General features: G+C 41.3%; 2 protein-coding genes across 8 annotated transcripts; both read left to right on the forward strand.

Annotated features, from left to right (window-relative positions):
- Positions 1–1,478: 1,478 nt before the first annotated feature.
- UBE2Q2 (ubiquitin conjugating enzyme E2 Q2) lies at positions 1,479–93,100 on the forward strand. 4 transcript variants are annotated; one of them, XM_044230072.1, is made up of 13 exons: positions 1,538–1,952; positions 11,657–11,758; positions 16,058–16,162; positions 23,985–24,041; positions 28,480–28,620; positions 31,894–31,978; positions 33,452–33,512; positions 34,270–34,360; positions 50,117–50,175; positions 84,637–84,685; positions 85,155–85,250; positions 90,850–90,916; positions 92,976–93,100. In XM_044230072.1, the coding sequence occupies exons 1-13, from the start codon at positions 1,764–1,766 to the stop codon at positions 93,005–93,007; spliced, it is 1,134 nt and encodes a 377-aa protein (XP_044086007.1). In that variant the 5' UTR covers positions 1,538–1,763; the 3' UTR covers positions 93,008–93,100. The 4 variants fall into 4 exon arrangements, 3 of the variants coding, with proteins under 3 accessions (XP_044086009.1, XP_044086008.1, XP_044086007.1); XR_006381596.1 differs by lacking the exon at positions 50,117–50,175 and having other exon boundaries at positions 1,495–1,952; positions 92,976–92,995; XM_044230073.1 differs by lacking the exon at positions 16,058–16,162 and having other exon boundaries at positions 1,496–1,952.
- Positions 93,101–98,517: 5,417 nt separating this feature from the next.
- FBXO22 (F-box protein 22) lies at positions 98,518–132,826 on the forward strand. Of its 4 annotated transcripts, none has more exons than XM_044230200.1 (7): positions 98,518–98,736; positions 99,104–99,242; positions 105,437–105,527; positions 106,416–106,511; positions 110,735–110,899; positions 126,644–126,809; positions 130,876–132,826. In XM_044230200.1, the coding sequence occupies exons 1-7, from the start codon at positions 98,582–98,584 to the stop codon at positions 131,291–131,293; spliced, it is 1,230 nt and encodes a 409-aa protein (XP_044086135.1). In that variant the 5' UTR covers positions 98,518–98,581; the 3' UTR covers positions 131,294–132,826. The 4 variants fall into 4 exon arrangements, with proteins under 4 accessions (XP_044086135.1, XP_044086136.1, XP_044086138.1 ...); XM_044230201.1 differs by having other exon boundaries at positions 105,440–105,527; XM_044230202.1 differs by lacking the exon at positions 98,518–98,736 and adding an exon at positions 98,743–98,867.
- Positions 132,827–288,358: the final 155,532 nt, after the last annotated feature.

Raw genomic sequence — 288,358 nt, forward strand, 5'->3', positions numbered from 1 at the left:
AACCCCTTCTCCTCTCAGTCCCAAGACCATGAGTCCCCATAAATACATCACTTTATATGCAGAGGTGTTTTCCTGGGAAAACTGATCATGGCTTTTTATTAAATTCTCAGGAAGGTCTGTGACTTCCTTAAAGGTTAAGAAGCACTATGATACAATATCTCAGAAGTAAATGAAAAAAGCTTTAAAAATATTCCTCATTCAGTGGACCTAATAGCTCCCCCTTTTGTTCTATATTATGTCATCTAAGGACCAGTAGATCAGGAACCACTTGTAGATTTTTTTTTTAAGATTTTATTTATTTATTTGACAGAGAGAAATCACAAGTAGGTGGAGAGGCAGGCAGAGAGAGAGAGGGAAGCAGGCCCCCTGCTGAGCAGAGAGCCCCATGTGGGACTCGATCCCAGGACCCTGAGATCATGACCTGAGCCGAAGGCAGCGGCTTAACCCACAGAGCCACACAGGTGCCCCAGGAACCACTTGTAGATCTTGAAGCAGGAGACATATAGGCAGAGAGAGTGCAATACCTCCAATCAAGGCCAGTGCAAAAGGAAAATGCAGAGCCCTTTGTTGAAATATTATTAAGCGATGTGCCACAGGTTGTATTAAAAGCTGGGCCTTCCTGATAGGAGCATCCATTCAATAACACTGGTTATCTTCAAAAGGCCTCGTTCTAGATGCTGAGGAAACAACTCTGAATAATTCAGACGTTCGTCTTGGGCAGAGACAATGAACAAATAAGAAAAATATCAGACAGTGATAGGTGCTGAGTGAAAAATTTAACGTAGGATTATGCGATATAGGGTGACTGGTTGGCTATTTTAGATTGGTGGTCTGGGAGGACCTCTCTGAGATGACATTTGAGCTTAAGACTTTACTGAAAATAGTCCTGCCTCCATGGGAGGTCGAGAGGATTTCCTTAAGCTTGGGAAAGGGGACAAAAGCTCAAGGCAGGAAGGGAAGAGAACCCATGCTTGTGAACCGGTGGCTAGGTACGGGGTTAGAATAGCGAAGATGAAAGTAAGTGAGCCGATTTGCGGCCAAAGCGCTGCCAGCTCTCTGCCACCTCCCCCTAGGGCGCCGCCCGGGTCAGGTGAGTGGGTGGCTCGCTCAGAGCCCAGCAGAGGAGCCGCCCCCAGGGACTGGCCGGCGTCCGCAGGCGCGCCGACGTGGCCGGCGCAATAGGCCGCGCACGTGGCCAGCTCTCAGACTTGGACGCGGAGGCGCGCAGGGTGTCCCCTGATTCTCCAGGTGATAAGGCCGCCGGGCGCCAAGCGCCCCGAGCCTCGGGTCCCAGGGCCAAGGAAAGAAACAGATGGGCGGGGCGGAAGAGGGCTGGGTCAAGGCGCGGAGGGGGCGGCCAGGCGGGCCCGCGCGCAGGCCGCGTGCACGCGCCGGAACCGGGGCGCGCCGGGGCGGGGAGGGGATGGGGGCGGGGTGGGGGCAGCCCTTTCCCAGGCTGTAGAGGGGGCGGCGTCGCTGTTGCCCTTTTAAGCCGCGGGGCCGTGGTCTCCTGCCAGCGGAGTCGGTTACAAAGAGAGCAGCCGCCGCCCCCGCCTCCGCCCAGGCCGCCGCACAGCCGCCCGCCGAGGCCTCCGTGCCCCTAGCCATTTTTCAGCCGCGACACGACGCGGGCCTCGGCGGCGGGGATAGGCGGAGCCGCGAGACTGCGGCCCCAAGCCGGCCCTGTGGGGCGGTAGCGGCCGTGACGGCGGCTCTGGGCCCGGCTCCCCTTTCGCACCCCTCTTGCCGGAGATGAGGGGAAGATGTCCGTGTCAGGGCTCAAGGCCGAGTTGAAGTTCCTGGCGTCCATCTTCGACAAGAACCACGAGCGATTCCGCATCGTCAGCTGGAAGCTGGACGAGCTGCATTGCCAGTTCCTGCTGCCGCCTCCGCCACTGCCCGGCAGCCCGCACTCGCCGTCTCCGCCGCTTACACTCCACTGCAACATCACGGTGAGGCGCCCGGCCTTAGATCCTCGAAGCCAGACGAGGGCTGAAAGGGGCGCCCGAGTCCCGGGACAAAAGGGAATCGGTCCGGTAGGGGCCCCGTGGCTCCCGGGGCCCCGGGCGGGGCGGATCCGCCCCTTTCCTGGGCTTGGGGCCCTGCCCAGGCCCAGCCTTGCTAGCGCGAGGCTTGGGTGGGAGGAGGCAGGCGGTGCCTTTCTCCGCTCCCCCGCGGGGCTGGGTTTGGGGCTGCCGGCCCTCTCAGCCGCCTTCTCCGGGCTTCGGTGTGGGACACCGGCGGCCCTTGCCCTTGCTAGGTCGCCACGGCTGCCCACAGCCGACCTGCCCCCGGCCGCGGCGAGGCATGTCGTATCTGGCTTTGGAACCCCGGGTGGGAATGGGGAAGGCCCTCAAGTTTTAACGCCTTACTCTTCAGTGAGGTTTCCTTCCTCTTGCTTATTCACCCAGTTGTTTTTAAATTTGTGTTTAAGGAAAAACTGATATTGAAAAAGTTTAGAATGCAGCCTCTGATGATGAATTATCCCCTCCTTGCTGGCTTTGGCTCCTCGCGAACGTGTTTCCGAAAGGCGCTTTGAACGTGGATGGGCAGGTGGTGATACAGGTGTTTGCTTCCACAGCCCCTCTTGCGTGTAAGCCTTTAAAATTATCTGCACCCCAAAGGAGATATTTGTCCGGGTCTTCATACCAGAAAGATTAATTTATGTCACAAAACCAAAAAAGGCAGTGTAAAAGCTCACTCTTTCAATTGGAAGCTCGTTAAAAACCCGGGGCTTGGTAAGGTAATCGAAGTGTTTAGTTTTTTCATAAATGTGTATGATGAAACCATTCCTGAGGTGAAGTTGACCTAGGGTATTGTTCCAGACTGAGGAATAAACTTCTTACAGCAGGAGTCTAGGTGGTAGTTTTATGTTCCCTCCAAACCAAAAGTGTGGTGTCTTTGACTCCTTTTGGTTAAGTCAGTGGGCTACTCAAGTGCCCAAAGTGTTCCTGATCTGGTACCCGAGAGTTTGGAAAGGGGTTGAAGTTATAATAATTGACATTAAAATAATTTCCAGAATATATAGGGGAGCAGTTGTGTATTTTTAGGGAAAAAAAGTACTAGCACTGTACTGAGGAGAGAAGTCATTTATTGAACATCTATGTGTTCTGTTTTAGGCACTGGTTTTGCAGAACGGGTCAGAGTCCTCCCTGTCTTCAGAACTAAATCTTGGGGGAAGAGTTTCATATTACCAAAGGTTACCAAGTTCTGTGGTGTCATTATGAAAGCCAAAGAGAGCAGTTAATTTTGAGTTTGGTGGTTGGGTGGTGCTTCAGAGAAGGCTTTGGTGGGAGGTTGACATTGGAATTGGGCTTTCACAGGTGAGTAGAATCTTGGGAGTAGAAGCTCATTTCAGGCAGAGGAAACTCTATCCAGAAAAGACACCACTGCTTGAGAAAATGTGGTTCGTTTAGGAGTGGACAAATTTGGAGGATATAAGCTGGTAAAGATAAGATTTTCCAAGAATAGGAAACAGGAATTGGTAGTGAGTATGCAGGAGATTGGCCTGTATGGTGATTGTTCTGGTAGAAATTGGGGTATGGCCAGGAAAAGGAAGGGGTGGTTTGCATAATAGAATACTGAACTGGTAGGCTGTGAGGAGCTACTAAATTACTGAGGTAAGTTGGAAAAATGTGTTTGCCATCTAGCACTAGGGTTAATTCTCAACAGTGTGTGATATTAGGAAATGCATGTATGTCTGGTTTTGGTTAGGTCAGGTGCTGTAGGGTCGTGGCAGTCTGCCAGAACAAAGAATTACCCACTTCAAATGCCAGCAGAGTCCCCATCAAGATCTGTATAGGAGGCCAGTAGGAGTCAGCTACACATAGCATACTGTGGGAAGACCTGGATTAGGAAGTGAAGCAAGGAATGAATTAGAGACACCCAGTGAAAGGAGGATGTGGTAGAGACTAGTATAATGGTATCACAGTAGAAACTCCTCAAAGTTATGACAGGTATTATCAGAAGATAATTATCATGGTGGATACTCAGTGTATATGAGTGTGTATTAATTTTTTATGCGAAAATATCAAAATTATACAAAAGGCGAATAGTGTGGAGAAACTTCATGTAGTCAGCCTCAACAACAATCAACTTTTGGCCCATCTTATTTCATCTGTACCCCACCTCAGTGTTTCCAAGCTGGTTCCTGACCTGTCACTATAACCATTTCCATGAGTATCTCTAAAAGATAAGACTCTTTAAGCATAGGTAGGTGTTTTGATAAAATCTACGTGGTTTGCTTGTGTTGATACCATTTTCTTAGTGGGAAAAGTGCAAAGAAGAAACGGTGTTGGATTACCTGTCCGTTGTGTTTGTGAATTGCTAATCTCTAAAAAGTTATAACTCTTTAAAAAAATAATGTTTGATCTGTTCTTTAATTTTTCCTCTTATTTCCTTATTCCCAGATATTTATTGAGCTCTTCTACATGCCAGGCCGGGTCTTTTCCATTGCTCACCAAGAAGCATACTTAACACAGTTTAAGTTTGAGTAAAGGGCACCTCATGAATTGTTTCCATACACTCATGCATGCCAGTTTCTGAATAATCTTTTAAAGATACTATACCCCCCTTTTTCAGATTTCTGAATCTGTTTTTCCCATATGGAATGTGCCCCTTACCCCACCCCAGTCTGTCTTTCCATGTCTGATCAAACCTCAAGGCTCTTCTAGGAAGTCTTATTCAGTTCCTGCTGGTATTTATTTCCCCTTCCTCCCTTCTATAATCTTTACTATTTACTGCTTTGGTTATTTGTTCTTATGTTATGTTCTATTATAATAGTTTTAGACTTTTTTTATAGCCTTTTTTTTTTCGCTTTTGTTTCCTTTTTTTTTTTTTTAGCCTTTTTTTTTGATGGCAGGGGAGCATAGTCTCTAATCATGCTTTTCATCTTCCATTCAGTAAATACTCAGTAAATATTTATTCTATTTTAGCTGTATTCTGTATGAATGAAAATCTTAACTATTGCGTAAGTTAACTGCCAAGAGTTTGTCAAAAGTGCAGAGGAAACATCAAGAAATATTTTAAATATTTAACAAGTCACTGTATAGGAAATATGTAATTTAACTTTATATGAAAGACCATTTTAAGAAGGAGAAACCAGAACAGACGTTTTACTCTTTAGGCCAGGGGAATTGAGCTAGATCTTTTTCTATTATATAAATTTATCTGAATCTTAAATATGAAGGGACAGAATGCTATTTTCAACCTCAAGAAGGAGTCTTTTACTATTTGTTTTGTGTGAACTCATGATATGAAGGAGTGTCATGCAAACAGATCTAATTGCCAGTTACTGCTAATATTCAGTTATGCTCACACCTGAAAGCAAAGCAGCTTGTTTTAGTAACCTATGTGGCCTTATTGGGAGCTGGTATATGCAATCCTTTTAGTCCTTTTGAAATATTTAACATAACTTGGCAACGTCATTTCTCCTTATATGCACTTCTTGACATCTGGCAATTCTTGGTAGGCATTCCGTATTTCAGAGTGAACAGTCACCCCCCCCACCTCTTGTAAATTAGCTGGTAAACAGATAAAATTTTGTACTAATTTTATTGTTTGTGTAACATAAACCAGTACTCTTTTGCATGAGTGGCTATTTGCCAGGCTACTTGTGGTAGCACATTTTTTTATTTTGCTAATTAAATTTCTCTTGGTCATTATTGGAGTCCCCTTTCCCCTCCCCACCTCACCACCAACAGCCAGAATAATAAATGTTAGAGCTTTGAGCTTAGGTGAGAGAAAAGGGTTTATACTATACTTGGTAGTTGGGACTTTAAGCAATTCACTTTTTCTGTTGTGTTTTTCTATAAAGTCGATAATACTTTTTGTCCTGCATGAAAGCTTTTAAAGGAAAGCTCTTTAAAATAATAATGTTCTCTACAAATATGAAATTGATGGTGTCATTTGTGGCTGAATATAGAATAGAAATTCTTTCTAACAGCTTTTCCTGAGAAATAAATCAGTGCTGTTAATTTCTTAATTTTTCATGTTACTAGTCTTGACATTGAATAAACAGTAGCCCCACCAAGGTTATACAACAGAAATCATGAACCAACTTGGTTAAAGAGCCTGAGACCTTTTCTGCCTTCCTGGGACAGATTACCTTTCCAAACTGTACACCCGGAGAATCTTTTGGAAATAGCAGAGCCATCATGTTAAGCACGTCAGTGGTCCTTTCAGGCTGGAGGAATCATTGTTTTCATTCATCTGACCAATTTGTAACGTAGAGTAAAATTCCTAGTTATTATCTATCTATCCTCCTCTACCTCCATTTTTATGCCCGTCCTTGAAAGAACAGTTAAATGAAGAGGAGACTTAGGTTTCCATTTTATGAATGGTGTATGTCTTAGTAACTTGATATAGTTTTTTAAACTTCCTGAGACCCGAAAAAGATAATATTAGATAAATGTCAGCTAGTTGAGGGCTGGGAATTGAAACAGTCATTGACAAATGTAAAGCATTACTGGAGAGCCAGAGTAATGAAGCAGAGTCCCCTTTACCAAAGCCATTGTAACAGTAGTCTGTGTTCTCTTTCTAAAAGATTATTCTGAAAGACAAAGTACACTGAGAATCAAGGAAACTTCCCATTGGTTTCTGCAGATCAGGTGGTTTGAATCTTCTTCAGCACCTTTTTTTTCTCTGCCTCAGTTTAACTAGAAGGATGTTTTGATTTTTCATTCTGCTTCTGTGGGGGTCTGATAATGTTACTTAGTTGTTTACTTGCAAAATGATTAGCGGGGAGCAATCTCTTTTGGTAGCTTTTTTTTTTACCCTGATATCGGAGCATTTAGGGGTGCCTGGGTGGCTCAGCCAGTTAAGCTCTGCACTCAGCGGGGAGTTTGCTTGAAGATTCTCTCCCTTTGCTCCTTCTGCATCGCACACCTGGGTGCCTGCATGCCTACTTTCTAACAACAAGTAAATCTTAAAATGAATGAATGTCAGAGCATTTAGATTCTGTCAGTCTCATTTTCCTCCCCACATTTACTGAACAACACTCTGGAAGAATTACAACTGTTGTATTTCTGAACCTTGAACAAAAATGTTGCATGCATCTGTATTCATACAGTGATGAAGTCCTTGGAGATGTCCATGTTCTATTATTTGGAAAAATAGAGACTGAGCATTCTGGTAGGCAGTTCTGCTGACTGGTGCTTGATACAGATCCACACATTGGTGTCTTAGTGGATTTGTGTAGAAAATAGACACAAAGTTATTTCTGAATAAGACTCTTTTTTTAAAATTTTAAATAATCCTTTGGACATTAACAGCTAGAGCTAAATCCTTATGCATATAGGTTATGTCCTTTGAAACTTTCCTAGAAGTGATGGCCTCCTGTTCTTACTGATGAATTGGTTTCTGGAGCTATAATGATTTACATTGTATAGGAACTTCTTTTCTTCCAGGTAAAAGCTTTTATTGAATAGATTGGTAAAAATATTAGCACGTGTGCAGTGAAATGGGTATTCTCACAGTCATGGCAGAAATACAAATATCTTTCACCCTCTAGAAAACAATTTGTTTATATAAACCCTCTCTGTTTTGGCAAGAGAAATAACTGACCACCCCAGGCTGGCCTTATGACTTGGGAGCTCCCAGAAGGAGAATTTTAGTCCTAGAGAAGACCTAGATTTGTCTGGCTGAGCCCATCAGACAGCTAATCACCAGGAGTGGAATGGGCTTATAGAGACCTGTGACCAAGGTTTGGGTCAAGGGAGAGATACAGAAAGATGGGAAGCAATTAGGGAAGCTAGTTCCAATGGAACCACGTAGGTTAATATATAATGGTGAAGGGATGTTTCTTCCAAGGAAGACATTTTGGGCTGGGCTATGGAAGGTGTAGAGAAGGCAGCTATTCTAAAACTTTTGGAGTCAAAACTTTTATACTGTTTAAAATTGAGGGGCACCTGGGTGACCCAGTTGCTTAAGCATCTGACTCTTAGTTTGGCTCAGGCCCTGATCTCCGTGTGTGAGAATAAGCCCACGCTCAGCATAGGGTCTGCTTAAAACTGATTCTCTCTCTCTCTGTCCCTTGCCCCCTGTAAAATAAATCCGCCCCCCCTGAAAAAAAAGTGTGCTAAGGGCCAAGGAGCTTTTTTTAAAATTTATTTTTATTAACATATAATGTATTATTTGCCCCAGGGGTACAGGTCTGTGAATCATCAGGCTTACACATTTCATAGCACTCACCATAGCACATCCCCTCCCCAATGTCCATAACCCGACCACCCTATCTCTACCCCTCCAATCCCCCAGCAATCCTCAGTTTTGTGAGGTTAAGAGTCTTTTATGGTTTGTCTCCCTCCCGGTCCCATCTTGTTTCATTTTTTCCTTCCCTACCTCCCATGTCCACCCCCCAACCCTGCCTCTCAAATTCCTCAGATCAGAGAGATCATATGATAGTTGTCTTTCTCTGATTGACTTATTTTGATCAGTATAATACCCTCTAGTTCCATCCACGTCGTTGCAAATGGCAAGATTTCATTTCTTTTGATGGATGCATAGTATTCCATTGTATATATATACCACATCTTCTTTATCCATTCATCTGTTGATGGACATCTAGGTTCTTTCCATAATTTGGTTACTGTGGACATTGCTGCTGTAAACATTTAGGTGCACGTGCCCCTTTAGATCACTACATTTATATATTTATGGTAAATACCCAGTAGTGCAATTGCTGGGTCATAGGATAGCTCTGTTTTCAACTTTTTGAGGAAATTCCATGCTGTTTTCTAGAGTGCAAGAATGCAAGCTTGCATTCCCACCAACAGTGTAGGAGGGTTCCCCTTTCTCTGCATCCTTGCCTGCATCTCTCGTTTCTGACTTGTTAATTTTGTCCATTCTGACTGCTGTGCGATTGTATCTCATTGTGGTTTTGATTTGTATTTCCCTGATGCCGAGTGATGCGGAACACTTTTTCCTGTGTCTGTTGGCCATCTGGATGTCTTCTTTGCAGAAATTTCTCTTTATGTCTTCTGCCCATTTCTTGATTGGATTATTTGTTCTTTGGGTGTTGAGTTTTCCCCAATGTCTATAACCCCACCACCCTCTCCCTACCCCCCTCCCCCGTGCCCCCCCCCAGTTTGTTTTGTGACATTAAGAGTCTTATGGTTTGTCTCCCTCTCAATCCCATCTTGTTGCATTTATTCTTTTCCTACCCCTCAAGCCCCCCACGTTGCATCTCCACTTCCTCATATCAGGGAGATCATATGATAGTTGTCTTTCTCCGATTGACTCATTTTGCTAAGCATAATACCGTCTAGTTCCATTGTTCTGTTTTGTTTTTTGGAACTAGGGTCTAGATGGTATGTTCCCAAACTAGGCTGAAGAATTTGAAGAAGAAAATGCAATACTCGATAAATAGTTTTCCTTAAGAACAGGATTGGTTTTGAAGATAGTTTTTCTTTTAGTCTGTGAATAGGTTTGGGACACACTGAAAAGTAGAGGAATGAGACTACAAAATAAACCATTATTGAATAGACCTAATGATGTCCTTCAGTACAGTTTTTTTCTTAATTGTTGTTGTTCTTTAGAAAACATTTGGTGAAGTGCTTCAAAGACCATTTCTTTGGCTTCAGCTATATTGTAATTGAGATTATAGTTCTCAAAGCAATGCTTCTTTAATACTGTGTTTCTTCAAAATTGTTTTTCCATAACCAGAACCTAATTATTTGGCAGCTAGTATATAATAATAATGACTTTTTCCTAATCTATGATAGAAAACAGTAGAGAGTAAATGTCTATTAATAGTAAAGCATGTAAGGCTTTTTCTGTAAACCTTTAAAAATCAACACATGTAATTTTACTTTTAAAAATATGTGACTATAGCATTTCTTGAGAGTACTCAGTTTGCGATCGAATAAAATACTAGTATTTTATGGGGTTTGAATTAGTTATATATTGCTCTATAACAAATGCAGTAGCTTAGAACAGCAACATTATCTCACAGTTTCTGTTGGTCAGGAATCTGTGCATGGCTTACCAGGGTTCCTTGGCTCTGCGACTCTCACCAGGCAGTAAAGATGTTGACTAGTGCTACAGTCATCAAAAAGTGAAACTGGGAGAGAATCTTGCTCCATCCTCATTCGTGTAGTTTTGGTATTACAGGCCTCCTGTCTGAGGGTGGCAGGTGGTCAGAGGCCTCTCTCCATCTCTTGCCACATAGCTGTGGGCTTCTCCATAGGGAGATGGCTTCAATGAGGGGGTGGGGGTAAGATGAACGAAAGAGCAGGAGAGGGTGAGCAACAAAGAAGCTATTATCTTTTTTTTTTTTTTTTAAAGATTTTATTTATTTGTTTGACAGACAGATCACAAGTAGGCAGAGAGGTCGTGGGGTGGGGGAGAAGGCTCCCTGCTGAGCAGAGAGCCCGATGTGAGGCTGCATCCCAGGACCCTGGGATCATGACCTGAGCCGAAGGCAGAGGCTTTAGAACCACTGAGCCACCCATGAGCCCCTAGAAGTTCTTATCTTTTTGTAACCTAATCTTAGGAGTCACATCCCATCATTGGCTGTATTTTTGTCTGTTAGAAGTGAGTCTGGGGAGAGAATTATACAAGGCAGTGAATACCAGGTTAGGATGCTTGGGACCATTTTAGAGGTTGCCCATCACAGTGTTCAGGAACATCATTGACCCCTGAGGTGTAGCACACAGATAGTGGCTGTACAAGGAGGATGCCTTTTTCCAAAGCCCAGCTTCTGTGGCGAGTGAAACCTGTATATACCATATGGTCACTATATGGCTGTTTGTTCTGACTTCTAACACCAGCGATATTGAAGGAATAATCCTAATCTCAGTTAAGGAATCTTTTCCTTTAGAAACTACATCCCTCCCTACCATCTGAGAAGGGTTGGAAATTATTAGGAAAAAGGCAACATTTAATGGGATTGATTTTGCAGGGGGCAATTTTCTTTTTTTTTCTTTTTTTTTTTTTTAGGGGGCAATTTTCTAATGGAGAAAAATGTCAAAGTAAATTCTGTAATTACTTAGAACAGGGAGTATAGGGAGTAAGAAGATGTTTAAAAAATCATTTTAGTATTTGTAAGGATTTAAAAATAATATGCCTAGATTATACTCCTTTGCTTCACCTTTAAAAATTGAGGTAGATCTCATCTAGATAAAGTTTAGAAATGTAGCTTTATTATATTAAAAGACAAAGGTAGTATGGTATGGTTTAAATTTATAAATTATAATTCAAGGTTGTGAGGTGGTTGTTTTAATTTTTTTGCTTTTATTTTTGAGGGATTTATCCAGGCCATGATTGACCCTTCTTTGTAAAGGAAGGAAGCGCATCTTTTCTGGTACTTGCGTACCATTTTCTTTTCCAGCTTGTGATAAAACCTAACTTTTGCAGTGTTTCTCTTCTATTTTAAATGCTACTACTTATTGGATAAACTACTTTTTTTTTGCTTGATTTTTAAATATATAAATTATGTAACATGGAGCAGGTAAAATTACACCATACACTGTTTAAAAAAAAATCCAGAAAAAAAAGAACAACTTTTCTCCATGCCTAGATTTTAATGGGTTGCTTTTCTTCACCCTGATATATTTTACTTAAATCCATTGTCATCTTGTCATTTGATGGTATGTTAACTTGCATTTCCAGATTAGTCCATATGTAAATATGTTTAACATAGGTGTCTCTGTAACAGGAATCTTACCCATCTTCTTCACCAATATGGTTTGTGGACTCTGATGACCCAAATCTGACATCAGTGCTGGAACGTCTAGAAGATACTAAGAACAACAATTCGGTGAGAAAACAACCCAACCTACTATTTTTTCCCCCACAAAGGACATTGTATGTAGAACTTAAGTGTTGAGAGGTAATATGATATAAAAAAGCCTGACTAATGATTATTTGATAATCTTAAAGGAGCTCAAGACCAGTTTTGTCTGATTTTTGCCTTGAATTCTGTACTACCTGATTTATCTTTATTCCCCAAATGCTAAACCTTAATTTAGATGAGGAGTTAGGTCGTCTCTTTTCAATGAATTCTCACTTTAAACCTACCAGACATTTTTAGTAGGGAACACTAGCCAAGGTTGAAGATAGAAAAAGAAAAAAAGACTGAGGTGGATGTGAGGGGAAATAATGCTAGAATGACATCAATGCTTGTGGTAAGGAACGGGTTTCTCTCTCACAAGTCTGTAACTGCAGTAATAACTAACCATAGGTATACAAAGAAAATGTGTTTTTGTTTTTTGTTTTTTTAATATATGAAGAAGTATAACTTTCCATTTTATAAAAAAATTTTAGAAATCATTTTTCTTTGATGATAAAACTAAGCAACTACTGTGAGAGTACTTAGTAAAATAAAGGGAAATAATATTTTTGTCTGATATAGCCACTATTGACATGTTAGTTATTTTCTATCAGTATTTTTTCCCTTGCTAGTAAAATACGTGGACTCTAATATGTTTAAATAGTTGAGGTTGTATTCTGTATAGTTTCATATCCTTCTTTAAAATTAAGCTAGAATGAAAGATTTGACTACTGTATTCCTAGATGGCAGACTCCATATTACAAACATGTCGTTACCTTCGTAGTGTTATGTTAGTTTATAAATTGAATGCAGTTAATCCCAACAGTCTTATTTTTGGAGCTTGACAAAATGACGCTAAAGTTGGTTTTAAAAAGTAATAATAAAAAAAAAAGTTGAAAAAAGTAATGAGAGACTTGTCCAATTAGATATTAAATAAAAATATTATGTACTGGCACTGGACTGGACAGGTAAAGATAATAGAAGTTTAAAAACAAAGTCATGCTATTGAGAATTCAGAATAAGTTAAAATACTCTATAAAGAAAGAGTGGATTATTCTATAAATATCACTGGGAGAACTGACCATCTGGGAAGTTAGAATCTAACAACAGAAGAAATTGGTTTGAGGAGTATTTTAAGAGTAGAGGCTGGTCTGGAGGGCCATGAAGGTTAGAGGTAAAAATAAAAAGCTAGACAGATTCACATTTCCAGCAGAGGAGTGACAGGACAGGAAAAGATGGCCCTCTTAAAAAAGATGGCTGTCTTACTGCTATCTCCTTTTAGGAGGTTAATTCTAAAAAGATCTAAAGGTAAAAGTTTTGTAATAGTAGAATTGACTGGGTTATTTTTCAGTGTCTAATATTTTTCATTAAAAAATGCTCTTAAAATGAAATGACATAGGACATAAAATTGGGTCTCATTTTATTTTTAAAAAATTAATATATTTACATAAAGGAAGAAAATCAGATTACCCTGTATTCTTATAGTCTCTGCCAGTTATTCTATCACCTAATTTCTTGACAGAATAAGTTGTATTTCCTCACCTTTGCTTTACTTAATTCATTATAATCTGGATCCTGCTTTCATTGTTGCACTTAAATTTTTTATGTCTAGTTGCCAAATCCAAGGAATCCTTTTTTAACCCTAAAATTGACCTCTCTGCAAGAGTTTGATAGTGGTTATTACTCCCTTGTTGAAATATTCCTCCACTTAACAAACATTTACTACCTAAAGTCTCCAATTAAAAGCAGGTTAAATAAAAACTACTGTGTATAGAATAGTTTTATGATAGAATATTACATTGTAGTTAAAAAGAATGCCACTGATCTTTTCATAAGAATGTATATAACTTTCCAAGATATGCAAGTGAAAAGGCAAGGCATAGAATATTGTTTATAATCTGGCCCCTTTTGCAAACAGTGTTGTAAAAATTTAAAAAAAAATCCGTATCTGTTTTTTTTTTTTTAAATGCATACATTCTAGGTGTGGTGAAAAAATAATGAATAATGTTTATCTGAAAATAAATAAATTGAAAAAAAATATATCAAAATAAAAAAAAATAAATGCATACATTCTCCTTCTGGGTCTGTACAGAAAACTGTTAATAGAAAAACAGAGAGAAGTTTGTTATTTTATTTTATTTTCTAATTTACTGGCTTCTATGCCAGGCTCTGTAATAAGTGATGGGTACAAAAGTCAAGTCCTGTCCTCGTCCTCTGGACACTAATAATCTTAGGAGAACTTCCATCAGGTTATTGTCTCCTGTTTTTATCTCTTCCTAACCCTGAGGTCTTCCCTGAGCTCTTGTCCCTTGGTCTGCCTCTTTTCATTCCATGCTTTCTCTGAGAAATCTCTTTTACTACTATTACTTAAATCATGGTTTATAATCAGGGATTCCTAAATCTGTTTCTTTAGCAAAATATATCCCCTGAGTTTCAAATGCATACATCTACTTATGTATCCTGTAGATCCAGGGACTCTCACTTGGATGTGCCATGGCTATTCAAAATGATTATATCTAAATTTAACCTTCGCTACCTTGTGGCACTCCAGCACGCCAGTTTCTTTTCAGTAATTCTCTCTGTGATTGTGAGTGGGACAAGATGAAATAATGAAGCTTGTCACCCATGGCTGAACTAGGGAACTAAAAGTTCTTTTTTATACCTTTATTTCCTGACACCTCCCTTCTCCAGACCTAGTAAGTTTCTAATACCTATCCATCTACCTTCTAGATATTTCTTAAATCTTTTCCCACCATCTTAGTTTCTTCTACTCTTTAAATGCTTTTTGGGAAGAGGGAGCGTAGAGTTGAAATTCCTGGAAAGCTATACAACCCTATTTTTCTTGTCGCTTGGTCTGACTTTGCCATGTGCTGCCTCTGCTGCAGCATTCCCATGGCTCTTCCTTTGTCACGGGTTGGAGTGTCTGGGTCTGTGTCCAGGTTACCATTTGTCATCTTCATTATATTCTTGAAACAAAACAGAGCTTATTGGAGGGGTAGATCCATGGTGCCTTTTAAGCTTGAGGATTTTTTTAATCCTGATTTACTGCTCAGCTTTCCTAGTTTCTGCTTGTTCTTTTGGCTACTTTGGAAAGTCTTACTCTTTTCTTTTTACCCATTCTAACTCTGTTTCTGTTTTCTTAGTCCTCCATAAACCTGCTTTTTCATCTCTTTTCCTGATCAGAGACATCTGGGAAACTGTCCCTGACCAGGTGAAGTAAGTTACCTTATTAGTTCTGGGTAAGGTCTACTAAGTATTGAACATTGTTCTGAAAGCGTAATTCCTAAACACAAACATTGAAAACAGCTTTTTTTTTTTTTCAACAGTAAAAAACATGCTCGTGAACATAACTTACCTTGATTCTTTGCTTAAAGTAAATATGCTTACAAAACAGTTTGGTTGTAAAAATGGGAACTTAATGAGTTACTCCTTTCAGTTTTCTTAGTGCTCTTTTCACTTTTTTTTTTTTTAAACATTTGGGCAGATACTGAAGAACCTACAATTGCCAACTCTTTTCACAGGTTTCATCTTATCTTTACCATTATAAGAAGTTTTTAATTTCCTTAGTTTACAGATGGGGGCCCTCAAACTCAGGGAATTAGTTGCTGTATCCAAGGTCTTTTAGATTCCAGGAGTATGTCTATTAGACCATGTTTGCCTCTTACTTTTTTTTTTTTTTTTAAGATTTTATTTATTTATTTGACAGAGAGAGATCACAAGTAGGCAGAGAGGCAGGCAGAGAGAGAGGAAGGGAAGCAGGACCACTGCCGAGCAGGGAGCCCGACGCGGGACTCGATTCCAGGACCCTGAGATCATGACCTGAGCCGAAGGCAGCGGCTTAACCCACTGAGCCACCCAGGCGCCCTGCCTCTTACTTTTAAATGAATGACTGGAATGTATAATTTTATAACTCATGTAACAACACTGCCTGTATTTTTTTGTCGTCTCATTAATGTAAATGTATTCTTGTCTGAAGTCATAAGTTTCCTAAGAAAAGGAGTTGGCAACTGAAAATTCGACAATGTCTGGAGCTCTCCTTCCTCAGCCTTTTTGTTGTCATTCTGCTAGGTATTAGTTATAGGGATTGTACTCAAGCCATATTGACTTTCTTATACTAGCAGCCCCTAAAAATATTTCTTAAAGACTGTTATTTTATCTGTAGGCTGTAATTGAGCAGTAACAAACTTTTTTCATTTCCTACTGGATTGGTTACAGTAGTCATAGCATTATTCATGTCTTCTAAGGGCTCTTTAACATAATGCTTATTTACCGAAATGTGTTTTGTAGCTTCGTCAGCAATTGAAGTGGTTGATATGTGAACTCTGCAGATTATATAACCTTCCTAAGCACCTGGATGTTGAGATGCTAGATCAACCAATACCCACGGGTCAGGTAAAGTAAAAATTCTCTAGTGTTCAAGAGCTAAAATAAATGGTCTCAAGCAAAAGTAAAAACTAGGATGATTTTCCTTCTTAACTTATTTAGAAGTTTAGTCTTGTTGGATTGTTTGTTTTATTTTAGATACTAAAAATAACCTATTTACTTTTTGGAGCTGCTGGTATTTACTATGACAGGGAAACAACTGCCTCCCTCCCCACTACCACCTTTTTGTTGTTGACATTCCTGATTTCCATAACTGTTCCTTCAGTTGTTTCTCTTTGCTTATTCATTTACCTTCACCTGGAATGTCATCTCCTTTTAAGCCTATCTGGATTTCTTAAGGCTTAACCCAAATGTTCCTTTAGCAGCAGAAGTGCCCACTAGCTCACCACCACGTCTAACTTTGTGATTTCCAGCTTTACCTATTTAGGGCACAATTTATGGACTTTGTGCTATAAATAAGGATTTAGCTCTTATACAACCCACCTTCCCCCTCTCCCATCTTAAAACACCATTATACTTAGTCATATGGATAATCATTGTTTATTATTAGGACTTTGTAGTGTAGCATTTTCTATCGTGATGTTTAGAGTTCTTTGTTTTGCAGTGTCCTCCTTATTATAATAATCCTTAGTTTAAAAAGTGATGTTCTGTACCTTTTCTGTGAGCTCTTGCCTCTTCTGTGGTCTTCCTGTGGTTCTTTTGCACCAGTCTTGGCAGGTTGTCTCTGGACTGGCTGTGTACGTGTCACCTTGAGATTTTGTCTCCTCTGCTAGTGTGGATCTGTTGTTACCTGATCTCATGTCCTCTTTCTTGCTTACCCTTTCTCATTTCCCCTGAGTACATCCTCATGTAAAATCCTAGTGTGGAATAGTACATTTTCTCAGTTCTAACATCTAAAACTATGACCAGACCACCATACTTTTGAATCTTGGTTCTGCTGCTTATTGGTTGTATGACCTTGTGATAATTACCCAAGTACTGTGTGCATCAGTTTCTTGTTTGTAAAGTGGGGGAAACAGTAGTACCTATATTTGGGGAGGAGCTGTGAAGATTAAATGAGTTAGTACATGTAAGTCATTTAGAGCAATGCATGGATTATAGTATATGCCCAATAAATGTTAATTGTTATTATATTTCACTGTTGCATTTGATTGACAGATTGAATATATAATTCTGGGTTGAAAATAATTTTGCCTCAGAATTTCAAAGACTTTGCTGCTGTCCTTTAGCCAGTGGTGTTGTTTAAGCCTGATGCATTCTAAGTCTTACTCATCTGTGTGTGACTTGGGACACTTTAAAGAGTTTGTCTTGGTGTCTCAGATATCACAATGGTGTGTTTTTAGTTGTGGATTTTTGTGTTTTTCATTGTTGCTGGACTCTCAGTACGGATGGGTCATTTCAAATGTGGGCTCCTTTATCTTTCTCCTCAGGTAAGTGTTCTTGTATTTTTTTTTTTTTTTTCTGTGATAACGCCCTCCTTTCCATTTTCTTTATTTGTTCATTTTTAGAATGCCTCCTAATTGTCTTTTAGACCTCCTTTGCTGGAGCCTTTGTATCTTTTATATTATCTCCATATTCTCTTTTTTAATTTCAAATTCTGGAAGTTTTTCCTTCAATTTTTAAAAATTGGAGAGCCTAACTTTTTTGGTTGTGTTTTGATTATTTACTGCTGCTTAACCACTTAGCCCAAACTTAATTTATTGTATTTCTCACAATTGTGTGGGCTGATTAGGCTTAGCTGGACAGTTTTGTTTTGTTTTTTTCCTGCTGGGCTCATTTCCTGCTGCACATTCAGATAGTGGCTGCACCACAATGTGCAAAATGCTTCTTTACTCTGCACTTTTCCCCTGGCATCTCATCTTCTTCTTGGATGGACCTCTTTTTGTGGCTTCTCTTTCTTCCAAAAGTTAGGCCGGATTCTTAATTTTTGGCTTCCAAGAGCACAAAAGTAGAAGCCGCCAGGGGTTCTTGAGACTTAGATCTGTACCTGGCTCAGTGTCCTTTCTGCCACATTTACTGGTTAAAGCAAGTCATGGGGCCAGCCCAGATTGACTTTGGGAGGGACCATATAAGGGGATGAATGCTGGGGAACGTGGGTCAAGGTCATCTCCAATGATGTCCCATAAATTCTGAGACCCCTTTCTTGTTCTGATTATTCTTTATTCATAGCATTCTGTTTTTGATTTATAGATGTAATCATAAGTGTCCTTAAGAAGTTACTTTGATATCCTTGTCCTCTCCTTCTCTAACATCTCTTTTGTTTTCTTTCTTTCTTTCTTTCTTTTTTCTTTTTTTAAAATATTTTATTTATTTGAGACAGAGTGAGAGAGAGCACAGGTAGGGTGAAGGGGCAGAGAGAGAGGGAGAAGCAGGCATGACCTGAGTTGAAGGCAGGCACATAACTGACTGAGCCACCCAAGTACCCCTCTATTTTCTCTTCAGTAAGTTTTTTTTCCCTTGTTTATATTGGTCTTGTTTTTCTTTTTGAAACTGTTCCTCAAATATCAATTCTATGTTATTCATATTTTTCTTTTTTTCTTCCTTTCTTACTTACTTCCTTTCTTACTCATATTTGAGCATTAAAAAGATAATTGAGAGTTCTTTGTGGCCAAGACTTGTCAACTGATAGCTTTTAAGAGGAATTTAAGCTGACTTCCAACCCCCACCCCCCAGTTTCTATTTTCCGGTGTAATAAAAAATAGGGGCTGGAACTACTTGGTTTCTTTGGACATGAAATTTTCTAATCTCCTGCTTGAGGTAGATCTCTCAGCCTGGGTTCTGCTTAAGAACAAGGAGGAGAGGGACACCAGAGTGGCTTAGTCAGTTAACCATCTGCCTTTGGCTTGGGTCATGATCCTAGGGTCCTGGGATCGAATTCCACATTGGGCTCCTTGCTCAGTGGGAGCCTGCTTCTCCCTCGGCTTGCTGATCCCCCTGCTTGTGCTCCTTCTCTTTCTCCTCCTCCCCCCATCTCTTTCTGACAAATAAAACATCTTAAAAGGATGAAGGTTGAGCACTGTGTTTTGGGGACTGGACATGTTCTGTGTACAGGCTTTTGGTTGATCTGTTTTCAATTCTATCCATTATTCCTGCTGTCTAGTGTACCCAGTGTCTTAGAGTCTAGAGGCTCTCCAGGGTGCTAGGAGACAAATTACTCTCCTATAATCCCCTAACCTACTTTACTTATTTGCTCTATTAATTACCATTCTTCCACTTAGTGGCATTTACTAGCATGCATGAATTGTCTTTTCTGCTGGTAGCCTCATTTCCTTTTTTTATTATCATTGTGTGTTGTATAGTGTTTATTCACTATAATTCTAATGGAGCTTCAGGAAAGAGAGAAGATGGGAGAAGCATATATATACACTATGTTCAATTTGCCCGCTCTGGGATGTCTGCAACTTGTGTTTCTCACTTAATTATATATCATGGACATGGTGTGTGTAGATCTACCTTGTTTTTCATAATTGTGCATGTGTAGAGATATAGTTTGTGAATTACATGAAAAAATTGCTAATTGTGAATTCATTCTTATATTCATAATAAATACTGAGCACCTGCATAGGTGGTAGCTGCAGGGACACAATGGATATCATAATACTTTATTTTTGGCTTTTTCTACTTTAAGCAAGATTGTAATGTAGTTTGGTTTGCTTACTTATTTCCTTTCAGGCTCTTGTTTCATTTCAGTGTCAGAGTTAGTAGTCTCCTAAAATGACTTGGTAAAATTGTGTATTTTTTTTTCTAAAGTCTAGGGCAGTTTATTTATTTTTAAAGATTTTATTTATTGAGAGAGAGCTAGAGAGACCACAAGCAGGGGGTAGGGGGGAAGGAGAAACAGACTCCCTGCTGAGCAGGGAGCCCTCTGCAGGACTCAATTCTGGGACCCTGGGATCATTACCTGAGCCAAAGGCAGATATTTAACCGGCTGAGCCACCCAAGTGCCCCCAAAGTCTAGGACAGTTCAAGTAAAATTACAGCTGGGTCCAATTTTGCCTCTCAGGAGACATCTGGAAATATCTGGAGATAATTTTGGTTGTCACAGCTGGCTGGGGGAATGCTATGGGCATTTTGTGGGTAGAAGGGATGTTACTAAATGTCCTACAATGTCCAGTGAGTCCTGCATGACAATGAATTATCTAGCCCGAATTAGCAGTACTTCCAAGGTTGGGAAAACATGGTTTAAATAAAATCTGAGCCTGATCCATTTTTCTCTTTTTCCAAGTATTAGTCTTCATTTTTTGCATTTCTCAATTTTAGTAGTTTTAGATTCTTTAAAAAAAAAAATCACTTCATCTGTACTTTTGAACCTATGGCTATGAAGCTCTTTTCATTTCTCAAGTTGTTTTCTTTGTCATGATTACTTGTCAGAAGCTTGTCTTATTTATATTGGCCTTTTGATAGAACCAGTCCTTCTATTTTTTTAAATCTAATTTTCTTTTTCATTTTTGTGTGAGTCTTAACCTTTTTTTTCTTTTGCTTTTGTAGTTTATTGGACCACTGTGATAAATTGCTTTAACAAACATGTGAGAGGTATACATTTCCTTCTGTGTGCTGTTTAACTTCATTGCATAGGTTTTAAGATTTAGTATATTTATTTTCTAAATAGTTTGTATATCCTGTGATTTGATTCCATCCATATTTTGTTCGTATTACTTTGCAACTTCACAAGAAGTTGTATAGGTGTTGAAAATATATGAACATTAGTGTAATAAGTAGTTACAGTGAATACCTGGGAATTAATTTAACTTCATTGCATAGGTTTTAAGATTTAGGATATTTATTTCCTAAATAGTTTGTATATCCTGTGATTTGATTCCATCCATATTTTGTTCGTATTACTTTGTTATATTTCACAAGAAGTTGTATAGGTGTTGAAAATATATGAACATTAGTGTAATAAGTAGTTACAGTGAATACCTGGGAATTATCACCCAGCCCTGACCTAAGTGAAGAAACAGTATATTGTTAGCACTGGAAACCTTTTGGACATGCCTTCTAGATGATCATTTCTTTCTATGCTAAACTTTTCCTTTTCCCTTGTTATTTGCATTTCTCAACAATATGATTTAGTGTTAACCATTTTTAAGCTTCATATTAAGAGTCATACTATATGTGTGTTCTTTGTCTTTTGCTTAACAATTGTGTGTTAAATTTATTCATATGTGTGGCTATAGTTCTTTTCATTGCTATATTTATTCCATTCTTTGAACCTACCATAACAGATTCCTCCATTTGAGTTTGCTATTAGGAACAGTGTGGGGTGCCTCATTGGTGCCTTTGGTTAAGTGTCTTGGTTTTGGCTCAGGTCTTGATTTCATGGTTGTGAGGTTGAGCCCCATGTCAGCCTCTGTGCTCAGAGCGGAGTTGGGTTGACATTCTCTCTCTCCCTTTACCTCTGTTTCTCCCGGTTTTGCTTGTGATCTCTCTCATTCTCTTGCTGAAAGAAATAAATCTATCTTAAGAAAAAGAAAAAGAAAAAAAAAGCATATGTATGCTACCATGACCATTTTTCTCCAGTTTTGTGGGATACCTATGTGAGCATTTTTCTGGGCACATAACATAGAAGTTGGTTTACTGGAGCATGAGGGTCAATTTCTTCTTAAAACTAAGAGTTCTTTAGAAAAAGTTTTTGACCTTCTCAGGTGGACTTTGGGTTATTTTTAGTTTTTCACTCTTTATGATATGGCTTGTGACTTCTCAGCTCAATTTTCAGCAATTGCTTAAACGTAACCATTGGTGTTATTATGTCTTTGCTTATTGCTGTATCTTATATTCCATGGTTGCTTCCTACCTTTGAAAATGTATCCCTCAATGACGTCTCTATTTTTATTTCTAGAAAGGATTTCTGGGACTGTGCATGGAGAGTGTTCCTTGAATACTTGGTGTCTGTTTTTATTATTCATTGAATACCTATCCATCTGACTCTGTGCAAAGTACTCTATAGAGGTGCTGAGGATCCAGTGGGAAAGGATATGGTACCTGTCCCAGTGGAACTAGACATTGACTTCATAATTCAGTCTCTTCTAGGTTCTTTATACTTTTATCTTCTAATATTTATTGTTACACCAGTGAAAAGCCTAATGTCTGGTTCTTCTTTTCCTCTATTTTTTTTTTCTTTCTGGAAGTTGTATGGTTTTTTCTCTGTGAAGTATAGGGTTTTACTTTTCAACATTCCTTTGGGTCATTCAGAGCCACTTAGTATTCTGAAGTCTGTCTTTAGCTTGATAACCATTGTCTCTTATTTCTTTCCCTCAGTCTTATGGGTAGATAGCAGATGAATATTAGTACTGGGTATTCCTATCTCCCATTTCCCATAACTCTTCTCTATCAATACCCCTTCCTCTCCCCACCCCCTGTCTCCTTTTCTCCACATTCTAAGGGAATGTTACAGTTTGGTCATCTTCTTAATCATAAATGTTTTTTCATTCAAATCCATTGTGCTCTCTGATTCTTCTACTAGGTTTCTTTCCCCTCTTTATCTTTTTTTTGGTGAGGCGGGGATATCTTTTTCATTTCCCAGAACTGTCTTTTCCTTTGCGTGGTTATCTTTTTTTATATTGTGTGGATACAGTATCTTTTCATAAGTACTGCTAAGGATGCCAATTAGATTTTTAAAAATTTTGTTCATTAATAATGCTTTAGTTTGCTTGTTTCGTCTGTTTGACTTGGTGATTTTTTTTCAGATTGCCAGTTTTCTTCAAGTATCTGGTGATACTTGGTTATCTGTTCATTTACAGATGAGATATACCATTGATCACATTATCAATGGTTGCTGTGAGTGCCCTCAGTAATTGTCACTCTTCTCTGCTGTGGCCTCTCCCCCACTCCCTGGTTTGTACACCCGTGTTCTGGCAATGGCATGTGAATGGAGAGGTACTGGCAAGCAGACTTTCCAGTTTGAGTTCAAGGAAGAGATGAGTGAGTTAGATTTTGCTGCTGTTTTGAGCTGTATTTCCAAAATGTGTCTTTTCTCTCTGATTCTGATACCTATACTAAGAGGCCATCAAGTAAGTCCTCCTATATAAGAAAGTGATGCTTACCAGCTGTAGTTGGAACAAATACAGCTAGCATATCTAGAAGGAAAAGAAAAATCCTACTGTATGTGTTCTGTTGTGAACTCTGTTCTGGTTCAGATAACTTGTCTTTTTGAACTCTGCCAAAATTAGGTATGAAGGCCTTTCCTAAAACCCCATCAGATATTTGTGAATGAGTGGACAATTGTGTATTTGTAAGGATGTATTCTGTGGTAAATGACATGTTTTAAAAAAGAAAAATGGCTCTTCAATGAAATGGTGATCATTTTATAATTGTATAGTTTTGTGACATGTCTACTGCTTCATGACACGTTTTACCTTTTAAAATGTAGGGCAGTGAAATTTATGGAAAGATTTAGGCTTTTCAAAGTAAAAGATTAGGCTTTTCAAAGTTAAGGAAGGATTAGGCTTTTCAAAGTTAAAGTAAAAGGTTTGGGATATTTGTTTTAAGTGAAAGGAGCCATTGACTTTATATACATAGCCATATGTGTAAAACGTTTTCTTATTTTAAATTAGAATATTTAAAATTTTTTTCCAGTTCTGCGTTACTGGACTAATTGCCGTTGTTTATACTGAAGGCATCTGTCAAGTTGAATTGTTCAAATTTTTTTTTAAAAAGCTGATAAATATTATTTGTCACATCAAACCTGGATTTAAAAGTAAATATTCAACTTTAATAAATTCTGTTAGTGGAACTATAGTGACAGATGACTGATAGTTTGTCCTTGAAGTCTTCTAATTCCTCGATATGTGCTTATTCTGTGTAGCCCTAGCAAATTCTTTTTCTTTTTCAGAATGGGACCACAGAAGAAGTGACTTCAGAAGAGGAGGAAGAGGAAGAGATGGCTGAAGTAGGTATTTATGTAAGAATCACATTTTATAAATACTGTATCTTTTTTTCCTGTATTTTCATTTTTAAATATTTTAGTAATTGTCTAATCTTCTTTATTTTGAAATTGAATATAATTTCTAAAATCTGTCTTCATTTTTAATTCATGATATATTTTTGAGCAAAATGTTTGATTTCCTAGAAAATCTCTTAACATTTTAGCATAAGATTATATTTACATTTAATAGTAGTAAATACTTAATCCATTTTTGGTTATTTTTAAGAAGAGGATCTAGTAAGTTTAGAAAATTCAGAATTTAAGACTCAAAATAGATGAAAGACCTCAATGTGAGTAAGGAATGCATCAACCTCTTTGACCTCAGCCACAGTGACTTCTTCCTAGAAACACACCAAAGGCAAGGGAAGCAAAGGCAAAAATGAACTATTCGGACTTCATCAAGATGAAAAGCTTTTGCACAACAAAGGAAACAGTCAACAAAACCAAAAGACAACTGACAGAATGGGAGAAGATATTTGCAAATGACATATCAGATTAAAGGTCTAGTATCCAAAATCTATAAAGAACTTACCAAACTCAACACCCAAGTAAAATAATGCAATAAAGAAATGGGCAGAGGACATGAACAGACATTTCTGAAAAGAAGACATCCAGATGGCCAACAGACATATGAAAAAGTGCTCCACATCATTTGGCATTAGGGAAATACAAATCAAAACCACAGTGAGATACCACCTCACACCAGTCAGAATGGCTAAAATTAAGAAGTCAGGAAATGACAGATGCTGGCGAGCATATGGAGAAAGGGGAACCCTCCTACACTGTTGGTGGGAATGCAAGCTGGTGCAGCCATTCTGGAGAAACAGCGTGGAATTTCCTCAAAAAGTTGAAAATAGAGCTATTCTATGACACAGCGATCAAATGATGTGAATGGAACTAGAGGGTATTATGCTGAGTGAAATAAGTCAATCAGAGGAAGACCATTATCATATGATCTCCATGATATGAGGAATTTGAGAGGCAAAGTTGGGGGTATGGGGGGTAGGGAAGGAAAAAATGAAACAAGATGGGATTGGGAGGGAGAAAAACCATGAGACTCTTAATCTTACAAAACAAACTGAGGGTTGCCAGGGGGAGGTGGGCATGGAGAGGGTGGTTGGGTTATGGACACTGGGGAAGGTATGTGCTATGATGAGTGTTGTGAAGTTGTAAGCCTGATGATTCACAGACCTGTACCCCTGGAGCAAATAATGCGTTATATGTTAATTAAAAAAAAGAAAAAAAGAAACCATCATAGTCAGAAGCCTAAGGAGACATGACAAATATTATGTGGTATCCTGGAAGGGATCCTAAAATAGGATATTAGGTAAAAACTAAGAAAAAAATGAATGAGGTATGGATTTTAGTTAAAAAAAGAAAAAAATTCTGAATTTAAATAAAAGGAGAATTTGAGAACATTTCAGGGACTACTCACTAGAAGTAGTGAAGCTATTTCATGTTTAAAATCATCTAAGAATTTGGTAGGGCAGATTCTAAGACCTTGACTTTAGGCCAGTTTAGTTTCCAGGCACTGATATAATTATGGAAGTTTTCAGGCTCTGAAGCTTTGTTTTTAAATTTGTGTCTTTTCACTGACCATGTAAAAGGTATTTCAGTTGCACAGTCTTGATTTTAAAACCTTCTTACTGTTTAGGATCTTAGAATTAATTCAAGTTATTATCTTATTTTCTTGATCTGCAAAATCTTAAATCTAAATACACTCCTTAGAATGCCTTAAAACTAAAGAAGTAGTTGTGGTTTGTTTTGTGTCTGGGAGCAAAATAATTTTTTTAAAAGATTTTATTTATTTATTTGACAGACCATGCACATACACACACAAAGAGAGCATAAGCGGAGGGAGGGGGAGAGGGAGAGGGAGGAGCAGACCCCACCAAAGCAGGGAGCCTAAAACAGGGCTCAGTCCCAGGACCCTGAAATCATGATTTGAACTGAAGGCAGATGCTTATCTGACCGAACTACCCAGGCGCACCCAAGATAATTCTTAGCGTTGTCTAATTTGTATGACTTTGGGGGGATAGTTTGTTTTTAAAATTTTCATGCACTGTAATTTAGGTTGAATAAGCTGCAGGAAAACATTAAGCCTTTTCCACTGGTTTGGTGTCCAGTGAAGCAGACGTTCTATTCAGAGTTTATGTACTTCTCATTGTTTTCCTTTGCAAGAAGATATAAAGAAGGGACAGCAACATTTAGGGAAATCTGGAAAGATAGGAGCCTGGATTTCAGAGAAGTCAGATTAAGATAGGAGAAAGAAAGATAATTTAGGTAAACTAAAATAATGGTAAAAAAGGCACAGAGCAACCTTTGGGCATGGTGTGTTTAGGTGCATTGGGGCTATCTTTTGGGGGAGATTAAGATTGATGTGTTGGAAAGGCAAGGTTGGCCAGAAAAGCAGATGGCTTAAAGTCTTGAATTAGAGACAAATATGTTTATAGTGGTGTGATTGTTCAGGAAAGGCCTTAAGTAGAGAATAGTGTGCTGAATGTCATTTTACAAAGGTAATCTTCACAGAACAGAATTCATCATTAATACTCAGGTAGAGAAGATTTAAGGATAGGAATGTGACTGAGTTTGAAGGTGGAGGAGGAGGAGCAGGAAAGACCAAGGACTTTTATGAGAACTCTGAAGTGCGGGATGGAACATTGGGGCTGAAAGTTACAAATCAGGGGAGGGAGCTCCATGAAACTTGGGAGTCATGGATAGGGTCTGAATAAGAAAGAAATGCAGTAGGGGTTGAAGAGATGAGATTCTGAAGAAAAAGACCATGTGGTCTGGATGGTCTACAAATCGCAGTGAATTAGTTTCCTTAAAAAATGGAGATAGTAAGTATCTAGTACTCCTTTAGAGATTTTGATGATTGAAGTAAAGAGAAGTTAATAGAAAAAGTTTAGGATTTTAAAAGTTCTGCATAGATTTCTTTAAATACAAGTAGATGATATGGAGAAGAAGGAAGGAGAATGATGTAGGCATTAAAGATGTTAAGCAAGGGCTATTATTCAAATTCCTAGTCTAACTTTTTTCCTAATTATAAAAATCAGTTAGGTGCTCGTGACAGTAAACTTGGAAAAGAAGGAAAAGCACTGAATGTCTCTAGAGATTATTATTTCAGTATATGTCCTTCTAGCCTCCTTTTTTGTGCTTATTTTAGCGTGATTGAGATTCTTTATATTCAGTTTTGTATTCTTTGTTTTACATTGTGTTTTTTCCCATTTAATACATTTTATGTAACCTTTAAATTATTGTCATTTCATTCATAAAACAGAATTATGAGCTCTTCCTGTTTTTTCTCACTAAGTCTGTACATTTACAGCACATCTGAATTCAGATTATCCACATTCCAAGTGCTTAGCAGCTGCAAGAAACAAGGGTCTGCCTGGTGGATAGCACAGCTTTAACTCGTATAGGCCCTGTAGTTGCCCAGGGGCACCCAGTCCGCCAGCTCACCCCACAATTGTGGTGAGGTCCACCCCTGGTGGGTTCTCAGGTTTGGGTTGGGGCTGCTGTTCTGCCTCACCCCCAGGCAGCAGCCAGAAGCAGCCGTGAGACCCAGTTGAGCACAGAACCTGGCACCCAAAGGGGCCAGCCTTCTCCACTCTCTGCTGCCATCCTCACCACCCTTTGGTTTCATTATTTGATACAGAAGAAACAATTATGCTATATGCATTTTAACAGTCTTCTAATATTCCATGGAATTGAATTACCTGCTCTGGGCATTTGTTCTGTTTTGTTTTTAAGATTTTTATTTATTTGAGACCCAGAGAGCCCAAGTGAGTGTAAGTGCAAGTGGGAGAGAGGGGCAGATGGGAGAGGGAGAGGGAGAGAATCTCAAACAGACTCCACGCTGAGGAAAGAGCCTGCCATTGGGCTCCATCTCATGACCCTGAGGTTATGACCTGAGCTGAGCTGAGACCAAGAGACTAATGCTCCCCCCGCCAAGAGATGGATGCTTAACAACTGAGCCACCCAAGCACCCCTCTGCTCTGCTATTTTTGCACATGCAGTTTTGTGTGTGTGGGGGGTTGTGGCTATATAGTTTAAATAGGCATCTTTATGCCTAAATTAAATTAAATTAGTTCCTTACAATAGATTTCTAGAAGTCAAGTTATTGGAACAAAGTATAAATAAGGTTCTTTATACCTAATGCTAAACTGTTTCAAAAGATTCTTTTAATAGATTTTTTTGTAGTAGTTAATGATGTTACAAATCTATTAAATATGTTTTACTCAGTTTCTAGCTTTTAAACACAATGTAGGATATAAAAGGAGGGATCCTGGACTGAATGTAAATGCCTTTTTCCCTTCCCCATTCTCTTTTCTGTTCCCTGTTGAATCAAGAATAATTTAAGTTTTGTGTAAGTTTCAATAAGCTACTATTTTTCATGTAGGATATCGAAGACTTGGATCACTATGAAATGAAGGAAGAAGAGTCTATTAGTGGAAAAAAGTCAGAGGATGAAGGAATTGAAAAAGAAAACTTGGCAATACTAGAGAAAATTAGGAAGACTCAAAGGCAAGACCATCTCAATGTAAGTATGTGCAAATATCTAGAACCTGCACTTTTGGGATTGAGTAATTATAGGTAATAATATAACACTGGGCAATTCGTTTAGATAACAGTCTAAACTGCCCCCCTCCACCCTTGCCTGTGTTGTAGATTCAACCATGATTTGTTTCCTGGTGGGTTGTTGTTTTTGTTGTTAAAGTGTCTCATCTCTTCATAGCTTTCCGCCATGCTCATCTGCTTTTCATGTGCTGGAATTAACCTGCTGTTCACCGTGTATACCTCCTTTCCAGTATTTATACTGCTTACCCTTCTGTGAGATCTGTATATTTAGTATCCTCTACAATGTCAAGTTTAAATTCCTTGCCACCAAACTGCAATTTGGTCTGTTGTGCTCTAACCAAACCAAAAGCATTTTTTTCTTTTGACTTAACGTAACTTTTATGTGAAGTGACATGGGGCGTGAAATGAACATTTAGTCTTGTAATAAACATAGCTGTGTGGCTTCAGTTTCCTCAGCTTTAAAATATAGAGAATATATACCTTTTGGATGATTACTCAGAAAAATAAATGAGAATGATGCTTATAAAATGCCTAAAGTGGAGACATTTTTGTTTCAACACTTCTTTCTTACTTCCTGCCTTGTTTTAGAGCTCTTTATGAAACACATGACATCTGAGGACCTTTGTCTGGGTGTAGGTTCTCAAAAACCAGGAATGAATTATTATGTAGGGAGATGCCAGGTGTTGAAAGCAGATAGATTACTCTCTCTTCTTCAGTCTTACTATATTAATTTAATTGGCAAAGGTTTTTTTTTTCAGAGAGCAAAGAAATTTAGCTCTTCCCTTATCTTGATTATTTAAAAGAAAGAGTTTGTGCATTTAAATTAATGATTTCTGTACTTTCTCTCGTGATTGCTTTCAGTTTGTATATTATAGTCAAAATGAATACAAATTATTGAATGTTTTCACGTGAGGGACACTAAGTACTTTAAAATTTACGTACCTTCCCATTTAACCTTTATAGCTACTTTATAAAATATCGTTCCTATTTATAGGTGTGAAACTATGGTTTAAACCAGTTAAAGTAATATACTCAAGGTCGCAAAGCTAGGAAGTAATAGCTTCGTGAACCTTTGCCACCCATCCCCAAAGTGTAGTGCAGCCATTATCATTTTAAATTTCACAGGACCAGGGGCACCCAAGGGGCTCAGTTGGTTAAGCCACTACTTTCGGCTCGGGTCATGATCCTGGAATCCCGGGATCGAGTCCATTGGGCTCCCAGCTCCGCAGGGAATCTGCTTCTCCCTCTGACCTTACCCCTCTCATGTTCTCTCTCATTCTCTCTCTTAATAAATAAATAAAATCTTAAAAAAAATTCACATGACCAGTTCTTTTTTAAATAAAGGAATTCTGAATGTTTTTGTCCTACAAGAAATAGCTGGCATTCATATTTAGTCCATAAGACATTGGTGCATTTTCATTTTTAGAGAAATCCCAACATGGAAAAGAACTGAAACTAGTTGCATGCAGGTGAACATGTTCTTTCTCAGTTTCTTAATATGTAAAGTAGACCTTCAGTATAACATTCTTACTTAGAGTCTGACTAATGAAACCCTGTTTTAGTTGATAGGGTAAAATGGCAAGGGCCTTCTAGTATTTTCAAAAATTGATGGTGATACTGTATCCCTATAAGAATAGCTAAAATTAAAAAAGAATTAAGGAATGGCCAAAATCAGGAACACTGACAACATTTGGTGTTGTCACAAGGATGTGAAGCAGTAGGAACTCTTACTCCTTGCTCATGGGAATGCAAAATGGTACAGTCACTTTTGAAGACAGTCTGGCAGAGTCTTAGAAAACTGAACATGATTTTTACCATGTATTCCAGCAGTTGCAGTCTTTGGTATACCCACGTGAATTGAAGACTTATGTCTAGACAATCACCTCCTTACAGATCTTTGGAGCAACTTTACTCATAATTGCAATACCTTGGAAGGAACCAGGGTATCCTTCAGTAGGTGAATGGATAAACTGTTATATCCCAACAATATGGGATGTATTCCTTGCTAAAAAAGGAAGTGAGCTGGGGCACTTGGGTGGCTCAGTGGGTTAAAGCCTCTGCCTTCGGCTCAGGTCATGATCCCAGGGTCCTGGGATTGAGCCCTGCATCGGGCTCTCTGCTCGGCAGATAGCCTGCTTCCTTCTCTCTCTCTGCCTGCTTCTCTGCCTACTTGTGATCTCTGTCTGTCAAATAAAGAAATAAAATCTTAAAAAAAAAAAGAAGTGCGTTATCAAACCATGAAAAGACATGGGGGAACTTTAAATCCATATTACTAAGTGAAAGAAGCCAATCGAATGAAAAAGCTACACAGCTGTATATTTCCAACTATGTCACTTTCTGGAAAAGGCAAAACTATGGAGTCATCAAAAAGATCAGTGCCCGCCAGGGTGGGGTGGAGGGATAAATATGCAGAGGACAGAGGATTTTTAGGGCAATGAACATACTCTGATGATACTATAATGATGTATAGGTGTTGTTACACATTTTCCAAACCCATTTAGTGTACAGCACCAAAGGTGAACCTTAAGGTGATTTACGGATTTCACTGGTAATGATGTGTCAGTATAGGTTTATCAGTTTAAAAAAACATACTGTCTGGTGAGGGATATTGATAATACTGTGTTGTGGCAGCAGTTATATGGGAAATCTCTGTACCTTTCTCTCAACTTTTCTGTGAATCTAAAAATGCTCTAAAAAATAAAATCCTAAAGAGAAAAAAATTAATAATTTAAAAAATCAGTGTAGGGGTGTCTGGGTGGCTCATTGGTTAAAGCCTCTGCCTTCAGCTTAGGCCATGGTCCTAGGGTCCTGGGATCGAGACCCACATCGGGCTCTCTGCTCCATGGGGAATCTGCTTCCTCCTCTCTCTCTCTCTCTATCTGCGTCTCTGCCTACTTATGATCTCTGCCTGTCAAATAAATCTTTAAAAAATAAATCAGTGTAGTTTGAGATAAGTTTTAGGCTATTGTAGGAACCATGGTAATCTAGACATGTTGGTTAGACATTTTTTTTTTCAGATGATAAGAAACAGTAAATGAGCCAGACTTGTCCCCCATTTTATATTTCTGTTGAAACTTCATAATCCTCAATTTAATTAATCTAATTTGTTTTTTTAGGTTGAGTTGTGATTTGTTTTTATAATCTCATTGTAAACTTTCCTTTCTGGTTTATATATCTCAAATCTTTAGTTACCTGACTTTGTAGATTCTGGTAAACAGCAATTTTTATGTTGCAGGGTGCAGTCTCTGGGTCTGTGCAAGCTTCAGATAGACTTATGAAAGAGCTCAGGGACATATACAGATCACAGAGTTATAAAGCAGGTAAGGACCTCTGGATCTCTACTCTGTTGTCCTTATGCTGTTTTCAAAATTTCAGATAGTAAACTTTAGTTCTAATATAACTGGATAGAAACAGAGACGGTTATTAACTTTATTTTAGAGAAGTGAAATGCAGATTTAATCAAGTTATTAACAGATGTGGAAGGTAAAATAGGATGAGTTTACTTGTTCTTTGGGTTTTTGAAAATTGTTTTTTTTGGATACCTCATGATTTTTTTATCTTCTTGATAACAGGGATTAACTCATGATTTTTAGATTCTGGGAAAAGTATGAGTTATATCTGCTTTGAAAAGTAAATAAGATACATATATTTTTGTATGAACAAAGAACTGTTGCCGAGTTGATTTTTATGATTTTTCCTTATTTTTTAAAAACAAAATCAACTTTTATTGTATAGGTAGTTATAGTATCACTTCAAAAATACGTGTTTTTTTAAAAAAATTTATTTCATAGTTTGACTTTGAGTGTTCTTTCTTAATAAGACTTAAATATTGTGAAACCTCTCTAATTGAAGTAAAATTCCCTCTTATTGTCAGATTCTAACTGTACTAAAATAAGGGAAAGAGCCAAATTTTAATATATTTGAAAAGGCACCTTTGTGATCCACTCAGTAATTCTGAGTGACCAAATCTAAACCATTAGAATCTACTTAAAATAAAAAGCAAAAAAATTTTCTGCTTTCGAGTGCAAGGTAAGCCAAACTTGATTCTGAATTATTAGAAGTTTTGGCATCCTGTTTTTCATATTAGAAGTCTAAAAGTTTATCTGTAGAAACTTCATCAAGTGCAGTTAAATATTTAAATATGGGTTTACTTTTAAATGTTAAATAATTACTTGCTTGTTATAGCATTGTTGGTAGTAGCAAAAAATTAAAAATTAATAATTAGATATAGGTGGAATTGTTTAAATTATGGTATATCCATAAATAAATTGCCATAGAGTTATTAAAAAGATTGACAATAGTCTTCCTATCTACTAAATTGGGAAGATGCCCTGGAAAGTTGAAGAAAGGTTATAAAACTCCGTGGAGGGATTCCATTTTTATAGAAATATTTGCATATGCATAAAAGAGAAGTGTTAAAGTACATAGGATTTTGCATAATTTTTTCCCCTCCCACGCACAGTTTCTCAACTCATTAAAGAATCGTCTTCATTGATGGCTTTATATAGCTTATTTTGGTTATTTAGTGTGTTCATTTATACTGAAGTAGTAGTTATAAGATCAAATATAGAATAACCTAGAGGCCCCTGGGGGGCTCAGTTGGTTAACTGTCTGACACTTGATTTTGGTGAGCGAGAATGAACTCTAGGTAATGGGATTGAGTCCCACATCAGGCTCCATGCCCAGCTTGGAATTTCCTCTCTTTTCCTCTGCCTTCCCCCAACCCCTCTCTAAAAAAAAAAAAAAAAAAAAAAAAAAGGAAAAAAGTAATCTGCGTTTCTATATCTTTACAGGGATTTATTCAGTGGAACTCATAAATGACAGTTTATATGACTGGCATGTTAAACTGCAGAAGTAAGTGACTTTTAGATGCTGACCCAGTCTTTGTAATGATAGACTATCACAATGGAAATTTTTTCTCCCTACTTTCGATACCTTATACGCTATGGTTTTTACTTAGAACTTTAGACTGTGTTTCTATAGAAATAGTTCTTAGATTGTTAAAATAAGCTGTTTCTTGGGCTTAAATAAGTAAAGTCAGAAAGAGGAATTAGAAAAAGAAGGACCAGCTGTGGGATAAACTGGCTCATGGAGTTAGTGAGATAATTGGGAACTACAGAAACAAAAGTGTGCTTAATAACCTGATTGGCCATGATAACCAGTTTATATTTAGAATGAGGAACTTAAGTAGGCCTGAATATGTAGAATAGTTATAGACAGATTTAGATTTTGTTAGTGATTTCTCTTTTTCTGGTCTTGTCTGTGATAAATTTCTCTCCTTGAATCCCTTGGCTAGTATTACAGTTTTAGAGACATTTTCTTTTTGAGTTCTTGAGAAAATATATGTGCATATGACTTTCCTTTAGAATGGCTGCTAACTTCGAATCCCTTATGGGAATGGATGTAAAATCCTGTGACCTTTTTGGACATTTAATCCCAAGGAGTCGGAGGCTATTGCAATTTATTTACCCAGGGACCATAGAGCAATGTTATGTTTAAACTTACCCAAGGGACTCTGTTTTAGCTCTTGAACTGGTTCATTTTTCTGGTTAGTAAGAAAAAAATCTCTTGATTTTTTAATTTGAATTGTTTTTTACTTTGTAATTCTTAGGGTTGATCCTGATAGTCCTTTGCACAGTGATCTTCAGATCTTAAAAGAAAAAGAAGGCATAGAATATATTTTGCTTAACTTCTCTTTTAAGGTAAGAAAATGTTAAGCGGATTCCATATGTTTCTAATGGGAATGTATATTTTTATATTGTTTGGAAAACAGTTTGTTGTTACTTGGTCAAGTAGAAGGTATTCATTCCCTGTGGTTCAGGAATTCTTTGCATAGTGTATACCCCACAGGAAATGAGTACTTAAGTACACCAGGAGACCTATATAAAACTGTTCAGAGCAGTGTTATTTATAATAGCACCAAAGAGAAAATAACAGAAGTGTCCATTAGAATGGAGAATTGTGGTGTTCATATAAAAAGGAAAAGGTGGAAAATGTGGGTGAATCTTAAACACAGTGTTGAGCTAAAGAAACCAGATCCCAAAACATGTTTCTACAATTTCTTTTATATAGAGCTCAAAAATAGGTGAAACTAAATTTATATTGTTTAGGGCGTGCATCTCAGTGGAGGCTGTATCCCCACTAGTCAGGTGAAAACTGGTCCTTGGAGTGAAAAAATTCTTATATATTACAATGGTCTATGGCTCTTTAAGGGACCACATTACATAAACAGTTAATGCAGTATGTCTGTGTTAGAGATAGATGAAAAAAAATTTCTAAAATATTTCTTTTTTAAAAAAAATTTTTAAAGATTTTATTTATTTATTTGACTGAGAGAGAGAGATCACAAGGAGTCAGAGCAGCAGGCAGAGAGAGAGAGAGAGAGAGGAAAGCAGGCTCCCTGCTGAGCAGAGAGACTGACACGGGGCTTGATCCCAGGACCCGGAGATCATGACCTGAGCTGAAGGCAGACGATCAACCAACTGAGCCAGCCAGGTGCCCCGAATTTCTGAACTATTTCTAAAACCTTTCTTAGTAGAGCAAAAATGTAAAGGCTGAGAAACACAGATTTATGGATCCAAACCTGGGTAGGTTCAAGAAAAGCAAAGGCATGGTTTCCATAAGTTGAGGAGAGGGCGTACATCTAGGTGAGAGGGAGGGAGTTGTGAGCTGTGAAAGGGACATCTGGGGATTTCTTGGAAACTGGCTGTAGTCTGATTCTTGACCAGAGTGCTGGTTACATGGATGCATATTTTAGAATATATAATGGTATACCTTTATATTTTATGTACTTTCCTGAATTTATAGGTTTTATTTAATAGTTTTTATTTTATTTTATTTATTCATTTATGACTGAGAGAGATAGCCAGAGAGGGAACACAAGCACAGGGAGCTGGAGAGGGAGAAGCAGTCTCTCGGATACGGGGCTCGATCCCAGGACTGTGATCATGACCTGAGCTGAAAGCAGGTGCTTAAGGACTGAGCCAACCAGGGGCCCCTTAATAGTTTTTTTTGAATGTTAAGAGTAAAGGTTGAAAAATAACGATGGTATTTTGATAAAATGCAATGATGTAATATGGAATGAGGATAAATGTATTCCTTTTAAAACTCTTGTTTCAAAAAAAAAGCAAGTGTTTCTAAGGAGTTTTGTATTTGAATTATATGAAACTTCTTTTTGCTGTGTTCTTTTAAATTGGGAAGAAAAAATTATGTAGCAATTGCCTTACAGATACGTCTATTTTTTCTATTTTAGTTAGGTAGACGTCAGTGCATTAGGGACTCTGGAAGGCTTGAGGACATGGAGGGATCTAAAATATAATCCTGTTTTTCAAGAGCCTGCAGTTTTTCTTGGGGAGAAGTCTTTGATGAAGTCTATACTGCTTTGGAGACCAGGATGAAGAGTCTGGGATTTTAACTCTTATACAGTAAAGAACCAGTAGAGGTTTTTAGGTAGGGGCATAATTGATTATCTTTTTTTTAAAACAATAATTATGTCTCAGCATCAGAATAGAGTTTGGATAAGATAGATTTCTGAGACTAGTTGGGGCTTTGATTTTGATCTGGGCAAGGAATAATATGCTGGAATACATGAGTAGACAGATATGAGGGGTTTTTAAGGAAAAAAGCAAAGACATGAAAGAATATACTTTAGAAAAGGCTAATTTTCTGAAAACTTTTTACTTAGCTTTTGTGTGTATATATTTTTGTTTGTTGATATATTCTTATTTATGATTGGACTTTGTTCAAATAACAAAAATGTCAAATGTCTGTATTTTCCCTATATTTTGTTATTGTAGAAACTTTTGTGGTTGTCATTTGGCTTGTCTTCCTAGAGAGTGAGTCTAGTATATATTTACTGAAGTTGCTAATGTGACTGTATTTTTACTGATTCATATGGTGAAAAACCAGGATAGTAGCTTTAAAAAAAATATATGTATATATAGAATGTTTTAACTCAGCAGTCTTAACAGTTTTATTAAATCATATACCCATTTGTCCAATACCAAGCTTAAGAAATAGAACCTTACACCTGAAACTGATGTAAATTGTGTCAGTTATACTAAAAAAAAATTAGGGTCTATTTCTTTTTTTCCCACCAGGGCCTTTGAAAGCCCCCTGTGTGTCCCTTCCCTCTCACTTTCTTCTCAAGAGGTATCTTTAAGGGAATATGAAATCTTGACCAGGAAACTGAAAGACTTGTGGCTGCACTTAATGTTTTCATGATATTTTCCTACTCTAGGCAGAACTTCAGGGAGGGGATGATCTGGGAGGTAAATGGCCGAAATTCTGTTGCATTTATCTTTCTGGAACATGACTCCTGATACCAGAAAGAAGGGCCATTGCTAGGGCTGGAATATTTCTTAAGAGGGCTGAGAAAAATGTGATTGCTCTGAACTAAGTGACCTTGGCAAACTGAACTACCAACTTACTAAGTATCAGGATTCACAGAATTGGAGGATAGCAGATATGAGTCAGAACAGTGATTTACAGGAAGGAGCATGAACAGTATTTATGGCCTCAGATGTGCATGGTGACAACTTGAAAGTCATGAGTAATAAGAAAATGGAACCTGAGATACAGTATAACACAAGGTTGGGGATAGGGGCAGGAGGGAATGGAGACCTATTAGATTCATCAGCAGCCTGGCAACTATATTATGCTATGCTCTTAAGGAAATGGTGGTCTGGTTTTTCAAGCTGTGTCTGAATTACTGAACTGAATTCTGAGGTAGTATTTTTTTAAAATTTATTTTTTATTTATTTTCTGCATAACAGTATTCATTATTTTTGCACCACACCCAGTGCTCCATGCAATCTGTGCCCTCTATAATACCCACCACCTGGTACCCCAACCTCCCACCGCCCCGCCACTTCAAAACCCTCAGATTGTTTTTCAGAGTCCATAGTCTCTCATGGTTCACCTCCCCTTCCAATTTCCCCCAACTCTGAGGTAGTATTTTAAAAAGGGTTTATTTAGACAACTTGGATTCATTTAGAAAATAGTGGCAAGGATTTGAAAGAGATTTCCATGTCCTCTGATAGCTGGTTGAATTTTAGATTTAGAGAGAAGAACATAGGGGTTCATGAGAGCTTGTTCTTAACGATTTAAAGGGCTGTGTATGTGTATGTGTATGTTTTTTTATTGATTATTTATTATTATTGTTATTTTCTTTTTTTTGAGAGAGAGAGAGTGAGCAAACACAAGCTAGGGTAGCAGCAGTGGGAGAAGGAGAAACAGAATCCCTGCTGAGCAGGGAGCCTGATACGGGGGCTTGATCCCAGGACTGTGGAATCATGACCTGAGCTGAAAGCAGACCCTTAACTGACTGAGCCACGCAGGTGCCCCTCGTTTTTGTTTTTGATTAACACAAAGCATGATATGAAAACTAGTAAGTCAGACTTTAAAGAAGCAATTTTCAGCTCAGTATAAAGGAAGTGATAGCTATGTAGAGCCATTCAGTGAGTTTTTCAAGAATAGAATGTTCCTCATTATTAAACTTTTCTTGAGAGGCAGAGATGTTGAATTAAAAACTTCATGATATCCTTGTAAACCTTGAGATTCTCAGTTTCTGCGTTAGTGTACCCAGATAACTCAAATGTCTGGTTTTTTTTTTTGTGCTATCTTTGTCATTTTTTTTCCAATTTATTTATGGAAGTGTCTTCATTCTCATTGGTTTCCATGAATTGTTTCAGTTCTTCTTTGATCTCCTGGTTGATCCAAGCATTCTTAAGCAAGGTGGTCTTTAGCTTCCAGGTGTTTGAGTTCCTTTGGAACTTTTCCTTGTGATTGAGCTCCAGTTTCAAAGCATTGTGATCTGAGAATATGCAGGGAATAATCTCAGTTTTTTGGTATCGGTTGAGTCCTGATTTGTGACCCAGTATGTGGTCTATTCTGGAGAAGGTTCCGTGTGCACTTGAGAAGAATGAGTATTCTATTGTTTTAGGGTGGAATGTTCTGTATATATCTATGAGGTCCATCTGGTCCAATGTGTCATTCAATGCTCTTGTTTCTTTATTGATTTTCTGCTTCGATGATCTAATTCTGAAAGAGGCGTGTTAAGATCTCCTACGATTAGTGTATTCATATCAATATGACTCTTTATCTTGATTAACAGTTTTCTTAAGTAATTGGCTGCTCCCATATTGGGAGCATAGATATTTACAATTGTTAGATCATCTTGGTGGATAGTCCCTTTAAGGATTATGTAGTGTCCTTCTGTATCTCTGACTACAGTCTTTAGTTTGAAGTCTAATTTATCTGATATGAGAATCGCTACCCCAGCCTTCTTTTGAGTCCCATTGGCATGAAGGATGCTTCTCCACCCCTTCACTTTCAGTCTGCGTGTATCTTTAGGTTCAAAATGGGTCTCCTGTAGACAGCATATGGATGGGTCCTGTCGTTTTATCCAATCTGCAACCCTGTGCCGTTTTATGGGTGCATTTAGGCCATTCACATTGAGAGTGATTATTGATAGATACGTTTTTATTGACATCGAGTTACCTTTGAAGTATTTCTTTCTGTAGACTGTCTCTATATTTCTGTTCAATGCTATTCTTGGGATTTTTCCTCTTTTATAGAACCCCCCTTAATATTTCCTGCAGTGTTGGCTTGGTGGTTGCATAGTCTTTTAAGCCTTGCCGGTCTTGGAAACTCTTTATCTCTCCATCCATTTTGAATGTCAGTCTTGCTGGATAAAGTATTCTTGGCTGCATGTTCTTCTCATTTAGTGCCCTGAATATATCTTGCCAGCCTCTTCTGGCTTGCCAGGTCTCTGTGGACAGGACATCACAGATATATTCAGAACATTTCATCCCAAAGGAGCCTCTTTGCCCTGGCGGCTTTCAAGAGATTATACTTACAATTATAATTCCTCAATTTGACCATCAGGTGTCGTGATGTTTTTTTGGAGTGTATAATCTCGGGTGGAGACCGTTCAGCCTCTAGTACATGAACGCTGGTTTCATTTGCGAGATTTGGAAAATTTTCATGAAGGACTTGTTCCACGATATCTTCTAGACTTCTTTCTTTCTCCTCCCCTTCAGGAATTCCAATAATTCTGACGTTGGAACGCTTCATGGCATCATTTATTTCCCTGATTCTGCTTTCGTGGGATCTAAGCTGTTTGTTCCAGGCTTCCTCCTGATCCTTTCTCTCTATCTGTTTGTCTTCCAGATCACTAATTCTATCTTCTGTCTCAGTTACCCTAGCTTGGAGAGAGTTTAGATTAGATTGGAACTCATTGAGAGCATTGTGGACCTCCTCCCTGGTAGCTTTAAGCTCCACCCTAACATTGTGAACATCCTGTCTGGTCGCTGTCAGTTCGGCCCTAATCAATTCTGTTTGGTCATCCATGGTTTCTCCAACCTAGCTATTGCCTGGATAATTGTTAGCCTGAATTCTCTTTCCGACATATTGTCTATGTTGATAGCCGTTAGCTCTGTTGCAGAAGGTCCATCCTCTGTATTTTTCTTCTGTTGGGCATTCCTCCTCCTAGTCATTTTGGCAGGAGAAGACTGAACAGATGTAGCTGGATGTATCAACTCTGGTGCAGTCAAGGTGCACCCTTATGAGCAATCAGGATTCCCTACCCAAACGAGAGACAAAAGAAAAGAAAAAGGAAAAGAAGAAAAAGAAAAAGAAAAAGAAAAAAAAGAGAGAGAGAGACAGGAAAGAAAGGGAAGATGAAAGAGAAGGTTCAGCCCAGATGGGTCCCAGGTAAGATTTATGAAGTAGACAAACAAAAAGAGATAAAAAGACTGATACAATTATATGGCAAGAGAAAGAAAAAATATATATATATGCAAATAAAGAAAGAACCTCGTCAAAAAGAACCACAAGTGTAAAATTTATATGCTATCAGGACAAACTCAAAAAATACAGAAACACTGGTGGAAGAAGATGGGAGAATTCTTATAAATTCTCAGTGTGTGTGAGGAAGGTTGTTTTGATTCTTCCTGGATGTATCTTGATATCTTTGTTAAAGGACTCAACTTTCCTAAGATAAAGGGGATTAAAAACTGGTTTACCTATAGGGGTAGTATTGATTGGGGAAAGGGGATTACTTTGAAGTTAACTCTATATGAATATTAGAGGATAAAAATAAAAAGGAATATACTAGACTAAACTAAACTAAAATTTAAAAAAAAGGAATTCAAAAAATTAAAATGCAAAAGAAAAACATAGGTGTATATATCAAAAAGTTCAGGTTAGAAAGGTATTATGCATTCTTTTTTTTTTTTTTAAAGATTTTATTTATTTATTTATTTGAGAGAGAGAGACAGTGAGAGAGAGCTTGAGCGAGGAGAAGGTCAGAGAGCGAAGCAGACTCCCCATGGAGCTGGGAGCCCGATGTGGGACTCGATCCCGGGACTCCAGGATCACGCCCCGAGCCGAAGGCAGTCGTTCAACCAACTGAGCCACCCAGGTATTATGCATTCTTAAGCAAGGTGGTCTTTAGCTTCCAGGTGTTTGAGTTCCTTCGGAACTTTTCCTTGTGATTGAGCTCCAGTTTCAAAGCATTGTGATCTGAGAATATGCAAGGAATAATCTCAGTCTTTTGGTATCGGTTGAGTCCTGATTTGTGACCCAGTATGTGGTCTATTCTGGAGAAGGTTCCGTGTGCACTTGAGAAGAATGAGTATTCTGCTGTACTGTAGAGAATTATTGGGGAGAATTTCCCCAATATGGCAAAGGGAATGAGCATCAAAATTCAGGAGGTTCAGAGAACGCCCCTCAAAATCAATAAGAATAGGCCCACACCCCGTCACCTAATAGTAAAATTTACAAGCCTTAGTGACAAAGAGAAAATCCTGAAAGTAGCCCGGGAAAAGAAGTCTGTAACATACAATGGTAAAAGTATTCGATTGGCAGCTGACTTATCCACAGAGACCTGGCAGGCCAGAAAGAGCTGGCATGATATTTTCAGAGCAATAAACGAGAAAAACATGCAGCCAAGAATACTATATCCAGCTAGGCTATCATTGAAAATAGAAGGAGAGATTAAAAGCTTCCAGGACAAACAAAACCTGAAAGAATTTGCAAACACCAAACCAGCTCTACAAGAAATACTGAAAGGGGTCCTCTAAGCAAAGAGAGAGCCTACAAGTGGTAGATCAGAAAGGAACAGAGACAATATACAGTAACAGTCTCCTTACAGGCAATACAATGGCACTAAAATCATATCTCTCAATAGTTACCCTGAATGTTAATGGGCTAAATGCCCCAATCAAAAGACACAGGGTATCAGAATGGAAAAAAAAACAAAACCCATCTATATGTTGCCTCCAAGAAACTCATTTTAAACCCGAAGACACCTCCAGACTTAAAGTGAGGGGGTGGAAAAGAATTTACCATGCTAATTGACATCAGAAAAAAGCAGGAGTGGCAATCCTTATATCAGATCAATTAGATTTTAAGCCAAAGACTATAATAAGAGATGAGGAAGGACACTATATCATACTCAAAGGGTCTGTCCAACAAGAAGATCTAACAATTTTAAATATCTATGCCCCCTACGTGGGAGCAGCCAACTATATAAACCAATTAATAACAAAATCAAAGAAACACATCAACAATAATACAATAATAGTAGGGGACTTTAACACTCCACTCACTGAAATGGACAGATCATCCAAGCAAAAGATCAACAGGGAAATAAAGGCCTTAAATGATACACTGGATGAGATGGACATCACAGATATATTCAGAACATTTCATCCCAAAGCAACAGAATACACATTCTTCTCTAGTTCACATGGAACATTCTCCAGAATAGATCACATCCTCGGTCCTAAATCAGGACTCAACCGGTATCAAAAGTTTGGGATCATTCCCTGCATATTTTCAGACCACAATGCTCTGAAGCTAGAACTCAACCACAAGAGGAAGTTTGGAAAGAACCCAAATACATGGAGACTAAACAGCATCCTTCTAGAGAATGAATGGGTCAACCGGGAAATTGAAGAATTGAAAAAAATCATGGAAAGAAATGATAATGAAAATACAACGGTTCAGAATCTGTGGGACACAACAAAGGCAGTCCTGAGAGGAAAATATATAGCGGTACAAGCTTTTCTCAGGAAACAAGAAAGGTCTCAGGTACACAACCTAACCCTACACCTAAAGGAGCTGGAGAAAGAACAAGAAAGAAACCCTAAGCCCAGCAGGAGAAGAGAAATCATAAAGATCAGAGCAGAAATCAATGAAATAGAAACAAAAAAAACAATAGAACAAATCAACCAAACTAGGAGCTGGTTCTTTGAAAGAATTAATAAAATTGATAAACCCTTGGCCAGACTTATCAAAAAGAAAAGAGAAAGGACCCAAATAAATAAAATCATGAATGAAAGAGGAGAGATCACAACTAACACCAAAGAAATACAAACTATTATAAGAACATACTATGAGCAACTCTACGCCAACAAATTTGACAATCTGGAAGAAATGGATGCATTCCTAGAAATATATAAACTACCAAAATTGAACCAGGAAGAAATAGAAAGCCTGAACAGACCCATAACCAGTAAGGAGATTGAAACAGTCATTAAAAATCTCCAAACAAACAAAAGCCCAGAGCCAGATGGCTTCCCGGGGGAATTCTACCAAACGTTTAAAGAAGAACTAATTCCTATTCTCCTGAAACTGTTCCAAAAAATAGAAATGGAAGGAAAACTCCCAAACTCATTTTATGAGGCCAGCATCACCTTGATCCCAAAACCAGACAAGGATCCCATCAAAAAAGAGAGCTATAGACCAATATCCTTGATGAACACAGATGCAAAAATTCTCACCAAAATACTAGCCAATAAGATTCAATAGTACATTAAAAGGATTATTCACCACGACCAAGTGGGATTTATCCCAGGCCTGCAAGGTTGGTTCAACATCCGCAAATCAGTCAATGTGATACAACACATCAATAAAAGAAAGAACAAGAACCATATGATACTCTCAATAGATGCTGAAAAAGCATTTGACAAAGTACAGCATCCGTTCCTGATCAAAACTCTTCAAAGTGTAGGGATAGAGGGCACATACCTCAATATCAACAAAGCCATCTATGAAAAACCCACTGCAAATATCATTCTCAATGGAGAAAAACTGAAAGCTTTTCCACTAAGGTCAGGAACACGGCAGGGATGTCCATTATCACCACTGCTATTCAACATAGTAGTAGAAGTCCTCGCCTCAGCAATCAGACAACAAAAGGAAATTAAAGGCATCTAAATCGGCAAAGAAAAAGTCAAATTATCACTCTTCGCAGACGATATGATACTCTATGTGGAAAACCCAAAAGACTCCACTCCAAAACTGCTAGAACTTATACAGGAATTCAGTAAAGTGTCAGGCTATAAGATCAATGCACAGAAATCAGTTGCATTTCTCTACACCAACAACAAGACAGAAGAAAGAGAAATTAAGGAGTCAATCCCATTTACAATTGCACCCCAAACCATAAGATACCTAGGAATAAACCTAACCAAAGAGGCTAAGAATCTATACTCAGAAAACTATAAAGTACTCATGAAAGAAATTGAGGAAGACACAAAGAAATGGAAAAATGTTCCATGGTCCTGGATTGGAAGAATAAATATTGTGAAAATGTCTATGCTACCTAAAGCAATCTACACATTTAATGCAATTCCTATCAAAGTACCATCCATCTTTTTCAAAGAAATGGAACAGATAATTTTCGAATTTATATGGAACCAGAAAAGACCTAGAATAACCAAAGGGATGTTGAAAAAGAAAGCCAAAGTTGGTGGCATCACAATTCCGGACTTCAAGCTTTATTACAAAGCTGTCATCATCAAGACAGCATGGTACTGCACAAAAACAGACACATAGACCAATGGAACAGAATAGAGAGCCCAGAAATAGACCCTCAACTCTATGGTCAACTAATCTTCGACAAAGCAGGAAAGAATGTCCAATGGAAAAAAGACAGCCTCTTCAATAAATGGTGTTGGGAAAATTGGACAGGCACGTGCAGAAAAATGAAATTGGACCATTTCCTTACACCACACACAAAAATAGATTCAAAATGGATTAAGGACCTCAATGTGAGAAAGGAATCCCATCAAAATCCTTGAGGAGAACACAGGCAGCAACCTCTTCGACCTCAGCCGCAGCAACATCTTCCTAGGAACATAGCCAAAGGCAAGGGAAGTAAAGGCAAAATTGAACTTTTGGGATTTCATCAAAATCAAAAGCTTTTGCACAGCAAAGGAAACAGTTAACAAAACCAAAAGACAACTGACAGAATGGGAGAAGATATTTGCAAACGACATATCAGATAAAGGACTAGTATCCAAAATCTATAAAGAACTTAACAAACTCAACACCCAAAGAACAAATAGTCCAATCAAGAAATGGGCAGAGGACATGAACAGACGTTTCTGCAAAGAAGATATCCAGATGGCCAACAGACACCTGAAAAAGTGCACCATATCACTCGGCATCAGGGAAATACAAATCAAAACCACAATGAGATACCACCTCACACCAGTCAGAATGCCTAAAATCAACAAGTCAGGAAATGACAGATGCTGGCGAGGATGCGGAGAAGGGGAACCCTCGTACACTGTTGGTAGGAATGCAAGCTGGTGCAACCACTCTGGAAAACAGCATGGAGGTTCCTCAAAATGTTGAAATAGAACTGCCCTATGACCCAGCAATTGCACTACTGGGTATTTACCCTAAAGATACAAACGTAGTGATCCAAAGGGGCACGTGCACCCGAATGTTTATAGCAGCAATGTCCACAATAGCCAAACTATGGAAAGAACCTAGATGTCCATCAACAGATGAATGGATCAAGAAGATGTGGTATATATACACAATGGAATACTATGCAGCCATCAAAAGATACGAAATCTTGCCATTTGCGACACATGGATGGAACTAGAGCATATCATGCTTAGCGAAATAAGTCAAGCGGAGTAAGACAACTATCATATGATCTCCCTGATATGAGGAAGTGGTGATGCAACATGGGGGCTTACATGGGTAGGAGAAGAATCCATGAAACAAGATGGGATAGGGAGGGAGACAAACCATAAGTGACTCTTAATCTTACGAAACAAACTGTGGGTTGCTGGGGGGAGGAGGGTTGGGAGAAGAGGGGTAGGGTTATGGACATTGGGGAGGGTATGTGCTTTTGGGTAAATTGGAAGGGGAGATGAACCATGAGAGACTATGGACTCTGAAAAACAATCTGAGCGGTTTGCAGTGGCGGGGGGGTGGGGTACCAGGTGGTGGGTATTATAGAGGGCACAGCTTGCATGGAGCACTGGGTGTGGTGAAAAAATAATGAATACTGTTTTTCTGAAAATAAATAAATTGGAAAAAAAATCATGCTTTCCATTTAGGCACTCTTATAGATAAATATATATATAAATAAACATATAAATATATAAACATATATATATAAAATAAAGAAAGAAAGAAAAAAAAGAATTAAAAAAAGAAAACGAATAAAGAAAAGTATAAAAATATATATGTATTAAGTGAACTAGTTAAAAAACGTTAAAAAAGAAAAGGGTAAAAGTTAAAAAAAATTTTAGTAGAAGAGAAAGAAAATGAAAAAGAAAAAAATTAAATTAACTGCAAGACTAAAAAATCACAGGAGAAAGCCATGACTTCCGTGCTTTGCTTTCTCCTCCTCTGGAATTCTGCTGCTCTCCTTGGTATTGAAACTGCACTCCTTGGTAGGTGAACTTGGTCTTGCCTGGATTTCTTGTTGATCTTCTGGGGGAGGGGCCTGTTGTAGTGATTCTCAAGTGTCTTTGCCCCAGGCGGAATTGCACCGCCCTTACCAGGGGCCGGGCTGAGTGATCCGCTCGGCTTTGTTTTCAGGAGCTTTTGTTCCCTGAGCGCTTTCTGTAGAGTTCCAGAGGACGGGAATACAAATGGCGGCCTCCTGGTCTCCGGCCCGGAGGAGCCAAGAGCCCGGGGCCCTGCTCCCCAGTGCGCCCTCAGCGAACAGCTCCTAGTAACTCCCGTCTGTCTAACCTCCGGCCGCGCTCCAAGCTCACTGAGCCTGCGACTGGTTCAAGGCAACACCGAGCTGTGAGCTTACTGTCGGCTCTGTCTCTGTAGCTGGCTTTCCCGTTCCAATATCCGCAAGCTCTGCAACACTCAGACACCCCCGATCCTTCTGTGACCCTGCGAGACCTGAGGCCATGCCGACCCCGTGTGGGCTTCGCCCCGGTTTAGCCTCTGGAGCGATGTCCCTCAGCGGAACAGACTTTTAAAAGTCCTGATTTTGTGCTCCGTTGCTCCGCCGCTTGCCGGGAGCCGGCCCCTCCCCCCGGGGTCTATCTTCCCGTCGCTTTGGATTCACTTCTCCGCCAGTCCTACCTTTCAGAAAGTGGTTGTTTTTCTGTTTCTAGAATTGCTGTTCTTCTCTTCAATCTGCCGATGGATTTGCAGGTGTTTGCAATCTTTAGATCAGCTCTCTAGCTGATCTCCTGCTAGCTGAAGTAGTCTCAGCCTGCTACTTCTCCGCCATCTTGACTCCTCCCTCCTTCAAATGTCTGTTTTAACAATCATACTCATCCTCCCCACTATAACCCTTTAAGGAACTCTTATTTCTATAAAATATTAATTACTGAGTTCCATGGTGCAGCTTATGTTTATGGAGCAAAGTCTCTAGGTTTTGATGTGGAGGAATTACTCTGAAGAATTACTTAAAATGAAGGTAATTCTCTTGGTCGTATAATCAATTTAAAAAGGCTTATCTTTTGGGATCACATATTTAAAGATCTAAAGAGTAGGAGATTAAATGAAGTTGTACTTTACAAAGCTTTGCATCTATACCCTTAATTATATCTGTTAAGTAGCTCACCTTTTATCTACAGTTTATTTGAAAGTAGGTTTAGTAATTGTCATTAAGTTGGCATCTTGTGTGGGTAGGTTCTCCCTTGCAGTAGAAATCTAAGATTATCTGATTTAACCATCAGAAGTATGCTTTTTATCTGCCTTTCCTGTTAGAATTGCATTTTCATAGTTTATATGTTCTTTAGAATCTTATTTGAGGATGGGTGGAAGTAGGGAGTTAAAGTAAGTTACTGGAATTATGCTGCTTATTCTTCTGGTTCAACCTATATTTTTGTGTTTATTGGAAATAAGTGGATGACTCAGATATTTGTTACCTCCCTTAGCCTCAGATTCGTTTGAGACAATTAGTTCTTACTTTTTATTTGACCACAGATATTGAAGGTAATTTCTCTTAGACTTCCTGCCATGTCTTTATTAGAGGCAATGTGCTTTTTCCTTAACCGATTGCTGTAGGGAAATGAGGGGCAGCCTTCTTGGCTTCCTGACCACCAAGAGACAAACCTCTAATGCTCTTGGTCACCTTGGCTACCATTGTTTAGTTCATAAAGAGAAAAATCTCTGTTCTTCAGGGAATCTTCTTCTAGGACTGAGAATTTGAAAAAGAGAATTGTTCTTGGTAGCCTGAGAATTAGTTGAGGTTTCTTTTCTCTTCATATATTTTTATCAAGTCTGATGATCTTTGTCTTTTAATTAGAACAGTTAGTCTATTTGCATTTAATATTATTTGACACTTGGATTTCAATCCCATCTCCTAAGTGCTTTTTACTTTTCTTGTTATTCCATCTTCCTTTTTCTCATATTTTGGATTTTTTTAAATTGTTCCAGTTTCTCACCTCTTTTAGCTTAGTACTTGGGTGTTCTCTTACTCTTCTTTACTGCCTAGCAGCTACAGTGTATATCCTTGTCAAAGTGTAATGTAAATTTAATTTGTATTTTACCTTTTCCTCATCAATGAGAAGACTTAGAATGTGGATTCCCTGTCAAATAATGTGCTTTCATGCATTTTCTGTACTTACCTAGAAGCTATACATCATTGTTCAGTAATTAGTCAGTATTCAGTCACAATTGCATATTTGCTGTTTTCATGGTCTTTATTCTTCATATTTCCGTCTAGAGTCCTATTTCTCCTGTCTGAAGAATATTCTTTATTTCCTTTAGCTTGGATCTCCTGACAAGAAAACAACTTTACTGTGAAATCATTTTTTTGAAAGTATCTGAATTGGGTATAGATTTTTAGGTTAGAAATTTTTTTTAGCAACTCAAAAACTTACCATTCCCTCATTGGGACTTCCATTATTTCTGTTGAAATAGTCATAGTGCCTACACCTTGTGATGTCTTTCAATTTTGGAAAATTCTCAAGACGTTCTCTTTAAATATTGCTTCAGTCCCATTCTCTTATGTCATTTTAGGACTCTATATATGATAAGCCTTTCTAATACATTCCCCTGTGTCTTGTCATTTTCTACCTTTTTCTTTTGGCTTCATTCTGGATGTCTTTTTGGCCTATTTTCCTGTACACTGAATTTCTCTTCCACTAAGTCTCTACTTGTTTGTTCAGTTCGTCTGTTAAGTTAGTGATTTCAGTCATTATATTTCTAAGTTTCAGAATTTCTGTATGGTTCATTTTTATAATTTTAGTCCTTTGCCAGGGTTTTCAATCTTGTCTTTTCTTTGCTTGTACATATTCAGCATAGCTATTTTAAAAGCTATGTCTGCTAACTCTATTTAATCTTGAACTCTTATGGTTTTTGTGTCATTTGCTTCTCATTTCCTGGACATGTTTGTCTGAAGTCTTGTTTAACTGCCTATTTTTAGGAATAGACATTTTAAGTGAAAAATTAGCTAATTTTGGAAGCCTTAGATGGTATTCTTCTCCAGGGAGGGTTTATATTTGTCCTTGTCTGTCTTGGGCACTAGCAGTCCAGGATCAATGAATCCAGTCAGGGATTTAGGTGATGTAAAGTTGGACTTCATTCCTTGTCAGGTCAATTTGTCATTTGTCCTTCAGGGTCCCAACCTAAAGTGTGGGAGACTTGTCAAGGCCTCTCCTTGGTGGACCCCAGCTCCAATTTTTACCTCCCCAGGCCTGCAAGTGTGAGTCTTAGTTCTACTGAGCTTCTTGACTTCTTACCTTCCCCTTCTGTAATTGAAAGAAAACCTAAGGTTTGGGGGTTGGGGGAGAGGGCTGGCTCTCTCTGGGATTTCTTTTTCTTCCTGATCTTAGCTCTGTAATTGTTAAATTTTTAAAAAATTGTTAAAATTGTTAAATTTTGTCCACCTCTTCTAATTGTCAACTAGAGGATTGCTCTAAGTTACTTAGTGTATCATTATTGGAATGGTCCCTATATATAGTTTTATTGGAAGTGGAACACCCCTTCATATTTTTTATAACTGTTTTGCCATGATTTTTTTTCTTTTCTTTTTTTTTCTTTCTTTCTTTCTTTTTTTTCGCTGTGGTTTTTACTTCATTTTATTTTTGGTACTATTTTTACTTTTATGACACTCATCATCAGATAATAAATGCACACATTCTTTGTAGACTATTTTAAAATCTTTGAAATAATATAGTATTAAGGGGTTTCTTCAAATTAGTTAAACTTTCCCATTTGCATTTTAGGATAACTTTCCATTTGATCCTCCATTTGTTCGAGTGGTGTTACCTGTTCTCTCAGGAGGGTAAGTTTAAGTAACTATTTTCTTTGATAGTGTATGTAAGAATCATTTGGAGGATTAGTTAAGTGCAGGGAGGCCTAGAATGCTCAGCTTTACTCCAGGGTTACTGATTCACTCAGTCTGGGTGGGAAAAGCTGAGAATATGCATTTCTACAATTCTAAGATGGTCTCAGGTGAAGCCGATATTGCTCATATGGGAACCGTCATTTGAGAACTGTTATGTTGTTTTTCAGTAGAAGTTTTTAATGTCCCCTATTTGTATACATTTCATCATAAAAAATCAAATGTTTTTCAAATATAAATTGTGACTGATGGCTTAGAGAAAGATTTGAGAATGATTCTCACAAGCCTATGATCCCTGAATAATCACAGAAAAATCTCATGGGCTCCTTCTCCCTGCTCATTGAGCTACAATGCAAGGTGGATAGAATTCTTATAGAAGAGTTGTATGAAACTGTGCTGACAAAATATCTTATCATTATGTTGACAGCGTTTTTTGGTGTTTTGTTTTAATTTTCTTTTTTCCTGGTAAGCAAGCTATTAGCTTGTTCAGGAACAGGAAAATACAGGAAAGAGAATGTTTTAGAAAGAAACATGGGTAAGCAAGCTATTAGCTTGTTCAGGAACAGGAAAATACAGGAAAGAGAATGTTTTAGAAAGAAACATGGGTAACAGTAGAAGAAGATAGATTGTGTTCACAAAGCCTGGAAGAATGCAAGACTAGTTAATAGGTGAGGCCCTGTCTTGGGGCACCAGAATGTCTCACTGGATTGAGTGTTGGACTTGAATTCAGCTCAGGTCATGATTTCAGGTCATAAGATCAAGCTCTGCCTTTGGCTCTGTGTGCACTCAATGCAGAGTTTACTTTTTCTCTCCCTCTCCCTCTTCCCCTACCCCTGCTTACATAGGCTGCCTCTCTCTCTCTCTCTCTCGCAAATAAATCAATCTTTAAAAAAAAAAAAGGAGAGAGTTGATGGCCCTGTCTTAGAGTGAAGTGAGGACAATCTAAATTGGTACAGCGGGAATGGAAATATGAATGGAAGGGGTAATGTGAAGCAGAATCAGAGTGACTTGGTCTTCACAGTCAACTGTTAAGTGATGAGGAGGATTTACTGCCTAGCTTGGGAAGAACTAAAAAATGTGAAGGACTGATAAACAGAGTTTTGCAATCTCAGACTCAGGCTAGAGCTTAACCACTGAGTGACTCTGATCAGATTATTGAGCAGTTTTTGTCCCGTGTATTTTATATTCTCCATCTTCTAGCTATTATTCCTCTGTTCCTTATCATACCTATACCTTTTTTTTTCAATTTATTTATTTTTAGAAAAACAGTATTCATTATTTTTTCACCACACCCAGTGCTCCATGCAAGCCGTGCCCTCTATAATACCCATCACCTGGTGCCCCAACCTCCCATGCCCCCTGCCACTTCAAACCCCTAAGATTGTTTTTCAGAGTCCATAGTCTCTCGTGGTTCACCTCCCTATCCAATTTACCCAAATTCCCTTCTCCTCTCTAACACCCCTTGTCCTCCATGCTATTTGTTATGCTCCACAAATAAGTGAAACCATATGATAATTGACTCTCTCTGCTTGACTTATTTCACTCAGCATAATCTCTTCCAGTCCCATCCATGTTGCTACAGAAGTTGGGTATTCATCCTTTCTGATGGAGGCATAATACTCCATAGTGTATATGGACCACATCTTCCTTATCCATTCATCCGTTGAAGGGCATCTTGGTTCTTTCCATAGTTTGGCGACTGTGGCCATTGCTGCTATAAACATTGGGGTACAGATGGCCCTTCTTTTCACGACATCTGTATCTTTGGGGTAAATACCCAGGAGTGCAATTGCAGGGTCATAGGGAAGCTCTATTTTTAATTTCTTGAGGAATCTCCACACTGTTCTCCAAAGAGGCTGTACCAACTTGCATTCCCATCAACAGTGTAAGAGGGTTCCCCTTTCTCCACATCCTCTCCAACACATGCTGTTTCCTGTTTTGTTAATTTTGGCCATTCTAACTGGTTTAAGGTGATATCTCAATGTGGTTTTAATTTGAATCTCTCTGAGAGCTAATGATGATGAGCATTTTTTCATGTGTCTGATAGCCATTTGTATGTCTTGATTGGAGAAGTGTCTGTTCATATCTTCTGCCCATTTTTTGATGTGTTTGCCTGTTTCTTGTGTGTTGAGTTTGAGGAGTTCATTATAGATCCTGGATATCAACCTTTTATCTGTACTGTCATTTGCAAATATCTTCTCCCATTCCGTGGGTTGCCTCTTTGTTTTTTTGACTGTTTCCTTTGCTGTGCAGAAGCTTTTGATTTTGATGAAGTCCCAAAAGTTTATTTTCGCTTTTGTTTCCTTTGCCTTTGGAGACGTATCTTGAAAGAAGTTGCTGTGGCTGATATCGAAGAGGTTACTGCCTATGCTCTCCTCTAGGATTATGATGGATTCCTGTCTCACGTTGAGGTCTTTTATCCATTTTGAGTTTATCTTTGTGTATGGTATAAGAGAATGGTCGAGTTTCATTCTTCTACATATAGTTGTCCAGTTTTCCCAGCACCATTTATTGAAGAGACTGTCTTTTTCCCACTTCATATCCACCAAGATGACCTAACAATTGTAAATATCTATGCTCCCAATATGGGAGCAGCCAATTACTTAAGAAAACTGTTAATCAAGATAAAGAGTCATATTGATATGAATACACTATTCGTAGGAGATCTTAACATGCCTCTTTCAGAATTAGATAGATCATCGAAGCAGAAAATCAATAAAGAAACAAGAGCATTGAATGACACATTGGACCAGATGGATCTCATAGATATATACAGAACATTCCACCCTAAAACAACAGAATACTCATTCTTCTCAGGTGCACATGGAACCTTCTCCAGAATTGACCACATACTGGGTCACAAATCAGGACTCAACCGATACCAAAAGACTGAGATTATTCCCTGCATATTCTCAGATCACAATGCTTTGAAACTGGAGCTCAATCACAAGGAAAAGTTCCGAAGGAACTCAAACACCTGGAAGCTAAAGACCACCTTGCTTAAGAATGCTTGGATCAACCAGGAGATCAAAGAAGAACTGAAACAATTCATGGAAACCAATGAGAATGAAGACACTTCTGTCCAAAACCTATGGGATACGGCAAAGGCGGTCCTAAGGGGAAAATACATAGCCATCCAAGCCTCTCTCAAAAAAATTGAAAAATCTAGAACACAACAGCTGTCTCTACACCTTAAAGAAATGGAGAATCAACAACAAATCAAACCAACTCCACACATAAGAAGGGAAATCATCACGATTAGAGCTGAGATCAATGAGGTAGAAACCAGAGATACAGTAGAACGTATCAATGAAATTAGAAGCTGGTTTTTTGAAAGAATCAATAAGATCGATAAACCGTTGGCCACACTAATCCAAAAGAAAAGAGAGAAAGCCCAAATTCATAAAATTATGAATGAAAAGGGAGAGATCACAACTAACACCAAGGAAGTAGAAACAATTATCAGAAGTTATTACGAACAGTTATATGCCAATAAGCTTAGCAACCTAGATGAAATGGATGCATTCCTGGAAAAATATAAACTACCAATATTGAACCAGGAAGAAATCGACAACCTGAATAGACCGATATCTAATAAAGAGATTGAAGCAGCGATCAAAAACCTCCCAAAAAACAAGAGCCCGGGACCTGACGGATTCCCTGGGGAATTCTCTCTTTTTTTTTTTTAAGTTTTATTTATTTATTTGACAGAGAGAGATCACAAATAGGCAGAGAGGCAGGCAAAGAGAGAGAGAGAGGAAGCAGGCTCCCTGCTGAGCAGAGAGCACAATGCGGGACTCGATCCCAGGACCCTGAGATCATGACCTGAGCCGAAGGCAGCAGCTTAACCCACTGAGCCACCCAGGCGCCCCTCCCTGGGGAATGCTACCAAACCTTCAAAGAAGAAATAACACCTATTCTCCTGAAGCTGTTTCAAAAAATTGAAGCAGAAGGAAAACTTCCAGACTTTCTATGAAGCCAGCATTACCCTGATCCCCAAACCAGGCAAGGACCCTACCAAAAAGGAGAATTTCAGACCAATATCACTGATGAATATGGATGCTAAGATTCTCACAAGATCCTAGCCAACAGGATCCAACAGCACATTAAAAAGATTATTCACCGTGATCAGGTGGGATTCATCCCTGGGCTACAAGGATGGTTCAACATTCGCAAATCAATCAATGTGATACAACAAATTAATATGAGAAGAGAGAAGAACCACATGGTCCTCTCAATTGATGCAGAAAAAGCATTTGACAAAATCCAGCATCCGTTCCTGATGAAAACGCTTCAAAGTATAGGGATAGAGGGAACATTCCTGAACCTCCTCAAATCTTTCTATGAAAGACCCACAGCAAATATCATCCTCAATGGGAAAAAGCTTGCAGCCTTCCCATTGAGATCAGGAACAAGACAAGGATGCCCTCTTTCACCACTCTTGTTCAACATAGTATTAGAAGTCCTAGCAACAGCAATCAGACAACAGAGAGAAATAAAAGGTATCCAAATTGGTAATGAAGAAGTCAAACTCTCTCTCTTCGCAGATGACATGATTCTTTATATGGAAAATCTAAAAGACTTCACCCTCAAACTACTAGAACTCATACAACAATTCAGCAGCGTGGCAGGATACAAAGTCAATGTGCAGAAATCAGTGGCTTTCTTATACACTAACAATGAAAATACAGAAAGGGAAATTAGAGAATCGATTCCATTTACTATAGCACCAAGAACCATAAGATACCTGGGATTAAACCTAACCAAAGAGGTAAAGGATCTGTACTTGAGGAACTACAGAACACTCATGAAAGAAATTGAAGAAGACACAAATAGATGGAAGACCATTCCATGCTTTTGGATCGGAAGAATAAACATTGTTAAAATGTCTATACTGCCTAGGGCAATCTATACTTTTAATGCCATTCCAATCAAAATTCCACCAGCATTCTTCAAAGAGCTGGAGCAAATTATCCTAAAATTTGTATGGAATTAGAAGTGACCCCGAATTGCTAAGGAAATTTTGAAAAACAAAAATAAAGCTGGCGGCATCACGTTACCGGATTTCAATCTTTATTACAAAGCTGTGATCACCAAGACAGCATGGTACTGGCATAAAAACAGATGCATAGACCTGTGGAACAGAGTAGAGAGCCCAGATATGGACCCTCAACTCTATGGTCATTTAATCTTCGACAAAATAGCCATATCTTTTTTAAAAAAATAATAGCTTCATTGTGATACAATTCACATATGCCAAAACTCACCCTATGAAAGTACAGTTCAGTGTTTTTTTTCATATATTCATAGAGCTTTGTAACCATTGCTGCTATCCAATTTCAGAACATTTTCCTCATTCCCCAAAAGAAACCCTATACCCATTAGCAGTCATTCGTCCTTCCTCCTTAATCTCTCCACCCCACTGACAACCACTAATTTCCTTTCTGTCCCTAAGAATTTTCCTGTTTTTGTATATTTCATGTACATGTGAAGTGGAAATTAATATAATTTCATGTAAGTGGAACAATATGAAATGTAGCCTTCTGTGGCTGGCTTCTTTCACTTAGCAAAATGTTTTTAAAGTTCATGTATATTGTAACATATATTAATACTTCCATTTTGTGGATGAATATTCCATTGTATGGCTAAACCACATTTTATTTACTTGTGGACATTTATTGTTTCTGCCTCTATCATGTATAGTGCTGCTATGAACATTCACATGCATGTTTTTATCTGCATGGATATCTTAATTTCTCTTTCATATATACCTGTTTGGAATTAGTAGGTCCTCTGGTAACTGTTGAACTTTGATGAAATGCCTGACTCTTTTCCAAGGTGGCTTCACCATTTATACTCTTATAGCAGTGTTTATGTAATCACACTCTTCACTTCCTGTTCACTCTTCAGCCACTGTCCCCTGGCATTAGCAGTTAATATTCCTCCCATACCACTGTTGCCAACAGCGATTTCCATGTTGGTAAAACCAGGTGTCCCTTTTCTGGCTTTATTATATTTGATTATCTGATTTCTCAGCAAGATCAAAACACTTTTCTCTTGGCCACTGGCTGCATCCTCTCAGTCTCTTTAGCTGGTACCTCCTTGTTCACCTAACTTCTACATGTTGGAGTTCTTCAGAATTTGATACTAGGTCCTTTTTTTTCCCCTCTTCCATTCCTGTGGCTTTTTTTTAAATTGAAATTTTTTAGAAAATTGTATGTTCACATGAAGCTGTAAAAAATTAAGTAAAGATTCCTTATATATTTCGCCAGTGTAATGTTTTACAAAACTGTAGTGTAATATCACGAGAGTGTGATAAAATCCATAGAACTTAGATTTTCCCAGTTTTTCTTATAACTCATTTGTGTATATGTATGAAGTTCTGCATAACTTGATCACCTGTGTAGGTTTGTGTATCCACCACCACAGTGAAGATACTGAAGTTCCAAATACATAGGAATCCTCCTTCTTGTCTTCTCAAACCATGCCCATCTCCTCTTATACACCCAATTCCCCTAACTTCTGGCAACCGCTAATCTTTCCTGCATTTTTCATGTTTTGTCATTTCAAAAAGCATAGCTACATAAATGGAATCCCACATTTTGGGATTCTAACTTCTAGGAATTAGTATTTTTAACTCATCCTGATTCCCTGGAGATTCATCTACTTATATGACTAGTTTGTTCATTTTTATTCTGTGGTGTACCACATACTACAGTTTAACCAGACACTTCTTGAAGGACTTCCAGCCTGATTCTAGTGTTTGGTTATTACAAATAAAGCTGTGAGTGCTTCTATACACATTTTTGTATGAATGTGTTTTGCTTTCTCATGTGTTTTGCTTTTGCATGCCCAGGAGTACAGTGGCTGAGTCCTATAGTTATTGTATCATATTGAATTATTAAAGAAATTGTTAAACTGTTTTCTGTAGTGGCTTACCATTTTATATTCCAACAAGGAATGTGTAAGTGATCTAGTTTCTCTACATCCAGCACTTGGTTTTTCCATTTGTTTTTATTTTAGCCATTCTGATTAGTGATACCTCACTGTGGTTACCTTTTTTTCAAAATAGCATTATTAGGCTATCTAGAATCAACTTTTTCTTTGTTAACCTATAATGTATTATTTGTTTCAGGGGTACAAGTTTGTACTAACCTCCTTCACTCTAGGAACCCTCAGTTTGTTTCCTGAGATTAAGAGTCTCTTGTGGTTTGTCTCCCTCTCTAGTTTCTTCATTTTTTCCTCTCTTCCCCTATTATCCTCTGCCATGTTTCTCAAATTCCACATATCAGTGAGATTGCATGATAATTTTCTCTGATTGACTTATTTTGCTTAGCATAATGCCCTCTAGTTCTACCCTAATCATTGCAAATGGCAGGATTTTATTTTTTATGGCTGCATAATATTCCATTGTGTAGGTCCCTGGGTATACACAATATGTGTACACACACACACACATATCACATCTTTATCCATTCATCTGTCAACACATATTTGTGTGTGTGTGTATATAAATATACATATAATATAAATATTTATATACACACACACACACCCCACATCTTTATCCATTCGTCGTTCAACAGGCATCTAGGCTCTTTCCGTAGTTTGGCTATTGTGGACATTAGTGCTATAACATTGGGGTACAGGTGCACCTTTGGATTACTACATTTATATCTTTGGGGTAATTACCCAGTAGTGCAATTGTTGGGTCATAGGATGGCTGTATTTTAAACTCATTGAGGGATCTCCATACTATTTTCCAGAGTGGCTGCACCCAGCTTGCATTCCCACCAACTGTGTAGGAGGGTTCCTCTTTCTCTGCATCCTTGCCTACATCTACTGTTTCCTGACTTGTTAATTTTAGCCATTCTGACTGATGGTAGGTGGTATCTCACTCTGGTTTTGATTTGAGTTTCTCTGATGGCTAGTGATGTGGAACATTTTTCATGTGTCTTTTGGTGTTTCGGATGTCTTCTAAGCAGAAATGTCTGTTCATGTCTTCTGTCCATTTCTTAATTGGATTATTTATTCCTTGGGTCTTGAATTTGACAAGTTCTTTATAGATTTTGGATATTAACCCTTTATCTGTCATTTGCAGATATCTTCTCCCATTCTGTTGGTTATCTTTTGGTTTTGTTGACTGTTTCCTTTGCTGTGCAAAAGCTTTTGATCTTGATGAAGTCCCAGGAGTTCATTTTTGCCCTTGCTTCCCTTGACTTTGGAGATACATCTAGGAAGAACTTTCTGTGACTGAGTTTGAAGAGGTTGCTGTCTGTGTTATCCTCTAGGATTTTTATGGATTCCTGCTCATATTTAGGTCTTTCATCCATTTTGATTCTTTTTTTGTGTATGGTGAAAGGAAATGGGGAGTTTCAGTCTTCTGCACGTGACTGTCCAATTTTCCCAAAACCATTTGTAGAAGAGACTTTTTTCTATTGGATCTTCTTTCCTGCTTTGTTGAAGATTAGTTGACCATAGAGATTAGGTTTTATAGCTGAGTTCTCTGTTCTGTTCCATTGATTTATGTATCTGTTCTTGGGCCAATACCATACCGTCTTGATGATTTGTAATACAGCTTGAAGTCTGGAATTTTGATGCCATGAATTTTGGTTTTATCAACATACCTCTGACTGTTGAGGTTCTTTTCTGGTTCCATACAAATTTAGGATGATTTGTTCCATTTCAATGAAAAAAGTTGACGGTATTTTGATAGCGATTGCATTGACTCTGTAGATTATCTAGGTAGCATAGACATTTTCACAATATTTGTTCTTCCAATCCATGAGCATGGAACATTTTTCCATTTCTTGGTGTCTTAATTTCTTTCATGAGTACTCTGTAGTTTTCTGAGTACAAATCCTTTGCCTCTTTAGTTAGATTTATTCCTATGTATCTTACTGTTTTTGGTGCACAATTGTAAATAGAATCAACCCCTTAATTTCTCTTTCTTCTGTCTCACTGTTGGTGTATAGAAATGCAGCTGATTTTGGTGCATTGCTTTTATATTGTGTCACTTTGCTGAATTCCTGTGTGGGTCCTAGCAGTTTTGGTATGTAGTCTTTTGGGTTTTCTACATAAAGTATCATAACATCTGCAAAGAGTGAGAGTTTGACTTGTTCTTTGCCAATTTAGATGCCTTTTATTTCTTTTTGTTGTCTGATTCTTGAGGCTGGTACTTGTAGTACTGTATTGAACAGCAGTGGTGATAGTGGACATCCCTGCTGTGTTTCTGACCTTAGGGTAAAAGCTCTCAGTTTTCCCCATTGCAAATAATTCACTGTGGGTTTTGCATAGATGGCTTTTATGATACTGAAGTATGTACCCTCTATCTCTACACTGTGAAGACTTTTAATCAAGAAAGAATGCTATACTTTGTCTCAAGAAAGGATGCTATACTTTTTCAAAAGCATCAGTTGAGAAGATTATATGGTTTTTGTTCTTTCTTTTATTAATGTGGTGTATCACATTGATTAATTTGTGAATGTTGAACCACCCTTGCAGTCCAGGAATAAATCCCACTTGGTCATGACAAATAATCCTGTTAATGTACTGTTGGATCCTGTTGGCTAGTATCTTGGTGAGAATTTTGGCATCCATGTTCATCAGGGATATTGGTTTGTAATTCTCCTTTTTGGTAGGGTCATTGGTTTTATAATCCAGATAATGCTGGCCTCATAGAGTCTGGACGCTTTCCTTCCATTTCTATTTTTTGGAACAGTTTCAGAAGAATAGATATTCATTCTTCTTTAAATGGTAGATTTCCCCTGGGAAGCCATCTGGCCTTTGGCTCTTGTTTGTTGTAAAATTTTTGATTACTGCTTGAATTTCCTTGTTGGTTATAGGTGTGTTGAGGTTTTCTGTTTCTTCTTGTTTCAGTTTTGATAGTTTGTATGTCTCTAGGAATGCATCCATTTCTTCCAGATTGCCTAATTTCTTGGCATATAGTTGCTCATATAGGTTCTTATACTTCTTTGTATTTCTTTGGTGTTGGTTGTGATGTCTCCTCTTTCATTCATGATTTTATATATTTGGGTCCTTTCTGTCTCTCTCTCTCTTTTTTTTTTTTTTTTGATAAGTCTGGTCAGGGATTTACCAATCTTATTAATTCCTTCAATGGATCAGCTCCTAGTTTTGTTGATCTGTTCTGCTGTTCTTTTGGTTTCTATTTCATTGATTTATTTTCTGATTTTTATTGTTTCTCTTCTAGTTGGTTTAGGCTTTATTTGCTGTTCTTTCTCCGGCTCTGTTAGGTGTAGGGTTAAGTTTGTATTTGAGACCTTTCTTTTTTTCTTGAGAAAGGCTTGAAGTGCTATATTCCTCAGCGTTCAGACCTCTTTTACTGCATCCCAAAGGCTTTTGAAGAGTTGTGTTTTCATTTTCATTTGTTTCCATGAATTTTAAAAATTCTCCTTTAATTGCCTGGTTGACCCATTCATTCTTTAGTAGGATGCTCTTTGGCCTCCATGTATCGGAGTTATTTCCAACATTCCTCTTATGACTGAGCTCCACTTTCAAAGCCTTGTGGTCCAAAAATATGAAGGGAATAATCCCCATCTTCTGATACTGGTTGAGACCTGATTTGTGACCCAGGATGTGATCTAGTGAGGAGAATGTTCCATGTGTGCTGGAGAAGAATATATGTTCTATAGCTTTGGGAAGGAATGGTCTGAATCTGTCTGTGAAGTTCATCTAGTCCAGTGTGTCATTTAAAGCCCTATTTCCTTGTCGATCTTTTGCTTAGATGATCTGTCTGTTGTGGTGAGGGGGGGTATTAATGTCCCCGAATGGGGTGCCTGGGTGGCTCAGTCATTAAGCGTCTGCCTTCAGGTCAGGTCATGATCGCAGGGTCCTGGGATGGAGCCCCATATCGGACTCCCTGCTCAGCGGGAAGCCTGATTTCCCTCTCCTAACCCCCCTGCTTGTGTTCCTGCTCTCGCTGCCTCTCTCTGTCAAATAAATAAATAAAATCTTTAAAAAAAAAAAGTTCCCTCTTGTTATTGTATTATTGTCCATGTGTTTCTTTGATTTTGTTATTAATTGGCTTATATAATTGGCTATTCCCATGTTAGGGGCAATGAATATTTACAGTTGATAGACCCTTTATGTATGCTAGAGTGTCCTTCCTCATCTCTTATTACAGTCTTCGATTAAAAATCTAATTTGTCTGATATAAGGGTCGCCAGCCCAGCTTTCTTTTGATGTCCATTAACATCGTGCTAATAATAAATGGCTTTTACCCCCTCACTTTGAATCTGGAAGCGTCTTTGAGTCTAGAATGAGTCTCTTGCAGACAGCATATTGATGGGTCTTGCTTTTTTTCCAGTCTGATACCCTGTGTCTTTTGATTGGGGCAGTTAGCCCATTTACATTCAGGGTAACTATTGAGAGAGATGAATTTAGTGCCATGGTATTGTCTGTAAGGTGACCGTTTTCTGTATATGGTCTCTGTTCCTTTCTGGTCTGTGGTACTTTGGGGCTCTCACTTTGCTTAGAGGACCCCTTTCAATATTTTTTGTAGGGCTGGTTTGGTGATTTGCAAATTCTTTTAGTTTCTGTTTGTCCTGGAAGCATTTTATCTCTCCTTCTATTTTCAATGACAGCCTAGCTGGATAAAGTATTCTTGGCTGCATGTTTTGCTCATTTAGTACCCGGAATATATCATGCCAGTCCTTTCTGGCCTGCGAGGTCTCTGTGGATAGGTCTGCTGCCAATCTAATGTTTCTAACATTGTAGCTTACAGACCTCGTGTCCTGAGCTGCTTTCAGGATTTTCTCTCTGTCTCTGAGATTTGTAAGTTTTGCTATTAGATGTCAGGGTGTTGACCTATTTTTATTGATTTTGAAGGGAGTTCTCTGTGCCTCCTGGATTTTGATGCCTGTTCCCTTCCCCAGAGTAGGGTAGTTCACCACTATAATCTGTTCCAATATACCTTCTGCCCGTCTCTTTCTTCATCATCAGGGATTCCAATTATTCTGTTTTGCTTTATGGTATCTCTTATCTCTCAAATTCTCCCATTGCATCTAGTAGTTGTTTACCTGTCTTTTTCTCAGCTTCTTGATTCTCTGTCATTTGGTGTTCTGTACCACTAATTCTCTCTTCTGCCTCATTTTTCCTAGCTAGAGCCTCCATTTTCAATTCCACCTTATAAATAGCCTTTTTGATTTCTACTTGGTTAGATTTTTGTTCTCCAGAAAGGGATTCTCTAATGTCTTCTCTGCTTTTTTCCAAGCCCAGCTAGCTTCTTCATAATTGTTATTCTGAACCCTAATTCCAACATCTTACTAATGTCCATATTGATGGGGTCCCTGGCAGTCAGTACTGACTCTTGTTCTGTTTTTTGAGGTGAGTTTTTCCATTTTGTCGAAGAACAGATGAACAAGAGAACAAAATCCTGAAAGGGTAACAACAACCTTAGAGAAATATACATTAAATAAAACAGAAGAGACTTGCAACCGGGTGGAAAAGAAAACAGAGAAAAGAGGGAGAAAAAAGAACATGATCAGGCTGGTGAATAGAATAGACCATACTAGATTTTGGGTCTGTTTTGGTCTGTTAGAAGAATTTGCATCCCAAAATTTTAAAGAAAATCTACATATATACAACAATCAGGTTAAATACAATGAATGCATGGCATGTGACTGTAACAATGAAAATTAAAGATTTTTAAGAAAGGAATTGATAAGAAGTTGGTTGGAAAAGGACAGAAAAATTCCAAAAGAAAAATAAGGAAGTAGAAAATATAAGAAATTAAAGTTGAAAGACTAAAGAATCATGGGAAAAAAGCCATAATTCTATATACTGAATTCCCCTAGAGCTGGAGTGTGTAGTTCTTCTTGATGGGTAAACTTGGTCTTGGCTGGATGTTCTTGCTGATGTTCTGGAGGAGGGGCCTGTTGCAGTAATTCCCAAATGTCTTTCCCCCGGTAGAATTGCAGCACCCTTGCCAGTGGCCAGGCTGAGTGACCTGTTCTAGTTTACTCTCTGTGGCTTTTTTTTCCCTGAAAGCTTTCCTCACAGCTTTAGAGAAAGAGAGTGAAAATGGTGGCCTCCCATTCTCCGCCCTGGAGGAGCCAAGAGCTTTAGACCCCACTCCTCAGTGCACCCTCAGAGAAAAGCAGCCAGTCACTCCTGTCTCCCTGGTCTTCAACCACACTCCATGCTCACCATGCCTGTGACCGAGCATTTCTTTCTCTGGCACATGACCTTGTTGGGAGACTCCAAACCCAGCAGATTCCTGCAGTGGTCTCCCATGCTGCTCTTCCTGGGGAGGAAGGTGGGTCTGCCCGGTTTTGCCATTTGTTGGGTCGCTGCTCAAAGAGCAGTGGTCCAGCTGTGCCGTGGATCACGGTTTATGGCGACCCCAAACTGAGAGCCCGCTTCTTGGCTCACTGTTTGCAGCCAGCTTCCCCTCTCCTATACCTTGGAGCCCTGCTCCACTCAAGCACCCTTAGTCTTTCTGTGACCCTGAGGGTCCTGAGACCACATTGTCCCAGCAAGGGTGTCTCCCCTCCCCAACTCTGCCAGCCACAGGAGCAATTTTGTGCTCTGCTGCTCTGTCACTTGCTGGGAGCTGGCTGATGGCAGACTCCCTCTCCCCTTGGTCTATCTTCCCATTTCTTGACTCGGATTCACTTCTCCACACCCTCCTACCTTGCAGAAAGTAGTAGCTTTTCTGTTGATAGAGTTGCTGCTATTCTTTTTTTTTTTTTTTAAAGATTTTATTTATTTGTTTGACAGATCACAAGTAGGCAGAGGCAGGCAGAGAGGGAAGGGGAAGCAGGCTCCCTGCTGAGTAGAGAGCCCAATGCAGGGCTCAGTCCTAGGATCCTGAGATCATGACCTGAGCTGGAGGCAGATACCCAACCCACTGAACCACCTTGGTACTCCAGTTGCTGCTATTCTTTTTCTTCGTTCTCCACTTGAATTCATTAGGTGTTCAGAATGGTTTGATAGTTATCTAGCTGAATTACTGGAAAGAGAAGAAATTTAGGTCTCTTCCTCCTTCAGCTTTAGAATCACCTCATTGTGGTTTCTTTTTTTTTTTTTTTTAATTTCTTTTCAGCGTAACATTTATCATTGTTTTGCACCACACCCAGTGCTCCATGCAATACGTGCCCTCCTTAATACCCACTACCTGGATCCCCCAACCTCCCACCCTCCACCCCTTCAAAACCCTCAGGTTGTTTTTCAAGAGTCCATAGTCTCTCATGGTTTGATTCCCCTACCAATTTCCAACAACTCCCTTCTCCTCTCCATCTCCCCATATCCTTTTGCTATGCTCCACAAATAAGTGAAACCATATGATAATTGACTCTCTCTGCTTGGCTTATTTAACTCAGCATAATCTCTTCCAGGCCTGTCCATGTTGCTACAAGTTGATATTCATCCTTAGTGTATATGGACCACATCTTCCTTATCCATTCATCCGTTGAAGGGCATCTTGGTTCTTTCCACAATTTGGCGACCGTGGCCATTGCTGCTATAAACTTTGGGGTACAGATGGCTCTTCTTTTCACTACATTTGTATCCTTGGGGTAAATACCCAGTAGTGCAATTGCAGGGTCATAGGGAAGCTCTATTTTTAATTAATTAATTAACTTATTTTTTCACGCATAACAGTATTCATTGTTTTTGCATCACACCCAGTGCTCCATGCAATCCGTGCCCTCTCTAATACCCACCAACAGGCTCACCCAACCTCCCACCCCTCACCCCTTTGAAACCCTCAGAGTCCATAGTCTCTCATGGTTCACCTCCCCTTCCAATTTCCCTCAACTCCCTTCTCCTCTCCATCTCCCCTTGTCCTCCATTCTATTTGCTATGCTCCACAAATAAGTGAAACCATATGATAATTGACTCTCTCTGCTTGACTTATTTCACTCAGCATAATCTCTTCCACTTCCGTCCATGTTGCTACAAAAGTTGGGTATTCATCCTTTCTGATGGAGGCATAATACTCCATAGTGTATATGGGCCACATCTTCTTTATCCATTCGTCCATTGAAGGGCATCTTGGTTCTTTCCACAGTTTGGCGACTGTGGCCATTGCTGCTATAAACATTGGGGTACAGATGGCCCTTCTTTTCACGACATCTGTGTCTTTGGGTAAATACCCAGGAGTGCAATTGCAGGGTCATAGGGAAGCTCTATTTTTAATTTTTTAAGAAGTCTCCACACTGTTCTCCAACGTGGCTGCACCAACTTGCATTCCCAACAGTGGAAGAGGGTTCCTCTTTCTTCACATCCTCTCCAACACACGTTCTTTCCTGTCTTGCTAATTTTGGCCATTCTAACTGGTGTAACGTGATATCTCAATGTGGTTTTAATTTGAATCTCCCTGATGGCTAGTGATGATGAACATTTTTTCATGAGTCTGATAGCCATTTGTATGTCTTGATTGGAGAAGTATCTGTCCATATCTTCTGCCCATTTTTTGATATGATTGTCTGTTTTGTGTGGGTTGAGTTTGAGGAGTTCTTTATAGATCCTGGGTATCAACGTTTTGTCTGTACTGTCATTTGCAAATATCTTCTCCAATTCCGTGGGTTACCTCTTTGTTTTTTTGACTGTTTCCTTTGCTGTGCAGAAGCTTTTGATTTTGATGAAGTCCTAAAAGTTCATTTTTGCTTTTTTTCTTTGCCTTTGGAGACATATCTTGAAAGAAGTTGCTGTGGCTGATATCGAAGAGGTTACTGCCTATTGTCTTCTCTAGGAATCTGATGGATTCCTGTCTCATGTTGAGGTCTTTTATCTATTTCGAGTTTATCTTTGTGTATGGTGTAAGAGAATGGTCGAGTTTCATTCTTCTACATATAACTGTCCAGTTTTTCCAGCACCATTTATTGAAGAGACTGTCTTTTTTCCACTGTATATTTTTTCCTGTTTTGTCAAAGATTATTTGACCTTAGAGTTGAGGGTCCATATCTGGGCTCTCTACTCTGTTCCACTGGTCTGTGTGTCTGTTTTTATGCCAGTACCTTGCTGTCTTGGCGATCACAGCTTTGTAGCTTGAAATCAGGTAACGTGATGCCCCCAGTTTTGTTTTTCTTTTTCAACATTTCCTTAGCAATTCAGGGTATCTTCTGACTCCATACAAATTTTAGGATTGTTTGCTCCAGCTCTTTGAAAAATGCCGGTGGAATTTTGATTGGAATGGCATTAAAAGTATAGATTGCTCTAGGCAGTATAGACATTTTAACAATGTTTATTCTACCAGTCCAAGAGCATGGACTGGTCTTTCATCTCTTTGTGTCTTCCTTCAATTTCTTTCAGGAGTGTTCTGTAGTTCCTCAAGTACAGATCCTTTTCCTCTTTGGGTAGGTTTATTCCCAGGTATCTTATGGTTTGATTCTCTAATTTCCCCTTCTGTATTTTCATTGTTAGTGTGTAAGAAAACCACTGATTTCTGTACATTGATTTTGTATCCTGCCACATTAGTGTATTGCTGTATGAGTTCTAATAGTTTGAGGGTGGAGTCTTTTGGGTTTTCCATATAAAGTATCATGTCATCTGCGAAGAGAGAGCTTGACTTCTTCATTGCCAATTTGGATACCTCTTATTTCTATTTATTGTCTGATTGCTGTTGCTAGGACTTCTAATACTGTGTTGAACAAGAGTGGTGAGAGTGGGCATCCTTGTCGTGTTCCTGATCTCAACAGGAAGGCTGCGAGGTTTTTCCCATTGAGGATGATATTTACTGTGGGTCTTTCATAGGTAGATTTGATGAAGTTCAGGAATGTTCCTTCTAACACTGTACTTTAAGTGTTTTAATCAGGAATTGTCAAATGCTGCTTCTGCATCAATTGAGAGGACCATGTGGTTTTTATCTTTTCTCTTATTGATTTGTTCTATCACATTGATTGATTTGTGAATGTTGAACCATCCTTGTAGCCCAGGGATGAATCCCACCTTGTCATGGTGGATAATCTTTTTAATTGTAACACTTTTAAAAAAAATATGTTTTATTTATTTTTTGAGGGAGAGTGTGTTGCGTGTGAGCAGGTGGGGGAAGGACTGAGAGGGAGGGAGAAGCAGACTCCTTTAGCTTCCAGGTGTTTGAGTTCCTTCCAAAGTTTTCCTTGTGCATGAGCTCCAGTTTCAGAGCATTGTTATCTTAGAATATGCAGGGAATAATCTCAGTCTCCTGATATCAGTCCGATGTTCTCACTCCACTTTACCTGCCCACTGGCGTCTTCTGCCCCTTTAGAGATCCAGACATGTATAATTCTGATCTCGGGCTGATTTCATGGGTGATCGGAGTTCTTTGGTAGGTAATCAGCTCATTTTAGGGTACAGGTTGAAATGGCGCCTCCTCATGCTTCACCACCATCTCCTCCCCACCTCATTGTGGTTTTAATCACATTTCCCTAATGCATATTTTTTAATATTAAATACTTTTCATGTTTTATTTGACAGTTTCATATACTCTTTCATGAAATATCCATCCATGTCTCTTGCCAATTTTCTCATTGGATTGTTTTCTGTTGTTGAATTTTGAAAAGATTTTAAAATAATGGTCTGCATTATAGTCCTTTGTTGTATATGTGCTTTTTAATTTCTTCCAGTATGTACCTTCATTTTATCCTTCTAATAGTCTTTTAGAGAGCAACACTTTTTAGTGTATTTATTTAAATTTATGTATAGTTGATGGAAGATATTATTAGTTTTAGGTGTACAACCTAGTGATTTGCCAGTTTTAAACATTACAAAATGCATACTGTGATAACTGCAGTTACCATCTGTCACCAAAGTTATTAAAATATTATTGACCAGACAAGATGGCGGGGGAATAGGAAGAGGCGCCTTTTCAGCTGGTACGCCAAAGTGAGCTGATTACCTACCAAAGAACTCTGATCACCCATGAAATCAGCCTGAGATCAGAATTATACACGTCTGGATCTCTCAGGGGCAGAAGACGCCAGTGGGCAGGTAAAGCAGAATGGGAACAGCGGACTGATATCGGAAGATAAACAAAAGGGGGAGGGAGCCACCAGTGGCGACCGGTGAGAAAGTAATACCCCAATACGAGCGAGAGTGCCGTGCGTCTGGGGACCAGCATTAACTTGGAGACTGGTTGAAAACACTCCCAAAGAGCAAAGGATCGCGGGGGGAAATTGTGGGAATGAGGGAGGCTAGGGACAGAGGCTTAAGTCCCCAGTCCCAGACGGCCTCCCCGGCGCTGAGGCAGAGAGAGTGCGGTGGAGAAACCAGCTCCTGGTCCCTAAGCCGCCAGCGCGCCCCAGAGCGCGTGGGTTCCTGCTCCTGTGAGGGGATGGGAGCCGCGCCGGTCTGCAGAACGCGCGCTAGCCCTACCACAAAGCTCGAGATACGCGCGCACATCCTTCAAGCTGCCCTGAGTTACAGAGGCCTGGCCAGCGCTCTTTTACCTGCGCCATTGTTTCAAAGCCTAAGACACGCGCGCGAAACTCTTCCACTGACAGAGGCCCGCAGAAGCCTAGCCTGGGGCTTATGGACCAGCGCCCCATTCTCAGTACCCCAGACGTGCGCCTGACCCATAGCTGCCTCTAAAAGAGGTGTGCGCAAGCCGGGCACTCCCAGCCCGGGCCGGCGGCAAAATCTCAGTGTGTGATCGCTGCTTGGAACCTCTCTGGCGGTCGGGAGCTCCCAGACAGCCGCCACTGCCTTGGCTTTGGGTACAAGCAAAAGATCCTGCGCCCCCAGGGTCTGCAACTTGGAACCTGCTCTGCCAGTGGCCAAGGGGGAATTTATTCAGCTTCTGCACCCAGACTGAGGCTTCTCTCTGAGAGGGAGATCAGGGTGCGGTTTGATTTCTTCTAATACTACAAAAACCATCAAAGACAGTCAAGGTGAGAGGAAAAAAAAGTGAACAAGCATAAAAACTGCCAGAGAACAAAACCCTGAAAAAAACCAGTTTTCTCAGAGCCCACCCCCTTGAGGGGGGCGGGGGGACTCAACTCAGGAAACATCATTGACTGACAACCCACGTGGCAGGCCCCTCCCCCAGAAAACAAACCAAGAAAGAAAGCAAAAAAGGACTACAAGAGAACCACCACTACTTCATAGGAAAACTTGTATTGTTCACGCATTTCCACTATTCCAGTTCATATTTTTTTTTTACACATAGGTAATTTTTTTAACCTATTTACCATCACAGCGAGCTGTACAGTACATCAAATTCCATAATACCTTTCTAACCTGAACTTTTTGATACATACACCTATGTTTTTCTTTTGCATTTTTATTTTTTGAATTCCTTTTTTTAAAATTTTAGTTTAGTTTAGTCTAGTATATTCCTTTTTATTTTTATCCTCTAATATTCATATAGAGTTAACTTCAAAGTAATCCCCTTTCCCCAATCAATACTACCCCTATAGGTAAACCAATTTTTAATCCCCTTTATCTTAGGAAAGTTGAGTCCTTTAACAAAGATATCAAGATATGTCCAGGAAGAATCAAAACAACCTTCCTCGCACACACTGAGAATTTATAAGAACTCTCCCATCTACTTCCACCAGTGTTTCTGTGTTTTTTGTTTTAGTCCTGATAGCATATAAATTTTACACTTATGATTCTTTTGACGAGGTTCTTTCTTCATTTGCATATATTTATATTTTTTTCTTTCTCTTGCCATATACTTGTATCAGTCTTTTTATCTCTTTTTGTTTGTCTACTTGATAAATCTTACCTTGGGGCCCATCTGGGCTGAACCTTCTCTTTCATCTTCCCTTTCTTTCCTGTCTCTTTCTCTCTCTCTCTTTTTTCTTTTTTGTTTTTCTTTTTCTTCTTTTCCTTTTTTTCATTTTCTTTTTTTTTCTTTTGTCTCTCGTTTGGGTGGGGAATCCTGATTGCTCATAAGTGTTCCAGGGTGCACCTTGACTGCACCAGAGTTGATACATCCAGCTACATCTGTTCAGTCTTCTCCCACCAAAATGACTAGGAGGAGGAATGCCCAACAGAAGAAAAATACTGAGGATGGACCTTCTGCAACAGAGCTAATGGCTATCAACATAGACAATATGTTGGAAAGAGAATTCAGGCTAACAATTATCCAGGCAATAGCTAGGTTGGAGAAAGCCATGGATGACCAAACAGAATTGATTAGGGCCGAACTGAAAGCGACCAGACAGGATGTTCACAATGTTAGGGCGGAGCTTAAAGCTACCAGGGAGGAGGTCCACAATGCTCTCAATGAGTTCCAATCTAATCTAAACTCTCTCAAAGCTAGGGTAACTGAGACAGAAGATAGAATTAGTGATCTGGAAGACAAACAGATAGAGAGAAAGGATCAGGAGGAAGCCTGGAACAAACAGCTTAGATCCCACGAAAGCAGAATCAGGGAAATAAATGATGCCATGAAGCGTTCCAATGTCAGAATTATTGGAATTCCTGAGGGGAGGAGAAAGAAAGATGTCGAGAAGATATAGTGGAACAGGTCCTTCATGAAAATTTTCCCACTATTGTGAATGGAACCAGCGTTCATATACTAGAGGCTGAATGGTCTCCACCCAAGATTATACACTCCAAAAAATTCACGACACCTGATAGTCAAATTGAGGAATTATAATTGTAGATATAATCTCTTGAAAGCCGCCAGGGCAAAGAGGCTCCTTATTACAGAGGGAAGCCCATCAGAATAACGTCAGACCTGTCCACAGAGACCTGGCAAGCCAGAAGAGGCTGGCAGATATATTCAGGGCACTAAATGAGAAGAACATGCAGCCAAGAATACTTGATCCAGCAAGACTGACATTCAAAATGGATGGAGAGATAAAGAGTTTCCAAGACCGGCAAGGCTTAAAAGACTATGCAACCACCAAGCTGACACTGCAGGAAATATTAAGGGGGGTTCTATAAAAGAGGAAAAATCCCAAGAATAGCATTGAACAGAAATATAGAGACAGTCTACAGAAAGAAAGACTTCAAAGATAACTCGATGTCAATAAAAACGTATCTATCAATAATCACTCTCAATGTGAATGGCCTAAATGCACCCATAAAACGGCACAGGGTTGCAGATTGGATAAAACGACAGGACCCATCCATATGCTGTCTACAAGAGACCCATTTTGAACCTAAAGATACACGCAGACTGAAAGTGAAGGGGTGGAGAAGCATCTTTCATGCCAATGGGACTCAAAAGAAGGCTGGGGTAGCGATTCTCATATCAGATAAATTAGACTTCAAACTAAAGACTGTAGTCAGAGATACAGAAGGACACTACATAATCCTTAAAAGGACTATCCACCAAGATGATCTAACAGTTGTAAATATCTATGCTCCCAATATGGGAGCAGCCAATTACTTAAGAGAACTGTTAATCAAGATAAAGAGTCATATTGATATGAATACACTAATCGTAGGAGATCTTAACACGCCTCTTTCAGAATTAGACAGATCATCGAAGCAGAAAATCAATAAAGAAACAAGAGCATTGAATGACACATTGGACCAGATGGACCTCATAGATATATACAGAACATTCCACCCTAAAACAATAGAATACTCATTCTTCTCAAGTGCACACGGAACCTTCTCCAGAATAGACCACATACTGGGTCACAAATCAGGACTCAACCGATACCAAAAGACTGAGATTATTCCCTGCATATTCTCAGATCACAATGCTTTGAAACTGGAGCTCAATCACAAGGAAAAGTTCCGAAGGAACTCAAACACCTGGAAGCTAAAGACCACCTTGCTTAAGAATGCTTGGATCAACCAGGAGATCAAAGAAGAATTGAAACAATTCATGGAAACCAATGAGAATGAAGACACTTCGGTCCAAAACCTATGGGATACAGCAAAGGCGGTCCTAAGGGGAAAATACATAGCCATCCAAGCCTCCCTCAAAAAAAATGAAAAATCCAGAACACAACAGCTGTCTCTACACCTTAAAGAACTGGAGGACCAACAACAAATCAAACCAACTGCATACATAAGAAGAGAAATCATCAAGATTAGAGCTGAGATCAATGAGGGAGAATCCAGAGATACAGTAGAACATATCAATGAAACTAGAAGCTGGTTTTTTGAAAGAATCAATAAATCGATAAGCCACTGGCTACACTAATCCAAAAGAAAAGAGAGAAAGCCCAAATTCATAAAATTATGAATGAAAAGGGAGAGATCACAACTAACACCAAGGAAGTAGAAACAATCATCAGAAGTTATTACGAACAGTTATATGCCAATAAGCTTAGCAACCTTGATGAAATGGATGCATTCCTGGAAAAATACAAACTACCAAAATTGAACCAGGAAGAAATCGACAACCTGCATAGAGCGATATCTAATAACGAGATTGAAGCAGTATTCAAAAACCTCCCAAAATACATGAGCCCAGGACCTGACGGATTCCCTGGGGAATTCTACCAAACCTTCAAAGAAGAAATAACACCTATTCTCCTGAAGGTGTTTCAAAAAATTCAAGCAGAAGGAAAACTTCCAGACTTTCTATGAAGCCAGCATTACCCTGATCCCCTAACCAGGCAAGGACCCTACCAAAAAGGAGAATTTCAGACCAATATCACTGATGAATATGGATGCTAAGATTCTCACAAGATCCTAGCCAACAGGATCCAACAGCACATTAAAAAGATTATTCACCGTGATCAGGTGGGATTCATCCCTGGGCTACAAGGATGGTTCAACATTCGCAAATCAATCAATGTGATACAACAAATTAATATGAGAAGAGAGAAGAACCACATGGTCCTCTCAATTGATGCAGAAAAAGCATTTGACAAAATCCAGCATCCGTTCCTGATGAAAACGCTTCAAAGTATAGGGATAGAGGGAACATTCCTGAACCTCATCAAATCTATCTATGAAAGACCCACAGCAAATATCATCCTCAATGGGAAAAAGCTTGCAGCCTTCCCATTGAGATCAGGAACAAGACAAGGATGCCCACTTTCACCACTCTTGTTCAACATAGTATTAGAAGTCCTAGCAACAGCAATCAGACAACAAAGAGAAATAAAAGGTATCCAAATTGGTAATGAAGAAGTCAAACTCTCTCTCTTTGCAGATGACATGATTCTTTATATGGAAAACCGAAAAGACTCCACCCCCAAACTACTAGAACTCAGAGCAATTCAGCAACGTGGCAGGATACAAAGTCAATGTGCAGAAATCAGTGGCTTTCTTATACACTAAAATGAAAATACAGAAAGGGAAATTAGAGAATCGATTCCATTTACTATAGCACCAAGAACCATAAGATACCTGGGAATAAACCTAACTAAAGAGGTAAATGATCTGTACTTGAGGAACTACAGAACACTCATGAAAGAAATTGAAGAAGACACTAATAGATGGAAGACCATTCCATGCTCTTGGATCGGAAGAATAAACATTGTTAAAATGTCTATACTGCCTAGAGCAGTCTATACTTTTAATGCCATTCTGATCAAAATTCCACCGGCATTCTTCAAAGAGCTGGAGCAAATAATCCTAAAATTTGTATGGAATCAGAAGAGACCCCGAATTGCTAAGGAAATGTTGAAAAAGAACAACAAAACTAGGGGCATCACATTACCTGATTTGAAGCTTTATTACAAAGCTGTGATCACCAAGACAGCATGGTACTGGCATAAAAACAGACACATAGACCAGTGGAACAGAGTAGAGAGCCCAGATATGGACCCTCAACTCTATGGTCAATTAATCTTTGACAAAACAGAAAAAAATATACAGTGGAAAAAAGACAGTCTCTTCAATAAATGTTGCTGGGAAAACTGGACCGCTATATGTAGAAGAATGAAACTCAACCATTCTCTTACACCGTACACAAAGATAAACTCAAAGTGGATAAAAGACCTCAACGTGAGATAGGAATCCATCAGAATCTTAGAGGAGAATATAGGCAGTAATCTCTTTGATATCAGCCACAGCAACTTCTTTCAAGATACGTCTCCAAAGGCAAAGGAAACAAAAGCGAAAATAAACTTTTGGGACTTCATCAAAATCAAAAGCTTCTGCACAGCAAAGGAAACAGTCAGAAAAACAAAGAGGCAACCCACGGAATGGGAGAAGATATTTGCAAATGACAGTACAGACAAAAGGTTGATATCCAGGATCTATAATGAACTCCTCAAACTCAACCCACACAAAACAGACAAACACATCAAAAAATGGTCAGAAGATATGAACAGACACTTCTCCAATCAAGACATACAAATGGCTATCAGACACATGAAAAAATGCTCATCATCATTAGCCCTTAGGGAGATTCAAATTAATCCACATTGAGATATCACCTTACACCAGTTAGAATGGCCCAAATTAACAAAACAGGAAACAACATGTGTTGGAGAGGATGTGGAGAAAGGGGAACCCTCTTCCACTGTTGGTGGGAATGCAAGTTGGTGCAGCCTCTTTGGAGAACAGTGTGGAGATTCCTCAAGAAATTAAAAATAGAGCTTCCCTATGACCCTGCAATTGCACTCCTGGGTATTTACCCCAAAGACACAGATGTCGTGAAAAGAAGGGCCATCTGTACCCCAATGTTTATAGCAGCAATGGCCACAGTCGCCAAACTGTGGAAGGAACCAAGATGCCCTTCAACGGATGAATGGATAAGGAAAATGTGGTCCATATACACTATGGATTATTATGCCTCCATTAGAAAGGATGAATACCCAAAATGGATAAAAGACCTCAATGTGAGACAAGAATCCATCAGAATCCTAGAGGAGAACATAGGCAGTAATCTCTTTGATATCAGCCACAGCAACTTCTTTCAAGATACGTCCCAAAGGCAAAGGAAACAAAAGCGAAAATAAACTTCTGGGACTTCATCAAAATCAAAAGCTTCTGCACAGCAAAGGAAACAGTCAGAAAAACAAAGAGGCAACCCACAGAATGGGAGAAGATATTTGCAAATGACAGTACAGACAAAAGGTTGATATCCAGGATCTATAATGAACTCCTCAAACTCAACCCACACGAAACAGACAAACACATCAAAAAATGGGCAGAAGATATGAACAGACACTTCTCCAATCAAGACATACAAATGGCTATCTGACAAATGAAAAAATGTTCATCATCACTAGACCTCAGGGAGATTCAAATTAAAACCACATTGAGATATCACCTTACACCAGTTAGAATGGCCAAAATTAACAAAACAGGAAACAACATGTGTTGGAGAGGATGTGGAGAAAGGGGAACCCTCTTCCACTGTTGGTGGGAATGCAAGTTGGTGCAGCCTTTTTGGAGAACAGTGTGGAGATTCCTCAAGAAATTAAAAATAGAGCTTCCCTATGACCCTGTAATTTCACTACTGGGCATTTACCCCAAAGACACGGATGTCGTGAAAAGAAGGGCCATCTGTACCCCAATGTTCATAGCCGTAATGGCCACAGTCGCCAAACTGTGGAAAGAACCAAGATGCCCTTCAACGGATGAATGGATAAGGAGGATGTGGTCCACAGACAGTATGGAGTATTATGCCTCCATCAGAAAGGATGAATACCCAACTTTTGTAGCAACATGGACGGGACTGGAAGAGATTATGCTGAGTGAAATAAGTCAAGCAGAGAGAGTCAATTATCATATGGTTTCACTTATTTGTGGAGCATAACAAGTAGCATGGAGGACAAGGGGCTTTAGAGAGGAGAAGGGAATTTGGTTAAATTGGAAGGGGATGTGAACCATGAGAGATATGGATTCTGAAAATCAATCTGGGGGGTTGGAAGTGGCGGGGGGGGTGGAAGGTTGGGGTACCAGGTCGTGCGTATTATAGAGGGCACGGCTTGCATGGAGCACTGGGTGTGGTGAAAAAAATAATGAATAATGTTTTTCTGAAAATAAATAAATTGGAAAAAAGTATTATTGACCATATTCCCTATGCTGTACTTTTCATCCCTGAGATTTTAGTTTATACCTGGAAGTTTGTACCTGTTCATCCTTTTCACCTATTCTCCCCCACACCCCGTGCTACTTTCCTCCCATCCCCTGGCTTGGCAGTCAAAAATTTGTTGTCTTGCAGAAAAATGAAATTGGACTATTTCCTTATACCATACACAAAAATCGACTCAAAATGGATGAAGGACCTCAATCTGAGAAAGGAATCTATCAAAATCCTTGAGGAGAACACAGGCAGCAACCTCTTTGACCTCAACTGTAGCAACTTTTCCTAGGAACATTGCCAAGAACGATAGAAGCAAGAGCAAAAATGAACTATTGGAATTTCATCAAGAGCAAAAGCTTTTGCACAGCAAAGGAAACAGTTAACAAAACCAAAAGACAACTGACAGAATGGGAGAAGATATTTGCAAACAACATATCAGATAAAGAGCTAGTATCCAAAATCTATAAAAAGCTTAGCAAACTCAACACCCAAAGAACAAATACTCCAATCAAGAAATGGGCAGAGGACATGAACAGACATTTCTGAAAAGAAGATATCCAGATGGCCAAGAGACACATGAAAAAAATGCAACAGACACATGAATAATCACTTGGCATCAGGGAAATACAAATCAAAACCACAATGAGATACCACCGCACACCAGTTAGAATGGTTAAAATTAAGAAGTCAGGAAATGACAGATGCTGGCGAGTATGCGGAGAGAGGGGAACCCTCCTACACTGTTGGCGGGAATGCAAGCTGGTGCAGCCACTCTGGAAAACAGTGTGGAGGTTCCTCAGAAAGTTGAAAATAGAGCTACCCTATGACCCAGCGATTGCACTACTGGGTTTATATCCTAAGGATACAAACGTGGTGCTCCAAAGGGGTACATGCGCCCGAATGTTTATAGCAGCAATGTCCACAATAGCCAAACTATGGAAAGACCCTAGATTTCCATCAACAGATGAATGGATAAAGAAGAGGTTTTATATATACACAATGGAATACTATGAAGCCATCAAAAGAAATGAAATCTTGCCATTTGCGACGACGTGGATGGAACTAGAGGGGATTATGCTTAGTGAAATAAATCAATCAGAGAAAGACAACTATCATATGCTCTCCCAGATATGAGGAAGTAGAGATTCAATGTGGGGAGTTTGGGGGGATAGGAAAAGAAAAAATGAAAGAAGATGGGATTGGGAGGGAGACAAACCATAAAAGACTCAATCTCAAAAAACAGACTGAGCGTTGCTTGGGGGAGGGGGTACGGGAGAGGGTGTTGGGATATGGACATTGGGGAGGGTATGTGCTATGATGAGTGCTGTGAAATGTGTAAACCTGGCGATTCACAGACCTGTACCCCTAGCGATAAAAATACGTTACATGTTTAATTAAAAAATAAATAAAATTATTTAAAAAATTTGTTGTCTGTATTTTTTTGCTGTTTGTTTATTTGTTTTATTTTTCAGATTCCACATATAAGTGAAATCATATGGTATTCGTCTTTCTCTGTCTTACTTCACTTAACATAATACCCCAGGTCTATCCTTATTGTAACAAATGGTAGGATCCCATTCATTTTGAAAGCTGAGTAATAGCCCATTGTGTGTGTGTGTCATGTGCATGTGCACGTATAGCCCTCACTTCTTTATCCATTCATCTATCAATAGACACTTAGATTAATTCTGTATTTTGGCTATTTTAAGTAATACTGCAATAAACATATTTTCAATTTAGTATTCTCATTTTCTTTGGGTAAAAACCCAGAAGTAGAATTACTAGATCATATGGTACTTCTCTTTTCAGTTTTTTGAGGAACCTCTATACTATTTTCCATAGGGACTACGTCATCAATTTACGTTCCCATCAACAGTGAAAGAAGGTTCTCTTTCTCTATATCCTGGCAAAGACTTTTTGTTTCTTGCCTTTTTGATATGAGTCATCCTGACCAGTGCGAATAGATGTATCACTGTGGTTTAGATTTGCATTTTCCTGATGATTAGTGTAGAGCATCTTTTCATATGTCTGTTGGCCATCTCTAGGTCTTCTTTGGAACAAATGTCTGTTCAGGTTCTCCACTGATTTTTAAATTGGATTATTAGGTTTTTTTGGCCTTGAGTTGAACGAGTTCTTTATATATTTTGGATAATAACCCCTTATTGGATGTATCATTTTGTGAATATTTTTTCCTGTATACTGGTTGCCTTTTTGTTTATTGATGGTTTCCTTTGCTGTGCAGAAGCTTTTTAGTTTGATGTAGTCCCCATTGTTAGTTTTGCTTTTGTTTTCTTTGGTTGGGAGACATAGCCAGAAAAATATTACGGAGGATGATTATGAGTTTATTGCCTATGTTTTCTTCTAGAAGTTTTTTTTTATTATCAAAGATTCTTCTAGCAGTTTTATGGTTTCAGTTCTTACAATTAGGTCTTTAATCCGTTTGAGTTTCTTTTTGTGTATGTTGTAAGAAATGGTCCAGTTTCATTCTTTTGCATGTAGCTAGCTATCCAGTTTTCCTGAAGCTATTTATTGAAGAAATGGTCTTTCTTCCCCATTGTGTATTCTTGTCTTTGTCATAGATTAATTGACCATGTATGTTTGGGTTTATTTGTGAGCTCTCTATTATGTTCCATTGATGTGGGTGTCTCTTTTTGTGCCAGTACCATAGTGTTTTCGTTACTGTAGCTTTATAGCATAGTTTGAAACCTGTAATTGTGATTCCTCCAGCTTTGTGGTTCTTTCTTAAGATTCCTTTGGCTATTCTGGGTCTTCTGTTGTTCCACACAAATCTTAAGAATTTTTGTTCTAGTTCTGTGAAAAACACTGTTGGTATTTTGATGGCGATTGCACTGCATCTATGGATTGTTTGTGGATAATACGGGCATTTAAACAATATTCTTCCAGTTCATGAGTATGGTATATCTTACCATTTATTTGTGTCATCTTCTATTTCTTTCACCAGTGTCTTAGAATTTTGGAGTACAGGTCTTTTACCGCCTTGGTTAAATTTATTCCTAGGTATTTTATTCTTTTGGATACAATTGTAAATGGGATCATTCTCTTAATTTTTCTTTCTTCTATTTCATTACTAGTGTATGGAAACACAACAGGTTTTTTTTTAATATCTTGTGTCTTGCAAAAATATTTTAGCTTTGATGAGGTTCAGTTTATAGGTGTTTTTCCTTTTATGAATTATGCTTTTGGTGTCAAATTTAAGAACTCTTTGCCTTGTCCTAGATCCTGATGATTTTCTCCTGTTTTGTGTTTTCTCAGAGTTTTATGGTTTTACATTTTATAGGTAAGTCTGAATCATTTTGAGTTAACTGTTGTATAAGGTATGAGATTTAAGTCAGAGAGTTTTGTGTAAAGGTCCACTTAGTCTAGTAGCATTTTTGAAAAAGCTCCCATGGCTTTCAAAATATCTCCTATGTCAGTGACTCCCAGGTTTCATACATCATGTTTTTATGTGTCTTTTCTGCTCCCAGTATCTGCCTGCCTTGACACCTGTACTTGAATGTCTCGTACATAGGCATATCTAACTCTATAGCATGAAACCGTGAAGTCTTCTTTCCAGTCTCCTTTCCTGGTCCCCATCTCAGTTATTGAACATAGGAGTTCTTCTTTATACCCTCCATTCCCACATCGGTCCTCTGATTCTTCTTCTCAGCGAGTTCCCAGATCCAGTTACTTGTCTCCATTTCTGTTGCTACTACTATCAGTTCTCACATGGCCCACTTCAGAGGATTTCTGACCAGACTCCTGCTTATGTTCCTTCCCTCATGTAAGCTTTTAAAGTGATCTTTTTAAAGTGTGTGTTTGGTTATATTGCTCTCCTGCTTAAACTCTTCCATGTCTTTCCATTGATTGCTCATACAGGTTGGTGCCCTTACCATGTTCTACAGGCTGTCTGTGATCTTGTCCTTGGCTTTCTTTCTCATCCTCTTGTACCACTCTGCTCTCAAAGCAGGTGCCCCACTGAATGTCTTTCAGCCCCCAGTACCCGAAAACTCTTCTTTTCCTCATAACCTTTTTTAAACATACATTCCTCTGCTTAGAATTTTACTCCCACCCACCCTTTTAACTCCTACAAATCTCAACTTGTGCATTACTCATACAGATGCTGTTTCTGACTACAACATTTTTTAACCCCCCCTGGTTATTCTTTCTCCTAGAACTTTGAGTCCCCCTTCCCTGCTTTGTATTATTCGTTTAACATCTGTAATCTTTTTTTTTTAAAAAAACAGTTGACACTCCAAAGTCCTTAAATGAAATATTTTTTTTCCCAATTTATTTATTTTCAGAAAAACAGTATTCATTATTTTTTCACCACACCCAGTGCTCCATGCAAGCCGTGCCCTCTATAATACCCACCACCTGGTACCCCAACCTCCCACCCCCCCGCCACTTCAAACCCCTCAGATTGTTTTTCAGAGTCCATAGTCTCTCATGGTTCACCTCCCCTTCCAATTTACCCAAATTCCCTTCTCCTCTCTAATGCCCCTTGTCCTCCATGCTATTTGTTATGCTCCACAAATAAGTGAAACCATATGATAATTGACTCTCTCTGCTTGACTTATTTCACTCAGCATAATCTGTAATCTTAACTAGAAGGTACACATCATAATGCACAGTGTCCTGTCAGTTTTCTTCAGTGTATACTCTGGCTCAGTTTGCAGTATATAAATGTGTAGTAAATATTTGTGAGTCAATGAATGAGATAGGGAATTACAGTAAGTTAGGAAGATACAGACAATTTAGGGTAATCTGTAATTCCCAGGCTTGGTTTACTTTTCCTATAATATTTTTGGATTTTATGTATTTGAGAGTGAGCTAGTACATGAGTAGAGAGGGTGGGGCAGAGGGACAAGCAGACTCCCTGCTCAGCCCCAGGACCCTGAGATCACCACCTGAGCCAAAGTCAGATGCTTAACTGACTAAGCCACCCAGGTACACCCATGCCCCATCCCACCAAGGCTTGGTTTTTTTATGAGCTATTTTAGTGAGCTATCAGTACTTTGCTCTTTCTTGCCTAGCTCAGATCAGGGTATAGTAACTTGAGAGAGAATCATAAAGATTATTTCTTTTTTATCTCATTAATACATTTTGAGTGGCTATTTGTAGACAACTGAAAATGCTTTCTTTATTGGTTGATATAATACCAATTATTATTTGTGCCCCAGTCGTCCATGAAGAGAGTATTTCTACTTCTAGATGACCATTGATTATTTCTGTCTGCATTAAGGGAACATGTCTTTAGTAGTAGGTTTTAAGTGCTGGCAGTTTCTTTTATTCCTATCTAAAGGCTCTGCTCTTATAATCTATAGTTTATGTCCTTACCTGAAGAAAGGGGAGGGTCATGACCATTTTACATGGCTTGGGTAAGCCTTCCTTTTTTTTCCCCCCAATTTATTTATTTTCAGAAAAACAGTATTCATTATTTTTTTCACCACACCCAGTGCTCCATGCAAGCCATGCCCTCTATAATACCCACCACCTGGTACCCCAACCTCCCACCCCTCCGCCACTTCAAACCCCTCAGATTGTTTTTCAGAGTCCATAGTCTCTCATGGTTCACCACCCCTTCCAGTTTACCCAAAAGCACATACCCTCCCCAATGTCCATAACCCTACCCCCCTTCTCCCAACCCCCCTCCCCCCAGCAACCCTCAGTTTGTTTTGTGAGATTAAGAGTCACTTATGGTTTGTCTCCCTCCCTATCCCATCTTGTTTCATTTATTCTTCTCCTACCCATGTAAGCCCCCATGTTGCATCATCACTTCCTCATATCAGGGAGATCTATGATAGTTGTCTTTCTCTGCTTGACTTATTTCGCTAAGCATGATACGCTCTAGTTCCATCCACGTTGTCGCAAATGACAAGATTTCGTTTCTTTTGATGGCTGCATAGTATTCCATTGTGTATATATACCACATCTTCTTGATCCATTCATCTGTTGATGGACATCTAGGTTCTTTCCATAGTTTGGCTATTGTGGACATTGCTGCTATAAACATTCGGGTGCACGTGCCCCTTCGGATCACTACGTTTGTGTCTTTAGGGTAAATACCCAGTAGTGCAATTGCTGGGTCATAGGGCAGTTCTATTTTCAACATTTTGAGGAACCTCCATGCTGTTTTCCAGAGTGGTTGCACCAGCTTGCATTCCCACCAATAGTGTAGGAGGGTTCCCCTTTCTCTGCATCCTCGCCAGCACGGCTGAAGTTTTTTTAAGTTGAAAATATTACTGTGCTTGTGTTTGTGGCACATTATCTTTAAATGGTCCTTAAATTTTTTTATTCTACTATCCTTGAATTGTCTTAATATTTAGCAAGAACTATTTGAAGACAAAGAACAATAAGGGTTTGGAGCATATATTAATAAAATGAATGTGATTCAGTGTGGAAGTAGAATCAATCACCCCTTTTAGGTTAGGTGTATGTGCTGCTAATAGATGTTAAGGAAAATTTTATTTACCTCACTTTTTATGTAGGTACGAGAACTGTTTTTTTTGTTTAGACATCCAACAAACATTTGCATAGTTATGGCCTTGTATAAAATGTACTTTCTTTTGGCTCATGAGTACAAAAACTTGCCTCCTTCCCACCTGAAAGACTCTCCATCCCCAGAATGAAGAGTGGAGTGTTAAAAATTGGGGGAAACCGGAGGGGGAGATGAAGCTTGAGAGACTGTGGACTCTGAGAAACAAACTGAGGGTTTTGGAAGGGAGGGGCGTGGGGGAATGGGTAAGCCTGGTGGTGGGTTTTAAGGAGGGCATGTATTGGAAGGGGAGGTGAACCATGAGAGACTATGGACTCTGAAAAACAGTCTGAGGGGTTTGAAGTGGCGGGGGGGTGGGAGGTTGGGGTACCAGGTGGTGGGTATTATAGAGGGCACGGCTTGCATGGAGCACTGGGTGTGGTGAAAAAATAATGAATACTGTTTTTCTGAAAATAAATAAATTGGAAAAAAAAGGAGGGCATGTATAACAGGGAACACTGGGTGTGGTGCATAAACAATGAATCTTGGAAACTGAAAAAATAAAATTATGTTAAAGAAAAAAGAAAGGTGGTACTTGGATAATTTGTAATCTGGGCTGGTCCACATAACTCCTTTTCTTAAGATCAGCCCCTGAGTACCTGTCTGTATTTAGCATTTCTGTAGTGTAAGGATCAAGAATAGCGTTAACTCATTAACAGATTATTAGAATTTGAGCAGTTTGTGGAGAAACCAAAACCCAGATCAAAACATGGATCTTCTAATTCTGTTAAAGCAGCAAGTGCTTTATTTAAAGCCACTATATACAAGATACTCTTTCAGCCTAGTGGGAAAGTCAAATGACTGGATATAGATTTCTGTGTTTCAGAGATCTAGGAGAATATACAAGGAAGTTTAAAATCTCCTGATTCTCCACCTAAATTTAGTGTTTTGAAGTGTTTTTCTTTCCCTCTTATAAACTTCTGTGGAAGTTCCCAGAGTTTGGTGCAGTCCCGTAAGGGAGACACTTTCTTAAATTCTCCAGGATGTGGGAATTATTGAATAATTTCCATTATCAAATAATTGCACTATGACTAATAATAATGGTCTACAGTAGAAGTTTTTAGATTCCTTATTTTTCTGTGGTTTGGTTTAGTCAACACAAGGATGCATTTGGGTAGCCAGATTGCAAAACTTACAGGCTAGAATTGTCTTGTCAAGTTTTATTGGAGGAAAAGAGGACATTTGGAAGAGTAGGGAGCCAGAGGAATGTTAGGCAAGGGAAAGGCCTGGGCAAAGTCCCAGAGGACAAAAAAAGTTTGTAATGGACTCAGTGTCACTTACATCTAATCAGACTTGTGGTCTTAGCTTATGTATTTTTGAGATTTATCATCTTTCTTCTATAATTTCCTTTGCCTTGATTTTCTTTTAGGCATGTATTTCATATATTTTGAAGCTTAAAATAACATTAAAGGAGAAATGAAATTATTTTGTTTGAGAAAGGGTTAAAAAGTTGAATAATCTTGATCTATATAAGGATTTCCTAAAAGAGATCTGGGAATTTCCCAAAATTTGTCTGGTTCAGAGAACAGTTCTCAGGATTAGATAAATTGAGGAGTCCTAGAGAGAGGCTCTATATGATCATAAATAACAATTTGATCCTCACAAAAGTGTGAATGAAAGCAATTTAACCATCAAATACTGTATTCTGTTCATTATTATAGATACGGTGAAGTTGGTGCTATTCACTAACATGATGGTAGAGAAATTTTCAGATGAATATAACATTCCTATTCTCTGGAATATTTAGGGCTACAGTCCTAGTTTCTGATATCCTTAGAGTCTTTGGTATTCTGTTTCTAAGAACCATTATTTAAAAAAAAATTAAGACTGTAATAAAGTGCTGACATTAGAATTTTTTAACTACCCTTTTATTCTTAGAGCCGTAACTAACCACTGTTCTCATTTTTGCATATTATCTTCTAACCTTTACTTGTATGCATACTTCTTAGTGGTGGTCCTTTAAAAGTTAAGAAGGAACATTGAGATCTAGAGAATTAAATATGATTTCTTTTCTCTTTTTAAGGTATGTGTTGGGCGGTGGAGCACTATGTATGGAACTTCTCACAAAACAGGTGGCTATTTTCTTATGGTACTCATATTTTTTCAGTCTGAATGGAGTGTTTTGATGATGTGAATTAGATTTTGAAGTGGAAAAGCTCTGATGTAATACCATCTACTTAAAAAATTGTTTTGAAGAGCACCTACTTTTAGTAATGAAAAGCAACTTAGGGCAAACCAATAAAATGACACTGTACTTGGTTCTTAATCTATGCAAGTTTGTGCACTTAATCTATGCAAGAACAGTTTCTCTATAAGGTTATAATTTGCTTATGTTTGATACTTAGAACATAGGGGGATTTTTTTGTTTTTTTTTTTTATAAGATTTCAGGAACAGTCAAACTTTACTTTTTTCTTTTGTATACAGACTTCTTAATATGGTCTTGCTGTTGTCAAGCTGTTATGTGCCATTTTATTAAGTTTTCCAAAGGGGAAATCAAAAGTACCATTGTGTGTTACGAACGTGTTTTCTTCTTCCTGTAGGGCTGGAGCAGTGCCTACTCAATAGAATCAGTTATCATGCAGATCAATGCCACATTAGTCAAAGGCAAAGCCAGAGTGCAGTTTGGAGCAAATAAGGTACTTTTATTAAGAAGATCACATATTTTCTGTTACCTTATGAGGCTTTTTCTTCTTTTAGTCTTTGTTATTCTTACTATAGGTAAACATGTCTATAATTTTAAATCTAATATTGGTATGAACATACTAATAAGTTAAAAATTATATTTACTTTGAAGTTTCCCGAAATTGAGATCATGTTATTATAGTTAATTTCCAGTGAGCATTTATATGCTGGGCTCTGATCTAAACTTCTTACTTGTAGGTACTATTTCAATCCTTTTACTGACCTTAGATATTATTATTGTCCTCATTTTGTAGATGAGAAAACTGAAGCACATGTAAGTTAGATAACTTGTGTAAGGTGACAGCTGGCAGAATGAGGATTGGAACCAGACAGTCTGGTGTTATTACTTTTATATATATACTCTAACCCATGGAGTTCTGTTCTTTATTGACTATGTCAGAAACCTCTTTCCAGGTCTAATTGTAGTTATCTGTAAACAGTTAAATGGACCAAGGATAAGACTCTAAAGTTAGTATATTTTGCAAAAATATTTGTTGATGGAAATTATCCTGACTTGACTTATTAAAAAATTTGGATGTTCCTAAAGGTCTGTGTGAATTTTGTGCTAGATGCCTATCCAAATAATATTAAATTTAAATGTGTATTTATAACTGTATTGCACATCAGAACATGAGTTCACTACAATCTTCGCTCACAGAAGAAGCAAAAAATTTAAAAGGCTATTATGAAAATCATTTATTTGGGATAGTACTGTATAATAATGGTTTTACTTGAGCTCTTTAATTGCTGTTTCTTCACACTGAAATAAAATAACATTTTTAGAAGGTCTAGTGAATTGCTTAACTACATTTAACTAGAATTTCTTAATAATGTGTATATTTTATGTGTATTAAACATGTCAGTAGAGTGATTATGTAGTAAGACATCAAATTTTTACACTCTGGTGAGTGATCCCATTCAGATGAGAGATCTGGCTTTTAGTTTTTTTTGTTTTTTTTTGTTTTTATTTTTTTTCAATTTATTTATTTTCAGAAAAACATTATTCATTATTTTTTCACCACACCCAGTGCTCCATGCAAGCCGTGCCCTCTATAATACCCACCACCTGGTACCCCAACCTCCCACCCCCGCCGCCACTTCAAACCCCTCAGATTGTTTTTCAGAGTCCATAGTCTCTCATGGTTCACCTCCCCTTCCAATTTTTTCTTTAAGGGAGATGGGGAGGTGCTACCTGTACTGTCTTTTATTTATAAATGAGTGAGTTTGGTAAGCCAAATGTGAGACCTTTACATAATCCTGAAATTCTCCAAGGAGGCTAAAATGCTCTCAAGTTGGTTGTATCCACAGTTCTCATCAGAAGCAGACATAAATACTCTTCTGAGGAAAGCTTTTCTGATTTAGACCTACAGCATTCTTAAAAGTTAAGATCAAGCACATGTGAATTCATGAAGGATCACAAGCAAACAAGCCAGCATACACGAGAATGGGTAGAAACAATAAATGAGATATATATTCCCAAAGACTTTAGTTTTGAAATAATCAGACACACAGAATAGAGACTTCAGATGTTATAGTTATGAGAAAATGAAAAGTTATGTGAAAAACGTAATGTAGAGAAAAAGAAAAAAGAATCCTAAAATTGTTCCAACAATGAGACAAATCTGAAAAAGAATGAAATAGAATTTACAGAAATGAAAATGTAGTTGAAATCAGAAACAATAGATGGGTATCAGAAGGGAGACTTAATTGGTTAGAAGACATAAATCATAATGTCATACAGAAAAGAACATGAGAATAGACATTATGGTAGAAGTTGAGAGGTGATGATCAAATTGAGGTCTAAAATGTCTTATTGGAACTCCAGGCAGAGATAATAAAATTATGTTAAAAATCAAGAGAAATAGAAACCAGAAAGTAAGGTGGTAAAGGCAGGTCACAAGTATAAATGGACTGAAGTTACCAGTTAGATTGAGTTAATAAAACAAAATCTAGCAGTTTCTAGTAAGTATGTTTAAATTGTGGGGCTAGAGGGGCATGTGGGTGGCTCAGTCGTTTGGGTGTCTGCCTTCAGCTCAGGTCATCGCAGGGTCCTGGGCTCAAGCCCCCTATCACATTCCCTGCTCAGGGAAGAGCCTGTTTCTCCCTCTTCCTCTGCTCTTCCTCCACTTAATGTTCTCTCTCTTTTTTACATGCTTTCTCTCTCTCTCAAATAAAAAAAGACATGGCTATATAGTATCAGTATAAGTAGAATTTTCAAGCAGGAAGCATTAGAGACTCCGTAATGATCAAAGTCAATCACTAGGAGGATGTAATAATTACTTACTTTACTTAATAAAATAGCATCAAAATATAGGTTAAAAATGTGATAAAACTAATATAGTAATAATCATCTGTTTACTATACTTAAAAGTGGTGAAACCAGAGGAGAAATTGACAAAGTCACCATCATAATGAGAGATTTTAATGTACCTTGTTCATGGTAAGTTAAATATGTGAAAGACGTAGAAGATTTGAACAACAAATTAAGCTAGGTCAGATGGATGATTGTAGGACTCTGTGCCCAATAGTTAGGCACTACATCTTTCCCAAGCATTTATGAAATATGGGAAAAATCATAAATTCATATTTAAAAATAAGCTATAGAATTTGAATATAATGCATTTAAGGTTAAAAGTCAGCAATGAAAAGTTAATTAAAAAATCCACATTAATTTGGAAATTAAACACAATTCTAAATCATGGTTTAAAAAAAATCTATGAATGCCTTTAGCTCAGGTCATGATCCCAGGGTCCTGGGATCGAGGCTTGCCACCAGCTCCCTGCTCAGCAGGGAGTCTGCTTCTCTCTCTCCCACTCCACCTGCTTGTGTTCCCTCTCTAGCTATCTATCTCTGTCAAATAAAAAAAGAAAATCTCTTAAAAAATCATACAAAAATTTAAAAATACTTAGAACTGAACCATAATGGAAATACTAGAATTTTCTTTCTGTCCCTCTTTCCTTCTCTTTCATCTCTCTCTCTGTCTGGAACATTCATGAAACTAATACTGGTCAATGAAGAAAACTTCAAATTTTGAAAGTAGAAAAAAGATAGATGTCATTCTCCAATCCTATTTAAATTAAAAACTATAACAACAAAATCGGAAAACAAATATTCCTTTTGTGGAATTACAAAACTGAAATAGCCCTTAATGGGGCTTTGAAATGAAAACTACAGAATAGCTAGAGAACAGCAATAGTGAAATCACTGCATATTGGAAATTAAATGAGAGATCAGAGGGAATACTCCTTGCTCTAAAATCCATTAAAAAAAAGAATAAAAATGAACCAAGCCTCTAGCTCAGTGTTAGAAAGGACAGTCAAGTAAGCTGGAAGAAAGTAGAAAGAAGGGTTTAATAAGGTCAGTGAAGTAGAAAACAGAAGGGGCTAACTCCCTGTTTAGGGGAAAGCCTCTGCATTGGCAGTCTCTTTAAACTAGTAATTGAAGATCATGCTATTGACAACTGAGAGTGGGGAAGGCTAATGTTCTTATTTTTCTCTTCCTATCTTGTAAGCGGGCGGTAGGGTTAGGAAGTGACTGCTTCTTGATCATTTGCAAGTTTCAGTTTATGTGTTATTTTGTCATATATAATCTATTTTTATTGTATTTTTGTCCTTTGAACCTATAGACCAACTAAAAAACACTACTTTTCATTATCTTGGAGATAGCATTATGGCATGTTTTATGTTTTTCAGATACATTATGGGAGGGTTTTACTATTTTTAAAGAACTCTTAGAAACTGGGGCGCCTGGGTGGTTCAGCGGGTTAAAGCCTCTGCCTTCGGCTCAGGTCGTGATCCCAGAGTTCTGGGATCGAGCCCCGCATCAGGCTCTCTGCTTAGTGGGAGCCTGCTTCCTGCTCGCTCTCTCTCTCTCTCTCTCTCTCTCTCTGCCTGCCTCTCCGCCTACTTGTGATTTCTGTCAAATAAATAAATAAAATCTTAAAAAAAAGAGTTCTTAGAAACTGTAAAAGGCTACACTCTAGAAAAAGAAAAAGTTACAAAACATCCATTTGCAGAAATAGAAATGAATGGCTTCTGAACATTTGGAGATAAACTCAGCCTCCCTCAGAGATAGAAATGCAATCAAACCCACACTATGTTCATCTTCCACCTCTGATTTTGTCACAAGTAACAAAGGTTTATAAGAGCACTCTGGTGAAGCCATGTAGAGGCGTTCTCACACATAGCAGGTAGGCAAGCCCATTTATACAGTCTTGTAGAGAGCTATCTTAGCAACACCTCAAGATTACAAAGGCATGTATGTCTTGGCCCAGCAGTTTTGAAACTCAAGGACTTTTAACCAGTGCTTTGGAAATACTTCTGCAGAGTTGCTCACGGTTACACTGTAGCAACAAAATACTGAAAACAACCTAAATGTCCACCATTTGGGGTTTAATAAAATGTTTGACTCTCCATTCAGTGGAATATTTCATGATTTAAAAAAACAGATGAAGCTTTTTGCACACTGATGGGAGAACAAGGTCCAAGATATGTTAAGTGAGAAAAGTGGTAGAACAGTATCTGTAGCATGCTACCTACCATTTGTTGGGAGGAAAATCAGGGTATGGTGTCTATTAACAATAAGCTATACATGATTTATATAATCTTAAGAAGATACAAGAAACTCTTTAGCACAAGAGGACTCCTTTAGTAATGCCTCAGTGCCACTTATGATACTAGATTTTTAACTGAAGATGTTATTGATGGGGTTGCTTGGGTGGCTTAATGGGTTAAAGCCTCTGCCTTCAGCTCAGGTCATGATCCCAGGGTCCTGGGATCGAGCCCTGCATCGGGCTCCCTGTTTGGCAGCGAGCCTGCTTCCCTTCCTCTCTCTCTGCCTACTTGTGATCTCTGTCTGTCAAATAAATAATAATAAATAAAATCTTTTAAAAAAAAAGATGTCATTGATACACATAGTGCTTAAAGCTTAAGGTTACCTTACCTAAAGGTCAGATTTTGTTTTTTGTTTTGTTTTTTTTGTTGTTGTTGTTTTTTGGGTGGAAGTTACAAGGAAGAGAGCGTTTTATTCATGTCCAAATAGCGTTCTTTACCTTGATTCATCAGTGGAAAGGGGTACTAGAACTATAAAGCTTTATACTTGTCCAGTGGTAAGAGGATTTATAAAAATGAATTAAGTGTAAATAGATTTTTATTGTAGTACAACTTTGGTTTTGTTCCTCTAAAGTGGTAGAGAATAATGGAATTGAGAAGTGAAAATTATTTTTGAAATGGAAATATAAGGGGTGCCTGGGTGGCTCAGTGGGTTGAGCTGCTGCCTTCGGCTCAGGTCATGATCTCAGGGTCCTGGGATCGAGTCCCGCATTGGGCTCTGTGCTCAGCAGGGAGCCTGCTTCCTCCTCTCTCTCTGCCTGCCTCTCTGCCTACTTGTGATCTCTCTCTGTCAAATAAATAAAATCTTTAAAAAAAAAAAGAAATGGAAATATAATTCAGTTTCATGTGTTCTTTTAAGCATAGTGGTGATGCATCCATAAGTTATTTGCAGTGATTTTCATCTACTTATAGTTTTTATTTAAAATGTATAATTCTCTTTCAGAATCAGTATAATCTGGCAAGAGCCCAACAGTCCTATAATTCCATTGTACAGATACATGAGAAAAATGGTACGTTTAATTCAATAATATTTATTACCATTTATAGAAGTTTTATATAAGATATTATTGATAACTTACCCTGTTTATTTTTGTTTTTGCTTTAATTTCTTAAAGTACTAAAAGAAAAAATTCTTAAAGTACTGTTACCACAGTGAAAAAGTTTAACTTAACTTGAGGATGCACACAAAAATCTTTGTATCCTAAATACTTGGACTGAGAACCTGAGTCAGAGTCAAGATTTTTCAGTAGATTAGTGAATGAATCACTTTACTTATTTGAAATGTATGATATTAGGATAGGAGCTGAGTTAAAGGCAATTGTACAGGTGGAGTTCTTGGTGATACTGAGTAAATGTAATCAGGATCCTGAACCAGCTGTTTCTGAAACATCTTCAGACTACTTAATGCTCTTTGATGGTTACACACATTTATTTATTCAAGTAAAAATAGTTTTTTTAATTTTTAAAATTTATTTCCAGCGTAACAGTATTCATTGTTTTTGCACCACATCCAGTGCTCCATGCAATCCATGCCCTATATAATACCCACCACCTGGTACCCCAGCCTCCCATCCCCTGCCCCTTCAAAACCCTCAGACTGTTTTTCAGAGTCCATAGTCTCTCATGGTAAAAATAGTTCTAATTTCCGTATGTATACATACACTTAAGAGTATTTGAGTTGTAAGTTTTAAAAACTTAAAATATCTGTGATAAACTTTATTCTGCTTTAAATTTTGCTTGTATTCACAATGCATGTTTTGAGTTATTATCTCTAACAGTGAGGTGGATTTGGAATTATAAGACTGATTTTTCAAGTGCCATTTGTGTTACTCATTAGCTCTGCATCTCTGAGCAAGTCCCATTACCTCTCAGCCTCTGTTTCCTCATCTCTACAAAAGCATATTGGTCTTGCCAAACTTGTGAGGAAAAAGAATAGTGCATTTGCATGGTGCTTTGTAACTAAGTGCTGACAACAAGATATTGATTATAGCCATGGTAGTGAAACTGATGCTTTTTTGTGCAGAGTAAATAAATAAGAACTAGTTTACTTTAAGGAGAGTATTTACAGTAAAGTGTTCTTTACTAGAAATGTGGTAGCTTGTGACTTAATATCTGTGCTTTCAACTCACTTTTATTTTAATCACAAAGCAAACTCTACTTTTTCAGTGACTATTTCTGAAAGAATAATACTTGAAACAGTTCAGGCCTCTGAAGAAGGAAATGTTAACCTGAGGGCAAGACTGGGTTTTCATAATAATAATTCACAGCACACTAAATTAGTAGATCCACAGGTACTTGTATAGTACTTCATAACCATGTGGATGCTCCACATTTCTTGGTATATTCATACAGTTCCAATGGCCGTTTCATTGCTAAGCAGTACTACATTTAATTAGCCTTTCTATAGAAAGCTTAGATTTTTGTTGTCTGGGCATTTTTCTTCTCTTTTATTTATTTTTTGTTGAAGCAAACATTGTGGTCAGCATTCAAAAATGTTTATGGAAATGTATTTTAGAAAGCATGGGTGTGTATAAGCTTAGCTTTGGGAAAGAGCAGTAGATTCAGAATCAGGAAATGGGTTCTAGGTTGGTTTTTGCTGCTAGCTCTGATCCTAGGCATAGTCACTGCACTTGCTGAGATGACTTCCTCACTGCTGAAATGGTATCATTGCATTACTGACTATCAAGATTCTTCTTACTTTAAAATGCCAGCATTTGGTTTGAGGGATAGTTATTTTTAGTGAGGTTTATTTTTACACAATTGAAATAGAAGATAAATCCTAGCTTGTAGACTATTGTTCCATGCTATAATCTTTAGCTAGAAATTCTATTACTATAGAAATTTTATGTTGAAAACTCAAATACAGATTATTCATAGAAAATAACTTTTATATTGTGCACATATTAAAATGCTGTATTACCAACTCAAGTGTAAGTTTAATTTTTACAACAGGTTTAAACAAGAAAAATATGGGTAGAGAAAGTAGAAAGTAGCTATAACCTTAAATGAAATGCCATTTCTCCTAGTTGATTTAAGGTATTTTAACTTTTTTTTCCCATTGTATTTCAGGCTGGTACACCCCTCCAAAGGAAGATGGCTAAATATGTTGACTGCCGTATGTTTGGACCAATGTTGCTTTAAAGAAAATCTTTCGAACATGCAGACACAAGCTTTGAGTGCCCCTTTAACAGCAGTACCGAAGATATTAGCTAATAGATAATTTTAGTGGATAATCTGTCAATTGATATCCTGTATGAGTTATGGCCTTTTCATTTTGATCATTTTAGGTATCTTGGACTGAGCAGTGGGGCCTTTACTGTATTTTTTGTGATAAATACACATACTGGCCACTCATGATCTCCTTTTCTTGAAAAATCTGTTAAGCAGACAAGTCAGCATCAGGTTACAGAAGTTGTGACCATATGGTAACTCTCCCATATTGAGCTCATATGTTATGAGGACTTGCAATATACGGTTCCATTTAGAGTCAATAAAAGTTTAATTGATGTTTAATATTGGTTTAGAAAATTTAAGGTCTTCTAAATCACAGTAGCTTTTTCAAGTTAAAACCATTTTTTGATACTGCCAAAATAATGACAGGAAGCCTAGTCATTAAATTGTTAAACATTTTTATGGCTCGGTGAAGAGATGAATTGTTTCCTGAAGATATGCTCTTAATTGACTTGTACTCTTTAGGCAAAGCAAAGCAAGGCTGTGTAAATTAAGTAATAATTTCCACTGGGGCATCAGAGTCTTGCTGGGCTGAATCTCCTTCTTGTTCAGTATTTCTTATGAAGAACTGCAGTATAGAGCTTGAAGTTATTTAAAATACTAAATCATTTTATTTTACGTTTCCATTTTATTAACGGGATGTTGCAATCATTTTTTAAACTAATAAACTTGTAAAGTGATTGGCACAAAGAATCCTTGGGCAAAAGCTGCCCAGGGATGTACAGAAAGTTGTCTAATTTGGAGACTCTTAAATTTTTGCTATTGTCATAACCATGGCTTTTGCATTGAAAGACTAATAGGAACTCTACATGTGTTCATTCTTTTATAAAACCTAACTCAAATCAGTGTACCTCCATTTTATTGCCTTCCCTGAATCAATCCTGTTTGGTTGATGATAGATTTTTTTTGTATACCCAAGTTTGATTTAAAAGTAAATTCTAGTTATTAAGCACTTTTAAAATGAAATCCAGAAGCACATTTTCTGCACAAACAAGTTATAAAATTCAAAAGTGTTTCCTATGCATTTGCTCTAAGTTTCAATTTTTAACTTTGTAAACCACATCAGAGAAACTTGGCACTTCTGCATTATTGTGTGTGTTTAATTTCTTTTTGTTCTATTTTGGTTAAGAGGACAGTAGAAAAATTTTCCGGAATTTTTGTTTACTTGGTTACATTTGTATAAAGTTCTGATTGCCAGTTGCTGAGATAATAAGTGACCAGGCAGAATTCTTTAAAGCATTAAAGTTCCTTAAACCTAAGGCTAAATCTTGAATACATTATTGAATTCTTTAATATCCTGATGGTTAACAGATTGACAGCTGCACATTTGGCATGCTTTGTTTTTTTGGGGTTTTATTTTTCATTGCAGATTTATTTGGCAATGTACAGTAAATTTTGTAAACTTGCATCAAGTTTATGAATAAAGAACCATTTAAAAAATAACTTTGTTACTTTTCCCTCATAAGAGATAATAGAACTTACAAACACCTGAAGCCAAGAGTGAATTTTTTAAAAATAGGATTTATATATGGTGGGATGGGGTGAGGAGAGGGTTGAGAGGAACAGAGGCAGATTGATTTAACAAGAGAAAGCTAGAGAACCTGGAAATGGTGTGCAAAGACTTGGTATACTCAGGTTTTCCTCAACCTTTTCCCTCTCCCACTCTCATTCCTTAATATATATCCAAGTGCTGCTTTCTCCATAGTTGTCCCTATTTTCCTCAGTTATAATAGTCTGCTCCTTCTTTAGTATTCCCTTGGCCTTACTCGAAAGTATCAAGTTATCTCACAAGAAGTCCTGAAGTCAAAAAGCTCCAGGCCTGATACATCTGGCCTCTGCTATGCTACTTTGAGATTTTTCCATGTTGGCTTCATGTTTGTATTTAATGTTATGTCTGGATGTTGTAACTGTGTTACTCTGTCCAGAGGTAGATAATGGTCTTGTCTTTTAGAAGCCTCCCTTGCCTTCCCAAGCATATTGTTCTTCACTTTTCCTTGGCTAGAACTGGGGCTTGTGTCCACACATAAACTAATGGCTGATGAAAAGAATAAATCATGATTAGTTTGGACAAGTGGTTCTCAGTGTATGTTTGGGGAGCTCTGGAGACCCCTAGTGCCAGGGGGGAGGTTTTTAAGGTAAAAATTATTTTGCTAAAGCATTATTTGCTATTTTCACTCTCATTTTCTTACAAGTGTACAGTGGACTTTTCCAGAGGCCACACAGTGTGATGGTACAACAGATGGAATTCCGAAGTAGATCCACCTGTCTTCTGTTAAGCCAGAAATTAGAGGTTTGCAAAATGTAAAGTGATGCCACAACTCTTCACTATTGGATGAAGGGGGGTATAGTTAATTTCTTTTAAATTTTATTTTATTTTTCCAGTGTTCCAAGATTCATTATTTATGTACCACACCCAGTGCTCCATGCAATATGTACCCCCCACAATACCTACCACCAGGCTCACCTAACCCTCCACCCACCTCTCCTCCAAAACCCTCAGTTTGTTTCTCAGAGTCCAGTCTCTTATGGTTCATCTCCCCCTCTGATTTCCCCTAATTCACTCTTCCTTTCCTTCTACTAATGTCCTCCATGTTATTCCTTATGCTCCACAAGTAAGTTAAAGCATGTATTAATTGACTCTTTGCTTGACTTATTTCACTGAGCATAATCTCCTGCAGTCCCGTCCATGTTGATACAAAAATTGGGTATTCATCCTTTCTGATGGAGGCATAATATTCCATTGTATATGTGGACCTTATCTTCTTTATCCATTTTTCTGTTGAAGGGCATCTTGGCTCTTCCCACAGTTTGGTGATTGCGGCCATTGCTGCTATGAACATTGGAGTACAGATGGCCCTTCTTTTCACTATATCTGTATCTTTGGGGTACAGAAGTGCAATTGCAGGGTACTAGGGTAGCTCTGTTTTTAATTTCTTAAGGAATCTCCACACTGTTTTCCAAAGCGGCTGCACCAACTTGATTCCCACCAACAGTGTAAGAGGGTTCCCTTTTCGCCACATCCTCTCCAACACTTGCTTCTTGTCTTCTTAATTTTGGCCATTCTAAATGGTGGAAGGTGGTATCTCATTGTGGTTTTGATTTGAATCTCCCTGATGGATAATGATGAGGAACATTTTTTCATGTCTTTTAGCCATTTTGTATGCCTTCTTTGGGGGCATAGTTATTTTTTCATGAAAAGTTTATTTTGTCAATCTTTGTTAATCTGGATTTACTATTTTATGTGAATTAATATAAAATGTTTTGATTTTTAATATGGCAAATATTAATGGACATAACCCACATAAACAAGCTCTTTGGGGTTTTCTTATTTAATGTAAGAGTCTTGAGGCCACAATGTTTGAGATCCACTAGTTTAGATCAATTAAGTGTTTACCTTCAAGAGATGGGGATCTGGGCACCTGGGTGGTTCAGTCAGTTAAGTGACAGCTTTCAGCTCAGGTGATGATCCCTGCCTCCTGGGATCTAGTGCCACATCGGGCTTCTTGCTCAACGGGGAGCCTGCTTCTCACTCTCCCTCTGCCTGCTGCTCCCCCTGCTTGCGTGCTCTCACTCTCTTTCTCTGTCAAATAAATGAAAGTCTTTAAAAAAGAAAAAGATGGAGATAAAATCTGGGCTTTGTTAATAAGGAAGCAGCAGGAGAAATGGATGTTAAATAGGGATACAGCAGTGTATGCTGTGCTTACATTCCTTCTGTCTGGTTCTCAACCTGAGCTTGTATCAGAATCACAAGAAAGCATAAGTCACAGACTGTTAAAAGTTAAACTCATACTGTTGGGCCCTGACCCCAGATTCTGATTCAGTAGGCCTGGAGTTGAGAATGTGCCAAAACCCAACAGACAAAAGATACTCAATGTTAACCATCAGGGAAATGCAAAATAAAACCGCAGTGAGATAATTACTTTATTCCTGTCAGAATGGCTCTAATTACGAGCACAAGAAATGACAAGTGTGTTGCAGAAAATGGAACAATTATGCACTGTTGGTGGGAATGTAAATTGGTACAACCACTGTGGAAAACAGTATGGACGTTCCTCAAAAAATTAAAAATAGAATTACCATCTGATCTAGTAATTCCACTACTGGGTATTATACATTCTTTATACAAAGAAAATGAAAACACTAATTTGAAAAGATATGCACCCTTGTTTATTGCAGTGTTTATTCACAATAGCCAGGATAGGGAAGCAACCCAAGAGTCCATTGATAGAGGAATGGATAAAGAAACGGTATTTATATAAATAGAATATTATTCAGTCAGAAAACAAGAAACTTTTTGCCATTTCCTACAATATGGTTGTACCTAGAGGCCATAAAGCTAAATAAGTCAGAAAGACAAGGACCATGTGATTTTACTCATGTTGGAATTTAAGCAAAAGGAACAAATTTTAAAAAGACTCAAATACAGAGAACTGGTGGTTGCCAGAGGTGAGGTGGGTCATAGGGAGATAGGTGGTGAACATTAAAGAGTACACTGATCTTGGTGACCACTGAGTAACATACAGAATTCTTAAATCATAAACCTGAAACCAATATAACAGTTAATTGTATTTCAATAATCCTTTTTAAGCCAAGAGCGTCTGGGTGGCTCAGTGATTTGTCCAGTTGCCTTCAGTTTTGGTCCTGATCTCAGCGTCCCAGGATCCAGCTGGAGTCCAGCCCAGCTCCTTGCTCAGCGGGGAGTCTGCTTCTCCCTCTGCCCCTGCCACTGCTTGTGCGCGCTGTCAAGTAATTTTTTTGGAAAAAAAAAAAATATATATATATATATATTTTTTTTTTTTTTGAAAAAAAAATTTTTTTTAAGCGTAAACTTCATAATTCCCTTGTGACTCTGATGGTACTATGAGGAACTAGTGTAGTTTGGTGCAAGTTTTCACAGCAGTGGTAGGTGGTATTTATGTCGTCTCATGAGGGCTACATTCACTAGATGTTGAATATAGGTGGTCATCTCCACACACTTAGCCAGTTATTCTTAAAGCAGATACTCCCGGTTCAAAGATTGGGCTCACGTTATTAACAGACATTTGTACTGTACAGACGGACAAATAGTACCCAGTCTCCTCCTACAACTCAAGAATCAGAGAAAGCTCTGCGAGTACAATGAGAGCACAGGAGGAGGATCTGTGCCCGCAGGAAGCGTTGAAAGTACCGGAGGATCATCTATGCCCGCGGGAAGCATGGAAAGTACCCGGAGGATCAACAGATGCGAACCCACCACGTCAGAGCGCCAGCCCGGCCTCCCCAAGACAGACGCAGGAAACCGCGGGGCCTGGAGTCACGTGGGTGGAGCTCGCCTCTCGGTCTCCCCCAACCGGCCGGAAGTGGAGCGCGCGCGCCTGCTCAGTGCGTGCTGGCTGGGAGGTCTTGAGCCGGCCTCACGGTTCCTTCCGAGTTGCCGTAGTGTTTGCTCTGCGGGTTCGTGAGGAATGGAGGTGGTGGGTGGCTGTGGTGATCATGGTGGTGGTGATCGCCAAGGCTCCTCCGCGGACCCACAGAGTACCTTTGTGTTGGGTAACCTAGCGGAGGTGGTGGAGCGTGTCCTCACCTTCCTGCCCGCCAAGGCGTTGCTGCGGGTGGCCGGGTGAGGAGAGAGGAGGCGGGAAGCTTAGTTCGGGACATGCTTCGGGCTTGCCCTGGCTGGCTGGGCGGGCAGACAGCATCGGGACCCACGGCTCCCTTTTCTTCCCCCGAAGTGATGCCCCCACCCGCGAGGTACGCCTGCCGTACCCCTGTGCCTGTCTCGGGGACTCTTCCTGCAGGGGCGAGGTGCGCCCTAAGGTTTTCCCCGGCCCGGGTTGTCCCTCCGAATCTACGTCCCCAACACCACCCGCTCTGGGATTTTTGATCCCGCAAGAGTCTCTCTCCTGCTGGGCTAACGGGAGTTTCCGTGAGCGGCTGGAGAAGGAAATGAACGTCCCTTCACAACCTTTGTGCGTTTGTGCCCCCAGCGTGTGCCGCTTATGGAGGGAGTGTGTTCGTCGGGTGTTGCGGACGCATCGGAGTGTGACTTGGATCTCCGCGGGGTTGGCGGATGCTGGCCACTTGGGGGAGCATTGCTTGGTCCGCGTGGTAGCGGAGGAGATTGAGGCAAGTAAGCCATATCGTGCACAGTTCGTTGCGGGTTTGTTGGGTCAGGCTTTGCGAACTCAGTCTTTTTCTTTTGAATCCCTATTTTGTGTGTGACCCTATTCCTTCTGAATTACGGAACATTTTCTCGTGACATGAAAAGATTTTATAAACACATAAGGATGTGCCATGATTTGTTTGACCGTTCTTCAGTTCTTAGGCATTTTGTGTATACAGATTTTTACTACTATAATAACGCTGTGGAGGACCTTCTCTTTACCTTCTTCTTTTGAAACAGATATTATTGTCACTATTGGGCAGGGAAAGCATTCTGGGTTTCTTTTTGCTTAGCGTCACATTAAAAAGCCAAGAACCAATGCTTAAACCTAAATATTTAGCCGCTGGTCCTGTACTCTTTGATATTGTCTCTCTGGTCCCCCAGTTTCAAAAGATGGGCAAAGCCTGGGGAGGTAATAACTTGAACTGTGGAATCAGAGGAGCAGCTTTCTTGAGCACAGGTGACTGTGTGGCTGTGGTATCTCATTTGCCAGTGGGACAGAGCTGTTCTAGAGTAAACAATCACCCTGATCTTCTTTCACTTCCTTATACTTGAGTATGCGTTACATACAAACAAGAATATTCTATATCCTCAAAATGCAATCATCAGAGTCAGGAAATTCTTATTGATATATTTCAGCCATCCATTCCTCAGAATCCTTTCAGACGTTGCCAGTTGTCCCAGTAATGTTCCTCATAACAAAATAATTCGGATTAGAATCTTTTGTTGTTTTTGTCATTTAAGGTTATTTTTTTTTTTTTAAGATTTTATTTATTTATTTGAGAGAGCAGTCCAGGGGTGAGGGACAAGCAGACTTCACGCTGAGTGCAGGCGCCCCTGTCATTTCTTTAATTTTTCCTGTGGAACAGTTTCTCAAGTTTTCCTTGGCTTTCCCAACTTTGACAAGTATGTAAATTACAGGCTGGTTATTTTGTAGAACATGTTTCTTGGGTTCAGATTATGTATTTTTGGCAGGAATATCACAGAAGTGATGCTGTGCTCTTCTAGTTTCATCCTATCAGGTAGCATATAATTTTAATTTCTGTCCCATTAACTGGTGTTAGTGTTAGTACCTTTGATAATTTGATTAAGGTGCTATGTGCCAGATGTCACTCCTGTAAAATCACTCTTTTCCAATGTAATTAGTAAGTATTTTGTGAGGAGATACTTGGAAATTACGTAATTATCCTGTCTCAATTCTTTTTGTTTATTTCTGTATAGATTCTTAAGTCTCTTATTTTATTAAATGGAATATAATCTCTAACTATCAGTCTTTATTTTGGTATCCAAATTGTCCCCAGTTTGTCTATCAGGAGCCCTGTCAGCTAGTTTCAGGGTCTTTTAGAGATGAGCCCATCACTTTTGGGCACCTCCTTGCTTTCTGGTGCAAGATGTTCTTAGTTTATTTTATCTTTTGTCTGCTTTAATCCTGGAATCAGCCATTTCTTTAAAAAGCTCTGCTTCCTTTTCTTGGAGAAAGGTATTTCACGGTATTTAAAAGCCAAGATCTGGACAATTTGCTACTGTTGAAGGGTTTGCTGCTCCAGAGCCCGGTGGAACAGAGCCAAGGAGTATGTGTGTGTGTGTGTGTGTGTGTACACACCATTACATACATAAACCTTTATAACTATATTCTTATATATATGGAAATTCATGAGTACATCCAATTCCAGTGCAACACAGGATTCTTTCCAGTTTTCTCTTAGGTTGTATTTATACAGTGAGAAACCTGACTCTCATCATTCTTAATATGTTTAGATATTAGACAAATGCCCCATAAGTGACCAGTCTTCTTTTTTTTTTTCAATTTATTTATTTTCAGAAAAACAGTATTCATTATTTTTTCACCACACCCAGTGCTCCATGCAAGCCGTGCCCTCTGTAATACCCACCACCTAATACCCCAACTTCCCACCCACCCCCCGCCACTTCAAACCCCTCAGATTGTTTTTCAGAGTCCATAGTCTCTCATGGTTCACCTCCCCTTCCAATTTACCCAAATTCCCTTCTCTCTAACGCCCCTTGTCCTCCATGTTATTTGTTACGCTCCACAAATAAGTGAAACCATATGATAATTGACTCTCTCTGCTTGACTTATTTCACTCAGCATAATCTCTTCCAGTCCCGTCCATGTTGCTACAAAAGTTGGGTATTCATCCTTTCTGATGGAGGCATAATACTCCATAGTGTATATGGACCACATCTTCCTTATCCATTCATCCGTTGAAGGGCATCTTGGTTCTTTCCATAGTTTGGCGACTGTGGCCATTGCTGCTATAAACATTGGGGTACAGATGGCCCTTCTTTTCACGACATCTGTATCTTTGGGGTAAATACCCAGGAGTGCAATTGCAGGGTCATAGGGAAGCTCTATTTTTAATTTCTTGAGGAATCTCCACACTGTTCTCCAAAGAGGCTGCACCAACTTGCATTCCCACAACAGTGGAAGAGGGTTCCCCTTTCTCCACATCCTCTCCAACACATGTTGTTTCCTGTTTTGTTAATTTTGGCCATTCTAACTGGTGTAAGGTGATATCTCAATGTGGTTTTAATTTGAATCTCCCTGAGGGCTAATGATGATGAACATTTTTTCATGTGTCTGATAGCCATTTGTATGTCTTGATTGGAGAAGTGTCTGTTCATATCCTCTGCCCATTTTTTGATGTGTTTGTCTGTTTCGTGTGGGTTGAGTTTGAGGAGTTCATTATAGATCCTGGATATCAACCTTTTGTCTGTACTGTCATTTGCAAATATCTTCTCCCATTCCGTGGGTTGCCTCTTTGTTTTTTTGACTGTTTCCTTTGCTGTGCAGAAGCTTTTGATTTTGATGAAGTCCCAAAAGTTTATTTTCACTTTTGTTTCCTTTGCCTTTGGAGACGTATCTTGAAAGAAGTTGCTGTGGCTGATATCGAAGAGATTACTGCCTATGTTCTCCTCTAAGATTCTGATGGATTCCTGTCTCACGTTGAGGTCTTTTATCCATTTTGAGTTGATCTTTGTGTACGGTGTAAGAGAATGGTCATGTTTCATTCTTCTACATATAGCTGTCCAGTTTTCCCAGCACCATTCATTGAAGAGATTGTCTTTTTTCCACTGTATCTTTTTTCCTGTTTTGTCGAAGATTAATTGACCATAGAGTTGAGGGTCCATATCTGGGCTCTCTACTGTGTTCTACTGGTCTATGTGTCTGTTTTTATGCTAGTACCATGCTGTCTTGGTGATCAAAACTTTGTAATAAAGTTTGAAATCAGGTAACATGATGCCGCCAGCTTTATTTTTGTTTTTCAACATTTCCTTAGCGATAGTGACCAGTCTTTTGCTTCTACCTTCCTTGTGTGGATTTTCTCCTTTTTCTTTTGGGCTCTTGGATTCAGACCCAGATTAGGCAGTATCCAAAGGTAGTCTCGCAGAAAACTTCCTTTGCATTTTGGCCCAAATCCTGCCCAGTCTTGTTCTAGAAGTTGTCATTTGGAGAAATTCAAAATGCAGATGGACTTCCATAAAGATGTTCTTTGCAGCATCATTTATTATAAGGGAAATTGAAAATAACCTACTGTTTAGAAATAAAGTCACTTAATGATGAAGTGCAAGATATATTAGTGACAGATGTTCATGTCATAAGTGAAGAAGGAAGATTATGAAATTATATTTAATATCATCTCAGTTATTGAAAACAAAGAATAGAAAAAAGCTACAATGTTAGCAAAAGTTTCCTCTCAGGGTAGAATTGTATGACTTTTTTTTTTTAATGTTATAAAATTTTTTTTTTCTTTAAATTTTTACCATAGCAAGTATTATTATTATATAGTTTTAAAAGTTTATACAATAGGGGTTCCTGGGTGGCTCAGTGGGTTAAAGCCTCTGCCTTCAGCTTGGGTCATGATCTTAGGGTCCTGGGATTCTGGCTCTCTGCTCAGCGGGGAGCCTGCTTCCCCCTCTTTCTCTGCCTGCCTCTCTGCCTACTTATGATCTCTGTCAAATAAATAAATAAATAATTTTTTAAAAAAAGTTTATACACTGTAATGGCTGTTCTAGCCAGACAGATTTTTTTTTTTAAAGATTTTATTTTTATTTATTTGACAGAGATCACAAGTAGGCAGAGAGGCAGGCAGAGAGAGAGAGGGGGAAACAGGCTCCCTGTTGAGCAGAGAGCCCGATATGGGGCTTGATCCCAGGGCCCTGGGATCATGACCTGAGCAGAAGGCAGAGGCTTTAATCCACTGAGCCACCCAGGCGCCCCTGGCGAGACAGATTTAGATATGAACTCATCTTTAGTGCATATTAGCTGCCAGTCTCTGAAAAAGTTACCTAATCCCTCTGAGCTTCATGTTCTATCTCCATAAAATGAAAAGACAGTAAGAATTTTTCTCATACCTTAAAGAGTTGTTCTAAGGTTTAAATAATAGAAAGGCGGTGCATCTATTACCTGCAGTACCAGAGATATTATTTTCAGTAAGTGAAATAATTATCTGTTATCAGTGTTATTATTAAAATTCATATGGTAATGCCCTTAAAGAAGTTTATTCATTATAGTAAAAGCTAGTGTGAAACATGGAAACGTTATCCAAATCATACTGTTTTTTTTGTGTTTGCCAAATTACCTAGTGGACATGATACTATTATAGCCATAAAGAAAGTTGGTTTTTTATTAGAAAGGTTTTAAAGTCCACTAAAAATTTTATAAAATGTCTTGCCATTTGAATGGTGGAATGAGGTTATAGTTGTCTCACATTGTGCTTTAAGAACATTTTCTTTTGAGGATTGTCATTGTCAGCACTTCTGATGAGAATTAGGAAGACTGGGTAATTGCTTTTCATTGGGTACTGGAAAAGACAGAATCATAAAACCTCAGGATTAGACTTCCTATCTTGTTACTCCTTATACCAGATATCACAAACTCAAATGACTCCAAGGTTAGGCAGATGACTAAGTTGGTTTAGGGTAACATCATACAGAGCAGTAAAGCCGTGGCATACCAGGGAGTGCTTGCCTGCATTTAGCCCCCATCAAGAGGAATGCAGTCAAAGTGTTAAAATGTCTATAGTTTTTCAAAAGAATCTGGAAGTTCACATTTTCTGTAAATATTGTGTGGAATTTTAAATAATTGGTAACCAAATTATATTCTCAAAAATTCTGTGTGAGCCATGCGAACTAGATCTATAGATATCAGGCGTGGAGCCACTACAGGGTCATCATTCTGTTTTAGTATCTTTTTTGAGTTTGTCTGTATGGAATCTTCTCTGAAACATCTTGGCATTCCTCCAGATTACAGTGGATTAGCTTTTTTTCCCCCATTTAATCACATCGAGGCTTTGCTATATGTGAGTACTTCATTCCATTTTGACAGTAAAAATCTTTGAAAATAACCAGCTTAGGAAAAAAAAATATGTTCATCCTTTTGTTTAATTCAGCCACTTTGCCACTTGTCTGTAATGTGACATTTAGTGAAAACAGGAGTCTGAATAAGCCCAGCTCATAAGTGTAGGTAAGGTACAAGTACGAATGACAGATGTAAAGTATGTCACATAGGAGGTTCAGGGTACTGAAGGAGCCTAAGAAAAGGTTTTGTAGGGAAGGTGGCATTTTAAGTGGTCTCTTGGGGGAAGTAATCTTAAGTACGAAACAGGGAGAGCTGTAGGAGAAGCTATACAGTAGTGTGTGTCTGGGTGATAGTAAGCAAAAAGGTCCCTGGAGGGAACTAGATGGTAAGGTGGAAATGAAGGCCTGGGCTGTTTCATTTGGTAGGCAGCGAAAAGTGGATTGGTACAGTTTGTATGCCTTCCCTTTGTTGCTGAGGTTTTTCTGTGATTGTGATGCCTATTCAAATAAAGCAAGTAGCACGTTTTGATGACATTTAATGTTTTTGTACCTTTTGCTGGCATTTAATGTTTTTGTCTAAGAGTTTAAGCTATGAAAATGAATGAGGCTGGAATGAGTTGGACTTGAAGAAGAAAAAATAGATGCTCAAATGAATGACCTGAAAAGGTAGAAGCGTGAATGAAAAATGAATGGGAAGTTGTTGGACTCAGAATGCTAATATTGAGCTAAGGCGGGGGTATGCCAACAAGAGTTTGGACCAGGGCTAAACTTTAAGGGATCGTGAGAGCACTCATGTATTTGTGTGATCTAATTCCGTTTTTGTTTTTGTTTTTCTTAGCAGAATGTTCACATCTTACCACAGACAGTTCTTTACATGGCTGATTCAGAAACTTTCATTAGTCTGGAAGAGTGTCGTGGCCACAAGAGAGGTAAATATTAAAAGAAAAGGTTTGGGGATTTGTTTGTTCCTTATGCACCTCTGGAGTTAAATATTGTCCTAGTCCTGAGAGTTACTGACTTTCTGAGGCTCTGGCCCTTCTCCCTATAGTATGCATGAATATATTGTTTTTGAAACTTGAGGGACCTTTTCTGATTCAAAGAAAGATACGTTTCTCATTTTGAAATACTTTAATCCTCCAGGCACTTTTTATTATTAAAACAGGATGTATATTTTGGCTTTTGAAGCCTTTTATTGTGTGATAGGGACCCATTTAGGGACACCAAAGTTATACTGTGCCTTCTTTTTGACGCTGCTAAGAGAAGAAGTAGACCAAGTGTACCAGGCTGGGCACACTGAGGCCCAGAGCTAGACCTGGGTTATCACTGTCTAATTTGAATCCAGGTGACTTGTTTATGCAGTGAAAATGTCATGCTCTCTAATATCTGCTAAAAAGAGTACAACAACAAGTTAAAATTTTGCTGCTGTTGCTAAATTTAATAACAGGAGGACAAAAACAGTATATAAACCAAGCAAGAAAGGCAAATTAGTGGTGCTAAGGGTCACATTTAGAATTTAAACTAAAAAACAGGCCCCAAATGGGAAAATACTTGTTTTCATCAAAGTTTTTAAGCCTTTTTTTTTTCTTAAGTATGCTCCACATGGGGCTTGAACTCACGACCCTGAGATCCAGACCTGAACTGATATCAGGAGTCGGATGTGTAACTGACTGAGCCACCCAGGTGCCGCACTGATTTTCTTATAAAGCATTCTGGTATAAATAACTTAAATTTTGTTCAGTGTTTGCTTTTTTCCCCCATACAATCAGATTTGACCTAAAATTAATAACATTTAAAATTTTGCTACTATATTATTACAGCAAGGAAAAGAACTACTATGGAAGCAGCGTTTGCCCTTGAGAAGCTATTCCCAAAACAGTGCCAAGTCCTTGGGATTGTGACCCCAGGAATTGTAGGTGAGAGAAAATACCAATTTGATGATTTCCTGCCTTGCATTAATGTGGAGCACTATGGATTGGTGAATTACTTGTAGCTTAAAAGCACATTTTTATTTTTGGCCATCCAAAATGCCATAAAGTTAGTTGTATTTACCATGGTATTCTATTTGACTTCTATTAGTGTTCTTTAGGTAATTGTGGTTAGTATTCCCAGTCTCAGGACTATCTAAATAAAACTGAATGTGATGCATATCTTTCTGGGGAGCCATTCATAAGAGGGGAAAGCTCACATTCTCCTTTTCTCCAAATTAGAAAGCGTTAAGTGAGCATTCTCACTTTGGTCAGTTCAACTAGCATCCTCATTTCTGGTGGGCAAGGGTTTGTTACGGCTGGGATCAGGAGCTACAGTAGACCTTCCTAGGAAACTTCTGTTTCTCTTCTTGAAGACCATGGTTTGAAGTCTATAGTGTGAAATTATACTTCTTCCCAAGTATGCTGCTGGTGAATTTGTACTGGTTTTTATTATTGTTGATTCTTTTCTATAGCTCACGGGGGAGAGATACTCTGTTGAGGCAGTCATGATACAGTGGTTCAGGTGCCAGGATTAGAATCCCAGCTGTACTTATTATCTCTCTGTATGACTTTCGCGACTTACCTAACTTCAGAGGACTTCAGTGTCCCCATACATGAAATAGAGATGATTGATAATCCATCTTTGGAAAGTTATGAAGATGAATTAACACATGAAAAGTAGAGTAGAGATGTGCAGAAATCAATGTGTAAAGGTTCGCTATTAGGATTTTCTTTGTTCCACTCAGTGGTACTCCATACTTGGCATTTTTTTTTTTTTAAAGATTTTATTTATTTATTAGACAGAGAGAGAAATCACAAGCAGGCAGAGAGGCAGGCAGAGAGAGAGAGAAGGGGGAAGCAGGCTCCCTGCTGAGCAGAGAGCCCGATGCGGGACTCGATCCCAGGACTCTGAGATCATGACCTGGGCCGAAGGCAGCGGCTTAACCCACTGAGCCACCCAGGCGCCCATACTTGGCATTTTTAATCTTCACTGAGAGACTTTTGATCTGAATTTGAGTCTCTTATATGGTGAAGTACAAAGGATTTCAAGTGTTTACAAATGAATAAGGGTAAATACATGTTGATAGGGACTATTTAATCTTTCCCTTTATCAGCTCCCCCCTCCCCATACTATTACATCTGCCTATCACTACACATTTTGTTTCTCACTGGATTAAAAAAATGGTAACAGTAACCATGTTTTTTTTAGTTTTTGAATTTTCCTTAAATGAGTGATTTAGGTTTTGCCATTACTAGTTGTTAGCAAATGCTTATATAGAAAAGTAACTTCATCATTTTCTTAGGCCTCTCCACCTCACCCACTTTTGCTTTTTCAAAGCATAATCACATTTCAGCTGGGGGTTGGAGAGGGAGGGTGGACTTGGGGAGGACCCCATTGTGAGGGTGGGAGGTCTACCTTAAGCCTTCCTTTTGTGCTTACCTTACCCTGAAGGAGTTCTAACTTTGGCTGTTCCAAGTTTCCTTATGATCTTGGTGTCAGTATTATATGCCATTCCTGTTCCCGCTAGTGTTTTCTTGGACACACTTACTGGTTTTGGTTCCCCTGAAGCCAGGTGCTTTCTTTGAGCCAGTTCTATGCATTTCCCAACAACGCTTCGACCGAGATGGTTGGATTCCTTTTTCTTAGGCCACAGTTTAGTGATTGTTTCTAAAACAGCTATTGGCTGCTGGCACATCTTCCTTCTTTAGATTCAAAACACTTAAGGTCTGAGAAAAAGTGTTCATTCTTATATGTGCGGAGGTCATTATCCTTTTGAGGTGAACTTTACCTCCAGTGACGTGCACAATTTAATGAGTTTTGACAAATGAATACTCTATACTACACCCCAGTCAAGATAGAGAATATTTCCATTACCTCAGGAATTTCGTTCATGTCCTTTTCCTGTTGATCTCTGCCTGCAAAGGAAATCCCAGTTCTGATTTCTGCGACCATAGATTAGTTTGCGTTTTGTTGACTGTCATATAAATGGAACCATACAGTATATACTCTTTTTATGTCTTGGCTTTTTTAGTCAGAATAAATATTTTTAACAACATATTTTTGGGATTATGTTACTCTGTGTATCAGTAATTCTTTTAAGAATTTATTAAGTATTACTCTGTTACATAAATAGACTATTTTTCTACTCTTTGATGGAGATTTGGATTGTTTCACATTCCTGGCTATCACAAATGATGCTGTTGTGAACATTTTTTTTTTTTTAAGATTTTATTTGAGAGAGAGTATGAGCATGAGCCAGGGGGAGGTACAGAGGGACAAGCAGACTCCCCGCTGAACAGGGAGCCCGTGGGGCTTGTCCCAGGACCCTGAAATCAAGAGTCAGCTGGTTAACAGACTGAGCCACACAGGGACCCCATGTTTTGAACATTCTTATGTAAGTCTTCTTGTGGACCTGGTTTTGTTCTACTTGGAAGAGGTGGAATTGCTGGATTTTATAAGAAACTGCCAAACTGTTTTCCAGAGTTGTTCCATTTTATACTCACCAGGGATGAATGAGGGTTTCAGAAGCTCACGGCTGCATATCTTCACTAACACTTAGTGTCTTCAGATGAGTCTTTTCATTGTAGCCATTGTAGTGGGTATGAGGAGGCTTCTTTTGGTGGTTTTAATTTGAATTTCTCCAATGATTTTAATTATGTTGAGCACCTTTTCAGATGTTTTTGGCTATTTGTATGTCTGTTTCTGTGAAGTATCCAAGTCTTTCAGTGAATTTTTTTTTAATTGGGTTGTTTTTATTTTTGAGTTGTTTATATATTCTAATTCTAATTTACAAGTATAGGTGTTGTAAATATTTTCTCCCAGTCTGTTGCTCACTTTCATTCTCTCAACAGTGTCTTTCATGACCAGTGAACATTTATTTTGGTGAAATCCAGTTTATTTATGGTTTTTCTTTTCTGGTGTTTTATGTCTTCTCCAAGAAATCTTTGCCTATTTCAGAGTGACAAAGATATTCTTTTATGTCTTTCTCTATAAGCTGTGTAGTTTTAGCTCTTATATTTAGTTCTGTGACCTAACTTGAATTAATCTTTGTATATGGCATAAGGTAGGGTTCAAGGTTTTTTGTTGTTGTTGATGTTTTTCATATGTTTATCCAATTATTTCATCAACCTTTGTTGAAGATTTTTTTTTCTCTAATTGCCTTGTCACCTTTGTCAAAAATAATTGACTGCATGTTTTAGGTCTGTTTGTGGATTTAATTCTGTTGCATTGATATATTTGTCTATCATTAAGTCAATGCCATATTACTGTAGGTCCTGATATTCTTTTTTAAAAATTGATTAGTGTAGGTTTTGATGTTCTTTTTAAAAATTGTTTTGGCTATCTAGGTTCTTTGCATGTCCACATATATTTTAGAATCAGCCTGTCCATTTCTCCCTTTTTAAAAAATTCTGTGATAAAAGTACTTTGTGTGTATGTGTGCATATGTATCTGTGTGTATATGTACGTGTGTTTGTATGTATGTGTGTTTTTTATATATATATATGTATATATATATATATATATGTATACTTTATACAATTATCAGTATTTTTAGGATAACTTTTTAAAAGTAGAATTGCCCTGATGTATTTTTTTACCTCCCAACTTCTTATTTAGAAAAACTTCAACAAATCTTCAAAATTGAAGAATGATAGAATAGTAAACATCCATTTTCCTTTTCTAGATTCACCAGTTTAAAAAAACTTTGCAACAGTTGCTTTTTTTCTTTTTGTAAAAACATTTCTTTCTGAACCATTTGAAAGTAGATTGCAGACATTATGACATTATCCCTAAAATTTGAAAGCTGAGAAACTTATATTCAACTTTTAACTTGTTGATTATCTTGGTTACCCACACTGTAGTTTTCTAGATGAGGCTAGATACATATAAAATGAAGTGTTACCAAATGAAACTTCACTTTTTATTAAATCTTTTCTTGAGGGGTGCCTGGGTGGCTTAGTTGGTTAAGTGTCTGCCTTTGGCTCAGAACATGATCTCACGGTCCTGGAATCAAGCCCCGCATCGGGCTCCCTGCTTAGTAGGGAGCCTGCTTCCCCCCTTTCTCTCTGCCCACCTCACTGCCTGTCTCTCTGTCAAATAAATAAATAAAATCTTTTTATAAATAAATAAATAAATCTGTTCATGAAACTGTTTAACTTTTCCCTAGTGACTCCAATGGGATCAGCTAACAATCGACCTCAGGAAATAGAAATTGGAGAGTCTGGTTTTGCCCTATTATTCCCTCAAATTGAAGGAATTAAAATACAACCCTTTCATTTTATTAAGGACCCAAAGAATTTAACACTAGAAAGACATCAACTCACTGAAGTAGGTAAGTCACTGTAATTTACCGTTAATTGCCCAAATTTTTGATTGTTTGTTTTTTTGAGAGAGTCTAAATTAAGTATGCAGGTTACTAGAGATGTGGATAATTCACACTAGTGATAAGCAAAGGCTACTGCAGTACACTCTTGGTAAAATTGATTTGCTTATTTATTTATTTACCTATTTTTGATGGGCTGAACAATTTTTTTCTTACTTTTTAATTTTAAAAAGAATTTTTAATTTCCTTTTAAAATTATTTTACTTATGTTAAAGCCTGAAAGAACCAGAGATGAAAAATTTTTCAAAAATGCTCTTGATAATAAATGTGTATTTAATTCTGAATTTTGAAGCACTTCTTTCTCTTTGAATATTTAATCATTTGCCCTACTTATGTTTTCTGAAAAGTTTTTCAAACCATTGTTTTACAGTAATAAAAAGCATTTATTGTTAAAAAGTTTTTAAAAGATAGAGTTAACATAAAAGATACTAGAAATTAGATCAAATTAGAAAGATGGGATAAGGTATAGTGATGCGATAAGGCATAAAAAATATTCATTGGTGACCTTTTTATACATCAGTCAGCCAGCCTGTAGAGATAAGTCTCCATTATTTGAAATGGCACTGAATCCTGCAGGAGTAAAAAATTCTGTAGCAGCAAAGAGAAAATTTGTGATTGGTGTACTGATAAGAAAAAAAGGGAGTCGACACACTGAGACTGACTTATATAACTGTCCTTTACAGTGCAAAAGAAAGACTTAAAGTGGTTAGTGGGGATGGGAGGAAAAACACAGAAGGAGGAGTCACTGGCTGCAAAGATGAGCAGCTGGCAGCAGCAGGCCTCAGTAACGTGGAAGAGAGTTGTCAGGTACAGGTATAGGTAAAGCATGGGAAGTTTCAGCCACTTGTCTGGGGTGAGGTAGGGTACTCTAGCTGGTAAGAACGCAGTCTTGTAGCTACCCTAGTTCTGCTACTTTCGAACTTTCTAGTTTAAGACAAGTTTCTTAACTTTCCTCAGGCTCTGTTTCCCATCTATAAAGTGGAATTAACTAATTCTAAGTTAGTTGTAAGGATTAGATGAAATGACTTATGTAAAGCACTTAGCAAAATACCTTGCTCTGTAGATGGTAGGCTAACGTTGGCCTCTGTACCTTAGGAAGGCTTCGTAGTGGGTTACAGTGATCCATCTGTAGTGTGGCCTTGTGGTATGTGGAAGAATAGACTGGGCAGGGGTCAGGAAAAGGACATTCAGTGAAAGGGCAGCAAAGGTCTTGGGTATTCTTACCATCCCATTCAGAAGCATCATCTCAGAGGAACATGCACATGTCTTGGCTGATGGGGACAATGATAATTAATACTGAGACATCATAAGCTGGGTCCTGAGTTCCATGCTATTTCTAATCCCCATGGTGGCTTTGCCAGTTAGAAATTGTCACAGGATGTTGTCGATGAAGAAAATAAACTCTTAACAAGAGGAGAGAGCAAAGGCTCTTCGACTACTGCATGATACATAAACAGAAGAACAGAGTTAACCTGTGTCGTTAAAGTGACTTGAAATCAAGGATGCCACACATTCTCTAAGGAAAACTTCAGATTGTGCCTTTTAAACTGACCTAACATTAACTACAAAGGCAGAAAGAATTTTGGGTGGAAATGTGACTATATAGCCAAACCAGAGAGACTTTGCCATATTATAATGAGACTTTTTGGAAGGCTGGGTCAAGTTAACAGTGCTCAGCAAACCAGATCTCTCTTAGATTGGTGGTTAGAGATTTGTGGGTCTGACACTCAAGAGCGAGTTGAGGTTAGAGTTGTTGGTTTGAAGGAGCCATTTACATATATCCTGGTAGGCTGGCTGCAAAGAGTATCTAAGACTGCTATTACAGATTTTGGGAAATATTCCAGCAGCAAATTTAGAACTAGGAAGGAAGAAGAGATACAGTTTGATGCTGACAAGAGGATGGGTATGTTCATTGGGTTCATGATGGAGAACTATATGTTAATTTCACTCAGCTTATTGAAAGGTGCATAAGGTTAGAAAAATTAATTGGATGCAGATTCTATCTCAGTGGTATTCCTGGAAGGGTGTGGCAGATAGATATGTAATTATAACCCAAGTGAGAAAGTTAGGTGGGCCTATCTACAAAAGAGGTCTGGATAGATTGCTGTAAGGATTGCCAGTGGGCAGGAGAATGAGGAGGCTTAGTGGGGCAAGTAGCATTTAAGGTTTTGAAGGATGAGAAACATGAAAGATAAGAGTGGTTAGGCTAAATGATGAGCAGAAACCTAGGCACAGAACCAGGTAATGAGAGCACATAAGGGGGATAGTAAACATTTCACTTTTGTAAACAAAGCATGGGGCACAGTGAGGCCAGGCTAGAGAGTGTACTTAGTAAATGGCAACATTTAAGCAAAAATGTTCTGGTAGCAAATGTGACCCTCCAGATTGGGGAGATACTACAGGCAGGGAGACTAGTTAGGAGCCCCCTGCAAGAGTCTAGGCAAGAAATAATACCAGAGCATGAAGAGTAGGAAATTGATTGGAGAAAATTAGCAGATGACTAGGTATGTGAGAGAAGGGAGACTAGGTGACTCAGTGATAACTTTGAGTTTTGTACTTAAGAGAGTAGGGTGCTGATGGTACAGAGAACAGAAATCAAGAACACTGAGGCAGAAGGAGCAGGATTGGGAAAAATTGGACTCCATTAGACAGGCTTGTTTGGCTTTTAATTTAGTGCTCTTACTGAAGGTCGTATTGCCAGACCTGTGTCTTTTTTCTTCAGAAGTGAGGATGGTACCTCCTGAGCACATATTCTCTCCTCTGTCCCACACTACCTTGGGCATGGTGATGAAGGTCCTGATCAAAGCACTGCTTGAAGCTGGAAGCCTAGTTTTGTCATTTTACAAGAAAGAGCCAAAATCTTGAGTGAAATAAACCATCCATTTTGTGATAGAATAGTTAATGGATTTCTGAGACCTTGTTTGCATTATAGCGCAAAGTATAGGAATCACAAAACTGAAGGGAAAAGCAGCCACGTGTTTATTCTGTACTGTGAAGTGTTCTTATTGGCATCCTTTCCAGAACTCTTTGCTGTCAACAATTTTGGCTTATTCCAAAGCATCCTTTTCATTCTGTTGATGGTATTCCGGAAATTGAAGCTTTGCTTCAACTGGGGTGATAATCTTTATTCTTTCATATACTATTGGACATCCAGATTTCCTGTATTCTGAATTTGGGTCATTATCTTTTTTTTTTTTTTTTAAGATTTTATTTATTTATTTGACAGACACAGATTACAAGTAGGCAGAGAAGCAGGCAGAGAGAGAGGAGGAAGCAGGCTCCCCACCAAGCGGAGAGCCTGATGTGGGGCTTGATCCCAGGACCCAGGGATCATGCCCTGAGCCGATGGCAGAGGCCTTAACCCACTGAGACACCCAGGCATCCCGGGTCATTATCTTTTACGTGCTCAAGAAGATGGAGGAATCTGAGGTGGGCAGGGAGTCAGTGGTTGGAGGCTACGCCTGGGATGTGCGTTCTCCACAGAGTCCTGGCCTGCATTCCTGCACCAAATAATTGGGACAACTCTTCTGTGTTCTGTAATATCAAAAAGCACCTTGTTCATCGTAGGATCTCACAGGGGTTAGCAGACTTTTTCTGTAAAGGGCCAGATTTTGCCAGGCTTACAGTCTTATTTGCATCTGTCAGCTCTGTCATTGGAATACAAAGGCAGCTATAGACAATACATATATAAACGGCTGGATTCCAGTAAAACTCAAGTTTACAAAAATGCATTGAGGGGGCAGATTTGGTGCATGGGCTGTAGTTTGTCTTTCTCTGCCTTATAGTTTTTGGCCACAGTGATTAGAAGATCTCTGAAGGCCCACAGTAAGCAATGAAATGGCTCAGTTCACGCATGAAGTTGGCAGTACCTCTGAAGAAAGGGACCTTGCATTTGAGAATTCTAGTTCTTCTAGACCTTGTGTATAGGGGATGTCATAGTCTGACCCAGGATTATAGTATATATGATTTCATATACACAGGTTCTATATTCTTTTTGAACTTACCAAAAGCGGCACATTTTAAAAATGAGGCATGGCTTGTTCTAAGGTCTGTGTGTTCTAAAGAACTGTATTAAAAATTGTCTCGGGTGGTGGGGGCAGCTGGATGGCTCAGTCAATTAAGCATCTGCCTTTGGCTCATGTCATGATCACAGGGTCCTGGGGTCACCCTTTGTGGGGCTCCCACTTTCTGCTTCTCCCTTTCCCCTCACTCATGTTCTCTTTCTCTCTCTGTCTCAAATAAATAAAATCTTTAAAAAAAAAAATCTGTGGATTGAAAAAAAAAAAATATATGGATGGGCCAGCACTTAATTCTTGAGAAGGGCAGAAACACCTCACCAGAGCATCAGAAAAAGTCATTGTTTGTTCATTTAGGAACTGTTGGCATGCATGCCATATGCTGGTCATTGTATGTATGGGATTCTAGAAATACATTAATTTTCTGCCTTCTGGAGCTTCCAGTTTGGCAGAACAGACCGATTTTGAATAAAGTACTACAGATGTGAAATGTATACCAAGTAGAAGCACAGAGGTGCTAGAAAACATATAACCACAGAACTTAAAAATCTAGTGTGGGGTGTTGGAAAAGTGACATTTGCACAGGGCCCTAAGAAGAAGTGAACTAGAGAAGGGAGGAGTCCCTCAGATGGGTAGGAGTATTATAGGTGGTCTTTACCTTTTTTCTAGGTTACTGACAAAAATAGAGTAATGTAGCCTAAGATCAAGGACAGGAAATAGAAAGGGCCTGGTAATGCACCTTCAGGATTGAAATGCTGTGGATTCATATGCTCATTTGTGAATCAAAGAAATCTAGTGTGTCTGGAGAAGTGGGGATAGCAAGGAGTGGGAGAGTGTGATGTGAGGTGAAGCTGTAGAGGCAAAGAGGGACCATGTCATGCCCATAAAACAGTAAGGATTTTATATACTTAAGGGCAGTGCGAAGACAGGATTCTAAACAAGAGTGACAGAATCAGATAGGTCTTTTTATAATACCCCTCTGGCTGCCATCTGGCCATCAATTTGGAGGATTATGAGAGCAGATGTAGGAAAAACAGGAAGCTGTTGTAGTAGTTAAGGTAAGAGTTGATGGCGGGTGGAGGTGAAGAAACAGATGAATTCAGGACAGAGTTTTGAGGTGAATCATTGGGATGTGGTCACTGATTAAAATGTTGGGTTTTGAGAATGAGGGGCGTGGCCTCCATGTCATCCAGGTTTCTGGCCAGCATAGTTGCACAATAGCATCTCCTGAGGGAAGGGAGACAGACTGGACTGGATATGTTGGATTTGAGATGGGAACACTGATTAGACAATTGAATGTATAGTTTTGGAATTCAGGAGAGTGGTCAGGACTAAAGATAGAAAATTGGGAATCACTATGTAATTAATGGTAACTGAAGCAAATAGGAACCATGCCAGTAATGGGAGGAGCAAGAGGAGAGAGGAGGGAAGCTCGGCAGTTTCTGTTGCTTGTGCAGGGTTGACTGATGTAACACTGTAACTGAACTTGAAAGATTGACTGGTTGGGGTGCATTATGTTAAACACAACCCAAAGAAGTGTTGACAGCAGGGAACTTTTTAATTACTTGTTACAAGTAGCTCCCAAAGCACTGGCTCCCTGTAGGTTGGTACAGGAGGCTTTTATTCATTGTATTAGTGGGGGGAGGGGCTTGCATATACATTGAGGAACTTACACATATTCTGTTACTTTTAGGCATTTTGGTTCAGTTGCCCATGCCTAGCATGTCAGCATGCTGTGCATACATCTTATTGTTCAAAAAATGGCAGAAAACTCTGCCCATAGGAGGAGATCTTAAAATTACAATGAGCTAAAGTTAACTTCAGGACAAATTGGGGGCTCCCGTACAGGTCCTCACCGTCAGCTCAGACTGGCTTACTGAAGGTCAACCCCCGAACCGGTGTCTCCTTGATGAGAACTGATGGCAGAACAGAACACATAATCTTCCTTGCTTTTTTTTTTTTTTTTTAAATCTTCCGTGCTTTCGTACCTTCCCTCCTCCTTCCTGCTGATAGCTTTCCTCTAAGTAACTCCCTGTTGAATCCTAGCTAATAATACCGTGATGTCCTCTCTTGTGCTTATGTTGAGAACTTTATTTATACTTCTCAGTGAGGAAGTTGTTTAGCAACTTTCCTTTGAAACGGTTCATTTCCTTTTCTTTGAAACAGTTCATTTCCAAATGAAATCTTACTTTTCTTTGAAACAGTTTATTTTCAAATAAAATCTTACATGGGGTATCAACATAAAAATAAAGCAAATAGAGCAGAGCAGAACTGCTTAGTTTGAAGGGAGGATGGAATGTCTATAACTGTGGCTGCTTCACATCTCCTCTGTCTCCCCCTGGGCACCTTTGAACCCAGCAGAGCATATTGTAATAAAGGGAGGAGACTCCTACCTTAACGTGGTCTGCATTTTTTTCCTAAAGGCTTCAAGTTGTTCAGTAAAGTGGCTCTAAGTATGAAAGCAGTACCTGGCAGCCTATGACCCCCATCCTTCTACAGACAGAAGAGCTGGAGAAGGCAGCCTATGGACTGCTGATGGCTTTTCCATAAGTTTGAGCTTAAGAGCCAGGACTTTTTTTCCTTCCTGGAGAATGCTTGAGGTGGGTAGCTGGTATCATACACTGCCTCACACCTGTGATTCTTTCTCTTTTATGAACACTTTGTTCTGACACTCTCCTGGGCAAAACTCAACCTGTAAGAGTGCCCCTGGGGCCCAGTGGTTTTCTAGGTTTCAGTTTTATTTGTAGACATTGACATTAGAAAAGATCTTCCACTCATTTTTACATTTTAGGTACCCCATGTAAGATTTGATGATGGTATTGTTAGCTGTATCTTCTAACAATGGTGGACGTCCCTACCATGTTCCTGACCTTAGGGGGAAAGCTCTCAGTTTTTCCCCATTGCAAATGATTTGCTGTGGGTTTTGCGTAGATGGCTTTTACGATATTGAGGTTTGTACCCTCTATCTCTACACTGTGAAGAGTTTTAATCAAGAAAGGATGCTATGCTTTGTCAAAAGCATTGGTTTTGCATTTGCTTTTTCTGCATCAGTTGAGAGGATCATATGGTTCTTGTTCTTTCTTTTATTAATGTGGTGTATCACACTGATTGATTTGTGAATGTTGAACCACCCTTGCAGTCCAGGAATAAATCCCACTTGGTCATTGCAAATAATCCTTTTAATGTACTATTGGATCCTGTTGACTAGTATCTTGGTGAGAATTTTGGCATCCAAGTTCATCAGGGATATTGGGTTTGTAATTCTCCTTTTTGGTAGGGTCTTTAGTTTTGGGATCAGGGTAATACTGGCCTCATAGAGTTTGGAGGCTTTCGTTCCGTTTCTATTTTTTCAAACAGTTACACAATATAACTGTTAAAATGGTTTAAATAGTTGGTAGAAATCCCCTGGGAAACCATCTGGCCCTGGGCTCTTGTTTGTTTTGAGATTTTCGACTACTGCTTCAATTTCCTTGCTGGTTATGGGTCTGTTCAGGTTTTTTATTTCTTTCTACAGTTTTGGTACTTTATAGTCTCTAGGAATACATCCATATCTTCCAGATTGCCTAATTTGTTGGCGTATAGTTGCTCATAACAGGTTCTTAAAATGGTCTGTATTTCTTTGGTGTTGGTTGTAATCTCTCTATTTCATATATTTGGGTCCTTTCTCTTTTCTTTTTGATAAGTCTGGTCAGAGGTTTACCAATCTTATTAATTCCTTCAATGAATCAGCTCCTAGTTTCATTGATCTGTTCCACTGTTCTTTTGGTTTCTATTTCATTGATTTCTGCTCTGATCTTTATTATTTCTCTTCTTCTAGTTGGTTTAGACTTTATTTGCTGTTCTTTCTCCACCTCCGTTAAGTGTAGAGTTAGGTTATGTATTTGAGACCTTTCATGTTTCTTCAGAAGGGCTTGTTAATGGTATGTCCAAAGGGGGAAGTATATAGCACTAACAAGTCTTTCTCAATGAAATGAAAATACAACTCTTCAAAGCCTTTTACTGCATCCCGAAGGCTTTTGAAGAGTTGTGTTTTCATTTTCATTTGTTTCCATGAATTTTAAAAATTCTCCTTTAATTGCCTGGTTGACCCATTCATTCTTTTTTTTTTTTTTTTCCCCAATTTATTTATTTTCAGAAAAACAGTACCCATTCATTCTTTAGTAGGATGCTCTTTGGCCTCCGTGTATCGGAGTTATTTTCAACATTCCTCTTATGACTGAGCTCCACTTTCAAAGCATTGTGGTCCGAAAATATGTAGGGAATAATCCCCATCTTCTGATACTGGTTGAGACCTGATTTGTGACCCAGTATGTGATCTAGTGAGGAGAATGTTCCATGTGTGCTAGAGAAGAATAGATGTTCGTAGCTTTGGGAAGGAATGGTCTGAATCTGTCTGTGAAGTCCATCTAGTCTAGTGTGTCATTTAAAGCCCTATTTCCTTGTCGATCTTTTGCTTAGATGATCTGTCTGTTGTGGTGAGGGGGGTATTAATGTCCCCGAATGGGGTGCCTGGGTGGCTCAGTCATTAAGCGTCTGCCTTCAGGTCAGGTCATGATCGCAGGGTCCTGGGATGGAGCCCCATATCGGACTCCCTGCTCAGTGGGAAGCCTGCTTTCCCTCTCCTAACCCCCCTGCTTGTGTTCCTGCTCTCGCTGTCTCTCTCTGTCAAATAAATAAATAAAATCTTAAAAAAAAAAAAGTTCCCTCCTGTTATTGTATTATTGTCCATGTGTTTCTTTGATTTTGTTATTAATTGGCTTATATAATTGGCTATTCCCATGTTAGGGGCAATGAATATTTACAGTTGATAGACCCTTTATGTATGCTAGAGTGTCCTTCCTCATCTCTTATTACAGTCTTCGATTAAAAATCTAATTTGTCTGATATAAGGGTCGCCAGCCCAGCTTTCTTTTGATGTCCATTAACATCGTGCTAATAATAAATGATTTTTACCCCCTCACTTTGAATCTGGAAGCGTCTTTGAGTCTAGAATGAGTCTCTTGCGGACAGCATATTGATGGGTCTTGCTTTTTTTCCAGTCTGATACCCTGTGTCTTTTGATTGGGGCAGTTAGCCCATTTACATTCAGGGTAACTATTGAGAGAGATGAATTTAGTGCCATGGTATTGTCTGTAAGGTGACCGTTTTCTGTATATGGTCTCTGTTCCTTTCTGGTCTGTGGTACTTTGGGGCTCTCACTTTGCTTAGAGGACCCCTTTCAATATTTTTTGTAGGGCTGGTTTGGTGATTTGCAAATTCTTTTAGTTTCTGTTTGTCCTGGAAGCATTTTATCTCTCCTTCTATTTTCAATGACAGCCTAGCTGGATAAAGTATTCTTGGCTGCATGTTTTGCTCATTTAGTACCCGGAATATATCATGCCAGTCCTTTCTGGCCTGCGAGGTCTCTGTGGATAGGTCTGCTGCCAATCTAATGTTTCTAACATTGTAGCTTACAGACCTCGTGTCCTGAGCTGCTTTCAGGATTTTCTCTCTGTCTCTGAGATTTGTAAGTTTTGCTATTAGATGTCAGGGTGTTGACCTATTTTTATTGATTTTGAAGGGAGTTCTCTGTGCCTCCTGGATTTTGATGCCTGTTCCCTTCCCCAGAGTAGGGTAGTTCACCACTATAATCTGTTCCAATATACCTTCTGCCCGTCTCTTTCTTCATCATCGGGGATTCCAATTATTCTGTTTTGCTTTATGGTATCTCATATCTCTCAAATTCTCCCATTGCATCTAGTAGTTGTTTACCTGTCTTTTTCTCAGCTTCTTGATTCTCTGTCATTTGGTGTTCTGTACCACTAATTCTCTCTTCTGCCTCATTTTTCCTAGCTAGAGCCTCCATTTTCAATTCCACCTTATAAATAGCCTTTTTGATTTCTACTTGGTTAGATTTTTGTTCTCCAGAAAGGGATTCTCTAATGTCTTCTCTGCTTTTTTCCAAGCCCAGCTAGTTTCTTCATAATTGTTATTCTGAACCCTAATTCCGACATCTTACTAATGTCCATATTGATGAGGTCCCTGGCAGTCAGTACTGACTCTTGTTCTGTTTTTTGAGGTGAGTTTTTCCATTTTGTCATTTTGTTGACAGAGAACAAAATCCTGAAAGGGTAACAACAACCTTAGAGAAATATACATTAAATAAAACAGAAGAGACTTGCAACCGGGTGGAAAAGAAAACAGAGAAAAGAGGGAGAAAAAAGAACATGATCAGGCTGGTGAATAGAATAGACCATACTAGATTTTGGGTCTGTTTTGGTCTGTTAGAAGAATTTGCATCCCAAAATTTTAAAGAAAATCTACATATATACAACAATCAGGTTAAATACAATGAATGCATGGCATGTGACTGTAACAATGAAAATTAAAGATTTTTAAGAAAGGAATTGATAAGAAGTTGGTTGGAAAAGGACAGAAAAATTCCAAAAGAAAAATAAGGAAGTAGAAAATTTAAGAAATTAAAGTTGAAAGACTAAAGAATCATGGGAAAAAAGCCATAATTCTATATACTGAATTCCCCTAGAGCTGGAGTGTGTAGTTCTTCTTGGTGGGTAAACTTGGTCTTGGCTGGATGTTCTTGCTGATGTTCTGGGGGAGGGGCCTGTTGCAGTGATTCTCAAATGTCTTTGCCCCAAGTGGAATTGCACTGCCCTTGCCAGAGGCCAGGCTGAGTCATCTGCTTGGGTTTGCTCTCTGTGGCTTTTGTTCCCTGAAAGCTTTCCTTGCAGCTTTAGAAGAGAAGAATGAAAATGGTGGCCTCCCAATCTCCGGTCCTAGAGGAGCTCAGAGCTCGGGCCCTCACTCCTCTGTGCACCCTTAGAAGAAAGCTGTCATTCGTGCTTGTCTCACCTGTCTTCCTGCTCTCCAGCCATATTCCGTGCTCACCCAGAAGATTCCTGCAGCAGCACTCCCATGCCACTCCTCCCAGGGGACGAAGGGGAGTGTCCCTGGATCTGCCATTTGTTGGGTCCCTCCTCGAAGAGCAGTGACCTGACTGTGCCGTGGATTATGAAAGCCCACTCCTGGGCTCATTCTTTGCAGCCAGCTTCCCTACGCTGATATTTGGGAGTTCTGTCCCACTCAGGTATCCCTGGTCTTTCTGTGACCCCAAGGGTCCTGAGACTACACTGTCCCCGCAAGTGTTCCATCCCCCTGCCACCTGCTTAGCCACTGGAGCAGACTTCTAACAGTTCTGATTTTGTCCTCTGTTTCTCTGTCACTTGCTGGGAGCTGGCTGATGGGAGCTCCTCCTGCAGTGTTTCTTCCCAAATATTGCCTCATTCACTTCTCCACACCTTCTACCTTGCAGAAATGGTTCATAGAGTTGCTGTTATTCTTTTCTTCGTCCTTCACTTGAGTTTATAGGAGTTCAGAATGGTTAAATAGCTATTGAGCTGAATTCCTGGGACCAGATGAAATTCCCGAGACTCTGTCAAAGGACTAAGTTTTTAAATTATATGGAGATTTCATAGAGAATCTGGAGGGAGTGATGCAAGTGATCTGATGCAAAGCAGAGAAAAATGGTGCTAAAACGGTGCTAAAACCTAACTGGTGGTACTTACCTTTAGACACTGCCCAGCTTACAAAAAAATCTTAAGGGACAGGAAGGTGGTGTCAGTGTTCTGTTATGCTTTCCTGCCCTTGTGGTAAACTTCATTTAGAATGGCAGCAGAGGGCCAGAAAATTCAGACTGTAAGAGGGCAGTGGGGGCTTTCTCCCAGGCTCTAGTATTGGCAGAATACAGTCTTCAGCCCACCATGCCTCCCACCTCCTGTGCCACAGGCTCCATGTTTGTGGAGTGGAAGTTTCCTCCCACATACATAGTGACATAGTTTCTTATTGCATAACATCAGAGATAAGGCGCATCTCATTTGACTTTTGAGTCAAAAGTCAGAACAACACAGGAAACCCCCAATCACTTTTGAGGATAGGATGCACGGCTTCTTTCCCCTACCTCTAAATTTGGTGTTTACTTTAAATTCATTTAATTCAAGGGAAAATGTTGCCTTAAACTTCATCATTTCATTATTTGGTGAAACAAACCTAACTTATGGTCGAGACCTCAGTTTAAGCAGATTAGAATTTCTTAGCTATGCTGTGTTGAGCCCATGGGGGTACCAGGCACCAGAATAGTTGCTACTTTTATGACATTATCTTATCTTCACCAAAACAACCCTTGAGACTTTCTCCTGTCTCAGCTTTAGAGGAAGGATCTGAACTTGCTCAAAGTCATACAGCTGCAAGTGGTTGAGCCTGAGTTCTGACCCTGCTCTTACTCCAAAGCCCACTTACTTACTGTGCTGACTTAATACCTAGTGTGAAAAAGATGTGTGAAAAAGATGAAAATCCCAGGAAAGAAAGTTGTGGGGAAGAGAGAATCCAGCTTCGGTCCATGAATTATTTATGGTATTAGTCTTTTTAAGTAGATGTTTTCTTTGAAGTATGTTTCCTACATGCATTCAGATTCCATCACTTTCAAACAGATCATAAAATAGTTTTCTCAGGAGTGGTTTCTCCAAGGGCACCAGATGGCTCAGTTGTTAAGCATCTGCCTTCAGCTCAGGTCATGATCCCAAGGTCCAGGGGTCAAGCCCTGCATCAGGCTTCCTGTTCAGCGAACAGGCTTCCTGTTCTCTCTCTCCCTCTGCCTGCTATTCCCCCTACTTGTTGTCTCTCACTCTGTCAAATAAAATCTTTAAAAAAAAAAAAAAGTGGTTTCTCCAAAAAAGAAGAGAAATCTGAACATGCAGACCTAAAGTATTTCCAAGGAGTCCTGGCTTATCTTCAGAATAGTTCTTTTTTGGCTTTCCTGAATTTCCAGATTTCTCTGAATCTGACTTGGGTCTTGGTATCTGAATTTTATTTTATTTTTTTTTTAAATTTTCCTTTTAGCCTTCTAGTAGATCATAGCCATAATGAATTTATATTCTGCCTTATTTGAAATGAATTTAAGGCAGCTTACACAGATATATACATACAGTCAGTGGAGGAGTTCTGAATTGAGGGCCATGTGTAGGAAGAACACAGTGAAACCAGGGTTTAGGACAGTTCAAGAAATTTATATCATCAATACTTGCTAGAGGTGATCCAAAGGTTTGGCTGAGCCAGAGCAAAAACCCAGCCCTTCATATTTTTCGAGAATGGAGATGAATTGTACTAGATTCAAGAAGTTTCTTATGTCACTCTCTGAGCACCAGTGGCATCACCCCAAGTGAGACTTCATAAAAGCAGTTATAGAGGCCAAACCAGTGAGGCCTGCTCATTGAGCTTTCTGCTGTATCTAAGAATGTTTAGACGCACTACAGGAATGGATGGCCCACATGTTTTTTAGGCACTCACTCTGCTGTGACTTAGATCTCACAGCTGGATTTTAAGTAACAGTGAACTGGAGATTGGGCTGGATGGTCATCTGTCCAACAAGTGGCTGAGCTGGGGAAGTGGCTAACGTGCTTTCTTGGAAGTTGAAAGATCTAAGAGGCTTGTCCTGGGTAGAGGGCCATCGTTTCCCCCACAGAGGTAAACTGAGACAAGGCTGAAGGCAGTGCCAAGACTGACCTCAAAAAGAGCTCACTGGTCTTCTCAGCCAAGTGTTCTTTAGGCATTTCAGTTTTGAGTGTCAGGGGGTTTGAGTTCTTCCTTCCTTCTGTTGCATATCTGAAGCTCCAGATGGTCTTTTGGGCAAATACAGATCTAATCTGCTCTGTCAGCCAGCCATCCAGGGCTAAGGTGGATTTGTTCTTTAAAAGTTGGGGAAGGGGAAAGTGATGGTAGTTTCTCAGTTTGGGTGTGTGTCTCAGTTGTAGAGCAATACCACTGGAGGAAGATGTGGAAAGCACTGGCTATGTGTTTGTTAAATAAATGAGGGTGGCAGAGGAGAATGCTTATTAGACAATTATAAAAGAGGGTCTAGAGGTTAGAAAACAGTAGGGAAGGCAGAGATTTAGAAGCTTTAGGTTTCTGAAACTTAAAAGTCTGAGAGGAGGTGTGCATTTTAATCTAGAGCCTACCATGTTACTCTTCTGGGCTGGTCACTTTTCTGGGAGTAGCAGCCTTACTTGTAAGTAAGACTAGACAGTTGATTCCACAACCCTCTTCCAAATCTGAAAATTCATTTTAGAAAAGAAAAAACATTCTCTCCAAATGTGCTGCTCTGGTCTTTGTGGGGAATAAAGATCTTTTAGTAATGGTTTAGGGTATATGGAATCATGAAAGTACTGGATTTGTATATTAATATCCTTTTCATTCTCCAGATCAGTGATGTATTACATAGAGAATTAAAAGTGGACCAGAGGAGGTTTCCCTTGATAAGTCATTATTTGGTGTAATTAGTCATTCCCGTGCCCCACACCTCTGTTTCCTTAAGTGAGCCTTATTTCTGATGACCTTCATTTTAGGTCTGTCAAGATTCAAGTCATGTGGCTGACTCAGTGGAAACAGGAGTATGAGTTAGGTATTGGAATTTTTTTTTCCTGTCCAATTATGAGTTTGATAATGCCAGAAATTTTCAAATTGATAGTCTTAAAGTGCCCAGAGGTTCAGGTGAAAGCTGGGGTGTTTGTTGGGGCGGCGGGGGGGGGGGGGGGGGGGGGGGGGGCGGGGGCAGTACAGCAGTTCTCTTTTTGGGCTATATCGCCCCCTAATGGAAGCTGCTTTTTGTCCATATGCTGCAGAATTGAACATTTTCCTGCTTTGGAAAGAGTTTGAAATCCCATCTTCATTCCCACCCCCTCTCCTAGAAAAGGTGCATTGGGCCTATATATTTTCGTGATGTATCAGTTTCCTGGGGCTGCTGAAACAAATGACCACAGATGTGGGATCTTAAAACCACAGAAGTGGATTCTGTCACGGTCCGAGAGTATGAAATCAAGGTGTTGAAAGGGCTGCACACTCCCTCTGGAGGCTTTAGGGTGCATCTCCTTTACCTCTTCCACCTTCTGGTGGGTACTGATATTCCTTATGGTTGCATCACTTCAGTTTCTGCTTCAGTGGTCACATTGCCTCCTCTTTTGTCTGTGTCTCTTATATATCTCTTCTAAGGACATTTATCATAGTATTTGTGGATCCTTCCTGGATAATAACAGATGATCTCATCTCAAGATCCTTAATCACATCTGCAGAGAACCTTTTCCCAAATGGGTTAACATTCATCGGCCACAGAGATCTGATGTGGATACAATTTTGGGGTGACCACCATTAAACACACTACAGGTGGTTGGCACCTTTTCTTTTTTTTTTCCAGATCTTTATATTATCACTGCTGCTAACTCTGCTCTGTGTAAACATTGATCCCTTTCATTCCAGGTGGTGGCCTGTATAGAGATGGCTTATATCGTGGGTATAATGGCTTATATATGACTTATATCCACCACAGGTGCCGCTCAGTCCCACAGCTGCTTCCTTATTTGTGTTGAGTGTGCGTTGTATTATTTTCAGTAGCCATTTTGTTCTTTTTAATGGGGAAAATTAATGGCAGCAAACATTTTGAGCAGGGTTAAAGTTTGTAAAGAAAATAAAAAAGGAAACAGGATAGCTTCAACACTATATTGCACATAGCTAGAAGTGCAAGTCATTAGCAGAAACATTTCATTTTGTAAAAATGTAGAAAATAAGATTGTAATAAAATTTGATATACTTGTTTTAAGGCTATCTTTAATTGTTGCTCTTCTTTCCTCTGTAGGTCTTTTAGATAACCCTGAGCTTCGTGTGGTCCTGGTATTTGGCTATAATTGCTGTAAGGTGGGAGCCAGTAATTACCTGCAGCGAGTTGTCAGCACTTTTAGTGGTATGAACGTCATCTTGGCTGGAGGCCAAGTAGACAACCTGGCATCGCTGACCTCTGACAGGTATATCTCATGTGCTTCTGATTTCTCCTATGCATGACCAGAAATGTTCTCAGGTTTTTCTTACCTTGGGTTTTTCAAATACATGTTTACAGAATTGCTGAGCTAATAGTTCATTCCATTTTATAATACTCCACATAATTCTGCTTACAGTTAAAGAATGAAATTTTCATGTTGTCTTCTGATAACTTACTCTGAATTGGATTCGTATTCTTCTCAAAACTGATTTTCAGCAATATCTACTGGTATTTCCCGACAGCTCTGTACTCTATACAACCACACTATATTGTGCTTTATAACTTTGACACTTTATATTTTCTTTAGTGATCACTTCCTCTGTAGTTCTGTTTTCTCCTCTAAAGGAAACACGTGCTTAAAGCACAGGGATGAATCCCACCTGATCATGGTGAATAATCTTTTTAATGTGCTGTTGGATCCTGTTGGCTAGGATCTTGTTGAGAATCTTAGCATCCATATTCATCAATGATATTGGTCTGAAATTCTCCTTTTTGGTACGGTCCTTGCCTGGTTTGGGGATCAGGGTAATGCTGGCTTCATAGAAAGAGTCTGGAAGTTTTCCTTCTGCTTTAATTTTTTGAAACAGCTTCAGGAGAATAGGTGTTATTTCTTCTTTGAAGGTTTGGTAGAATTCCCCAGGGAATCCGTCAGGTCCTGGGCTCTTGTTTTTTGGGAGGTTTTTGATCACTGCTTCAATCTCGTTATTAGATATTGGTCTATTCAGGTTGTCGATTTCTTCCTGGTTCAATGTTGGTAGTTTATATTTTTCCAGGAATGCATCCATTTCATCTAGGTTGCTAAGCTTATTGGCATATAACTGTTGATAATAACTTCTGATGATTGTTTCTACTTCCTTGGTGTTAGTTGTGATCTCTCCCTTTTCATTCATAATTTTATGAATGTGGGCTTTCTCTCTTTTCTTTCGGATTAGTGTGGCCAGTGGCTTATCGATTTATTGATTCTTTCAAAAAACCAGCTTCTAGTTTCATTGATACGTTCTACTGTATCTCTGGTTTCTCCCTCATTGATCTCAGCTCTAATCTTGATGATTTCCTTTCTTATGTGTGGAGTTGGTTTGATTTGTTGTTGATCCTCCAGTTCCTTAAGGTGTAGAGACAGCTGGTGTGTTCTGGATTTTTTAATTTTTTTGAGGGAGGCTTGGATGGCTATGTATTTTCCCCTTAGGACTGCCTTTGCTGTATCCCATAGGTTTTGGACCGAAGTGTCTTCATTCTCATTGGTTTCCATGAATTGTTTCAGTTCTTCTTTGATCTCCTGGTTGATCCAAGCATTCTTAAGCAAGGTGGTCTTTAGCTTCCAGGTGTTTGAGTTCCTTCGGAACTTTTCCTTGTGATTGAGCTCCAGTTTCAAAGCATTGTGATCTGAGAATGTGCAGGGAATAATCTCAGTCTTTTGGTATCGGTTGAGTCCTGATTTGTGACCCAGTATGTGGTCTATTCTGGAGAAGGTTCCGTGTGCACTTGAGAAGAATGAGTATTCTGCTGTTTTAGGGTGGAATGTTCTGTATATATCTATGAGGTCCATCTGGTCCAATGTGTCATTCAATGCTCTTGTTTCTTTCTTGATTTTCTGCTTCGATGATCTGTCTAATTCTGAAAGAGGCGTGTTAAGATCTCCTACAATTAGTGTATTCATATCAATATGACTCTTTATCTTGATTAACAATTTTCTTAAGTAATTGGCTGCTCCCATATTGGGGGATAGATATTTACAATTGTTAGATCATCTTGGTGGATAGTCCCTTTAAGGATTATGTAGTGTCCTTCTGTATCTCTGACTACAGTCTTTAGTTTGAAGTCTAATTTATCTGATATGAGAATTGCTACCCCAGCCTTCTTTTGAGTCCCATTGGCATGAAAGATGCTTCTCCATCCCTTCACTTTCAGTCTGCGTGTATCTTTAGGTTCAGAATGGGTCTCTTGTAGACAACATATGGATGGGTCCTGTCGTTTTATCCAGTCTGCAACCCTGTGCCGTTTTATGGGTGCATTTAGGCCATTCACATTGAGAGTGATTATTGATAGATACGTTTTTTTGACATCAAGTTACCTTTGAAGTCTTTCTTTCTGTAGACTGTCTTTATATTTCTGTTCAATGCTATTCTTGGGATTTTTCCTCTTTTATAGAACCCCCCTTAATACTTCCTGCAGTGTTGGCTTGGTGGTTGCATAGTCTTTTAAGCCTTGCCGGTCTTGTAAACTCTTTATCTCTCCATCCATTTTGAATGCCAGTCTTTGCTGGATAAAGTATTCTTGGCTACATGTTCTTCTCATTTAGTGCCCTGAATATATCTTGCCAGCCTCTTCTGGCTTGCCAGGTCTCTGTGGACAGGTCTGACGTTATTCTGATGGGCTTCCCTCTGTAAGTAAGGAGCCTCTTTGCCCTGACCCCTTTCAAGAGATTATACCTACAATTATAGTTCCTCAATTTGACTATCATGTGTCGTGATGTTTTTTTGGAATGTATAATCTTGCGTGGAGACCGTTCAGCCTCTAGAACATGAACGCTGGTTTCATTCGCGAGATTCGAAAAATTTTCATGAAGGACTTGTTCCACTATATCTTCTAGACTTCTATCTTTCTCCTCCCCTTCAGGGATTCCAATAATTTTGACGTTGGAACGCTTCATGGCATCATTTATTTCCCTGATTCTGTTTTCGTGGTTTCTAAGCTGTTTGTTCCTGGCTTCCTCCTGATCCTTTCTATCTGTTTGTCTTCCAGATCACTAATTCTATCTTCTGTCTCAGTTACCCTAGCTTTGAGAGAGTTTAGATTGGATTGGAACTCATTGAGAGCATTGTGGACCTCCTCCCTGGTAGCCTTAAGCTCCGCCCTAACATTGTGAACATCCTGTCTGGTCGCTTTCAATTCGGCCCTAATCAATTCTGTTTGGTCATCCATGGCTTTCTCCAACCTAGCTATTGCCTGGATAATTGTTAGCCTGAATTCTCTTTCCAACATATTGTCTATGTTGATAGCCGTTAGCTCTGTTGCAGAAGGTCCATCCTCTGTATTTTTCTTCTGTTGGGCATTCCTCCCCCTAGTCATTTTGGTGGGAGAAGACTGAACAGATGTAGCTGGATGTATCAACTCTGATGCAGTTAAGGTGCACCCTGGAACACTTCTGAGCAGTCAGGATTCCCCACCCAAACGAGAGACCAAAGAAAAGAAAAAGAATAAAAAAGGAAAAGAAGAAAAAGAAAAAGAAAAAAAAGGAAAAAGAAAAAGAGAGAGAGAGAGACAGGAAAGAAAGGGAAGATGAAAAAGAAGGTTCAGCCCAGATGGGCCCCAAGGTAAGATTTATGAAGTAGACAAACAAAAGGAGATAAAAAGAATGATACAAGTATATGGCAAGAGAAAAAAAAAATATATATATATATATATATGCAAATAAAGAGAGAACCTCGTCAAAAAGAACCACAAGTGTAAAATTTATATGCTATCAGGACAAACACATAAAACACAGAAACACTGGTGGAAGAAGATGGGAGAGTTCTTATAAATTCGAAAGTGAGAAAGTTTTAAGGACACTTTATATCCAAGGCAAGGATGGTTTTCAGAAATCTTTGTGGAGATGCATTTGGCCCTTGAATTTGTGTAAGAACATAGTTCCTTCTTCACAGATCTGCTTCCCTGCATTCTTTTAGATGTATTCATAGTTTAATTTTTAAACCCTATTACATTGCTTCTGTCTGGGAAGGTGAGCCTCAGATGAGGTATAGGTCTTAAAGTCAGCAGCTCCTAATCAGCGAATCAGGAGTTTTCTTTTACACTTTAAATTATAGCGTGCCTGGTTGGCTCAGTGGGTTAAGCCTCTGCCTTTGGTTCGGGTCATGAACCCAGAGTCCTGGGATTGAGTTCCACATTGGGCTTTCTGCTTGGCAGGGAAGCCTGCTTCCTCCTCCTCTCTCTCTCTCTCTCTCTCTGCCTACTTTTGATCTCTCTCTGTCAAATAAATAAGTAAAATCTTAAAAAAAAATTATATATTTTGTTTTATGATGTATCACTACACTATTCTAATTTCATTACAGACACCCTCTGGATATTGATGCCACTGGTGTGGTTGGACTGTCATTTAGTGGACACCGAATCCAGAGTGCCACTGTGCTACTCAACGAGGATGTCAACGATGAGAAGACCGTTGAGGCTGCAGTGCAGCGCCTTAAAGCTGCCAACATTCCAGAACGGAATACCATTGGCTTCATGTTTGCATGTGTTGGCAGGGGCTTTCAGTATTATAGAGCCAAGGGCAATGTTGAGGCTGATGCATTTAGGAAGTTTTTTCCTAGTGTTCCTTTATTTGGCTTCTTTGGAAATGGAGAAATTGGATGTGATCGCATAGTCACTGGGAACTTTATATTGAAGAAGTGTAATAAGGTGAAGGATGATGACTTGTTTCACAGCTATACAACAATAATGGCACTGATTCATCTTGGGTCATCTAAATAAAGTCTCCTGTAAAGTGGCTTTCACAATGTATAATTTTCAGGCTCCGCCTTTCCTAGAAAATGGAAACTGGGATATGTGTATTTCAAAAAGAAAAAAAAATAAGAATAATAACTTTATATGTATCGGTTTTGTAACTTTGACTCTCTAAAGATTATATTAGGGGTAGTTTTAACAAGTTAGATGAAGGGCAACTTTGTATGTAACGTAACAGGAACAGAATTGAGAGCTTTTGCATCATGAGGCACAGCCCTGATTACGGCTGTATTGTACCTAATGCTGTATAATTTGACTTTATAGTCTTCTGCATAGGAAGACTGAAAGAAAATTCGTCAGTAGGATGGAGATTTAAGACATTCCATGGCTACCTCTGCATTGTTAGATATTTTAGCAAAATCATGAAAACATTTTTTCTCCCTTAATGAAGGAGGGAAAAAAATACATAGATACCTTGAGAAATCTTTCTCTGCTTTACAATTCTACTGATTTTTTTCAGAAGCTGTAAAAATTTTTTAATGAATTTTTACTTATTTGATAAAAATTAAGTAACTATTTTTGTTCTGCTACCCTAAAATTGCTTAGTCAAATAAGTTGCCAAGACTAATCAGTATTTTGTTACTTTATAAGGAAGAAATTTTCCTTTTCCCTCGATGAAGAAACTGTAAGAGAAAATCCTTTTCTTCACCAAGTTCTATATAGCTAACTGGCAGACCAGACCATTACATCACCTTATTTTGGTTTTATACCAATAAAACATACCTTGGAAACTCACTCAGACAGTGTTTTGTATGTCATTGCTTTTGGTGAGTGAATGATGGAAGTAAACAATACTTTTGAAATGAAAACCCAGAGTAGTAGTTGTCAGGTAGTAAATCCTGCCATGTTCCCAGCAGAATGATTTGTAAGCTTATATTTTTAACTACATTAATATCTATATGTTCAGAGAACACCAATTTTTCCCAGTAACCTTTCTTCACATAGTGATAGAACCTTTGATTTTCAGCTAGGCACATGCCTGCCATAACAAAGACTACGTTTCCCAGTGTCCCTTGCCATTGACTGTTTTTATTGTTGTTGTTTGTTTGTTTGCCCCTTCTCGAACTTGTTGCTTGGAAGTGGATCTGGTAGTGAGACATCTTGAACTCTCCAGAAGAGGCAACACTTGGGGAAGAGAATCACACAGAAGGGTTCTGGATTGCTGTACAATTTAGTTTAAGTGCTACCATACGTGGCTTGGATTGCGTGTTTCCAGACAGTCTTACAAGATCGAAGTTAACATCAATCTTTTCTCAGCCATCGCTCTTCATTATAACCGATATTATATTAACTTATTTTACCTAATACAGTAGATGTCTAATGTATGCCACTTTTGTAGTGGTCAGTGGTTCTAATAGAGCAGTAGAAAGCCTGCAAGGTAAAGTGAAATGAAAAGTATTAACCTTCCTGCTTTTCTGTTTTTAATCACTTTCCTCAGTTTTTACATTAAAAGGTTTTCTCTTGCTGTATATGTATATGATAAAAATACTTAAATGTTTATTGTGTGGTTATCCTAAAGCTTAATTCCTAAAGAAAGTCCAAACAAAAGTTTTAGAGCTTTAGGTCTGTGAATATTAATATCTAGCCTTTGTTTAGTTGTTAAACTTTTCTATTATTTGACATTGGTTACCCATTATCAAATAGAAAATGCTCAAAATTCAAGTCTTTGGATATGCTTACATAGCACTTAAGGAAAATGCCTTGTAAATTTTCCTTGTCTCTGATATTAACAAGAGTTGTTTGAATAAGAGGAAAAAGGATTTGAAAAACTAAAAATATGAACAAAATGAGCAGGATGATTGAACAGATTATTTTATTTTTCAAATTAATACTCAGAATGTTTTGTTACTTCTCAAAGGGGAGTCTGCTGCAGGATCCTTTCAGTATGATATTTGATGTTGTGGGATCCCTTTGTATATCTGAGCTTTGCAAGGAGCTTGATAGAACAGTAAATTTATTTGACTACAAGGTTGTAATTTTGGTGCAGAATAGAAAGGGGAGAAATTGACTCAGTAGAAACGAATTTAGTATTGATGAAAACAAAAGCCATCTACACTGCCTCTAGAGGTCTTGATGTTGCATGAAGGGGAACAGGAATTTACCAAAGTTAAAAGGAAATAATTATAATTTTGAGGACCTATGTTAAACCAGAACAAGCATTAAAGGCTAATTTATTCAGCTAAAAACACATTAAATTCCTAGAAATGGCAACTTTCTTACAGTCATTTCTGAAACTGGAGAACAGATCATACATGATACAATACATGAGCATAAGAGAAGGAAAGATTATACTCTTACTGTCTTCATACACTGAACCACCTTCTCTCAAGTGATGATCAAATAGGATGGTTTTTTTAATCAAGACATTTAAAATACTCCTTTTTATGGTCTCACAGCACAATCCGGCTGTAATTTGCTCTGTAAAAGTCTGCTTCAAGGAACTCTATTTCCATTCCCTTTATTAAAGCAAAGAGAACTAAACTTACAAGCCATCTAAGAGAAAGGAAGGAAGGCAGACCTTGAGATTAAAACCTAGAAATAGACACACTGCGTAATGACATAATAATCTACTGTCATCTATCTAATGAAGGGCATTCTGTAGGCCACTTCACCAATTACAGTTCTCTCAACTTTGCCTAAAAATTTATCATTAGCAAACATAGCAATTTCTCAAATTTGTAGAAGAGGCCAGATAGCAAAAGCTTTGCCAGTAATTTATATTGCAAGTTTAACACATTGAACATGCAAAGAATGTAAAACTTGAACAAATCTGAAAATTTTCTATGCATTCTACAGAAATTTCCAAGAAAAAAATAAAACAGCCTTTGGTCATTTTGTGTCCACACAATGTAACCTAGATAATCACCACCATAAATTCAGATTTAATGGAAACAGAAGACTTTAAATCTTATTTGGAAATTGTGAGGTTTAATTTTCATTTGTAGAAGTTGGGTAGGAGGCTGCTTAACGAGAATCCTAAAATGACCAAACATAGTAAGCATTAGTAATAACATCCTTGTTAAGAGATCAAAATATCTACATTATGTGAAGAATGTTACCAGAAAGTTATTTTTAATAATGGTCCTATGTGACTAGGGGAAATCTCAAGATGGCGGCAGAGTAGGGGACCTTGTTTCATCTGGTCCCTTGAAATTAGCTGGATATATACCAAACCATTCTGAAGATAAGATTCAACCTGAGGGGGGACAAAATGGCGGGGAGGAGGAAGAGGCGCCTTTTCAGCCGGTACCCCAAAATGAGCTGATTACCTACCAAAGAACTCCGATCACCCATGAAATCAGCCTGAGATCAGAATTATACATGTCTGGATCTCTAAGGGGCAGAAGACGCCAGTGGGCAGGTGAAGCGGAGTGGGAACTGCGGACTGATATCGGAAGATAAACAAAAGGGGGAGGGAGCCACCAGAGGCGACCAGTGGGGAAGTAATACCCCAATACGAGCAAGAGTGCCCTGCGTCTGGGGACCAGCATTAACTTGGACTGGTTGAAAGCACTCCAAAAGAGCAAAGGATCGCGGGGGGAAAGTGTGGGAATCGGGGCGGCTAGGGACAGGGACTTAAGTCCCTGGTCCCAGGACAGCCTCCCCGGCGCTGAGGTAGAGAGAGTGCGGCAGAAAAACCAGCTTCTGGTCCATAAGCCGCCAATGCACCCGAGAATGCATGGGTTCTGGCTCCTGTGAGGGGATGGGAGCCACGCCGGTTGGCAGAAAGCACACTAGCCCTACCACAAAGCTTGAGATACACGCGCACGTCCCTCATGCTCCCCTGAGTTACAAAGGCCTGGCCGGCGCTCTTTGACCCGCGCCATTGTTTCAAAGCCTAAGCCACGCGCCTGAAACTCTTTCCCCGACAGAGGTGCACAAAAGCCCAGCCTGGGGCTTATGGACCAGCGCCCCGTTCTCAGTGCCCAAGATGCGCACCTGACCCATAGCCGCCTCTGAAAAGAGGTGCGCGCAAGCCGGGCACTCCCAGCCCAGACCAGCGGCAAAATCTCAGCGTGCTACTGCTGCTTGGAACTTCTCTGGCGGTCGGGAGCTCCCAGACAGCCGCCACTGCCTTGGCTTTGGGAACGAGCATAAGATCCTGCACCTCCAGGGTCTGCAACTTGGAACCTGCTTTGCCAGCGGCCAAGGGGGAACTTATTCAGGTCCTGCACCCAGACTGAGGCTTCTCTCTGAGAGGGAGATCAGGGTGCGGTTTGATTTCCTCTAATACTACAAAAACCATCAAAGGCGGTCAAGGTGAGAAAAAAAAAAGTGAACAAGCATAAAAACCGCCAGAGAACAATAGCCTGAAAAAAAACAGTTTCCTTCTGGTTTGCCTCCCTCCCTATCCCATCTTGTTTCATGGATTCTTCTCCTACCCACTTAAGCCCCCATGTTGCATCACCACTTCCTCATATCAGGGAGATCATATGATAGTTGTCTTTCTCTGCTTGACTTATTTCGCTAAGCATGATATGCTCTACTTCTATCCATGTTGTCGCAAATGGCAAGATTTCGTTTCTTTTGATGGCTGCATAGTATTCCATTGTGTATATATACCACATCTTCTTGATCCATTCATCTGTTGATGGACATCTAGGTTCTTTCCATAGTTTGGCTCTTGTGGACATTGCTGCTATAAACATTCGGGTGCAAGTGCCCCTTTGGATCACTACGTTTGTATCTTTAGGGTAAATACCCAGTAGTGCAATTGCTGGGTCATAGGGCAGTTCTATTTTCAACATTTTGAGGAACCTCCATGCTGTTTTCCAGAGTGGTTGCACCAGCTTGCATTCCCACCAACAGTGTATGAGGGTTCCCCTTTCTCCGCATCCTCGCCAGCATCTGTCATTTCCTGACTTGTTGATTTTAGCCATTCTGACTGGTGTGAGGTGGTATCTCATTGTGGTTTTGATTTGTATTTCCCTGATGCCGAGTGATATGGAGCACTTTTTCATGTGTCTGTTGGCCATCTGGATGTCTTCTTTGCAGAAACGTCTGTTCATGTCCTCTGCCCATTTCTTGATTGGATTATTTGTTCTTTGGGTGTTGAGTTTGTTAAGTTCTTTATAGATTTTGGACACTAGTCCTTTATCTGATAAGTCGTTTGCAAATATCTTCTCCCATTCTGTCAGTTGTCTTTTGGTTTTGTTAACTGTTTCCTTTGCTGTGCAAAAGCTTTTGATCTTGATGAAATCCCAATAGTTCATTTTTGCCTTTGCTTCCCTTGCCTTTGGCAATATTCCTAGGAAGATGTTGTTGCGGCTGAGGTCGAACAGGTTGCTGCCTGTGTTCTCCTCAAGGGTTTTGATGGATTCCTTTCTCACATTGAGGTTCTTAATCCATTTTGAGTCTATTTTTGTGTGTGGTGTAAGGAAATGGTCCAATTTCATTTTTCTGCACGTGGCTGTCCAATTTTCCGAACAGCATTTATTAAAGAGGCTGTCTTTTTTCCATTGGACATTCTTTCCTGCTTTGTCAAAGATTAGTTGACCATAGAGTTGAGGGTCTATTTCTGGACTCTCTATTCTGTTCCATTGATCTATATGTCTGTTTTTGTGCCAGTACCATGCTGTCTTGATGATGACAGCTTTGTAATAGAGCTTGAAGTCCGGAATTGTGATGCCACCAAATTTGACTTTCTTTTTCAATATCCCTTTGGCTATTCTAGGTCTTTTCTGGTTCCATATAAATTCGAAAATTATTTGTTCCATTTCTTTGAAAAAGATGGATGGTACTTTGATAGGAATTGCATTAAATGTGTAGATTGCTTTAGGTAGCATAGACATTTTCACAATATTTATTCTTCCAATCCAGGACCATGGAACATTTTTCCATTTCTTTGTGTCTTCCTCAATTTCTTTCATGAGTACTTTATAGTTTTCTGAGTATAGATTCTTAGCCTCTTTGGTTAGGTTTATTCCTAGGTATCTTATGGTTTGGGGTGCAATTGTAAATGGGATTGACTCCTTAATTTCTCTTTCTTCTGTCATGTTGTTGGTGTAGAGAAATGCAACTGATTTCTGTGCATTGATCTTATATCCTGACACTTTACTGAATTCCTGTGCAAGTTCTAGCAGTTTTGGAGTGGAGTCTTTTGGGTTTTCCACATATCATCTGCGAAGAGTGATAGTTTGACTTCTTCTTTGCTGATTTGGATGCCTTTAATTTCCTTTTGTTGTCTGATTGCTGAGGCGAGGACTTCTACTACTATGTTGAATAGCAGTGGTGATAATGGATATCCCTGCCATGTTCCTGACCTTAGTGGAAAAGCTTTCAGTTTTTCTCCATTGAGAATGATATTTGCGGTGGGTTTTTCATAGATGGCTTTGATGATATTGAGGTATGTGCCCTCTATCCCTACACTTTGAAGAGTTTTGATCAGGAAGGGATGCTGTACTTTGTCAAATGCTTTTTCAGCATCTATTGAGAGTATCATATGGTTCTTGTTCTTTCTTTTATTGATGTGTTGTATCACATTGACTGATTTGCGGATGTTGAACCAACCTTGCAGCCCTGGGATAAATCCCACTTGTTTGTGGTGGATAATCCTTTTAATGTACTGTTGAATCCTATTGGCTAGTATTTTGGTGAGAATTTTCGCATCTGTGTTCATCAAGGATATTGGTCTATAGCTCTCTTTTTTGATGGGATCCTTGTCTGGTTTTGGGATCAAGGTGATGTTGGCCTCATAAAATGAGTTTGGAAGTTTTCCTTCCATTTCTATTTTTTGGAACAGTTTCAGGAGAATAGGAATTAGTTCTTCTTTAAATGTTTGGTAGAATTCCCCCGGGAAGCGGTCTGGCCCTGGGCTTTTGTTTGTTTGGAGATTTTTAATGACTGTTTCAATCTCCTTACTGGTTATGGGTCTGTTCAGGCTTTCTATTTCTTCCTGGTTCAATTTTGGTAGTTTATATGTTTCTAGGAATGCGTCCATTTCTTCCAGATTGTCAAATTAGTTGGCGTAGCGTTGCTCATAGTATGTTCTTATAATAGTGTGTATTTCTTTGGTGTTAGTTGTGATCTCTCCTCTTTCCTTCATGATTTTATTTATTTAGGTCCTTTCTCTTTTCTTTTTGATAAGTCTGGCCAGGGGTTTATCAATTTTATTAATTCTTTCAAAGAACCAGCTCCTAGTTTGGTTGATTTGTTCTATTGTTTTTTTGGTTTCTATTTCATTGATTTCTGCTCTGATCTTTATGATTTCTCTTCTCCTGCTGGGCTTAGGGTTTCTTTCTTGTTCTTTCTCCAGCTCCTTTAGGTGTAGGGTTAGGTTGTGTACCTGAGACCTTTCTTGTTTCTTGAGAAAAGCTTGTACCGCTATATATTTTCCTCTCAGGACTGCCTTTGTTGTGTCCCACAGATTCTGAACCGTTGTATTTTCATTATCATTTGTTTCCATGATTTTTTTCAATTCTTTAATTTCCCGGCTGACCCATTCATCCTTTAGAAGGATGCTGTTTAGTCTCCATGTATTTGGGTTCTTTCCAAACTTCCTCTTGTGGTTGAGTTCTAGCTTCAGAGCATTGTGGTCTGAAAATATGCAGGGAATGATCCCAATCTTTTGATACCGGTTGAGTCCTGATTTAGGACTGAGGATGTGATCTATTCTGGAGAATGTTTCATGTGCACTAGAGAAGAATGTGTATTCTGTTGCTTTGGGATGAAATGTTCTGAATATATCTGTGATGTCCATCTCATCCAGTGTATCATTTAAGGCCTTTATTTCCCTGTTGATCTTTTGCTTGGATGATCTGTCTATTTCAGTGAGTGGAGTGTTAAAGTCCCCTACTATTATTGTATTATTGTTGATGTGTTTCTTTGATTTTGTTATTAATTGGTTTATATAGTTGGCTGCGCCCACGTTGGGGGCATAGATATTTAAAATTGTTAGATCTTCTTGTTGGACAGACCCTTTGAGTATGATATAGTGTCCTTCCTCATCTCTTATTATAGTCTTTGGCTTAAAATCTAATTGATCTGATATAAGGATTTCCACTCCTGCTTTTCTCTGATGTCCATTAGCATGGTAAATTCTTTCCCACCCCCTCACTTTAAATCTGGAGGTGTCTTCGGGCTTAAAATGAGTTTCTTGGAGGCAACATACAGATGGGTTTTGTTTTTTTTCCATTCTGATACCCTGTGTCTTTTGATTGGGGCATTTAGCCCATTAACATTCAGGGTAACTATTGAGAGATTTGATTTTAGTGCCATTGTATTGCCTGTAAGGCGACTGTTACTGTATATTGTCTCTGTTCCTTTCTGATCTACCACTTGTAGGCTCTCTCTTTGCTTAGAGGACCCCTTTCAGTATTTCCGGTAGAGCTGGTTTGGTGTTTGCAAATTCTTTCAGTTTTTGTTTGCCCTGGAAGCTTTTAATCTCTCCTTCTATTTTCAATGATAGCCTAGCTGGATATAGTATTCTTGGCTGCATGTTTTTCTCATTTAGTGCTCTGAAAATATCATGCCAGCTCTCTCTGGCCTGCTAGGTCTCTGTGGATAAGTCAGCTGCCAATCTAATACTTTTACCATTGTATGTTACGGACTTCTTTTCCTGTGCTGCTTTCAGGATTTTCTCTTTGTCACTAAGGCTTGTAAATTTTACTATTAGGTGACAGGGTGTGGGCCTATTCTTATTGATTTTGAGGGGCGTTCTCTGAACCTCCTGAATTTTGATGCTCATTCCCTTTGCCATATTGGGGAAATTCTCCACAATAATTCTCTCCAGTATACCTTCTGCTCCCCTCTCTCTTTCTTCTTCTTCTGGAATCCCAATTATTCTAATGTTGTTTCGTCTTATGGTGTCACTTATCTCTCGAATTCTCCCCTCATGGTCCTGTAGCTGTTTGTCCCTCTTTTACTCAGCTTCTTTATTCTCTGCCATTTGGTCTTCTGTATCGCTAATTCTTTCTTCTGCCTCATTAATAGCTTTTTTGATTCCAACTTGGTTAGATTTTAGTTCTTTTATTTCTCCAGAAAGGGCTTTTATATCTCTGGAGAGGGTTTCTCTAATATCTTCCATGCCTTTTCAAGCCCAGCTAGAACCTTGAGCATTGTCATTTTGAACTCTTGATCTGACATATTACCAATGTCTGTATTGCTTAGGTCCCTAGCCTTCTGTACTGCCTCTTGTTCTTTTTTTTGTTGTGAATTTTTCCACCTTGTCATTTTGTCCAGCTAAGAGTATATGAAGGAGCAAGTAAAATACTAAAAGGGTGGCAACAATCTCAGGAAAATATGCTTTAACCAATCAGAAGAGATCCCAAATCGTGAGGGGTGATTTCTCCCCCCTCACGATTGGGTGTGGGATCTCCTCTGATTGGGATCTCTTCTGATTGGGATCTCCCAATCTCTTCTGATTGGGATCTCTTCTGATTTGGGGATAAAATAAGTTCAATAAGAAAGAAAGAAAAAAAAGAATTAAAAAAGATTGAATTAAAAATTCAATCAAGAATTAAAAAAAGAGATTGAAGAGATTGGGATCTCTTCTGATTTGGGGATAAAAAGAGGTTCAAAATAAAGAAAGAAAAAAATAAAAAAAAGAATTAAAAAAGAAAATGAATAAAGAAAAGTATAAAAAAGAAAAATACGTATATATATATATTAGATAAACTAGTTAAAAAACGTTAAAAAAGAAAAGGGTAAAAGTTAGAAAGATTTTAGCAAAAGAAGAGAAAAAAAAAGAAAAAGAAAAAAATTAAATTAACTGCAAGACTAAAAAAACACAGGGAGAAAGCCATGAGTTCCGTGGTTTGTTTTCTCCTCCTCTGGAATTCTGCTGCTCTCCTTGGTATTGAAATTGCACTCCTTGGTAAGTGAACTTGGTCTTGCCTGGATTTCTTGTTGATCTTCTGGGGGAGGGGCCTGTTGTAGTTATTCTCAAGTGTCTTTGCCCCAGGCAGAATTGCACCGCCCTTACCAGGGGCTGGGCTGAGTGATCCCCTCGGCTTTGCTTTCAGGAGCTTTTGTTCCCTGAGCACTTTCCGTAGAGTTCCGGAGGATGGGAATACAAATGGCGGCCTCCTCGTCTCCGGGCCCGGAGGAGCCATGAGCCCAGGGCCCCGCTCCCCAGTGTGCCCTCAGCGAACAGCTCCTAGTAACTCCCGTCTGCCTAACCTCTGGCCGCGCTCCGAGCTCACCGAGCCTGCGACTGGTTCAAGGCAACACCGAGCTGTCAGCTTACTGTCAGCTCTGTCTCTGTAGCCGGCTTTCCTGTTCCAATATCCGCAAGCTCTGCAACACTCAGACACCCCCGATCCTTCTGTGATCCTGCGAGACCTGAGGCCACGCCGACCCCGCGTTGGCTTTGCCCCGGTTTAGCCTCTGGAGTGATGTCCCTCAGCGGAACAGACTTTTAAAAGTCCTGATTTTGTGCTCCGTTGCTCCGCCACTTGCTGGGAGCCGGCCCCCCACTCCCAGGGCCTATCTTCCCGTCGCTTTGGATTCACTTCTCCGCCAGTCCTACCTTTCAGAAAGTGGTTGTTTTTCTGTTTCTAGAATTGCTGTTCTTCTTCTCTTCGATCTACTGATGGATTTGCAGGTGTTTGCAATCTTTAGATAAGCTCTCTAGCTGATCTCCTGCTAGCTGAAGTAGTCTCAGGCTGCTACTTCTCCGCCATCTTGACTCCTCCTCCCCAGATATATTTTTGATGGTCAGGTTTCTTTTCTTTTTAACAACTTGAATATGTCAAACTGACTGCCTTTTAACCCCAAAGATATCTTATTTATTTATTTATTTAAGAAAGAATGAGTTGGGTAAGGGGCAGGGGGAGAAGCAGACTCCTTGCTGAGCAGGGCTCTGTCTGCGACTTCATGATCATGACTTCTGTGATCATGATCATGATCATGAACTAAGGCAGATGCTTAACTGCTTGGGCACCCAGGCACCCTAGCCCCCAAGGTTTCTGATTTGAAATCTGATAACCTTATTGAAGATGCCTTAAAATTCTTATTTCTTTCAAGATTCTGTTTTCCACTTTGGATCGATTGATTTTAATGTGTCTTGGTGGGTCTCTTTTGACTTTCCCCTATTGGAGTTCACTGAGATTTGCCTATTCAAATCTGCTGTTGAAATTCACCCTCTAGTGTAAATTTTTATTGTACCTTTCTGCTGCAGAATTTCTTTTCTTCCTTTTACATTTTCTCTTTATTTTCTCCTTTTTGGCATTTTCCTAATTTCCTTCAGTTCTTTGAGGATATTTAAAAGTGTCTGTCTAATAAGTTCTAAGTGGTGCTTCCTTGGCGCCAGTTTCTGTTTCTCTAAATAGACCTAGTTTATCTTTTTTTTCGTATGCCTTGTAATTTTTTGAAAATTGGTAATTTCACCATTATAATACAGCAATTCTGACAGAGATCCCTTGAATGCCAGTTCTCTGTCTTTGCAGAGTAGATGGGTGCTCGAGCACTCTTGCAGTGCTTAGCTAGGCTTGCTCTGAACCTAGTAATCTGACTGAGGTGAAAACCCAATGTCTTAGACCTTTGTTGAGCGTGTGTTTGGCCTGGGTATTCATATGGCATTCTAAATCTTATCCTCCCTCCTTTCTTTTCTCCCACCCCCTTTTTATAAAGATTTTATTTAAGAGGGAGCACAAGCAGGAAGGAGTGGCAGACAGAGAGAAAAGCAGACTCCCTGCTGACTATGGAGACAGATGCGGGACTCAGACCCAGGACCCTGAGATCATGACCTGAGCCAAAGGCAGATGCTTAACTAACTGAGCCACCTAGGTGTCCCTCATCCTTCCTTCTAACAGAGCTGCTTCTCAATGTCCAATTTCCAAAAATTCTCACCCCAGTTTCTTTCCTAGGCCTTATGTGACCTATTCTATCTCCACTCATAATCTCTTGCCCTAGGTGTCTGAGTCTTTAGTCACCTTGCATCTTTTACAACTAATGCCTGCCATTTTTCCTGCCTGAATTCCGAGTTAATAGTAAAATAAAGATGAACACTTTGAGTAAGTCCTCCAGGTATCCTCCAGACAGATAAGGCATACACAATGATTTGTAAATAAAGTCTAATCTACCTCCTCTGGTTTGAGCATAGGAACTGGGAACCAGGCTTCTGCCACTTCTTTTTTTTCATTTATTTATTTTCAGCATAACAGTATCATTATTTTTTCACAACACCCAGTGCTCCATGCAATCCGTGCCCTCTATAAAACCCACCACCTGGTACCTTGACCTCCCACCCCGCCCCCGCCACTTCAAAACCCTCAGATTGTTTTTCAGAGTCCATAGTCTCTCATGATTCACCTCCCCTTCCAATTTACCCCAAACCCCTTCTCTCTAACTCCCCATGTCCTCCATGCTTTTTGTTATGCTCCACAAATAAGTGAAACCATGATAATTGACTCTCTCTGCTTGACTGATTTCACTCAGCATAATCTCTTCCAGTCCCGTCCATGTTGCTACAAAAGTTGGGTATTCATCCTTTCTGATGGAGGCATAATACTCCATAGTGTATATGGACCACATCTTCCTTATCCATTCATCCGTTGAAGGGCATCTTGGTTCTTTCCACAGTTTGGTGACCGTGGCCATTGCTGCTATAAACATTGGGGTACATTGTCTTTTCACGACATCTGTATCCTTGGGGTAAATACCCAGGAGTGCAATTGCAGGGTCATAGGGAAGCTCTATTTTTAATTTCTTGAGGAATCTCCACACTGTTCTCCAAAGAGGCTGCACCAACTTGCATTCCCACCAACAGTGGAAGAGGGTTCCCCTTTCTCCACATGCTCTCCAACACATGTTTTTTCCTGTCTTGCTAATTGTGGCCATTCTAACTGGTGTATATGTGCTGCCGAAGCGAGCGCCATTCTAACTGGTGAAAGGTGATATCTCAATGTGGTTTTAATCTGAATCTCCCTGATGGCTAGTGATGATGAACATTTTTTCATGTGTCTGATAGCCATTTGTATGTCTTGAATGGAGAAGTGTCTGTTCATATCTTCTGCCCATTTTTTGATATTATTGTCTGTTTTGTGTGTGTTGAGTTTGAGGAGTTCATTATAGATCCTGGATATCAACCTATCAACCAACTCCACACATAAGAAGGGAAATAATCAAGATTAGAGCTGAGATCAATGAGGTAGAAACCAGAGATACAGTAGAACGTATCAATGAAATTAGAAGCTGATTTTTTGAAAGAATCAATAAGATCGATAAACCATTGGTGACACTAATCCAAAAGAAAAGAGAGAAAGCTCAAATATATAAAATTATGAATGAAAAGGGAGAGATCACAATGAACATCAAGGAAGTAGAAACAATCATCAGAAGTTATTATCAACAGTTATATGCCAATAAGCTTGGCAACCTAGATTAAATGGATGCATTCCTAGAAAAATATAAACTCCCAAAATTGAATCAGAAAGAAATTGACAACCTGAATAGACCAATATCTAGTAACGAGATTGAAGTGATCAAAAACCTCCCAAAAAACAAGAGCCCAGGACCTGATGGATTCCCCGGAGAATACTACCAAACTTTCAAAGAAGAAATAACACCTGTTCTGAAGATGTTTCAAAAAATTGAAGCAGTAGGAAAAATTCCTGACTCTTCTTATGTTGAAGCCAGCATTACCCTGATCCCCAAACCAGGGAAAGACCCTACCAAAAAGGAGAATTTCAGACCAGTATCACTGATGAATATGGATGCAAGATTCTCAACAAAATCCTAGCAAACAGGATCCAACAGCACATCAAAAAGATTATCCACCACGAACAGGTGGGATTCATCCCTGGGCTACAAGGATGGTTCAACATTTGCAAATCAATCAATGTGATACAACAAATTAATAAGAGAAGAGAGAAGAACCACATGGTCCTCTCAATTGATGCAGAAAAAGCATTTGACAAAATCCAGCATCTGTTCCTGATGAAAACGCTTCAAAGTATAGGGATAGAAGGAACATTCCTGAACTTCATCAAATCTATCTATGAAAGACCCACAGCAAATACCATCCTCAATGGGAAAAAGCTTGCATCCTTCCCGTTGAGATCAGGAACACGACAAGGATGCCCGCTCTCACTTTTTTTTTTAAATTTAAGATTTTGTTTATTTATTTGAGAAAGAGAGAGCATGAGAGAGGAGAAGGTCAGAGAGAGAAGCAGACTCCCCGTGGAGCAGGGACCCTGATGGAGGACTCCATCCTGGGACTCTAGGATGATGACCTGAGCTGCAGGCAGTCGTTTAACCAACTGAGCCACCCTGGCCACTTTTTAATAAGACTGCCACTGGACTGGGGCAAAGGCAAGTAAAACATCTTCAAACTTTCATACCATTCTGAAGATGGGTTTTTCTTTACTGGTCTTTGCTGCTGTAAACCTTTTACTGTTTTCCAAAGCTCTGACAATGTAGGTTCATATAGTTGCAGCTTTTTTTTTTTTTTGCTTTGTTTTGTTGGGGAACAAGAGATCAGAGTGTCCTATTCCACCATTTTGCTGGTGTCATTCAGGTCACTGATGTTTCCCTCCTGTCTGTCATTCTACTATCATGATAAGGCCTTGAAAAAAATTTGTTTAATATATGGTGAATTTTGGTTAATCAGACTTGGAAGTATTTTGTAAATCTTAAGAAAATAGTCTAAAAATTCTCCTCACTCTGATCATTTTGTTTAAAATTAAATTAAAAGGAATATGTTTTCTTCAAATTCCTTGTCAATATTGACTTTTTTGTTGGTTGTGAGGACAGTTTATACAGACTTTCTGAGATGAAAATACTTCACACCCTCTTTTTTTTTCAATTTATTTATTTTCAGAAAAACAGTATTCATTATTTTTTCACCACACCCAGTGCTCCATGCAAGCCGTGCCCTCTATAATACCCACCACCTGGTACCCCCAACCTCCCACCCCCCCGCCACTTCAAACCCCTCAGATTGTTTTTCAGAGTCCATAGTCTCTCATGGTTCACCTCCCCTTCCAATTTACTCAAATTCCCCACTCCTCTCTAACACCCCTTGTCCTCCATGCTATTAGTTATGCTCCACAAATAAGTGAAACCATATGATAATTGACTCTCTCTGCTTGACTGATTTCACTCAGCATAATCTCTTCCAGTCCCGTCCATGTTGCTACAAAAGTTGGGTATTCATCCTTTCTGATGGAGGCATAATACTCCATAGTGTATATGGACCACATCTTCCTTATCCATTCATCCGTTGAAGGGCATCTTGGTTCTTTCCATAGTTTGGCGACTGTGGCCATTGCTGCTATAAACATTGGGGTACAGATGGCCCTTCTTTTCACGACATCTGTATCTTTGGGGTAAATACCCAGGAGTGCAATTGCAGGGTCGTAGGGAAGCTCTATTTTTAATTTCTTGAGGAATCTCCACACTGTTCTCCAAAGAGGCTGCACCAACTTGCATTCCCACCAACAGTGGAAGAGGGTTCCCCTTTCTCCACATCCTCTCCAACACATGTTGTTTCCTGTTTTGTTAATTTTGGCCATTCTAACTGGTGTAAGGTGATATCTCAATGTGGTTTTAATTTGAATCTCCCTGAGGGCTAATGATGATGAGCATTTTTTCATGTGTCTGATAGCCATTTGTATGTCTTGATTGGAGAAGTGTCTGTTCATATCTTCTGCCCATTTTTTGATGTGTTTGTCTGTTTCTTGTGGGTTGAGTTTGAGGAGTTCATTATAGATCCTGGATATCAACCTTTTGTCTGTACTGTCATTTGCAAATATCTTCTCCCATTCCGTGGGTTGCCTCTTTGTTTTTTTGACTGTTTCCTTTGCTGTGCAGAAGCTTTTGATTTTGATGAAGTCCCAGAAGTTTATTTTCGCTTTTGTTTCCTTTGCCTTTGGAGACGTATCTTGAAAGAAGTTGCTGTGGCTGATATCAAAGAGATTACTGCCTATGTTCTCCTGTAGGATTCTGATGGATTCCTGTCTCACGTTGAGGTCTTTTATCCATTTTGAGTTGATCTTTGTGTACGGTGTAAGGGAATGGTCGAGTTTCATTCTTCTACATATAGCTGTGCAGTTTTCCCAGCACCATTTATTGAAGAGACTGTCTTTTTTCCACTGTATATTTTTTCCTGTTTTGTGGAAGATTAATTGACCATAGAGTTGAGGGTCATATCTGGGCTCTCTACTCTGTTCCACTGGTCTATGTGTCTGTTTTTATGCCAGTACCATGCTGTCTTGGTGATCACAGCTTTGTAATAAAGCTTGAAATCAGGTAAGGTGATGCCGCAAGTTTTATTTTTGTTTCTCAACATTTCCTTAGCGATTCGGGGTCTCTTCTGATTCCATACAAATTTTAGGATTCTTTGCTCCAGGTCTTTGAAGAATGCCGGTGGAATTTTGATCGGAATGGCATTAAAAGTATAGATTGCTCTAGGCAGTATAGACATTTTAACAATGTTTATTCTTCCGATCCAAGAGCATGGAATGGTCTTCCATCTATTTGTGTCTTCTTCAATTTCTTTCATGAGTGTTCTGTAGTTCCTCAAGTACAGATCCTTTACTTCTTTAGTTAGGTTTATTCCCAGGTATCTTATGGTTCTTGGTGCTATAGTAAATGGAATCGATTCTCTAATATCCCTTTCTGTATTTTCATTGTTAATGTATAAGAAAGCCACTGATTTCTGCACATTGACTTTGTATCCTGCCACATTGCTGAATTGCTGTATGAGTTCTAGTAGTTTGGGGGGGAGTCTTTTGGGTTTTCCATATAAAGAATCATGTCATCTGCGAAGAGAGAGAGTTTGACTTCCTCATTACCAATTTGGATACCTTTTATTTCTCTCTGTTGTCTGATTGCTGTTGCTAGGACTTCTAATACTATGTTGAACAAGAGTGGTGAAAGTGGGCATCCTTGTCTTGTTCCTGATCTCAATGGGAAGGCTGCAAGCTTATTCCCATTGAGGATGATATTTGCTGTGGGACTTTCATAGATAGATTTGATGAGGTTCAGGAATGTTCCCTCTATCCCTATACTTTGAAGCGTTTCAATCAGGAACGGATGCTGGATTTTGTCAAATGCTTTTTCTGCATCAATTGAGAGGACCATGTGGTTCTTCTCTCTTCTCATATCAATTTGTTTTATCACATTGATTGATTTGCGAATGTTGAACCATCCTTGTAGCCCAGGGATGAATCCCACCTGATCATGGTGAATAATCTTTTTAATGTGCTGTTGGATCCTGTTTTCTAGGATCTTGTTGAGAATCTTACCATCCATATTCATCAGTGATATTGGTCTGAAATTCTCCTTTTTGGTATGGTCCTTGCCTGGTTTGGGGATCAGGGTAATGCTGGCTTCATAGAAAGAGTCTGGAAGTTTTCCTTCTGCTTTAATTTTTTGAAACAGCTTCAGGAGAATAGGTGTTATTTCTTCTTTGAAGCTTTGGTAGAATTCCCCAGGGAATCTGTCAGGTGCTGGGCTCTTGTTTTTTTGGGAGGTTTTTGATCACTGCTTCAATCTCGTTATTAGATATCGGTCTATTCAGGTTGTCGATTTCTTCCTGGTTCAATTTTGGCAGTTTATATTTTTCCAGGAATGCATCCATTTCATTTAGGTTGCTAAGCTTATTGGCATATAACTGTTCGTAATAACTTCTGATGATTGTTTCCACTTCCTTGGTGTTAGTTGTGATCTCTCCCTTTTCCTTCATAATTTTATGAATTTGGGATTTCTCTCTTTTCTTTCGGATTAGTGTAGCCAGTGGCTTATTGATCGTACTGATTCTTTCAAAAAACCAGCTTCTAGTTTCATTGATACGTTCTACTGTATCTCTGGTTTCTCCCTCATTGATCTCAGCTCAAATCTTGATGATTTCCCTTCTTATGTGTGGAGTTGGTTTGATTTGTTGTTGATCCTCCAGTTCTTTAAGGTGTAGAGACAGCTGGTGTGTTCTGGATTTTTCAATTTTTTTGAGCAAGGCTTGGATGGCTATATATTTTCCCCTTAGGACCGCCTTTGCTGTATCCCATAGGTTTTGGACCGAAGTGTCTTCATTCTCATTGGTTTCCATGAATTGTTTCAGTTCTTCTTTGATCTCCTGGTTGATCCAAGCATTCTTAAGCAAGGTGGTCTTTAGCTTCCAGGTGTTTGAGTTCCTTCGGAACTTTTCCTTGTGATTGAGCTCCAGTTTCAAAGCATTTTGATCTGAGAATATGCAGGGAATCATCTCAGTCTTTTGGTATCAGTTGAGTCCTGATTTGTGACCCAGTATGTGGTCTATTCTGGAGAATGTTCCGTGTGCACTTGAGAAGAATGAGTATTCTATTGTTTTAGGGTGGAATGTTCTGTATATATCTATGAGGTCCATCTGGTTCAATGTGTCATTCAATGCTCTTGTTTCTTTATTGATTTTCTGCTTGTTCCACGTTATCTTCCAGATTTCTTTCTTTCTCCTCCCCTTCAGGGATTCCAATAATTCTGACGTTGGTATGCTTCCTGGCATCATTTATTTCCCTGATTCTGCTTTCGTGGGATCAAGCTGTTTGTTCCAGGCTTCCTCCTGATCCTTTCTCTCTATCTGTCTGTCTTCCAGATCACTAATTCTATCTTCTGTCTCAGTTACCCTAGCTTTGAGAGAGTTTAGATTAGATTGTTACTCATTGAGAGCATTGTGGACCTCCTCCCTGGTAGCTTTAAGCTCCGCCCTAACATTGTGAACATCCTGTCTGTTCGCTCTCAGTTCGGCCCAATTCAATTCTGTTTGGTCATCCCTGGCTTTCTCCAACCTAGCTATTGCCTGGATAATTGTTAGCCTGAATTCTCTTTCCGACATATTGTCTATGTTGATAGCCGTTAGCTCTGTTGCAGAAGGTCCATCCTCTGTATTTTTCTTCTGTTGGGCATTCCTCCTCCTAGTCATTTTGGTGGGAGAAGACTGAACAGATGTAGCTGGATGTATCAACTCTGGTGCAGTCAAGGTGCACCCTGGAACACTTATGAGCAATCAGGATTCCCCACCCAAACGAGAGACAAAAGAAAAAAAAAGAAAATGAAAAAAGGAAAAGAAGAAAAAGAAAAACAAAAAAGAAAAAAGAGAGAGAGAGAAAGAGACAGGAAAGAAAGGGAAGATGAAAGAGAAGGTTCAGCCCAGATGGGCCCCAAGGTAAGATTTATCATGTAGACAAACAAAAAGAGATAAAAGGACTGATACAATTATATGGCAAGAGAAAGAAAAAAATATAAATATATGCAAATGAAGAAAGAACCTCGTCAAAAAGAACCACAAGTGTAAAATTTATATGCTCTCAGGACAAACACAAAAAACACAGAAACACTGGTGGAAGAAGATGGGAGAGTTCTTAGAAATTCTCAGTGTGTGCGAGGAAGGTTGTTTTGATTCTTCCTGGATGTATCTTGATATCTTTGTTAAAGGACTCAACTTTCCTAAGATAAAGGGGATTAAAAATTGGTTTACCTATAGGGGTAGTATTGATTGGGGAAAGGGGATTACTTTGAAGTTAACTCTATATGAATATTAGAGGATAAGAATAAAAAGGAATATACTAGACCAAACTAAACTAAAATTTTTTTTTAAAAAAGGAATTCAAAAAATAAAAATGCAAAAGAAAAACATAGGTGTATGTATCAAAAAGTTCAGGTTAGAAAGGTATTATGGAATTTGATGTACTGTACAACTCGCTGTGATGGTAAATAGGTTAAAAAAATTACCTATGTGTAAAAAAAAAAAAAATGTACCGGAATAGTGGAAACGAATGAACAATACAAGTTTTCCTATGAAGTAGTGGTGGTTCTCTTGTAGTCCTTTTTTTTTTCTTTCTTGGTTTGTTTTCTGGGGGAGGGGCCTGCCACGTGGGTTGTCAGTCAATGATGTTTCCTGAGTTGAGTCCCCCACGCCCCCCTCAAGGGGGTGGGCTCTGGGGAAACTGTTTTTTTTCAGGCTTTTGTTCTCTGGCGGTTTTTTTGCTTGTTCACTTTTTTTTCCTCTCACCTTGACCGCCTTTGATGGTTTTTGTAGTATTAGAAGAAATCAAACCGCACCCTGATCTCCCTCTCAGAGAGAAGCCTCAGTCTGGGTGCAGAAGCTGAATAAATTCCCCCTTGGCCACTGGCAGAGCAGGTTCCAAGTTGCAGACCCTGGGGGCGCAGGATCTTTTGCTCGTCCCCAAAGCCGAGGCAGTGGCGGCTGTCTGGGAGCTCCCGACTGCCAGAGAGGTTCCAAGCAGCGATCGCACACTGAGATATTGCCGCCGGCCCGGGCTGGGAGTGCCGGGCTTGCGCGCCCCTCTTTTCAGAGGCGGCTATGGGTCGGGCACGCGTCTGGGGCACTGAGAACGCGGCGCGGGTCCATGAGCCCCAGGCTGGGCTTTTGCGCGCCTCTGTCCGGGAAGAGTTTTGCACGCGCGTGCGCGGCTTAGGCTTTGAAACAATGGTGCGGGTCAAGGAGCATCCGCCGGGCCTCATTAATTCTGGGGAGCTCGAGGGACGTGCGTGCGTATCTCGAGCTTTGTGGTAGGGCTAGCGCGCGTTCCGCAGACCGGCGCGGCTCCCATCCCCTCACAGGAGCCGGAACCCACGAGCTCTGGGGCGCGCTGGCGGCTTAGGGACCAGGAGCGGTTTCTCCGCCACACCCTCTCTGCCTCAGCGCCGGGGAGGCCGTCTGGGACTGGGGACTTAAGCCCCTCTCCCTAGCCACCCCGATTCCCACAATCCCCCCCCTACCCCCGCTATCCTTTGCTCTTTTGGAGTGCTTTCAACCAGTCTCCGAGTTACTGCTGGTCCCCAGATGCAGGGCACTCTCTCGCTCGGATTGGGGTATTACTTTCCCACCGGTCGCCTCTGGTGGCTCCCTCCCCCTTTGGTTTATCTTCTGATATCAGTCCACAGTTCCCATTCCGCTTTACCTGCTCACTGGCGTCTTCTGCCCCTGTAGAGATCCAGATGTGTATAATTCTGATCTCAGGCTGATTTCATGGGTGATCGGAGTTCTTTGGTAGGTAATCAGCTCACTTTGGGGTACCAGCTGAAAAGATGCCTCTTCCTACTACCCCGCCATCTTGTCCCCCTCCACTCCACACCCTCTTAATATCAAAACATTAAATGAAGTTTACTGGCTTCAGCTAATCTTTACTCTGTAGCAGCATATATTCTTATAACCTGTCTCAGTTTCTGGGTAGGGAAGAAGTGAAATATATAAAATGAAAATAACGTTTTTAAAATGTTCACTATTCTCTACATAGGTTCAACATATTTTTTGTACTTTCCTTTTCTTTTTCTTTATCTGTTATTGTGTTCAGTTAGGCAACATATTAAATTTTGATGTAGCATTCAACGATTCATTAGTTGCTTGTAACACCTAGTGCTCATCACATGATGTGACCTCCTTAATACCCACCACCCAGTTACCCAATCTCCACACACACCCTCCTTTTGTAACCCTAAGTTTAAGTTTTCTGGTCTCCAGAGTCTCTCATACTTTGTCTCTCTCTCTGATTTCTTCCCATTCAGTTTTCCCTCCTTTACTCTATGGCCCTCTGTGCTGTTCCTTATATTTCACATATGAGTGAAACCATATGATAATTGTCTTTCTCTGCTTGACTTACTTTATTAATATAATCCCTTCTAGTTCTGGCCATATTGGTGCAAATGGTAGGTAATCATCCTTTCTGGTGGCTGAATAATATTCCATTGTATACACGGACTGCGTCTTCTTTATCCATTCATCTGTTGAAGAATATCTCAGCTCCTTATAGTTTGGCTATTGTGGACATTGCTGCTATGAACATTGGGGTGCATGTTCCCCTTCTTGTCACTACATCTGTATCTCTGGGGAAAATATCCAGTAGTGGGATTGCTGGGTTTTAGGGTAGCTCTATTTTTAATGTCTTGAGGAAACTTCATACTGTTTTCCAGAGTGGTTTTACCTGCTTGCATTCCCACCAACAGTGTAAGAGGGTTCCCCTTTCTCCACATTCATGCCAACATTGGTTGTTCTTAATTTTTGCCATTCTAACTGGCAAAGGTGGTATCTCATTGTGGTTTTGATTTGTATTTCCCTGATGGATAGTGATGTTGAACATTTTTTCATGTGTCTGTTAGCCATCTGTAAGTCTTCATTGGAAAAGTGTCTGCTTATGTCTTCGGTCCATTTCTTGATTGGATTACTTGTTTTTTGGGTGCTGAGTTTGAGAAGTTCTTTATAGATCTTGGACATGAGCCCTTTATTTGTAATGTAATCTTCAAATATATTCTCCCATTCCATGGGTTGCCTCTTAGTTTGTTGGCTATTTCCTTTGCTGCGCAGAAGCTTTTTATCTTGACGAAGTCCTAAAAGTTCATTTTGCTTACCTTTAGGGAGAGTCTGGAAAGAAGTTGCTGTGGCCAAGGTCAAAGAGGTTGCCACCTATGTTCTTCTCTAGGATTTTGATGGATTCCTGTCTCATTTAGGTCTTTCATGCATTTTGAGTTTATCTTTGTGTATGTTGTAAGGGAATGGTCCACTTTCATTCTTCATGTTGTGTCCAATTATCCCAGCACCATTTATTGAAGATACTGTCTTTTTTTCCATTGGATATGCTTTCCTGCTTTGTCAAAGACTAGTTGACCATAAAGTTGAGAGTCCATTTCTGGAGACTATTCTGTTCCATTGATCTATGTGTCTGTTTTTGTGTCAATACCATGCTGTCTTGATGATCATAGCTTTGTAATATAGCTTGAAGTCAGGCATTGTGATGCCCCCAGCTTTGGTTTCCTTTTTCAACATTCCCCCTGGTGATCCAGGGTCTTTTCTAGTGTCATACAAATTTTAGGATTGTTCCAGCTCTGAAAAAAAGTTGTGTTTTGATATGGATTGCATTGATTGTGTAGGTTGCTCTGGGCAGCATAGGCATCTTCAATGTTTATTCTTCCAATCCATAAGTATGGAATGTTTCTCCATCTCTTGGTGTCTTCCCTAATTTCTTTTATAAGTGTTCTGTAGTTTCTGAAGTATAGATTCTTTTCCTCTTTGGTTATGTTTATGCCTAGGTATCTCATGGTTTTTGCTGCTATTGTAAATGGAATTGATTCCCTAATTTCTCTTTCTTCATTTACATTATTAGTGTATAGAAATAGAACTGATTTTGTGCATTGATTTTGTATCCTGTCATGTTGCTGAATTGCTGTATGAATTCTAGTAACATGGGGGTGGAGTCTTCTGGGTTTTCCACAAAAAGTGTCATGTCATCTGAGGAGAGTTTGACTTCTTCCTTGCCAATTTGAATGCCTTTTATTTTTTGTTGTCTGATTCCTGAGGCTAGGACTTCTAGTACTATGTTGAACAATAGTGGTGAGAGTGGGCATCCCTGTCATGTTCCTGACCGTAGGGAAAAGCTCTGTTTTTGCCAACAGAAAACTGTATTCATTGTGGACCTGTATGCTGGCTTTCATGATATTGAGGTATGTTCACTCTTTCCCTATACTTTGAAGAGTTTTAATCAAGAAAGGATACTGTTATTTTGTCAAATGCTATTTCTGCATCAGTTGAGAGGATCACGTGGTCCTGTCTTTTCTTTTCTTGAGATCTATCACATTGACTGATTTGCAATTGTTCAGCCACCCTTGTATCCCAGGAATAAATCACACCTAGTCATGGCGAATAATCCTTTTAATGTATGGTTTGGTCCTATTGGCTAGGATCTTGTTGAGAATTTTGACTCCCATGTTAATCAGGGATATTTGTGTGAATTTCTCCTTTTTGATGGGGTCTTTTTCTGGTTTGGGGATGAGGGTAATAATGGCCACATAGAATGATTTTGGAAGTTTTCCTTCTATTTCTATTTTTTTTTTAGCAGTTTCAGAAGAATAGGTATTAATTCTTCTTTAAATGGTTGGTAGAATTTACCTGGGAAGCCATCATTTTTTGGGACATTTTCTCCTTGCTGGTTCAATTTCCTTGCTGGTTATTGGTCTGTTCAGATTGTCTATTTCTTCCAGTTTCAGTATTAGTAGTTTATAAGTGTCCAGGAATGTATCTATTTCTTCCAGGTTGCTTTATTTGTTGGCATATAGTTGCTGGTAATAATTTCTAATAATTGTTCCTATCTCCTTGGTATTGGTTGTGATTTATCCCCTCTCATTCATGATTTTATTAATTTGGTTCCTTTCTCTTCTCTTTTGGATAAGTCTGGCTAGAGGCTTATCTATCATATTAATTCAAAGAACGAGCTTCCAATATTGTTGATCTGTTATACTGTTTTTCTGGTTTCTCTTTCATTGATTTTCTGTTCTAATTTTTATTATTTCTCTTCTACCGGCATTAGGTTTTATTTGCTGTTCTTCCTCCAGGTCCTTTAGGTGTGAGACGAGCTTGTGCATTTGGGATTTTTCTAATATTTTGAGAGAGGCTTTGATGGCTCTGTACTGCCCTCTTAGGACAGCCTTAGCAGTATCCCATAGGATGGAAGTGGTGTGTTTTCATTGTTATTGGTTTCAGTTTAAGTTCTTTAATTTTCTGGTTAACCCATTCATCCTTTAGTAGCATGCCCTTTGACCTCCAAGTGTTTGAGTTCCTTCCAAACCTCTTCTTGTGATTAAGTTCCAGTTTTAAAGCATTGTGGTCTGAAAATATGCAGGGGATAATCTTAAAACTTTTGGTATCAGTTGAGACCTGATTTGTGATCCCATATGTAATTTATTCTGGTGAAAGTTCCATGTGCATTTGAGAAGAAAGAGTGTTCTGTTGTTTTAGGATGGAATGTTCTGTGTATATCTACAAAGTCCATCTGGTCCAAAGTGTCCTTCAAAGTTCTTGTTTCTCTGTTGATCTTCTCCTTAGATGATCTGTCCATTGTTGTGAGTGGAGTGTTGATGTCTCCTACTATCAGTATTTTCTATTTTTTCCTTTATTGTGGTTATTAACTGGTTTATATAATTGACTAATCCCATGTTGGGAGGCATAAATATTTACAGTTGTTAGATCTTCTTGTTGGATAGCCTCTTTAAGTATGATATGGTGTCCTTCTACATCTCTTACTAGTCTTTGGTTTAAAATCCAATTTGTCAGATGTTAGGATTGCTACTCCAGCTTCCTTTTGAGATCCATAGGTGTGGTAAATAGTTCTCCATCCCCTCATTTTCATTCTGGTGGTGTCTTTAAGTTCAAAATGAGTCTCTTGTAGATGGCATATGGATGGGTACTGCTTTTTTATCCAATTTGAAACCCTGTGTCTTTTGGTGTACTCAGCCCATTTACATTCAGAGTAACTATTCAAAAATATGAATTTAGTGCTATTGTATTGCCTGCAATGTCCCTGTTTCTGTAAATTTTGTCTGTTTCATTCTGTTGTCTTGTGTATTGGGGTCTCTCTTCACTTACAGAATCCTCCTTAATATTTCTTGCAGGGCTGGTTTGGTGGCCACATATTCTGTTTCTGCCTGTCCTAGAAGCTCTTTATCTCTTTCTCTGTTCTGAATGATAGCCTTGCTGGATAAAGTAATTTTGGCTGCATATTCTTCTCGGTTGTCTTGCCAGGCCTTTCTGGCTTGCCAGGTTTCTGGATAGGTGTGATGTTTTTCTGAAGTTCCTCCTTCTGTACTTAAGAAATCTTCCCCCTTGCTGATCTTAGGATAGTTTCTTTGGGTGTGGGTTTGCATGCCTGTCAGGGTGTTTATCTATTTTTATTGATTTTGGGAGGGGTCTTCTGTGCCTCTTGGACAGGAATGCTTGTTTCCTTCCCCAGAGGTAAGTTTTCAGCTATCATTTGCCCAAATACAGTTTCTAGTCCTCTTTCTCTCTCCACCTCCTTGGGGATCCCAATAATTCTGACATTGGAACATTTCATGGACTCATTAATTTCTCCAAAACTTTTTTCATAGCTGCCTATACCAGTTTCACTCAATTTCTTTACTTTCTATCAGCCTGTCCTCTACATCACCTATTCTCTTCTGCCTCACTCACCCTGTTAAGCACATCCAATTTAGACTGCATCTCATTTTTAAGTTTGTCCTGATTAGATCTCATTTCTGCCCTTATAGATTCTATATTGTTACTAATGCTCTATTAAAGCCCAGCTATTGACTTTATTACTATCCTGAATTCTGTCTCTTACATCTTACTTATATCTATATCCATTAGTTGTGTCAGAGCCATTATCTCTGGTTCTTTGTTGAGAGTTTAGTTTCTCCTCCTAGTCATTCTGTCAAGGGATAGTTCAGAAAATGAACAGAGTTCAAAATATCAATCATGATCCAAGCTAAATATGCCCTAGAAAAATTCCAAAGTGTTTGGAAGCTACCAGATATGCAAACAAAGCCAAGATGATTCAAAACAATTTTAAAAAGGCGATTATCTCTCAGGTTAATAACCACAATAAAGAAAAAAATAGAAAATACTGATAGTAGGAGACATCAACACTCCACTCACAACAAGGCAAAGTGATCTCTCTGTTCCTGATTTTTTTTTGGTCTGTTTTGGAGGATACTATATCTTAAAAGTGCAAAGAAATCAGAAATTATATATATATATATCAAGATAAAATTGAATAGAGTGAAAAATGGACTAGTATGGGGCATAAATCTATAAAATGGCATAAATCTATAAAATCTATAAAAGTTTAAAAAGTAACAAAAATATAAATAAAAATCTATTTCAAACAGGAATAGGGTGGGGAAAAAAAAGACACAAAAAAGAAATGTAAAACTTTAGCCTGAACTATAAAAAAAAAACGTGAGCAAGCAATTTCTGCTCAATTTATTATATTCTCCTGGTTCTGGAGTTTTTTTTTTTTAAAAAAACAAAAAACTTTACTATAGGGAAAATACACAGCAAAACAGAGCTGGTAGGTGGTGCAGGTAGAAGATCTGGAAAAACTTAATCACCAAACAAACTGCTCAAACATGGCTTCCTGCTGTGAGGGAGACAGATTTGGCCCTTATCTTTGCCACCTTTCCTGATTAAAAGAAAATTTGTTTTTAGCAGGGCTGAGGCCAGGGAGCCCCATTTTCCAGTCTGTTTTCTTCCTGGGAGTTTGGGAAAGGTTATGTAGTTCTCAGGGTTTCAAGATACAGAAGACAATACAGAGGAGGAAAGGATGTTGCAGCCCTTTGGTCCAGTGTTATCCCCAGCCCCATCCCTCAGTATTTGTTGATGCCAAAGAGTCGAACCCCATGGAATTGGGGTAACTTAGGCAGCAGTACGCTGAGCAATGAGGCTGTGTTGATGAGGAAGTGAGCAGCATCATACTTGGTGTAGAAGCTGGCCAGGAGGTAGAGTATGATAGGAGAGATGCTGAGGAATTTGCGGGAAGAGGTAAATTGGAGCCCGTAGTCCATCTGTTCCCAGTGGGTCAGTAGCCAAGCCTTTCCTTGGTCAGGGGTCTCAAAAGGTGTCCCTTTCACCGTATGTAAGAAGACATACATAGCCTGCTGGCTTCAGAAGCCCGTCCGACTCGAAGAGCGGCGTTTGCTTCCACACCTGTGGTGTCCAGGAAGCACACGCCCTCGCCCTGGTTCTGGAGTTTTAAAGTCCTGTGGAAAATAAGCTTGTCATTCACCTGCTCTTCTCGCCTCTCTTCTGGAGGAGGGGCCTGCTGCTTGTCTTCTCAGGCATCTTTGCCTAAATGGAGTTGCCCCATCCTCTGTAAGGGGGTTGGGCTTAATGTGAGCTGGTACTTTGTGTGGCTTTTGTTCCTTTCAGTTTTCCACTTCTCTTTAGAGGGTCAGAGCAAATATGCCCGTGCTCTGGCCCAGAGCCACAAGGTCGTGGTGCCTTTTCTTCAAACCCCACAGACTTGCCCTATTTGCACTCACGCTATTTGCACCTGCTGCCACTCTTCTGGGGGGAGTTCCAGGGACCTGCCGATGTCTCTGAGCTTTGTGCCTTTGCAATTGTGAGCGACTGTGGGCTTACATGTGCACCTACTTCTGCAGCTCCCAGGTCACACCTGGGTGGCAAACCAGTGTCCTTGCAGGGACAGGACGCCCTGAGAACTGTTCCCATCATGGGCACAAGCCATTTCATTTCTCCCCTGGAATGTTAAGCAGCCTGTACTTTCTAGTCCTTTTCAGAGTGCTCAGTGAGCAGTCTCCCTACTGGTCCAGTTCTTAGTTTGTGGTGACTGGAGCTGAGAGTCCCTTATGGGCTCACTGACCATAACCAGTTTCCCTGCTCCACTGCTTGGGCACTCTATCGGTTTAGGCTCCCTGTTCTGAGTCTCCTGGAATCCTGAAACTACAATGATCCACCTAGAATTCTGCTCTGTTCATCTCCTGTGCCCTTTTCAGAAAGGGACTTCTCTCACTGGAGATTTCTAAAGGTCCTGATTTTATGCTCTGGTGTTATATCACCCCCCACACACACACACACACTTACACACACTTATCTCCTGGTATTTCCCTCCGAAGATTCAAGGTTTCCCACCTCCTACCATGCAAAGAGTAGTAGAGATCCGGGAAATCTTCTAACATCTCAGGTTGAATCTTTTTTTTTTTTTTCATTTTTTTCTCAATTTATTTATTTTCAGAAAAACATTATTCATTATTTTTTCACCACACCCAGTGCTCCATGCAAGCCGTGCCCTCTATAATACCCACCACCTGGTACCCCAACCTCCCACCCCCCCCACTTCCAACCCCTCAGATTATTTTTCAGAATCCATAGTCTTTCGTGGTTCACCTCCCTTTCCAATTTACCCCAACTCCCTTCACCTATCACCCCTTGTCCTCCATGCTATTTGTTATGCTCCACAAATAAGTGAAACCATACAATAATTGACATTCTCTGCTTGACTTATTTCACTCAGCATAATCTCTTCCAGTCCCGTCCATGTTGCTACAAAAGTTGGGTATTCATCCTTTCTGATGGAGGCATAATACTCCATAGTGTATATGGACCACATCTTCCTTATCCATTCATCCGTTGAAGGGCATCTTGGATCTTTCCATAGTTAGCGACTGTGGCCATTGCTGCTATAAACATTGGGGTACAGATGGCCCTTCTTTTCACGACATCTGTATCTTTGGGGTAAATACCCAGGAGTGCAATTGCAGGGTCATAGGGAAGCTCTATTTTTAATTACTTGAGGAATCTCCACACTGTTCTCCAAAGAGGCTGCACCAACTTGCATTCCCACCAACAGTGGAAGAGGGTTCCCCTTTCTCCACATCCTCTCCAACACATGTTGTTTCCTGTTCTGTTAATTTTGGCCATTCTAACTGGTGTAAGGTGATATCTCAATGTGGTTTTATTTTTTTATTTTTTTTAGAGATTTTTATTTATTTATTTGATAGACAGAGAGAGATCACAAGTAGGCAGAGAGGTAGGCAGAGAGAGAGGGGGAAGCAGGCTCCCCGCTGAGCAGAGAGCCCGATGTGGGGCTCGATCCCAGGACCCTGAGATCATGACCTGAGCCGAAGGCAGCGGCTTAACCCACTGAGCCACCCAGGCGCCCCCTCAATGTGGTTTTAATATGAATCTCCCTGAGGGCTAATGATGATGAACATTTTTTCATGTGTCTGATAGCCATTTGTATGTCTTGATTGGAGAAGTGTCTGTTCATATCCTCTGCCCATTTTTTTCCAATTTATTTATTTTCAGAAAAACAGTATTCATTATTTTTTCACCACACCCAGTGCTCCATGCAAGCCGTGCCCTCTAAAATACCCACCACCTGGTACCCCAACCTCCCACCGCCCCCGCCACTTCAAACCCCTCAGACTGTTTTTCAGAGTCCATAGTCTCTCATGCTTCACCTCCCCTTCCAATTTACCCAAATTCACTACTCCTCACTAACGCCCCTTGTCCTCCATGATATTTGTTATGCTCCACAAATAAGTGAAACCATATGATAATTGACTCTCTCTGCTTGACTGATTTCACTCAGCATAATCTCTTCCAGTCCCGTCCATGTTGCTACAAAAATTGGGTATTCATCCTTTCTGATGGAGGCATAATACTCCATAGTGTATATGGACCACATCTTCCTTATCCATTCATCCGTTGAAGGGCATCTTGGTTCTTTCCATAGTTTGGCGACTGTGGCCATTGCTGCTATAAACATTGGGGTACAGATGGCCCTTCTTTTCACGACATCTGTATCTTTGGGGTAAATACCCAGGAGTGCAATTGCAGGGTCGTAGGGAAGCTCTATTTTTAATTTCTTGAGGAATCTCCACACTGTTCTCCAAAGAGGCTGCACCAACTTGCATTCCCACAACAGTGGAAGAGGGTTCCCCTTTCTCCACATCCTCTCCAACACATGTTGTTTCCTGTTCTGTTAATTTTGGCCATTCTAACTGGTGTAAGGTGATATCTCAATGTGGTTTTAATTTGAATCGCCCTGAGGGCTAATGATGATGAGCATTTTTTCATGTGTCTGATAGCCATTTGTATGTCTTGATTGGAGAAGTGTCTGTTCATATCTTCTGCCCATTTTTTGATGTGTTTGTCTGTTTCGTGTGGGTTGAGTTTGAGGAGTTCATTATAGATCCTGGATATCTACCTTTTGTCTGTACTGTCATTTGCAAATATCTTCTCCCATTCCGTGGGTTGCCTCTTTGTTTTTTTGACTGTTTCCTTTGCTGTGCAGAAGCTTTTGATTTTGATGAAGTCCCAGAAGTTTATTTTCGCGTTTGTTTCTTTTGCCTTTGGAGACGTATCTTGAAAGAAGTTGCTGTGGCTGCTTTCAAAGAGATTTCTGCCTATGTTCTCCTCTAAGATTCTGATAGATTCCTGTCTCACGTTGAGGTCTTTTATCCATTTTGAGTTGATCTTTGTGTATGGTGTAAGAGAATGGTCGAGTTTCATTCTTCTACATATAGCTGTGCAGTTTTCCCAGCACCATTTATTGAAGAGACTGTCTTTTTTCCACTGTATATTTTTTCCTGTTTTGTCAAAGATTAATTGACCATAGAGTTGAGGGTCCATATCAGGGCTCTCTACTCTGTTCCACTGGTCTATGTGTCTGTTTTTATGCCAGTACCATGCTGTCTTGGTGATCACAGCTGTGTAATAAAGCTTGAAATCAGGTAAGGTGATGCCGCCAGCTTTATTTTTGTTTTTCAACATTTCCTTAGCGATTCGGGGTCTCTTCTGATTCCATACAAATTTTAGGATTATTTGCTCCAGCTCTTTGAAGAATGCCGGTGGAATTTTGATCGGAATGGCATTAAAAGTATAGATTGCTCTAGGCAGTATAGACATTTTAACAATGTTTATTCTTCCGATCCAAGAGCATGGAATGGTCTTCCATCTTTTTGTGTCTTCTTCAATTTCTTTCATGAGTGTTCTATAGTTCCTCAAGTATAGATCCTTTACCTCTTTAGTTAGGTTTATTCCCAGGTATCTTATGGTTCTTGGTGCTATAGTAAATGGAATTGATTCTCTAATTTCCCTTTCTGTATTTTCATTGTTAGTGTATAAGAAAGCCACTGATTTCTGCACATTGACTTTGTATCCTGCCACGCTGCTGAATTGTTGTATGAGTTCTAGTAGTTTGGGGGTGGAGTCTTTTGGGTTTTCCATATAAAGAATCATGTCATCTGCGAAGAGAGAGAGTTTGACTTCTTCATTACCAATTTGGATACCTTTTATTTCTCTCTGTTGTCTGATTGCTATTGCTAGGACTTCTAATACTATGTTGAACAAGAGTGGTGAAAGTGGGCATCCTTGTCTTGTTCCTGATCTCAATGGGAAGGCTGCAAGCTTTTTCCCATTGAGGATGATATTTGCTGTGGGTCTTTCATAGATAGATTTGATGAGGTTCAGGAATGTTCCATCTATCCCTATACTTTGAAGCGTTTCCATCAGGAACGGATGCTGGATTTTGTCAAATGCTTTTTCTGCATCAATTGAGAGGACCATGTGGTTCTTCTCTCTTCTCATATTAATTTGTTGTATCACACTGATTGATTTGCGAATGTTGAACCATCCTTGTAGCCCAGGGATGAATCCCACCTGATCATGGTGGATAATCTTTTTAATGTGCTGTTGGATCCTGTTGGCTAGGATCTTTTTGAGAATCTTAGCATCCATATTCATCAGTGATATTGGTCTGAAATTCTCCTTTTGGTATGGTCCTTGCCTGGTTTGGGGATCAGGGTAATGCTGGCTTCATAGAAAGAGTCTGGAAGTTTTCCTTCTGCTTCAATTTTTTGAAACAGCTTCAGGAGAATAGGTGTTATTTCTTCTTTGAAGGTTTGGTAGAATTCCCCAGGGAATCCAACAGGTCCTGGGCTCTTGTTTTTTGGGAGGTTTTTGATCACTGCTTCAATCTCGTTATTAGATATTGGTCTATTCAGGTTGTCGATTTCTTCCTGGTTCAATGTTGGTAGTTTATATTTTTCCAGGAATGCATCCATTTCATTTAGGTTGCTAAGCTTATTGGCATATAACTGTTCGTAATAACTTCTGATGATTGTTTCTACTTTTTTGGCGTTAGTTGTGATCTCTCCCATTTCATTCATAATTTTATGAATTTGGGATTTCTCTCTTTTCTTTCGGATTAGTGTAGCCAGTGGCTTGTCGATCTTATTGATTCTTTCAAAAAAACAGCTTCTAGTTTTATTGATACGTTCTACTGTATCTCTGGTTTCTCCCTCATTGATCTCAGCTCTAATCTTGATGATTTCCCTTCTTATGTGTGGAGTTGGTTTGATTTGTTGTTGATCCTCCAGTTCTTTAAGGTGTAGAGACAGCTGGTGTGTTCTGAATTTTTTAATTTTTTTGAGCAAGGCTTGGATGGCTATATATTTTCCCCTTAGGACTGCCTTTGCTGTATCCCATAGGTTTTGGACCGAAGTGTCCTCATTCTCATTGGTTTCCATGAATTGTTTCAGTTCTTCTTTGATCTCCTGGTTGATCCAAGCATTCTTAAGCAAGGTGGTCTTTAGCTTCCAGGTGTTTGAGTTCCTTCTGAACTTTTCCTTGTGATTGAGCTCCAGTTTCAAAGCATTGTGATCTGATAATATGCAGGGAATCATCTCAGTCTTTTGGTATCGGCTGAGTTCTGATTTGTGACCCAGTATGTGGTCTATTCTGGAGAATGTTCCGTGTGCACTTGAGAAGAATGAGTATTCTGCAGTTTTAGGGTGGAATGTTCTGTATATATCTATGAGGTCCATCTGGTCCAATGTGTCATTCAATGCTCTTGTTTCTTTCTTGATTTTCTGCTTCGATGATCTGTCTAATTCTGAAAGAGGCATGTTAAGATCTCCTACGATTAGTGTAATCATATCAATATGACTCTTTATCTTGATTAACAGTTTTCTTAAGTAATTGGCTGCTCCCATATTGGGAGCATAGATATTTACAATTGTTAGATCATCTTGGTGGATAGTCCCTTTAAGGATTATGTAGTGTCCTTCTGTATCTCTGACTACAGTCTGTAGTTTGAAGTCTAATTTATCTGATATGAGAATCGCTACCCCAGCCTTCTTTTGAGTCCCATTGGCATGAAAGATGCTTCTCCACCCCTTCACTTTCAGTCTGCGTATATCTTTAGGTTCAAAATGGGTCTCTTGTAGACAACATATGGATGGGTCCTGTCGTTTTATCCAGTCTGCAACCCTGTGCCGTTTTATGGGTGCATTTAGGCCATTCACATTGAGAGTGATTATTGATAGATACGTTTTTATTGACATTGACTTACCTTTGAAGTCTTTCTTTCTGTAGACTGTCTCTATATTTCTGTTCAATGCTATTCTTGGGATTTTTCCTCTTTTATAGAACCCCCCTTAATATTTCCTGCAGTATCGGCTTGGTGGTTGCATAGTCTTTTAAGCCTTGCTGGTCTTGGAAACTCTTTATCTCTCCATCCATTTTGAATGTCAGTCTTGCTGGATAAAGTATTCTTGGCTGCATGTTCTTCTCATTTAGTGCCCTGAATATATCTTGCCAGCCTCTTCTGGCTTGCCAGGTCTCTGTGGACAGGTTGACGTTATTCTGATGGGCTTCCCTCTGTAAGTAAGGAGCCTCTTTGCCCTGGCGGCTTTCAAGAGATTATACCTACAATTATAATTTCTCAATTTGACTATCAGGTGTCGTGGTGTTTTTTTGGAGTGTATAATCTTGGGTGGAGAGCGTTCAGCGTCTAGTACATGAACGCTGGTTTCATTCGCGAGATTCGGAAAATTTTCATGAAGGACTTGTTCCACGATATCTTCTAGACTTCTTTCTTTCTCCTCCCCTTCAGGAATTCCAATAATTCTGACGTTGGAACGCTTCATGGCATCATTTATTTCCCTGATTCTGCTTTCGTGGGATCTAAGCTGTTTGTTCCAGGCTTTCTCCTGATCCTTTCTCTCTATCTGTTTGTCTTCCAGAATACTAATTCTATCTTCTGTCTCAGTTACCCTAGCTTTGAGAGAGTTTAGATTGGATTGGAACTCATTGAGAGCATTGTGGACCTCCTCCCTGGTAGCCCTAAGCTCCACCCTAACATTGTGAACATCCTGTCTGGTCGCTTTCAGTTCGGCCGTAATCAATTCTGTTTGGTCATCCATGGTTTCTCCATCCTAGCTATTGCCTGGATAATTGTTAGCCTGAATTCTCTTTCCGACATATTGTCTATGTTGATAGCCATTAGCTCTGTTGCAGAAGGTCCATCCTCTGTATTTTTCTTCTGTTGGGCATTCCTCCTCCTAGTCATTTTGGTGGGAGAAGACTGAACAGATGTAGCTGGATGTATCAACTCTGGTGCAGTCAAGGTGCACCCTGGAACACTTCCTGATCTTTGTCTCAGAGAGAAGCCTCAGTCTGGGTGCAGAAGCTGAATAAATTCCCCCTTGGACGCTGGCAGTGCAGGTTCCAAGTTGCAGACCCTGGGGGCGCAGGATTTTTTGCTCGTCCCCAAAGCCAAGGAGGTGGCGCCTGTCTGGGAGCTCCTGACAGCCAGAGAGGTTCCAAGCAGCGATCGCACACTGAGATTTTGCCGCCGGCCCGGGCTGGGAGTGCCCGGCTTGCGCGCACCTCTTTTCAGAGGCGGCTGTGGGTTGGGCGCACGTCTGGGGCACTGAGAACGGGGCGCTGGTCCATAAGCCGCAGGCTGGGCTTTTGCGCGCCTCTGTCCGGGGAAGGGTTGTGTGCGCGCACGGCTTAGACTTTGAAACAATGGCGCAGGTCAAGAAGCGCCCCCGGGCCTTAGAAACCCAGGAGAGCTGGAGGGACGTGCGCGCGCATCTCAAGCTTTGTGGTAGGGCTAGCGCACGTTCTGCAGACCGGCACAGGTCCCATCCCCTCACAGGAGCCGGAACCCAGGCGCTCTGGGGCCGCTGGCGGCTTAGGGACCAGGAGCCGGTTTCTCCGCCGCACTCTCTCTGCCTCCGCGCCGGGGAGGCCGTCTGGGACCGGGGACTTAAGCCCCTGTCCCTAGCCGCCCCGATTCCCACAATGTCCCCCCGCAATCCTTTGCTCTTTTGGAGTGCTTTCAATCAGTCTCCAAGTTAATGCAGGTCCCCAGACTCAGGGCACTCTCGCTCGTATCGGGGTATTACTTTTGCACCGGTCGCCTCTGGTGGCTCCCTCCCCCTTTTGTTTATCTTCCGATATCAGTCTGCTGTTCCCATTCTGCTTTACCTGCTCACTGGCGTCTTCTGCCCCTGTAGAGATCCAGACGTGTATAATTCTGATCTCAAGCTGATTTCATGGGTGATCGGAGTTCTTTGGTAGGTAATCAGCTCACTTTGGGGTACCAGCTGAAAAGACGCCTCTTCCTAGAACCCCGCCATCTTGTCCCCCCTCCACTCTGTCCATTTTTTGATGTGTTTGTCTGTTTCTTGTGTGTTGAGTTTGAGGAGTTCATTATAGATCCTGGATATCAACCTTTTGTCTGTACTGTCATTTGCAAATATCTTCTCCCAATCCGTGGGTTGCCTCTTTGTTTTGTTGACTGTTTCCTTTGCTGTGCAGAAACTTTTGATTTTGATGAAGTCCCAAAAGTTTATTTTCGCTTTAGTTTCCTTTGCCTTTGGAGACATATCTTGAAAGAAGTTGCTATGGCTGATATCAAAGAGATTACTGCCTATGTTCTCCTCTAGGATTCTGATGGATTCCTGTCTCACGTTGAGGTCTTTTATCCATTTTGAGTTTATCTTTGTGTACGGTGTAAGAGAATGGTTGAGTTTCATTCTTCTACATATAGCTGTGCAGTTTTCCCAGCACCATTTATTGAAGAGACTGTCTTTTTTCCACTGTATATTTTTTCCTGTTTTGTTGAAGATTAATTGACCATAGAGTTGAGGGTCCATATCAGGGCTCTCTACTCTGTTCCACTGGTCTATGCGTATGTTTTTATGCCAGTACCATGCTGTCTTGGTGATCACAGCTGTATAATAAAGCTTGAAATCAGGTAACGTGATGCCCCCAACTTTATTTTTTTTTTCCCAATTTATTTATTTTCAGAAAAACAGTATTCATTATTTTTTCACCACACCCAGTGCTCCATGCAAGCTGTGCCCTCTATAATACCCACCACCTGGTACCCCAACCTCCCACCCCCCCCGCCACTTCAAACCCCTCAGACTGTTTTTCAGAGTCCATAGTCTCTCATGGTTCACCTCCCCTTCCAATTTACCCAAATTCCCTACTACTCTCTAACGCCCCTTGTCTTCCATGCTATTGGTTATGCTCCACAAATGAGTGAAACCATATGATAATTGACTCTCTCTGCTTGACTGATTTCACTCAGCATAATCTCTTCCAGTCCCGTCCATGTTGCTACAAAAGTTGGATATTCGTCCTTTCTGATGGAGGCATAATACTCCATAGTGTATATGGACCACATCTTCCTTATCCATTCATCCGTTGAAGGGCATCTTGGTTCTTTCCATAGTTTGGCGACTGTGGCCATTGCTGCTATAAACATTGGGGTACAGATGGCCCTTCTTTTCACGACATCTGTGTCTTTGGGGTAAATACCCAGGAGTGCAATTGCAGGGTCGTAGGGAAGCTCTATTTTTAATTTCTTGAGGAATCTCCACACTGTTCTCCAAAGAGGCTGCACCAACTTGCATTCCCACCAACAGTGGAAGAGGGTTCCCCTTTCTCCACATCCTCTCCAACACATGTTGTTTCCTGTCTTGTTAATTTTGGCCATTCTAACTGGTGTAAGGTGATATCTCAATGTGGTTTTAATTTGAATCTCCCTGAGGGCTAATGATGATGAGCATTTTTTCATGTGTCTGATAGCCATTTGTATTTCTTGATTGGAGAAGTGTCTGTTCATATCTTCTGCCCATTTTTTGATGTGTTTGTCTGTTTCTTGTGGGTTGAGTTTGAGGAGTTCATTATAGATCCTGGATATCCACCTTTTGTCTGTACTGTCATTTGCAAATATCTTCTCCCATTCCGTGGGTTGCCTCTTTGTTTTTTTGACTGTTTCCTTTGCTGTGCAGAAGCTTTTGATTTTGATGAAGTCCCAGAAGTCTATTTTCGCTTTTGTTTCCTTTGCCTTTGGAGACGTATCTTGAAAGAAGTTGCTGTGGCTGATATCGAAGAGATTACTGCCTATGTTCTCCTCTAAGATTCTGATAGATTCCTGTCTCACGTTGAGGTCTTTTATCCATTTTGAGTTGATCTTTGTGTACGGTGTAAGAGAATGGTCGAGTTTCATTCTTCTACATATAGCTGTCCAGTTTTCCCAGCACCATTTATTGAAGAGACTGTCTTTTTTCCACTGTATATTTTTTCCTGTTTTGTCGAAGATTAATTGACCATAGAGTTGAGGGTCCATATCAGGGCTCTCTACTCTGTTCCACTGGTCTATGTGTCTGTTTTTATGCCAGTACCATGCTGTCTTGGTGATCACAGCTTTGTAATAAAGCTTGAAATCAGGTAAGGTGATGCCGCCAGCTTTATTTTTGTTTTTCAACGTTTCCTTAGCGATTCGGGGTCTCTTCTGATTCCATACAAATTTTTGGATTATTTGCTCCAGCTCTTTGAAGAATGCCGGTGGAATTTTGATCAGAATGGCATTAAAAGTATAGATTGCTCTAGGCAGTATAGACATTTTAACGATGTTTATTCTTCCGATCCAAGAGCATGGAATGGTCTTCCATCTTTTTGTGTCTTCTTCAATTTCTTTCATGAGTGTTCTATAGTTCCTCAAGTATAGATCCTTTACCTCTTTAGTTAGGTTTATTCCCAGATATCTTATGGTTCTTGGTGCTATAGTAAATGGAATCGATTCTCTAATTTCCCTTTCTGTATTTTCCTTGTTAGTGTATAAGAAAGCCACTGATTTCTGCACATTGACTTTGTATCCTGCCACGCTGCTGAATTGCTGTATGAGTTCTAGTAGTTTGGGGGTGGAGTCTTTTGGGTTTTCCATATAAAGAATCATGTCATCTGCGAAGAGAGAGAGTTTGACTTCTTCATTACCAATTTGGATACCTTTTATTTCTCTCTGTTGTCTGATTGCTGTTGCTAGGACTTCTAATACTATGTTGAACAAGAGTGGTGAAAGTGGGCATCCTTGTCTTGTTCCTGATCTCAACGGGAAGGCTGCAAGCTTTTTCCCATTGAGGATGATATTTGCTGTGGGTCTTTCATAGATAGATTTGATGAGGTTCAGGAATGTTCCCTCTATCCCTATACTTTGAAGCGTTTTAATCAGGAATGGATGTTGATTTTGTCAAATGCTTTTTCTGCATCAATTGAGAGGACCATGTGGTTCTTCTCTCTTCTCATATTAATTTGTTGTATCACACTGATTGATTTGCGAATGTTGAACCATCCTTGTAGCCCAGGGATGAATCATACCTGATCATGGTGGATAATCTTTTTAATGTGTTGTTGGATCCTGTTGGCTAGGATCTTGTTGAGAATCTTAGCATCCATATTCATCAGTGATATTGGTCTGAAATTCTCCTTTTTGGTATGGTCCTTGCCTGGTTTGGGGATCAGGGTAATGCTGGCTTCATAGAAAGAGTCTGGAAGTTTTCCTTCTGCTTCAATTTTTTGAAACAGCTTCAGGAGAATAGGTGTTATTTCTTCTTGGAAGGTTTGGTAGAATTCCCCAGGGAATCCGTCAGGTCCTGGGCTCTTGTTTTTTGGGAGATTTTTGATCACTGCTTCAATCTCGTTATTAGATATCGGTCTATTCAGGTTGTCAATTTCTTCCTGGTTCAATTTTGGTAGTTTATATATTTCCAGGAATGCATCCATTTCATCAAGGTTGCTAAGCTTATTGGCATATAATTGTTCGTAGTAACTTCTGATGATTGTTTCTACTTCCTTGGTGTTAGTTGTGATCTCTCCCCTTTCATTCATAATTTTATGAATTTGGGATTTGTCTCTTTTCTTTTGGATTAGTGTAGCCAGTGGCTTATCGATCTTATTGATTCTTTCAAAAAACCAGCTTCTAGTTTCATTGATACGTTCTACTGTATCTCTGGTTTCTCCCTCATTGATCTCAGCTCTAATCTTGATGATTTCCCTTCTTATGTGTGGAGTTGGTTTGATTTGTTGTTGATCCTCCAGTTCTTTAAGGTGTAGAGACAGCTGGTGTGTTCTGGATTTTTCAATTTTTTTGAGCAAGGCTTGGATGGCTATATATTTTCCCCTTAGGACCGCCTTTGCTGTATCCCATAGGTTTTGGACCGAAGTGTCTTCATTCTCATTGGTTTCCATGAATTGTTTCAGTTCTTCTTTGATCTCCTGGTTGATCCAAGCATTCTTAAGCAAGGTGGTCTTTAGCTTCCAGGTGTTTGAGTTCCTTCGGAACTTTTCCTTGTGATTGAGCTCCAGTTCCAAAGCATTGTGATCTGAGAATATGCAGGGAATAATCTCAGTCTTTTGGTATCGGCTGAGTCCTGATTTGTGACCCAGTATGTGGTCTATTCTGGAGAAGGTTCCGTGTGCACTTGAGAAGAATGAGTATTCTGCTGTTTTAGGGTGGAATGTTCTGTATATATCTATGAGGTCCATCTGGTCCAATGTGTCGTTCAATGCTCTTGTTTCTTTATTGATTTTCTGCTTCGATGATCTGTCTAATTCTGAAAGAGGCGTGTTAAGATCACCTACGATTAGTGTATTCATATCAATATGACTCTTTATCTTGATTAACAGTTTTCTTAAGTAATTGGCTGCTCCCATATTGGGAGCATAGATATTTACAATTGTTAGATCATCTTGGTGGATAGTCCCTTTAAGGATTATGTAGTGTCCTTCTGTATCTCTGACTACAGTCTTTAGTTTGAAGTCTAATTTATCTGATATGAGAATCGCTACCCCAGCCTTCTTTTGAGTCCCATTGGCATGAAAGATGCTTCTCCACCCCTTCACTTTCAGTCTGCGTGTATCTTTAGGTTCAAAATGGGTCTCTTGTAGACAGCATATGAATGGGTCCTGTCGTTTTATCCAATCTGCAACCCTGTGCCGTTTTATGGGTGCATTGAGGCCATTCACATTGAGAGTGATTATTGATAGATACGTTTTTATTGACATCGAGTTACCTTTGAAGTCTTTCTTTCTGTAGACTGTCTCTATATTTCTGTTCAATGCTATTCTTGGGATTTTTCCTCTTTTATAGAACCCCCCTTAATATTTCCTGCAGTATCGGCTTGGTGGTTGCATAGTCTTTTAAGTCTTGCCGGTCTTGGAAACTCTTTATCTCTCCATCCATTTTGAATGTCAGTCTTGTTGGATAAAGTATTCTTGGCTGCATGTTCTTCTCATTTAGTGCCCTGAATATATCTTGCCAGCCTCTTCTGGCTTGCCAGGTCTCTGTGGACAGGTCTGACGTTATTCTGATGGGCTTCCCTCTGTAAGTAAGGAGCCTCTTTGCCCTGGCAGCTTTCAAGAGATTATACCTACAATTATAATTTCTCAATTTGACTATCAGGTGTCGTGATGTTTTTTTGGAGTGTATAATCTTGGGTGGAGACCGTTCAGCCTCTAGTACATGAACGCTGGTTTCATTCGCGAGATTCGGAAAGTTTTCATGAAGGACTTGTTCCACGACATCTTCTAGACTTCTTTCTTTCTCCTCCCCTTCAGGAATTCCAATAATTCTGACGTTGGAACGCTTCATGGCATCACTTATTTCCCTAATTCTGCTTTCGTGGGATCTAAGCTGTTTGTTCCAGGCTTCCTCCTGATCCTTTCTCTCTATCTGTTTGTCTTCCAGATCACTAATTCTATCTTCTGTCTCAGTTACCCTAGCTTTGAGAGAGTTTAGATTGGATTGGAACTCATTGAGAGCATTGTGGACCTCCTCCCTGGTAGCTTTAAGCTCCGCCCTAACATTGTGAACCTCCTGTCTGGTCGCTTTCAGTTCGGCTCTAATCAATTCTGTTTGGTCATCCATGGCTTTCTCCAACCTAGCTATTGCCTGGATAATTGTTAGCCTGAATTCTCTTTCCGACATATTGTCTATGTTGATAGCCGTTAGCTCTGTTGCGGAAGGTCCATCCTCTGTATTTTTCTTCTGTTGGGCATTCCTCCTCCTAGTCATTTTGGTGGGAGAAGACTGAACAGATGTAGCTGGATGTATCAACTCTGGTGCAGTCAAGGTGCACCCTGGAACACTTCCTGATCTCCGTCTCAGAAGCCTCAGTCTGGGTGCAGAAGCTGAATAAATTCCCCCTTGGACGCTGGCAGTGCAGGTTCCAAGTTAAAGACCCTGGGGGCGCAGAATCTTTTGCTCGTCCCCAAAGCCAAGGCAGTGGCGGCTGTCTGGGAGCTCCTGACCGCCAGAGAGGTTCCAAGCAGCGATCGCACACTGAGATTTTGCCGCTGGCCGGGGCTGGGAGTGCCCGGCTTGCGCGCACCTCTTTTCAGAGGCGGCTGTGGGTCGGGTGCGCGTCTGGGGCACTGAGAACGGGGCGCTGGTCCGTAAGCCACAGGCTGGGCTTTTGCGCGCCTCTGTCCGGGGAAGAGTTTCGCGGGCGCGAGGCTTAGACTTTGAAACAATGGCCCGGGTCAAGAAGCGCCCCAGGGCCTTAGAAACCCAGGAGAGCTGGAGCGACGTGCACGCGCATCTCAAGCTTTGTGGTAGGGCTAGCGCGCGTTCTGCAGACCGGCTCCCATCCCCTCACAGGAGCCGGAACCCCGCGCTCTGGGGCGCGCTGGCGGCTTAGGGACCAGGAGCCGGTTTCTCCGCCGCACTCTCTCTGCCTCCGCGCCGGGGAGGCCGTCTGGGACCGGGGACTCAAGCCCCTGTCCCTAGCCGCCCCGATTCCCACAGTTTGCCCCCGCGATCCTTTGCTCTTTTGGAGTGCTTTCAACCAGTCTCCGAGTTAATGCTGGTCCCCAGACGCAGGGCACTCTCGCTCGTATCGGGGTATTACTTTTGCACCGGTCGCCTCTGGTGGCTCCCTCCCCCTTTTGTTTATCTTCCGATATCAGTCCGCTGTTCCCATTCCGCTTTACCTGCTCACTGGCGTCTTCTGCCCCTGTAGAGATCCAGACGTGTATAATTCTGATCTCAGGCTGATTTCATGGGTGATCAGAGTTCTTTGGTAGGTAATCAGCTCACTTTGGGGTACCAGCTGAAAAGACGCCTCTTCCTAGTACCCCGCCATCTTGTCCCCCCCTCTGCCCCCAACTTTATATTTCTTCTTCAACATTTCCTTAGCGATTTGGGGTCTCTTCTGATTCCATACAAATTTTAGGATTATTTGCTCCAGCTGTTAGAAGAATGCCGGGGGTATATTGATCGGAATGGCATTAAAAGTATAGAATGCTCTGGGCAGTATAGAAATTTTAACAATGTTTATTCTTCCGATCCAAGAGCATGGAATGGTCTTCCATCTATTTGTGTCTTCTTCAATTTCTTTCATGACTGTTCTGTAGTTCCTCAAGTACAGATCCTTTACCTCTTTGGTTAGGTTTATTCCCAGGTAACTTATGGTTCTTGGTGCTATAGTAAATGGAATCGATTCTCTAATTTCCCTTTCTGTATTTTCATTGTTACTGTATAAGAAAGCCACTTGTTTCTGCATATTCACTTTGTATCCTGCCACGTTGCTGAATTGCTGTATGAGTTCTAGTAGTTTGGGGGTGGAGTCTTTTGGGTTTTCCATATAAAGAATCATGTCATCTGCGAAGAGAGAGAGTTTGACTTCCTCATTACCAATTTGGATACCTTTTATTTCTCTCTGTTGTCTGATTGCTGTTGTTAGGACTTCTATTACTATGTTGAACAAGAGTGGTGAAAGTGGGCATCCTTGTCTTGTTCCTGATCTCAATGGGAAGGCTGCAAGCTTTTTCCCATTGAGGACGATATTTGCTGTGGGTCTTTCATAGATAGATTTGAAGAGGTTCAGGAATGTTCCCTCTCTCCCTATACTTTGAAGCGTTTTTTTCAGGAACGGATGCTGGATTTTGTCAAATGCTTTTTCTGCATCAATTGAGAGGACCATGTGGTTCTTCTCTCTTCTCATATTAATTTGTTGTATCACATTGATTGATTTGCGAATGTTGAACCATCCTTGTAGCCCAGGGATGAATCCCACCTGATCATGGTGGATAATGTTTTTAATGTGCTGTTGGATCCTGTTGGCTAGGATCTTGTTGAGAATCTTAGCATCCATATTCATCAGTGATATTGGTCTGAAATTCTCCTTTTTGGTAGGGTCCTTGCCTGGTTTGGGGATCAGGGTAATGCTGGCTTCATAGAAAGAGTCTGGAAGTTTTCCTTCTGCTTCAATTTTTTGAAACAGCTTCAGGAGAATAGGTGTTATTTCTTCTTTGAAGGTTTGGTAGAATTCCCCAGGGAATCCGTCAGCTCCTGGGCTCTTGTTTTTTGGGAGGTTTTTGATCACTGCTTCAATCTCGTTATTAGATATTGGTCTATTCAGGTTGTCGATTTCTTCCTGGTTCTATGTTGGTAGTTTATATTTTTCCAGGAATGCATCCATTTCGTCTAGGTTGCAAAGCTTATTAGCATATGACTGTTGGTAATAACTTCTGATATTTGTTTCTACTTTCTTGGTGTTTGTTGTGATCTCTCCCTTTTCATTCATAATTTTATGAATTTGGGATTTCTCTCTTTTCTTTCGGATTAGTGTAGCCAGTGGCTTATCGATCTTATTGATTCTTTCAATAAACCAGCTTCGAGTTTCATTGATACATTCTACTGTATCTCTGGTTTCTCCTTCATTGATATCAGCTCTAATCTTGATGATTTCCCTTCTTATGTGTGGAGTTGGTTTGATTTGTTGTTGATTCTTCAGTTCTTTAAGGTGTAGAGTGAGCTGATGTGTTCTAGATTTTTCAATTTTTTTTGAGGGAGGCTTGGATGGCTGTGTATCTTCCCCTTAGGACCGCCTTTGCTGTATCCCATAGGTTTTGGACCGAAGTGTCTTCATTCTCATTGGTTTCCATGAATTGTTTCAGTTCTTCTTTGATCTCCTGGTTGATCCAAGCATTCTTAAGCAAGGTGGTCTTTAGCTTCCAGGTGTTTGAGTTCCTTCTGTACCTTACCTTGTGATTGAGCTCCAGTTTCAAAGCATTGTGATCTGAGAATATGCAGGGAATAATCTCAGTCTTTTGGTATCGGTTGAGTCCTGATTTGTGACCCAGTATGTGGTCTATTCTGGAGAATGTTCCGTGTGCACTTGAGAAGAATGAGTATTCTATTGTTTTAGGGTGGAATATTCTGTATATATCTATGAGGTCCATCTGGTCCAATGTGTCATTCAATGCTCTTGTTTCTTTCTTGATTTTCTGCTTCGATGATCTGTCTAATTCTGAAAGAGGCATGTTAAGATCTCCTACGATTAGTGTATTCATATCAATATGACTCTTTATCTTGATTAACAGTTCTCTTAAGTAATTGGCTGCTCCCATATTGGGAGCATAGATATTTACAGTTGTTAGATTATCTTGGTGGATAGTCCCTTTAAGGATTATGTAGTGTCCTTCTGTATCTCTGACTACAGTCTGTAGTTTGAAGTCTAATTTATCTGATATGAGAATCGCTACCCCAGCCTTCTTTTGAGTCCTTTTGGCATGAAAGATGCTTCTCCACCCCTTCACTTTCAGTCTGCGTGTATCTTTAGGTTCAAAATGGGTCTCTTGTAGACAGCATATGGATGGGTCCTGTCGTTTTATCCAATCTGCAACCCTGTGCCATTTTATGGGTGCATTTAGCCCATTGACATTGAGAGTGATTATTGATAGATACGTTTTTATTGACATCGACTTACCTTTGAAGTCTTTCTTTCTGTAGACTGTCTCTATATTTCTGTTCAATGCTATTCTTGGGATTTTTCCTCTTTTATAGAACCCCCCTTAATATTTCCTGCAGTGTCGGCTTGGTGGTTGAATAGTCTTAAGCCTTGCCGGTCTTGGAAACTCTTTATCTCTCCATCCATTTTGAATGTCAGTCTTGCTGGATAAAGTATTCTTGGCTGCATGTTCTTCTCATTTAGTGCCCTGAATATATCTTGCCAGCCTCTTCTGGCTTGCCAGGTCTCTGTGGACAGGTCTGACGTTATTCTGATGGGCTTCCCTCTGTAAGTAAGGAGCCTCTTTGCCCTGGCCGCTTTCAAGAGATTATACCTACAATTATAGTTCCTCAATTTGACTATCATGTGTCGTGATGTTTTTTTGGAATGTATAATCTTGGGTGGAGACCGTTCAGCCTCTAGTACATGAACGCTGGTTCCATTCGCGAGAATGGGAAAATTTTCATGAAGGACTTGTTACACTATATCTTTTAGACTTCTTCATTTCTCCTTCCCTTCAGGGATTCCAATAATTCTAACGTTAGAACGCTTCATGGCATCATTTATTTCCCTGATTCTGTTTTTGTGGTTTCTATGCTGTTTGTTCCAGGCTTCCTCCTGATCCTTTCTCTCTATCTGTTTGTCTTCCAGATCACTAATTCTATCTTCTGTCTCAGTTACCTTAGCTTTGAGAGAGTTTAGTTTAGACTGGAACTCATTGAGAGCATTGTGAACCTTCTCCCTGGTAGCTTTGAGCTCTGCCCTAACATTGTGAACATCCTCTCTGGATGTTCTTCTGTTTCGTCATCCATGGCTTTCTCCAACCTAGCTATTGCCTGGATAATTGTTAGCCTGAATTCTCTTTCCGACATATTGTCTATGTTGATAGCTATTAGCTGTGTTGCAGAAGGTCCATCCTCTGTATTTTTCTTCTGTTGGGCATTCCTCCTCCTAGTCACTTTGGTGGAGATAACTGAAAAGATGTAGCTGATTGTATCAACTCTGGTGCAGTCAAGGTGCACCCTGGAACACTTCTGAGCAATCAGGATTCCCCATCCAAATGCGAGACAAAAGAAAAGAAAAAGAAAGAAGAAAATAAAAAGAAAAAGAAAAAAAAGAGAAAGAGAGAGAGACAGGAAAGAAAGGAAAGATGAAAAAGAAGGTTCAGCCCAGATGGGCCCCAAGGTAAGATTTGTGAAGTAGACAAACAAAAAGAGATAAAAAGACTGATAGAAGTATTTGACAAGAGAAAAAAAAATATATATGCAAATAAAGAAAGAACCTCGTCAAAAAGAACCACAAGCGTAAATTTATATGCTATCAGGACAAACACAAAATCACTGAAACACTGGTGGAAGAAGATGGGAGAGTTCTTATAAATTCTCAGTGTGTGCGAGGAAGGCTGTTTTGATTCTTCCTGGATGTATCTTGATATCTTTGTTAAAGGACTCAACTTTCCTAAGATAAAGGGGATTAAAAATGGGTTTACCTATAGGGGTAGTATTGATCGGGGGAAGGGGATTACTTTGAAGTTTTACTCTATATTAATATTAGAGGATAAAAATAAAAAGGAATAAACTAGACTTAACTAAAATTTTAAAAAAAGGAATTCAAAAAATAAAAATGCAAAAGAAAAACAGGTGTATGTATCAGAAAGTTCAGGTTAGAAAGGTATTATGGAATTTGATGTACTGTACAACTCGCTGTGATGGTAAATAGGTTAAAAAAATTACCTATGTGTAAAAAAAAAAAAATGAACCGGTATAGTGGTAACGAGTGAACAATACAAGTTTTTCTATGAAGTAGTGGTTGTTCTCTTGCAGTCCTTTTTTTTTTTTTCTTTCTTGGTTTGTTTTCTGGGGGAGGGGCCTGCCACGTGGGTTGTCAGTCATTGATGTTTCCTGAGTTAAGTCCTACTGCCCCCCTCAAGGGAGTCGGCTCTGAGGAAACTGGTTTTTTTCAGGCTTTTGTTCTCTGGCGGTTTTTATGCTTGTTCACTTTTTTTTCCTTTCACCTTGACCGCCTTTGATGGTTTTTGTAGTATTAGAAGAAATCAAACTGCACCCTGATCTCCCTCTCAGAGAGAAGCCTCAGTCTGGGTGCAGAAGCTGAATAAGTTCCCCCTTGGCCGCTGGCAAAGCAGGTTCCAAGTTGCAGACCCTGGGGGCGCAGGATCTTTTGCTCGTCCCCAAAGCCGAGGCAGTGATGGCTATCTGGGAGCTCCTGACCGCCAGAGAGGTTCCAAGCAGCGATCGCACACTGAGATTTTGCCACTGGCCCGGGCTGGGAGTGTCTGGCTTGTGCGCACCTCTTTTCAGGGGCGGCTATGGGTCGGGCTCGCGTCTTGGGCACTGAGAACGGGGCGCTGGTCCGTAAGCCCCAGGCTGGGCTTTTGCGCACCTCTGTCAGGGAAAGAGTTTCAGGCGTGGGGCTTAGGCTTTGAAACAATGGCACGGTTCAAAGAGCACCGGCCAGGCCTTTGTAACTCAGGGGAGCACGAGGGACATGCGCGCCTATCTCAAGCTTTGTGGTAGGGCTAGCACGCGTTCTGCCAACCGGCGCGGCTCCCATCCCCTCACAGGAGCCAGAACCCATGCATTCTCGGGCGCGCTGGCGGCTTATGGACCAGGAGCTGGTTTCTCCGCCACACTCTCTCTACCTCAGTGCCGGGGAGGCTGTCCTGGGACCAGGGACTTAAGTCCCTGTCCCTAGCCGCCCCGATTCCCACACTTTCCCCCCGCGATCCTTTGCTCTTTTGGAGTGCTTTCAACCAGTCTCCAAGTTAATGCTGGTTCCCAGACGCAGGGCACTCTTGCTCATATTGGGGTATTACTTCCCCACTGGTCGCCTCTGGTGGTTCCCTCCCCCTTTTGTTTATCTTCTGATATCAGTTCGCAGTTCCCGCTCCGCTTCACCTGCCCACTTGCGTCTTCTGCCCCTTGGAGTTTCAGACGTGTATAATTCTGATCTCAGGCTGATTTCATGGGTGATCAGAGTTCTTTGATAGGTAATCAGCTCATTTTGGGGTACCGGCTGAAAAGGCGCCTCTTCCTACTCCCCCGCCATCTTGACCCCCCATAGATACAACTTTTATTTTTAATTCGTTCCCACTATTCTTGTTCATTTTAGCTTTTTAAAATATATTTTTTAACCTATTTACCACCACAATGAGAGGTTAAGTACAACAAATTCCGTAATAACCTTTTAACTTGGACTTTTTCTTTGATACATATACCTGTGCTTTTCTTTTGCTTTTCTATTTTTTAAAAATATTCATATAGAGATAAGCTTCAAGGTAATCCTCTTTCCCCAGTCAATACTACCCTTACATATAAAAACAAGTTTTTTTTAAGATTTTATTTATTTGACAGACAGAGACAAATAGGCAGAGAGGCAGGCAGAGAGAGAGGAAGGGAAGCAGGCTTTCTGCTGAGCAGAGAGCCCAATGTGGGGCTTGATCCCAGGACCCAGGGATCATGACCTGAGCCAAAGGCAGAGGCTTTAACCCACTGAGTTACCCAGGTGCTCCTATAAACCAGTTTTAATCCCCCTTTATCTTGGGAAAGTTGAGTCCTTTAAAAAAATATCAAGATACAGCCAGGAAAAATCAAACTAAACTTCCTCGCCCAACTGAGAATTTATAACCACTGTCCCATCTTTTTTTCTGTCAGTGTTTCTGTGTATTTGTTTTTGTTCTGGTAGTATATAAATCTTATACTTGGGGTTCATTTTGGCTGGGTTCTTCTTTTTTTCTTGTCATTTACTTTTGTTGGTCTTTATGACTGTTTTTGTTTGTATGCTTTATAGTTCTTACCTTTGGGTCCCATTTGGGCTGGGTCTTCTCTTTTCTTTTTTCTTTTTAGTTTATCTCTCTCTCTCTTTTTCTTCTTTCTTTTTGGTGTGAACTCTGGATTTCTCAGAAGCATTCCAGGGTGCACCTTGACTGGACCATGGGTGATACATCCAGCTACACATCCCCCAGCCATCTCTCACCAAAATGACTAAGAGGAGGAATGCCCAACAGAGGAAAAATTCAGAGACTGTGCCCTCTCCATCAGAACTATTGGGTATGGACATTGAAAGGGTCCGTGGACAAAAGGATGAGACTGATACAAAGCGAAGATCAAGCAAAGCTTTATTTTTTGCCAAGCATTGAGAATCAAATAGACTGGCCAGGGCCATCTCTTGCAAAGAGGCGACCCCTCCTAGCCTCACAGACTAACTTTTATAGAACAAAGGCCATGTGGTTGAGCCTGGCCACACACAGGTGACCAACTGAATTACAATTCGCCCTATAGTAGCTATTTGAACTAGCCTATCACTCTGGTCAGAATTGGCGCCCAAAAGGCAGGGCCCACAATTTTGGGTGGTTAGGGAGGTGCTTTCCTGATTGGATGTCTCCACCTGGCTTGGCTCATCCTTGGCCAGTAGGGAGGTAATATGTGCGCTTTCACTGATTGGACATCTCCACCTGGCCAGACACATCCTTGTATCTGGGCTCCGTTATCTCTGCCCAGCCTGATATGTCCTGGTATCTGTGCTCCGTTATTGGGACTATTTGGCTGTATTTCACCAGTTCTGTTTCTAAGCACTTTCCTCTTGGGGGAAGGGGCAGGTTCAATCTAAGTTTACTGCATAAACAACAAAATGGCTCGCTCTGGCTAAGTAGGCCCTTACATTCCCCCCTTTTCTTTGGAGATTAGTCAAATCCTTGACTTTTTAGCCAGTTCTATGTTTTTCTGTTGTAAGGGGTTATATTGAGCACATATGATTAACATTTTTATTGGTCTAATTTTCTTTTGTACAAATGACATTAGGGCGTTTATAATGCAGGGGCCAAAAAGTAACATTAATAATTATAAAACCAGGGGGCCTTCAATTGCTGATTTTAGGGAAGTCATCCACGGAGACCAGTTGAACAAACTTTTATAGCATCCCTATTGTGCACAATAGTATTCTGGTGGGCCCTTAGGCCTTTCCCCCCAACCACATTGGGGAGGCCCAGTGTTAGGGCACATGTAAAACTGTAAGGCATCTAAACAGGGGTTAAATGGGTGCCAATTGGCATAAGGTTACATTAAATTGCACAGTCGGCTGATGAGTTAGCCATTTACTGCTTTGTATAACCTTTTCCACTTCTCCTAATTCCGTTCATTTAATTTCCCACCTATACTTTTCTGTCTTATGAGGTGACTTAGAAGCTCTTACATAAACAGGTAACAATAGGAGCAACAATTTACTCATAGTCTTTTGAGTCTTAGCTTTAGTGCATGGTCAGCGGGGTCCATGGACAGCAGCTTCCATCTCTGGGGGGCTTCCTCACCCTCGGTTCGTTTGACATGACTTGCATGAATCCAGGCCCAGATGCCTTCTACTTTAATTACCGTGGGGGTGGTCAGGATGACAGTAAAGGTCCCTTCCAGCGAGGCTCCAAGTTTCCCACTTGGTGGTGACATATCCAAACCAATTCCCTGGGTTGGTAAGAATGTGGTTCCAGTTCCGTCTCTGTCTCAGTGTGGGCAGTTCAGATCCTTGTGTGGGCTAGACAGATGGTAATGCCTGCAGTGACTGGAGTACAGACTGACCAATCATTTTTGCTAGGGTAACCTCTTGTAGCCGAGGGCAGAGCAGGGTGGGGCAGGGAGGTGGTCTTCCGAACTTCCAGACTCTTTCTATGAAGCCAGCATTACCCTGATCCCCAAACCAGGCAAGGACCCTACCAAAAAGGAGAATTTCAGACCAATATCACTGATGAATATGGATGCTAAGATTCTCAACAAGATCCTAGCCAACAGGATCCAACAGCACATTAAAAACATTATCCACCATGATCAGGTGGGATTCATCCCTGGGCTACAAGGATGGTTCAACATTCGCAAACCAATCAATGTGATACAACAAATTAATATGAGAAGAGAGAAGAACCACATGGTCCTCTCAATTGATGCAGAAAAAGCATTTGACAAAATCCAGCATCCATTCCTGATGAAAACGCTTCAAAGTATAGGGAGAGAGGGAACATTCCTGAACCTCTTCAAATCTATCTATGAAAGACCCACAGCAAATATCATCCTCAATGGGAAAAAGCTTGCAGCCTTCCCATCGAGATCAGGAACAAGACAAGGATGCCCACTTTCACCACTCTTGTTCAACATAGTATTAGAAGTCCTAGCAATAGCAATCAGACAACAGAGAGAAATAAAAGGTATCCAAATTGGTAATGAAGAAGTCAAACTCTCTCTCTTCGCAGATGACATGATTCTTTATATGGAAAACCCAAAAGACTCCACCCCCAAACTACTAGAACTCATACAGCAATTCAGCAACGTGGCAGGATACAAAGTCAATGTGCAGAAATCAGTGGCTTTCTTATACACTAACAATGAAAATACAGAAAGGGAAATTAGAGAATCGATTCCATTTGCTATAGCACCAAGAACCATAAGTTACCTGGGAATAAACCTAACCAAAGAGGTAAAGGATCTGTACTCGAGGAACTACAGAACACTCATGAAAGAAATTGAAGAAGACACAAAAAGATGGAAGACCATTCCATGCTCTTGGATAGGAAGAATAAACATTGTTAAAATGTCTATACTGCCTAGAGCAATCTATATTTTTAATGCCATTCCGATCAAAATTCCACCGGCATTCTTCAAAGAGCTGGAGCAAATAATCCTAAAATTTGTATGGAATCAGAAGAGACCCCGAACATTATTTCAAATGGGTTCACCTTGTTTAAGCAGGGTGTACATTATGCCCTGAGGAGGGTGAAAAGAAGGAGATCCATCCATCCACCATCAGTCTCCAGAACTAGCTTTGTCAAGGTCTCTTTAAGAGTCCAGTTTATTCTCTTTACTTGCCTGGAACTCTGGGGCCGGTAGGCACAATGTCGTTTTCAATTAGTACCCATGTCCTTGGCCAATGCCTGTGAGACTGAACTCACAAATGCAGAGCTATTGTCTGACCCAATTGCGAGAAGTAACCCTAGGTAACTCTAGTAACTTTTGGCTACCACTCCTGCCATCTCATGTTTGGCAGAAAAAGCCTCTATCCAGCCTGAAAAGGTATTCACAAAAACTCACATACACTTGTGTCCATAGTTTCCCTGTTTAATCTCTGTAAAATCCATTTCTCAATAAATTCCTGGCTTCTTACCTCTTTCTCTTTTCCCTCTTCCCATTCTAGTTCTTCCCGCATTTACTGCGTGACATTGAGTACACCTATCAACCATATCCTGAATCATATGCCATAATTTAGAAACCTGAAACTGCTTGCCCATAAGCTCCTAAGCTTGCGTGTCCCAAAATGAGTGCCCTGATGTATTTGGCTTACTAATTTCTTTCTAGTCTTAGCCCAGTCCCCTTCATAGTCTAGTTTAACCCATTTTTGTAAATATTTTAAATTTTCCTCTGAAGTTTACCTGAAGTTGTCTAGCTTAGGCAAACAAACATTTAAAGACAACCGAATCTAGAATTTAACATCCATAAAGGTGTGTTATTAAAACATAATTTTTCTCTCTAAAATAACCCTCATTTCCAAAGAAAGCCAAATCAGGACTAATTCACTTGAAAGACAAGTCCAGTTTTAACAAACTTGGCCTATTATTTATATAAGCTCAGCAAGAACAGTAAGTAATCATATAGATCTTTTAGAATCTGCTTTGCTGGAACTTCTTATAAGGAATCTCTAGGTTGAACTTTTAGTAGCCTCTCCAGGCCAGAAACCAAGCCACGTACTTGCCATCAGACATGCCTGCAATACCAGTTGACTTGGGCGTCTTCTTTTTTTTTTTTCCGCATTCTCAGGTACTTTTTTAAAAATTTATTTTTTATTTATTTTCAGCATAACAGTATTCATTATTTTTGCACCACACCCAGTTCTCCATGCAATCTGTGCCCTCCATAATACCCACCACCTGGTACCCCAACCTCCCACCCCCTGCCCCTTCAAAACCCTCAGATTGTTTTTCAGAGTCGACAAGGATGCCCACTCTCACCACTCTTGTTCAACATAGTATTAGAAGTCTTAGCAACAGCAATCAGACAACCAAGAGAAATAAAAAAGGTATCCAAATTGGCAATTAAGAAGAAAAACTATCTCTCTTCGCAGATGACATGATATGTTATATGGAAGACCCAAAAGAATCCACCCCCAAACTACTAGAACACATACAGCAATTCAGCAATGTGGCAGGATATAAAGTCAATGTACAAAAATCAGTGGCTTTCTTATACACTAACAATGAAAATACAGAAAGGGAAATTAGAGAATTAATTCCATTGACTATAGCACCAAGACCCATAAGCTACCTGGGAATAAACCTAACCAAAGAGGTAAAGGATCTGTACTCAAGGAACTACAGAACACTCATGAAAGAAATTGAAGAAGACACAAATAGATGGAAGACCATTCCATGCTCTTGGATCGGAAGAATAAACATTGTTAAAATATCTATACTGCCTAGAGCAATCTGTACTTTTAATGCCATTCCGATCAAAATTCTACTGGTATTTTTCAAAGAGCTGGAGAAAATAATCCAAAAATTTGTATGGAATCAGAAGAGACCCCGAATCGCTAAGGAAATGTTGAAAAACAAAAATAAAACTGGGGGCATCACGTTACCTGATTTCAAGCTTTACTACAAAGCTGTGATCACCAAGACAGCATGGTACTGGCATAAAAACGGACACATAGACCAGAGGAACAGAGTAGAGAGCCCAGGTATGGACCCTCAACTCTATGGTCAAATAATCTTTGACAAAACGGGAAAAAAATATACAGTGGAAAAAAGACAGTCTCTTCAATAAATGGTGCTGGGAAAAGTGGTAAGCTATATGTAGAAGAATGAAACTAGATCATTCTTTTATACCGTACACAAAGATAAACTCAAAATGGATAAAAGACCTCAATGTGAGACAGGAATCCATCAGAATCCTAGAGGAGAACATAGGCAGTAATCTCTTCGATATCAGCCACAGCAACTTCTTTCAAGATATGTCTCCAAAGGCAAAGGAAACAAAAGCGAAGATGAACTTTTGGGACCTCATCAAAATCAAAAGCTTCCGCACAGCAAAGGATACAGTCAATAAAACAAAAAGGCAACCCATAGAATGGGAGAAAATATTTGCAAATGACAGTACAGACAAAAGGTTGATATCCAGGATCTATAATGAACTCCTCAAACTCAACACACACGAAACAGTCAATCATATGAAAAAATGGGCAGAAGGTATGGACAGACACTTCTCCAGTGAAGACATACAAATGGCTATTAGACACATGAAAAAAATGTTCATCATCACTAGCCATCAGGGAGAATTCTTCTTTCTGAGGCTCTGCACCTACCAAGGATTGACAATCTTTACTCACCTGGTGAGGCTGCTGGGAACTCTGACTCCACCCCCAAACTACTAGAACTCATACAGCAATTCAGCAACGTGGCAGGATACAAAGTCAATGTGCAGAAATCAGTGGCTTTCTTATACACTAACAATGAAAATACAGAAAGGGAAATTAGAGAATCGATTCCATTTACTATAGCACCAAGAACCATAAGATACCTTGGAATAAACCTAACTAAAGAGGTAAAGGATCTGTACCTGAGGAACTATAGAACACTCATGAAAGAAATTGAAGAAGACACAAATAGATGGAAGACCATTCCATGCTCTTGGATCGGAAGAATAAACATTGTTAAAATGTCTATACTGCCTAGAGCAATCTATACTTTTAATGCCATTCCGATCAAAATTCCACCGGCATTCTTCAAAGAGCTGGAGCAAATCCTAAAATTTGTATGGAATCAGAAGAGACCCCGAATCGCTAAGGAAATGTTGAAAAACAAAAATAAAGCTGGCGGCATCACCTTACCTGATTTCAAGCTTTATTACAATGCTGGGAACTCTGTAAGCAAAGTATCAGGCCAACAGTTCCAAAGGGCTTTATGGCTCCAGGTTTCATAAAGTCAACCTTAGTTCCTTTAAACTGTTTGGTCACATCTGAGTCTTTTCAAATATGATATCCCCGTCAAAGCCTTGGTAAAATAACCATTTTCCAGTGCTTTCCTGTTACAAGGAGAACAGATTCTTATTGAACTTATGCAAATAACTGACTGCCATGGAAGAAAGAATACTTACTGAGACCCTCTGATTTTCAGAGGGTTCAGATAGAGAGAAAAGTTGAATGCCTTGATTTGTCTACAAATCAATACTTTTACCTCTCTGTAAGTTACAGATAACTTAAGAAAAAGTGTCCCTAGTCTGGAAGAGCAAACATTAGAGAACAAGCAATGTTTAAAACAAGACAAAACATTAAGAGATACAACACTATAATCTTTTATTTCATTTAGTCCCATGTTACTAAATTCGGTGAATGCAGCTTTTACTTCTGGAAAATTTTACCCATTTCAGTTCCAGGATTTTAACATATCAAAAACCTGTATTTGTGCTGAAATTCTTCCCATATGAAGTTCTTTTAAGGCAGAATTCATCTTAGGGAGAATTAAAACAATTAAAAATGACAAAAACTCAGAATAGATATGGTTAAATTACCAGATGATGACCTTATCAAAACATTAAAACTTTAGGAAATGCATAGAATCTTTAGAGTAGTTATAGCATTTTCCCAAATGTAACCCAAGGTTTATCATTGGTTTAAATCTTGTCAACAATTACTAAAACCTTAGAAAGTTTTAAAACATATGCCTAAATATAATTAGGGATGTTAAACACCTGTTAAAACAAAACATAGGAACTGAATTTTCTGGGCAGGCAAAGAGAAAATCATTTACATTTCAATTAACCTAAGAAAACTTTGTCCTTTTAAACATAGAGAAAACCAGCTTTTCTATATGAGTGTCTTTTCCTTTTTTTTTTTTAAGTGTGCAGTCTTAAGATATGAGTTTTCTGGGTTTCCCTCCCATTGTGAATGATGTCGCAAACAAAGGGAGGGGGGTCTTTCAGATGCTGTCCTGCTTGCGTCCCTCGTGGGAACTTAGGAGCGTCTTAGCTAAGGTCTGTCCGTATAAACCCCAGACCAGGCTACTCCGTGGAGTAGATGACCGTTACGCCATATGATGCACCGCGAGACTCAGGGTGCAGCCCACTCAGACTCCGTAGCTGAAGAAGTGGAGCCATGCAGACACATTCACACAGTCAGGAACTCTTCAGATTCAAACAGGTTGGACACCCTCCCCTTTTTGTGTATCCCTAGCTAATGGGAGGCGATCAGTCTCCCCTTTCACTCTTTACAAACAAGAGTGAGTTTCTATGGTTACAGGCAATGGGGGTCAGGGGGAGGTAACAGGGTGTTTTTGCAGTCCCTCAAGGCCGCTTTCTTAATCTCTCAAGGCCAAATGGCCCTTTCACTTAGAAGTATAATCTATGTGGAGGCAGGTCAGGAGAGTGCTAAATCACCTTGGAGGCTGTTTTTCTTTTTTTCTTATTTAAACAGGATCAGGCATCTGGTCTTTTCTCCCTTTTCTTTTATTTTCTTTCTTTCTTTTTTTTTTTAGTCTGTCCTGACCATACCTAAAATTCCTCTTCTGAAGATTTCCCTTCACAAACCTTCTACAACTTTCCTTTGCATTCAGGTTTTGCCCCAAGCCATTTCCTTCCAAACCACCATCTCATTTAGGACAAAATTACCTTTTTTTACTTACAACAAAATGTACTTCCATTTCTTAAACCTTTCTTACATATCCTCTACTTTTCCACAGAGTTGCTTCCCTTATTTCCATCAGTCTTAGTTACACTAAGCAGAATTTTGTACTCTTAGAAACACCTTAATCAGTTATTAACCAATTGTGAACTGTTACAACAGAATTCTTCAGATGGCAAATTTATGAATCAGTTAAGCACAAAACATGTTTACCAACAGATTTCAAAAGCACAAACCTAGTTCCAGCAACCAGTGCTCTAGCATTTTATCCCATTTGGTTTAAAGTTTCAGGTTAGAAAAGACTTTGAAAGCTGCTTCAGCAATTACCCATTAAACTTTGAGACAGACAATTAACCATCAGCTTAGTCATCTCTTTGCTAACAAATTTTAACAAATAACATGAGCTTATTTGACATTTAGTAAACTTTGATAGAATAAAAGCTTCACATTTACTGCTGTAACTTCAAAGACATGTCTATCTTAATGAAACCAACAAATATAACTTAGTTCAAATACTGATTTACGTTCCACCTGGGCCCACTCCACTTTGAATGTTTACCTGAGACACGGGTGGGAAGATCTGGAGTGGGGGGCATTAGGTCCAGAGGGTGCTCTTCTTGTTCCTTGACAGTGAAGAGAGAAGGAGCCATGGTGCATGATCTAGAGGCTAGTCATGTAGGCTGCACACACGTTGGTGCAGAAACAGGAGAAGGGGGAAACAGAAGAAATAAAGTGCTGCCAGAAGGCAGAGGAAAGATTCCTGGTTTTAGAGTTTATCAACTCCAAAAGAGGTGCAGACACCATGATTTCCTTCCAGCAAGGGGGAGGAAGCTAGGCAGTCCACATTGGGCCAGAGGGCAAGGAACTTCCCCGAAACAAAGGAAGTTTTGGCAGCTGCTTGGGAATATTCCTTAAAGTCTGTCTTGAGTTAGTCTAACCCCAGTTGGCTCCAGTTATAGCCAGCCATTAACACAAGAAATTAGTAAGGGAGAAGCCCCACATCTATTAGGAGAAACGGAGAGATGAAAGAGTCCCCTCACTCTCTGCTTGCTCCATTCCTTCAAACACAACAAACAACAGACAACAAAAAGACAAGACAAAGACAACTACATGCCCAGTGGCCTTTCTTCAACCAGATGTTAAGCCCAAAGATGTGCAAGATATAATCCCAGCTTAAAAACGTAACCTGCCACTATAGGGAATTTTCTGATTCCCTATGAGCATCTGTTGACCCAGCAGGGAATTTTCTCAGTTCCCTACGTGCATCCGTAGACCCAGTGGTTGCTGGGGATTTTCTCGGTCTCCTAGACACACTTACTGGTGGGGATTTTCCCGGTCTCCTAGATGCACTCGCTGGTGGGGATTTTCCTGGTCCCCTAGATGCACCCACTGTTGGGGATTTTCTCAGTCCCCTGATTGCCTGGGAGGGCCCGTACCCCCTGGCAATCCCCCCACAGAGGGATGAGGCCTGGGGAGCTATGATGCATCCAGCTTCTCCCCGGTGGGCTTTACCCTGGAGCTCCACAGACGGACAGACAAGCAGACAGATAGGATCTCAAGGGGTCTTGGGATCTCACCTCCAGAGGCTTTCTGATGCTGGCTCAGTCCTCACCGTTTCATCCCAGATGAGCCCCCACTGAAAGGGTCCGTAGACAAAAGGACGAGACTGATACAAAGCGAAGGTCAAGCAAAGCTTTATTTTGCGCCAAGCATCGAGAATCAAACTGACAGGCCAGGGCCATCTCTTGCAAAGAGATGACCCCTCCCAGCCTCACAGACTAACTTTTATAAAGCAAAGGCCATGTGGTGGAGCCTGGCCACACACAGGTGACCAACTGAATTATAATTCATCCTATAGTAGCTATTTGAACTAGCCTATCACTCTGGTCAGAATTGGCGCCCAAAAGGCAGGGCCCACAATTTTGGGTGGTTAGGGAGGTGCTTTCCTGATTGGTCGTCTCCACCTGGCTTGGCTCATCCTTGGCCAGTAGGGAGGTAATATGTGCGCTTTCACTGATTGGACATCTCCACCTGGCCAGACACGTCCTTGTATCTGGGCTCCATTATCTCTGCCCAGCCTGACATGTCCTGGTATCTGTGCTCCGTTATTGGGACTATTTGGCTGTATTTCACCAGTTCTGTTTCTAAGCACTTTCCTCTTGGGGGAAGGGGCAGGTTCAATCTAAGTTTACTGCATAAACAACAAAATGGCTCGCTCTGGCTAAGTAGGCCCTTTCATACATAAACAGTATGTCAGAAAGGAATTCAGGCTAACAATTATCCAGGCAATGGCTAGGTTGGAAAAATCCTTTAATGTCAAAATGGAATCGACTAGGGCAGAAGTGAAAGCCACCAGGGATGATGTTAACAATGCTATCAATGTTAATAATAACCAGTCTAATCTAAATAACCAATGTAATCTAAATTCTCTAACAGCTAAGTGAGGCAGAAGATAGAATTAGTGATCTAGACGACAAACTGATAGATAAAAAGTACCAGGAGGAGGCCTGGAACAAACAGCTAAGAAGCCATGAAAACAGAATTAGGGAAATAAATGATGTCATGAAACATTCCAACTTCAGAATTATTGAAATCCCTGAGGGAGAGGATAAAGAAAAAAGACTAGAGCACAAATTCTAAGAACAAATTCTCCATGAAAATTTTCCCAATCTGGGGACTGGAACCAGCATTCATGTCCTAGAGGCAGAAAGGTCTTGTCCCAAGATCACAGATTCTAGAAAGACCTCAAGACACCTGATTGTGAAACTGATGAATCATAATTTTAGACAGGAGCTCTTGAAAGCAGCTAGGAAGAAGAGATTCCTTACATACAGAGAAAGGCCCATCAGAATAATGTCAGACATATACATTGAAACCTGGCAGCCAGAAAGGGCTGGAAAGATGTATTCAGGGCACTAAAGGAAAAGAACAGGCAGCCAAGAATACTTTATCCAGCAAGGTTGACATTAAAAATGGATGGAGAGATAAAGAGCTTCCAAGACTGGCAATGTTTAAAAAGATATGTGACCACCAAGCTGACACTGCAAGAAATATTAAAAGGGGGCTCTATAAGAGAGGAAAAAAACCAAGAATATCATGGAACAGAAATTTATGGAGACAATCTATAGAAAAAAGACTTCATGGTAACATGTGATCAATAAAAACGTATCTCATAAGTGGCGGGTGGAGGAGTCAAGATGGCAGAGAAGTAGCAGACTGAGAGGACATCAGGTAGTAGGAGATCAGCTAGCTAGTTTATCAAACCATTCCAAACACCTACAAATCCAACAGGAGATCAAAGAGAAGAAGAGCAGCAATTCTAGAAACAGAAAATTGTCCACTTCCTGAAAGGCAGGACTGGCAAAGAAGTGAATCCAAAGTGATGGGAAGATAGACTATGGTGGGTAGGGACCCGCTCCTGGCAAGCAGTGGAACAACAAAATCAGAACTTTTGAAAGTCTGCTCTACTGAGGGACATCACTCTAGAGGCTAAACAGGGGTGAAGCCCATGCAGGGACAGTGTGGTCTCAGGTTCCATAGGGTCACAGAAGGATCGGGGGTATCTGAGTGTCAGAGATCACAGGTATTAGAGCAGGGAAGCCAGCTACAGAGAAGGAGCCAAGGAATAAGCTCTCAGCTCAGGGTTACCTGATTGTGATCCGTAGCACAGGTCACTGCTCTGTGAGCAGGGACTCCGCAAGACGGGGGGAAATTCCTTTGGAAGAGTGCAGGGATCTGTAGGGTTCAGAGACTGTAGGCGGGGCTGTGTGCCAGAGATAGAGACTCTTGGTCACAGGCTGGGTGAGCTCAGAGCACAGCCAGAGGACAGGGAGGCGGGAGTGATTGAGTGCTTTTCTCCAAGGGCACATTGAGGAGTGGGTCCTGAGCTCTCGCTACTCTGGGCAGGAGATTAGGAGGCTTCCATTTTCATTCCTGTCCGTCAGAATTCTACCAAAAGCGTTCAGGGAACAAAAGATCCCCAAAGCAAACCTGAGCATATTACTTAGCCGGGCCCCTGGTAAGGGCGGTGCAATTCTGCCTCACGCAAAGACACTTGAGAACTATTAAGACAGGCCCCTCCCCAAGAATATCAGCAAGAAATCCAGCCATGACCAAGTTCACATACAGGAAGAACAGTGGAATTGCAGGGGAGGAGAACGAAAAGCATGGAATTCATGGCTATCTCCCCATATTTCTTTAGTCTTGCAAAGTTAATTAATTTATTTTTTTCTTCTGCTAATTTTTTTAATGTTTTCCCTTTCGTCTTTTAACGTTTTTTAAACTAGTTTATTTTAACAGTACCTTTCAAACAAACAAAAAATCTCTTTTGAACTTCATTATTATAGTCACATTTTATCCTTCATTGTATCTAACTTTATTTTTTGTATACACGTAGGTTTTTTTCTTCTAAAAAAATTTGGAATACAACTTCTTCTAAAAGATCATAATATACCCTAAATCTAGCACAGGGCTTTGTTCTAGTCTCCAGCTGAGCAAATGCTCTTCACTTTTTTCTTTTTTTTCTAATTTATTTATTTTCAGAAAAACAGTATTTATTATTTTTTCACCACACACAGTGTTCCATGCAAGCCGTGCCCTCTATAATACCCAGCACCTGGTACCCCAATCTCCCACCCCTCCGCCACTTCAAACCCCTCAGATTGTTTTTCAGAGTCCATAGTCTCTCATGGTTCACCACCCCTTCCAATTTACCCAAAAGCACATACCCTCCCCAATGTCCATAACCCTACCCCCCTTCTCCCAACCCCCCTCCCCCCAGTAACCCACAGTTTGTTTCGTGAGATTAAGAGTCACTTATGGTTTGTCTCCCTCCCTATCCCATCTTGTTTCATTTATTCTTCTCCTACCCACTTAAGCCCCCATGTTGCATCACTACTTCCTCATATCAGGGAGATCATATGATAGTTGTCTTTCTCTGCTTGACTTATTTCGCTAAGCATGATACACTCTAGTTCCATCCATGTTGTCACAAATGGCAAGATTTCGTTTCTTTTGATGGCTGCATAGTATTCCATTGTGTATATACACCACATCTTCTTTATCCATTCATCTGTTGATGGACATCTAGGTTCTTTCCATAGTTTGGCTATTGTGGACATTGCTGCTATAAACGTTCGGGTGCATGTGCCCCTTTGGATTACTACGTTTGTATCTTTAGGGTAAATACCCAGTAGTGCAATTGCTGGGTCATAGGGCAGCTCTATTTTCAACATTTTGAGGAACCTCCATGCTGTTTTCCAGACACTTTTTTCTTCTTTATTCTACCAAAAAACTTATCTTATCAACTCCTTTTTTAGAAATTAAAAAAAAATTTATCTTTATAGTCTTATTCCATCCCTTCATTGTGTTTGCCCTTATATGTTTTTCATTTGTTAAAATTTAGGGAAGTAGTTTCTTCTAAGAAACCAAAACACTCCCAAAATTAAGTTGGTGAACCTGTTCTATTCACCAACCTACCATATATCTATATCTATATCTATATCTATATCTATCTATCTATCTATCTATATATATAGTTTGTTTTATGTTTTTTACTTATTTTTTCTCTTTTTAATTTTTTTTCCTGAACTTCTTTTTACCCCCTTTCTTTCCCCCATGAATTGGGGTCTCCTCATTTGGTTAAAGAACATTTTACTGGGGTCTTTGCCACCCTTTTAGTATTTTATTCACTCCTTCATATATTCTTACCTGGATAAAATGACAAAGCAGAAAAACTCACCACAATAAAAAAGAACAAGAGGCAGTACTGAAGGCCAGGGACCTAATCAATATGGACATCAGTAATATGTGAGATCTAGAGTTCAGAATGATGATTCTCAATGTTCTAGTCGGACTCGAAAATGGCATGGAAGATATTAGAGAAACAGTGTCTGGGAAAATAAAAGTTCTTTCTGAAGAAATAAAAGAACTAAAATCTAACCAAGTTGAAATAAAAAAAGCTATTAATGAGGTGAAATAAAAAATGGAGGCTCTTACTGCTAGGATAAATGAGGCAGAAGAGAGAATTGGTGATATAGAAGACCAAATGACAGAGAATAAAGAAGCTGTGCAAAAGAGAGACAAACAAATACTGGACCATGAGGGGAGAATTCTAGAGATAAGTGACATCATAAGATGAAACAACATTAAAATAATTGGGATTCCAGAAGAAGAAGAAAGAGAGAGGGGAGCAGAAGGTATATTAGAGAGAATTATTGTAAAGAATCTCCCTAAAATGGCAAAGGGAACAAGCATCAAAATCCATGAGGTGCAGAGAACCCCCCTCAAAATCAATAAGAATAGGTCTACACCCCGTCACCTAATAGTAAAATTTACAAGTCTTAGTGACAAAGAGAAAATCCAGAAAGCAGCCTAGGACAAGAAGTCTGTAACATACAATGGTAAAAATATTAGATTGGCAGCTGACTTATCCACAGAGACCTGACAGGCCAGAAAGAACAGGCATGATATTTTTCAGAGCACTAAATGAGAAAAATATGCAGCCAAGAATACTATATCCAGCTAGGCTATCATTGAAAATAGAAGGGAGATAAAAAGCTTCCAGGACAAACAAACACTGAAAAAATTTGCAAACACCAAACCAGCTCTACAGGAAATATTAAAAGGGGTCCTCTAAGCAAAGAGAGAGCCTAAAAGTAGTAGATCAGAAAGGAGCAGAGACAGTATACATTAACAGTCACCTTACAGACAATACAATGACACTAAATTCATATCTCTCAATAGTTACCCTGAATGTAAATGGGCTAAATTCCCCAATCAAAAGGCACAGGGTATCAAAATCGATATTCTGATCTACAAGAAACTCATTTTAGACTCAAAGACATCTCCAGATTTCAAGTGAGGGGGTGGAAAACAATTTACCATGCTAATGGACATCAAAAGAAAGCTGGGGTGGCAATCATTATATCAGATCAATTAGATTTTAAGCTAAAGACTATAATAAGAGTGGTGCAGCCTCTTTGGAGAACAGTGTGGAGATTCCTCAAGAAATTAAAAATCGAACTTCCCTATGACCCTGCCATTGCACTCCTGGGCATTTACCCCAAAGATACAGATGTAGTGAAAAGAAGGGCCATCTGTACCCCAATGTTTATAGCAGCAATGGCCACAGTCACCAAACTGTGGAGAGAACCAAGATGTCCGGGCACCTGGGTGGCTCAGTAGGTTAAGCCTCTGCCTTCGGATCAGGTCATGATCTCAGGGTCCTGGGATCGAGTCCTGCACAGGCTCTCTGCTCGGCAGGGAACCTGCTTCCTCCTCTCTCTCTGCCTGCCTCTCTGCCTACTTGTGCTTTCTGTCTGTCAAATAAGTAAATAATCTTAAAAAAAAAAAAGAACCAAGATGCCCTTCAACGGATGAATGGATAAGGAAGATGTAGTCCATATACACTATGGAGTATTATGCCTCCATCAGAAAGGATGAATACCCAACTTTTGTAGCAACATGGACGGGACTGGAAGAGATTATGCTGAGTGAAATAAGTCAAGCAGAGAGAGTCAATTATCATATGGTTTCACTTATTTATGGAGCATAACAAATATCATGGAGGACAAGGGGTGTTAGAGAGGAGAAGGGAGTTGGGGTAAATTGGAAGGGGAGGTGAATCATGAGAGACTATGAACTCTGAAAAACAATCTGAGGGGTTTGAAGTGGCGGGGGGGTGGGAGGTTGGGGTACCAGGTGGTGGGTATTATAGAGGGCATGGATTGTATGGAGCACTGGGTGTGGTGAAAAAATAATGAATACTGTTTTTCTGAAAATAAATAAAGTAATTAAAAAAGACTATAATAAGAAATGAGGAAACACTCTATCATACTCAAGGGTCTGTCCATCAAGAAGGTCTAAAACTTTTAAATATCTATGCTGCTAACATGGGAGAAGCCAACTACATAAACCAATTAATAACAAAATCAAAGAAACACATCGACAATTAAACATTAATAGTAGGGGACTTTAACATTCCCCTCACTGAAATGGACAGATCATCCAAGCTAAAGATCAACAAGGAAATAAAGGCCTTAACTGAAACACTGGACCAGATAGACACCACAGATATATACAGAACACTCCATCCCAAATCAACAGAATACACATTCTTCTCCAGTGCACATGGAACATTCTCCAGAATAGATCACATCCTGGGTCATAAATCATGTCTCAACCAGGATCAAAAGATTGGGATCACTCTCTGCATATTATCAGACCACAATGCTCTGAAGCTAGAACTCAATCACAAGAGGATATTTGGAAAGAATCCAAATACATGGAAACTAAAGAGCATCCTACTAAAGAATGAATGGGTCAACCATGAAATTAAAGAAGAATTGAAAAAATTCATGGAAACAAATGATAATGAAAACACAATAGTTCAAAATCTGTGGGACACAGCAAAGGCAGTCCTGAGAAGAAAATATATAGCAGTACAAGACTTTCTCAAGAAACAAGAAAGGTCTCAAATACACAACCTAAACCACATTTAAAGGAGCTTGAGAAAGAACAACAAAGAAAACCTAAACCCAGCAGAAGAAGAGAAATAATAAAGATCAGAGCAGAAATCAATGAAAAATAAACAAAAACCAAAACAAAACAATGGAACAAATCAATGAAGCTAGGAGCTGGTTCTTTGAGATTGATAAACCCCTGGCCACACTTATCAAAAAGAAAAGAGAAATAGAATGGTCGAGTTTCATTCTTCTACATATAGCTGCCCACTTTTCCCAGCACCATTTATTAAAGAGACTGTCTTTTTTCCACTGTATATTTTTTTCTGTTTTGTCTAAGATTAATTGACCATAGAGTTGAGGGTCCATATTTGGGCTCTCTACTCTATTCGGCTGGTCTATGTGTCTGTTTTTATGCCAGTACCATGCTGTCTTGGTGATCACAGCTTTGTAGTAAAGCTTGAAATCAGGTAACGTGATGCCCCCAGTTTTATTTTTGTTTTTCAACATTTCCTTAGCGATTTGGGGTCTCTTCTGGTTCCATACAAATTTTAGGATTATTTGCTCCAGCTCTTTGAAGAATGCCGGTGGAATTTTGATCAGAATGGCATTAAAAGTATAGATTGCTCTAGGCAGTATAGACATTTTAACAATGTTTATTCTTCCGATCCAAGAGCATGGTATGGTCTTCCATCTTTTTGTGTCTTCTTCAATTTCTTTCATGAGTGTTCTGTAGTTCCTCAAATACAGATCTAAAGACCTAAATGTGAGACAGGAATCCATCATAATCCTATAGGAGAACATAGGAAGTAATCTCTTTGATATCAGGTACAGCAACTTCTTTCAAGATACGTCTCCAAAGGCAAAGGAAACAAAAGTGAAAATATATTTTTGAGACTTCATCAAAATCAAAAGCTTCTGCACAGCAAAGGAAACAGTCAAAAAAACAAAGAGGCCACCCACGGAATGGGAGAAAATATTTGCAAATGACAATACAGACAAAAGGTTGATATCCAGGATCTATAATGAATTCCTCAAACTCAACACACACAAAACAGACAAGCATATAAAAAAATGGGCAGAAGATATGAACAGACACTTCTCCAATCAAGACATACTAATGGCTATCAGACACATAAAAAAATGTTCATCATCAATAGCCCTCAGGGAAATTCAAATTAAAACCACATTGAGATATCACCTTTAACCAGTTAGCATGGCCAAAATTAACAAGACAGGAAACAACATGTGTTGGAGGGAGTGTAGAGTAAGGGGAACCCTCTTGCACTGTTGGTGAGAATGCAAGTTGGTGCAGCCTCTTTGGAGAACAGTGTGGATGTTCCTCAAGAAATTAAAAATCGAACTTCCCTATGACCCTGCCATTGCACTCCTGTGTATTTACCCCAAAGATACAGATGTCGTGAAAAGAAGGGCCATCTGTACCCCAATGTTTATAGCAGCAATGGCCACGGTCGCCAAACTGTGGAAAGAACCAAGATGCCCTTCAACGGATGAATGGATAAGGAAGATGTGGTCCATATACACTATGGAGTATTATGCCTCCATCAGAAAGGATGAACACCCAACTTTTGTAGCAACATGGACGGGACTGGAAGAGATTATGCTGAGTGAAATAAGTCAAGCAGAGAGAGTCAATTATCATATGGTTTCACTTATTTATGGAGCATAACAAATATCATGGAGGACAAGGGGTGTTAGAGAGGAGAAGGGAGTTGGGGTAAATTGGAAGGGGAGGTGAATCACGAGAGACTATGAACTCTGAAAAACATTTTGAGGGGTTTGAATTGGCGGGGGGGTGGGAGGTTGGGGTACCAGGTGGTGGGTATTATAGAGGGCACGGATTGCATGGAGCACTGGGTGTGGTGAAAAAATAATGAATACTGTTATGCCTAAAATAAATTAAAAAAAAAGAAAAGAGAAAGAACCCAAATCAATAAAATCATGAATGAAAGAGGAGAGATCACAACCAACACCAAATAAATACAAACAATTATAAGAACGTATTATGAGCAAGTTTACACCAGCAAATTTGACAATCTGGAAGAAATGGATGCATTCCTAAAGACATATAAACTACCACAACTGAACCAGGAAGAATTAGAAAACCTGAACAGAGCCATAACCAGTGTAAGAAGATTGAAGCAGTCTTCAAAAATCTCCCAACAAACAGGAGTCCGGGGCCAGACAGCTTCTTAGGGGAATTCTACCAAACATTTAAAGAAGAATTAATTCCTATTCTACTAAAACTGTTCCAAAAAATAGAAATGGAAGGGAAACTTCCAAACTCAATTTATGAGGCCAGCATTACCTTGATCCCAAAGCCAGACAAGGACCCATCAAAAATGAGAATTACAGACCAATGTCATTGATGAACACAGATGCAAAAATTCTAACCAAAATACTACCCGGTAGGATCCAACAGTACATTAAAAAGATTATTCACCACAACCAAATGGGATTTATTCCAGGACTGCAAGGTTGGTTCAACATCTGCAAATCAATCAGTGTGATCAAGTACATTAACAAAAGAAAGAACAAGAACCATATGATACTCTCAATAGATGCCGAAAAAGCATTTGACAAAGTATAGGATCCTTTCTTGATCAAAACTATGCAAAGCATAGGGAGAGAGGGTACCTACCTCAATATCAAAGCCATCTATGAAAATCCACCACAAATATCATTCCCAATGGAGAAAAACTGAGAGCTTTTCTGCTAGGTCAGGAACACAGCAGGGATGTCCATTATCACCACTGCTATTCAACATAGTCCTAGAAGTCCTAGCCTCAGCAGTCATGCAACAAAAAGAAATTAAAGGAATCCAAATAGGCAAAGAAGAAGTTAAACTATAACTCTTTGCAGATGATATGATACTATATGTGGAAAACCCAAAAGACTCCACTCCAAATCTGCTAGAACTTGTACAGAAATTCAGTTAAGTGTCAGGATATAAAATCAATGCACAGAAATCATTTGCATTTCTATACACCAACAAGAAGACAGGAGAAAGAGAAATTAGGAGTCGATCCCATTTACAATTGCACCCAAAACCATAAGATACCTAGGAATAAACCTAACTAAAGAGGCAAAGAATCTGCACTCAGAAAACTATAAAGTACTCGTGAAAAAAATTGAGGAAGACACAAAGAAATGGAAAAATGTTCCATGCTTATGGATTGGAAGATCAAATATTGTGAAAATGCCTATGCTACCCAAAGCAATCTACACATTTAATGTAACCCCTATCAAAATCCCATCCATTTTTTTCAAAAAAATGGAGCAAATAATCCTAAAATTTGTATGGAACCAGAAAAGACCTCGAATAGACAGAGGAATATTGAAAAAGAAAGCCAAAGTTGGTGGCATCACAATTCCAGACTTCAAGCTCTATTACAAAGCTGTCATCATCAAGACAGTATGGTACTGGAACAAAAACGGACACATAGATCAATGGAACAGAATATAGATCCCAGAAATAGACCTTCTACTCTATGGTCAACTAATCTTCAACAAAGCAGGAAAGAATGTCCAATGGAAAAAAGTCTCTTCAACAAATGGTGTTGGGAAAATTGGACAGTCACATAAGAAGAATGAAACTGGACCATTTCCTTACACCACACACGAAAATAGACTCCAAATGGATGAAGGACCTCAATGTGAGAAAGGAATCCCTCAAAATCCTTGAGGAGAACACAGGCAGCAACCTCTTCGACCTCAGCTGCAGCAACTTCTTCTTAGGAACATTGCCAAAGGCAAGGGAAGCAAGGGAAAAAATGAACTATTGGGACTTCATCAAGACCAAAAGCTTTTACACAGCAAAGGAAATAGTTAACAAAACCAAAAGACAACTGACAGAATGGGAGACGATATTTGCAAACAACATATCAGATAAAAGGCTAGTATCTAAAATCTATAAAGAACTTACCAAACTCAACACCCAAAGAACAAATAATGCAATAAAGAGATGGGCAGAGGACATGAACAGACATTTCTGCAAAGAAGACATCCGGATGGCCAACAGACACATGAAAAAGTGCTCTACATCATTTGGCATCAGGGAAATACAAATCAAAACCACAATGAGATATCACCTCACACCAGTCGGAATGGTTAAAATTAACAGGACAGGAAATGACAGATGCTGGCGAGGATGTGGAGAAAGGGGAACCCTTATCCACTGTTGGTAGGAATGCAAGCTGGTGCAACCACTCTGGAAAACAGCAAGGTTCCTCAAAAGTTGAAAATACAGCTATCCTATGACCAACCAATTCCACTACTGGGTGTTTACACTAAAGATACAAATGTAGTGATCTGAAGGGGCACGTGCACCCAAATATTTGTTGCAGCAATGTCCACAATAGCCAAACTATGGAAAGAACCTAGTTATCCATCAACAGTTGAATGGATAAAGAAGATGTGGTATACACACACACACACACACACACACACACACACACACAATGGAATACTATGCAGCCATCAAAAGAAATGAAATCTTCCATTTGCGATGACGTGGATGGAGCTAGAGGGTATTTTGCTTAGCGAAACAAGTCAATCAGAAAAAGACAACTATCACTTGATCTCCCTGATATGAGGAAGTTGAGAAACAACATGAGGCAGTTGGGGGTTAGGAAAAGAATAAATGAAACAAGATGGGATCAGGAGGGAGACAAACCATGAGACTCTTAATCTGAAAAGACAAACTGAGGGTTTCTGGGTGGAGGGGGGTAGGGAGAGGGTGGTTGGGTTATGGAAATTGGGGAGGGTAGGTGCTATGTTGAGTCCTGTGAAGTGTGTAAACCTGGAGATTCATAGACCTATACCCTTGGGGATAATAATACATTGTATGTTAATTTTTAAAAAATCATATTACAATAATCACTCTCAATGTGAATGGCCTAAATGCGCCCATAAAATGGAACAGGGTTGCAGATTGAATAAAATGACAGGAGCCAGCCATATGTTGTCTACAAGAGACCCATTTTGAACCTAAGGATACATTCTGACTGAAAGTGTAGGGATGGAGAAGCATCTTCCATGCCACTGGACCTCAAAGGAAGGCTGGGGTAGTGATTCTCATATCAGATAAATTAGATTTTAAACTAACGACTGTAGTCAGAGATATAGAAGGACACTGCATCATTCTTAAAGTTTCTATCCACCAAGAAGATATAACAATTGTAAATATTTATGCCCCCAATAAGGGAGCAGCCAACTACATAAGACAACTGTTAATCAAGATAGAGTCATATTGATATGAATATATTAATAGTAGGGGATCTTAATACACTACTATCAGTAATATACAGATCATCCAAGCAGAAAATCAATTAAAAAAAAAAAACAAGAGCATTGAATGACACATTGGACCAGATGGACCTCATAGATATATACAGAACATTCCACCCTAAAACAACAGAACACTCATTCTTCTCGAGTGCACATGGAACCTTCTCCAGAACAGACCACATACTGGGTCACAAATCAGGGCTCAACCGATACCAAAAGACTGAGATTATTCCCTGCATATTCTTGGATCACAATGCTTTGAAACTGGAGGTCAAACGTAAGAAAAAGTTCAGAAGGAATTCCAAACACCTGGAAGCTAAAGACCACCTTGCTTAGGAATGCTTGGATCAACCAGGAAATCAAAGAAGAACTTAAACAATTCATGGAAACCAATGAGAATGAAGACACCTTTATCCAAAACCTATGGGATACAGCAAAGACGGTCCTAAGGGGGAAATACATAACCATCACCTTACATCAGTTAGAATGACCAAAATTAACAAGACAGTAAACAACATATGTTGGAGAGGATGTGCAGAAAGGGGAATGCTCTTACAATGTTGGTGGAAATGCAAATTGGTGCAGCCACTTTGGAAAACAGTGTGGAGATTCCTCAAGAAATTAAAAATAGAGCTTCCCTACGACCCTGCAATTGCACTCCTAGGTAATTAACCCAAAGATACAGATGTGGTGAAAAGAAAGGCCATCTGTACCCCAATGTTCATAGCAGCAATGGCCACAGTCGCCAAACTGTGCAAAGAACCAAGATGCCCTTCAACAGATTAATGGGTAAGGAAGATGTGGGTAAGGAAGATGTGGTCCATATATACCTCCCTCAGATTATTATGCCTCCATCAGAAAAGATGAATACCCAACTTTTGTATCAACATGGGATGGGACTGCAAGAGATTATGCTGAGTGAAATAATTCAAACACAGAGAGCCAGTTATATGGTTTCACTTACTTGTGGAGCATAAGGAATAACACGGAATACATGGGGATATGGAGAGGGGAAGAGGATTGGAGGAATTGGAGGGGGGAGATGAACCTTGAGAGACTGTGGACTCTGAAAAACAATCCGAGGGTTTTGGAGGGCTGGAGGGCCGGAGGATGGGTGAGCCTGGTGGTGGGTATTATGGAAGGCATGTATTGCATGGAGCACTGAGTGTGGTGCATAAACAATGAATTCTGGAACACTGAAAATAAATAATAAAAAAAAGAAATGTGCATTCTAAACAGACTTGTTTCCTCCTCAAAGTGAAGTCTATGGCACATTCCTCTAGCTTTCAAACACATGGTTGAATATGCTTCTGTCTTCTGGACTAATGCTGTGTTTAGTACCGGGTTTCTCCACCATGCTGCTTCTTAGCGTTAAGTGGATGGCACAGTGTCTGGCTTCTGTACCTTCACTGGAAAACATATCTGCCTTCATGAGGCAAGATGTGGGTATGAGAGTTACTTGCTGTGTGTGTGAGAAGCTCTCATGTGCACTGAGACAAGGGCTTCTGCCTCAGGACTGATGCTGTACTTTTTTTTTCAGTGTTCTAAGAGTCATTGTTTTGCATCACACCCAGTGCTCAATGCTCTGTATGGTCTCCTTAATACCCACCACCAGGCTCACCAGTTCCTCCACCCCTTCTCCTCCAAAGCCCTCAATTTGTTTCTCAGAGCCCACAATCTGTCACGCCTCATCTCCCCCTTCTGATTTACCCCAGTTTCACTTTCATTTCCTTCTCCTAATGTCCTCCATGTTATTCCCTCTGTTCCAAAGGTAAGTAAAACCATATGCTTAACTTCCAGACATAATTTTCAAAGTACTTCTGTCTTCTGGCAAGAGCATGTTAGCAGGAGAATGGTTTGGTTACAGTGTTGTTGGGAGTTGAAAGGTGCATCCTTGCATTCTACACAGACTTGGTGGCCCCTCTGAGTGAAGTCGATGACACATTCCTCAATCTCTCACACACCCTTTGAAAAATGCTTCTGTCTTCAGGGTGGATGCTGTTCCTTGAAACCAGGTTTCTCTCCGTGGAGCTTCTTAGCGCTGAGTGGATGGCACACTCTCTGGCTTCCACCCTTGCATTGGAAAACACATCAGCCTTCATGAGGGAGTATGTGAGTGGACGTTTCCCTACTACATGGCCTGGTTTCTCAGAGTCAAGTCTAGGTCCCTTATTGTGTGCTTTCACATGCTGTTTGGAAACACTTCCGTCTTCCTGAAAGGGAGTAGTCAAAGGGTGTTTTCTAAAAGGCTGCTTCTCAGACTTCTGTACCTGGACTTTTTATGATGCTATGACACACCCTATGGACTCTGTTTCCATCTTCAAAAAAGAAGATGTTCACTGAAACCTTTCTTTCCTACAGTGAGCTTTCCTTAGAGTCAACTATATGTCACTTTGCTTAGACTGCCACACACACACTTGAATCCTTGCCTGTCTTCGTGACACATGATTTTAGTGGGGAGAAGCATTCCATGTGGAGTTCTTTCTCCTGGGCAAGTACATGGCACCCTCTGTGTACTTTCGCTCACACATTGGAACCTGCATCCAACATCAGGAGAGACCAAATTCACTGAAATTTTTTTCTCTCCCTTGTGGTTTCCCAGAGTTTCATTCATGGCCCTTTCCATATGCTTCCAGAGACACACTGAAAAACTCATCTATCTTTGTGAAACCAGATGCTGTTTGAAAATGGCTTCTCTACACACTTGTGTCTCCGATTTAAGAATAGTTCACTTTGCCTTACCTTGCACAGATGGTTTCTAAAGAACTTGAATCTTCCAGGAAGAACAGTTAGTTGAAGGACAATTTCCCTGCAGCGTTGTTGGGCATTGAAAGGTGCAACCTACTGGGTGTGGTAAAAAATAATGAATACTGTTTTTCTGAAAATAAATAAATCAATTTAATAAAAAAAATGAAAGGAGCAACCTAAACAGACTTGCTTCTCCCTTGGAGTGAAGTCTATAGCACATTCCTCTTGGTTTCATACACATGGTTGAAAATGCTTCTGTCTTCTGGACTAATGCTGTGCTTTGGTACTGGGTTTCTCTACCGTGCTGCTTCATAGCATTAAGTGGATGGCACAGTGTCTGGCTTTGGCACCTACACTGTATAACATATCTGCCTTCATGAGGAAAGATGTGGGGGTGAGAGTTACCCACTGTGGGTGTGAAAAGTGTGTGTGAAAAGCTCTCACATGCACTGAGACTAGGGATTCTGCCTCAGGATTGATGCTGTACTTTTATTTTTTCAGTGTTCCAAGAGTCATTGTTTTTGCACCACACCCAATGCTCAATGCTCTACGTTCCCTACTACCCACCATCTACCCACCACCAGGCTCACCAGTTCCCCCCACCCTTTCCCTTCAAAGACCTCAGGTTGTTTCTCTCATTAGTATGGACAGGGCACTTTTCTGATGTTATCACAGAGACACTGCAAAGAGCTTCCATCTTCCCGAACAATATTCAGTGTAACTGCTTTACTGACAGAAAGTCGTCTTCGAGATAATATAGGGCACTTTGCTTAGGTTTCTTCAAGTACACTTGAAATTATTTCTTTCTTCATGAAAGAAGGTTTTAGTGGAAAGATGCATGCAGCACATACTTCTGTCTTCCAGCTAAGTTCATGGCACTCTCTGTGTCCTTTCACTCCCAGGCTTGAATAGCCTCCCACCTTCAGGAGAGATAATGTTAGCTGAAATTCACTGTCTCTCCCATGTTGTTTCTCAGGGTTCCATTCATGGCAACTTCCTTACCCTCTTCATGGAACGAGATATTCATTGAAATTAACCTTCTGCACACAGTTCGTCTTCTGAGGTATGATTATTTCAGTTTTCCTTATGCTTCATACACACTCTTGAATGTTCATCTATCCTCTGGCAAGATTATGTTTGTAGGAGGATGGTTTCTATAGAGTGTAGTTGCAACTTGAAAGGTACTTTCTCAACAGACTAGTGTCTCCCCCACAATGAAACCCCTGACACGTTCCTGAAGTTTTCACACACACTTTTGAAAAAACTACAGTGCTCAGGATGGATGCCCTTCTCATAACCGGGTTTCTTGCCAATGTTGCTTCTTAGCCATAAACAGAAGGCACACTCTGAAATCCAAGGATAGCTGGGAAATCATGTCGGTCTTCGTGATGCAAGTCTTGACTTGGGTATTCCATTCTATACCAACTGGTTCTTCAGAGTACAGGGTACGTTACTTTCCATTTACTGTTGTACAAAATTTGGACACGACAAGGATGCCCACTCTCACCACTCTTGTTCAACATAGTATTAGAAGTCCTAGCAACAGCAATCAGACAACAGAGAGAAATAAAAGGTATCCAAATTGGCAATGAAGAAGTCAAACTCTCTCTCTTCACAGATAACATGATATGTTATATGGAAAACCCAAAAGACTCCACCCCCAAACTACTAGAACTCATACAGCAATTCAGCAATGTGGCAGAATACAAAATCAATGTTCAGAAATCAGTTGCTTTCTTATACACAAACAATGAAAATACAGAAAGGGAAATTAGAGAATCGATTCCATTTACTATAGCACCAAGAACCATAAGTTACCTGGGAATAAACCTAACCAAAGAGGTAAAGGATCTGTACTCAAGGAACTACAGAACACTCATGAAAGAGATTGAAGAAGACACAAAAAGATGGGAAGACCATTCCAATGCTCTGAGATCAGTAGAATAAACATTGATAAAATGTCTATACTGCCTAGAGCAATCTATACTTTTAATGCCATTCTGATCAAAATTCTACTGGTATTTTTCAAAGAGCTGGAACAAATAATCCTAAAATTTGTATGGAATCAGAAGAGACCCTGAATTGCTAAGGAAATGTTGAAAAAGAACAACAAAACTAGGGGCATCACATTACCTGATTTGAAGCTTTACTACAAAGCTGTGATCACCAAGACAACATGGTACTGGCATAAAAACAAACACATAGACCAGTGGAACAGAGTAGAGAGCCCAGATATGGACTCTCAGTTCTATGGTCAAATAATCTTTGACAAAGCTGGAAAACAATATATACAGTGGAAAAAAGACAGTCTCTTTAATAAATGGTGCAGGGAAAAGTAGACAGCTATGTGTAGAAGAATGAAACTCGATCATTCTCTTACACCATACACAAAGATAAACTCAAAATGGATAAAAGACCTCAATGTGAGGCCAGAATCCATCAGAAACCTAGAGGAGAACATAGGCAGTAACCTCTTCGACATCAGCCACAGCAACTTCTTTCAAGATATGTCTCCAAATCAATTCCGTTTGGTCACCCATGGCTTTCTCCAATGTAGCTATTGCTTGGATAATTGTTAGCCTAAATTCTCTTTCCAACATATTGTCTATGTTGATAGCCATTAGCTCTGTTGCAGAAGGTCCATCCTCTGTATTTTTTTCTGTTGGGCCTTCCTCCTCCTAGTCATTTTGTGAGAGATGGCTGAACGGGTGTAGCTGGGTGTATCAACTGTGGTGCAGTCAAGGTGCACCCTGGAATGCTTCTGAGCAATCAGGGTTCCCCACCCAAATGAGAGGAAAAAGAAAAGGAAAAGAAAAAAAAGAGAGAGGGAGAGAGACAGGAAAGAAAGGTGATATAAAAGAGAAGGTTTAGCCCAAATGGGCCCCAAGGTAAGATTTATGAAGTATACAAACAGACACAGACAAACAAAAAGACTGATAAAAGTATACAACAAGAGAAAAAAATAATATATATATATTTGCATCTATATATATAGATATATATAGATGCAAATAAAGGAAGAACCTCGTCAAAAAGAACTCTGAGTGTAAGATTTATATACTATCAGGACAAACACAAAAACACAGAAATACTGGTGGAAGAAAAAGATGGGAGAGTGGTTGTAAATTCTCAGTGTGGGTGAGGAAGGTTGTTTTGATTCTTCCTGGATGTATCTTGATATCTTTGTTAAAGGACTCAACTTTCCTAAGATAAGGGGGGGATTAGGAATTGGTTTACCTATTTACTATAGCACCAAGAACCATAAGATACCTGGGAATAAACCTTCCCAAAGAGGTAAAGGATCTGTACTCAAGGAACTACAGAACACTCATGAAAGAAATTGAAGAAGACACAAAAAGATGGGAAGACCATTCCATGCTCTTGGATCAGAAGAATAAACATTGTTAAAATGTCTATAATGCCTAGTGCAATCTATACTTTTAATGCCATTCCAATCAAAATTCCAACAGCATTCTTCAAAGAGCTGGAGCACATAATCCTAAAATTTGTATGGAATCAGAAGAGACCCCAAATCGCTAAGGAAATGTTGAAAAACAAAAATAAAACTGGGGGCATCACGTTACCTGATTTCAAGCTTTACTACAAAGCTGTGATCACCAAGACAGCATGGTACTGGCATAAAAACGGACACATAGACCAGAGGAACAGAGTAGAGAGCCCAGATATGGACCCTCAACTCTATGGTCAAATAATCTTCGATGAAACGGGAAAAAATATACAGTGGAAAAAAGACAGTCTCTTCAATAAATGGTGCTGGGAAAACTGGGAAGCTATATGTAGAAAAATGAAACTAGACCATTCTCTTACACCATACACAAAGATAAACTCAAAATGGATAAAAGACCACAATGTGAGACAGGAATCCATCAGAATCCTAGAGGAGAACATAGGCAGTAATCTCTTCGATATCAGCCACAGCAACTTCTTTCAAGATATGTCTCCAAAGGCAAAGGAAACAAAAGCGAAGATGAACTTTTGGGACCTCATCAAAATCAAAAGCTTCTGCACAGCAAAGGAAACAGTCAAAAAACAAAGAGGCAACCCACGGAATGGGAGAAAATATTTGCAAAAGACAGTACAGACAAAAGGCTTATATCCAGGATCTATGGAGAACTTCTCAAACTCAACACACACAAAACAGATAATCATGTCAAAAAATGGGCAGAAGATATGAACAGAGACTTCTCCAATGAAGACATACAAATGTCTATCAGACACATGAAAAAATGTTCATCATCACTAGCCATCAGGGAGATTCATATTAAAACCACATTGAGATATCACCTTACACCAGTTAGAATGGCCAAAATTAACAAGACAGGAAACAACATGTGTTGGAGAGGATGTGGAGAATGGGGAACCCTCTTCCACTGTTGGTGGGAATGCAAGTTGGTGCAGCCTCTTTGGAGAACAGTGTGGAGATTCCTCAAGAAATTAAAAATAGAGCTTCCCTACGACCCTGCAATTGCACTCCTGGGTATTTACCCCAAGGATACAGATGTCGTGAAAAGAAGGGCCATCTGTACCCCAATGTTTATAGCAGCAATGGCCACAGTCGCCAAACTATAGAAAGAACCAAGAAGCCCTTTAACGGATGAATGGATATGGAAGATGTGGTCCATATACACTATGGAGTATTATGCCTCCATCAGAAAGGATGAATACCCAACTTTTGTAGCAACATGGACGGGACTGGAAGAGATTATGCTGAGTGAAATCAGTCAAGCAGAGAGAGTCAATTAACGTATGGTTTCACTTATTTGTGGAGCATAACAAATAGCATGGAGGACATGGGAAGTTAGGAGAAGGGAGTTGGGGTAAATTGGAAGGGGAGGTGAACCATGAGAGACTATGGACTCTAAAAAATATCTGAGAGTTTTGAAAGGGAGGGGGTTGGAGGTTGGGGGAGCCAGGTGGCGGGTATTATGGGGGCATGTATTGCATGGAGTACTGGGTGTGGTGTCAGCCTGACAGAGGGCCTCGCTTCAGTGTGTCCTCTGCAAACTATGTATCCACCACAGAGCTCTCGCAAACTGAGCTCTGGCGTAGGACAGGCTGACAATTCGGTCAGGCTGAAGGAGCCGGAGCTTGAAGTGTGGTCTTTGCGCCCTCAGAACCATAGTCTGTGTTCTGCAGTGTGTCCTGCATCCCAGGCTCCTGGTTCGGGTTGCGGCCAGGGAGAGGGCTGGAGCCAGGGCTAAGGCAGCGTGCCTGGCTCTTGCATGAGCCAGTTAGCAGCGGGCCTTCTGCAGATCCTCGGGCATTGGCGCCCAGCCCCTTCCTTAGGCTTCCCCGCACCACACAAGAGCAGCACCTCTTCTCCTCAGGGAATTGCTGTGGTTGCCAATGGTGGCTGGCCTTGGGCCTGGTTTCTCGGAAATGAGGGCAGGGCACTCTCACTGGGCTCCCAGGCAGAGGTTTGAGAAAGCCTCCTTCCACGTGTTGGCAGCGCGTGAGGGACTTGTGATCACCTTCCACACAGATGGCTTTCCTCAAGGGGAGGCAGTGTCTGGCTGATGCCTCCTGGCAGCCGGGGTCAACGGGAGCCGACGGTGCTCCTCTTGCCGTTGCTCCATCTTGGGGCTGAGAGACTCCCTCTTTCTCCTCTGAGGTTCCTGCCCAGTTCACCTTCGAAATGCTTCTATCTCCACAGACCAGGATCAGCGTGTACCCCACTGCGCTTCTCCATGGTAAGCCAGTGGCGCTTGCCTTGCGCTTCCCCACGCCAGTGTCAGAAGACGTCTCTAGCCAAGAGGCCAGGGTGATGTCAACCAGGAGGGACTCGCTTCTGCATGTTCTCTTAGAGCTTCGTCGCCACCACAAAACTCTCGGAGGCTGCACTCTAGCTTAGGCCGGCCCATGGTTCCGGTCAGGTTGAGGGAGTGGGATCTTGCAGAGTGGTCTTTCTGCCCTCAACCAGACCCTGTGTTCTGCTGCCTAGGCTCCTGGTTCGGGTTGCGGCCGGGGAGAGGGCCGCACCCTGGGGCTATGGCCGCATGCCTGGCTGTTGCGTGCCCTGGTGAGCGGAGGGTCTTCTTGCAGATCCCCAGGCCTCAGTGCCCGGCCCCTTCCTTAGGCTTCCCCCCGCACACCCCAGCGGCTCCTTTTCTCCTCCTCATGGCAGTACAATACTTGCCAACGGTGGCTGGACTTGGGCCTTGTTTCTCGGAAATGAGGGCAGGGCACTCTTACTGGGATCCCAGGAAGAGGTTTGAGAAAGCCGCCTTCCCCGTGTTGGCAGCGTGTGAAGGGACTTGTGGTCACCTTCCACACAGATGGCTGTCCTCAGGGGGAGGCAGCTGGCCTTTGCCGTAAGCAGTCCCACACGTTCCTAGGCAACTCCTCGACTGTTTTGAGATGGTCGACTCAGGGAAGCTGTTGGAACTAATCAGACCCCCATTTGTGACAGTGTGTTCTCAGCTGAGAAAAGAAGATAGACCAAGGACGGGCTCTGGGCAGGTTGGATACTTTGAGTAAAGTGGAGGTCATGGACCTTAGGCTTCCATAACATGGAATGGCAGAGCACGACATCAGGTCATTGAAACTGTCTACATCTGTTGAAAAAGCTTCAAACGTGGTAAGGGAAGTGTGGTTTAGGAAAGACTCACAACTGTTTTAGTCAGTGGAAACATGGAGTCTGCTGGTGGTGCCTGGTAAAACCATGGTGAGTTGCTTCCAGGGCCCTAATCTCAAACATCCATACCAGTGAGCTTAGAAGTTCTGTGTTTAGTGAAACGACTTCAGGTGGACCCCATTCGTGACAGTGTGTTCTCAGCTGAGGAAAGAAGCTAGAACAAGGACGGGCTCTGGGCAGGTTGGATACTTTGAGTAAAGGGGAGGCCATGGGCCTTAGGCTTCCAAAACATGGAATGGCAGAGCATGACCTGTGGTCATCCAAACTGTCTACCTCTGTCAAAAAGGCTTCAAACGTGGTTCAGGAGTGTGGTTTCGAAAGGACTTGTGGCAGTTTTTGTTCGGTGTAAACATGGAATCTTTTGGGCATACCTGGGTTAAAAACATAAAGAGTCGCATACAGGGTCCTAATCTTGAACATCCATACCAGTGAGCTTAAAAGTTCTGTGTTCACTGAAATGTCTTCAAGTGGACACCAATTCATTGCAGTGTGTTCCCAGGTGAGGAAAGAAGATAGAACAAGGACGGTTTCTGGACAAGTTTGATATTTCAATTAAAGCAGGCCATGGGCCTTAGGCTTCCATATCATAGAATGGTAGAGCACAACCTGTGGTCATCCAAACAGTCTCCCTCTGTCGAAAAGGCTTCAATCGTGGTAAGGAAAGTGTGGTTTAGGTAAGACTCATGAATGTTTTTAGACGGTGTAAACATGGACTATTTTGAATGCGCCTGTGTTAAAACCATGGTGAGTTGCTTACAGGGCCCTAGTCTTGAACGTCCATACCTGTGACCATAGAATGGTCCGTTTTCAGTGAAACATCTTCCAGCGGGCACCCATTCATGGCAGTGTGTTCCCAGTGGAGGAAAGAAGCTAGAGCAAGGACTGTCTCTGGGAAGGTTGGATACTCTGGGGTAAGTGCAGGCCAAGGCCCTTGGGCCTCCAAAACATGGAATGGCAGAGCACGACCTCAGGTCATCCAAACTGTGTACCTCTGTTGAAAACCCTTTAACCATGGGAAGGGAAGTGTGGTTTAGGAAAGAGTCGCGACTGTTTTGAGATGGTCGATTCAGGGAAGTTTTTGGAACTAGGTGGACCCTATTCGTGACAGTGTGTTCTAAGCTGAGGAAATGCTTTAAACATGGTAAGGGAAGTGTAGTTTAGGAAGGACTTGTGACTGTTTTGAGACCGTCGCCTCAGGGAAGGTGTTGGAACTAGGCGGAACCCCATTCGTGACAGTGTGTTCTACGCTGAGTAAAGAATATAGAACAAGGATGGACTCTGGGCAGGTTGGATACTCTGGGTTAAGTGCAGGCTATGCCCTTAGGCCTCCAAAACATGAAATGGCAGAACATGACCTGTGGTCATTCAATCTGTATACTTCAGTTGAAAAGGATTCAAACGTGGTAAGGGAAGTGTGGTTTTGAAAGGACTTGCTGCAGTGGTGAGACCAGGAAAAACTGGAAGCCTTTGGAACTGCCTGTGCTGAAAACATGAAGAGTCGCATACAGGGTCCTAGTCTTGAACATCCATACCAGTGACAATCGGAAGGTGTGTGTTCAGTGAAAGTTCTTCAGGCAGAACACCATTCATGACAGTGTGTTCTCAGCTGAGGAAAGAAGATAGAACAAGGACGGACTCTGGGCAGGTTGGATATTCTGGGCTAAGTGCAGGCGAAGGCCCTTAGGCCTCCATAATATGGAATGGCAGAGCAAAACCTGTGGTCATCCACACTGTCTACTTCTGTTGAAAAGGCTTCAAACGTGGTGAGGAAAGTGTAGTTTAGGAAAGACTTGCAAACGTTATAGTCAGTGGAAACATGGAATCTGCTGGAGGTGCCTGGGTAGAAGCCATGGTGAGCCGCTTCAGGGCCCTAACTTGAACATCAATACCAGTGAGCTTAGAAGTTCTGTGTTCAGTGAAACAACTTCAGATAGACACTCATTCATGGCACTATGTGCCCAGTAAAGGAAAGAAGATAGAACAAGGATCTACAGAGGGCAGGTTGGATACCTTGAGTAAAGTGCAGGCCATGGGCCTTAGACTTCCATAACATGGAATGGCAGAGCACGACCTGTGGTCAATGCAACCTGTCTACCTTTGTCACAAAGGCTTCAAACGTTGTAAGGGAGGACTGGTTTTGAAAGGACTCACAGCATTAATGTGACTGTGTAAATCTGGAAGGTGTTGGAAGTGACTGTGCTGAAAACATGAAGAGTCACATACAGTTCTGTGTTGGAAGTTCTGTGTTCAATGAAACTTCTTCAGGTGGACACCCATTCATGGCAGTGTTCCCAGTTCAGGAAATAAGTTAGAACAGAGACAGACTCAGGACAAGTTGGATACTCTGGGGTAAGTGCAGGCCATGGCCCTCGGGCCTCCAAAACATGGAATGGCAGAGCATGACCTCAGGTCATCCACACTGTTCTACCTCTGTTGAAAAAGCTTCAAATTGGTATGGGAAGTGTGGTTTAGGGAAGACTCGTGACTGTTTTAGTCGGTGGAAACATGGAATCTTCTGGAGGTGCCTGGGTTGAAACCATGGTGAAACGCTTACAGGGCCCTAATCTCGAACATCCATACCAGGGAGCTTAGAAGTTCTGTGTTCAGTGAAACAATTCAGAGGGACACCCATTCATGGCAGTGTTTTCCCAGTAAAAGAAAGAAGATAGAAAAAGGACGTACACAGGGCAGGTTGGATACCTTGATTAAAGTGCAGGCCATGGGCCTTAGACTTCCATAACATGGAATGGCAGAGCACGGCCTGTGGTCAAGGCAACCTGTCTACCTCTGTCACAAAGGCTTCAAACGTGGTAAGGGAAGGCTGGTTTTGAAAGGACTCACAGCATTTATGCGACCGTGTAAATCTGGAGAGTGTTGGATGTGACTGTGCTGAAAACATGAAGAGTCACATACCCGTGACCATTGGAAGTTCTGCGTTCAATGAAACTTCTTCAGGTGGACACCCATTCATGGCAGAGTTCCCAGTTCAGGAAAGAAGCTAGAACAGGGACGTACTCAGGACAAGTTGGATAATCTGGGGTAAGTGCAGGCCAAGGCCCTTGGGCCTCCAATACATGGAATGGCAGAACACGAACTCAGGTCATCCAAACTGTCTTCCTCTGCCGAAAAAGCTTCAGACATGGTAAGGGAAGTGTGGTTTAGGAAGGCTCACGACTGTTTTAGTCAGTGGAAACATGAAATCTACTGGAGATGCCTGGGTTGAAACCATGGTGAGCTCAGGGTCCTAATCTTGAACATCCATACCAGGGAGCTTAGAAGTTCTGTGTTCAGTGAAACAATTTCAGATGGACACCGATTTGTGTCAGTGCGTTCCCAGTAGAGGAAAGAAGATAGAACAAGGACGGACTCTGGACAGGTTGGATACATTGAGTAAAGTGCAGGCCATGGGCCTTAGACTCTAATAACATGGAGGGCAGAGCACAACCTGTGGTAAATGCAACCTGTCTACCTCTGTCACAAAGGCTTCAAACGTGGTAAGGGAAGGCTGGTTTTGAAAGGACTCACAGCAGTTTTGCGACTGTGGCAATCTGGAAGGTTTTGGAAGTGACTGTGCTGAAAACATGAAGAGTCACATACCGGTGACAATAGGAAGTTCTGTGTTCAATGAAACTTCCTCAGGTGGACACCCATTCATGGCATTGTTACCAGTTTAGGAAAGAAGTAAGAACAGGAATGGACTCAGGACAAGTTGTATACTCTGGGGTAAGTGCAGACCAAGGCCCTTGGGCCTCCAATACATGGAATGTCAGAGCACAGACAGAGGTCAACCAAACTGTTCTACCTCTATTGAAAAAGCTTCAAAGTGGTATGGGAAGTGTGGTTAAGGAAACATTCATGACTGTTTGAGTCGGTGGAAACATGGAATATGCTTGAGGTGCCAGGGGTGAAACCATAATGAATCGCTTCCTGGGCCCTAATCTCGAACACCCATACCAGGGAGCTGAGAAGTTCTGTGTCCAGTGAAACGACTTCAGGGGGGACACCCATTCATGTCAGTGTTTTCCCAGTACAGGAAAGAAAACAGAAGAAAGACGGACTCTGGGCAATTTAGATACTTTGAGTAAGGTTCAGGCATGAGCCTTAGACTTCCATAACATTGAATGGCAGAGTATGAACTTTGCTCAATGCAACCTGACTACCTTTGTCACAAAGGCTTCAAACGTGGTAAGGGAAGTCTGGTTTTGAAAGGACTCACAGCAGGTTTGCGACCATGGCAATCTGTAAGGTGTTGGAAGTGACTGTGATGAAAACAAGAAGAGTCGCATACCCATGACCATAGGAAGTTCTGTGTTCAATGAAACTTCTTCAGGTGGACACCTATTCATGGCAGTGTTCCCAGTTCAGGAAAGAAGTTAGAACAGGAACAGACTAAGGAAAAGTTGTATACTCTGGGGTAAGTGCAGACCAAGGCCCTTGGGCCTCCAAAACATGGAACGGCAGAGCATGATGACAGGTCATCCAAAGTGTTCTACCTCTGTCGAAAAAGCATCAATGTGGTATGGGAAATATGGTTTAGGAAAAAAGAGCGATGGTTTTATTCGGTGGAAACATGGAATCTGCTGGAGGTGTCTGGGTTGAAACCTTAGTAAGTCACTTCCAGGGCCCAAATGTCGAACATCCATAGTGAGCTTAGAATTTCTGTGTTTAGTGAAACGACTTCAGAGGGACACCCATTCGTGGCAGGGTGTTCCTAGTAGAGGAAAGAAGATTGAAGAAGGACGGACTATGGGCATGTTGGATACTTTGAGAAAGTGCAGACCATGGGCCTTAAACTTTCCTAAAATGGAATGGCAGAACACAACCTGTGGTCAATGCAACCTTTCTACCTCTGTTACAATGACTTCAAACGTGGGAAGGGAAGTCTGGCTTTGAAAGAATTCACAGCAGTTTTGCGACCGTAGCAATCTGGAATATTTTGAAAGTGACAGTGCTGATAACATGAAGAGTCGCATACCACTGAGCATGGGAAGTTCTGTGTTCAATGAAACTTCTTCAGGTGGACACCAACTCATGGCAGTGTTCCCAGTTCAGGAAAGAAGTGTAGAACAGGGACAGACTCAGGACAAGTTGTATACTCTGGGATAAGTGCAGACCAAGGCCCTTTGACCTCCAATAATTGGAATGGCAGAGCACGATCACAGGTCATCCAAACTGTTGTACATCTGTATAAAAAGTTTCAATGTGGATTCGCCCATAATATCAGCCTGAGATCAGAATTATACATGTCTGGATCTCTACAGGGGCAGAAGACGCCAGTGGGCAGAGGTGTTCCAGGGTGCACCTTGACTGCATCACAGATGAGACATCCAGCTACATCTGTTCAGTCATCTCCCACCAAAATGACTAGGAAGAGGAATGCCCAACAGAAGAAAAATACACAGGATGGACCTTCTGAAACAGAGCTAACAGCTATCAACATAGACAATATGTCGGAAAGAGAATTCAGGCTAACAATTATCCAGGCAATAGCTAGGTTAGAGAAAGCCATGGATGACCAAATGGAATTGAATAGGGCCGAACTGAAAGCGACAGGACAGGATGTTCACAATGTTAGGGCGGAGATTAAAGCTACCAGGGAGGAGGTCCACAATGCTCTCAATGAGTTCCAATCTAATCTAAACTCTCTCAAAGCTAGGGTAACTGAGACAGAAGATAGAATTAGTGATCTGGAAGACAAACAGATAGAGAGAAAGGATCAGGAGGAAGCCTGGAACAAAAAGCTTAGAAACCATGAAAACAGAATCAGGGAAATAAATGATTCCATGAAGCGTTCCAACGTCAGAATTACTGGAATCCCTGAAGGGGAGGAGAAAGAAAGAAGTCTAGAAGATACCGTGGAACAAGTACCTCATGAAAATTTTCCGAATCTCGCGAATGGAACCAGCGTTCATGTACTAAAGGCTGAACGCTCTTCACCCAAGATTATACATTCCAAAAAAAATCAAGACACCTGATAGTCAAATTGAGGAATTATAATTGTAGATATAATCTCTTGAAAGCCGCCAGGGCAAAGAGGCTCCTTACTTACAGAGGGAAGCCCATCAGAATAACGTCAACCTGTCCACAGAGACCTGGCAAGCCAGAAGAGGCTGGCAAGATATATTCAGGGCACTAAATGAGAAGAACATGCAGCCAAGAATATTTTATCCAGCAAGACTGACATTCAAAATGGATGGAGAGATAAAGAGTTTCCAAGACCAGCAAGGCTTAAAAGACTATGCAACCACCAAGCCGATACTTCAGGAAATATTAAGGGGGGTTCTATAAAAGAGGAAAAATCCCCAGAATAGCATTGAACAGAAATATAGAGACAGTCTACAGAAAGAAAGACTTCAAAGGAATCTCTATGTCAATAAAAACGTATCTATCAATAATCACTCTCAATGTGAATGGCCTAAATGCACCCATAAAACGGCACAGGGTTGCAGACTGGATAAAACGACAGGACCCATCCATATGCTGTCTACAAGAGACCCATTTTGAACCTAAAGATACACGCAGACTGAAAGTGAAGGGGTGGAGAAGCATCTTTCATGCCAATGGGACTCAAAAGAAGGCTGGGGTAGCGATTCTCATATCAGACAAATTAGACTTCAAACTAAAGACTGTACTCAGAGATACAGAAGGACACTACATAATCCTTAAAGGGACTATCCACCAAGATGATCTAACAATTGTAAATACCTATGCTCCCAATATGGGAGCAGCCAATTACTTAAGAGAACTGTTAATCAAGATAAAGAGTCATATTGATATGAATACACTAATCGTAGGAGATCTTAACACGCCTCTTTCAGAATTCGATCATCGAAGCAGAAAATCAATAAAGAGACAAGAGCATTGAATGACACACTGGACCAGATGGACCTCATAGATATATACAGAACATTCCACCCTAAAACAACAGAATACTCATTCTTCTCAAGTGCACACCGAACCTTCTCCAGAATAGACCACATACTGGGTCACAAATCAGGACTCAACCAATACCAAAAGACTGAGATTATTCCCTGCATATTCTCAGATCACAATGTTTGAAACTGGAGCTCAATCACAAGGAAAAGTTCAGAAGGAACTCAAACACCTGGAAGCTAACGACCGCCTTGCTTAAGAATGCTTGGATCAACCAGGAGATCAAAGAAGAACTGAAACAATTCATGGAAACCAATGAGAATGAAGACACTTCGGTCCAAAACCTATGGGATACAGCAAAGGCGGTCCTAAGGGAAAAATACATAGCCATCCAAGCCTTGCTCAAAAAAATTGAAAAATCCAGAACACACCAGCTGCCTCTAACCTTAAAGAACTGGAGAATCAACAAGAAATTAAACCAACTCCACACATAAGAAGGGAAATCATCAAGATTAGAGCTGAGATCAATGAGGGAGAAACCAGAGAAACTAGAAGCTGGTTTTTTGAAAGACTCAATAAGATCGATAAACCATTGGCCACACTAATCCAAAAGAAAAGAGAGAAAGCCCAAATTCATAAAATTATGAATGAAAAGGGAGAGATCACAACTAACACCAAGGAAATAGAAACAATCATCAGAAGTTATTATCAACAGTTATATGCCAATAAGCTTAGCAACCTAGATGAAATGGATGCATTCCTGGAAAAATATAAACTGCCAAAATTGAACCAGGAAGAAATCGACAACCTGAATAGACCAATATCTAATAACGAGATTAAAGCAGTGATAAAAAAAAAATCCCCCCCCCCAAAAAAGCCCAGGACCTGACGGATTCCCTGGGGAATTCTACAAAACCTTCAAAGAAGAAATAACACCTATTCTCCTGAAGCTGTTTCAAAAAATTGAAGCAGAAGGAAAACTTCCTGACTCTTCTTATGTTGAAGCCAGCATCACCCTGATCCCCAAACCAGGCAAGGACCCTACCAAAAAGGAGAATTTCAGACCAATATCACTGATGAATATGGATGCTAAGATTCTCAACAAGATCCTAGCCAACAGGATCCAACAGCACATTAAAATCAGGTGGGATTTATCCCTGGGCTACAAGGATGGTTCAACATTTGCAAATCAATGTGATACAACAAATTAATATGAGAAGAGAGAAGAACCACATGGTCCTCTCAATTGATGCAGAAAAAGCATTTGACAAAATCCAGCATCTGTTCCTGATGAAAATGCTTCAAAGTATAGGGATAGAGGGAACATTCCTGAACCTCATCAAATCTATCTATGAAAGTCCCACAGCAAATATCATCCTCAATGGGAAAAAGCTTGCAGCCTTCCCATTGAGATCAGGAACAAGACAAGGATGCCCACTTTCACCACTCTTGTTCAACATAGTATTAGAAGTCCTAGCAACAGCAATCAGACAACAGAGAGAAATAAAAGGTATCCAAATTGGTAATGAAGAAGTCAAACTCTCTCTCTTCGCAGATGACATGATTCTTTATATGGAAAACCCAAAAGACACCACCCCCAAACTACTAGAACTCATACAGCAATTCAACAACGTGGCAGGATACAAAGTCAATGTGCAGAAATCAGTGGCTTTCTTATACACTAACAATGAAAATACAGAAAGGGAAATTAGAGAATCGATTCCATTTACTATAGCACCAAGAACCATAAGATACCTTGGAATAAACCTAACTAAAGAGGTAAAGGATCTGTACTTGAGGAACTATAGAACACTCATGAAAGAAATTGAAGAAGACACAAAAAGATGGAAGACCATTCCATGCTCTTGGATCGGAAGAATTAACATTGTTAAAATGTCTATACTGCCTAGAGCAATCTATACTTTTAATGCCATTCCGATCAAAATTCCACCGGCATTCTTCAAAGAGCTGGAGCAAATAATCCTAAAATTTGTATGGAATCAGAAGAGACCCCGAATCGCTAAGGAAATGTTGAAAAACGACAATAAAGCTGGGGGCATCAAGTTACCTGATTTCAAGCTTTATTACAAAGCTGTGATCACCAAGACAGCATGGTACTGGCATAAAAACAGACACATAGACCAGTGGAACAGAGTAGAGAGCCCAGATATGGACCCTCAACTCAATGGTCAATTAATCTTTGACAAAACAGGAAAAAATATACAGTGGAAAAAAGACAGTCTCTTCAGTAAATGGTGCTGGGAAAACAGGACAGCTATATTTAGAAACAAGAATGAAACTCGACCATTCTCTTACACCGTACACAAAATAATCTCAAAATGGATAAAAAACCTCAACGTGAGACAGGAATCCATCAGAATCCTACAGGAGAACATAGGCAGTAATCTCTTCGATATCAGCCACAACAACTTCTTTCAAGATATGTCTCCAAAGGCAAAGGAAACAAAAGCGAAAATAAACTTTTGGAACTTCATCAAATTTAAAAGATTCTGCACAGCAAAGAAAAAGTAAAAAAAAAACAAAGAGACAACCCACAGAATGGGAGAAGATATTTGTAAATGACAGTACAGACAAAAGGTTGATATCCAGGATCTATAATGAACTCCTCAAAGTCAACACACATGAAGCAGACAAACACATCAAAAAATGGGCAGAAGATATGAACAGACACTTCTCCAATCAAGACATACAAATGGCTATCAGACACATGAAAAAATGTTCATCATCATTAGCCCTCAGGGAGATTCAAATTAAAACCACATTGAGATATCACCTTACACCAGTTAGAATGGCCAAAATTAACAAGACAGGAAACAACATGTGTTGGAGAGGATGTGGAGGAAGGGGAACCCTCTTCCACTGTTGGTGGGAATGCAAGTTGGTGCAGCCTCTTTGGAGAACAGTGTGGAGATTCCTCAAGAAATTAAAAATAGAGCTTCCCTATGACCCTGCAATTGCACTCCTGGGTATTTACCCAAGGATACAGATGTCGTGAAAAGAAAAGCCATCTGTACCCCAATGTTTATAGCAGCAATGGCCACAGTCGCCAAACTATAGAAAGAACCAAGAAGCCCTTTAACGGATGAATGGATATGGAAGATGTGGTCCATATACACTATGGAGTATTATGCCTCCATCAGAAAGGATGAATACCCAACTTTTGTAGCAACATGGACGGGACTGGAAGAGATTATGCTGAGTGAAATCAGTCAAGCAGAGAGAGTCAATTATTGTATGGTTTCACTTATTTGTGGAGCATAACAAATATCATGGAAGACAAGGGGTGATAGAGAGAGGAAGGAAGTTTGGGTAAATTGGAAGTGGAGGTGATCACGAGAGACTATGAACTCTGAAAAACAATCTGAGGGGTTGGAAGTGGCGGGGGGGTGGAAGGTTGGGGTACCAGGTGGTGGGATTTATAGAGGGCACAGATTTCATGGAGCACTGGGTGTGGTGAAAAAATAATGAATACTGTTTTTCTGAAAATAAATAAATTGAAAAAAAATACTCCCAATATGCCTTAAAAAAATTCAAATTTCGGGGGGGGGACAAGATGGCGGGGTACTATGAAGAGGCGTCTTTTCAGCTGGTACCCCAAAGTGAGCTGATTACCTACCAAAGAACTCCGATCACCCATGAAATCAGCCTGAGATCAGAATTATACACGTCTGGATCTCTACAGGGGCAGAACACACCAGTGAGCAGGTAAAGCGGAATGGGAACGGCGGACTGATATCAGAAGATAAACAAAAGGGGGAGAGAGCCACCAGACGCGACCGGTGGGAAAGTAATACCCCAATACGAGCGAGAGTGCCCTGCGTCTGGGGACCAGCATTAACTTGGGGACTGGTTGAAAGCACTCCAAAAGAGCAAAGGATTGCGGGGGGAAATTGTGGGAATCGGGGCGGCTAGGGACAGGGGCTTAAGTCCCCGGTCCCAGACAGCCTCCCCGGCGCGGAGGCAGAGAGAGTGCGGCGGAGAAAACAGCTCCTGGTCCCTAAGCCGCCAGCGCGCCCCAGAGCGCCTGGGTTCCGGCTCCTGTGAGGGGATGGGAGCTAGGCCGGTCTGCAGAACGCGCGCTAGCCCTACCACAAAGCTTGAGATGCGCGAGCACGTCCATCGAGCTCTCCTGGGTCTCTAAGGCCCGGGGGCGCTTCTTGACCCGCGCCATTGTTTCAAAGTCTAAGCTGCGCGTGCGCTAAACTCTTCCCCGGACAGAGGCGGGCAAAAGCCCAGCCTGCGGCTTAAGGACCAGCGCCCTGTTCTCAGTGCCCCAGACGTGCGCCCGACCCACAGTCACCTCTGAAAAGAGGTGCGCGCAAGCCGGGCACTCCCAGCCCGGGCCGGTAGCAGAATCTCAGTGTGCGATCGCTGCTTGGAACCTCTCTGGCGGTCAGGAGCTCCCAGACAGCCGCCACTGCCTTGGCTTTGGGGACGAGCAAAAAATCCTGCGCCCCCAGGGTCTGCAACTTGGAAACTGCATTTCCAGCGACCAAGGGGGAATTTATTCAGCTTCTGCACCAAGACTGAGGCTTCTCTATGAGACAAAGATCAGGAAGTGTTCCAGGGTGCACCTGGACTGCACCAGAGTTGATATATCCATCTACATCTGTTCAGTCTTCCCCCACCAAAATGACTAGGAGGAGGAATGCCCAACAGAAGAAAAATACAGAGGATGGACCTTCTGCAACAGAGCTAACGGCTATCAACATAGACAATATGTCGGAAAGAGAATTCAGGCTAACAATTATCCAGGCAATAGCTAGGTTAGAGAAAGCCATGGATGACCAAACAGAATTGATTAGGGCCGAACTGAAAGCGACCAGACAGGAGGTTCACAATGTTAGGGCGGAGCTTAAAGCTACCAGGGAGGAGGTCCACAATGCTCTCAATGAGTACCAATCTAATCTAAACTCTATCAAAGCTAGGGTAACTGAGACAGAAGATAGAATTAGTGATCTGGAAGACAAACAGATAGAGAGAAAGGATCAGGAGGAAGCCTGGAACATAAAGCTTAGATCCCACGAAAGCAGAATCAGGGAAATAAATGATGCCAGGAAGCGTTCCAACGTCAGAATTATTGGAATTCCTGAAGGGGAGGAGAAAGAAAGAAATCTAGAAGATATCGTGGAACAAGTCCTTCATGAAAATTTTCCGAATCTCGCAAATGAAACCAGCGTTCATGTACTAGAGGCTGAACGGTCTCCACCCAAGATTATACACTCCAAAAAAACATCACGACACCTATAGTCAAATTGAGAAATTATAATTGTAGGTATAATCTCTTGAAAGCCGCCAGGGCAAAGAGGCTCCTTACTTACAGAGGGAAGCCCATCAGAATAACGTCAACCTGTCCACAGAGACCTGGCAAGCCAGAAGAGGCTGGCAAGATATATTCAGGGCACTAAATGAGAAGAACATGCAGCCAAGAATATTTTATCCAGCAAGACTGACATTCAAAATGGATGGAGAGATAAAGAGTTTCCAAGACCAGCAAGGCTTAAAAGACTATGCAACCACCAAGCCGATACTTCAGGAAATATTAAGGGGGGTTCTATAAAAGAGGAAAAATCCCCAGAATAGCATTGAACAGAAATATAGAGACAGTCTACAGAAAGAAAGACTTCAAAGGAATCTCTATGTCAATAAAAACGTATCTATCAATAATCACTCTCAATGTGAATGGCCTAAATGCACCCATAAAACGGCACAGGGTTGCAGACTGGATAAAACGACAGGACCCATCCATATGCTGTCTACAAGAGACCCATTTTGAACCTAAAGATACACGCAGACTGAAAGTGAAGGGGTGGAGAAGCATCTTTCATGCCAATGGGACTCAAAAGAAGGCTGGGGTAGCGATTCTCATATCAGACAAATTAGACTTCAAACTAAAGACTGTACTCAGAGATACAGAAGGACACTACATAATCCTTAAAGGGACTATCCACCAAGATGATCTAACAATTGTAAATACCTATGCTCCCAATATGGGAGCAGCCAATTACTTAAGAGAACTGTTAATCAAGATAAAGAGTCATATTGATATGAATACACTAATCGTAGGAGATCTTAACACGCCTCTTTCAGAATTCGATCATCGAAGCAGAAAATCAATAAAGAGACAAGAGCATTGAATGACACACTGGACCAGATGGACCTCATAGATATATACAGAACATTCCACCCTAAAACAACAGAATACTCATTCTTCTCAAGTGCACACCGAACCTTCTCCAGAATAGACCACATACTGGGTCACAAATCAGGACTCAACCAATACCAAAAGACTGAGATTATTCCCTGCATATTCTCAGATCACAATGTTTGAAACTGGAGCTCAATCACAAGGAAAAGTTCAGAAGGAACTCAAACACCTGGAAGCTAACGACCGCCTTGCTTAAGAATGCTTGGATCAACCAGGAGATCAAAGAAGAACTGAAACAATTCATGGAAACCAATGAGAATGAAGACACTTCGGTCCAAAACCTATGGGATACAGCAAAGGCGGTCCTAAGGGAAAAATACATAGCCATCCAAGCCTTGCTCAAAAAAATTGAAAAATCCAGAACACACCAGCTGCCTCTAACCTTAAAGAACTGGAGAATCAACAAGAAATTAAACCAACTCCACACATAAGAAGGGAAATCATCAAGATTAGAGCTGAGATCAATGAGGGAGAAACCAGAGAAACTAGAAGCTGGTTTTTTGAAAGACTCAATAAGATCGATAAACCATTGGCCACACTAATCCAAAAGAAAAGAGAGAAAGCCCAAATTCATAAAATTATGAATGAAAAGGGAGAGATCACAACTAACACCAAGGAAATAGAAACAATCATCAGAAGTTATTATCAACAGTTATATGCCAATAAGCTTAGCAACCTAGATGAAATGGATGCATTCCTGGAAAAATATAAACTGCCAAAATTGAACCAGGAAGAAATCGACAACCTGAATAGACCAATATCTAATAACGAGATTAAAGCAGTGATAAAAAAAAAATCCCCCCCCCCAAAAAAGCCCAGGACCTGACGGATTCCCTGGGGAATGCTACAAAACCTTCAAAGAAGAAATAACACCTATTCTCCTGAAGCTGTTTCAAAAAATTGAAGCAGAAGGAAAACTTCCTGACTCTTCTTATGTTGAAGCCAGCATCACCCTGATCCCCAAACCAGGCAAGGACCCTACCAAAAAGGAGAATTTCAGACCAATATCACTGATGAATATGGATGCTAAGATTCTCAACAAGATCCTAGCCAACAGGATCCAACAGCACATTAAAATCAGGTGGGATTTATCCCTGGGCTACAAGGATGGTTCAACATTTGCAAATCAATGTGATACAACAAATTAATATGAGAAGAGAGAAGAACCACATGGTCCTCTCAATTGATGCAGAAAAAGCATTTGACAAAATCCAGCATCTGTTCCTGATGAAAATGCTTCAAAGTATAGGGATAGAGGGAACATTCCTGAACCTCATCAAATCTATCTATGAAAGTCCCACAGCAAATATCATCCTCAATGGGAAAAAGCTTGCAGCCTTCCCTTTGAGATCAGGAACAAGACAAGGATGCCCACTTTCACCACTCTTGTTCAACATAGTATTAGAAGTCCTAGCAACAGCAATCAGACAACAGAGAGAAATAAAAGGTATCCAAATTGGTAATGAAGAAGTCAAACTCTCTCTCTTCGCAGATGACATGATTCTTTATATGGAAAACCCAAAAGACTCCACCCCCAAACTACTAGAACTCATACAGCAATTCAGCAACGTGGCAGGATACAAAGTCAATGTGCAGAAATCAGTGGCTTTCTTATACACTAACAATGAAAATACAGAAAGGGAAATTAGAGAATCAATTCCATTTACTATAGCACCAAGAACCATAAGATACCTTGGAATAAACCTAACTAAAGAGGTAAAGGATCTGTACTTGAGGAACTATAGAACACTCATGAAAGAAATTGAAGAAGACACAAAAAGATGGAAGACCATTCCATGCTCTTGGATCGGAAGAATTAACATTGTTAAAATGTCTATACTGCCTAGAGCAATCTATATTTTTAATGCCATTCCGATCAAAATTCCACCGGCATTCTTCAAAGAGCTGGAGCAAATAATCCTAAAATTTGTATGGAATCAGAAGAGACCCCGAATCGCTAAGGAAATGTTGAAAAACGAAAATAAAGCTGGGGGCATCAAGTTACCTGATTTCAAGCTTTATTACAAAGCTGTGATCACCAAGACACCATGGTACTGGCATAAAAACAGACACATAGACCAGTGGAACAGAGTAGAGAGCCCTGATATGGACCTTCAACTCTTTGGTCAATTAATCTTTGACCAAACAGTAAAAAATATACAGATTAAAAAAGTCTCTTCAATAAATGGTGCTGGGAAAACTGGACAGCTATATGTACAAGAATGAAACTCGACCATTCTCTTACACCGTACACAAAGATCAACTCAAAATGGATAAAAGACCTCAACGTGAGACAGGAATCCATCATAATCTTAGAGGAGAACATAGGCAGTAATCTCTTTGATATCAGCCACAGCAACTTCTTTCAAGATACGTCTCCAAAGGCAAAGGAAACAAAAGCGAAAATAAACTTCTGGGACTTCATCAAAATCAAAAGCTTCTGCACAGCAAAGGAAACAGTCAAAAAAACAAAGAGGCAACCCACGGAATGGGAGAAGATATTTGCAAATGACCGTACAGACAAAAGGTTGATATCCAGGATCTATAATGAACTCCTCAAACTCAACCCACATGAAACAGACAAACACATCAAAAAATGGGCAGAAGATATGAACAGACACTTCTCCAATCAAGACATACAAATGGCTATCAGACACATGAAAAAATGCTCATCATCATTAGCCCTCATGGAGATTCAAATTAAAACCACATTGAGATATCTCCTTACACCAGTTAGAATGGCCAAAATTAACAAGACAGGAAACAACATGTGTTGGAGAGGATGTGGAGAAAGGGGAACCCTCTTCCACTGTTGGTGGGAATGCAAGTTGGTGCAGCCTCTTTGGAGAACAGTGTGGAGATTCCTCAAGAAATTAAAAATAGAGCTTCCCTACGACCCTGCCATTGCACTCCTGGGTATTTACCCCAAAGATACAGATGTCGTGAAAAGAAGGGCCATCTGTACCCCTATGTTTATAGCAGCAATGGCTACAGTCGCCAAACTATGGAAAGAACCAAGATGCTCTTCAACGGATGAATGGATAAGGAAGATGTGGTCCATATACACTATGGAGTATTATGCCTCCATCAGAAAGGATGAATACCCAACTTTTGTAAGCAACATGGACGGGACTGGAAGAGATTCTGCTGAGTGAAATAAGTCAAGCAGAGAGAGTCAATTATCATATGGTTTCACTTATTTGTGGAGCATAACAAATAGCATGGAGGACAAGGGGCGTTAGAGAGTAGTAGGGAATTTGGGTAAATTGGAAGGGGAGGTGAACCATGAGAGACTATGGACTCTGAAAAACAGTCTGAGGGGTTTGAAGTGGCGGGGGTTGGGAGGTTGGGGTACCAGGTGGTGGGTATTATAGAGGGCACGGCTTGCATGGAGCCCTGGGTGTGGTGAAAAAATAATGAATACTGTTTTTCTGAAAATAAATAAATTGGAAAGAAAATGAAAAAAAAATTCAAATTACGCGAGGGAACTGTCCTATAGGACGTACTCATGACAGGGATGAGTCTGTGTAAAGCTGGAAGCAGTGGGGCCTGTCTGTGTTGAAATCATGAAGTGTCGCATACAGGGCCCTTGCCAGTGAACATAGGAAGTTCTCTATTCAGGGAAACTACTTCAGGCAGATACTAATTTATGACAGTATCTTCTCTGATGAGGAAAGAAGATAGAACAAGGACGTCCTCTGGGCAGTATGCATACTGAGAGTGAAGAGCAGGCTATGGTGCTTAGACATCCCAAACACCTATTGGATGTTCATGACCTGTGGTCATCCACACTCTGTTTCTGTGTCGAAAACGCTTCAAACATTGTGAGGGAAGTGTGCTTTACGAGGGATTCGTGGCAGTGTTGAGTCTGGCAAGGAAGGAAGCTGTTGGGACTGACTGTGTGGTAAACAAGAATAGGCACGGATAAGGCTCTAGTCTCAAACGTCCATTCCCTTGACGATAGGAAGTTCTGTTTCAGGCAAACTACTTCAGGCGGTTTCTCATTTCTGACAGTGTCTTTCCAGTGGAGGAAAGAAGATAGAACAAGGACGGACAGAGGGCAGGTTGCATACTGTGAGTGAAGGGAAGGGTAAGGCTCTTAGAACTCTAACACACATACTGGAAGTTCACCACCTGTGATGTTCCACAGTGTCTACCTCTGCTCAAAGCACTTCAGATATCACGAGGGAACTGTGCTATAGGACGTGCTCAAGACAGGGATGAGTTTGCAGAAAGTTGGAAGCTGCGGGACATGTCTGTGCTGAAATCATGAAGTGTCGCACACAGGGCCCTTGCCAGTGAAAATAGGAAGTTCTCTGTTCAAAGAAACTCCTTCAAGAAATTACTAATTTATGACAGTATCTTCTCCTCTGAGGAAAGAAGATAGAACAAGGACGTCCTCTGGGAAGTTTGCATAATGTGAGTGAAGTGCAGGGTATGTCGCTTAGGCATCCAAAACACATTTGGATGTTCATGACCTGTGGTCATCCACACTTTGTTTCTGTGACGAAAATGCTTCAAACTTTGTGAGGGAAGTGTGCTTTAGGAGGGATTCGTGGCAGTGTTGAGTCTGTCAAAGAAGGAAGTTGTTGGGACTGCCTGTGTGGTAAACAGGAATAGGCGCGTATAGGGCTCTAGTCTCAGACGTCCATCTCCTTGATCATAGGAAGTTATGTTTCAGGCAAACTCCATCAGCGGATTCTCATTTCTGACAGAGTCTTTCCAGTGGATGAAAGAGGATAGAACAAGGACGGACAGTGGACAGGTTGCATACCTTGAGTGAAGGGGTGGGTAAGGCACTTAGGCCTCTAAGACACATACTGGAAATGCACAACCCGTGATAAACCACAGTGTCTACCTCTTCTCAAAACACTTCAAATGTCACGAGGTAACTCTGCTGTGGGACGTACTCATTACAGGGTTGCTTCTGTGTAAAGCTGGAAGCTGTGGTACCTGTCTGGGTTGAAATCATGAAGTGTCGCATGCAGGGCGCTTACATGTGTTCATAGGAATGTATCTATTCAGGGAAACTACTTCAGGTGGACACTCAATCATAACAGTGTCTTCTCCTTTAAGGAATGAAGGTAGAACAAGGACGGACTATGGGCACTTTAGGTACCCTGAGTGAAGTGCAGGCTGGGGCTTAGGCATCCCAAACACATATTGGATGTTCATGACCTGTGGTCATCCACACTCTGTTTCTGTGTCGAAAACGCTTCAAACCCTTTGAGGGAACTGTGCTTTAGGAGGGATTCGTGGCAGTGTTGAGTCTGTCAAAGAAGGAAGCTGTTGGGACTGCCTGTGTGATAAACAAGAATAGGCGCGTATAGGGCTCTAGTCGCAGACGTCCATCCCCCTGACCATAGCAAGTTCTCTTTCAGGCAAACTACTTCAGGGGGATTCTAATTTCTGAAGGTGTCTTTCCAGTGGAAGAAAGAAGATAGAACAAGGACGGACAGAAGGCAGATTGCATACCGGGAATAAAGGGCAGGGTAAGGCACTTAGACCTCTAAGACACATACTGGAAGTTCACCACCCGTGATGTTCCACAGTGTCTACCTCTGCTCAAAACACTTCAAATGTCACTAGGGAACTGTGCTCGAGGATCTACTCATGACATGGATGAGTCTGTGGAAATTTGGTAGCTGTGGGACATCTCTGTGTTGAAATGATTAAGTGTTGCACAAGGGCCCTTACAGGTGACACATAGGAAGGTATCGGTTCGGGGAAAAGACTTCAGGTGGATACTCATTCATAACAGTGTCTTCTTTTTGAGGAACGAAGATGGAAAAAGGGTGGACTATGGGCACTTTAGGTACTGTGATTGAAGTGCAGGCTATGGCGCTTAGGCTTCCCAAACACGTATTGGAAGTTCATGACCTGTGGTCAATCACACTCTGTTTCTGTGTAGAAAACAGTTCAATCCTTTGGAGGGAAGTGTGCTTTTTGAGGGATCCGTGGCAGTGTTGTGTCTGTCAAAGAAGGAAGCTGTTGGGACTGCCTGTGTGCTAAACAAGAACTATAGGTGCTAAACAAGCGCCCTATAGGCGCTCTAGTCTCAGACATCCATCCCCTTGACCATAGGAAGTTCTGTTTCAGGCAAACTCCTTCAGGCAGATTCTCATGTCTGACAGTGTCTTTCCAGTGGAGGAAAGAAGATAGAACAAGGACGAACAGAGTGCTGGTTGCATACTGTGAGTGAAGTGCAGGGTAATGCACTTAGGCCTCTATGACACATACTGCATGTTCACCCTCCTGATGTTCCACAGTGTCTACATCTGCTCCAAACGCTTCAAATGTCCCTAGGGAACTGTTCTCTAGGACCTACTTACTCATGACATGGATGAGTCTGTAGAAATTTGGTAGCTGTGGGGCCTCTCTGTGTTGAAATGATTAAGTGTTGCACATTGGGCCCTTACAGGTGATTCATAGGAAGGTATCTGTTCGGGGAAACGACTTCAGGTGGATACTCATTCATAACCGAGTCTTCTCCTTTGAGGAATGAAGATAGAACAAGGACGGACGAGGGGCCCTTTAGGTACTGTGAGTGAAGTACAGGCTCTGGTCCTTAGGCATCCCAAACACATAATGGATGTTCACGACCAGTGGTCATCCGCACTGCCTTTCTGTGTCAAGAATGCTTCAAACATTGGGAGACAAGTGTGCTTTAGGAAGGATTCGTGGCACTGTTGAGTCTGTCAAAGAAGGAAGCTGTTGGGACTACTGTTTGTTAAGCAGGAATATGTGCATATAGGGATCTAGTGTCAGACATCCATCCCCTTGATTGTAGGAAGTTCTTTTTGAGAGATACTTTTTTCAAGCCGATTCTCGTTTCTGACAATGTCTTTCCAGGGGAGGAAAGAAGATAGAACAAGGATGGATAGAGGGCAAGTTGCATACTGTGAGTCAAGTGCAGGGTAATGCCCTCAGGCCTCTATGACACATACTGGATGTTCACCACTAGTGATGTTCCACAGCGACTATTTCTGCTCGAAATGCTTCAAATGTCCATAGGGAACTGTTCTCTAGGACCTATTCATGACATGGATGAGTCTGTAGAAATTTGGTAGCTGTGGGGCCTCTCTGTGTTGAAATGATTAAGTGTTGCACATTGGGCCCTAACAAGTGATTCATAGGAAGGAATCTGTTCAGGGAAACAAATTCAGGTTGATACTCATTCATAACTGAGTCTTCTCCGTTGAGGAATGAAGATAGAACAAGGACCTACAAGGGGGATCTTAGGAACTGTGAGTGAAGTGCAGGCTCTGGTCCTTAGGCATCCCAAACACATAATGGATGTTCATGACCTGTGGTCATCCACACTCTGTTTCTCGTAGAAAAGGCTTCAAACCTTTTGAGGGAAGTGTGCTTTCAGTTGGATTCGTGGCTGTGTTGAATCTGTCAAAGAAGGAAGCTGTTGGGACTGCTTGTGAGGTAAACAGGAATAGGCGCGTGTAGGGCTCTAGTGTCAGACGTCCATCCACTTGACCATAGGACATTCTGTTTGAGGCAAACTCCTCCAGGCGGATCCTCATTTCAGACAGTGTCTTTCCAGGGGAGGAAAGCAGATAGAACAAGGACGGACAGAGGGCAGGTTGCATACTGTGAGTGAAGGGCAGGGTAATGCACTTGGGCCTCTCAGACACATACTGGACTTGCAACACCCTTGATATTCCACAGAGTTTACCTCTGCTCAAAACACTTCAAGTGTCATGAGAAAACTGTGTCATGGGACGTACTCATTACAGGGATGCGTCTGTGTAAAGCTGGAAACTGTGGTACCTGTCTGTGGTGAAATCATGATGTGTTCCACACAGGGCGCTTACCTGTGTTCATAGTAAAGTGTCTATTCAGGGAAACTTGTTCAGTTGGATACTCACTCACAACAGTGTCTTCTCCTTTAAGGAATGAAGGTAGAACAAGGACGAACTATGGGCACTTCAGATACTGTGAATGAAGTGCAGGCTATAGCGTGTAGGCATCCAAAACCAATATGGAATGTGCACGACATATGGTCATCCGCACTCTGTTTCTGTGTCGATTCCCCAGTGTCTACCTCTGCTCAAAACACTTCTAACGTCACGAGGAACGGCGTTCTAGGACGTACTCATGACAGGGACGAATCTGTGGAAAGTGGGTAGCTCTGGGACCTGTCTGTGTTGAAATGATTAAGTGTTGCACACAGGACCCTTACAGGTGATTCATAGGAAAATATCTGTTTGGGGAAACGACTTCAGGTGGATACTCATTCATAACAGTGTCTTCTCCTTGGAGGAATGAAGATAGAACAGAGACGGACTATGGGCACTTTAGGTACTGTGAGTGAAGTGTAGCATATGGTGCGTAGGCATCCCAAACACATAGTGGATGTTCACGACCAGTTGTCATCCGCACTGTCTTTATGTGTCAAGAAAGCTTCACATATTGGGAGACAAGTGTGCTTGAGGAGGGATTCGTGGCAGTGTTCAGTCTGTCCAAGAAAGAAGCTGCTAGGACTGCATTGTGGGAAACAGGAATAGTCGCGTATAGGGCTCTAGAATCAGACGTCCATCGCCTTGACCCTAGGACAACTGTTTCAGGCAAACACCTTCAGGCGGATCCTCATTTCTGACAGTCTCTTTCCAGTGGAGGAAGAAGATAGAACAAGGCCGGACAGAGGGCAGGTTGCATACTGTGTGTGAAAGACAGGGAAATGCACTTAGGCCTCTAAGACACATACTGGAAGTGCAACACCCTTGAGAGTTCACAGAGTCTACCTCTGCTCCAAACACTTCAATTTCGCGAGACAACTGTGGTATGGCAAGTACTTATGACAAGTTTGCCTCTGTGCAAAGATGAATACAGTGGTATCTATCTTTGTTGAAATCATGAAGTATTCCTTACAGGGCGCTTACCTGTGTTCCTAGGCAGGTATCTATTCAGGGAAACGAGTCCGGGTGGATACTCTTTACAACCAGGGTGTTCTCCTTTTACCAAATAAGGTAGAACAAGGACGGACTATGGGCACTGTAGGTACACTAAGTGAAGTACAGCCTATGGCGCTTAGGCTTCCCAAACACATAGTGGATGTTCAAGACCTGTGGTCATCCGCACTCTCTTTCTCTGTCGAAAAAGCTTCAAACCTTGGGAGGGAAGTGTTTTTTCGGTTGGATTCGGGGCTGTGTTGGATCTTTCATGAAGGAAGCTGTTGGGACGGCCTGTGTGCTAAACAGGAATAGGCGCGTATAGGGCTCTAGTGTCAGAGGGCCATCCCCTTGAGCATAGGACATTCTGTTTGAGGCAAACTCCTTGAGGCGGATTCACCTTTCTGACAGTGTCATTCCAGTGGAGGAAAGCAGATAGAACAAGGACGGACAGAGGGCAGGTTGCATTCTGTAAGTGAAGGGCAGGGTAATGCACTTAGGCCTCTCAGACACATACTAGACGTGCAATACCCTTGATAGTCCACAGAGTCTACCTCTGCTCAAAACACTTCAAATTTCGTGAGAAAACTGTGCCATTGACGTACTATACAGGGATGCGTCTGTGTAAACTGTGGAAACTGTGGACCTAACTGTGGTGAGATCATGATGTGTTCCATACAGGGCGCTTACCTGTGTTCATACTAAAGTGTCTATTCAGGGAAACTAGTTCAGTTGGATACTCACTCATAACAGTGTCTTCTCCTTTAAGCAATGAAGGTAGAACAAGGACGGACTATGGGCACTTCATATACTGTGAACGAAGTGCAGGCTATAGCAAGTAGGCATCCAAACAAATATGGAATGTGAACGACATGTGGTCATCAGCACTCTGTTTCTGTGTCCATTCCCCACTGTCTACCTCTGCTCAAAACACTTCTAATGTCACGAGGAACAGCGTTCTATGGCATACTCATGACAGGGACGAATCTGTTGAAAGAGGGTAGCTCTGGGACCTGTCTGTGTTGAAATGATTAAGTGTTGCACACAGGGCCCACAGGAGATTCATAGGAAAATATCTGTTTGGGGAAACGACTTCAGGTGGATACTCATTCATAACAGTGTCTTCTCCTTGGTTGAATGAAGATAGAACAGAGACGGACTATGGGCACTTTAGGTAGTGTGAGTGAAGTGCAGCCTATGGTGCGTAGGCATCCCAAACACATATGGATGTTCACAACCAGTTGTCGTCCACACTCTCTTTCTTTGTCAAGAAAGCTTCACACATTAGAGACAAGTGTACTTGAGGAGGGATTCGTGGCAGTGTTCAGTCTGTCCAAGAAAGAAGCTGCTGGGACTGCATTGAGGGAAACAGGAAAAGTCGTTTAAAGGGCTCTAGTATCAGACGTCCATCCCCTTGACCCTAGGACAACTGTTTCAGGCCAACTCCTTCAGGCGGATCCTTATATCTGACAGTCTCTTTCCAGTGGAGGAAAGAAGATAGAACAAGGCCGGACAGAGGGCAGGTTGCATACTCTGTGTGAAGGGTTGGGAAATGCACTTAGGCCTCTAAGACACATACTGGAAGTGCAACACCCTTGAGAGTTCACAGAGTCTACCTCTGCTACAAACACTTCTAATGTCACGAGGAACGGCGTTCTAGGACGTACTCATGACAGGGACGAATCTGTGGAAAGTGGGTAGCTCTGGGACCTGTGTTGAAATGATTAAGTGTTGCACACAGGGCCCTTACAGGTGATTCATAGGAAAATGTCTGTTTGGGAAGACGACTTCAGGTGGATACTCATTCATAACAGTGTCTTGACCTTGGAGGAATGAAGATAGAACAGAGACGGACTATGGGCACTTTGGGTACTGTGAGTGAAGTGCAACCTATGGTGCGTAGGCATCCCAAACACATAATGGATGTTCACGACCAGTTGTCATCCGTACTGTCTTTCGTGTCAAGAAAGCTTCACACATTGGGAGACAAGTGTGCTTGAGGAGGGATTCGTGGCAGTGTTCAGTCTGTCCAAGAAAGAAGTTGCTGGGACTGCATTGTGGGAAACAGGAATGGTCGCGTATAGGGCTCTAGTATCAGATGTCCATCCCCTTGACCCTAGGACATTCTGTTTCAGGCAAACTGCTTCAAGCGGATCCTCATATCTGACAGTCTCTTTCCAGTGGAGGAGAGATGATAGAACAAGACCGGACAGAGGGCAGGTTGCATACTGTGTGTGAAGGGCAGAGAAATGCACTTAGGCCTCTAAGACACATACTGGCAGTGCAACACCCTTGAGAGTTCACAGAGTCTACCTCTGCTCCAAACACTTCAATTTTGCGAGACAACTGTGGTATGGCACGTACTCATGACAAGGAAGCCTCTGTGCAAAGCTGAATACAGTGGTACCTGTCTTTGTTGAAATCATGATGTGTTCCCTACAGGGCGCTTACCTGTGTTCCTAGGAAGGTATCTATGCAGAGAAACGAGTCCTGGTGGATACTCAATCCAACCAGTGTGTTCTCCTTTTACGAAATAAGGTAGAACAAGGACGGACTATGGGCACCGCAGGTACACTGAGTTAAGTGCAGCCTATGGCGCTTAGGCATCCCAAACACATAGTGGATGTTCAAGACCTGTGGTCATCCGCACTCTGTTTCTCTGTCGAAAAGGCTTCAAACCTTTGGAGGGAAGTCTGCTTTCAGTGGGTTTCGTGACCAAGTTGAATCTTTCATGAAGGAAGCTGTTGGGACTGCCTGTGTGCTAAACAGGAATAGGCCCGTATAGGGCTCTAGTGTCAGATGGCCATCCCCTTGAGCATAGGACATTCTGTATGAGGCAAAATCCTTGAGGCGCATTCTCCTTTCTGACAGTGTCTTTCCAGTGGAAGAAAGCAGATAGAAAAAGGACGGAGAGAGGGCAGGTTGCATCCTGTGAGTGAAGGGCAGGGTAATGCACTTGGCCTCACAGACTCATACTGGACGTGCAACACCCTTGATATTCCACAGAGTCTACCTCTGCTCAAAACACTTCAAATGCCCTGAGATAACTGTGCCATGGGACGTACTCATGACAGGGATGCGTCTGTGTAATGCTGGAAACTGTGGTACCTGTCTGTGGTGAGATCATGATGTGTTCCATACAGGGCGCATACCTGTGTTCATAGTAAAGTGTCTATTCAGGGAAACTCGTTCAGTTGGATACTCACTCATAACAGTGTCTTCTCCTTTAAGGAATGAAGGTAGAACAAGGACGGACTATGGGCACTTCAGATACTGTGAATGAAGTGCAGGCTATAGCGTGTAGGCATCCATAACCAATAAGAATGTGCACGACATGTGGTCATCCGCGCTCTGTTTCTGTGTCGATTCCCCAGTGTCTACCTCTGCTCAAAACACTTCTAATGTCACGAGGAATGGCGTTCTAGGACGTACTCATGACAGGGACGAATCTCTGGAATGTGGGTAGCTCTGGGACCTGTCTGTGTTGAAATGATTAATGTTGCACACTGGGCCCTTACAGGTGATTCATAGGAAAATATCTGTTTGGGAAGACGACTTCAGGTGGATACTCATTCATAACAGTGTCTTCTCCTTGGAGGAATGAAGATAGAACAGAGACGGACTATGGGCACTTTAGGTACTGTGAGTGAAGTGCAGCCTATGGTGAGTAGGCATCCCAAACACATATGGATGTTCACGACCGGTTGTCATCCGTACTGTCTTTCGTGTTAAAAAAGCTTCACACATTGGGAGACAAGTGTGATTGAGGAGGGATTAATGGCAGTGTTCAGTCTGTCCAAGAAAGAAGCTGCTGGGACTGCATTGTGGCAAACAGGAATAGTCGCATATAGGGCTCTAGTATAAGACGTCCATCGCCTTGACTCTAGGACATTCTGTTTCAGGTAAATAGCTTCAGGCGCATTCTCCTTTCTGACAGTGTCTTTCCAGTGGAGGAAAGCAGATAGAAAAATGCCGGACAGAGGGCAGGTTGCATACTGTGAGTGAAGGGCAGGGTAATGCAGTTGGGCTTCTCAGACACATACTGGACGTGCAACACCCTTGATAATCCACAGAGTCTGCCTCTGCTCAAAACACTTCAAATGTCCTGAGAAAACTGTGCCATGGGACGTACTCATGACAGGGATGCGTCTGTGTAAAGCTGGAAACTGTGGTACCTGTCTGTGGTGAGATCATGATGAGTTCCATACAGGGCGCTTACCTGTGTTCATAGTAAAGTGTCTATTCAGGGAAACTAGTTCAGTTGGATACTCACTCATAACAGTGTCTTCTCCTTTAAGGAATGAAGGTAGAACAAGGACGGACTATGGGCACTTCAGATACTGTGAATGAAGTGCAGGCTATAGCGTGTAGGCATCCAAAACAAATATGGAATGTGCACGACATGTGGTCATCCGCACTCTCTTTCGGTGTCGATTCCCCAGTGTCTACCTCTGCTCAAAACACTTCTAATGTCACGAGGAACGGCGTTCTAGGACTTACTCATGACAGGGACGAATCTGTGGAAAGTGGGTAGCTCTGGGACCTGTCTGTGTTGAAATGATTAAGTGTTACACACAGGGCCCTTACAGGTGATTCATAGGAAAATATCTGTTTGGGGAAACGACTTCAGGTGGATACTCATTCATAACAGTGTCTTCTCCTTGGAGGAATGAAGATAGAACAGAGACGGACTATGGGCACTTTGGGTCTGTGAGTGAAGTGCAACCTATGGTGCGTAGGCATCCCAAACACATAATGGATGTTCACGACCAGTTGTCATCCGTACTGTCTTTCGTGTCAAGAAAGCTTCACACATTGGGAGACAAGTGTGCTTGAGGAGGGATTCGTGGCAGTGTTCAGTCTGTCCAAGAAAGAAGCTGCTGGGACTGAGGAGGGATTCGTGGCAGTGTTCAGTCTGTCCAAGAAAGAAGCTGCTGGGACTGCATTGTGGGAAACAGGAATAGTCACATATAGGGCTCTAGTATCAGAAGTCCATCCCCTTGACCCTAGGACATTCTGTTTCAGGCAAACTGCTTCAGGCGGATCCTCATATCTGACAGTCTCTTTCCAGTGGAGGAAAGATGATAGAACAAGGCCGGACAGAGGGCAGGTTGCATACTGTGTGTGAAGGGCAGGGAAATGCACTTAGGCCTCTAAGACACATACTGGCAGTGGAAAACCCTTGAGAGTTCACAGAGTCTACCTCTGCTCCAAACACTTTAATTTTGCGAGACAACTGTGGTATGGCACGTACTCATGACAAGGAAGCCTCTGTGCAAAGCTGAATACAGTGGTACCATTCTTTGTTGAAATCATAATGTGTTCCTTACAGGGCGCTTACCTGTGTTCCTAGGAAGGTATCTATGCAGAGAAACGGGTCCGGGTGGATACTCAATCCAACCAGTGTGTTCTCCTTTTACGAAATAAGGTAGAACAAGGACGGACTATGGGCACCGCAGGTACACTGAGTGAAGTGCAGCCTATGGCGCTTAGGCATCCCAAACACATAGTGGATGTTCAAGACCTGTGGTCATCCGCACTCTGTTTCTCTGTCGAAAAGGCTTCAAACCTTTGGAGGGAAGTCTGCTTTCGGTGGGTTTCGTGGCCAAGTTGAATCTTTCATGAAGGAAGCTTTTGGGACTGCCTGTGTGCTAAACAGGAATAGGCCCGTATAGGGCTCTAGTGTCAGATGGCCATCCCCTTGAGCATAGGACATTCTGTTTGAGGCAATCTCCTTGAGGCACATACTCCTTTCTGACAGTGTCTTTCCAGTGGAAGAAAGCAGATAGAAAAAGGACGTACAGAGGGCAGGTTGCATACTGAGTGAAGGGCAGGGTAATGCACTTGGCCTCACAGACACATACTGGCCGTGCAACACCCTTGATATTCCACAGAGTCTACCTCTGCTCAAAACACTTCAAATGGAGGGGGGACAAGATGGCGGGGTACTAGGAAGAGGCGTCTTTTCAGCTGGTACCCCAAAGTGAGCTGATTACCTACCAAAGAACTCTGATCACCCATGAAATCAGCCTGAGATCAGAATTATACACGTCTGGACCTCTACAGGGGCAGAAGACGCCAGTGAGCAGGTAAAGCGGAATGGGAACAGCGGACTGATATCGGAAGATAAACAAAAGGGGGAGGTAGCCACCAGAGGCGACCGGTGCGAAAGTAATACCCCGATACGAGCGAGAGCGCCCTGCGTCTGGGGACCAGCATTAACTTGGAGACTGGTTGAAAGTACTCCATAAGAGCAAAGGATCGCGGGGGCAAATTGTGGGAATCGGGGAGGCTAGGGACAGGGGCTTAAGTCCCCGGTCCCAGACGGCCTCCCCGGCGCGGAGGCAGAGAGAGTGCGGCGGAGAAACCGGCTCCTGGTCCCTAAGCCACCAGCGCGCCCCAGAGCGCGGGGGTTCCGGCTCCTGTGAGCGGATGGGAGCCGCGCCGGTCTGCAGAACGCGCGCTCGCCCTACCACTAAGCTTGAGATTCGCGCGCACGTCGCTCCAGCTCTCCTGGGTTTCTAAGGCCCGGGGGCGCTTCTTGAGGCGCACCATTGTTTCAAAGTCTAAGCCGAGAGCGCGCGAAACTCTTCCCTGGACAGAGGCGGGCAAAAGCCCAGCCTGCGGCTTACGGACCAGCGCCCTGTTCTCAGTGCCCCAGACGCGCGCCAGACCCACAGCAGCCTCTGAAAAGATGTGCGCGCAAGCCGGGCACTCCCAGCCCGGGCCGGTAGCAGAATCTCAGTGTGCGATCGCTGCTTGGAACCTCTCTGGCGGTCAGGAGCTCCGAGACAGCCGCCACTGCCTTGGCTTTGGGGACGAGCAAAAGATCCTGCGCCCCCAGGGTCTGCAACTTGGAACCTGCACTGCCAGTGGCCAAGGGGGAATTTATTCAGCTTCTGCACCCAGACTGAGGCTTCTCTCTGAGAAGGAGGTCAGGAAGTGTTCCAGGGTGCACCTTGACTGCACCAGAGTTGATACATCCAGCTACATCTGTTCAGTCTACTCCCACCAAAATGACTAGGAGGAGGAATGCCCAACAGAAGAAAAATACAGAGGATGGACCTTCTGCAACAGAGCTAACGGCTATCAACATAGACAATATGTCAGAAAGAGAATTCATGCTAACAATTATCCAGGCAATAGCTAGGTTGCAGAAAGCCATGGATGACCAAACAGAATTGATTAGGGCCGAACTGAAAGCGACCAGACAGGAGGTTCACAATGTTAGGGCAGAGCTTAAAGCTACCAGGGAGGAGGTCCACAATGCTCTCAATGAGTTCCAATCCAATCTAAACTCTCTCAAAGCTAGGGTAACTGAGACAGAAGATAGAATTAGTGATCTGGAAGACAAACAGATAGAGAGAAAGGATCAGGAGGAAGCCTGGAACAAACAGCTTAGATCCCACGAAAGCAGAATTAGGGAAATAAGTGATGCCATGAAGCGTTCCAACGTCAGAATTATTGGAATTCCTGAAGGGGAGGAGAAAGAAAGAAGTCTAGAAGATGTCGTGGAACAAGTCCTTCATGAAAACTTTCCAAATCTCGCTAATGAAACCAGCGTTCATGTACTAGAGGCTGAACAGTCTCTACCCAAGATTATACACTCCAAAAAAACATCACGACACTTGATAGTCAAATGAGAAATTATAATTGTAGGTATAATCTCTTGAAAGCTGCCAGGGCAAAGAGGCTCCTTACTTACAGAGGGAAGCCCATCAGAATAACGTCAGACCTGTCCACAGAGACCTGGCAAGCCAGAAGAGGCTGGCAAGATATATTCAGGGCACTAAATGAGAAGAACATGCAGCCAAGAATACTTTATCCAGCAAGACTGACATTCAAAATGGATGGAGAGATAAAGAGTTTCCAAGACCAGCAAGGCTTAAAAGACTATGCAACCACCAAGCCGATACTGCAGGAAATATTAAGGGGGGTGCTATAAAAGAGGAAAAATCCAAAGAATAGCATTGAACAGAAATATAGAGACAGTCTACAGAAAGAAAGACTTCAAAGGTAACTCGATGTCAATAAAAACATATCTATCAATAATCACTCTCAATGTGAATGGCCTAAATGCACCCATAAAACGGCACAGGGTTGCAGATTGGATAAAACGACAGGACCCATCCATATGCTGTCTACAAGAGACCCATTTTGAACCTAAAGATACACGCAGACTGAAAGTGAAGGGGTGGAGAAGCATCTTTCATGCCAATGGGACTCAAAAGAAGGCTGGGGTAGCGATTCTCATATCAGATAAATTAGACTTCAAACTAAAGACTGTAGTCAGAGATACAGAAGGACACTACATAATCCTTAAAGGGACTATCCACCAAGATGATCTAACAATTGTAAATATCTATGCTCCCAATATGGGAGCAGCCAATTACTTAAGAAAACTGTTAATCAAGATAAAGAGTCATATTGATATGAATACACTAATCGTAGGTGATCTTAACACGCCTCTTTCAGAATTAGACGGATCATCGAAGCAGAAAATCAATAAAGAAACAAGAGCCATGAATGACACATTGGACCAGATGGACCTCATAGATATATACAGAACATTCCACCATAAAACAATAGAATACTCATTCTTCTCAAGTGCACACGGAACCTTCTCCAGAATAGACCACATACTGGGTCACAAATCAGGACTCAGCCGATACCAAAGGACTGAGATTATTCCCTGCATATTATCAGATCACAATGCTTTGAAACTGGAGCTCAATCACAAGGAAAAGTTCCGAAGGAACTCAAACATTTGGAAGCTAAAGACAACCTTGCTTAAGAATGCTTGGATCAACCAGGAGATCAAAGAAGAACTGAAACAATTCATGGAAACCAATGAGATTGAAGACACTTAGGTCCAAAACCTATGGGATACAGCAAAGGCGGTCCTAAGGGGAAAATATATAGCCATCCAAGCCTCCCTCAAAAAAATTGAAAAATCCAGAACACACCAGCTGTCTCTACACCTTAAAGAACTGGAGGATCAACAACAAATCAAACCAACTCCACACTTAAGAAGGGAAATCATCAAGATTAGAGCTGAGATCAATGAGGGAGAAACCAGAGATACAGTAGAACGTATCAATGAAACTAGAAGCTGGTTTTTTGAAAGAATCAATAAGATCGATAAGCCACTGGCTACACTAATCCGAAAGAAAAGAGAGAAATCCCAAATTCATAAAATTATGAATGAAAAGGGAGGGATCACAACTAACACCAAGGAAGTAGAAACAATCATCAGAAGTTATTACGAACAGTTATATGCCAATAAGCTTAGCAACCTAGATGAAATGGATGCATTCCTGGAAAAATATAAACTACCAAAATTGAACCAGGAAGAAATCGACAACCTGAATAGACCGATATCTAATAACGAGATTGAAGCATTGATCAAAAATCTCCCAAAAAACAAGAGCCCAGGACCTGACGGATTCCCTGGGGAATTCTACCAAACCTTCCAAGAAGAAATAACACCTATTCTCCTGAAGCTGGTTCAAAAAATTGAAGCAGAAGGAAAACTTCCTGAATCTTTCTATGAAGCCAGCATTATCCTGATCCCCAAACCAGGCAAGGACCCTACCAAAAAGGAGAGTTTCAGACCAATATCACTGATGAATATGGATGCTAAGATTCTCAACAAGATCCTAGCCAACAGGATCCAACAACACATTAAAAAGATTATCCACCATGATCAGGTGGGATTCATCCCTGGGCTACAAGGATGGTTCAACATTCGTAAATCAATCAATGTGATACAACAAATTAATATGAGAAGAGAGAAGAACCACATGGTCCTCTCAATTGATGCAGAAAAAGCATTTGACAAAATCCAACATCCGTTCCTGATTAAAACGCTGCAAAGTATAGGGATAGAGGGAACATTCCTGAACCTCATCAAATCTATCTATGAAAGACCCACAGCAAATATCATCCTCAATGGGAAAAAGCTTGCAGCCTTCCCGTTGAGATCAGGAACAAGACAAGGATGCCCACTTTCACCACTCTTGTTCAACATAGTATTAGAAGTCCTAGCAACAGCAATCAGACAACAGAGAGAAATAAAAGGTATCCAAATTGGTAATGAAGAAGTCAAACTCTCTCTCTTCGCAGATGACATGATTCTTTATATGGAAAACCCAAACGACTCCCCCCCCTAACTACTAGAACTCATACAGCAATTCAGCAGCGTGGCAGGATACAAAGTCAATGTGCAGAAATCAGTGGCTTTCTTATACACTAACAAGGAAAATACAGAAAGGGAAATTAGAGAATCGATTCCATTTACTATAGCACCAAGAACCATAAGATACCTGGGAATAAACCTAACTAAAGAGGTAAAGGATCTATACTTGAGGAATTATAGAACACTCATGAAAGAAATTGAAGAAGACACAAAAAGATGGAAGACCATTCCATGCTCTTGGATCGGAAGAATAAACATTGTTAAAATATCTATACTGCCTAGAGCAATCTATACTTTTAATGCCATTCCGATCAAAATTCCACCGGCATTCTTCAAAGAGCTGGAGCAAATAATCCTAAAATTTGTATGGAATCAGAAGAGACCCCGAATCGCTAAGGAAATGTTGAAAAACAAAAATAAAGCTGGCGGCATCACCTTACCTGATTTCAAGCTTTATTACAAAGCTGTGATCACCAAGACAGCATGGTACTGGCATAAAAACAGACACATAGACCAGTGGAACAGAGTAGAGAGCCCTGATATGGACCCTCAACTCAATGGTCAATTAATCTTCGACAAAACAGGAAAAAATATACAGTGGAAAAAAGACAGTCTCTTCAATAAATGGTGCTGGGAAAACTGGACAGCTATATGTAGAAGAATGAAACTCGACCATTCTCTTACACCGTACACAAAGATAAACTCAAAATGGATAAAAGACCACAAAGTGAGACAGGAATCCATCAGAATCCTAGAGGAGAACATAGGCAGTAATCTCTTCGATATCAGCCACAGCAACTTCTTTGAAGATACGTCTCCAAAGGCAAAGGAAACAAAAGCGAAAATAAACTTCTGGGACTTCATCAAAATCAAAAGCTTCTGCACAGCAAAGGAAACAGTCAAAAAAACAAAGAGGCAACCCACGGAATGGGAGAAGATATTTGCAAATGACAGTACAGAGAAAAGGTTGATATCCAGGATCTATAATGAACTCCTCAAACTCAACCCACACAAAACAGACAAACACATCAAAAAATGGGCAGAAGATATGAACAGACACTTCTCCAATCAAGAAATACAAATGGCTATCAGACACATGAAAAAATGCTCATCATCATTAGCCCTCAGGGCGATTCAAATTAAAACCACATTGAGATATCACCTTACACCAGTTAGAATGGCCAAAATTAACAAAACAGGAAACAACATGTGTTGGAGAGGATGTGGAGAAAGGGGAACCCTCTTCCACTGTTGTGGGAATGCAAGTTGGTGCAGCCTCTTTGGAGAACAGTGTGGAGATTCCTCAAGAAATTAAAAATAGAGCTTCCCTACGACCCTGCAATTGCACTCCTGGGTATTTACCCCAAAGATACAGATGTCGTGAAAAGAAGGGCCTACTGTACCCCAATGTTTATAGCAGCAACGGCCACAGTCGCCAAACTATGGAAAGAACCAAGATGCCCTTCAACGGATGAATGGATAAGGAAGATGTGGTCCATATACACTATGGAGTATTATGCCTCCATCAGAAAGGACGAATATCCAACTTTTGTAGCAACATGGACGGGACTGGAAGAGATTATGCTGAGTGAAATCAGTCAAGCAGAGAGAGTCAATTATCATATGGTTTCATCATTTGTGGAGCATAACCAATAGCATGGAGGACAAGGGGCGTTAGAGAGTAGTAGGGAATTTGGGTAAATTGGAAAGGGAGGTGAACCATGAGAGACTATGGACTCTGAAAAACAATCTGAGGGGTTTGAAGTGGCGGGGGTTGGGAGGTTGGGGTACCAGGTGGTGGGTATTATAGAGGGCACAGCTTGCATGGAGCACTGGGTGTGGTGAAAAAATAATGAATACTGTTTTTCTGAAAATAAATAAATTGGGGAAAAAAAAAAACTTCAAATGTCCTGAGATAACTGTGCCATGGGACATACTCATGACAGGGATGCGTCTGTGTAAAGCTGGAAACTGTGGTACCTGTCTGTGGTGAGATCATGATGTGTTCCATACAGGGCGCTTACCTCTGTTCATACTAAAGTGTCTATTCAGGGAAACTAGTTCAGTTGGATACTCACTCATAACAGTGTCTTCTCCTTTAAGGAATGAAGGTAGAACAAGGACGGACTGTGGGCACTTCAGATACTGTGAATGAAGTGCAGGCTATAGCGTGTAGGCATCCAAAACCAATATGGAATGTGCACGACATATGGTCATCCGCACTCTGTTTCTGTGTCGATTCCCCAGTGTCTACCTCTGCTCAAAACACTTCTAATGTCACGAGGAACGGCGTTCTAGGACGTACTCATCACAGGGACGAATCTGTGGAAAGTGGGTAGCTCTGGGACCTGTCTGTGTTGAAATGATAATGTGCACACTGGGCCCTTACAGGTGATTCATAGGAAAATATCTGTTTGGGAAGACGACTTCAGGTGGATACTCATTCATAACAGTGTCATCTCCTTGGAGGAATGAAGATAGAACAGAGACGGACTATGGGCACTTTAGGTACTGTGAGTGAAGTGCAGCCTATGGTGAGTAGGCATCCCAAACACATATGGATGTTCACGACGGGTTGTCATCCGTTCTGTCTTTCGTGTCAAAAAAGCTTCACACAATGGGAGACAAGTGTGATTGAGGAGGGATTAATGGCAGTGTTCAGTCTGTCCAAGAAAGAAGCTGCTGGGACTGCATTGTGGCAAACAGGAATAGTCGCATATAGGGCTCTAGTATCAGACGTCCATCGCCTTGACTCTAGGATATTCTATTTCAGGCAAAGTGCTTCAGGCGCATTCTCCTTTCTGACAGTGTCTTTCCAGTGGAGGAAAGCAGATAGAAAAAGGACGGAGAGAGGGCAGGTTGCATACTGTGAGTGAAGGGGAGGGTAATGCACTTGGCCTCACAGACACATACTCGACGTGCAACACCCTTGATAATCCACACAGTCTGCCTCTGCTCAAAACACTTCAAATATCCTGAGAAAACTGTGCCATGGGACGTACTCATTACAGGGATGCGTCTGTGTAAAGCTGGAAACTGTGGTACCTGTCTGTGGTGAGATCATGATGAGTTCCATACAGGGCGCTTACCTGTGTTCATAGTAAAGTGTCTATTCAGGGAAACTAGTTCAGTTGGATACTCACTCATAAAGGTGTCTTCTCCTTTAAGGAATGAAGGTAGAACAAGGACGGACTATGGAAACTTCAGATACTGTGAATGAAGTGCAGGCTATAGCGTGTAGGCATCCAAAACCAATATGGAATGTGCACGATATGTGGTCATCCGCACTCTGTTTCTGTGTCGATTCCCTGTGTCTACCTCTGCTCAAAACACTTCTAATGTCACGAGGAACGGCGTTCTAGGACGTACTCATCACAGGGACGAATCTGTGGAAAGTGGGTAGCTCTGGGACCTGTCTGTGTTGAAATGATTAAGTGTTGCACACAGGGCCCTTACAGGTGATTCATAGGAAAATATCTGTTTGGGGAAACGACTTCAGGTGGATACTCATTCATAACAGTGTCTTATCCTTGGAGGAATGAAGATAGAACAGGGACGGACTATGGGCACTTTGGGTACTGTGAGTGAAGTGCAACCTAATGTGCGTAGGCATCCCAAACACATAATGGATATTCACGACCAGTTGTCATCATTACTGTCTTTCGTGTCAAGAAAGCTTCACACATTGGGAGACAAGTGTGCTTGAGGAGGGATTCGTGGCAGTGTTCAGTCTGTCCAAGAAAGAAGCTGCTGGTACTGCATTGTGGGAAACAGGAATAGTCGCGTATAGGGCTCTAGTATCATACGTCCATCCCCTTGACCATAGGACATTCTGTTTCAGGCAAACTGCTTCTGGCGGATCCTCATATCTGACAGTCTCTTTCCAGTGGAGGAAAGATGATAGAACAATGTCGGACAGAGGGCAGATTGAATACTGTGTGTGAAGGGCAGGGAAATGCACTTAGGCCTCTAAGACACATCCTGGCAGTGCAACACCCTTGAGAGTTCACAGAGTCTACCTCTGCTCCAAACACTTCAATTTTGCGAGACAACTGTGGTATAGCGCGTACTCATGACAAGGAAGCCTCTGTGCAAATCTGAATACAGTGGTACCTGTCTTTGTTGAAATCATGATGTGTTCCCTACAAGGCACTTACCTGTGATCCGAGGAAGGTACCTATGCAGAGAAACGAGTCCGGGTGGATACTCTATCCATCCAGTGTGTTCTCCTTTTATGAAATAAGGTAGAACAGGGAAGGACTATGGGCACTGCATGTACACTGAGTGAAGTGCAGCCTAAGGCGCTTAGGCATCCCAAACACATAGTGGATGTTCAAGACCTGTGGTCATCCTCACTCTGTTTCTCTGTCGAAAAGGCTTCAAACCTTTGGAGGGAAGTCTGTATTAGGTGGGTTGCGAGGCCATGTTGAATCTTTCATGAACGAAGCTGTTAGGACTGCCGGTGTGCTAAACAGGAATAGGCGCGTATAGGGCTCTAGTGTCTGATGGCCATCCCCTCGAGCATAGGACATTCTGTTTGAGGCAAACTCCTTGAGGCGCATTCTCCTTTCTGACGGTGTCTTTCCAGTGTAGGAAAGCAGATACAAATAGGAAGGACAGAGGGCAGGTTGCATACTGTGAGTGAAGGGCAGGGTAATGCACTTGGGCCTCTCAGACACATACTGGACGTGCAACACCCTTGATATTCCACAGAGTCTTGCTCTTTTAAAACATTTCAAAGTTCCTGAGAAAACGGTGCCATGGGACGTACTCATGAGAGGGATGCGTCTGTATAAAGCTAGAAACTGTGGTACCTGTCTGTGGTGAGATCATGATGTGTTCCATACAGGGCGCTTACCTGTGTTCATAGTAAAGTGTCTATTCAGGGAAACTCGTTCAGTTGGATACTCACTCATAACAGTGTCTTCTCCTTTAAGGAATGAAGGTAGAACAAGGACGGACTATGGGCACTTCAGATACTGTGAATGAAGTGCAGGCTATAGCTTGTTGTCATCCAAAACCAATATGAATGTGCACGACATGTGGTCATCCGCACTCTGTTTCTGTGTCGATTCCCCAGTGTCTACCTCTGCTCAAAACACTTCTAATGTCACGAGGAATGGCGTTCTAGGACGTACTCATGATAGGGACGAATCTGTGGAAAGTGGGTAGCTCTGGGACCTGTCTGTGTTGAAATGATTAAGTGTTGCACACAGGGCCCTTACAGGTGATTTATAGGAAAGTATCTGTTTGGGGAAACGATTTCAGATGGATACTCATGCATAACAGTGTCTTCTCTTTGGAGGAATGAAGATAGAACAGAGACGGACTATGTGCACTTTAGGTACTGTGAGTGAAGTGCAGCCTAAGGTGCGTAGGCATAACAAACACATATGGATGTTCACGACCGGTTGTTATCCGTACTGTTTTTCATGTCAAAAAAGCTTCACACATTGGGAGACAAGTGTGTTTGAAGAGGGATTAGAGGCAGTGTTCAGTCTGTCCAAGAAAGAAGCTGCTGGGACTGCATTGTTGCAAACAGGAATAGTCGCATATAGGGCTCTAGTATCAGACGTCCATCGCCTTGACCCTAGGACATTCTGTTTCAGGCAAACTGCATCAGGCGGATCCTCATATCTGACAGTGTCTTTCCAGTGGAGGAAAGCAGATAGAAAAAGGACGGACAGAGGGCAGGTTGCATACTATGAGTGAAGGGCAGAATAATGCCCTTGGGCCTCTCAGACACATACTGGACGGGCAACACCCTTGATATTCCACAGAGTCTACCTCTTTTAAAAAAACACTTCAAATGACCTGAGAAAACTGTGCCATGGGAAGTACTCATTTCAGGGATGCGTCTGTGTAAAGCTGGAAACTGTGGTACCTGTCTGTGGTGAGAACATGATGTGTTCCATACAGGGCGCTTACCTGTGTTCATAGTAAAGTGTCTATTCAGGGAAACTCGTTCAGTTGGATACTCACTCATAACAGTGTCTTCTCCTTTAAGGAATGAAGGTAGAACAAGGACAGTCTATGGGCACTTCAGATACTGTGAATGAAGTGCAGGCTATAGCGTGTAGGCATCCAAAACAAATATGGAATGTGCACGACATGTGGTCATCCGCACTCTGTTTCTGTGTCGATTCCCCAGTGTCTACCTCTGCTCAAAACACTTCTAATGTCACGAGGAACGGCGTTCTAGGACGTACTCATGACTCGGACGAATCTGTGGAAAGTGGGTAGCTCTGAGACCTCTCTGTGTTGAAATGATTAAGTGTTGCACACAGGGCCCTTACAGGTGATTCTAGGAAAATATCTGTATGGGGAAACGACTTCAGGTGGATACTCATTCATAACAGTGTCTTCTCCTTGGAGGAATGAAGATAGAACAGAGACGGACTATGGGCACTTTGGGTACTGTGAGTGAAGTGCAACCTATGGTGCATAGGCATCCCAAACACATAATGGATGTTCACGACCAGTTGTCATCCGTACTGTCTTTCGTGTCAAGAAAGCTTCACACAGTGGGAGACAAGTGTGCTTGAGGAGGGATTCGTGGCAGTGTTCTGTCTGTCCAAGAAAGAAGCTGCTGGGACTGCATTGTGGCAAACAGGAATAGTCGCGTATAGGCCTCTAGTATCAGAAGTCCATATCCTTGACCCTAGGACATTCTGTTTCAGGCAAACTGCTTCAGGCAGATCCTCATATCTGACAGTCTCTTTCCAGTGGAGGAAAGATGATAGAACAAGGCCGGACAGAGGGTAGGTTGCATACTCTGTGTGAAGGGCAGCGAAATGCACTTAGGCCTCTAAGACACATACTGGCCGTGCAACACCCTTGAGAGTTCACAGAGTCTACCTCTGCTCCAAACACTTCAATTTTGCGAGACAACTGTGGTATGGCACGTACTCATGACAAGGAAGCCTCTGTGCTAAGCTGAATACAGTGGTACCTGTCTTTGTTGAAATCATGATGTGTTCCCTGCAGGGCGCTTACCTGTGTTCCTAGGAAGGTATCTATGCAGAGAAACGAGTACGGGTGGATACTCAATCCAACCAGTGTGTTCTCCTTTTACGAAATAAGGTAGAACAAGGACTGACTATGGGCACCGCAGGTACACTGAGTGAAGGGCAGCATATGGCGCTTAGGCATCCCAAACACATAGTGGATGTTCAAGACCTGTGGTCATCCTCACTCTGTTTCTCTGTCGAAAAGGCTTCAAACTTTTGGAGGGAAGTCTGCTTTCGGTGGGTTTCGTGGCCAAGATGAATCTTTCATGAAGGAAGCTGTTTGGATTGCCTGTGTGCTAAACAGGAATAGGCCCGTATAGGGTTCTAATGTCAGATGGCCATCCCCTTGAGCATAGGACATTCTGATTGAGGCAATCTCCTTGAGGCGCATTCTCCTTTCTGACAGTGTCTTTCCAGTGGAAGAAAGGAGATAGAAAAAGGACGGACAGAGGGCAGGTTGCATACTGTGAGTGAAGGGCAGGGTAATGCACTTGGCCTCACAGACACATACTGGACATGAAACACCCTTGATATTCCACAGAGTCTAGCTCTGCTCAAAACACTTTAAATGTCCTGAGATAACTGTGCCATGGGACGTACTCATGACAGGGATGCGTCTGTGTAAAGCTGGAAACTGTGGTACCTGTCTGTGGTGAGATCATGATGAGTTCATACAGGTCGCTTACCTGTGTTCATAGTAAAGTGTCTATTCAGGGAAACTCGATCAGTTGGATACTCACTCATAACAGTGTCTTCTCCTTTAAGGAATGAAGGTAGAACACGGACGGACTATGGGCACTTCAGATACGTTGAATGAAATGCAGGCTATAGCGTGTAGGCATCCAAAACCAATATGGAATGTGCACGACTTGTGGTCATCCGCACTCTGTTTCTGTGTCGATTCCCCAGTGTCTACCTCTGCTCAAAACACTTCTAATGTCACGAGGAACGGAGTTCTAGGACGTACTCATGACAGGGACGAATCTGTGGAAAGTGGGTAGCTCTGGGACTTGTGTTGAAATGATTAAGTGTTGCACACAGGGCCCTTACAGGTGATTCATAGGAAAATATCTGTTTGTGAAAACGACTTCAGGTGGATACTCATGCATAACAGTGTCTTCTATTTGGAGGAATGAAGATAGAACCGGGACGGACTATGGGCACTTTAGGTACTGTGAGTGAAGTGCAGCCTAAGCTGCGTAGGCATCACAAACACATATGGATGTTCACGACCGGTTGTTATCCGTACTGCTTTCATGTCAAAAAAGCTTCACAGATTGGGAGACAAGTGTGTTTGAAGAGGGATTTGAGGCAGTGTTCAGTCTGTCCAAGAAATAATCTGCTGGGACTGCACTGTGGCAAACAGGAATAGTCGCATATAGGGCTCTAGTATCAGACGTCCATCGCCTTGACCCTAGGACATTCTGTTTCAGGCAAACTGCATCAGGCGGATCCTCATATCTGACAGTGTCTTTCCAGTGGAGGAAAGCAGATAGAAAAAGGCCGGACAAAGGGCAGGTTGCATACTATGAGTGAAGGGCAGAATAATGCACTTGGGCCTCTCAGACACATACTGGACGGGCAACACCCTTGATATTCCACAGAGTCTACCTCTTTTAAAAAAACACTTCAAATGACCTGAGAAAACTGTGCCATGGGACGTAATCATTAGAGGGATGCGTCTGTGTAAAGCTGGAAACTGTGGTACCTGTCTGTGTTGAGGTCATGTTGTGTTCCATATAGGGCACTTACCTCTGTTCAATTTAAAGTGTCTATTCAGGGAAACTAGTTCAGTTGGATACTCACTCATAACAGTGTCTTCTCCTTTAAGGAATGAAGGTAGAACAAGGACGGACTGTGGGCAATTCAGATACTGTGAATGAAGTGCAGGCTATAGCGTGTAGGCATCCAAAACCAATATGGAATGTGCATGACATGTGGTCATCCGCACTCTATTTCTGTGTCGATTCCCCAGTGTCTACCTCTGCTCAAAACACTTCTAATGTCACGAGGAACGGCGTTCTAGGACGTACTCATGACAGGGACGAATCTGTGGAAAGTGGGTAGCTCTGGGACCTGTCTGTGTTGAAATGATTAAGTGTTGCACACAGGGCTCTTACAGGTGATTCATAGGAAAATATCTGTTTGGGGAAACGACGTCAGGTGGATACTCATTCATAACAGTGTCTTCTCCTTGGAGGAATGAAGATAGAACTGAGACGGACTATGGGCACTTTGGGTACTGTGAGTGAAGTGTAGCCTATGGTGCGTAGGCATCCCAAACACATAATGGATGTTCACGACCAGTTGTCATCCGTACTGTCTTTTGTGTCAAGAAAGCTTCACACATTGGGAGACAAGTGTGCTTGAGGAGGGATTCGTGGCAGTGTTCAGTCTGTACAAGAAAGAAGCTGCTGTTACTGCATTGTGGCAAACAGGAATAGTCGCGTATAGGGCTCTAGTATCAGACGTCCATCCCCTTGACCCTAGGACATTCTGTTTCAGGCAAACTGTTTCAGGCGGATCCTCATATCTGACAGTGTCTTTCCAGTGGAGGAAAGATGATAGAACAAGGCCGGACACAGGGCAGGTTGCATACTGTGTGTGAAGGGCAGGGAAATGCACTTATGCCTCTAAGACACATACTGGCAGTGCAACACCCTTGAGGGTTCACAGGGTCTACCTCTGCTCCAAACACTTCAATTTTGGGAGACAACTGTGGTATGGCACATACTCATGACAAGGAAGCCTCTGTGCAAAACTGAATACAGTGGTACCTGTCTTTGTTGAAATCATGATGTGTTCCCTACAAGGCACTTACCTGTGTTCCGAGGAAGGTACCTATGCAGAGAAACGAGTCCGGGTGGATACTCAATCCAACCAGTGTGTTCTCCTTTTACGAAATAAGGTAGAACAGGGACGGACTATGGGCACCGCCGGTACACTGAGTGAAGTGCAGCCTAAGGCGCTTAGGCATCCCAAACACATAGCGGATGTTCAAGACCTGTGGTCATCCTCACTCTGTTTTTCTGTCGAAAAGGCTTCAAACCTTTGGAGGCAAGTCTGTTTTAGGTGTATTTCGAGGCCTTGTTGTTTGTTTCATGAAAGAAGCTGTTAGGACTGCCTGTGAGCTAATCAGGAATAGGCGCGTATAGGGCTCTAGTGTCAGATGGCCATCCCCTCGAGCATAGGACATTCTGTTTGAGGCAAACTCCTTGAGGCGCATTCTCCTTTGTGACAGTGTCTTTCCAGTGGAGGAAAGCAGATAGAAAAAGGACGGACAGAGGGCAGGTTGCATACTGTGAGTGAAGGGCAGGGTAATGCACTTGGGCCTTTCAGACACATACTGGACGTGCAACACCCTTGATAATCCACAGAGGCTACCTCTTTTTAAAACACTTCAAATGTCCTGAGAAAACTTGCCATGGGACGTACTCATTACAGGGATGCGTGTGTGTAAAGCTGGAAACTGTGGTACCTGTCTGTGGTGAGATCATGATGTGTTCATACAGGGCGCTTACCTGTGTTCATAGCAAAGTGTCTAAGCAGGGAAACTAGTTCAGTTGGATACTCACTCATAACAGTGTCTTCTCCTTTAAGGAATGAAGGTAGAACAAGGACGGACTATGGGCACTACAGATACTGTGAATGAAGTGCAGCCTATAGCGTGTAGGCATCCAAAACCAAATTGGAATGTGCACGACATGTGGTCATCCGCACTCTGTTTCTGTGTCGATTCCCCAGTGTCTACATCTGCTCAAAACACTACCAATGTCACGAGGAACGGCGTTCTAGGACGTACTCATGACAGGGACGAATCTGTGGAAATGGGGTAGATCTGGACCTGTCTGTGTTGAAATGATTAAGTGTTGCACACTGGGCCCTTACAGGTGATTCATAGGAAAATATCTGTTTGGGGAAACGACTTCAGGTGGATACTCATTCATAACAGTGTCTTCTCCTTGGAGGAATGAAGATAGAACTGAGACGGACTATGGGCACTTTGGGTACTGTGAGTGAAGTGTAGCCTATGGTGCGTAGGCATCCCAAACACATAATGGATGTTCACGACCAGTTGTCATCCGTACTGTCTTTCGTGTCAAGAAAGCTTCACACATTGGGAGACAAGTGTGCTTGAGGAGGGATTCGTGGCAGTGTTCAGTCTGTACAAGAAAGAAGCTGCTGTTACTGCATGGTGGCAAACAAGAATACTCGCGTATAGGGCTCTAGTATCAGACGTCCATCCCCTTGACCCTAGGACATTCTGTTTCAGGCAAACTGCTTCAGGCGGATCCTCATATCTGACAGTGTCTTTCCAGTGGAGGAAAGATGATAGAACAAGGCCGGACAGAGGGCAGGTTGCATACTGTGTGTGAAGGGCAGGGAAATGCACTTAGGCCTCTAAGACACATACTGGCAGTGCAACACCCTTGAGAGTTCACAGAGTCTACCTCTGCTCCAAACACTTCAATTTTGGGAGACAACTGTGGTATGGCACATACTCATGACAAGGAAGCCTCTGTGCAAAACTGAATTAGTGGTACCTGTCTTTGTTGAAATCATGATGTGTTCCCTACAAGGCACTTACCTGTGTTCCGAGGAAGGTAAATATGCAGAGAAACGAGTCCGGGTGGATACTCAATCCAACCAGTGTGTTCTCCTTTTACGAAATAAGGTAGAACAGGGACGGACTATGGGCACCGCCGGTACACTGAGTGAAGTGCAGCCTAAGGCTCTTAGGCATCCCAAACACATAGTGGATGTTCAAGACCTGTGGTCATCCTCACTCAGTTTCTCTGTCGAAAAGGCTTCAAAGCTTTGGAGGGAAGTCTGTTTTAGGTGGGTTTCGAGGCCATGTTGAACCTTTCATGAAAGAAGCTCTTAGGACTGCCTGTGTGCCATACAGGAATAGGCGCGTATAGGGCTCTGGTGTCAGATGGCCATCCCCTCGAGCATAGGACATTCTGTTTGAGGCAAACTCCTTGAGGCGCATTCTCCTTTCTGACAGTGTCTTTCCAGTGGGGGAAAGCAGATAGAAAAAGGACGGAGAGAGGGCAGGTTGCATACTGTGAGTGAAGTGCAGGGTAATGCACTTCCATGTAAAGATGAAATGTGGTACCTGTCTGTGGTGAGATCATGATGTGTTCCATACAGGGCGCTTACCTGTGTTCATAGTAAAGTGTCTATTCAGGGAAACTAGTTCAGTTGGATACTCACTCATAACAGTGTCTTCTCCTTTAAGGAATGAAGGGAGAACAAGGACGGACTATGGGCACTTCAGATACTGTGAATGAAGTGCAGGCTATAGCGTGTAGGCATCCAAAACGAATATGGAATGTGCACGACATGTGGTCATCCGCACTCTGTCTCTGTGTCGATTCCCCAGTGTCTACCTCTGCTCAAAACACTTCTAATGTAACGAGGAACGGCGTTCTAGGACGTACTCAACACAGTGACGAATCTGTGGAAAGTGGGTAGCTCTGGGACCTGTCTGTGTTGAAATGATTAAGTGTTGCACACAGGGCCCTTACAGGTGATTCATAGAAAAATATCTGTTTGGGGAAACGGTTCAGGTGGATACTCATTCATAACATTGTCTTCTCCTTGGATGAATGAAGATAGAACAGAGACCGACTATGTGCATTTTGGGTACTGTGAGTGAAATGCAGCCTATGGTGCGTAGTCATCCCAAACACATAATGGATGTTCACGACCAGTTGTCATCCGTACTGTCTTTCGTGTCAAGAAAGCTTCACACATTGGGAGACAAGTGTGCTTGAGGAGGGATTCGTGGCAGTGTTCAGTCTGTCCAAGAAAGAAGCTGCTGGGACTGCATTGTGGCAAACAGGAATAGTCGCGTATAGGGCTCTAGTTCAGACGTCCATCCCCTTGACCCTAGGACATTCTGTTTCAGGCAAACTGCTTCAGGCGGATCCTCATATCTGACAGTCTCTTTCCAGTGGAGGAAAGATGATAGAACAAGGCCGGACAGAGGGCAGGTTGCATACTGTGTGTGAAGGGCAGGGAAATGCACTTAAGCCTCTAAGACACATATTGACAGTGCAACAACCTTGAGAGTTCACAGAGTCTACCTCTGCTCCAAACACTTCAATTTTGCGAGACAACTGTGGTATGGCACGTACTCATGACAAGGAAGCCTCTGTGCAAAACTGAATACAGTGGTACCTGTCTTTGTTGAAATCATGATGTGTTCCCTACAAGGCACTTACCTGTGTTCCGAGGAAGGTACCTATGCAGAGAAACGAGTCCGGGTGGATACTCAATTCAACCAGTGTGTTCTCCCTTTACGTAATAAGGTAGAACAGGGACGGACTATGGGCACCGCAGGTACACTGAGTGAAGTGCAGCCTAAGGCGCTTAGGCATCCCAAACACATAGCGGATGTTCAAGACCTGTGGTCATCCTCACTCTGTTTTTCTGTCGAAAAGGCTTCAAACCTTTGGAGGCAAGACTGTTTTAGGTGTATTTCGAGGCCTTATTGAATCTTTCATGAAAGAAGCTGTTAGGACTGCCTGTGTGCTAAACAGGAATAGGCTCGTATAGGGCTCTAGTGTCAGATGGCCATCCCCTCGAGCATAGGACATTCTGTTTGAGGCAATCTCCTTGAGGCGCATTCTCCTTTCTGACAGTGTCTTTCCAGTGGAGGAAAGCAGATAGAAAAAGGAATGACAAGGAGAAGGAGAGAAGTGAGTTGGGGGAAATCAGAGGGGAAGATGAACCATGAAAGACTGTGAACTCTGAGAAACAAACTGAGGGTTTTAGAGGGGAGAGGGGTGGGGGGATAATGAGGCTGGTGGTGGGTACTGAGGAGGACACGTATTGCATGGATCTCTGGGTGTGGTGCACAAACAATGAATCTTAGAACACTGCATCAAAAACTAATCTTATATTTTATGGTCACTAACATAGCACAATAAAAAAATAAAATGGTAAACTTTAGTAAATGTATTTTACCACATGTAAAAAAATAATAAAGCAATATATTAAAAAATAAAAAAAAAAAAAAAAAAAAAAAAAAAAGAAAAAGGAATGACAGAGGACAGGTTGCATACTGTGAGTGAAGGGCAGGGTAATGCACTTGGGCCTTTCAGACACATACTGGACGTGCAACACCCTTGATATTCCACAGAGTCTACCTCTTTTCAAAACACTTCAAATGTCCAGAGAAAACTTGCAATGGGACGTACTCATTACAGGGATGCGTCTGTGTAAAGCTGGAAACTGTGGTACCTGTCTGTGGTGAGATCATGATGTGTTCCATACAGGGCGCTTACCTGTGTTCATAGTAAAGTGTCTATTCAGGGAAACTAGTTCAGTTGGATACTCACTCATAACAGTGTCTTCTCCTTTAAGGAATGAAGGTAGAACAAGGATGGACTGAGAGCACTTCAGATACTGTGAATGAAGTGCAGCCAATAGCGTGTAGGCATCCAAAACCAATATGGAATGTGCACGACATGTGGTCATCCGCACTCTGTTTCTGTGTCGACTCCCCAGTGTCTACCTCTGCTCAAAACACTTCTAATGTCACGAGGAACGGCGTTCTAGGACGTACTCATGACAGGGACGAATCTCTGGAAAGTGGGTAGCTCTGGGACCTGTCTGTGTTGAAATGATTAAGTGTTGCACACAGGGCCCTTACAGGTGATTCATAGGAAAATATCTGTTTGGGGAAACGACTTCAGGTGGATACTCATTCATAACAGTGTCTTCTCCTTGGAGGAATGAAGATAGAACAGAGACGGTCTATGGGCACTTTGGGTACTGTGAGTGAAGTGCAGCCTATGGTGCGTAGGCATCCTAAACACATAATGGATGTTCACGACCAGTTGTCTTCTGTACTGTCTCTCGTGTCAAGAAAGCTTCACACATTGGGAGACAAGTGTGCTTGAGGTGGAATTCGTGGCAGTGTTCAGTCTGTCCAAGAAAGAAGCTGCTGGAACTGATGTGGCAAACAGGAATAGTCGCGTATAAGGCTCTAGTATCAGACGTCCATCCCCTTGACGCTAGGACATTCTGTTTCAGGCAAACTGCTTCAGGCGGATCCTCATATCTGACAGTCTCTTTTCAGTGGAGCAAAGATGATAGAACAAGGCCGGACAGAGGGCAGGTTGATTACTGTGTGTGAAGGGCAGGGAAATGCACTTAGGCCTCTAAGACACATACTGGCAGTGGAAAACCCTTGAGAGTTCACAGAGTCTACCTCTGCTCCAAACACTTCAATTTTGCCAGATAGCTGTGGTATGGCACGTACTCATGACAAGGAAGCCTGTGTGCTAAGCTGAATACAGTGATACCTGTCTTTGTTGAAATCATGATGTGTTCCCTACAAGGCACTTACCTGTGTTCCGAGGAAGGTACCTATGCAGAGAAACGAGTCCGGGTGGATACTCAATCCAACCAGTGTGTTCTCCTTTTACGAAATAAGGTAGAACAGGGACGGACTATGGGCACCGCATGTACACTGAGTGAAGTGCAGCCTAAGGCGCTTAGGCATCCCAAACACATAGTGGATGTTCAAGACCTGTGGTCATCCTCACTCTGTTTTTCTGTCGAAAAGGCTTCAAAGCTTTGGAGGGAAGTGTGTTTTAGGTGGGTTTCGAGGCCTTGTTGAATCTTTCATGAAAGAAGCTGTTAGGACTGCCTGTGTGCTAAACAGAAATAGGCGCGTATAGGGCTCTAGTGTCAGATGGCCATCCCCTCGAGCATAGGACATTCTGTTTGAGGCAAACTCCTTGAGGCGCATTCTCCTTTCTGACAGTGTCTTTCCAGTGGAGGAAAGCAGATAGAAAAAGGACGGACAGAGGGCAGGTTGCATACTGTGAGTGAAGGGCAGGGTAATGCACTTGGCCTCACAGACAAATACTCGACGTGCAACACCCTTGATATTCCACAGAGTCTACCTCTGCTCAAAACACTTCAAATGTCCTGAGATAACGGTGCCATGGGACGTAATCATGACAGGGATGCGTCTGTGCAAAGCTGGAAACTGTGGTACCTGTCTGTGGTGAGATCATGATGTGTTCCATACAGGGCGCTTACCTGTGTTCAAATTAAAGTGTCTATTCAGGGAAACTAGTTCAGTTGGATACTCACTCATAACAGTGTCTTCTCCTTTAAGGAATGAAGGTAGAACAAGGACGGACTACGGGCACTTCAGATACTGTGAATGAAGTGCAGGCTATAGCGTGTAGGCATCCAAAACCAATATGGAATGTTCACGACATGTGGTCATCCGCACTCTGTTTCTTTTTTTTTTTTTCCCCAATTTATTTATTTTCAGAAAAACAGTATTCATTATTTTTTCACCACACCCAGTGCTCCATGCAAGCTGTGCCCTCTATAATACCCACCCCCTGGTACCCCAACCTCCCACCCCCCCGCCACTTCAAACCCCTCAGACTGTTTTTCAGAGTCCATAGTCTCTCATGGTTCACCTCCCCTTCCAATTTACCCAAATTCCCTAGTACTCTCTAACATCCCTTGTCCTCCATGCTATTGGTTATGCTCCACAAATGAGTGAAACCATATGATAATTGACTCTCTCTGCTTGACTTATTTCACTCAGCATAATCTCTTCCAGTCCCGTCCATGTTGCTACAAAAGTTGGATATTCGTCCTTTCTGATGGAGGCATAATACTCCATAGTGTATATGGACCACATCTTCCTTATCCATTCATCCGTTGAAGGGCATCTTGGTTCTTTCCATAGTTTGGCGACTGTGGCCATTGCTGCTATAAACATTGGGGTACAGATGGCCCTTCTTTTCACGACATCTGTATCTTTGGGGTAAATACCCAGGAGTGCAATTGCAGGGTCGTAGGGAAGCTCTATTTTTAATTTCTTGAGGAATCTCCACACTGTTCTCCAAAGAGGCTGCACCAACTTGCATTCCCACCAACATTGTAAGAGGGTTCTCCTTTCTCCACATCCTCTCCAACACATGTTGTTTCCTGTTTTGTTAATTTTGGCCATTCTAACTGGTGTAAGGTGATATCTCAATGTGGTTTTAATTTGAATCTCCCTGAGGGCTAATGATGATGAGCATTTTTTCATGTGTCTGATAGCCATTTGTATTTCTTGATTGGAGAAGTGTCTGTTCATATCTTCTGCCCATTTTTTGATGTGTTTGTCTGTTTCTTGTGTGTTGAGTTTGAGGAGTTCATTATAGATCCTGGATATCCACCTTTTGTCTGTACTGTCATTTGCAAATATCTTCTCCCATTCCGTGGGTTGCCTCTTTGTTTTTTTGACTGTTTCCTTTGCTGTGCAGAAGCTTTTGATTTTGATGAAGTCCCAGAAGTCTATTTTCGCTTTTGTTTCCTTTGCCTTTGGAGACGTATCTTGAAAGAAGTTGCTGTGGCTGATATCGAAGAGATTACTGCCTATGTTCTCCTCTAAGATTCTGATAGATTCCTGTTCACGTTGAGGTCTTTTATCCATTTTGAGTTGATCTTTGTGTACGGTGTAAGAGAATGGTCGAGTTTCATTCTTCTACATATAGCTGTCCAGCTTTCCCAGCACCATTTATTGAAGAGACTGTCTTTTTTCCACTGTATATTTTTTCCTGTTTTGTCGAAGATTAATTGACCATAGAGTTGAGGGTCCATATCAGGGCTCTCTACTCTGTTCCACTGGTCTATGTGTCTGTTTTTATGCCAGTACCATGCTGTCTTGGTGATCACAGCTTTGTAATAAAGCTTGAAATCAGGTAAGGTGATGCCGCCAGCTTTATTTTTGTTTTTCAACGTTTCCTTAGCGATTCGGGGTCTCTTCTGATTCCATACAAATTTTTGGATTATTTGCTCCAGCTCTTTGAAGAATGCCGGTGGAATTTTGATCGGAATGGCATTAAAAGTATAGATTGCTCTAGGCAGTATAGACATTTTAACGATGTTTATTCTTCCGATCCAAGAGCATGGAATGGTCTTCCATCTTTTTGTGTCTTCTTCAATTTCTTTCATGAGTGTTCTATAGTTCCTCAAGTATAGATCCTTTACCTCTTTAGTTAGGTTTATTCCCAGGTATCTTATGGTTCTTGGTGCTATAGTAAATGGAATCGATTCTCTAATTTCCCTTTCTGTATTTTCCTTGTTAGTGTATAAGAAAGCCACTGATTTCTGCACATTGACTTTGTATCCTGCCACGCTGCTGAATTGCTGTATGAGTTCTAGTAGTTTGGGGGTGGAGTCTTTTGGGTTTTCCATATAAAGAATCATGTCATCTGCGAAGAGAGAGAGTTTGACTTCTTCATTACCAATTTGGATACCTTTTATTTCTCTCTGTTGTCTGATTGCTGTTGCTAGGACTTCTAATACTATGTTGAACAAGAGTGGTGAAAGTGGGCATCCTTGTCTTGTTCCTGATCTCAACGGGAAGGCTGCAAGCTTTTTACCATTGAGGATGATATTTGCTGTGGGTCTTTCATAGATAGATTTGATGAGGTTCAGGAATGTTCCCTCTATCCCTATACTTTGAAGCGTTTTAATCAGGAACGGATGTTGGATTTTGTCAAATGCTTTTTCTGCATCAATTGAGAGGACCATGTGGTTCTTCTCTCTTCTCATATTAATTTGTTGTATCACATTGATTGATTTACGAATGTTGAACCATCCTTGTAGCCCAGGGATGAATCCCACCTGATCATGGTGGATAATCTTTTTAATGTGTTGTTGGATCCTGTTGGCTAGGATCTTGTTGAGAATCTTAGCATCCATATTCATCAGTGATATTGGTCTGAAATTCTCCTTTTTGGTATGGTCCTTGCCTGGTTTGGGGATCAGGGTAATGCTGGCTTCATAGAAAGAGTCTGGAAGTTTTCCTTCTGCTTCAATTTTTTGAACCAGCTTCAGGAGAATAGGTGTTATTTCTTCTTGGAAGGTTTGGTAGAATTCCCCAGGGAATCCGTCAGGTCCTGGGCTCTTGTTTTTTGGGAGATTTTTGATCACTGCTTCAATCTCGTTATTAGATATCGGTCTATTCAGGTTGTCGATTTCTTCCTGGTTCAATTTTGGTAGTTTATATTTTTCCAGGAATGCATCCATTTCATCTAGGTTGCTAAGCTTATTGGCATATAACTGTTCGTAGTAACTTCTGATGATTGTTTCTACTTCCTTGGTGTTAGTTGTGATCTCTCCCCTTTCATTCATAATTTTATGAATTTGGGATTTCTCTCTTTTCTTTTGGATTAGTGTAGCCAGTGGCTTATCGATCTTATTGATTCTTTCAGAAAACCAGCTTCTAGTTTCATTGATACGTTCTACTGTATCTCTGGTTTCTCCCTCATCGATCTCAGCTCTAATCTTGATGATTTCCCTTCTTATGTGTGGAGTTGGTTTGATTTGTTGTTGATCCTCCAGTTCTTTAAGGTGTAGAGACAGCTGGTGTGTTCTGGATTTTTCAATTTTTTTGAGCAAGGCTTGGATGGCTATATATTTTCCCCTTAGGACCGCCTTTGCTGTATCCCATAGGTTTTGGACCGAAGTGTCTTCATTCTCATTGGTTTCCATGAATTGTTTCAGTTCTTCTTTGATCTCCTGGTTGATCCAAGCATTCTTAAGCAAGGTGGTCTTTAGCTTCCAGGTGTTTGAGTTCCTTCGGAACTTTTCCTTGTGATTGAGCTCCAGTTTCAAAGCATTGTGATCTGAGAATATGCAGGGAATAATCTCAGTCTTTTGGTATCGGCTGAGTCCTGATTTGTGACCCAGTATGTGGTCTATTCTGGAGAAGGTTCCGTGTGCACTTGAGAAGAATGAGTATTCTGCTGTTTTAGGGTGGAATGTTCTGTATATATCTATGAGGTCCATCTGGTCCAATGTGTCGTTCAATGCTCTTGTTTCTTTATTGATTTTCTGCTTCGATGATCTGTCTAATTCTGAAAGAGGCGTGTTAAGATCACCTACGATTAGTGTATTCATATCAATATGACTCTTTATCTTGATTAACAGTTTTCTTAAGTAATTGGCTGCTCCCATATTGGGAGCATAGATATTTACAATTGTTAGATCATCTTGGTGGATAGTCCCTTTAAGGATTATGTAGTGTCCTTCTGTATCTCTGACTACAGTCTTTAGTTTGAAGTCTAATTTATCTGATATGAGAATCGCTACCCCAGCCTTCTTTTGAGTCCCATTGGCATGAAAGATGCTTCTCCACCCCTTCACTTTCAGTCTGCGTGTATCTTTAGGTTCAAAATGTGTCTCTTGTAGACAGCATATGGATGTGTCCTGTCGTTTTATCCAATCTGCAACCCTGTGCCGTTTTATGGGTGCATTTAGGCCATTCACATTGAGAGTGATTATTGATAGATACGTTTTTATTGACATCGAGTTACCTTTGAAGTCTTTCTTTCTGTAGACTGTCTCTATATTTCTGTTCAATGCTATTCTTGGGATTTTTCCTCTTTTATAGAACCCCCCTTAGTATTTTCTGCAGTATCGGCTTGGTGGTTGCATAGTCTTTTAAGTCTTGCCGGTCTTGGAAACTCTTTATCTCTCCATCCATTTTGAATGTCAGTCTTGCTGGATAAAGTATTCTTGGCTGCATGTTCTTCTCATTTAGTGCCCTGAATATATCTTGCCAGCCTCTTCTGGCTTGCCAGGTCTCTGTGGACAGGTCTGACGTTATTCTGATGGGCTTCCCTCTGTAAGTAAGGAGCCTCTTTGCCCTGGCAGCTTTCAAGAGATTATACCTACAATTATAATTTCTCAATTTGACTATCAGGTGTCGTGATGTTTTTTTGGAGTGTATAATCTTGGGTGGAGACCGTTCAGCCTCTAGTACATGAACGCTGGTTTCATTCGCGAGATTCGGAAAGTTTTCATGAAGGACTTGTTCCACGACATCTTCTAGACTTCTTTCTTTCTCCTCCCCTTCAGGAATTCCAATAATTCTGACGTTGGAACGCTTCATGGCATCACTTATTTCCCTAATTCTGCTTTCGTGGGATCTAAGCTGTTTGTTCCAGGCTTCCTCCTGATCCTTTCTCTCTATCTGTTTGTCTTCCAGATCACTAATTCTATCTTCTGTCTCAGTTACCCTAGCTTTGAGAGAGTTTAGATTGGATTGGAACTCATTGAGAGTATTGTGGACCTCCTCCCTGGTAGCTATAAGCTCCGCCCTAACATTGTGAACATCCTGTCTGGTCGCTTTCAGTTCGGCTCTAATCAATTCTGTTTGGTCATCCATGGCTTTCTGCAACCTAGCTATTGCCTGGATAATTGTTAGCCTGAATTCTCTTTCCGACATATTGTCTATGTTGATAGCCGTTAGCTCTGTTGCGGAAGGTCCATCCTCTGTATTTTTCTTCTGTTGGGCATTCCTCCTCCTAGTCATTTTGGTGGGAGAAGACTGAACAGATGTAGCTGGATGTATCAACTCTGGTGCAGTCAAGGTGCACCCTGGAACACTTCCTGACCTCCTTCTCAGAGAGAAGCCTCAGTCTGGGTGCAGAAGCTGAATAAATTCCCCCTTGGACGCTGGCAGTGCAGGTTCCAAGTTAAAGACCCTGGGGGCGCAGGATCTTTTGCTCGTCCCCAAAGCCAAGGCAGTGGCGGCTGTCTGGGAGCTCCTGACCGCCAGAGAGGTTCCAAGCAGCGATCGCACACTGAGATTTTGCCGCTGGCCGGGGCTGGGAGTGCCCGGCTTGCGCGCACCTCTTTTCAGAGGCGGCTGTGGGTCGGGCGCGAGTCTGGGGCACTGAGGACGGGGCGCTGGTCCGTAAGCCGCAGGCTGGGCTTTTGCACGCCTCTGTCCGGGGAAGAGTTTCGCGGGCGCGAGGCTTAGACTTTGAAACAATGGCCCGGGTCAAGAAGCGCCCCAGGGCCTTAGAAACCCAGGAGAGCTGGAGCGACGTGCACGCGCATCTCAAGCTTTGTGGTAGGGCTAGCACGCCTTCTGCAGACCGGCTCCCATCTTCTCACAGGAGCCGGAACCCCGCGCTCTGGGGCACGCTGGCGGCTTAGGGACCAGGAGCCGGTTTCTCCGCCGCACTCTCTCTGCCTCCGCGCCGGGGAGGCCGTCTGGGACCGGGGACTCAAGCCCCTGTCCCTAGCCGCCCCGATTCCCACTATTTGCCCCCGCGATCCTTTGCTCTTTTGGAGTGCTTTCAACCAGTCTCCGAGTTAATGCTGGTCCCCAGACGCAGGGCACTCTCGCTCGTATCGGGGTATTACTTTTGCACCTGTCGCCTCTGGTGGCTCCCTCCCCCTTTTGTTTATCTTCAGATATCAGTCCGCTGTTCCCATTCCGCTTTACCTGCTCACTGGCATCTTCTGCCCCTGTAGAGATCCAGACGTGTATAATTCTGATCTCAGGCTGATTTCATGGGTGATCAGAGTTCTATGGTAGGTAATCAGCTCACTTTGGGGTACCAGCTGAAAAGACGCCTCTTCCTAGTACCCCGCCATCTTGTCCCCCCCCCCCCCGCACTCTGTTTCTGTGTCGATTCCCCAGTGTCTACCTCTGCTCAAAACACTTCTAATGTCACGAGGAACGGCGTTCTAGGACGAACTCATCACAGGGACGAATCTGTGGAAAGTGGGTAGCTCTGGGACCTGTCTGTGTTGAAATGATTAAGTGTTGCACACAGGGCCCTTACAGGTGATTCATAGGATAATATCTGTTTGGGGAAACGACTTCAGGTGGATACTCATTCATAACAGTGTCTTCTCCTTGGAGGAATGAAGATAGAACAGAGACGGACTATGGGCCCTTTGGGTACTGTGAGTGAAGTGCAGGCTATGGTGTGTAGGCATCCCAATCACATAATAGATGTTCAAGACCAGTTGTCATCCGTACTGTCTTTCGTGTCAAGAAAGCTTCACACATTGGGAGACAAGTGTGCTTCAGGAAGGATTCGTGGCAGTGTTCAGTCTGTCCACGAAAGAAGCTGCTGGGAGTACATTGTGGCAAACAGGAATAGTCGCATATAGGGCTCTAGTATCAGACGTCCATCGCCTTGAATCTAGGACATTCTGTTTCAGGCAAACTGCATCAGGCGGATCCTCATATCTGACAGTGTCTTTCCAGTGGAGGAATGCAGATAGAAAAAGGATGGAGAGAGGGCAGGTTGCATACTTGAGGGAAGGGCAGGGTAATGCACTTGCACCTCTCTGACACATACTGGACGGGCAACACCCTTGATAGTCCACAGAGTCTACCTCTGCTCAAAACACTTCAAATGTCCTGAGATAACTGTGCCATGGGACGTACTCATGACAGGGATGCGTCTGTGCAAAGCTGGAAACTGTGGTACCTGTCTGTGGTGAGATCATGGTGTGTTCCATACAGGGCGCATACCTGTGTTCATAGTAAAGTGTCTATTCAGGGAAACTAGTTCAGTTGGATACTCACTCATAACAGTGTCTTCTCCTTTAAGGAATGAAGGTAGAACAAGGACGGACTGAGGGCACTTCAGATACTGTGAATGAAGTGCAGGCTATAGCGTGTAGGCATCCAAAACCAATATGGAATGTGCACGACATGTGGTCATCCGCACTCTGTTTCTGTGTCGATTCCCCAGTGTCTACCTCTGCTCAAAACAATTCTAATGTCACGAAGAACGGCGTTCTAGGACGTACTAATGACAGGGATGAATCTGTGGAAAGTGGGTAGCTCTGGGACCTGTCTGTGTTGAAATGATTAAGTGTTGCACACAGGGCCCTTACAGGTGATTCATAGGAAAATATCTGTTTGGGGAAACGACTTCAGGTGGATACTCATTCATAACAGTGTCTTCTCCTTGGAGGAATGAAGATAGAACAGAGACGGACTATGGGCACTTTGGGTACTGTGAGTGAAGTGCAGCCTATGGTGCGTAGGCATCCCAAACACATAATGAGTGTTCACGACCAGTTGTCATCCGTACTGTCTTTCGTGTCAAGAAAGCTTCACACATTGGGAGACAAGTGTGCTTGAGGAGGGATTCGTGGCAGTGTTCAGTCTGTCCAAGAAAGAAGCTGCTGGGACTGCATTGTGGCAAACAGGAATAGTCGCGAATAGGGCTCTAGTATCAGACGTCCATCCTCTTGACCATAGAACATTGTGTTTCAGGCAAATTGCTTCAGGCGGATCCTCATATCTGACATTCTCTTTCCAGTGGAGGAAAGATGATAGAACAAGGTCGGAGAGAGGGCAGGTTGCATAATGTGTGTGAAGGGCAGGGAAATGCACTTAGGCCTCTAAGACACATATTGGCAGTGGAAAACCCTTGAGAGTTCACAGAGTCTATCTCTGCTCCAAACACTTCAATTTTGCGAGACAACTGTGGTATGGCACGTACTCATGACAAGGAAGCCTCTGTGCAAAACTGAATTAGTGGTACCTGTCTTTGTTGAAATCATGATGTGTTCCCTACAGGGCACTTACCTGTGTTCCGAGGAAGGTACCTATGCAGAGAAACGAGTCCTGGTGGATACTCAATACAACCAGTGTGTTCTCTTTTTACGAAATAAGGTAGAACAGGGACGGACTATGGGCACCGCTGGTACACTGAGTGAAGTGCAGCCTAAGTCGCTTAGGCATCCTTTACACATAGTGGATGTTCAATACCTGTGGTTAAACTCACTCTTTTTCTGTCGAAAAGGCTTCAAAGCTTTGGAGGGAAGTCTGTTTTAGGTGGGTTTCGAGGGCATGTTGAACGTTTCACGAAAGAAGCTGTTACGACTGCCTGTGTGCTAAACAGGAATAGGCGCATATAGGGCTCTAGTGTCAGATGGCCATCCCCTCGAGCATAGGACATTCTGTTTGAGGCAAACTCCTTGAGGCGCATTCTCCTTTCTGACAGTGTCTTTCCAGTGGAGGAAAGCAGATAGAAAAAGACGGACAGAGGGCAGGTTGCATACTGTGAGTGAAGGGCAGGGTAAAGCACTTGGCCTCACAGACACATACTCGACGTGCAACACCCTTGATATTCCACAGAGTCTAGCTCTGCTCAAAACACTTCAAATGTTCTGAGAAAACTGTGCCATGGGACGTACTAATTAGAGGGAAGCGTCTGTGCAAAGCTGGAAACTGTGGTACATGTCTGTGGTGAGATAATGATGTGTTCCATATAGGGCTCTTACTTGTGTTCATAGTAAAGTGTCTATTCAGGGAAACTAGTTCTGTTGGCTACTCACTCATAACAGTGTCTTCTCCTTTAAGGAATGAAGGTAGAACAAGGACGGACTGTGGGCACTTCAGATACTGTGAATGAAGTGCAGGCTATAGCGTGTAGGCATCCAAAACCAATATGGAATGTGCACGACATGTGGTCATCCGCACTCTGTTTCTGTGTCGATTCCCCAGTGCCTACCTCTGCTCAAAACACTTCTAATGTCACGAGGAACGGCGTTCTAGGACGTACTCATCACAGGGAGAAATCTGTGGAAAGTGGGTAGCTCTGGGACCTGTCTGTGTTGAAATGATTAAGTGTTGCACACAGGGCCCTTACAGGTGATTCATATGGAAAATATCTGTTTGGGGAAACGACTTCAGGTGGATACTCATTCATAACAGTTCTTCTCCTTGGAGGAATGAAGATAGAACAGAGGCAGACTATGGGCACTTTGGGTACTGTGAGTGAAGTGCAGCCTATGGTGCGTAGGCATCCCAAACACATAATGGATGTTCACGACCAGTTGTCATCCGTACTGTCTTTCGTGTCAAGAAAGCTTCACACATTGGGAGACAAGTGTGCTTGAGGAGGGATTCGTGGCAGTGTTCAGTCTGTCCAAGAAAGAAGCTGCTGGGACTGGATTGTGGCAAACAGGAATAGTCGCATATAGGGCTCATGACAGGGATGCGTCTGTGTAAAGCTGGAAACTGTGGTACCTGTCTGTGGTGAGATCATGATGTGTTCCATACAGGGTGCTTACCTGTGTTCATAGTAAAGTGCTATTCAGGGAAACTAGTTCAGTTGGATACTCACTCATAACAGTGTCTTCTCCTTTAAGGAATGAAGGATAGAACAAGGATGGACTGTGGGCACTTCAGATACTCTGAATGAAGTGCAGGCTATAGCGTGTAGGCATCCAAAACCAATAAGGAATGTGCACGACATATAGTCATCCGCACTCTGTTTCTGTGTCGACTCCCCAGTGTCTACCTCTGCTCAAAACACTTCTAATGTCACGAGGAATGGCATTCTAGGACGTACTCATGACAGGGACGAATCTCTGGAAAGTGGGTAGCTCTGGGACCTGTCTGTCTTGAAATGATTAAGTGTGGCACACAAGGCCCTTACAGGTGATTCATAGGAAAATATCTGTTTGGGAAAACGACTTCAGGTGGATACTCATTCAAAACAGTGTCTTCTCCTTGGAGGAATGAAGATAGAACAGAGACGAACTATGGGCACTTTGGGTACTGTGAGTGAAGTGCAGGCATGCCAAACACATATGGATGTTCACGACCGGTTGTTATCCGTACTGTCTTTCCTGTCAAAAAAGCTTCACACATTGGGAGACAAGTGTGCTTGAGGAGGGATTAGTGGCGGTGTTCAGTCTGTCCAGAAAGAAGCTGCTGGGGCTGCATTGTGGCAAACAGGAATAGTCGCATATAGGGCTCTAGTATCAGACGTCCATCGCCTTGACTCTAGGACATTCTGTTTCAGGCAAACTGCTTCAGGCGGATCCTCATATCTGACAGTGTCTTTCCAGTGGAGGAAAGCAGTTAGAAAAAGGACGGACAGAGGGCAGGCTGCATACTATGAGGGAAGGGCAGGGTAATGCACTTGCGCCTCTCGGACACATACTGGACGGGCAACACCCTTGATAGTCCACAGAGTCTACCTCTGCTCAAAACACTTCAAATGTCCTGAGAAAACTGTGCCATGGGACGTACTCATTAGAGGGATGCGTTTGTGTAAAGCTGGAAATTGTGGTACCTGTCTGTGGTGAGGTCATGATGTGACCATACAGGGCGCTTACCTGTGTACATAGTAAAGTGTCTATTCAAGGAAACTAGTTCAGTTGGATACTCACTCATAACAGTGTCTTCTCCTTTAAGGAATGAAGGTAGAACAAGGACGGACTGAGGGCACTTCAGATACTGTGAATGAAGTGCAGGCTATAGCGTGTAGGCATCCAAAACCAATATGGAATGTGCACGACATGTGGTCATCCGCACTCTGTTTCTGTGTCGATTCCCCAGTGTCTACCTCTGCTCAAAACACTTCTAATGTCACGAGGAACGGCGTTCTAGGACGTACTCATCACAGGGACGAATCTGTGGAAAGTGGGTAGCTCTGGGACCTGTCTGTGTTGAAATGATTAAGTGTTGCACACAGGGCCCTTACAGGTGATTCATAGGAAAATATCTGTTTGGGGAAACGACTTCAGGTGGATACTCATTCATAACAGTGTCTTCTCCTTGGTGGAATGAAGGTAGAACAAGGACGGACTATGGGCACTTCAGATACTGTGAATGAAGTGCAGGCTATAGCGTGTAGGCATCCAAAACCAATATGGAATGTGCACGACATGTGGTCATCCGCACTCTGTTTCTGTGTCGATTCCCCAGTGTCTACTTCTGCTCAAAACACTTCTAATGTCACGAGGAACGGCGTTCTAGGACGTACTCATGACAGGGACGAATCTGTGGAAAGTGGGTAGCTCTGGGACCTGTCTGTGTTGAAATGATTAAGTGTTGCACACAGGGCCCTTACAGGTGATTCATAGGAAAATATCTGTTTGGGGAAACGACTTCAGGTGGATACTCATTCATAACAGTGTCTTCTCCTTGGAGGAATGAAGATAGAACAGAGACGGACTATGGGCACTTTGGGTACTGTGAGTGAAGTGCAGCCTATGGTGCGTAGCCATCCCAAACACATAATGGATGTTCACGACCAGTTGTCATCCGTACTGTCTTTCGTGTCAAGAAAGCTTCACACATTGGGAGTCAAGTGTGCTTGAGGAGGGATTCGTGGCAGTGTTCAGTCTGTCCAAGAAAGAAGCTGCTGGGACTGCATTGTGGCAAACAGGAATAGTCGCGAATAGGACTCTAGTATCAGACGTCCATCCCCTTGACCCTAGGACATTCTGTTTGAGGCAAACTGCTTCAGGCGGATTCTCATATCTGACAGTCTTTTTCCAGTGGAGGAAAGATGATAGAACAAGGCCGGTCAGAGGGCAGGTTGCATACTGTGTGTGAAGGGCAGGGAAATGCACTTAGGCCTCTAAGACACATACTGGCAGTGGAAAACCCTTGAGAGTTCACAGAGACTACCTCTGCTCCAAACACTTCAATTTTGCGAGACAACTGTGGTATGGCACGTACTCATGACAAGGAAGCCTCTGTGCAAAACTGAATACAGTGGTACCTGTCTTTGTTGAAATCATGATGTGTTCCCTACAAGGCACTTACCTGTGTTCCGAGGAAGGTACCTATGCAGAGACACGAGTCCTGGTGGATACTCAATCCAACCAGTGTGTTCTCCTTTTACGAAATAAGGTAGAACAGGGACGGACTAAGGGCACCGCGGGTACACTGAGTGAAGTGCAGCCTAAGGCGCTTAGGCATCCCAAACACATAGTGGATGTTCAATACCTGTGGTCATCCTCACTCTGTTTTTCTGTCGAAAAGGCTTCAAACCTTTGGAGGGAAGTCTGTTTTAGGTGGGTTTCGAGGCCTTGTTGAATCTTTCATGAAAGAAGCTGTTAGGAATGCCTGTGTGCTAAACAGGAATAGGCGCGTATAGGGCTCTAGTGTCAGATGGCCATCCCCTCGAGCATAGGACATTCTGTTTGAGGCAATCTCCTTGAGGCGCATTCTCCTTTCTGACAGTGTCTTTCCAGTGGAGGAAAGCAGATAGAAAAAGGACGGAGAGAGGGCAGGTTGCATACTGTGAGTGAAGGGCAGGGTAATGCACTTGGCCTCACAGACACATACTCGACGTGCAACACCCTTGATATTCCACAGAGTCTAGCTCTGCTCAAAACACTTCAAATTTTCTGAGAAAACAGTGCCATGGACGTACTCATTACAGGGATGCGTCTGTGCAAAGCTGGAAACTGTGGTACCTGTCTGTGGTGAGATCATGATGTGTTCCATATAGGGCGCTTACCTGGGTTCATAGTAAAGTGTCTACTCAGGGAAACTAGTTCAGTTGGATACTCACTCATAACAGTGTCTTCTCCTTTAAGGAATGAAGGTAAAACAAGGACGGACTATGGGCACTTCAGATACTGTGAATGAAGTGCAGGCTATAGCGTGTAGGCATCCAAAACGAATATGGAATGTGCACGACATGTGGTCATCCGCACTCTGTTTCTGTGTCGATTCCCCAGTGTCTACCTGTGCTCAAAACACTTCTAATGTCACTAGGAACGGCGTTCTAGGACGTACTCATCACAGGGACGAATCTGTGGAAAGTGGGTAGCTCTGGACCTATCTGTGTTGAAATGATTAAGTGTTGCACACAGGGCCCTTACAGGTGATTCATAGGAAAATATCTGTTTGGGGAAACGACTTCAGGTGGATACTCATTCATAACAGTGTCTTCTCCTTGGAGGAATGAAGATAGAACAGAGACGGACTATGGGCACTTGGGGTACTGTGAGTGAAGTCCAGCCTATGGTGCGTAGGCATCCCAAACACATAATGGATGTTCAAGACCAGTTGTCATCCGTACTGTCTTTCGTGTCAAGAAAGCTTCACACATTGGGAGACAAGTGTGCTTGAGGAGGGATTCGTGGCAGTGTTCAGTCTGTCCAAGAAAGAAGCTGCTGGGACTGCATTGTGGCCAACAGGAAGCGTCGCGAATAGGGCTCTAGTATCAGACGTCCATCCCCTTGACCCTAGGACATTGTGTTTCAGGCAAACTGCTTCAGGCGGATCCTCATATTGACAGTCTCTTTCCAGTGGAGGAAAGCAGTTAGAAAAAGGACGGACAGAGGGCAGGTTGCATACTATGAGGGAAGGGCAGGGTAATGCACTTGCGCCTCTCGGACACATGATGGACGGGCAACACCCTTGATAGTCCACAGAGTCTACCTCTGCTCAAAACACTTCAAATGTCCTGAGAAAACTGTGCCATGGGTCGTACTCATTAGAGGGATGCGTCTGTGTAAAGCTGGAAACTGTGGTACCTGTCTGTGGTGAGGTCATGATGTGACCATACAGGGCGCTTACCTGTGTTCAAATTAAAGTGTCTATTCAGGGAAACTAGTTCAGTTGGATACTCACTCATAACAGTGTCTTCTCCTTTAAGGAATGAAGGTAGGACAAGGACGGACTGTGGGCACTTCAGATACTGTGAATAAAGTGCAGGCTATAGCGTGTAGGCATCCAAAACGAATATGGAATGTGCACGACATGTGGTCATCCGCACTCTGTTTCTGTGTCGATTCCCCAGTGTCTACCTGTGCTCAAAACACTTCTAATGTCACGAGGAACGGCGTTCTAGGACGTACTCATCACAGGGACAAATCTGTGGAAAGTGCGTAGCTCTGGGACCTGTCTGTGTTGAAATGATTAAGTGTTGCACACAGGGCCCTTACAGGTGATTCATAGGAAAATATCTGTGTGGGGAAACGACTTCAGGTGGATACTCATTCATAACAGTGTCTTCTGCTTGGAGGAATGAAGAAAGAACAGAGACAGACTATGGGCACTTTGGGTACTGTGAGTGAAGTGCAGCCTATGGTGCGTAGGCATCCCAAACACATAATGGATGTTCACGACCAGTTGTCATCCGTACTGTCTTTCGTGTCAAGAAAGCTTCACACATTGGGAGACAAGTGTGCTTGAGGAGGGATTCGTGGCAGTGTTCAGTCTGTTCAAGAAAGAATTTGCTGGGACTGCATTGTGGCAAACAGGAATAGTCGCGAATAGGGCTCTAGTATCAGACGTCCATCCTCTTGACCATAGAACATTGTGTTTCAGGCAAACTGCTTCAGGCGGATCCTCATATCTGACATTCTCTTTCCAGTGGAGGAAAGATGATAGAACAAGGCCAGAGAGAGGGCAGGTTGCATAATGTGTGTGAAGGGCAGGGAAATGCACTTAGGCCTCTAAGACACATACTGGCAGTGGAAAATCCTTGAGAGTTCACAGAGTCTATCTCTGCTCCAAACACTTCAATTTTGCGAGACAACTGTGGTATGGCACGTACTCATGACAAGGAAGCCTCTGTACAAAACTGAATTAGTGGTACCTGTCTTTGTTGAAATCATGATGTGTTCCCTACAAGGCACTTACCTGTGTTCCGAGGAAGGTACCTATGCAGAGAAACGAGTCCTGGTGGATACTCAATACAACCAGTGTGTTCTCCTTTTACGAAATAAGGTAGAACAGGGACGGACTATGGGCACCGCAGGTACACTGAGTGAAGTGCAGCCTAAGGCGCTTAGGCATCCCATACACATAGTGGATGTTCAATACCTGTGGTTATCCTCACTCTTTTTCTGTCGAAAAGGCTTCAAACCTTTGGAGGGAAGTCTGTTTTAGGTGGGTTTCGAGGGCATGTTGAATGTTTCATGAAAGAAGCTGTTAGGACTCCCTGTGTGCTAAACAGGAATAGGCGCGTATAGGGCTCTAGTGTCAGATGGCCATCCCCTCGAGCATAGGACATTCTGTTTGAGGCAAACTCCTTGAGGCGCATTCTCCTTTCTGACAGTGTCTTTCCAGTGGACGAAAGCAGATAGAAAAAGACGGATAAGGGCAGGTTGCATACTGTGAGTGAAGGGCAGGGTAAAGCACTTGGCCTCACAGACACATACTCGACGTGCAACACCCTTGATATTCCACAGAGTCGAGCTCTGCACAAAACACTTCAAATGTTCTGAGAAAACTGTGCCATGGGACGTACTAATTACAGGGATGCGTCTGTGCAAAGCTGGAAACTGTGGTACCTGTCTGTGGTGAGATCATGATGTGTTCCATATAGGGCGCTTACCTGTGTTCATAGTAAAGTGTCTATTCAGGGAAACTAGTTCAGTTGGATACTCACTCATAACAGTGTCTTCTCCTTTAAGGAATGAAGGTAGAACAAGGACGGACTATGGGCACTTCAGATACTGTGAATGAAGTGCAGGCTATAGCGTGTAGGCATCCAAAACCAATATGGAATGTGCACGACATGTGGTCATCCGCACTCTGTTTCTGTGTCGATTCCCCAGTGTCTACCTCTGCTCAAAACACTTCTAATGTCACGACGAACGGCCTTCTAGGACGTACTCATCACAGGGACGAATCTGTGGAAAGTGCGTAGCTCTGGGAACTGTCTGTGTTGAAATGATTAAGTGTTGCACACAGGGCCCTTACAGGTGATTCATAGGAAAATATATGTTTGGGGAAACGACTTCAGGTGGATACTCATTCATAACAGTGTCTTCTCCTTGGAGGAATGAAGATAGAACAGAGACGGACTATGGGCCCTTTGGGTACTGTGAGTGAAGTGTAGCCTATGGTGCGTAGGCATCCCAAACACATAATGGATGTTCACGACCAGTTGTCATCCGTACTGTCTTTCGTGTCAAGAAAGCTTCACACATTGGGAGACAAGTGTGCTTGAGGAGGGATTCGTGGCAGTGTTCAGTCTGTCCAAGAAAGAAGCTGCTGGGACTGCATTGTGGCAAACAGGAATAGTCGCATATAGGGCTCTAGTATCGGACGTCCATCGCCTTGACTCTAGGATATTCTGTTTCAGGCAAACTGCATCAGGCGGATCCTCATATCTGACAGTGTCTTTCCAGTGGAGGAATGCAGATAGAAAAAGGACGGACAGAGGTCAGGTTGCATACTATGAGGGAAGGGCAGGGTAATGCACTTGCACCTCTCAGACACATACTGGACGGGCAACACCCTTGATAGTCCACAGAGTCTACCTCTGCTCAAAACACTTCAAATGTCCTGAGATAACTGTGCCATGGGACGTACTCATTACAGGGATGCGTCTGTGTAAAGCTGGAAACTGTGGTACCTGTCTGTGGTGAGATCATGATGTGTTCCATACAGGGCGCTTACCTGTGTTCATAGTAAAGTGTCTATTCAGGGAAACTAGTTCAGTTGGATACTCACTCATAACAGTGTCTTCTCCTTTAAGGAATGAAGGTAGAACAAGGACGGACTGTGGGCACTTCAGATACTGTGAATGAAGTGCAGGTTATAGCGTGTAGGCATCCAAAACGAATATGGAATGTGCACGACATGTGGTCATCCGCACTCTGTTTCTGTGTCATTTCCCCAGTGTCCACCTCTGCTCAAAACACTTCTAATGTCACGACGAACGGCGTTCTAGGACGTACTCATGACAGGTACGAATCTGTGGCAAGTGGGTAGCTCTTGGACCTGTCTGTGTTGAAATGATTAAGTGTTGCACACAGGGCCCTTACAGTTGATTCATAGGAAAATATCTGTTTGGGAAAACGACTTCAGGTGGATACTCATTCATAACAGTGTCTTCTCCTTGGAGGAATGAAGATAGAACAGAGACGGACTATGGGCACTTTGGGTACTGTGAGTGAAGTGCAGCCTATGGTGAGTAGGCATCCCAAACACATATGGATGTTCATGACCGGTTGTCATCCGTGCTGTCTTTCGCGTCAAAAAAGCTTCACACTTTGGGAGACAAGTGTGCTTGAGGAGGGATTAGAGGCAGTGTTCAGTCTGTCCAAGAAAGAAGCTACTGGGACTGCATTGTGGCAAACTGGAATAGTCGCATATAGGGCTCTAGTATCAGACGTCCATCGCCTTGACTCTAGGACATTCTGTTTCAGGCAAACTGCATCAGGCGGATCCTCATATCTGACAGTGTCTTTCCAGTGGAGGAATGCAGATAGAAAAAGGACGGACAGAGGTCAGGTTGCATACTATGAGGGAAGGGCAGGGTAATGCACTTGCACCTCTCAGACACATACTGGACGGGCAACACCCTTGATAGTCCACAGAGTCTACCTCTGCTCAAAACACTTCAAATGTCCTGAGATAACTGTGCCATGGGACGTACTCATGACAGGGATGCGTCTGTGTAAAGCTGGAAACTGTGGTACCTGTCTGTGGTGAGATCATGATGTGTTCCATACAGGGCGCTTACCTGTGTTCATAGTAAAGTGTCTATTCAGGGAAACTAGTTCAGTTGGATACTCACTCATAACAGTGTCTTCTCCTTTAAGGAATGATGGTAGAACAAGACGGACTGTGGGCACTTCAGATACTGTGAATGAAGTGCAGGTTATAGCGTGTAGGCATCCAAAACCAATATGGAATGTGCACGACATGTGGTCATCCGCACTCTGTTTCTGTGTCGATTCCCCAGTGTCTACCTCTGCTCAAAACACTTCTAATGTCACGACGAACGGCGTTCTAGGACGTACTCATCACAGGGACGAATCTGTGGAAAGTGCGTAGCTCTGGGACCTGTCTGTGTTGAAATGATTAAGTGTTGCACACAGGGCCCTTACAGGTGATTCATAGGAAAATATCTGTTCGGGAAAACGACTTCAGGTGGATACTCATTCATAACTGTTTCTTCTCCTTGGAGGAATGAAGATAGAACAGAGACGGACGATGGGCACTTTAGGTACTGTGAGTGAAGTGCAGCCTATGGTGAGTAGGCATCCCAAACACATATGGATGTTCACGACCGGTTGTCATCCGTACCTTCTTTCGTGTCAAAAAAGCTTCACACATTGGGAGACAAGTGTACTTGAGGAGGGATTAGTGGCAGTGTTCAGTCTGTCCAAGAAAGAAGCTGCTGGGACTGCATTGTGGCAAACAGGAATAGTCGCATATAGGGCTCTAGTATCAGACGTCCATCGCCTTGACTCTAGGACATTCTGTTTCAGGCAAACTGCATCAGGCGGATCCTCATATCTGACAGTGTCTTTCCAGTGGAGGAAAGCAGGTAGAAAAAGGACGGACAGAGGGCAGGTTCCATACTATGAGTGAAGGGCCGGGTAATGTACTGGGGCCTCTCAGGCACATACTGGACGGGCAACACCCTTGAGAGTCCACAGAGTCTACTTCTGCTCAAATCACTTCAAATGTCCTGAGAAAACTGTGCCATGGGACGTACTCATGACAGGGATGCGTCTGTGTAAAGATGGAAACTGTGGTACCTGTCTGTGGTGAGTTCATGATGTGTTCCATACAGGTCGCTTACCTGTGTTCAAAGTAAAGTGTCTATTCAGGGAAACTAGTTCTGTTGGATACTCACTCATAACAGTGTCTTCTCCTTTAAGGAATGAAGGGAGAACAAGGACGGACTATGGGCACTTCAGATACTGTGAATGAAGTGCAGCCTATAGCGTGTAGGCATCCAAAACGAATATGGAATGTGCACGACATGTGGTCATCCGCACTCTGTCTCTGTGTCGATTCCCCAGTGTCTACCTCTGCTCAAAACACTTCTAATGTAACGAGGAACGGCGTTCTAGGACGTACTCATCACAGGGATGAATCTGTGGAAAGTGGGTAGCTCTGGGACCTGTCTGTGTTGAAATGATTAAGTAAATGATTAAGGGCCCTTACAGGTGTTTCATTGGAAAATATCTGTTTGTGAAACGGTTCAGGTGGATACTCATTCATAACAGTGTCTTCTCCTTGGAGGAATGAAGATAGAACAGAGACCGACTATGTGCATTTTGGGTACTGTGAGTGAAATGCAGCCTATGGTGCGTAGGCATCCCAAACACATAATGGATGTTCACGACGGGTTGTCATCCGTACTGTCTTTCGTGTCAAGAAAGCTTCACACATTGATAGACAAGTGTGCTTGAGGAGGGATTCGTGGCAGTGTTCAGTCTGTCCAAGAAAGAAGCTCCTGGGACTGCATTGTGGCAAACAGGAATAGTCGCGTATAGGGCTCTAGTTCAGACGTCCATCCCCTTGACCCTAGGACATTCTGTTTCAGGCAAACTGCTTCAGGCGGATCCTCATATCTGACAGTCTCTTTCCAGTGGAGGAAAGATGATAGAACAAGGCCGGACAGAGGGCAGGTTGCATACTGTGTGTGAAGGGCAGGGAAATGCACTTAGGCCTCTAAGACACATCCTGGCAGTGGAAAACCCTTGAGAGTTCACAGAGTCTACCTCTGCTCCAAACACTTCAATTTTGCGAGACTACTGTGGTATGGCACGTACTCATGACAAGGAAGCCTCTGTGCAAAACTGAATACAGTGGTACCTGTCTTTGTTGAAATCATGATGTGTTCCCTACAAGGCACTTACCTGTGTTCCGAGGAAGGTACCTATGCAGAGAAACGAGTCCGGGTGGATACTCAATCCAACCAGTGTGTTCTCCCTTTACGTAATAAGGTAGAACAGGGACGGACTATGGGCACCGCAGGTACACTGAGTGAAGTGCAGCCTAAGGCGCTTAGGCATCCCAAACACATAGCGGATGTTCAAGACCTGTGGTCATCCTCACTCTGTTTTTCTGTCGAAAAGGCTTCAAACCTTTGGAGGCAAGTATGTTTGAGGTGTATTTCGAGGCCTTATTGAATCTTTCATGAAAGAAGCTGTTAGGACTGCCTGTGTGCTAAACAGGAATAGGCGCGTATAGGGCTCTAGTGTCAGATGGCCATCCCCTCGAGCATAGGACATTCTGTTTGAGGCAAACTCCTTGAGGCGCATTCTCTTTTCTGACAGTGTCTTTCCAGTGGAGGAAAGCAGATAGAAAAAGACGGACAGAGGGCAGGTTGCATACTGTGAGTGAAGGGCAGGGTAATGCACTTGGGCCTTTCAGACTCATACTGGACGTGCAAACCTTGATAATCCACAGAGTCTACCTCTTTTCAAAACACTTCAAATGTCCTGAGAAAACATGCCATGGGACGTACTCACTACAGGGATGCGTCTGTGTAAAGCTGGAAACTGTAGTACCTGTCTCTGGTGAGATCATGATGTGTTCCATACAGGGCGCTTACCTCTGTGCATAGTAAAGTGTCTATTCAGGGAAACTAGTTCAGTTGGATACTCACTCATAACAGTGTCTTCTCCTTTAAGGAATGAAGGTAGAACAAGGACGGACTGAGAGTACTTCAGATACTGTGAATGAAGTGCAGCCTATAGCGTGTAGGCATCCAAAACCAATATGGAATGTGCACGACATGTGGTCATCCGCACTCTTTTTCTGTGTCGACTCCCCAGTGTCTACCTCTGCTCAAAACACTTCTAATGTCACGAGGAACGGCGTTCTAGGACGTACTCATGACAGGGACGAATCTCTGGAAAGTGGGTAGCTCTTGGACCTGTCTGTGTTGAAATGATTAAGTGCTGCACACAGGGCCCTTACAGGTGATTCATAGGAAAATATCTGTTTGGGGAAACGACTTCAGGTGGATACTCATTCATAACAGTGTCTTCTCCTTGGAGGAATGAAGATAGAACAGAGACGGTCTATGGGCACTTTGGATACTATGAGTGAAGTGCAGCCTATGGTGCGTAGGCATCCTAAACACATAATGGATGTTCACGACCAGTTGTCTTCTGTACTGTCTTCCGTGTCAAGAAAGCTTCACACATTGGGAGACAAGTGTGCTTGAATTGGAATTCGTGGCAGTGTTCAGTCTGTCCAAGAAAGAAGCTGCTGGAACTGATGTGGCAAACAGGAATAGTCGCGTATAGGGCTCTAGTAACAGACGTCCATCCCCTTGACCCTAGGACATTCTGTTTCAGGCAAACTGATTCAGGCGGATCCTCATATCTGACAGTGTCTTTCCAGTGGAGGAAAGATGATAGAACAAGGCCGGACAGAGGGCAGGTTGCATACTGTGTGTGAAGGGCAGGGAAATGCACTTAGGCCTCTAAGACTCATCCTGGCAGTGCAACACCCTTGAGAGTTCACAGAGTCTACCTCTGCTCCAAACACTTCAATTTTTTTTTCCCAATTTATTTATTTTCAGAAAAACATTATTCATTATTTTTTCACCACACCCAGTGCTCCATGCAAGCTGTGCCCTCTATAATACCCACCACCTGGTACCCCAACCTCCCACCCCCCCGCCACTTCAAACCCCTCAGACTGTTTTTCAGAGTCCATAGTCTCTCATGGTTCAACTCCCCTTCCAATTTACCCAAATTCCCTACTACTCTCTAACGCCCCTTGTCCTCCATGCTATTGGTTATGCTCCACAAATGAGTGAAACCATATGATAATTGACTCTCTCTGCTTGACTGATTTCACTCAGCATAATCTCTTCCAGTCCCGTCCATGTTGCTACAAAAGTTGGATATTCGTCCTTTCTGATGGAGGCATAATACTCCATAGTGTATATGGACCACATCTTCCTTATCCATTCATCCGTTGAAGGGCATCTTGGTTCTTTCCATAGTTTGGTGACTGTGGCCATTGCTGCTATAAACATTGGGGTACAGATGGCCCTTCTTTTCACGACATCTGTATCTTTGGGGTAAATACCCAGGAGTGCAATTGCAGGGTCGTAGGGAAGCTCTATTTTTAATTTCTTGAGGAATCTCCACACTGTTCTCCAAAGAGGCTGCACCAACTTGCATTCCCACCAACAGTGTAAGAGGGTTCCCCTTTCTCCACATCCTCTCCAACACATGTTGTTTCCTGTTTTGTTAATTTTGGCCATTCTAACTGGTGTAAGGTGATATCTCAATGTGGTTTTAATTTGAATCTCCCTGAGGGCTAATGATGATGAGCATTTTTTCATGTGTCTGATAGCCATTTGTATTTCTTGATTGGAGAAGTGTCTGTTCATATCTTCCGCCCATTTTTTGATGTGTTTGTCTGTTTCGTGTGGGTTGAGTTAGAGGAGTTCATTATAGATCCTGGATATCAACCTTTTGTCTGTACTGTCATTTGCAAATATCTTCTCCCATTCCGTGGGTTGCCTCTTTGTTTTTTTGACTATTTCCTTTGCTGTGCAGAAGCTTTTGATTTTGATGAAGTCCCAGAAGTCTATTTTCGCTTTTGTTTCCTTTGCCTTTGGAGACGTATCTTGAAAGAAGTTGCTGTGGCTGATATCGAAGAGATTAATGCCTATGTTCTCCTCTAAGATTCTGATAGATTTCTGTCTCACGTTGAGGTCTTTTATCCATTTTGAGTTGATCTTTGTGTACGGTGTAAGAGAATGGTCGAGTTTCATTCTTCTACATATAGCTGTCCAGCTTTCCCAGCACCATTTATTGAAGAGACTGTCTTTTTTCCACTATATATTTTTTCCTGTTTTGTCGAAGATTAATTGACCATAGAGTTGAGGGTCCATATCAGGGCTCTCTACTCTGTTCCACTGGTCTATGTGTCTGTTTTTATGCCAGTACCATGCTGTCTTGGTGATCACAGCTTTGTAATAAAGCTTGAAATCAGGTAAGGTGATGCCGCCAGCTTTATTTTTGTTTTTCAACGTTTCCTTAGCGATTCGGGGTCTCTTCTGATTCCATACAAATTTTTGGATTATTTGCTCCAGCTCTTTGAAGAATGCCGGTGGAATTTTGATCCGAATGGCATTAAAAGTATAGATTGCTCTAGGCAGTATAGACATTTTAACGATGTTTATTCTTCCGATCCAAGAGCATGGAATGGTCTTCCATCTTTTTGTGTCTTCTTCAATTTCTTTCATGAGTGTTCTATAGTTCCTCAAGTATAGATCCTTTACCTCTTTAGTTAGGTTTATTCCCAGGTATCTTATGGTTCTTGGCAAACACTTCAATTTTGCGAGACAACTGTGGTATGGCACGTACTCATGACAAGGAAGCCTCTGTGCAAAAATGAATAAAGTGGTACCTGTCTTTGTTGAAATCATGATGTGTTCCCTACAAGGCACTTACCTGTGTTCCGAGGAAGGTACCTGTGCAGAGAAACGAGTCCGGGTGGATACTCAATCCAACCAGTGTGTTCTCCTTTTACGAAATAAGGTAGAACAGGGAAGGACTCAGGGCACCGCAATACACTGTGTGAAGTGCAGCCTAAGGCGCTTTAGCATCCCAAACACATAGTGGATGTTCAAGACCTGTTGTCATCCTCACTCTGTTTCTCTGTCGAAAAGGCTTCAAAGCTTTGGAGGGAAGTCTGTTTTAGGTGGGTTTCGAGGGCATGTTGAATCTTTCATGAAAGAAGCTGTTAGGACTGCCTGTGTGCGAAACAGGAATAGGCGCGTATAGGGCTCTGGTGTCAGATGGCCATCCCCTCTAGCATAGGACATTCTGTTTGAGGCAAACTCCTTGAGGCGCATTCTCCTTTCTGAGAGTGTCTTTCCAGTGGAGGAAAGCAGATAGAAAAGGGACGGAGAGAGGGCAGGTTGCATACTGTGAGTGAAGGGCAGGGTAATGCACTTGGCCTCACAGACACATACTGGACGTGCAGCACCCTTGATATTCCACAGAGTCTACCTCTGCTCAAAACACTTCAAATGTCCTGAGATAACTCTGCCATGGGACGTACTCATGACAGGGATGCGTCTGTGTAAATCTGGAAACTGAGGTACTTGTCTGTGGTGAGATCATGATGTGTTCCATACAGGGCGCTTACCTTTGTTCAAAGTAAAGTGTCTATTCAGGGAAACTAGTTCAGTTGGATACTCACTGATAACAGTGTCTTCTCCTTTAAGGAATGAAGGTAGAACAAGGACGGACTGTGGGCACTTCAGATACTGTGAATGAAGTGCAGGCTATAGCGTGTAGGCATCCAAAACCAATATGGAATGTGCACGACATGTGGTCATCCGCACTCTGTTTTCGTGTCGATTCCCCAGTGTCTACCTCTGCTCAAAACACTTCTAATGTCACGAGGAACGGCGTTCTAGGACATACTCATCACAGGGACGAATCTGTGGAAAGTGCGTAGCTCTGGGACCTGTCTGTGTTGAAATGATTAAGTGTTGCACACAGGGCCCTTACAGGTGATTCATAGGAAAATATCTGTTTGGGGAAACGACTTCAGGTGGATACTCATTCATAACAGTGTCTTCTCCTTGGAGGATTGAAGATAGAACAGAGACGGACTATGGGCACTTTGGGTACTGTGAGTGAATTGCAGCCTATGGTGCGTAGGCATCCCAAACACATAATGGATGTTCACGACCAGTTGTCATCCGTACTGTCTTTCGTGTCAAGAAAGCTTCACACATTGGGAGACAAGTGTGCTTGAGGAGGGATTCGTGGCAGTGTTCAGTCTGTCCAAGAAAGAAGCTGCTGGGACTGCATTGTGGCAATCAGGAATAGTCGCGAATAGGGCTCTAGTATCAGACGTCCATCCCCTTGACCCTAGGACATTCTGTTTCAGGCAAACTGCTTCAGGCGGATCCTCATATCTGACAGTCTCTTTCCAGTGGAGGAAAGATGATAGAACAAGGCCGGACAGAGGGCAGGTTGCATAATGTGTGTGAAGGGCGGGGAAATGCACTTAGGCCTCTAAGACACATACTGGCAGTGGAAAACCCTTGAAAGTTCACAGAGTCTACCTCTGCTCAAAACACTTCAATTTTGCGAGACAACTGTGGTATGGCACGTACTCATGACAAGGAAGCCTCTGTGCAAAACTGAATACAGTGGTACCTGTCTTTGTTGAAATCATGATGTGTTCCCTACAAGGCACTTACCTGTGTTCCGAGGAAGGTACCTATGCAGAGAAACGAGTCCTGGTGGATACTCAATCCAACCAGTGTGTTCTCCTTTTACGAAATAAGGTAGAACAGGGACGGACTATGGGCACCGCAGGTACACTGAGTGAAGTGCAGCCTAAGGCGCTTAGGCATACAAACACATAGTGGATGTTCAATACCTGTGGTTATCCTCACTCTGTTTTTCTGTCGAAAAGGCTTCAAACCTTTGGAGGGAAGTCTGTTTTAGGTGGGTTTCGAGGCCTTGTTGAATGTTTCATGAAAGAAGCTGTTAGGACTGCCTGTGTGCTAAACAGGAATAGGCGCGTATAGGGCTCTAGTGTCAGATGGCCATCCCCTCTAGCATAGGACATTCTGTTTGAGGCAAACTCCTTGAGGCGCATTCTCCTTTCTGACAGTGTCTTTCCAGTGGTGGAAAGCAGATAGAAAAAGCACGGAGAGAGGGCAGGTTGCATACTGTGAGTGAAGGGCAGGGTAATGCACTTGGCCTCACAGACACATACTCGACGTGCAGCACCCTTGATATTCCACAGAGTCTAGCTCTGCTCAAAACTTCAAATGTTCTGAGAAAACAGTGCCATGGGACGTACTCATTACAGGGATGCGTCTTTGCAACGCTGGAAACTGTGTTACCTGTCTGTGGTGAGATCATGATGTGTTCCATATAGGGCGCTTACCTGTGTTCATAGTAAAGTGTCTATTCAGGGAAACTCGTTCAGTTGGATACTCACTCATAACAGTGTCTTCTCCTTTAAGGAATGAAGGTAGAACAAGGACGGACTATGGGCACTTCAGATACTGTGAATGAAGTGCAGGCTATAGCGTGTAGGCATCCAAACCAATATGGAATGTGCACGACATGTGGTCATCCGCACTCTGTTTCTGTGTCGATTCCCCAGTGTCTACCTCTGCTCAAAACACTTCTAATGTCACGACGAACGGCGTTCTAGGACCTACTCATCACAGGGACGAATCGGTGGAAAGTGGGTAGCTCTGGGACCTGTCTGTGTTGAAATGATTAAGTGTTGCACACAGGGCCCTTACAGGTGATTCATAGGAAAATATCTGTTTGGGGAAACGACTTCAGGTGGATACTCATTCATAACAGTGTCTTCTCCTTGGAGGAATGAAGATAGAACAGAGACGGACTATGGGCACTTTGGGTACTGTGAGTGAAGTGCAGCCTATGGTGCGTAGGCATCCCAAATACATAATGGATGTTCACGACCAGTTGACATCCGTACTGTCATTCGTGTCAAGAAAGCTTCACACATTGGGAGACAAGTGTGCTTGAGGAGGGATTCGTGGCAGTGTTCAGTCTGTCCAAGAAAGAAGCTGCTTGGACTGCATTGTGGGAAACAGGAATAGTCGCGATAGGGCTCTAGTATAAGACGTCCATCCCCTTGACCCTAGGACATTCTGTTTCAGGCAAACTGCTTCAGGCGGATCCTCATATCTGACAGTCTCTTTCCAGTGGAGGAAAGATGATAGAACAAGGCCGGACAGAGGGCAGGTTGCATACTGTGTGTGAAGGGCAGGGAAATGCACTTAGGCCTCTAAGACACATACTGGCAGTGGAAAACCCTTGAGAGTTCACAAAGTCTACCTCTGCTCCAAACACTTCAATTTTGCGAGACAACTGTGGTATGGCACGTACTCATGACAAGGAAGCCTCTGTGCAAAACTGAATACAGTGGTACCTGTCTTTGTTGAAATCATGATGTGTTCCCTACAAGGCACTTACCTGTGTTCCGAGGAAGGTACCTATGCAGAGAAACGAGTCCTGGTGGATACTCAATCCAACCAGTGTGTTCTCCTTTTACGAAATAAGGTAGAACAGGGACGGACTATGGGCACCGCAGGTACACTGAGTGAAGTGCAGCCTAAGGCGCTTAGGCATCCCAAACACATAGTGGATGTTCAATACCTGTGGTTATCCTCACTCTGTTTTTCTGTGGAAAAGGCTTCAAACCTTTGGAGGGAAGTCTGTTTTAGGTGGGTTTCGAGGCCTTGTTTAAACTTTCATGAAAGAAGCTGTTAGGACTATCAGTGTGCTAAACAGGAATAGGCGCGTATAGGGCTCTAGTGTCAGATGGCCATCCCCTCGAGCATAGGACATTCTGTTTGAGGCAAACTCCTTGAGGCGCATTCTCCTTTCTGACAGTGTCTTTCCAGTGGAGGAAAGCAGATAGAAAAAGGGCGGAGAGAGGGCAGGTTGCATACTGTGAGTGAAGGGCAGGGTAATGCACTTGGCCTGACAGACACATACTCGACGTGCAGCACCCTTGATATTCCACAGAGTCTAGCTCTGCTCAAAACACTTCAAATGTTCTTAGAAAACAGTTCCATGGGACGTACTCATTAGAGGGATGCGTCTGTGCAAAGCTGGAAACTGTGGTACCTGTCTGTGGTGAGATCATGATGTGTTCCATATAGGGCGCTTACCTGTGTTCATAGTAAAGTGTCTATTCAGGGAAACTAGTTCAGTTGGATACTCACTCATAACAGTGTCTTCTCCTTTAAGGAATGAAGGTAGAACAAGGATTGACTATGGGCACTTCAGATACTGTGAATGAAGTGCAGGCTATAGCGTGTAGGCATGCAAAACCAATATGGAATGTCCACGACATGTGGTCATCAGCACTCTGTTTCTGTGTCGATTCCCCAGTGTCTACCTCTGCTCAAAACACTTCTAATGTCACGACGAACGGCTTTCTAGGACGTACTCATCACAGGGACGAATCAGTGGAAAGTGCGTAGCTCTGGGACCTGTCTGTGTTGAAATGATTAAGTGTTGCACACAGGGCCCTTACAGGTGATTCATAGGAAAATATCTGTTTGGGGAAACGACTTCAGGTGGATACTCATTCATAACAGTGTCTTCTCCTTGGAGGAATGAAGATAGAACAGAGACGGACTATGGGCACTTTGGGTACTGTGAGTGAAGTGCAGCCTATGGTGCATAGGCATCCCAAACACATAATGGATGTTCATGACAACTTCCGTACTGTCTTTCGTGTCAAGAAAGCTTCACACATTGGGAGACAAGTGTGCTTGAGGAGGGATTCGTGGCAGTGTTCAGTCTGTCCAAGAAAGAAGCTGCTGGGACTGCATTGTGGCAAACAGGAATAGTCGCGAATAGGGCTCTAGTATCAGACGTCCATCCCCTTAACCCTAGGTCATTCTGTTTCAGGCAAACTGCTTCAGGCGGATCCTCATATCTGACAGTCCTTTTCCAGTGGAGGAAAGATGATAGAACAAGGCCGGACAGAGGGCAGGTTGCATACTATGAGGGAAGGGCAGGGTAATGCTCTTGCGCCTCTCAGACATATACTAGACGGGCAACACCCTTGATAGTCCACAGAGTCTA

Source organism: Neovison vison, chromosome 13 (assembly GCF_020171115.1).
Source record: "Neovison vison isolate M4711 chromosome 13, ASM_NN_V1, whole genome shotgun sequence".
Lineage (NCBI taxonomy): Eukaryota > Metazoa > Chordata > Mammalia > Carnivora > Mustelidae > Neogale > Neogale vison.

Excerpts from the sequence above, each read along its gene's own strand:
- UBE2Q2 (XM_044230072.1), top strand. The coding sequence starts at position 1,764 with ATGTCCGTGTCAGGGCTCAAGGCCGAGTTGAAGTTCCTGGCGTCCATC. Across the intron at positions 1,953-11,656 it reads CACTCCACTGCAACATCACG|GAATCTTACCCATCTTCTTC; the intron begins GTGAGGCGCCCG and ends TCTCTGTAACAG. Across the intron at positions 24,042-28,479 it reads AAGAGGAAGAGATGGCTGAA|GATATCGAAGACTTGGATCA; the intron begins GTAGGTATTTAT and ends TTTTTCATGTAG.
- FBXO22 (XM_044230200.1), top strand. The coding sequence starts at position 98,582 with ATGGAGGTGGTGGGTGGCTGTGGTGATCATGGTGGTGGTGATCGCCAA. Across the intron at positions 99,243-105,436 it reads TGGTAGCGGAGGAGATTGAG|CAGAATGTTCACATCTTACC; the intron begins GCAAGTAAGCCA and ends TGTTTTTCTTAG. Across the intron at positions 105,528-106,415 it reads GTGTCGTGGCCACAAGAGAG|CAAGGAAAAGAACTACTATG; the intron begins GTAAATATTAAA and ends ATATTATTACAG.